At 36.4% G+C, this 288,358-nt stretch overlaps 1 protein-coding gene across 8 annotated transcripts; it reads left to right on the plus strand.

Moving 5' to 3' along the window:
• The first annotated feature begins 17,742 nt into the window (after positions 1–17,742).
• On the plus strand, positions 17,743–176,750 carry LOC149805347 (mechanosensitive cation channel TMEM63B-like). 8 transcript variants are annotated; one of them, XM_089949426.1, is made up of 25 exons: positions 17,743–17,900; positions 38,361–38,582; positions 39,428–39,510; positions 52,477–52,512; positions 64,369–64,459; positions 66,280–66,317; positions 70,847–70,986; positions 73,941–73,992; positions 79,957–80,065; positions 81,126–81,199; positions 89,390–89,470; positions 93,227–93,353; positions 98,648–98,781; positions 104,796–104,921; positions 107,505–107,649; positions 111,872–111,978; positions 124,444–124,530; positions 126,716–126,769; positions 128,860–129,022; positions 133,700–133,805; positions 140,432–140,599; positions 145,697–145,812; positions 154,089–154,124; positions 165,098–165,139; positions 167,267–176,750. In XM_089949426.1, exons 2-25 carry the CDS (start codon positions 38,424–38,426, stop codon positions 167,417–167,419), a joined length of 2,427 nt encoding a protein of 808 aa, XP_089805552.1. In that variant the 5' UTR covers positions 17,743–17,900; positions 38,361–38,423; the 3' UTR covers positions 167,420–176,750. The 8 variants fall into 8 exon arrangements, with proteins under 8 accessions (XP_089805552.1, XP_089805560.1, XP_089805579.1 ...); XM_089949434.1 differs by having other exon boundaries at positions 17,743–17,870; XM_089949443.1 differs by lacking the exon at positions 17,743–17,900 and adding an exon at positions 17,992–18,056.
• Positions 176,751–288,358: the final 111,608 nt, after the last annotated feature.

Genomic DNA, 288,358 nt, shown 5'->3' on the forward strand with positions numbered 1-288,358 from the left:
AGTTTCAACTGACGTGAAAATTTACTGAGCTACAGATAGGATAAAATTCGCGATGCTGTGTGGAAAGAACTAGAGCAGAAAACACTGTTCCAGACGAGGTAAATTGCTGGACAAAAATTGTCGTGAATATGTATAGAATTTAATTAAAGAACTATAAACATTAGTACCCTCCTAGAAGCCGCCATTGTTGTTGTAACTAAAAATTACGCATGCTCAGATTTAATGAGCAGTTTTGACGTCACTGTTCTGTGCGTTCCGTTCTAAGACATTTTTTGTCGAGTTATATACCTCTCCAGACACACAGGCAAATACACATCACTGGCTACAAAAATCCAAACTCAAGAACATCCGTAAACCCGGCAACAACCAGGAATGTGTTATATCAGACGTGTGTTCTTCAAACTTTGTCAATCACCCACAACCAGTTCCAGTTGAATCAAACATTGTAAACAATGAAAATTCCTGCACTTACCAATCAGAGTGGGTCATTCATCAGTCTACACACTATTCCACTAGATATCGATGTAACGTATCATTGTGACAGTAATAAAAACATTTGCTGTATTTCCAGAAAATAAAATATAACTTTCAAGAATATCATGAATCAGTAATCTCCTTATGTCATGACACACATTGTTAGAGCTGTGTACTTTATTGTACCGTTGCCCTCCGTATAACTTTTTCCAGATTAGAACTGATGAAAGTTAAAAGTTGACCGTCTCAAGGATATTCATTAATTTTTGTTATTTCATGTTAATAAATATCACTAAAATACTGATATTAAGATAGGAATGAATAATTGTTTATTACTTCTTCCTTATATACGGACTGTCACCTGAATTACGATACAGCAAAATGTAATAGAATCAGGTCATTTCGAATGAAAAATTCCATCGAATTCGTAAATAAGATTAGGTCTATTAGGGGATAACCTGGCAACAACTCACGATCATGGACTAAAACTAGTTATGTACTATGTCGTTTACGTATGACCATTACAATCTACAATCATGGACAAAATATAAACAATACAGAGATACATAAAAGCATGTTCCAGATCAGCATATGTCCATATTCTTTATAATGTCTGGGATCAGAATTTCACAATCATTGCATCATATAGGATCTGACTGTACGTACAGTTGATATGTAAGGCACATCTTTGTCAGCATGCACTTTAAATGTCTCAAAATGTTATTTTTATCAGGTTTTTGCTTATGTATGGTAACATAATTTAAGTTTTTGTTTTGACAGAGTGTGGCATTGTAGTATCAGATTAAAAACATTGTACAAAACCATTCTACTTAATAATTGTTGACTGGCACTCTTAAGTTTGTACAAATGATGTTAATAAGTGCCTGATACATGTCCCACATGTACAAATGTCCATCCATGTTTACAGATTTTTCGGATTAGAATTTCACATTTAGTTGCACTTGTAGTATACAAAAATGTTATTTCTATCATGAATTAGCTTACTTAATGGTAATATATTTCAATTTTGTACATTGTCACTAATCTTCCTGTATACTGGTATGTACTATTCGTTGGACCAATGATTAAACCTCACCATCCCCACATTACCTTCAACTTTATGATAGTGTACCTTATTAGTCATTTAGCCTGTAAATGGCTGATCATAATATGATAACATATTTTTAGTATTAAGACTCCAGGTTTTAAAACTTTGTAACAGAAATAACAAAAACCAACAAGTTTAGTAAAATCAACATATAATTTATTTCTCAAAGTTAGGAAGTGAAATTTTAAGAGACACCGTATTGTGAATTAAGTCACAAATAATCTTAAATGTCCAATAAAAAGTCCAAAAGTATATGATGTTAATAGTAACGTGGGGCTGTATAGGGACAATTGAAAACCCAGTCAGAAAGGTCATGGGGCTGTATAGGGACAACAGGAATTTAACATGGACAAACCTTGGAGCTATATTGGAACAATGGGAATTGAACATGGGAATATTGGGGCTGTATATGGACAAGGGAAAGTTGGGTTTGTATAGAAACAATAAGAATGATGACGTTAGGGTACTGGACATTGGCAACAATGTAGCAACACTGTCGCAAGTGACTGACCTCAGTTGGAGTAAACAGTAGAAAAAAGGTAGAATGCTTGGCGGGGCGGGACATAGAACTTGATAGAACGCTTGGCGGGTCGGGTCATATAAAACACAACCAAACATATACAAACAAACAAAGACACATACACATACACAAAAAATGGCAAGAGAGAAGATCTATCTTTCGAGGCAATGGAGTGGCATTGAAAAGGGTCTTTGAGTTTCTTCTTCTTTGTCTTATATTTTCTCTCTTCCCTGCTACTTCTCCATCATCTTCTCAATTTTGTCATCGCCGTTGTCTTCTTTTTCTTTCCACCCTTTTCATCCTTTTCCTTCTCCTCTTTCTTCCTCTTCTCATTCGCCTCTTCCTTGTCTATCTTTTCGTTCCAAGCTCTCATATGGATCTTATCTTCTTCATCCTCTTTCTCCTCCTTGTCCTGTTTTAACATATCGTTCAATATACATTTCCCTTTCTTTAAATTGTTGATCTCCATAGCCAAGCTGTGCGGGCTATAATACCTAAACTGCATTGCGACCAGCATCTCCTCCACCATACCTAGCGTATCTACTACCTCCTGCAACTTTATCATTTTCTGCAAATGGTTGTTTGTCGCTATGGCTTATTATTCAATGCTGAATGGCGCGAATGACGACTTCAAGCACAGACGTAAAGGAAAACATCCCATCTTACCAATTACCCACATCACCTACCCAACAAGCATTTGGTAATTAGAGTGCTAATCTAAAATAAATATTTATATTAAATAACACACTATTACCAAACTTTTTGTGTTAAGTGATTGGTTTTTCTGTTATTGGTTTATTAAAAACAAACGTACGCGCATACATAAAAACACAAAAACACACACCAACGTACGAGCAAGCATACAAACACACACACACACACACTAACGTACGAGCACACACAAATAAACACGCACATATATACACACAAATGTACGTTTGCTCACAAACACATACTCACAAACACACAAACGTACGTGAAAAACACACACACACACACACACCAGTAAAGTAGTTAGTGTTTATAATCACACTACTTCATATTCACACAAACTGGCAACTTGAATAGCCTCTTTTCTAGAGATCTGGTTAGCCCTGAGAAGGGCTGTATTTTTTATAACTCCAAATACACTTTGCTAATGTTGGCATCTCCCAGGTCGGGCTTCACAGACACATCTTGTACTCTAATCACTGGCCCAATTCACATTTGTGGTTGGGAGCGCAAATTTTTTATGAGCGGCCTCATCATCTCCGTTTTCACTTTGTGGAATAGTGAAGACTTCTCTTTGTCTTCTTCTCCTATTCCACACCCGTGGATGATGAGGTCTCCTTATCTCCTGCTGACGCTGTCTTTCCAGCTTTTCGTCCCAGTTTTCAGTCTGGGGAACCACGGGTCTTGGTACTGGTAGTAGATGCTGTGGTACTGGTACTGGTTGTGATGTTGTTACTGGCCGTGGTGATGTCCTCACCTCAGGCTTGACCTCACACAGTGGTCTTAGCATGAGGTGAGGCAGGATTCTTTCTTCCTTCTCTTTCTTCTTTTTCCTCTCCTCCTCTTCCTCTTCTATCCTGATTTCCTACTGTATAGCCTCCATGGCCAGCTCGACCTGGATGCGCCTGGCATACTCCACATGCATTTGGAGTTTGATCAGTTTTTAAAATTCTGCCCATTTTCTCGATGTTGATACGTCCACTATGGGTAGCCAGACTGACGAACGCTCCGCATTATATGCACCCCCCCCCACCAAAACTTACAATACCCATATCATCACCAAAATATGGGTAGCGCGGACCTAAGAGAAACGTTCACTCACCTTTTTACGTAGAAGCAAACATTATGATCACTCAGACATGCATCCAAACCAAAACACTATTTGACAAGAGAGGGAAGCGAAGTGTTTATATGCAAACTTCTATCTTTTTTCACATTAAAAGAAGTGCTTATAGAAACACTTCTATTTTTTAAACGAACACACAAAATCAAAGACAGACACATAGTTTGTAAATTTGACTACTATCTCTTTTCTAGAGTATTGGGGTAGCCATGAAAAGGGGTGTTTTGTTGACGGGGATTATGACAATCTTTTATTGTCTAAGATTGCGTCCCCGTCTGGCTGCAGGCTTTCCCACCTGATACGGTATGCTTCTTCGGAAAAAGAAGGAAAACTCTTTCGTGTCCACACGGCAGTCTACAAAACCTCTGTCTGGTTCATGCTGTTGTTGCCGCTGCTGCCGTTGCTCTCTCTGCTTCTGAAGTCTATACTTCTCGGGTCCATTCATCTTGCTCCTTCTTGATTTCATCTCTGAAGACCTCTTCTATCAGGTCTTGAACTACTCTCAGCATCCTGACATTCTCTATCTCATCAGGCTTGGGTATCATGTTTTGACTAACACGATGTAAATTCACGTAGGTTTCGTTCGGTTTAGCTAAATTAGAAGGCATCTTGATAGGTTGACGAGTCAACAATGGACAGTTATACTGAAGATTGCCCAGTTTGTATGGATCGAGCGCGGACTTGATAGGAAACATACCCCGGTTTTTTAGGGTAGGAACGCTATAGAGCTTATCTGAGAGAGAGAGAGAGAGAGAGAGAGAGAGAGAGAGAGAGAGAGAGAGAGAATTCAAAGAGCATATGTTCTTTGTGTTTTTCTTGAAACAATCCACCAAGACTTTGTTTCAAAACAGAACATTAATTAACCAACATATAATTTAAAACAAACAAACAAACTATTTTTACAAGGTTGACAACGTTGGGAAATCATGTTAGACTTCCACGGAGGGAAGTTATTGGGCCGTTGATGTGCACTACGTTTCCTAGATAAAGACATGAGCTATCCATAATGGTCACAAAACTATTAATCTACTTTTTCATCTTTTCTAGAAGAGCAATGATCAAATAAAATCACTAAATGTTCTAAGGAATATCCAAGACTGCGTTGATGAAGAAAATACACTCAATATTGTCCACACACCAAGGAATCTGTGCCTTGTAATTTCACATCATTGAATTGTGTCGTCTGGGCATTTCTTCTCATAAAATCGATGACATCATCTTCCAAAGACGGCAATCCATACAAATCAAAACACTATACACAACCATTTATAGGAAGTAGACGGTACCCAGTGGGTTCCTGGTAAATGACTGTCGTCCGTGTTGATGTCATTAGCTTGATGGTCCTGAGGTTTGCGATGAGGCAGTTATCTTTAGTACACACGACAGGATTCCAAGAAGCAGTGTACGAACTGTTGTTCAAAAGGTAGTAAAGTTCTCAGGTATCCATGTTTTGTTTTGTTTTGTTTTTCTTGTCTTTCACAGGTAATGATAAGTGGTCAATTAAATCCTGACCTTTTTGCTTGATAATCTCTGACAAGTAACCGTCTCCACATTCTGGGCCAAGAGAGCTTCGATGTAACGGAGCTCTACATTAATCGATGGAGGAAAGGAATGATCACGCAAGTCTTTATACCACTGATGCAACACTGCTTCTTCCGAGATGAAACCCCAAGCGTCCTACAAATACTCGTCCAATTTTTCTTCTTGACTCATCATCATACATTTATCGTGTTGAAATTGACTAGGATGATCGTTTTGACATCCATATCAATCTTTCTTGGTCAATTCCGTAATTCTTTCTGCCAGGTGTTTGTCAAAACATGAGACTAAATGTTTTTCTTGTTCTGGCCATCTGGACCTCATCACTATGTTCTTCACGTCTCATTTGTCTTCCACGACTTCCACGACATCCTCCCATTCTATTTTCATCTCCAAAGAGTCTGCACCATTCAAAGAGGGATACGTGTCTTCCATAGTCGTTAATAAGTCTAGAATCACTTCTCACATACTGTTGATTTCTTTAGCATTATCAAATTCGGCATACAAGATAAAGTTCACTGTCTCGGTTAGAGCTTTAGCAAACTGAAGGTCCACACCAATCTGACCGGATGTTATGGGGTGGAAATGTCCCTCGCCTCTGCCTTGGTCTGGAGTGAAATCGACGGCGCGCAAAGCATAGCCTCCTGCATAGTCGTCGTACGAAATACCATGGCTGGTGTTGGTCCCTAACTGTCCGGTAGCTTCGTACAAGGAAAAGTACGATTTCAAGTAATTCTTTTCTCAAAGTTAGGTTAGATGGGTCTGGTACACAAGGTCTTACCATCGTGACTGACTCCGATGTGTGACACCTCGAAGTGCTGAAAGTTGAAAGGATTTTCAATGCGGAATCCGTTGAAGGCTACCTTGCTAACGATGCCAGTGATTAAACGTTTGGGTAACTGTTCTTGCTGCTAATGACCATTTTGTTATTTAAGTACAAATCCGCCTCGTTGAACAAGGAATGCATGAAACTGTTGACGGGAGCTACTAACTCGTTATCTATAGGATCTCTATTCGGATCGAGAACTTTGACTTTCTGGTACAAGTAACTGTTATTCAGATCAGTGTAGTCTTCTGGTTGTCCTTTGATTTCAAACTCGATTGGAGCTGAATCCGTCAAAGAGGTAACGAGATAACATTCTACCCATTGGGATTCTTGCATCGTTATCATAGTGGGTGGCATGGCAAACAGACCCAGTTCCGACTTGAAACAGGCGCAAGACTAGGTGAATCATTTTTTTCTTCTCTCTGTGATTGTTTTAGTAATCAAAGACGTCTCGGACGGTTCTTTATTTTTGGTCTTTCTAGCTCTGGGGGTATGAATGCCTCTGGAGGGGTGTCTTCGTCGAGTCTTTCTGTCTTGTTCTTGCTATGGCATCAGGGAAGCAGGAATGTCTGATTCGGCAGTGTCCAGGGCCTTTATAGGAGTTCCTCGTTGGCCCAAATTGTCTTTGCCGGTTTGAAGCAAGACGGTTTTGCATGCTCTCAAGAAAGATTCTTTGGGGTTTTGTTTGTCGATGATGACATTTTTGGAGAAATTCTTTGCCTCGCGTCAACGCGGCATCTTTCAAAGCGTGCAATCCTCGTGTCACCATCGGTTTCAACATGGAAGCCACCGAACGAAAGGCCGAATTCAGCATATCTCCTAAACCACGTCCTTGCTGCCGAATGACTCCTCGGTACACAGGATACATGACTTACAAGGAGTTAGAGAATCGTTTTCAAAAATAGAGTTTCACCGTGACTTTCCCTTTTGTGAATGAAATATTTTTTCCCAGATCTACTTTTATAGCAACGTTGACACCGTCGAAATACGACTTACTGACGGGCGAATAGTGAGGATGAACAAAGTCACGGTGAACTTGATATGTTTTTCCACCTTCCTGGTCATTGGTCGTGGCAGAATCCACTTTGAAAAGAATGACTCGCAATTACGGTACGGAGGTGTGTCCCACCACGTTGTACTCCACCATACTGGAGTACACAAAGATCAAATTTAATCCTTGGTTCAATTCTACTGAGGAACGAAAATTCCTAGCAAAATCCAAGGTGGTGATGATTTTTGGCATGGTGATCTTGTTGGTACTCCTATCCGTGACCATCTTGAGGTCTCCACCCAAATAGTCAAGGAATTTTATGACAAAATGTATTGCCCAACGTTTCGTCATCACGAAATGTCATCAGTTTGCGACGAGCGGCTTTATGGTACTCGAGAGTGACACTTTTTCTGGCTCTGTCCAAGGCTCTGCCCAACGCTGCCTCGAATCTGACAGCAATCGCGTCTACCAAATGTTGAGCGCAAAAATAATAGCCTGCAGGAATCATCAACTCATAGACATAATGTGAAGCATTGGTACCCTCTAGATATATCTTTGAGGCATCTGTAGGTCTGTTTTCGATTGTTGTATTCGCTCGCAAAAGACCTCAAAAGTGTTTTGATTTTCGACGATGCCTTTGATTTATGAAGGGTGAATAATTTCGACCAAAGCCATTTCCCAATAGGCTTCGTGATGCAATTGGATGGCCTGAGGTAATTTGGCCGTGAAATAGCATAATGTGTTTTGGGGAAAAACATCCATGGAACTGTCACTAGGTAACGTTAAGTAAAATTGGATATTCATAATTTCAGAGTTCTGCTGTCCGAGGGGTCACTGGAGGTCAGATGATTGTCTAAAAGAGGGTTATTGTGGTGGTTGTTGTTGGGAGGGTGACTGATGTTGGGTGCAAGACTCCTGATGAGTCCGTTAGAGGAGTTTTTCAGGGAAGGAATGGGAAGAAGGTAACCGATGCAACTGCTCAGTAAAATGGTCCACAATTGTTTCCTTATTGCAAACTCAAATTAGCAATGGCAGCACCGATCATACAATACACCACAAAGATTTGGCATAAAAAGACGATGATTGTTAACGAGGTTGTGTTGAAGTGCATGATGGTCACTTCTTTTTACAGTCGATGACTTGCGAAGCGTTGATCCAAGAATCAAATCTGGGAGGATATCCTTTCCAACGTACTTTGACTTCTTTGACACGTCGTTTTCCCACTTTTCGGGTTCTTTGTTCGAGAATGCTTTCAATGTCGTACACTTCGTCTTCTTTTTTGGTCACTCGTTGTCACTTGAGCAAGTGTAACGTTCCTTTTAACACTTCCCCGTTCATGTCTTCCATTCTATGGATGGCAGGATGACGGCAACGCATTCTTCCAGTGACACGAAACAATTCGGTGGTCAGGTTTGGTAAGTAACCTATGTCGAAAGTGCGTTTGGTTTTGCCAATGTGCACCAAATCTCCTGCTGCCAACACTTCGACTTTTTGGGCGTAAAGCCACAATCGGATACGTACCAAACAGGCGCTCGAAGACGGTCGTTTCGTTGTCGGGATTCACTTCTTGGAGGGCACGTCCGATGCTCCGATGGTAAGACTGGTTGGTACGCTTAGATCAGGTGCGGTAAGAAGTCAATGTACTTGAGAATGTGTTGATGCGTAAAATATTTCCACATGCGTTTTTTCAAGGTGCGTTGAAAACGTTCCACGATGTTGGCTTTGGTTTCGGGATTCTCGGTGGTGACAAACTGAATGTCTCGCTTCTCTAAGTCTTTTTGGAAAGCTTGATTCAGAAATTCGACGCCTTTGTCGGTTTGCCATTGAAGAGGGTGACCATGATTTTGCCTTATTTCTAGGAGTATGTAAATAATGACCTTTCAAAGGAATATGGATGTATGAGGATCCAAATTAAGCGATTAACTGCCATTTAAAGGTATGTGTAATCAACTTCTAAAAAATGACACTTTTTACAGAAACAGTCGGTTCTGAACACCTATATGACATGCATGACTTTCATTGTGAAAATGAGCATTCATGTAAAATACCTTTTTTGGAGAACTTCTTTAAGTTTGAAGACAAAAGATTGCAACAAACGAAATATGAAAAGTGTTAACTCAAAATGACAAGCAATTTTTTACCTCAACCAAACTATGCAAATTAATTAATACAATAATTAGCTAATGGAATTTCGATTTAACATAATTATCGGTAATACAAGTTGCATCAGCTGACTTAAGTCTGAGCAATTGAGCAACGTGACATGAATTCTGTTGACAGAACAAAAAGAAGTACAAAGATCGTGCAGGAAAATGTATACAAAATTAGACTCATGAATTTGCTTTGATAAACATAGAAGTCTTTTCATGTGCCCTTCTACAGCATTCTTTAAAATGACCTGTGAAAGAAAAGAAAAGAAAATTACATTATACTTTCTCTCATAACAAAATTAGAAACTGATGGACGTAATCAAGTGATTAATAAGCATCAAACGGTGATTTCGTAAAACAAATTTCACAACCATTCTATTTAATAATTACATAAAAAAATTGCCTTTAATTTCATTTGTAAAAGAATTATTATGTGCTATTAAATATAAATATGGTGTACTCCATGACATTTAGTTCATGTCTTAATCATGCTTCTTTTTATGATATCTGAATTTGTAATGTTTAACATTCACAATTATAAATTTGGCACAATATTATTATGTCTGCTTTGTTATAAAGTGTGCATAGACTTCAATAGAAAGAATCTGAAGATTACAAATTTTTTTTACATCCTGCCATATGAAAATGTAAAGCAAAACATGTAATATATGTTGGTTGGGACAAAATAGTCATACCAGACAAAAAGTAAATGCATTCAGGTTTATTTTTACTTTAGACTTTATTGTAAGTCAGCACCTCCCCAAATCTCTCCAGCAAGATATGCAGATGCTTTATGATAGGGGAATAAACAAAGTGTAGAACTAAAGTGACCAATCAGAATAATTGCTAATAACTTTCCACTACTGATAGTAATCTACCATATATAGTTACTAATAAATCAAGTCCAACTGCAAACTGCTCAGACCAGGATCTGCTAATGCATAATGCACCAGGGGATCTGGGTTTATTCAGTTACTTAGGGGTGATCAATAGAACAACAAGACACTGATCTGCTAATGCATAATGCACCTACAGATCTGGGTCTATTCGGTTACTTAGGGGTGATCAATAGAATAACAAGACACTGATCTGCTAATGCATAATGCACCAGGAGATCTGGGTCTATTCAGTTACTTAGGGGTGGTCAATAGAACAACAAGACACTGATCTGCTAATGCATAATGCACCTACAGATCTGGGTCTATTCGGTTACTTAGGGGTGATCAATAGAACAACAAGACACTGATCTGCTAATGCATAATGCACAAGGAGATCTGGGTCTATTCAGTTACTTAGGGGTAATCAATATAACAACAAGACACTGACCTACTAATGCATAATGCACCAGGAGATCTGGATCTATTCAGTTCCTTAGGGGTGATCAATAGAACAACACACTACACAGACACTGATCTGACAATGCATACAGAATGACAAAAATATCTTAGATTAGGGTCTCACTAAACACTCCAAGACACCCCAAGACTCTCCAAGAACACATCAAGACTTTATAAAATACCTACTTTAAATTTCGACAACAACACAAACAAACAAAGAAACAAAAAGCGTGCATATTTAGCGATTGTTTATGTAACAGGAAAATTAGCAAGGTTAAAAAAATGCCAAGAGAAATAACTCCCATTCAAAGCAAGAGTGTTCGGGTGCATTAACGTGAATGCTTGTCAAAATTTATAAATAATTAACAATACGACATGGGAGCAAGACATTTCGACCCCAAGAAAATTCCCGAGACATTTCGACCCCAAGACACGTCAGCTCCATTCAAGGGACAATTCGCCCCCAATTCATGCATATTTAAAACAATAATTAGCACTAATATTAATTTCCACTAATCACACCATTATTCATTGTCGTCTGCAATTAAATAAGTTACCAACGCATCTCTAAGTCGCCGAAAAAAGATGTCAACAGTTAATGATAATTCACGTTTATTAAGTTAATGAATGCACGCTAATCTGAATGAAAAGAAATCACATTTACTGCACACTAGAAATTTGCATAAAAAAAATCGGATTTTGTATTAGAAACAATAATTAGCACACTGCTTATGGTCATTTCCACTAATCACACTGTTATTCTTTGATGTCTGCAATTTTTTTAAAAAAAAAAAGATGTAAACAGTTTATTATAATTAAAGTCACTTGAAAGCTAATTTGAATGAAAAGAAAAATGTTAGAAAATTAAATGCACCACACACTTTAAATTTGTACAAAAGAGCCGAACATTTTCATTTCATGCCAGTTTTTATCCTGAGCTATAATAAAGGTGTTTGGTGTTTGGTGTTAACATGTGTGAAAATTTTGGATTAATTTATAGTAAATTTATAGTAATTTATATTACGACATTTCGATCGGAAATGTTTTGGTATAATATGAACTGAATTGTGTTAATTGTGACAATGGCGTTTTATCCTTGTATATAATATTATAAGCATGTCAAGCCTCGCCAGCTTGCTTTGTCTTTGTAATAGATGCGGTAAATTTCAGCATCGTATTTGCGATACAGGTTAGTGTAATGAGTCATTATATTTTTTATTCTGTCGGTCTCCCTATCTTAAATAATGATTTATTTATATATTTATTCATTTCTGAGTCGATCATAGCAAGTAGCATAAATGTTGCTTGTATATTCATATATATATATATATATATATATATATATATATATATATATATATATATATATATATATATATATATATATATATATATATATATATATATATATATATATATATATATATATATATATATATATATAATAATAATAATAATAACAATGAGGACTTTGTATAGCGCCTAATCTTTAGAAGCTCTAAGCGCTTTACAACATTAGACAACACCTATAAGATAAAAAACATATAATGATATGATTAAAAAACAAACACCATGAAATTAGAAAAAAACATTAAAAAAAATATAAAAAAACATGCTGAGAATATTTCAGGTAGGAAACATTATTAGGTCTTTAAGTGTGTTCTTGCAGTCGAAATAAGTAAGTTTTGAGAGCTCTCTTGAATGTGATCACTGTGTCTTTGTGTAAGCTCAGTGGGCAATTCATTCCACGTTGCTAGTCCCTGGTATGCAAAAGAACGTTGTCCATATGACTTTGTTTTCGCAGTGGGAATAATGAGTATACAGTTGTCAGAAGAGGAGCGTAAGTATCTTGCTGGTGTGTACACATGGGTGAGGTCGGATAGGTATGTTGGACTAGAGTCCGACAGTGAAACGCAGCACAGAGAACAAATTTTGTGTTTGATTCTGGATCGAATGGATAGCCAGTGTATGGTACAGAGCAGCGGGGATGTGTGCTGCTGTGCTCTTATCGTGGTACTCTAAGTATGATCCGAGCAGCTGTGTTTTGAACTTTTTGAAGTTTCTGGAGTAGATATTGAGATGAACCAGACAGAATTGAGTTACAATAGTCCAGTCTTGAAAGTACTAATGAACACACAAGTGTTTTAGCGGCATCAGCTGAAAGATATTTGCGAATTGAGCTGATGCGTCTCAGCTCAAGATATGCAGCCTTGCATATGTTCATGACATGTTGGTGCAATGTGAGAGTACTGTCCAGAGTAACATCTAGGTTTCGTACCTATATATATATATATATATATATATATATATATATATATATATATATATATATATATATATATATATATAAATATAATGATTTTATTCTTTCAAGCGTACCAACTTCATACAGTTCTAGACTTTATTTTAAGAACATAATTTAAATAATTAAATATTGAATTAATTAAAGATTAGCAAAAAGTCGTATTAATTTCAATATTTCAGACTGACTCAACCATTGTTTGCAGTAATTGCGAAGTATTAAATGTTTGACTTTAAATACCAAAATATCATGTTCTGTAGTTTCCAAGGTGTTTTATTTCTAAATTAATTATTACTAAGCATGAAGTTAGTAGCGAAATCTTCTATTTAATAAATCAATACAACAATTACAGATGCATATAAATTCTTAATAATATTTAACTTTCCAAATCACAATATATCTTTTATGATTAGCAGTATATAATAATAAAAGCATTTTTAAATACGGTGTATTTTCCATGTTGTGATTTCATGTGCTTTGATTTCTGTATACATTTAATGTCCTTGAGGAATTTTGCGAAAATCTCTGTCTTTTGAATTTCGGATTTGCAACTCCAGACGCTGTTATGTATGTGGCAAATGTGTTCTTTTTCATTAACTGATAATTCCCGTTCTCGTGAAGAGCGCTTCTATTATCCATGAAATGGAGCTGTGTCACGCTGAAATGTTTATGTATTCGGTCTTGCGCGTGTTGTGGTTTCCAGTCAACGGAAAGTTTTAGAATGTTATTGATGGACTCTCCATCGTCATTAGTAAAATTCACGCGTTCAGTAGTTTTGAAGCTAGGTTTTTGGAAAAATATTTATGTAATCTTGGTTTCAATTTATTTATAAGGTATGGTGCAAATGTCGGATGCTGTTCATTGATGATTGTTTCCAGAAGTTCCTATCGACTTTCAAAATATATTGTAGTATTTGCTTCTGTGATGCCACCGGTACCAAATATTTGGGTCATTATTCTATCACGTTCATCCTTTTCCACCCATATTTTATTTTGAAGGAAGTGCCTGACATTATCCTTCAGATGTTTAGTGCAACGATAGCGTGTAGCCGAGGGAAATGCAGGCTCTATTGGCTTGGTTATATTTTTCTCATCATCACTTCCAAATTCCATCATTTCAGGCACTATTACTTCCACGGACTCAACAACTCTATCTAGCTCTGTAGTACTATGTTCCAGAAAGCTCGTGTAAGTTCTGCAAGAAGCGTCTGTGTACAGAAGGACAGTATCAATACATGTCGGATGTTCGTTTGTACTGTTTCCGACGACTCTTTTTGATACGTTATACTATCGTTTTACTCGTCAATAACTCTTTATGCAATTTCTTTTGTAAATATAATGCGAAGAAAGCACGATTTGCTAGAGAACTCAATAATCAAAAAATATGCATTACTGTTTGATAGTGTTGATAATGGCCTGATTTACAAAAAGTTAATTTTATATTTTCTTTATGGAAACATTCGAAAGTTATTTTGGTAAAAATAAATGTACATGCGATAGGTCATATTTTTTCTGATTTCATCTAGAAACTTGCTGTATTAAATAAATTTAAAACGACGAAAATCTACCTTTTATATTATATTACTATGTTTGCGCAAACATTAATAACTTCTAAAATAAACCAGTCAGGTGTGTTTCATCGTTTGTATTTCTTCTTTCAATCAGTCTGTAATTTGGGTCCTATTTTTGGCATGTTCTCTCGATTCGCTATTGAGACAGAGTAATTTATACACTGACAGAAAGAATGTAACAAGTAGAACACCACTAACTGTATTTATTTCAGTAAATACGTCTGAGGATAAAGAATAAATTTTATTATAAAGCCGTCTACTTGACCTAGGTCACAATTAGGATTTTCCGGAAAATGCTACTATTTCATGGAATTTTCCATTCTAGAACATTCTGGTTCTCATCAAGATACAATCCGTTATAAAATTATAATACAAATTAAAGTGTATTCAAAACGGTCATTTCTCGTCTTTAACACGTGGATATTAGATTACACAAATAAATATTCATCCAATATTAATGCTTGATTAATGGAAAGAACACGTAATGTGTACTTATTATACATTAGTGTATTTAACTGATCTGACATCATTATATAGACTTTCATTGGAACATATAGGATGATTTAAGTGTTTTTGAATTAAACGGCTTGGTGGTTTGTGCGTTATTGTTGATAACTAATTTTCTGTGTGGCTGTACCAATCATTAAATGACCTATATATTCAGGCAGTTTAGATAAATTACATCTACAATCAAGGGAATTACAGCGCAGTTTTCCTTCGCGGCTACTTAAAATCAAGGGAAATCATTCCCGTGGAGTTTGTAACACTATTTGATCATGTATTCTAAACGTCCGTCAAATTTTTTGATGCACGATTTAAAATGAAAATTTGTATATAAACAGTTTATAACAAAATAAATGAGAGAAGTTTGGTGCATTGCCATTTAATGATGAAATTGTTTAAAAATGAATATAAAATTAAAGAGATTTTATGCACAAGAGTTAGTTTCCGTAGGTTATTGGAAATAGGGTCATCAACAAATACTATCAACCAATAATATTAATCAATGATAGTATCAATGTCCGTATGTATGTTTGATTGTTTTTCACTTCGCTTCTTGGTACGTTTTTAAGAGCTTTGATGCTAATATATATAATACTGGGGTGTTCTTGGAGATCCTTGGGGTGTCTTGGGGTGTCCTGGGGTGTCTTGGGTGTTCAGAGAGACCGCCTTAGATTACTCCCATGACCCGTTCTGACATAGGACCCTCTCTATCATAATTAATTATTATTCGTATTATCATTAATTTAAAATAGTCTATACTTTCATTTATATAATTAAATTATTATATTTCTATATTCATATATTTTGCGGTTATTCCAACTCAATTAGTAATAATAATTTAATAAATTTATCGGTACCGGAAAGAAACACGATCATGAAAAGTTGTACTCGATTAATCAATCAAAAACGAGTGATGCTCGAGTAACTCGATTAATCAGAACAAACACTATTGGAAACTTAGAGACAGTTTTCATGATGAGTATTCTCCGAAGAATATGTCATTATTGAACTAGATAATATTTCTTTGTGTTTAGAAATGCCGCAATACAAATTATCATTCTAAGACTTCAAAGAGAACTGACTGAGTGGAAAATCATTAAAGTTTAACATCACTCAAAGTGAGAGAGTAACAGTAATGTGTCACTAAGTGCCTAATCGTGAGGAGTAAACATGTAGTAAAGTTCCAAAATAAAAATAAAAAACTCGTGAAAATGTATCAACCATGACATTTCCCCCAAATGCATTGTTATGTTTATTTTATATTTATTGACGAAAAAATGCACTGCGGTGGCAAAGGCAAAGTTGACATATGCGATATTTCCAAATGGTCTTTAACTATATATTTTTCATATCTTTATTTTACGGTTAAAAAAAAAAAAATTCCACAATGCTACAAAATCAAGGCACTATTTATTGTCTTCGACCTAGCAGTTATAAGATTTCACTGTAAAGACTTATACAAATGGTACCAACAGCTGCCCCGCTAGGCCCACAACGTTAAGAGGTTAGTGTTAGGACTGGCCGGCTTAGTGTCAGGCTAATGTGACTGGATGGGACATCATGCTAGGCCTACATATCTGTAGCATGATGCCCCAGTGCGAGACATCACTATAAACAGCCGCACTGCAGACATTGTAGCGATAGGACTAAATTTAAAAAAAATAGCTATTAAAAATCCAACACAGACACAGACACACACACTTTAGGTTTATTAAAATACGTGCGTACTACCATACCTAAGTTAAGCAAATACCACGATAATATCGAGTTGTTCCTACAGGTGACCGACGCGAGCTTGATGTTAAAAAGTCCCACAATAATCTGAGGAGAAAAAATATACCCATTCACAAAATTACCTCAGTTTACCCACATGACCCGTTCTGACATGGGACCCTCTCAACCATACTGTAAAAGAGGATTATAGTATGATAGATAGAACGGGTCATGTGGGTAATCTGAGGCAATTTTGTCACTCGGTATGAGTTTATTCCTTCAAATTATTGCTTTTATTTCAACATCATACTTGCGTCGAACATTTATGATATAAAATAGAGTATATATGAATTTCAACGGTTTGGCTGGCTAGGGTTGGGTGATAATGAAAGTTATATTTTAGTAAACAGAATCTTTTAAGATCTTATTCTAGTTGTAACTGAAAAATTAGAGACATTGTTTCATTGGTGGAATTTAAATACTGTAATAGTCTTGAATTTGGAACACTTATCACTGAAATTATTACCTGACTCTTTGGTGCGGAATTGAAAGCATATTTTTCATAGGGCCTGAAAATGCCCGGCTCATATCCTTTTCTCTATACAGAAGCTGTCATCTATGATGCATTTTTGCTGTTAGATATAGGTTTGATGATGGGCATTAAGAAATTTAAAATTATTGAATTTTTCATATCATTGTTTTGCTATAGGTTTACTTCGGATCTGAATTTGTATCGTGAGTCCTGTATACATTGTTGTTATTCTACCATATTAGAAACGCACGTGGAAATATTTTTAGAAAGAGAAAGACGACCAATCAGATTGTTTCACAACTCTAAGTGACCTTGTCTTGTGATTGGCTAAAGAGAGGAAACTGGTACATGTGTTGTCGTGTTATTTCCCAGTGGCATAACGGATATGAGTGACTATTTATGACAGAAATACAGAACATTATTAGTGATCGTAAACGAAAGACAAGCCAGTCAATTCACTCAACTTACAAGTGTGATATCTGCCTTTCTATTTCTTTGAGGTTTTGTTTATTTTTTTTATATTACTTGTCAGGGATATATTAATGCGCAATTTACAGATTATCGGTGTTGTTTTCTTTTTCAAGGCTGAAGCTGCCAGTACATACTCAGATACTGGATGGGTTGGGGTGTGTGTGTGCCACCAACGAACTTACAGGGTGAAGTAATGTTAACATAGGCCGTTAAATCTGTTTTGATAACTCAAAGTTGGGATGTCTGTTAAAGAAGAATTGTAATTAAACGTTTATTAATGCTAGCTGAAGCGGAGCATGGATGATTCACATCGGCTCGTATCGTTGCTTACAATTGACCTGTCATACAAGTACTACTGTATATATGTCGGGTCAATTTTAAGCAAAGATACGAGCCCCTGTGGGATGATTTGGACCAAAGTACGGGCTGATTCGGACCAAAGTGCAGTATACTCGGGCAGTCTAATGTATATATCATAACGTTGGAGAAAAACAACACCTCCCCATGGACGTAATTTCAACTTTTTTCGTAGCGGGGTGGGGGTGAGGGATACAAATTGTTTGGTGTGGTGGAGCAAAACATGATTGGGGGAGGGGGACTTGACGGGCTTGTTAATGTTCGTATATAGGCAACAGCAATTTTACATTTTACAGCACATGCAAATTCGGGGGAGGGGGGCAAATGCCCTTGCCCCCCCCAATGACGTCCCTGCCCCTCCCCCCACAAAATAACAACCAAACAACAACCCAGTAGAGTACATTCACCTGATTTATTTCAGTAGTTATTAGTATTTAAGAAAACATAGTAAAAATAATTTTCAGCTCTTAAATTTGCATAAGATGGTTCTTTGTTAATTTCTTACCGAAATCAAAACAAAATAGATGTGACCTGCAGTATTGACTTAGATTTTTTAAAATAATAACAACAATTTTATTTTTCATTGTTTACAATAAAGAAAACATAACCTTATTATTTGAATTTATATCTTTTAAAAACATGAAGCTTTTCTTAAAGTCAGGCCAGTGTCACTGACTTTCAGTAGTAAAGTACATAAATTGATCCATGACTTTTATTGATTTCTTGGAGGTCGTGGGTTTGAACCCCAGTGGAGTCATACCAACGACTTATAATAATGGTACTAACAGCTGCCTTGCTAGGTGATCAACATTAAGAGGTTGGTATTAGTGTTAGTACTGGTCGGTCTGGTGTGTGGATAATGTGACTTGGTGGGACATCATGATGTCTGCGGCTTGATGCCCCAGTGCTAGACATCACAAAAAACTGCCATGATGCAGACATTGTAGCAATATGACTGAAAAATTGTTAAAGCTACATTAAAGATCCAAATTGCACACATGCATTAAAATATACCTTTCTGTTGTCATTTAATTTTTATCTTGTGAGGAAAATTTCAAACCAGCAGACAGACTTACTTCGTTTTCATTCAAACCTCTGAAAATGTAGCCAACAATAATGAATGTTAATATATCTTGACATGCACACACATAATAACACTTCCAGATCACAAATGGTAATTTGGGGGCCCCGAGTGGCCGAGTGGTCTAAAGCGCTCTCTGTTATGGATCACTGCCATCTCACCTTTGCGTGGGATCGAGTCTAGGATTCAGCCAATATGGGTACGTGAGAAAGCTTGCCAGCAGCTTCTTGAGGGTCGGTGGTTCTTTCCGGGGATTTCCTGGGTTCTTCCTCCACCATTAATACTGGCTGCCATGTATAGCCTATCGTATGCTGAAAAATGGCGTTAAACCCTACAACAACAACAACAAATGGTAATTTATGTTGGCATTATATTTTGTGGTCAAGAAATCTAATCAATTGGAAAATGACAACAAAAGTGCTTTTATTATAGCGGCATTGATCAAACATATTTTGCAAAATGATGTTTAGATGATCTTGCTATTATTGTTTGCAGTGAAAATAATTAAGGGAATATAGATCAAACAAGGTTAACAGACAGTAATTATATGATGTTATAGCAGCAGTGATCAAATAGGTTTTGTAAATTTGTATTGCTTTCAGTGTCTTTATTATTATTAATACAGGGTCTGCAGGATTAGCAGAATATATTTAATGTTATTTAGAATTTAATCATGAATTTGACATGATCTGAGTGCCTCATAGTATATTTAGCACGATTAGTATATAGTACGATATACAGGATAAAGCTCGAATATATACGAGTAAAAGCAGCAACACTCTCAGACCAGAATATAAAGATGAGCAAAAGTTTGGTGCATAGGCCCAGTTTGTATGATTTTTGTCAGTTAGTAATTGCTGTATTTCTCAGTAAAACTTAAAAGGAAGTAAACCATTTCAATTTTGCAAAAAATCCACATACATTATGTATTTGTTTTGTCTACAGCAAAATGCCATTATCTCATCTAAAATAAAGATTTTGCTTCCATAAATATAGGGGTTGAACTGCCTAGTGTACCTGGAAAATAATGAGATATATTTGAAAATGTCACATTTGAATACAAGATGACACTTAGTAATATTTCATATGGTCTGAATCGGCCATTAATAAGGCCTGAGGAAGCTAGGTCCAGAGTGGCCTGTACCCATGTTTATCACCTGGCAGTCCTGGTTGTAGTGTCAAGCAGTTTTTTGCTTAGTGGAGTAGCTATGCTCTGGCACTTCTCATGCTGGGATTTTCATTATGCTTCCAGTTAATTGACCTCATCAGGGGCGGCAAATGCCAGATGACCCAAATGGCAGGTAAAAACAATTTTTAATTACTCATGAGTCCACATTTTTAGTGATATAATCTCCATTACTGAGTTCATGTCAAAATTTATGGCAATTAGAAGTGTTAAAGAATCGACTCTTGAAGCATCATAAAGTTGTTTCTTTTCTGTCAAGGAGTTACCTTCAGAGAGCAAATAGTTTGATAATTAATGCATAGTTAATACATGGAGCAAATTTATTAATATGTAGTCAGAATAGTGCTATAGTCCAAAGTGGGACCAAGTCAGGATTTAGCATCAATGAGAAGGCCTGAGCTTCATACCTTGTCAGTGGAAAATGTTTTTTTAATGTTCATTGGTAATTATGATGAGTTTTCTATTCTTTCCTAACCATAATATCTGGCTAAGAATCAGATTCCTTCAGCTCTTTTTTGTGTGAGGTCTCTAGCCATTATCATGTCTGTGTTGGGGATGATTAATTTAGGCTCCTTTGTCTAATTTGAGCTTTTGGATTCTTTATTATCCATATATTCTAAATGGAGAAGATAGGGTCAGAATCATCTCTTTCTACCTTTTTTAAGGATTGTTCTGTTCTGTTACACCTTTTCCAGGTGGGTTGTCCTCACTATCAAGAGAGCTTACCTGTCTCATAATGAGAGGAACCATTCTTTTTGTGAGAATTAAAGCCCATGAAGCTAGATCTATTGTTATGTATTGGACCTGTTGGAATCACTTCTTTTGGGATGGTGTTATGAGAGACCTCTTTTAGTGGTCTCACTACGTTTTTGTACTTCTGTCTCTGGCCCTTCAAAGTGAATGCATTTTTCATTTGGTTCTATAGTAATGGCACATCATGTACCACTGCTCCAGTGGCCTAGTGGTTAGAGCATTCATCTCAAATGCAGGAGGTCGTGGATTCGAACCCTGCCTTGGATGTGGGAGGTTGTGGGTTCCAACCTGCTGAGTAATACCAAAGATGTATAAAAATGGTACTAGCAGCTGCCTCGTTTGGCGCTCAGAGGTTAGTGCTGTGACTGGTCGGCCTGGTGTTAGGATATGTGTCTGGGCGGGACATGATGCTACATGTCTGCGGCATGATGCCCCAGTGCTAGATATCACTATAAACTGTCGCACTGCAGACATTGTACCAATAGGACTGAAAAATTGTTAAAGCTACGTTAAAAATCCAAATCACACACAGACTCATGCACATCATGCATACAGGTTGTGTATTACTGCTATTAAGATGTGTGTGACCAAACTAATTTTAATTATGAAATATTTATCTGCAATTATTGCAAAGATTCCTTCATCCTACATATGCTGTACTCTTAAGTCTAAATCAAATGAGGAAGGTATTCCATATGTTAGCTCTAAGGAGTCAAAATGGGATGATTGTTCTTTTCAGTTCTGGCCTTGCATTACTAATTTGTTTAAACACTGTACAACTTTTAACAAGATGAATCTTTTACATACAGTCAGGTTAAAACAGTGAGTAGTTTATTTCTATTTAGACCAACATTCTTTGCTTTTGCAGTTACACACGCGCGCGCACACACACACACACACACACACACTTGGTTTCTCCATACTGAATGAGCAACTTCAACTGAGGGGGTGAGAGAAAGAGTTCATTTTGAAAGAAATCAAGCAAAAATGTACATTTTGAAAGAATATTGGGCACCTGTCTTATTTACTAAGCGATATGGGAATCATTCTACATTTTTATTTCAAATTATACTAAGTTTTATCTGACTTAGACAACGAATACTGCCAGCACATCACTTTCGTTCAGGTTGCAATAGTTTATTTTCCAATTTTTAATTTTTTTTTACACATCGGTGATTTGCTAACATACATTCATACATACATACATATACATACATACATACATACATACATACACTAAAGTACAACATATAATACACACACATACACACTTCGTTTCTCCATACTGAATGAGCAACTTCAAATGACTTTGAGAAAGAGTACATTTTGGAAGAATATTGGGCACCTGTCTTATTTAGTAAGCGACAGGGAAATCATTCTACATTTGACTAAAGACATTCACTCTTTTCTTTCAGATTATCTTGGGAATTTACAACTTAATTAGTGATCAGTGCGCCTGAAATTCTCTTTAGCTAAATGGGCTTGTATTTCATACCTACTTGGGAAGTAGACAAATAATATAAAGGGAAATTGCTGGGAAGCCAGGTTCATATGGGTTAAATACATTTATACCGTAATATACTCACTCATAATTTTGTCCAATTGAAAACAACATTGACCCTGACCTGCCATTGAATAGTGTGCCAGATCAGGGTCTATCTTGTTGTTATTCTGATTATTCCTTACAAATTGCAGAGACACAGATCTGCTAGAACATTATGCAATGGCTATGCAATTTGCAGTTAGACTGGATTTGCAAGTGAGTATAGACTGTATTCAGAACTTCCATTCTTTCTTGGGATTTCATTTTCATTTCTGTATGATACTTTGTGCTTTTTGTTTTCATGTTTATAGCTATGATCCTATTGATCAGACTGGCTTGACTGGGCAGATTAATGGCTTTTATATTGACCATGAGGGAGTTTATGGTTATAGCCAAAGGCTGGAGATCAATGCATCACTTTTATCATGACATATAAGTCAATAAAATAAACTGAGTTTTCCTGTGTTGTAGATATTTGCTATAGGATTTCTGTGTTGTAGATACTTGTTATAGGATTCCTGTGTTGTAGATACTTGTTACGGGAATCTTGAACTGTCCTTGAGTTTCAAGTCTTGTTTTAAAAATCTGAAAATTTAATTCTTACCTTGAAAGGTCTTTGGATTTTGTAAGAAAACATAGCTTAAAATGTCCATGTGTTTCAAGAAATGATTTGTCAAACAGCAGTCATGAAGTCAGGTAAGACTAGTACATCCCTGCCAACCTTCCAGGTAGTGTTTGGTGTTTCTGAGACTGGAAAAGTATGTTTTGTTTTCCCATTAGGGGTCAGTGCATGTGATTCAGATAAGTGATGTACATTTGAGAATAAGTAGGAAATCAAAATGTTTTCTTTAAAGCTTTTAATATGCTTTCAAACAAAATATTGCTGGTGGACATAGCATTGTCATGTATCATCACCACACGCACACTCAAACACGTAATCAGAACCACACAGTGACTGAATAAAAATACACGAAGTTTTAAAAAAAATTGACTTGACAGTGGAATACAGCATTAACTGGTATTTTGCTGATGTTGCTGTTATAGTAGTCATTAGATTGGACAGTGGAATAAGCATTAACTTGAATTTTGCTGATGTTGCTGTTCTCAGTAGTTTTTAGATTGGACAGTGGAATGCAGCATTAACTTGTATTTTGCTGACGTTGCTGTTATTATAATCATTAGATTGGACAGTGGAATAAGCATTAACTTGTATTTTGCTGATGTTGCTGTTCTCAATAGTTTTTAGATTGAACAGTGGACAGCATTACTGTATTTACCATATATATTGGGGCATGATAAATTAATTATTTTTTTCCCTGTTAACTTAAGTTATATGTCCCAAGACTTAAGAAACAAAATGAATTTGTATTGCATTTGTGTTCCCCCTGCACATTGCAATAAAATAGATAAACAACACCCTTATTTGATAATAAAAAGAAAGAAACTGACCTTGTATTGTTATCATTTATTCCTTTTTTGTTTCATCATGAGCATTAAAGAATAAAATATATCCACAAAATCCATATATGTAGCATAGGTTTCCTTACTGCAGCACGAATCACTAATGTTTGATAACACAGTCGCCACATTGTTCACTATTACGAACATTGAGAAACAAATTGTGTTAGGTTGTGCCCAAAGATTTGAATATGTTATTCGACCGAAAACTGGATCCAACAAAATTGCAGACGAGGAAATAATCAACCAATATCTTGAAGACAACTGTCATTCACGCATAACATGGTGTTAGGTGCAAAATAATCAAGATTGAATTATATCCAGGTCTACTGTATGACAGTATCTTGCAAATAAAAATCATTATTTGAAAACACATTCACTTGAGTGTAAGTTACAATCTTTTCACCAGCATGGGTTACAAAATTATCATTAAAATTTACCCGCATACATCAGAGCTCCTTTGTATTAATAATAACTACAGATGCCAAGAACATAGAAGCCAGGGCGGTGAATAAACACAACTGGCAGTGAGCAGTAAACTCCTTTGAACTTACCGACAGGACGTCATAGACAAATGTTATTTTTATTGCAAAGCAATTTGACCTCGGAAGCCGACTTCGGATACTCTGAAGCAGTTTTTTTTTAAAATGCTATCAATACAAAGGTTATTTTATTGCAAAGGAAGCTGACCTCAGAAGCCAACTATGGATTTGTGCTGATTTGTTTTTTTTTTAATATACAAAGATGGCCAAGACATGGAACCAAACTTTGGTTCCTTTTAACCGGTATTCACAGTGATTTTGAAATAAATTGAAACAATGGAACAATTTTTAAAGTGACACAATATAGTGATTTGTGCACAGACTTTGATGACCCAGCATCACCCAGAAGATTTTGAGAAAATAAAATGTGATGAATTGGTGCAGGCCAGAAGAGAAGCAGATGATTTCGCCATCAATATGATCATTAACATGGATGAAATTCTAGTGTACATGTACTTTGATTGCTATTTTTTGGAGGACCTGACATTTAAAAAGGGGATCAAAAGTGAGAATTAAACTGGTGCAGATTTGAAAAGAATCTGACTTTTGTCCTTGCAGCTTCCGCTTCAGGTGATGTATTGCCTCTAACAATTTTTCACAGTATAAGGTAAAAAAAAATATTCAGGCACCTAAAGAATGGAATGTACATGTGCAGGAGAGAAGGGTTGTGCTGATGAGATGTTGCTGCAGTGGATTTAAGAGTTTTATCACACGTACACAGTTTTATATTTGCTAAAATAAAATTTCAGTTGGAGTACATTTTCTGACATGTAATTTTCAAATGATTTAAAAGGTTTCACATAACTTACAACGTGGAAAAAAATGGTGTTCCAGAATATACAGTGCTCCCAAATATTACTTTTACAATTAATGTATGGTGTCCCAACATATACTGTAAATATGGTAACTTGTATTTTGCTGATGTTGCTGTTCTCAGTAGTTATTAGATTGGACAGTGGAATACAGCATTAACTTGTATTTTGCTAATGTTGCTGTTATACTAGTTATTTGAGGGTTTGAAGGTGATAAAATGTCTTTAGTGTTCATCATTGCACTCATTAGAGTCTGTATGGTTGTTGTTGTTCTAGGGTTTAATGCCATTTATCAGCACAAGACAGGCTATACATGGCGGCCAGTATAACTGGTGGAGGAAGAACCCTGGAAAACCCAGGGAAGAACCACCGACCCACGAGAAGCTACTGGCAGGCTTTCCCACGTACCCACGCTAGCCGAGCCTTGGACTCGAACCCAAGTCTGTATGGTACTGTTCACATTTCCTTGTAGAGTTTGAAGAAGAACCTTGTTAGTCTGGACTCTGATTATCTGGAACCTAACATTCTGGGCATATTTCAATGAAGATGGAATTTCTTAACATTAATTTCCTCTGTTAATCCAGAAATCTACATTTTGGATCCAGAAATCAAAATTGGGGACCAAAGTGTAAAATTTCTGTAATACTTGCCTTGATAATCTGGAAATAAGCTGCAAAAAAATAAGAAAATTTGAAGAATCATATTTGTCAGTCGGATAGCACAGATTCACCACCTCAGATTGGAGGTGTGTCAGTATATCATTATCTGTAGCCAGCAATTGTATCATTGTATAAACAGTGTTTTGCTACTCATAAATTGGGATAAATCAGCCACACTTTTGACATAACATACGGTTAATAAAGAATGATTTATAAATTAAGTATGTCATTAAGTCCTTTTTTTGTTTACCAAGTCTAAGTAACAATCACAGTTTGTTGATGTCTGTACAAATAAAGTTGTTTCATTTAAGCTTTGGACAGTATACAGCTTCATTTCAGACAAAAACTGATGCCAATTACTGGCTCTTTAGCATTTATAACATTGGTAAAATACAACTTTTAAAATGATTTAATTTTATTCGATTACCATCATGCATTTTATTGCAGAACTGCGGTTTGTATTCATCATACTTTTTGCTTTACATGTACATGTATTATGATAACACAGTCAAGCAAGCAAAGATAAGTAGAGATGCTGGCCTGCATAAAAAAGATTTTCCTGTAATTGTTTAAACTTCTGTTTATGTACCTGTTTATGTACAGGTGCATGTTTTAAAGTGAAATAAACACAAGTCAGTAGATGTATTCATTATTTTATTTCACCTGTGACTGAATATACATGTACAGCTAGGAAATACATATACATGTGCTTCATATGATGACACTGGAAAATAAAAATGTGTACAATTCATTTCTTCAGAAAACTCATTGTTCTGGACATATTTATTGGGAACCAAGGTCTCTGGATTAAGGAAGTTCAGCTGTGTATATTCATAGTATAAAATGCTTCACATTGTTGCAGCTATTCACAAAAGCAAAGTCTGTCATCTGGGAGTTTAAAACTTTTGATTTGCTTGGCTTTGGTCTCTTTAGAGATGGCCAATTCTTCCCTAAATGACAGGTTTGTTTTCACAGTTTGCCATAAACACTGTATCATAATCTCAGTGTAAGACTGCTTCTAACTTTTTCATTCCATCTACTAAAATAATCACTTTTTTGCATTTTATGTGGGGAGTAAAATCCAGCAGGTAAGAAACTTTACTGCTGATCACAAACAGTCATTAAGGTAATCTTGAATAAAGATGGCTTAAACATTCCCATTGAAGGCAATGAAGTTGATTGCTTCTTCAAAACAGGTACATGTATTTGACTTATCTAACTTCAATGAATGGGGTTGTTACACTTGTCTTTTACCTAGGCAAAATAGCCTAATTGGCAGTCAACAGCATTGCTGAAAGGAGTATGAAAAAAAAAATCACCCTAGCTATTGTCAGCTGTTTAATCTGTGGAATGGTTCTTGTTTATTGCTGACTGTCTTTGTCATTTAATCACCTATGACAGTTAACCGTATAAGCTGCCCAGTGGTCACAGTTTTCAATGAGCACTAGTCATGAAGATGTGAAGATCATGACTGATTACTGTGTAACAGGCTACAGGTTACAAACATGTATTATAAACTCCATCATGTTGAGGGTTGTGGAGTAAACGCTTGTTTTTCACATCACAGGTATGTGACTATAATAAAGAGGTATTCAGTAAGTTTTGTATTAAGAAGAATTGTTTTCATTTGAAGTTTGGAAAGGACAAAAGTGATGGTGATAAACAAATGTCATAAATCAAGAAACAAAAACTGCTAGTCTATGTGGATTTGATCATGGGAAAGGGATGCATGAAGGCTGAAATGATTTTTCAGTGAATCTTTCCTGGTCGGTCAAAGACTGATGATTTGTCTGAGCTTATGTTTTGTCTTTAGTGAATCTCACCTGGTCAAAGGCTTGAGTCTGAGCTTATGATTTGTCTTTAGTGAATCTCACCTGGTCAGAGGCTTGAGTCTGAGCTTATGATTTGTCTTTTTGTCCATCAACATCCATTCTTGAAAACTTTAGATGCTTCATTGCTGATAAGATTTTAATCAGAATTGGTATGTAGGCATTTATATTCAAGACCTCTGAGGGGTTCAGTTAAGTGAGATGATATTGCATTTGAATGGCTGAGCTTGGGAACACGTGGAAGGCCATATTTCTGAACAATTTTCCTTAGACCTGGTATTAAACTTACATCATCAAGATCTCAGAGGAGTTGGATTAAAAGTGAGACTCACATGTTGTAATGAGGATTCAGGCTGATCAGATAGTCAGAACTGAACCAGCAATCTTCTTGGCACAAGGTCACATGGCATTAAACACTGGGCCACTGCAGGTCCTTGTGTGTGAATCTCATTGGTTTCCATGTTATGACTCCAAGGGTTGGGCTCCAGTTTTGGTGGGGTGGGGGGTAAGGGCAGACATATGAATCCATACTAACTACACAGATGAACCTCCCTTATAATGCTATTTAAGTGTCTGCTGTAAGGATGGAGCTATGGTCAGTTTCTCTAAGTTATGAATTTATGTGCTTGTCAATGCCCAGTGAGAGATCTATGGGAGAATGGTTGTTGTACAAATGGCTTGTCCTTTTCGTGCCAAGAAAGTAGTCATATATATATTGCCTTAGATTTGTAAGGCAGTGTTGAATTAATGCACTTTTTGAGTTCTTATAGGCGAGTCAATACTATAATCAGCTAACAAAAAAGTCCACCATGTTCTAGAATGAAGCCTATGAATTCTATATATGTATAGAAATACTGTATCTACAACAAGTATATCATAATAAATGTAATTGAACTTGATAACACCTAGAAATGTTGGCTAAACATTTATAAAGAAAATGTGTGTTGTACATTTTTCAGGCTTTTGGGGTGGAAGAAGTTTAGTCTGTGCATGGACAATGTGGAAAGATAGTCCAGCTTTCTCATATGGATACAATGGAAAATGTTCATCCTATTCCAGTGCCTTTTCCCAGCTTCTAATTACCAAAAATTTTCCATAAAAAGAGGCTGGAAACTTGTCCAAATAAGGAGTCTTTGGACAACTTTCCAATTTCTTTCTTTCTTTTTCCATGGATAGTATTTCCCTGGAAGAAGAATGGAATCTACATGCATGGAAACTGTACAACTGAGCAAAAGCTAACATAACACAATGTTTAATATCATAAAAAATTGATAACTTAGAGCTTAAGATTAACATGGTAGTATTAAAAATTTAGAGTCATATAAAATATTAATCAGACTTTTTAAATACAATTTCTAAGAACATGTACATCCCATATTAATGGGTCAATATTAAACAGCTGGGAGGCGTGTTACAAGTACTGTATCATTGAGAATCCACATGAAGAGACAATCAATAACATTGATATTATGGCATGTAGTGGCCTTGTAATAAATGCTGGTGTATAGATTGATACAAATTGTGGCTTGCAGAGTAACTTACCCTGAGAATATTCCAAGTAATTAATGTCTTGCATCTGTAGCATAAAGGTAACTTTAACTGTGGCAGATGGCAGCACTATAGGTGTTGCGTACAGTAACCTGGCCAGTTACAGCTTTTCAACATGAGAACTCAGCTTGACCATATGGAAACTAGTACATTCTTCTCTTTTTGAATGAATGTTTTTTAAATTAGCTGGAACTAATGATAATAACTGTAAGGATTATTTCTTTAGAATATTCCATCTTGGCTTTTTAAGTGGTGAGTTTTCTTACGTCAAAATTGTTCTCTGTAAATATGATGGCATCAGCATTCCTAATGCATCATTGTTACTGAACATCACTGTATACATGTGTACTTAACTGACATTGTATTTATTGCTATAGTAATTGATTAGGTTACTTAGTGCTTCATTGGCTGTTTTTAAACCATTTGTGAAAAAATGTATTTATGAAACTGGTCATATTTTTAAATGTGTTAAGGTAATGGTAGTTCCATTTTATTCAGTGCAGAATATACTTTACTATATTTAGAAAAATGGGATCTAGTAGCTGCCCTGTTGGATTTTGTTAAGATGAATATGTTTGACGTTTACTGTCTGATATAGGTCTGTAAATTACACTTATAAGGACAAGACTTTGAGTGCAGGCTGATACCTGTCTGTAAATTACACTTATAAGGACAAGGCTTTGATTTATATGTCTGTAAATAACACTTACAAGGACAAGACTTTGAGTGCAGGCTGATACCTGTGTGTAAATTACTGTGACTTATAAGGACAAGACTTTGAGTGCAGGCTGATACCTGTCTGTAAATTGCACTTATAAGGACAATACTTTGAGTGTAGGCTGATCAGTGTCTGTAAATTACACTTACAAGGACAAGACTTTGAGTGCAGGCTGATACCTGTCTGTAAATTACAAGGATAAGACTTTGAGTGCAGGCTGATACCTGTCTGTAAATAACACTTACAAGGACAAGACTTTGAGTGCAGGCTGATACCTGTGTGTAAATTACTGTGACTTATAAGGACAAGACTTTGAGTGCAGGCTGATACCTGTCTGTAAATTGCACTTATAAGGACAAGACTTTGAGTGCAGGCTGATACCTGTCTGTAAATTACAAGGATAAGACTTTGAGTGCAGGCTGATACCTGTCTGTAAATTAACTTATAAGGACAAGACTTTGAGTGCAGGCTGATACCTGTCTGTAAATTACACTTATAAGGACAAGACTTTGAGTGCAGGCTAATACTTGTCTGTAAATAACACTTACAAGGACAAGACTTTCAGTGCAGGCTGATACCTGTCTGTAAACTGCACTTATAAGGACAAGACTTTGAGTGCAGTCTGATACCTGTCTGTAAACTGCACTTATAAGGACAAGACTTTCAGTGCAGGCTGATACCTGTCTGTAAACTGCACTTATAAGGACAAGACTTTAAGTGCAGGCTGATACCTGTCTGTAAATTACACTTACAAGGACAAGACTTTGAGTGCAGGCTGATACCTATCTGTAAATTACACTTATAAGGACAAGACTTTGAGTGCAGGCTGATAGTTGTCTGTAAATTACACTTACAAGGACAAGACTTTGATTTATATGTCTGTAAATTACACTTACAAGGACAAGACTTTGATTTATATGTCTGTAAATTACACTTACAAGGACAAGACTTTGATTTTATATGTGTGTAAATTACACTTACAAGGACAAGACTTTGATTTTATATGTGTGTAAATTACACTTACAAGGACAAGACTTTGATTTATATGTCTGTAAATTACACTTACAAGGACAAGGCTTTGATTTATATGTCTGTAAATTACACTTACAAGGACAAGACTTTGATTTATATGTCTGTAAATTACACTTACAAGGACAAGACTTTGATTTATATGTCTGTAAATTACACTTACAAGGACAAGACTTTGATTTTATATGTGTGTAAAGGATACTCATGAGAATAAGACTTTGAATTTTCATGTATTGTTTGAGGTGTGTAGGTAAATACCTCATTATAAGGACACATAAGAAAAGAATTTATCTAAATGTATTGTTATAGATGTGCTGGCAGTTATTTGTCTATAAAGGACACATAGAGGAAAGATTTGATCTGACTGTATTGTTACAGATGTTCTGGCAAATACCAGTCTGTAAGGATATGTATGAAGCCAAGACTTTGATGTAGATGTATTATTAGAGAGTACAACATATATCTGTCCATAAAGGACACTTATGTGGACAAGATTTTGAAGTTCCTTGAAGTGTTCTTTATAGACAGGTATCATAGTAGTGTGTTGTATTGTCAAAAATAAGCAGCAAGGTAGCATATTGTAACTTCCCCTGTCCACAGTCATGCACCCCTATAGCTCCCTAGTTTTGTCCAAAGGTTTTCAAAGAAAATGCATGGACTTTTTTATTTAGCCAATGCATTCTTGTGTATATGCTTCAGGGTCAGGAGTCAAGGGAATGTTCCATCAGTCTTGAGCCATGGGGCTTAAATGCTGCAGTAGGGTCTGCAGCTCTGGGACTAGAATTCTATATCAGGGTCTAAAGCCCAGGGCTACAAAATGCTACATTGTGTTTGGAGCTCAATGGCTGCAACGTTACATCAGTGTCTGGTTTATTATATGTTGAATCCATGTGGCGATTAGTAGGCTACTTCATAATAACCATGATTTGTAAAAAAATTAAAAAAAATATAATGTACAAAATATTTCACTTAGGAGAATAATGACTACTGACCCAAAACATTTAAGATAAAGTTACTTTTAAAGTGAATAGTTTTATCCTCTGCAACAGAATATTAAGCTGTGTAATCATCAGATACTTACAGTTTCTGTTCACTGGCCAGGTAACCATTGGATTTTGGTATTTGTCAGATGCTTGATTGCAGCATATCTGAGTGTTCATTGTTGAATGTGTAATACCAGACAATTCTGGTGAAACCATGTCATGGTAGAGACGTTCATTATCATTGCAAATGATCAGGATGATTTGTATATATGCGCAACAGTCTTATAAAGTCTCATAATTTGATTCAACTTTTGAAAGTATAGGCTGAAAGACTTTGATGGTGTAGTTCGTAAAGCTTTGTTTGCAGATTGCTAATTACACTTCATCATGGTGAACTCATTTGTACATCTTAGCGAACTTGTTTATAGATCAATTACCAGATAAATAAACAATTTATAAATTATCTCCAAAAAGGATTTTTATTTAAAAAAGTAAATTAAACATAAACTGCATTCAGTTACATACTTGGAGTACATCTAGATGGCACAAAATTGAATGTTTCATACTACCAAATTGGATGTTCCTAATTATGAAAGAATGTGAGCAGATTTCTACCTTATTAAGTAAACAGTTGATTAGCAGATCAGGTTAATTGGATTTAATTTTATATTTTACATACTGCAACTTGTAGTGCAGTCACAATGCTTTATGGGACATAAATAGATCTATATTAGTGCAACATTGACAGATACTGTATGATGTTGTGTTAAGGGTATTTAAAGTTTGTTGAATATTAGTGCAGTTCAACAGAGTTCTTTATCACTGCATCCCCTCTGAATATTCCTCTTGCATCTGTTTATACCTCTGTCTGATTATCCAGTTATTAAATGCCATTTTGTATTCATTTTTATCATGTTATATATTGAATTGGAAAACTTCATTTCCAACTGCATGGCAGTATTCAAATTGTTTGGCCCATAGCAAATCTAACATAATGGGATGTAGCCAAAAATCACATAAACTGGGGTTGTATGGAGGATGTAGCAGAGTTTGAATGCTGTACTCCTTCAGTAAGTCTGTCATGATGCCCTGGTGTGTTGTCTTGGAGTACATGGATACCTTGGCCTCCATTGCATGGATGGGTGGTTCAGTAGTGTTCCTCAACATTTGGCAACAGTTGGGGGCATAAAAAAGTCCAGTGACACTAGCAAAATCAGGCATACCGGTAGGTACCTGGACAACCAGGTTTTGTGATTCCAAAAATAATGCTTATAAAACACTCTAGACAGTCTACATGGTGATTTGTAATAACTGCTTATTTTCTCTCATCAAAATATTGTTATTTTCAATTGAGTTGGGTTCAAAAAATTAAATCCTTGTTTCATGACCAGTTGTCACACTCTTCATATTTTGGCAATTAGCTATTTGGCAGTCTCAACCAGAATCTGTTTTTGATCAATCATCAACAAATACAGGACTCATCTTGCAGAAACTTTATCGAGCTTCAGATGATTTTTCAGTATATTAAGAACAGTTGACAAATTGCTGTACATAATAGAAATATTTTTAGCCATGCATCCAACATCTTTACTAATTGCTTTCTTAACAGCAGACATTTGCTGCTCACCAATCCAAGACAGTGGTCTTCTAGAATGTGGGTCATCTTCTATGCAAAGATGACCATCTTTTAAACAGTGAAACTGCTTCACAAAATTGTAGGATATGACATCCATAGACTTTATCCAGGTCATCCTTGATATCATTGAGAAAGTACTCTAAAAATGCCTTGATTTATAGTATGCAGTTTGCTCTTTAGCATTGTTCTCTTTCGCTGATATTTTTAAGTGTTACATCACATATATACATAATTATTCCTAGTGCTACATGTGCAGATGCAGCTCACATTAAAGGACATTATTTTGTCTGTTGATTGGCCTGAAATGTTTTTATTGTCTGGCTCAAGAAAGAATAAAATTACAGTACCCTTCATATAATGTGCCAGCACATCAGGACAGATCAAGTGTTCATTCTACTTATGGGCAATCACCCAGCACATTATGGGACAGCAGAAGTGCATATACACTGTTCACTGTGGGGGGTTTATACACTGATAAATACATCAGTGTATTGATATCAGCCTCACAAAGTGTACCTTATAGATTCATCTCAAGAGGTAGAGGCTAGTGTTTCTTGACAAACAATGTAGAAATTGTATGATTCACAAAGTTGATACTCCATGGTTACAGTATTGATTTTTCCCCATTTTCTTCAAGCACATGGTACCAAACACCGGTATACCAGTTATTGATATTCCTCATGACACAAACTCAGATGTGTTCTTGTTTTAAAAAAAAAAGAATTGTTTGATTTTTGCCTTCAGGCTTTTGTTGCAATATTTATTAGCTCACCTGACTAAGGCCAAGTGTGCTTATGGTATTACCCTGTATCAGTTATGCATTGTGCATCTATCAACATTTTCTATAATATATAACTTTCATTCTCAACCATCACTTGACAGACGTCTATCAAATGTGATGGAAGGCAACCTGAAATAAGAGCTTAAGGTTTATACAAATAATTTCAATCCACAATCAAATATGGCTTTAGTTACTAATGATAGAAAGACCTTTTAATGACTTCACAAAAACTGCTCTTCAGAATTTGAACAAGTTTTGATGGAAAACATCTGTCATGTTTACCCCGACCCAGAGTAGCCCAGTTGAAACATGTATAATCAAGGTAATTCTGACAGGCCATTGTTTGATGTCAAACATTGTCGAAGGCTAGCACTAATCCGTTACGTAAGATTGTTGTGGCTAGAATCGAAGAACCGGACATCGGAGCTGCGAGGCTCCCGATAGCCAATTATCACCTAGGTGTCGAAATGTTTCCAAGATCAAAAGAAATTGCCTGAAGAAGTGGGAGTGTCCTAACTTCTTTCCCCTGCAAACAGACAGACAGGTTGAACTGGCCGCTAAGACGATTGGACAGGGGCACAGCGCCACCCAATCAGAATCGAGATAGGGAGGAGACCTTGATTTGGGTAGAATGATATCCCCGCGTTTTCCCGGCAAAAGTTAGTTTGCTGAGAGAAATTACCCAGAGAAGAGGTTAGCGTAACTCCGAATAGCCATTCGTTATTGGCGGGAAAATCTTAGAGCGGGAAATTCTAAGTACAGAAAGCTTCAAATAAGGAAGCTTTGAGGGACAGACCAGTTAAAGTTTGGTCCCGTAGTCTCGGATAGAGAGATGGAGGAAAGGAGAAGAAAGGAGAAGTTGAGGTCTGGAAGCAAAAGTGGAGGAGGAAATAGTAGAGAGGGGAATGGAGACAAAGGAGGAGTCAGAGGAGCGGAAAGAAGGAAGGAATCAACGGGAAGAAATAGATGAGTAGATGCAAGGACGGGGGAAAATCGAACTCGCACTGTAAATCACGGGATGAATTAGGCTGTCACTTGGTCGAGGGAAAGACGAGTGATTGGAAGTTATCGTTTTAAATTATCAAATTTATTAAATTGTTATTGATTGAATTTCATCTTCGTGTTCTCTATAATTTAACCGTTGGCATTACTGACTGGGGGCTCAGAGCTGTAAATCTACATCATCACTAATTTAACTTTCTAACCTAACGAGCCAGGGTGGAACTTTCATCATAATTTAATTAAATTATATTGGAAGAACCCCACCCCAATACGTGCAAACGTCACAACATCCTTGCAAAAATGTATTTTAAATTACACAAATAATGCCAATATGACACAATGAATATTCCAAAACATTGCTTGAAATAGAAAAACATTTAAGAGCCTGGCCATTTTGATCTTTTGGTAAAGGGGTGGGGGTGGGGATTGGACATGAGATTTCTCTCCGCCTTAAATTTTCTTTCATATTAAGATAATTTTTTTTCTTTTTCTTCATTTAACAAATCTGAGCAAGAGATATATTTGCAAATTATTTGGGAACTGGAAATTTGTTTAAAAAATTCCAGGCTCTTCAAAACAACTTCAAAATATCTGCCGACAGAATTTGACTAATTTTGACAGAAAGACGTAGAGGTCTTTAAATTTTATACAAATCATGCCAATTTTCAATAAAATACAGGTGCAGTTACTAAAAAAAAGAGATACCTTTAGATGACTTCTCAAATATTGCTAACAGAATTTGACCAAATTTGATGGAAAGCACACTGGCATGAAAAGATTTTATACAAAATCATGCAGATCTATAATCAAATATGTCTGCTGTTACTAAAAATAGAAATTGCTTTCAACAACTAATTCTAAAGACCACTGAACAGATTTCGACTAACTTTGACAAAAAGCATACTGGCATAAAGGACTTGAATTTATGCAAATTATGCCAATCTGCTGTCAAATATGGATGTTATTAGTACAGTACCTTTTAAAACTTCTCAAAAGCTGCTCAACATAATTTGAGTAAATCTGAATGAAAGTGACCTGTATTAAATGTCTTTTTGAGTTATACAAATTTTAGACTCATCTTTAAGTGACACTTATTCAAAGCTAACTTATTTATTAACATTGCCCCCAGTTCAGCTGGCAACAATGACCTGTCTAGGGTTAGTAGCCACTTTAGCAATAGCCCCATTCCAAATTGCAGCACCATTGACAACAACCAAGACCAGATTGCTCCTGTGGTGCCAGCACTGTTTACCTTGCTAAAGCAATTGAAACCTTGCAGCAGGAGATTGATAGATTGTAAAGGCAAATAGACTGGTAGACGAAGTGGTTAAATCTCTTTTTGAAAAATCCCTAAACTGCACTATTAAAAGGCACTGATTCTGTGTAGCATACACTTCACTTAATGTGACTGTAGATCAAGGTCTATGCTAGTTGGTCTTTGACTTCATATTAACAGCATAGACCATCAGGAAGCACAGTATTTGTACATGAAGATACATGTGGGCCTTCATATATGGGAGACAGTATATGTATGTGAAGATACATGTGGGCCTTCATATAAAGGAGACAGTATATGTATGTAAAGATACATATGGGCCTTCATATATGAGAGACAGTATATGTATGTGAAGATACATATGGTCTTCATATATGAGAGACAGTATATGTATGTCAAGATACATGTGGGCCTTCATATATGGGAGACAGTATATGTATGTGAAGATACATATGGGCCTTCATATAAAGGAGACAGTATATGTATGTGAAGATACATATGGGCCTTCATATATGGGAGACAGTATATGTGTGTGAAGATACATATGGAACTTCATATAAAGGAGACAGTACATGTATGTGAAGATACATATGGGCCTTCATATAAAGGAGACAGTATATGTGTGTGAAGATACATGTGGGCCTTCATATATGGGAGACAGTATATGTATGTGAAGATACATATGGGCCTTCATATATGAGAGAGAGTATATGTATGTGAAGATATATATGGACCTTCATATATGGGAGACAGTATTTGTATGTGAAGATACTTATAGGCCTTCATATATGAGAGACAGTATATGTATGTGAAGATACATATGGGCCTTCATATATGAGAGACAGTATATGTATGTGAAGATACATATGGTCTTCATATATGAGAGACGGTATATGTATGTCAAGATACATATGGGTCTTCATATATGGGAGACAGTATATGTATGTCAAGATACATATGGGCCTTCATATATGGGAGACAGTATATGTATGTCAAGATACATATGGGTCTTCATATATGAGAGACAGTATATGTATGTCAAGATACATATGGGCCTACACTTTTTATGTTACAGGTAAATACTGAATTTGACTCATTAGAAAAAGAAGTTTTCCAAATTCATCACCTGTACGTTTCTTAAGATGTAATCAGTGGTAAAACAGCGCTTTTGTGACAGCAAAGAATGAATGTAATAAATAATTTAGTATTTGCATGATTTATAAATGAAAGGGGTCAGGAATCTTTCAAAATTATTGTATCTTATAGACAGTTATTTATTTTTCTTTTTGGTTCCAGATGTTAGAATGTCACAATTGAGTGAGTACAAGTGGCAGTAGATACAGCAAATACATTGCTACAATGAGTGTGTCAACAGCAAGTGTTCCTGTGTCAGTTAGCCCATCTCTAGAGGAGACTTGTGGTGTCATTTATCTCAAAAATAGCTCTCAACCGCACCTTTTTGAGGATGAGTATGCTGGCATTCCAACCAACCTTACCATCAACTCTTGTACATGGGTGGTGAGAAAATGTTTAATGTTTTACCCATTATCATCCTTGTTGACAAAAGTTGTAGCCAGTTTAGACAGGCAGTTTCAGAAATGTTTAGTTTGTACATCAATCACTTGAATCAAAGGGTAAATGCATTGCCACATGTCTGGGTGGAAACCACTGCACTTCTTTTTGAAAGAGTGTAGTGGATTTGTGCCTGAGGCTTGCAATGAGGAGTGTACATGTTGATGTGGTATTCTATAACTATGTATTAAATCACTGAGATAGTGCCTTTATTATAATGTAAATTATATCATTTATTGTAAGTTTTCTTTTTTGTTTTAGTTAAAATATTATCCATCATAATTCAGAGGCGTTTGGCTCAAGTTATGTTATTTTTTTGCACTTGATTTTTCAGCTGTTGGTTTTTGTACTTCATGTTTGGGAGACATAAAACAGCTGTACCTTCGATTATCTTTTCAGCTGTTGGTTTTTGTACTTCATATTTGGGAGACATAAAACAGCTGTATCTTTGATTATCTTTTCAGCTGTTGGTTTTTGTACTTCATATTTGGGAGACATAAAACAGCTGTACCTTTGATTAACTTGCAATACAAGCTTGAAATTTATAGTTATATCAAGAGTGCTCCAGTAAAAGACTTCTTTCACAACTGCCAAGGGCAAGGGGATTTTTAGAAAAGAATATGCCACATATAAAAAGCTATATCTACCTGCCCTAAGAGTAGTTTTCAGAGGAGGTAGAGCACCACTATAAGAATTACTTTCCTGTTTTTTGAAGAACAGATTCGTCAGTATTTGATAGAGTTACGACCCCTGATATCAGATGACTGTTTTTTGTATGTATTATATTTCAGTTGTTGTTGATTTTGTTCACAATGCTAAGGAGACTGGCTTGGGACTATGGAAGGATAGCTCTGGTCAGCAGGCAAGAGGAAAAGTAAGCAAATATCCTGAGTAATTTTTCTTGCATGCTTCCTTCAGTGTTGTTGATAATATTGTAATGATTTTGTATTTCATTCTTTTATCAGTGTTGAACAGTACGTGTAATAATATTAACAATAATAATTCTCAGTTTCATTATAGCATAATACCTTAGAAGAACTACTACTTCCTCGCAATTCTAGCCTCCTGAGGTTCTCAGATTAAAACTTTTCAGATTAAAAACTAAAAGTTGTCAGCCCACATTGGAGGCAGTTAGAGTAATCTCTCCCTGATACCAGAATTAGTAGCAAGTCCAATAAATTTTCAGTTACTACTTACGCTGCTGTCAAGTAGCACATTGTCCAGTTAGGGAGAGGCCTCACAAAATCTGTCAAAGCAGTTTGGAAGTTTTCTACTTAAAAAAAATTGGAGGAGTTTCATCTACGAAGGAAAGTATACACCATCGCTAAATTAACAACATTTCTCTTCTTTCTTTTGTTGACAAGCTCCTCAGTGTTATCACTTTACCGTCTTCACACACTTAGGCGCCATTGGTACATACCTGTGCAGGTCATGATAACATCTGCTAACAGTGCTATAACCATTTGAATAAGTGCAAGTCTGGTGAATGATATCGAAAATTTTAATATTACAGTATAATTTCTGCTATATCCAGATATATACAGGTAAGTTTTCTGTATTATTTAATGTTAGCATCCACTTCATTGTTATATACATGTTGCTTTACTGGTTTTACCAGATACATACAGGTAAGTTTTCTGTATTATTTAATGTTAGCATCTACTTCATTGTTATATACATGTCACTTTACTGGTTTTACCTGCATAGAATGTCATTGGGCCTTTCCTACAAGATACACATAGCTGCCAACTCTCACGAATTTGGTGTGAATTTCATGATTTTTTCAGCGATTCACGGATTCACGCCGCAAGCCAAAAATTCACGAATTCTCCAATCCTCAATTATTTTAAATCTTTAGTAAAATAACTGATTTCTTGTTAAGCACTTGTCGTGATATTCGCAGTTGCCGAAACAGTCTGGTACTGCTGTTCGCGATATTAGCAGATCTACAGCCGATTAGTACAGTTTGCCCAGTAGCAAGCATTTTAGGCTATTTTAATCAATATGTATAAGAGTAGTTTTACAAATGCTTTTGAGAGAAACGGGGGCCTAACTGGAATTTTGCTCCGCGCATGCATCACCAACACTGATTTGAGTTACCGTTCAGCATCGCATGTAAGATCTTGAAAATGTCTTCACCACCAAAGAAAAAGAAACGTATTACTCAAAAAGTGAAGTTTAATTTGGAATATATCAAAAATTGGCTGTGCATTCAGACATTAGACATTGTAATTCATCATGCTTTTTGCACTCATTGTGCCATCACAGAGATAATGTGAGGAAGCACCTCAGTTGCAAAAATCACGTAGAAGTTGGGAAAATTAAGAATTTGCAGATTTCAGCTCTGGAATATTTTGAACAATTGGCAGAAGAAATGCAGGCTACCAACACTGAAGCATTATTTGTGAGTTTTCTTGTCGAACACAATCAACCTTTATCAGCTGGAGACCATGCTAAACATTTGTTCTGACAGATGTTACCGAACTCGAAAATCACTTCCAAATTTTCCTGTGGAAGAACCAAAAGTGCTGCAGCTCCTGTGCATTCCTCACAGCAACAGTGACAGCGAAAGTGTATTTTCTCTAGTGAGGAAAAATAAGACTTTAGGGCCTCCTTAGCTGCAGAAAATTTGTCAGTAATTTTAGTCACCAAGATCAACCAGCAGGCAAGAAGTCTGAACTGTTTAGAAAACAAATTTACGATCAAGCAGTTGAGGAAGTTCAAGTCTGCCACAGTATCATGTCTTGATAAATAAATATTTCTGCATATATGTAGTGTTTTAGTTTTATATTGTGAACTTGATATAGTGTAGTATTGATGATCAGAGTGGATGGAGTGGTCAGAGTGGATGGAGTTATTGTCATGGTATTTTTCATGAATTCTTGTCCAAATTCACGACTTTTTATCCCTATTTTCACCAATTGTGAGCCTGGAAAGTTAGCAGCTATGGTTACATTATATTACAATGGAGATTGTAATGTCCACTTTGTAAGTATCAATAATGATGCTTCAGTACCAATTTTATGTGAAGGTATGGTGTGTACTGTAGAAAACTCGTGTATAGCCTCTGCCTTGGTTGGATACATACAGGTAAGTTTTCTATACATGGTCTACTCATAGCATCCATTGCCACCCAAAGGGAGCCTGTACTTAGTAACACATTGGAAGTAATAGGATCTAACTCTTGATGTGCTGCATGTGTAAAGTGAGCTGCATGTAAAGTGAGCTGCATCTACTTCACAGGCAGCATAAGAAACATTAGTCTGAGTTTCCTCTAACCCATGCCACCCCAGTTTTGATATTTGGACATTTATGTTGGGGTGTAGGGTCCAAGTCCATTCAGTGACACCATTTGTTTTTGGCATTGGTAGCCACTTATTAGCTAGCCTAGCAAACTTGAATGACTTTTTATCAAGACATGCCTGCATGAAATCGATAGAAATATGATCTATTATCAAAATATCATGAGCATATCATTTGTCGTGACATTAATCTGCCAACAGACGAGATGAAAGTACATCATTGATGAAATTTGACCTGGATCTCGCCATTTGCATTCCAAATCACATGACATTACAAATCTCGCAACCTAAATATCAATGACATCAGAGGTCAAATAGTCATGTGATATTGACAGTAAACAAATATCCAGAGTTGTTGTACGTAGAATTTGAAAATATTTCATAGAAGTCACATAATGTTTGTAAATAAATATAATGCACATTTAATTCTCAACATATTTATTCTCAGAATAATGACCAGACGCCTGTCAATACCACAGCAGGATGGAGAAAATCATTTTCAACTAGTGCTGAGCACATGTGAGCAGTGTTTTTGTTGGTATCACGTGACTACCAGATTGACGTGCTCTTTGCTTTGTGAATCTAGTTTTCTTCTGGTTGCTGCAACATTTACAGATTTCCAGTTGTCGTTTTCAGAATAAATATTTTGAGAAGTTTGTATTCTTTAATTTTTCTATAAAGATTACATGATTTTCATTTATATGGTTGATTTGTTTTCCTACAGCAATACTAGCAATGATTTATTGTTTATATCATGTGACTATATGACCTCTGATGTCATTGACATGTAGGTTGCGAGATTTGCGTAGTCAGTTGACTAGGAATGCAAATGGCAAGATCCAGGTAAAATTTCAATGCTGTAGTTTCGTCTTGATTGTCAGCAGATTAAAGATCTAACGAATGCTATGCTCGCAATTTTTGAGAAAATAAATCATATTCCAATCCTTTTCATGGAGGTATATCTCTTTGAAGGTTGTTGAAATTTGCTGGGCTGGCTAGAAAGTGGCTACCCTATGCAGACACCAAATGGTGTCAGCCTATTCCATCTTTCGATAGGCAATGGACTCTGACCCTACACCCCAACATAAATGTCCAAATATCAAAAATGGGGTGGCAATGGTCAGAGGAAACACTGACTAAAGAAACATCATCTTCACTACTACTGATAATGATGATGCATGAAGGCTGAGTCTTACAGGCCTGGACTGAAGAAGTTTCCCGTGCACTCCTATCAGAGTTTTGTCCTTATTCCTCTACAGCACCTGCCTTGTCTACAGTTCCAACATCAGGTGATTACTTACTAAAGAGGAATATACTTTCAATTGCTTTCATAATCTTACAGAGTTACTGACAATTTTGGGGCTGTTTACATTGTTAGTTGTAAGTCCCAAACATCTGCAGATGTGTTTTCTCATAGACGCCTTCCCCCAAATTGTGGTCAGCAGTTTTACAAGCCCAACACACCAGTATTCCATGAGCTCACTGTTGAATCTAGTATTTGGAGTGATCTTTCAGTAGGTGCAGCACAGCTTGCTTCTTCCACACTGAAGCATAATTGACATGATTGTGAAACTGTTTATAGAATGGTTCACTTCTTGAACATACTATGGCCATTGCTGTGACAGCAGCTACTAACTTACAACTGGTGGAATGAGATGCAGTGCTCTCTACCTCCATCTTTCTTAAAGACCATAATAATGCCAAGCTACACTTGCAGCCTTAATCATCTGATTTCCTCTTTAATGATCAGGTTGGCAGAATTCACACACAAGCCACCACTTTCTTTCCCACCCCTCACATAGTCATCTAAAACAGGGATTTACAAGGCAATCACCTAAAGGTTGCTTTGACATCCTTAAAGCAAAAGCCACTGCGAAGCAGTCCTACCAGATTTACAGTAGTCAAAAACCACTGTTCTCCCAAACTAAAGTGGACAAGAGGCAAAGGGAGGGTAATCATATTTTGCCAGCAATTCTCTCCACAAGACCCTCCCTATCTCAAATGACTTCCACGACCCCCTTATTACAAATCTTAATAAGGGAAAGGCTCCACTCTTTCACCGCCAAATAAGGAAGATTTGCCATGATAACATATGGACACGACAAAGTGGTTTTCAGGAACTCTTTATCATGCTAAATGGGCCTCCTCCTTTGCCCTGCATTACTTCACCTACAAACACAGCACTTTTCACTTTGTCATCAACATAAGTGCATTCAGTCAACTCATATATGCTGTCTGATTCAGAATGAAATGCAAAAGTGGGCTGTAAATGCCATCCATTGGGGTGACAGTGCAATCACTGTGGTCTTGCAGGAAGCATGACTTCATCTCCTGACTTACACAGAAGATTATTGGACCTGTCTACATGCAATTCTGCAGGATGGGCCAGTTACACTCATGATGGCCCCTGCTTTCATTGCCAAAAACAGGCTACCATGCAGGGGTAATCAGACTTTGGTAATAAATTCTGTCTTCTCATTTCATCTCAGTGTCATCTACAGGAACCAATGCAAGCTTTGAAGTGATACTAAAGGAAAACCAGGTTGTTGTGTCAAGGGAGATCATGCTTTTTCTTGCCTCTCACAGAAGGAAAGGATAGTATATCAACACAGAAACTTTCATTCTGGATAAAGTGAGTTATTCATGCCTGATATTGAAAATAACTCCCACACTAATGAATTTGCTTTGCATCTTGGATCATGAAGTTAAGACAGTCACCACCACCATTGCATAGAAGCAGAACTGTTCTTCAACTATCCATGTCTTGAGATGGAAATCCAAGTACACTTCTCCATCCCTTTTCTCAGAGATCTTTCATCCTTAAAGGCTCTTCTCGATCTGGTGGGATAATGGCATAAAGGTTGTCTTTATGGATCATTTGACAGCTTCACTGCTTCTGCAGGATTTGCATACCTTAGTGGACTGGTAATGATCTCTCTAGGGTAAAGAGATGTATCTCCCCTCCACCTCTTACCTTTTCTCCTATTATGATTGGGTAATGTATTTGAAGAAGAAATCAAATATGTTTCTTTGATAATACTCAACTGATTAACCAGTTATAATACACATATGTCCTCCTTACCTCCCTGCCACTACCAGACCTGCCAACTCTTACAATTTTGCCGTTAAGTCTTATGAAAATTACCCTTAAAATATGGACTTGCAGCATACTAGCAAAAACTACAGGAAAATGATTGTTGCCGAAAAATCTGGTTAATTGGTTCATCCTTATTTTATTTGGATCTGGGTTTCATCTTAGAATTAGTGAAATTAGTCAGGGAACCAGACTGACTTTACAGAAGCACCCCAGATTCTTTAAATTGCACCTGTTTGTTCATGCAAAGTGTCTGCACAATCAAACTGTTGATTATAGAATTTTTTTAATGGCATCCAGAAAGCGATGGATGTTTAAGATGAAAGGGAAAATAAGCTTCTAGAAAAGTGTTAACAATCAACACAGAAGAATAAAAAGGAGTATTCAGATTCTTGTGAATAAAAGCTGATAAGGACACAATTACGTTTATTGGACATCATGTGTCAATTTTAGTATGTCTCGTGGCGGGAGATATGATTGCCGTCGTCATGTGAAATGGAACAGAATTTCCAAGAATTATGTCAAGTTGAGAGATAGCAACAAGCCATTGAGCTGCATAGGGTTTGGAACTAGAGTTTGTGCAACTGTACTAGTGGTAAATAATGTCTTCTTGTACATTACAAACTTTTCAGTCAAACATAAAGTTTATCATTGATGCATCGAACCTTTAATTACGTTTTCCAGCTTTACAGTAGTAGTTATTGATATTTTGTCACACCTTACTGAAGACTGGTCAATCTTATGGAAAAAAATTAACTGCCTTACTGAGACGGACTCATCAAGGTTGGCAGGTCTGCACTACATTCATATAGAGTGCATGTCTTCAGCTCCAGTAGTAACTGAAGAATTCACATGATTTGGCACCAATTCTAGTATCAAGAGGAGATCACTATCTGCCACTTAGGTGAGCAGATAATCTTTTGCTTTTTAGCTCAAAAATTTTAATCCAGGTGGGATGGATTTGTGAGGTAGTAGTAGTTCTAAGTTTTTATGATCATGTAAGTATTATGGAGAAAACATTTTACTGAAAAAAATTTGGTTTTTATTGTCTCATACCATCAGCGTATGTATGTCTGTATGTTTGTGATAAAATGTCAGCATAATCCTGGCTATATATTACCAATGCATCATAAGTTCAAAAAATGTAAATTAAATAAAGAGAGCAAAAAAAAGCTGACATTTTTTTGTCATGATGAGTTTAGTCAGAATTTTATTTTCTGCATGATAATTAATGTTAACTGTTGTTGCTGGAGACTAAAAGCCTCATCTGTGTAATCATTCATTATGCTTTAATTATTCATTATGCTTTAATCATTCATTATGCTTTAATTATTCATTATGCTTTAATCATTCATTATGCTTTAATCATTCATTATGCTTTAATTATTCATTATGCTTTAGGTAATCATGGCCATTCATCTCTCTGTTGCTGTAATGAATAGATGGGTAAAATTATATATTTGAACCTCCTAATTAACTGGATTTAAAAAGAAACATAGTTAGATTTGTGAGACTTGAAAGTGCTTTTATGTTAAGAGCTTTCCTGAAATACAAACATTTTCTGTCTTTATGCCTAAGCAGATTTGTAAATACCAGTGGCAGAGACACTGACTGGGGAGGGGGGAAGGAGGGAGCACGTTATCTCTCCCCATAACACACACACACACACACACAAACACCTTATAGTCCTGATTTCCCATTAAAAACATTTTCTGTTGTTAATATGCAAAAGACTTGTTTATTTAATTGGTTAGAAACAATCAGAAAATGTGGCTTGATCTGGATGCAGTGAAACATATCTTAGGTCACCTGTATTAAGCAAGGTTTTTTGTTTTTAATAGCAACTTTTCAAGCTGCCCCACAAAAATTACTGTCCAAATAAACCTCTGCGTTAAGCTGTCTTGAAAGGTAAATTTTCATACTTTACAGACACTTTTGATTGTATATGTACTTAAAAGTGATTGTAATGAGAGGAGTTTTGAAATAAGATTAACCCCCATAATTAATTAATAATATGATTTGTTTTTACTTTACTCCATGTTGTTAGTTATGATTAACAAAATTTTATTCAAAACTCGGAACTATTTAGAATTTATGCATGAGTTCGATTTTGAAAGTTTGTCTGATACACAAATTTTGTCTGCTCATCCACAGGGGACATTGGTGGACAAAGAACAAAATAAAAATGATCACTCTAAAGTCATAATGTCAAGATTAAAAAGGTTCCAGAAAAGATAGTTGAAGAGATTGTTACATGCTAGCAACAACTTTTATCTCTAAATAAACCATTAGCTTCCCAGTCATCTTTTATTAGGGGTACAGTACTACTACTATCACCTCTAAGTAAACAATAGCTTCCCAGTCATCTTTTATTAGGGGTACAGTACTACTGGTTTCACCTCTAAATAAACAATAGCTTCCCAGTCATCTTTTATTAGGGTACAGTACTACTACTATCACCTCTAAATAAACAATAGCTTCCCAGTCATCTTTTATTAGGGGTACAGTACTACTACTATCACCTCTAAGTAAACAATAGCTTCCCAGTCATCTTTTATTAGGGGTACAGTACTACTGGTTTCACCTCTAAATAAACAATAGCTTCCCAGTCATCTTTTATTAGGGTACAGTACTACTACTATCACCTCTAAATAAACAATAGCTTCCCAGTCATCTTTTATTAGGGGTACAATACTACTGCTTTCACCTCTAAATAAACAATAGCTTCCCAGTCATCTTTTATTAGGGTACAGTACTACTACTATCACCTCTAAATAAACAATAGCTTCCCAGTCATCTTTTATTAGAGGTACAGTACTACTGCTTTCACCTCTAAATAAACAATAGCTTCCCAGTCATCTTTTATTAGGGTACAGTACTACTACTATCACCTCTAAATAAACAATAGCTTCCCAGTCATCTTTTATTAGGGGTACAATACTACTGCTTTCACCTCTAAATAAACAATAGCTTCCCAGTCATCTTTTATTAGGGTACAGTACTACTACTATCACCTCTAAATAAACAATAGCTTCCCAGTCATCTTTTATTAGGGGTACAATACTACTGCTTTCACCTCTAAATAAACAATAGCTTCCCAGTCATCTTTTATTAGGGTACAGTACTACTACTATCACCTCTAAATAAACAATAGCTTCCCAGTCATCTTTTATTAGGGGTACAGTACTACTACTATCACCTCTAAATAAACAATAGCTTCCCAGTCATCTTTTATTAGGGGTACAATACTACTACTTTCACCTCTAAATAAACAATAGCTTCCCAGTCATCTTTTATTAGGGTACAGTACTACTACTATCACCTCTAAATAAACAATAGCTTCCCAGTCATCTTTTATTAGGGGTACAATACTACTGCTTTCACCTCTAAATAAACAATAGCTTCCCAGTCATCTTTTATTAGGGTACAGTACTACTACTATCACCTCTAAATAAACAATAGCTTCCCAGTCATCTTTTATTAGGGGTACAATACTACTGCTTTCACCTCTAAATAAACAATAGCTTCCCAGTCATCTTTTATTAGGGTACAGTACTACTACTATCACCTCTAAATAAACAATAGCTTCCCAGTCATCTTTTATTAGGGGTACAGTACTACTACTATCACCTCTAAATAAACAATAGCTTCCCAGTCATCTTTTATTAGGGGTACAGTACTACTACTTTCACCTCTGAATAAACAATAGCTTCCCAGTCATCTGTTATTAGGGTACAGTACTACTACTATCACCTCTAAATAAACAATAGCTTACCAGTCATCTTTTATTAGGGGTACAGTACTACTACTTTCGCCTCTAAATAAACAATAGCTTCCCAGTCACCTTTTATTGGGGGTACCATACTACTACTGATCATTAATGGTCCCCCCAGCTTCTAAAATTCAGATGATCACATTATTACCACACAAAACAAGTCACAGGTGCATAACAGAGAAAACTGCCCATTGTTGAGACAGGGCTTAGAACAGCATTATGGCTGACAAAAGAAAATATAGCTAACAGGAAGTTTTGTGGACTTCTGGGTAGTTAATATTCAAGTATTCTATTTGAAATAAAGCTGTGATGAAAATCATGATTTAGATAATTTTAGCCAACCATGAACAAAAAGAATCTTGCTATAACAGCGTATCGGTGCTATGTAATAATAATAGCAATAATGTTGCTGTTGTTGTAGGATTTAATGCCATTTTTCAGCACAAGATATTCCATACATGGTGGCCAGTATAAATGATGGAGGAAGAACTTGGGAAAACCCCGGAAAGAACCACTGACCCACAAGAAGTTACTGGCAAGCTTTCTCATGTACGCACATTGGCCAATCCCAAGACTCGAACCCATCCATAGGTGAGATGGCAGTGATCCATAACGGGGAGTGCTTTAGACGACTCAGCCGCTCGGGTCTCATAATAGTAATAATGATAATAATGATAGTAAAAGTTACACACAATAGACTACTGCAGCTAAACAAATCATTGGTTTTTCAGTTCTGTAAGTCATGGGACATTGATACCAAAAAACCGTTAAGGTAATTTCACGATATTTACATTGACGTGGTGCTCACAATTTATTTTGTTTATCTTTTAAGTCAATTTGTGGATATATCTGAAGAATACCTTAAATAATACCAGTTCAGTAACTTCGTTTTCTTAACACAGTATCTCTTAATAATTTTAGTTTTAACCAAACTTGGCATACGGTTATTTCTTGACATTGAAATAAGTTCAATGATCTTTTCTCCATGATATCAGATTAAAGGTCAGTGGCCATGGCAAAGAAGTTTGCACTGCACTTAAAAGAATTTTGGGGGTCCCAGGTGGCCGAGTGGTCTAAAGCGCTCTCCATTACAGATCACTGCCATCTCACCTCTGTCTGCGGCGGTTCGAGTCTTGGATTCAGCCAGTGTGGGTATGTGAGAAAGCTTGCCAGTAGCTTCTCGTGGGTCGGTGGTTCTTTCCGGGGTTTTCCCAGGTTCTTCCTCTGCCATTAATACTGGCCACCATGTATAGTCTATCGTGTGCTGAAAAATGTCATTAAACCCCACAACAACAACAAAGGAATTTTGTGAAATTTTGTTAAATGAAACATGCAAACATAGCTTTGTTACCAAATTTGCTATGTTGAAATCTGTCAAGAATGACATAGATGGTTTCAATACTCAACATTTAAAAAGAAATAAAAAATTTTTTATATTGGATTCCAGGAAATCATTTGCAGCCAGTAGAGAATCAGTCAGTTGATAGAGACTCTTATTTCAAATTGAATCTCACTTTTTGTTTTGCCTGACATCTGACAGTTCAAGATGCTTGCTAGGTTGAAAATAATGTTTGAAAATTGAGGGGTACACACTCTTTTGACAAATATAGGGACATTCTCAATAGATTCAGTTTTATTCCTCACATTTAGATGATATTTTGTGTGGTATATAAAAAAAGCAAAGACCAATTCTAAGCTAAGATCATTCAAGCAGTCGTTCAGGTCATTCTAATGCAGATTGATATAATGATCTGACATCATTTTGCATGCAGGTACAAGCAATCCAATATAATTCCTTTTCTTTATTAGGACTGCAGTTAGTTTTTCAGTAAACTTATAGACTGCTATCAAAACAAAAAGCTCATGATAATTAGAAATGAGGGATTTAAGTAAAGCAAATGACAGCAAACCATGAGTCATTTGTACAGGGCTTTTGAGTTTATGAAATTTTGCATGCAGAATAAATCATAACGAATAATATTGTTCCTTTGTTTCATAACATATTGTGATTGATATATCTCAAAACTATAAATATTGATGGTGCATGCAGGCAAGTTTCATTTGTTACATCATGCCATAACATTACATATGTCCCCTGATTGTACCAACATTTAAATGATATTCATGATGGGCTTCTAAGCCCATGTGCTAACTGGAAAAGGTCTTATGGGGCACTAACAGAGGTGTTATAAAGAGATATTGTATCAGGGCATAAAGCTCAATGAGATATAGATGTGGTTTGTTATTGTCACCTACTCTGGTGATTGTGTATCATGATAAATACTCAGAATATTGATAGAGGATGACAGTAAAATAATACATAGTGTTAATTATATAAATTGTCAAAAACTAATTTTCTTGTCATTTTTTGAATCCCTTTGAAAGAATTAAGCGTTAAGATCACTTATAATGTGTATTATATATTGTTGCATTGTACACATAATATTTATCTGCCTAATTAATTCTGACACACACTTTGTTTAAATTCAGAGAATTTTAGTCTGTCATGAGATAGCAATTATTAAACCTTTAAAATATTTTAGAATTAATAACTTATGTACGTTTAAATCTGATAGATATTTTTTCCACCGATGTATTGTTTGCATTTGTATACTTGCTTGATAGTGTAGATTTTTTAAATGTACATCCCTTAAAAGTGCATGCCTGAAGAAATGTCTCACCTGAGACCTATCTCATCTTTTAAATACAAGTAAGTATCCTTTGACTTAATTTATCAAATAAAGAAATTCAATAAAGAAAGCACTATTTACATACATCAGCTGTCCAATTTTTCACACAAGATATCCAATGATAGACAAATTCAAAACAAAACTTGACCTATCAGCTATGCTATGCCATTTGAGCCCTTTGTAATTCTATTCAATACACATTTATATTTTGGTATGAGAATGACCTCAAGACATGCCATGTTTAATTTCCAGAGCCTGAGTAATGTTTTTTTTTTGTCTTGACATCAAGAACTGCAAAGAGTAATATATATGCACCTAAAAGTGCATAAAGAGAGAAAAATATACTTTAGCTGTTGTAGTCTTAAATAGAGTCATAATGTCACGTGCTGTGGATGTCTATTTTAGCAGAATGCAGTATGTGTTTTTAAAATCATTGTATCTGAAAGAAAAGGAAAGGAAAACACTTGGTTAGCAATACTCAACTTTAATGGGAGAAGGGGACACAAAACAGTTTCACACACAAACATCTGAACATCTTCCTGACTGGCCCCAGGGGTGTGATCAGGGTGGGGACCAGGCATGGGCCTCAGGTGCCACTTCAGTGAATCTGCCACTGTTAATTACATTGAAATTTCCTTAAAGTGGGTTATCAGTAACCTGACCTTTTCAGATTGTCTTCATGTTTTGATCATATTAAGGCTGTTCTTGAACAAGTTTAACCACCCTATTAGGGTTACATATGGGGGAAAAACCATGGCATCCAAACAGTGTTGGAGTAGGGAAGTTGTACTGTGTGTTGCAATTGGCCTACTTGTTTTCTGTTGCAGATGCTCATATCTAGTACATTTCTGTTGCTTTCTTTTGTAATAAATTATGTACATATATTTGATTTGTTCCATATCAATAAGTGATGAGTGCATATGTGATACTAGTGCATTGTTGTGTTATTTCATGTTGTAAAATGTTTTCTGTTTTTCAGGCAAGAAGTATTAAGTCATGAAAGCAGATATAATGTGTATGATTTGTTTTGTTTTCACCATTTCCTTCTTATATTATTGACCAGGCCTCAGTTTCACCAAACTTTTCAACATTTTCCCTCCAAATGAGTTTTGTGAAATGGCTCACATGCTATAATTGTAACATTATTGGGATATATTTTTCTGGGGTAAAAATCATTACAGTTGAGACCAAGAGGAAATGTAAATAGGACTCTGTTCCATTATAAAAGTCTTTAGCAATTCCTCCTATTTCAAAACAATTTTTGCTAAGAAATGGAAAGGCATAAATAGTATAATAAAATCTTAATTTGGGAAAAGCATTTGAAATGTTTAGTAAAATAAGGGCCAAGCTGCTTTTGCCCAGGCTTCACTACTTACCATTCTTTTCAGAATTTCTAATTTTGCTTGTTCTGTAATTAGGGCTCTGTTTGACAAAGTCATTGGAATCCTACAATAGTCAGGTTCATTCATCTGTCTGTCTGTCCTGTAGTCCTTCTGTCCACTAACAGTTTGGTTTCCACTAGATAACTTTACTGGTATTTATTGGAATTTTTTTACCAAATTTGGTTGTCACTTTATCGTGAGATTTAGTTCCAGTATTCTATGATAACATCTTATTATGGGAGTTATGCTTCCTAATTGTCCATCATCCTGACTCAGGTTTTAACTTTACCAATGTTTGTTGAATGTCAACTAACTTTTTGGTGTTTAATTTTATATTGATGATACCTTGAATGAGTTCATTTTCAAGTGTTTCACATTATCATTGAGAAGAGTTACAGCCCTTTAGCTGCTTCCTCTATTTAAGGTGTTGCTAAGCAAATGGTAACGAGCAGGGACCTTTGCTATGCTTCAATTACTCATGGTTTCATGTTTTCTAGCATACTTATGCTTCTAGCAAATATATGGTGAGCAGGACTACTTGAGCAAGCTTTGTCCCTTAAATTATGTTGGATGGGGATAGCTTTATACTTGCTTTTAAGCCAGGTTCAACTGCAAACAACAGGGACCCTGATCTACCATTGTATAATGTGGCAACAGATTAGGGTCTCTGTTGCCTGTTCTAATAATTACTTCTAACAAAGAGCATAGATTAAGTTCTACTGGTACATTATGAAAAGACGATATGGTTTTGTAACTTACACACCAGCATCCATATATATTGTATATATACACCAATATGCATGTATATTGTATATATGTTAATTGGCTGAATATTTCAGAAACAGTCTCCATGTTTACAACTTAAGAATTGTCTAGCACATCATAATAGTTGTTTTATGTAACATTTGTGCCGTCTACTGCTGAAGCTAGAATACAGGTGCCAGCCCAAATAAGGGTTCAATATTTGTAAAATGTGTTTATGTCATTTCGAATAAATTTATTGTCATTTGAGACTTTCTGCATTCATTTTGCATCAAATACTAGTCTGTAACAGTTGCAATTAGTTCTTAGGCAACTATGGGGAATGGGTTTCACAACAGCTTTATCCTGGGGGCAGTTAGGGGGCTACATTGTTTGTTTGTTCTATTTCTTCTTGTTGCTTATAATGACACTGATAACACATAATTGGTTATATAATGGCAAATGATGGGAGCTAAATGCCTTTCACAGGGATGCACACAGGCAGGTATTGAATTTGATGATCTAATAACTGAGCAACCATTGCTCCCCAACATTATACATTCTTGCTGAAGTTTTTGGATTTAGCTCAGAAATCCCTCCATGTACATGATGTTATGCTTGAATGATGAAACTTGGTGAAGGACTGCATCTTGAGGAGTACTACTCATCACAGGTCAGTTCTATATTTAATGCTTCACTGATTTTGGCAGAATTGTGTAATATACATTTATTTCTCAAGGTCTGTTAATGCTAGAGTCATCAAACTATTTGATCTTTTCTTATTAATATTCATCATCATATTACCTACATTTCACATTTGGCTGATCTGGGTAAAGTTTTTACACTGAACACATGACAATACAAGCTTTTTGCACCTTGTACATGTGCAGTTATACCTGCAGTCATGAAACTTGGTGTGGTGATATATCTTGCTTTTGTACTGCAACGTCATGAAAAAAGTAGGTCGCATTGACTGGTATTTTACCCTGAATTGACTGGCTTAATTTTGATGTTTTAAGTTTATTTCTGAAGTTTGGGTCATGCTCGAATCATCAAACTGGATGATTGTATGCATCTATAAGTAGCACACATTTACAATAAAGAAGGTCACTATGACCTGCATTTTACATTTTACTGGCTTAGGTTAAGTTTTATGTTAAGCTCATGACCACATAGGGTTTTTAGTTCACATCTGCAGAGTAGAGGAGAGTTATTATACTCTCATCAGTGTAGGCATTAATGTTGGCACTGATAAAAGCATAGACACACATACAACCTCACATCTTTGCAAGCCACGGTTCCGATATGATTACCCTACCCACACTTTAGTGGATCGAACAGATATATTGGTGCTTTGTCCTTGTGACATTTATTGGATTTCATAGTTGCTTCTCTTAGTACATAATGCCGACTAAGCAATAGCTTGTTACATTATACATCAGCCAAAAATGGTGGGGGCAGTTGACCTAAAAGGGATACATTGGAAGTTTAACATCAAAAGTATGAAAGGTATTACAGGTGTATTTGAGTGAAAAGTATTTGTGCAAACATGGACCAGAAGTGAAAAATTGCTTATTTATCAGTCCATTCAAGTTGTGTACTTCCCTTGTCTCGATCATATAGGAACAGGGTTCACATTTGAACAAGATAATTTGATTGGATATGGTGGCTTGCCAACCACATCCAATGAAATTCACAGACCCGAAGCACAGAAATATCTGTTTGGTATGCCAAGGTGTAGATAGGGTTATCACAATGGAAACTTGGCTAGCAAAGATGACAGCCTCATTGCATTGCAAGCCTTCTTCCGTGGTACTAGGCAACAGTTTGGAGTTTCATACCACCTTCTCCCAGAGGATGGGGTTAAGTTTGTATATGTGCATTAGTTATACAGTTTTGGTTAAGCTTGGGTGTTAAGCTCTGGTTTGTTTTTCACATTGTATACATATTATTGTAACTGGAATCAAAAGACTTGGTGAAGGGATGTATCTTAACAAGTATTACAGCTTTATCAAAATGTCACTGTAACCCATCTTTCATACATCGCTAAGTTTTGGTTAAAGTTTTTTGTAAGTTTAATTCAGGTGTTGTTCATTATGGAATCATCACACTAGATGATTGTATATATCAGCATCACACCCATTACAACAAAAGTAAGTCACTGTGACCTACATTTTACATTTTACTGACATGTTAAGTTTTGCATTTAGCTGTTTATTCTAGAATCATGAAATTGATGATCATGTGTAGGTCTTCTGGTTAGACATCATTACCACCATAATAGCTCATGACATATTTCATCTTTTATTGGCTTTGGTGAAGTTTTATAGTTAGCTTATGAGTAGTGGGATGATAAATGCATGACATCATACCTAGAATCATGAACCTTGATACATCTTGATTAGTATTTCAAAAGAGGTCTGTATGACCAATATTTCATGCTTCCATGATTTTATTCAAAATTTTGTGTTTAAAGTTCATGTACTGTGTACTGTTTATGTTTGAATAATGTACAGTAACTTGAGAATTGAATCTGTCTCTGTTCATGCTTCACCCTTACAGCCAAAGAATGTTGCTGTGATCTTCATTTTATACTTTACTAGCATAGGTAATATATTTCATGACCACATTTTTACATGCTATATCCATCTTAGCCTACACAGAAACCCTTTCTGACAAGTGCAGCTGGAAGTATATATAAATACTTTGATATTAATTACTACTCCTGTCAACAGGATAATCGTGCATTATACATGTGAATGAGTATAGAAATTTGTTGAGATGTGAGATACATCAACTGCAGGGGCCAATTAGTGTAAGTTATTATGCACAAATTATGCTAAAAATAATGGTCATGATGAATGAACTTTATTTGCAATACTGGCTGTCACTCTAAGGTTACTCAAAGCCTGTGATGTTCACCCAATGAAATATGGCTTCTACAGGAATACAATGATTAGAGCCTCTGACATAGCTTCTGAGATAATAATATGAAAAGAAGAAAATTTCAGTTTTTATCAGCTCATTATACATACATTTATGATATACTTGTACTTGAAATTAGACTGTTTATTTTTTATATCATATTACAGGGGTTAACATTTTATTGTAAAGATCAGTGTAGTATGAATTTTCTGCATGATAATAATCATTTATAATGGCTGCTGGAGAGTACTAGATGCTTCTTGGAGGTGGTTGTGAGGCTTCATAACATGTAATTGTTGTCCATACATTTTATGTATTGCTGAAAATTACAATTAAAGTATGAAAAAATGTGTCCAGAAAATTACAGGGTCTGGATCTTTTAGTTAATGATGGTAGTAAATTATAAACCTGAGTAACCTTTTTTCTTTCTTTCTTTCCCTCTTTCCTTCCTTTCTTCTTTGATCAAACAGTTAGCCTTATCACCATTGAAGAGGTTGTAACAGCTCTATATTGTTTTAAAAAATAATTCATTATGGTTCACTTCACACAACAGATTTTGTGTGTAATGTCAGAACTAACAAGTCAATTGCAGTCCTGCAGTATATAAAGATTTTAAAGGTTTTACTATAATCAGATTTGTTCATTCTGTATATGAGTTGCAGCATTAAATAAATATAGGTGTGCTTTCCACCCCCTTCTCTCCCTCCTGTTGGCCCCTAAGACCCTACAATCTGCTACGTGTTGGTTGGCACTAGAGTTTCCAGTCTAGTTGTCAAGTTTAGCCCTAGCATATTCTAATATTATATGTACATGACCCCCCCCCCCCCGGGTAGTTTCTTTTCTATTCCAGTGGTAAACCATTATTTTAAATTTGAGAACCAGTCGGAGGTAAAGGATCATGTGCAAAAGTTCCATTTTTGATGTTCCTGTTCACCCTTATAAAACTTGGGGACTTGCACCTCCCACGGGACTGTCAGCTGTGTCTCCTTTTTTGACCATGCCATGTCTCCATGATCAGTGGATCTGGCATGCTCCAGATCTACCCTGTGTCCTCAGCTTCATTATGAAGGGAAGGTGAAAAGACCACCACTTGCTGTTTCTATCCCCATCAGGTAATCACTAATCCCTTTCTCCAGGGATAGAGAAAAAGGATCAGAAAGCTTGTTCCATCTCCTCCCTTTCCAGTTATAGGGAGAAAGGATCAAAGAGCTAGTATCATCTCTTACTAATCCCTGCTTGTAGAGATAGGGAGAAAGGATAAAAAAGCAAGTCCATCTACTTCCATGAGCAGAGACAAAACAGTTAATCCCTGGCCATGACCTTCCAGGAGTGAAATGACATAAAATATTCCTGTCTTTGAGAGTGGAAACAGTATGGGAAACTGTCCATTTTTGTGGTCTGTCCCCTTTAATACACTTAAACTCCAGGTTTCAGTCAATAGTTACAGGGTCCATTCATCTGATTGTCCCTTAAGGCCCTCCACTTCAGATTCATGGGCCTTCCAGTGGGGAATTGGGCAGGGATCTGGCCCTATCCCCTCCATCAGGGTTCTCAAGGCATTGGGGCTGAAGGTGCTTTCTACAGAGTTAGTTTTGCCTGATAAGGGATGCAGCCTTGGAGATGACCAGTGTTTTGCATAATCACATCAAAAGCTTGTTGTGGGTTTTGCAGACTTATTATTTTGAGAGGTAATCCTGACAGCAGGCTCAGGATTTAAGGGATCAGCAACACTTGTCTGACTGAGGTACTGTGCCCAGCTGAATTGAAACACCCAAATTCTCCAAGGCCCATTATCTATGGAGCCTCCTCAGAAGTGGTTTAAACCGGGAAACCATCATACTTTAAATAATTTCCAGTTTAAAACACCTTTCTGCCCATCTTTTTCATGTTGAGGTGGCAGGTGAAACCAGGGAAGGAAGACTATGGCTCATCATACTTCCATAAGGATAGAGGCAGTGACCCCTAGAGAATGATACCTTCTCTGCAAAATCTTCCTCATCCCATTGCACCAGTTGGTGCCAGATTTAAACTTTTTCAGAGGCTTGGTCAGACTTGTTTAATGATGTTGGGTCATTTCCACAGTTAAGGAAGGTTACCATTTTTGTTTTTGGGACCTCTCACCTCTTTCCAGAACCCCCATTCTGTTCCTCCTGCTTTACTGGCTTAGTCTCTCTGGGAAGATGTGCTCATTCTTCCAAGGAATGGTGCAGTGGAGAGGGTGAAGAACATAGGAAGTACAGGATTCTTTCTCATATTTTCTAAGTTTCAGAAAGAGGGGGAATATTTTGTTTAAGATGGAGAAAACCAAATGAGTCAGGAATAAAATCATGCTGAGCAACTGGTCAGTCTCTATAGATCTTCAGGATTCTTATCTTCACATTCCCATCTTTACAGCCCACAGAAAATTAATCAGTTTTGGGCTCTCCATTTCGACCAAGTTTCCACTCTCACAGCCTTCTTCAGGGTGGTGGATGTGGCTCACTTACCCTTATGGGTTCGCTTTGATGATTGGTTGATACCTGTCATTCTCAAACATTCTCCTTTGTGAGATAAGTCTTTCAAGTTGGAAGATGGTGACTGGACTAGGCCTAATCCCAAATCAAGAGAAATCAGATTTTATCCCTTCTCAGAATTTCATGTTCTATGGTCTTTTCAATCAGTTTGTCATTGATCCCAGGAAGTACTGCTAAGGTCAAATCTGCTGTCACAGCAGAGGGTCTTTCATGAACAGGACTCCTCGAATCCTTCACATTCACACCTGGTTCACATCAAATGATCTATCTGCTAGAATCACTTTTTGAGCAAGGTTAGCAAATGCATCACTAAGGCTTTAAAGCAGTTTGCTTAATAGGTTTCTTGCATAATAATTTTAGTTCTAGACCATGCAATTGGACCAAAATTTATGGAGGACATGCACTTTGGGTATATAAAAAGCCTAGTAATTTGGGGTCAAAAGGTTAAATATCAAGGTAATTATGGCTCAAAGAAAAGTTAGTTTTGAAGAATAAGTTCTAGAGAAAGTTCCATGACCTAACTTGATGGCTAGCTTGCACTTAGGATAATAAAGAAACCTATCAGTTCTGGGGTCTGAAGGTCAAAGCTCACAGTCATGGTAAGTCTAATGAAAAAATAATGGTTTTTGCACAGTAAGTTAAAATTTTCATATCTTGACCAAAAGTTCACGACATTGAGGCTTGTTGGTCTGTGATCTCCAGAGTCAACCATACACTACTAATGCAGACAGGGGCCCCGAGTGGGCGAGTGGTCTAACGCGCTCTCCGTTACAGATCACTGCCATTTCACCTCTGTCTGTGTGGGTTCGAGTCTCGGATTCAGCCAGTGTGGGTATGTGAGAAAGCTTGCTAGTAGCTTCTCGTGGGTCGGTGGTTCTTTCCGGGGTTTTCTCGGGTTCTTCCTCCACCATTAATACTGGCCGCCATGTATAGCCTATCATGTGCTGAAAAATGACGATAAACCCTACAACAACAACAACTAATGCAGACATAGATGACTTTGCAATGGGCCATGGGACAAACATTGCTATGGGCCATGGGACAAGCCTTGCTAGGGGACCAAGGAAAACATTGCAATGAGCCATGGGATGAACATTGCTATGGGACCAAGGAAAACACTGCTATGGGCCATGTGACAAACATTGCTTTGGGTCATGTGACAAACATTGCTAGAGCCTTGGGACAAACATTGCTCTGGGCCCTGGGACAAACATTGCTATGAGCCCTAGGATGAATATTGCTATGGGCCATGGGACAAACATTGTTATGGGCCCAAGGAAAACATTGCTATGGGCCCAAGGAAAACATTGTTATTGTCCACGGGACAAACAGTGCTATGGGATTTGAAACAAACATTGATGTGGGCCTCAGGAATATGTTGTTATATGCCCTGGGACAAAAAGTGCATGATTGTCTTGGGTAAATTCACAAGAGAAATATTTGTGTTGTTTACATCTTATGATTTTATGTAGCTTGTTTGAATTTAACATGATGTTATCATCAAAAGAGACTGTAATTATAAAGATTTGCTTTATATTCTTTCTTAATTAATCATTGGAAATTTTCAAGACTATTTACTTGTCTTTATCAAGCTCTTCACATTTAAAAAAGAAGAAAAAAACTAACATTTTAAAACAATTCTGAAAAAAATATTAGTTATGATACACATATTGTAATTATTCCCTGGTCAGTATAGTTGGGAGGGATTTTATCATTATGCATTTTGACTGCTCCGGTGGCCTGGTGGTTAGAGTGTCCGCCTCGGATGTGGGAGGTCGTGGGTTCGATCCCCGGCCGAGTCATACCAAAGACTTACAAAAATGGTACTAACAACTGCCTCACTTGGCGCTCAGCATTAAGAGATTAGTGTTAGGACTGGTCGGCCTGGTGCCAGGATAATGTGACTGGGTGGGACATCATGCTACATGACTGCGGCATGATGCCCCAGTGCTAGACATCACTATAAACTGCCACATTGCAGACATCGTTAAAGCAACGTTAAAAATCCAAATCATATCACATCATCTTGTCCTTTATTTCTTGTGTTCATTCATTTGTTTGTTAACTTTATGTTTACTAATTTTTTCATTTGTTTGTTCTTGACCCTCTCAGTATGTTGTTAACCCTTGAATATCTCTGAGCATTGTTCCTTTAAAATGCCAAAAATTATGATATGTATAAAAAGAATAAAACAGCCATGCCAAAAATAGATCACATGCCTAATCTGCATGCATTAGTGACTTTTTTTAAAACTTTCAATGGTTAATTTGTCACACCTGCAGTATCTTGGAGATTGTTTCATCAACATTTATGATCAGTGGTAAGTAGATATCTCATGATGAAGGTAACTTAACCAAAACAAGACCAGGTCAGTTTTACCCAGTTTTCATTATTGCATGACTTTTGTATTTTCAGGTGTTCATTCATTACATCCTTAATGTCTTGGACCTTATTTCACCTTCAGTCATAGAAATGGTATGTGATTACATATCAAAATAAGTAGCCAAACCATGTAAAAACTAGGTCATTGTGACCCAGTTTTCAGTCTTTAGTGACTTGTTTATTTTAAGCTGTTTGTTCATTACTTCCTTAGTTTTTTTTTTTTACCCTTGTTATGTGGATTCATCTTGATACAAGTAACTCAATCATGCAAGAGGCAAGGCCAGGGTGACCCAATTTTAATGCTTGTGTAACTTTGTAGTTTCAGTTTATTATTTTTTACATCCTCAGTATCTTACATCCTGTTTCATCACCATTCTTGAAAATTGATATTTGATTATATCTTGAAGAAAGTAACTAAACCATACCAAACCTAGGTCAATGTGACCTATTTTTGTTAGAGTGATGTAAATTTTCAGTGATTTGTTCAGTACACCATCAATATATTTGACTGTATTGCAGCTACCAGTACCTCAACCACACCAACACTAGGTTAATGTGACCATATACTATATTTAGCAGTCTGTTTGTTACACCCTAAATTTTTAAAACATTATTTCACCTAAAGTTCTAAAAATTACAATGTGGTTGCATATTAAGGTGAGTAGTCCAACATAAATACTAGATTATTATGCTGTAATTTTAATGCCTGATTGACTTTTGTGTTTTCATCTCTCTGGTTGTTATACCCACAGTATCTTGGAATATTTTCATTTAAGCTGATTAAATTTGGCATGTGGAAGCATCTCAGAAAGGGTAACTTAACCATAACAAAATTTAGGTCATTGTAACCATGTTTTCACACTTGATTTTCTTTTATATTTTCAGCTATATGTTCTTCACACACCTAATAAAGATCCTGTTTCAGCTACACATGAAAATTTGTATGTGGATGCATCTCAATGAAAGTAACTCAGCTATACCAAAAATAGGCCACTTTTGCTTGACTTTGGCATAGAACATACCATTTGTCAAAGCCTTGCCCTATTTTCACCCATACAGTTGTGTCATTTAAAATACTGTAAAATAATATATTGCATTACTAATTCTGTCAGTGTTGTAAGGGAGTTTGGATAACATATAATTGTTATAACATCTGCATTTATATTGTCCATCTGCTTGTCTAGTACATTTTTGGTTTCTTCAGTTATTTCAATTTTATGCCATCTACCATTATCAAACTTTGTGGATGGTAAGGAAGAAGCTTAGCTTACTGATTTGAGGGTAAAAAGTCAAGGTTGCATTGAATGAAAAAGAAATGGCTTATACAGAATAACATTAGTTCTACATCACAAACCTTTACCAATTTTTGTGGATGATTTGCACTTGTGGTAAAAAAGAAGCTTCTCAGTTTTGGGGTCAAAAGGTCAAATGTCACTTGAAGTAGGGAAGAAGCATGTTTATCTTTCGGTCAAAAGGTCAAAGTCACTGAATCAAAGAAGATGAATGGTATTTGAAAATAATTTAATTATAGACCACATACCTTGGCCAAAGTTTATGGATGGCTTGCATGTAGGAAAGGAAAGAAACTAGCAGATTTTGGGGTCTAAAGTCAGATTTCAAGGTCATGGCAAGACTTAAAATAAAACATTGATTTCTGCATGCTAAGTTTCGTTCAAGACTGTATTCCTCAACAAAAGGTCATGGTCATGCATTCTTATTAGCCAATAATTTCCTGAGTCAGCCATTCCCTACTCTGGCCTACAGAGAGGACAGTTAAACATGGAGTGGGCATATCATATACTGTTAAAGGCACTCTTGTTGCTTTCTGTGAGAATAATTTAACAAAAGATTAAATTACTGGAAAACTGAAATACAAATTTACAAACACTTGGTTTCATTGTATTTGGTATGCTTTTATCAAATTTTACTGAAATGTGATGCAGTAAGATCTTTAAGAATTCAAAGTTCTGTGGGGTAAAGATTGTTGTTGGGATCTTTGGTTGTTTTTAGTTTTTGAGATTACTGATGAGAAGGTTTGACATTGGGAATGAGAAAGTTCTTCAGGTAATGCTGATTCCACCCTGTACGTATATACTTGTCACTCTTCATTCAACCTTGTACATGACTTGGTATCCTCTTCACTCATCATTCAGCCCTGTACATGTATCCTCTTCACTCTTCATTCAGCCCTGTATGTGTATACTCTTCACTCTTCATTCAACCCTGTACATGTGCACTGTTCACTCTTCATTCAACCCTGTACATGTATCCACATCCAGAACCACTTCAAGCTCCTTTATACATTGTGATGTATTTTTTTCACATACCAGGTGAATAATGTGTTGCGTTGGGAGGCTTAGATGTAATAATAGTACCAGTTTCTATTCTTCAAGTCCATTGTTGCATGCTCTTTAAGCAAAGTCAAGATATATGTATATTTTCAGATTGGTTTTTTTTGTCATTCCTGAGATAGTTTTTACACTTTTTCATGCACAGCCATTTAATTAAAAATATGCATTTATCTTCAGAAGTTCTACCAACTGTCAACAAAAACAGGTCATAGTAACCTGTTTTCATTATGCCTGTTACTTATTACTGATAAGTTTCTGTATTCAGTTTCATTTTTTTGAGACTTTTGTATATGAAGTCATGAAACTTAATTGACAAATACAACTTGTTTTCTTTTTACCACTTCCAAAAGTAGGTGAAATTGACACTATTTTTGTGTACCAATTATACATAAAACTTTAGATTATGCATTGGGCAAGGATTCAAGATAACAGTCTCAATAAAAAAAAAATTTATCTTGAAATTTAAATCAAAATGGACCAAAATGTTTATAAATGCTAATTGTCACTTTTGTTCAAAGTATGTGATGATATAGTCAACCTTTTTAATTGGTTGGTTTTTTTTCTTCTCCATTTGCAGATGGACATCTTTGTTTTATGGTGACAGTGTCAAGGACAAGCTTCATGGTTCATCCGAGTCTCTGGACACGCACCTTAGTCAGCATGACAGAGTCAGTATTCTTTAATTTTCAGTGGCATAGATTCATTCCTCTTGCTTGGGCTGTTACTGGTAATCTGTCTTTATTTTTCTTTGCTAAAGGTTTGACAAGATAATGGAAAATACAGTAGAAGCGCTGGCCGGCACCTGGGAATATTCATTGGATGATATTGTCCCAAGTACACTGATCTAGTTTTGCATATTGATTTAAATGAAGCTAACAGTTCTTAAATATCTTAATACATTTTCAGGTGAAATTGTTTTTTCATGAGAAGAACCATACATTTGTTTCTTGATATTGACTTTAATAACTATCTCAGCCACTCTGCATGTTTAGCTGATTCCTGTGTTGTCAGGTCTTTAACATAATTTTTGGCAAAACAAGTAAAATAAAGCAATTATTTGTTGTTGTTGTTGTTGTTGTTGTAGGGTTTAACGCCATTTTTCAGCACGCGATTGGCTATACATGGCGGCCAGTATTAATGGTGGAGGAAGAACCCGGGAAAGCAATTATTTGGATGAAATAGATATTAAATATTTTGTTTCTTCTGATTTATTTTCCTAGCATAAAAGCAAACAAAACTATAAGGGTTTTGACAAGGGAATAAATGCCCAAATCTACATGTGCATTTCTTAAATAGCAGCTATGACGAGTCGTTTAAAGAAATTACTACAGATTCTGCTCTTGTACATGTACAGTGCATGAAACTGGTCCAACAAGATTTAACGTTAATCGGATTTACAAGGATAAGAGTTTATTTTTAGCTCAACTGATAATAATGGTAAGTGTGCTGGTTGTATGGCCTTGTATCCATCTTGTGTCATCCATCCATCAAAAGTTATTTGTTACCAGATGGGAGTCAATCTATATTTTTGATGACTACTGTATGTCATTCATCTGTCAACCGTCATATATTACAACTTGAGAGTCAATCCGTGTTTCTGATCAGATTTTGATCCAGCTTGGAATATGGGCTGGTGTCATTAGAATCTGAGATGAATTTAATAATGAACATGATGTACTCATGGGGTGATGTTGAATCTGATTGGCTGAACTGGGTTTTTTCAAACTAGGGTGATACATTTGTATCATTCAGATTTTGGATGAGATCAATAATGAGCAAGAACCACCTTTTCAGTGGAGTGTTCTTGCACTCAGGAGGCAATATATTTGATCTCACTTTGATCAGACATGGTATATGAGCTTGTATCATCAAAATCTTGGACAAGTTCGACAACGAGTGAGAGGCATGCATATTAATATGGTGATCTTGTATGTGATCAGCTGTATTTGTTACCATTTTGGAAGTCATTTTGTTTCATCTGATTTGATAAATTTGAAGGGTGAGCTTATATCATTCAGATCTTGGAGAAGCTTGATAGTAAACAGGATCCATGCATATTAATGAGGTTATCATGGCTTGCTACCACTCTGGAAGTCATATTTTTTATTTAATTTTATAAAAATTGAAATATGAGCATGCATCTGAAAGATTTTGCATGAATCTGAAAATGAGCAGGAGCTGTGCATAATAATGAAGTCAGCTTGCATCTGATTGGTTGACCTTGTTACCACTTTGGAAGCCACATTTCTGATTTTGGTTAGATTTGGAATATATGCTTCTGTCATCAATATTGTGTACAGGTTTGATAATTAGTGAGATGCACACATATGAATAAGATATTTATCTGATTGGTTGAACTTGTTAAAACCGGCATTATGAGATAGTCAACTGTAAAGTTATTAAAGCCAGATGAGAAATATCAGGCCCATTGGAACTCTTACTTGTTAATGCTACTTTCTGATGAATGTCCATTATTTCTTCTTTTCAGGGAATCTTCTCCTGGTTCACATCATTTGTCAAAGTGAAGTAAGTTAAGTCTGTCTTCAGTTCCCATGTACGAGACAAATACTTATGATTTATGTATTGTATGCACTGTCACTCGTCTTAAAATTTGCTGCTGTACATTGCTGAGTTTTTGTCAATCTAGTTTTTACACAGAGAATGTGAAACCAATTTTCTGCAAATTTTGGCAATTCTGCCAGTCATTGACCACTTGTCCTTTCCACTCTGCAGATAATAGAAATTTTCATACACAAGAATTAAAAGAAAATATCTTCATTTTTCATTCAGCAAAACAACTTTTAAATGCCAGTGCTTAGTTCATTGCAAGCATTCAAAGCTCGACTGCACATTTTAGGAAACTAAATCAAATGATCCATATTTTTTCAAGTGACCTTGAACCATGTTTACAAAAGGCTATTATCGTTTTTTTAAATCATCTTTAGTAGTCTTGCACTTACTGTACATTCTGATTAAAATCAGATCTGCTCTGTCCTGTGTGAAGTTCTGACAGTGGCTGCATAGGGGTGATATTCTGGTCACCTTTGAATTAGCCGAAATGCAGCTTTAGGAAATCCAAAAGTGAATGTTACAACTCTGTGGTCATAAACTACGTAGCAGGTACAAGCAAAACCGACAAGGTTTGTAAAACTTAACAAATAATGTAATTCTCAAAGTTATAAATGAAAATGTGAGAGGAACTTAAAGTATTACAAAGTGAATCCAAAACAATCCTGAAAGATTTATATTAAAGTCCAAAACTGGAAGGTTCAGTACAAACTTCAGAACCATAAATGTTCTGGTCCTCCAAGAATCTTGATGTCAAAATGGCATTGTCCACAACTCCATTGAATAATTCACAATAGTTCTAGAACAATATTGTAGTTAAAGAAAAATGTGCACATTCTATTTCCACTGAACAGTCAAAACAAACGTTTTCCCTGTCAAACAGTATCTAAGTACAGCATAAAAAATGTCTGAAGACTTGATGTTATTACAAGAACACAAGAAATAAGAATGAATCCAAAATAGGAATGAATATGACTGCTCAGTTCTCTCCGTCAAGAATCTTTTATGACTATTTCACAATATATCCCATGTGAAAGATCTTACTGCTCAATCTAATATTTCAAAAATAGCTACTCATGTGACCCTACTCATCCAATAGGATTAAACTTAATTCTTCTAAGATACCACCTGACCAATCTCTCCAATGGGAAAAAGGCAGAATCTCACAAACATATTTGCTTGTAATTTTATTAGAAACTGTCTATTTTTAATATCTTAAAGTAGACCTATGCACATATGAAATCCAGGTATAGATGGATAATCACTACAATATACAGTTATGAATAAAACTTACAAAACTTAGACACAATCTTGTACAAAAAGTTATAGAAATATAGATATACATAACATGAATCAGATCATTTGGCACATATTGATGTTTTTGAGTTATGCTGCTCATTCTCCCAAATGCTAAGATATGAAAACTTCCTCTGATTGGTGGATAAAATTAGTGATTATAGTAATAACATAGGTCACCAGAACATGACCCCTAATGCAGTCTCAGTCATATCTTTCTGTAGGACAGTGAAGATTGATTTTAATCAGACTGACTATTTACTTGCAGATAAACTGCAAACTGCACAGACCCATATCTGCCTTCGCATGATATTCCAGCTAATCAGGGTCAGTGCAGTTTGACAGGAGTAATAACTTGAACAAACAGCATTGACCCTGATCTGCCAATGCCTTATGTGATGGCAGATCAGAGTCTTTGTTATTTGCAATTTGAACTTGTGAATATATACAGGTGGATCTTAAATTTAAAACTTATCTTCTGAGAATTAAGATTGTAATGATATTGTCCTTAGTGAACAGTAACCAGAAATAAATGGCGAGACAAAAAATGTCTGATAACATCACTAAGTTATGATCATACTTGATGTTAATAGAAAACTGGCAGAAATACAAAAGAGACCAGGAATTACTTTCAAAGAATTACAGAAGTAGAAAATGTGTCAGGAATTACTGTTATAAAATGGGGTAGTAATTATGGGGGTGATCTACACGTATGAACTTCTGAAAGAGTGACAGTTGTAAGGTGTTTACATTTGCATCATTCATAATGGAGAGTATGTTGACAATACCTGTATGTTACTTCCATGTACTGTGGCTGAAATTTCTTTGGATATTGTACTTTTGGATATTGTACATGATCAAAGCGCACAGCTAACTAAAATGACTGCTCCCATTTGCTCAAACAATCAGCCTGAATTAGTCTCAAGTACAAGATCATTAGCAGTTATAAGGAACATGAATTTTGCCAGACTAGACAATACCGGCTTCAGTAAGTGCATTGAAAGATTGACCAAATATGTAAAATGTAAAAACAAGTTATCAGCTCTTTTTTCACGATATACCTCTGAAGTTCAGAAGTGAAAAGGACCAAGTTATGCTAGCAGTTTTTTGAGAGGTGCACATCTGAATTAAGTAAGGTCAAGCTGTAACCAATATATTAACCCATTATTTATACACTAAAATAAAGGGGATGAAAAGTTCTTTTAACAATACATAAGGAAACAATACTTTTTTAAAATAGGAATTATAACCAGTGAGGAAAATGTGGGATATTCTTTTTCTTTAAAAATGTAACCCTATGCAAAATATGAAACTGTGGAGTGCCATCTATAGAAATAGAAAAGACGCCAGGAATTACTTTTAAAGAATGCACTGGTTGATACAGAATGGAAAAGCTGCCAGGAATCATTTCCATACAATCTGCTGGTAGTTACAGAATGCTGTACCAATTCAACTTATGCACACCAGACTCATTTGCTTTGACTGGGTAGGCTTAACTGGCAAACAGTAATACTGGATGGAGTAGTGTGATGACAGTTGCATAATTACCTCTTGGCAGTGCAAGACACTGGATGTCAGCAAGGAAGAATTAAAAATGGATATACATGTATATGCTGATTCATGGGCTGAAAAGGTCAGAATAATGTTTCGAGTGATGAATTCCATTACCTCTTTGAATGTGAATTCTTTAGGGAAGCTAGAATGAATTTGATTCAGAAATATTGACATCTTCGTATTTTAAAATTATGAACAAGTTAGAAACTGAATAGACAACTTCATAGCTACATAAATTATGCTCGTTTCACATTTCAGCCTATCATAACTCATTTATTAATCAAGTAAAATGTGTCAAAAACATTTTTATTTAAATCGTTGATTGTTCACTTTTTTAGAAGCACCTTTGACTTGTAATGTTTAGATAATCCATGTTCTCTCCCTCTCTTTTGTCTCACTCTTTCTATCACTCTCTCACTCTCATTTATATTACACTATGATGGGTTCTTATATATTGAACTCTGAATGTATGTCATTCACTTGCCATACATGTAGGCCTGACTGAGTATGATCTTTTTTCAATAAAGATTTGTTCTGTTATTCACTGATTATATCCATACTATTGCAAATTTGACATGGCCAACACATTTAATAATTAGAGGTGTCATGGTTGGTGGTGGTGGGGGCAGTCAGATTTGCTCCTGGATAGAATTGTAACATGCTGGACTTCTCCCAGAATTTGGAGTGATTTTGGAAATACCCCTAATATGAAGTATTTTCCAAGCTACTAATAAGCATACTATTATCATTTTCTGCATTACTATGTGCATGTTATTGATGACAAAACCAGACACTAGAAATAAAAGCCAAACACATGAAAACTAAAACATGTGAAGGAAATTCTTGTTAAGAAACTTGGATTTAACACCTTGCTGGATAAATGAAGCACTCAGTTTAGTCTGGATATGCACACTTTTTTCTCAGATTTTTATATGCCTGCCATAATGCAGAGTGTATTATAACATTTGTCTGTTCATCTCTCTGGCTTGTATGTTTGCCCCTTGGTTCCCTGTTTGGTTTCTGCAGAATGACTTGAGCTTTTCTACTACAATTAACTAGGAGTTGAGAAGAAGTCTGTTGATTTGGGTGTAAAAGGTCAAAGGTCAAGGTCTCTGTCACTGAAAGAAGTAAAATGGTTTGTAGTTCTAGTATTGTTCAACATGGATATATAATGTTTATCTTGTTCACAGATTCAAATATAACTCAAACGATTTGAAGTTCATTGCTTCCAGCATGTTTACTTTCAACCTTGTGAGGTTAAATTGAAAAGAATTTGTCTAAGGACTGATACTTAAGTCTTGGTTATTTAAACATTTCATTAAATGAGGTCAAAATGTCTCAACTGTAATTTACATGTACAAATAATCAGCATTTAAATTTAAGTTAAGTGTTAACTCATATATTGAAATTTTTATGAGCTTTTGGTATGGATCTGTGTTGTAAATTTTCTTCTCATGATGGGTCATTATTTACTAATGGCTTTTATATTTTTCCTTGGATGTCCACTGCATTAAATGAAACAGATTATTTTAGCATTCACCTATATGATGGACTTTATAATATCTTCTGTTAATTACATTCAACTTTATTTATTACACATTGATTATTCCATAAATTAAGTAACTTTTGTTTTGCAGAGATGCAGACATTTTGAAGAAGTGTGGTCAAGATGCCATACATTACCTCTCTTTCCAGCGATATTTGCTCCTCTACACTCTCATAATCTGTATCCTGTCCTGCTCCATCATCATACCTGTCAATTTCACTGGAGAAAATCGTAAGTTTACAATTGCATGTTTTCCCTTCCTCTGGTTCACATTACCACCGCACTGTGGAAAAAGTGTCAGGGTCATTAGTGAGAAACAGGGATGGTCATCCAACTGGAAACACACATATTTTTTGGGTTTTCCTTATCACCCCATTTGTTCATCTGTCCATAATATGGACATTTTTGCTATTTGGAACCTAACTCCAAAACTCCAAAACCATTGAAAATATGTCTGCAAAACTTAGTTCAAGAATTTTACTAAAAGTTCAAATGTGATGTGAGGAAGATGCAAATATGTGAAGTTAATAAAAATACAATGTGAAGCATTTCATCTTAGATGAGGTAAAATTGTGCCTGACTTACCTACCCTTCTGATTGCTATCTCCTCATGAAAAATCACAAACAGGACTCTTTCTCTCTGCGATAAGCCAGTACAACTGCAGCAGTATTCAGATGCAGAGAAATACCTATTTGTTTCTCACACTCAGTTCTACTTTTGTTCATTTTATCTTTGAATCTGTCTATTCCTCTTTCCCATGAACAAAAGTTCCATAGAACTTTCTTTCATTCAGTACTTGTGCACATTGCAGAGCTTTACACTTGTACGTGCATGATAGTATGCACAGATAGAGTATCTTGCATAACATTTAAAAAATCTTAAAATTTTACACTTAATTATTAAAATTCGTAAATCACCTGGGCATTTAAAAAACAAGATCTGTCATTCACAAATTTTTATTTTAAACTTCCTCTCAACAGTGTTGAAGAAACTTTGGCATAGAGCATCCTGGCATAAAGGCATTTCCAGTTCATATAAATGATTCCAATCTGCCTTCCAGTATGGTCATTGTTACTAAATACAATGACCGTTAGAATTGTACAGAATTTGACCCAAGTTGACAAGAAAATTATGGCATGAGTGCTTTTTAACTTTATACAAATGTTGCTGACCTGACATCAAACATGGCTGCTATTACTCAAGAATTACTCAACATAATTTAATTAAATTTGACAGATAAAGATCTAAGCATTACGGTCTTTGAAATTTTTTTCCATTGATTTTAATTGGCCATAAAAATGCGACCATAACTGAAAAAATAGAAAACATTTAAATCATTTATCTCATACCACCTGCAGGCAAAGTAATGTAGAATAGGCCCAATGTGTTGTACTGCATGTCATATGAGGTGACTAATGTGGGCAGCCATTTTGTCCTGAGATGCATCCCATGATAATGTTCCATTTGAGAAGGTCTTGGAAATTTTTAAAGAGTGCGATTTACAACAGAAATTGATTTTATTGTAAGCATTTTACCATTGTAATATCCCAGCCATAAGGACAAGTGTTGTATGTTATGTTGTCTGTCCAGCCATCTGTTCCCAATTTCATTTCTCTATAATAATTTGAGTCATCCACCATCTACAGTTACCAGACCTTGTGGAATGCTTGCACTTGGGGTAAAGAAGGTGCAGTTTGGTGTAAAAGCTTATTGGTCTAGGTCACTTTGACTGAAAGAAAAAACTGGATTGATTTCTTCTTAATAACTCAGTTCTCCCTCCATCATCTGTATTTACCAAATGTTATGAGTGGTTTTGACATTACATAAGGATGAATCCTATTGATTTAGGGATCAAAGGCTGAAAGGTCAAGGCACTGTAACTGAAAGAAAAACCATGGTTTCCATATGATAACATCAGCTATACATCACCTTCCTGGGCTAAACTTTGCAAGTAACATACACTTGAAGTAAGGAAGAAGCCTGTCAGGTTTGAGGGTCAAAGGTCAAAGTCATTATGACTTTTAGAAGAAAAGTGTTTTTCACACCATAAGTTGAGGTCACCATCATGTAAAGCATCAAAATTTTGTTGATAGCTTGCACTTTACATAAGGAAAATCCCTGTTGAGATTGAGTTGAAAGATTGATATCGCTGTAATAGAAATAATGTTGTTGTAGGGTTTAACACCATTTTTCAGCACGTGTTAGGCTATACATGGCAGACAGTATTAATGGTGGAGGAAGAACCCAGGAAAACCCTGGAAAGAACCACTGACCCATGAGAAGCTACTTGCAAGCTTTCTCACATACCCACATAAGCTGAATCTGAGACTCGAACCCACACAGACAGAGGTGAGATGACAGTGATCCGTAACGGAGAGCGCTTTAGACCACTCGGCCCCTCGGGGCCCCATAATAGAAATAATAAAATTAAAGTATCTTCAGCACAATAACATTGGTTCTACATCACAAATGCCAGGCAAACATTGTGGATGGCTTGCACTTGGGGTATAGAAGACACTAATGATTTTGAGCTCAAAAAGTCGAAGACCATGGTTGGAAAGAAGAGTGAGCTTGGCACACATATTTCACTTAATAATATATTCATAACATGCTTTTAATAATGATTTGGGTGTATGTTGTGCTGTTTAAAGTACTGTTGTTTGCTTTTGTCTCTGTTTAGTTTGCCTTTTTCTGGAAAGCTAAACTTTCTGATAGTCACTATATAGATGTTTAATCATGTGCCATTAAACATATACATGCAAACATATATATATATATATATATATATATATATATATATATATATATATATATATATATATATATCCAATGTGTCAAAAACTTCTGAGTAGAATTTTAATTAACTATGACAGAAAGCATCCAGGCATATGGACCTTTTGGTATTTTACAAATGATGTTGATCATCTTCCATGCAGTATGAATGAAATTATGAAAAACACAAACTCTGAAATGGTTTTCATAGCATGGGCAGTCAACAGAACTGGAAGAAATTACTCAAAAAAGTAAATGATTAACCCAGATTTCATTTGTTTGCTCTTGGATTTGGTTACTAAGTCAGAATAAGGTTATTGCAGATTGAATATTTTTGCTATTAACACTAACATACTTCTCATAGATACAACACAGATTTTGAGAGTTTGAACATTTTTTTTTCTTTCCCCAGAGGGTAGCGCACTTCAGTTTGGTCACACCACTATGGCCAATTTGGATGCCAAGTAAGTCAATGTCATTATTTTTCTTCAGATACATTGCATGATCATAATTCATTAGAAAAACAGCCACATACTTGAAAATCCAGCCCTTCCAAGCTAAAAATTTTGTAACAGACTTTTCGCTAATTTTATCATTAAAAGTGCTCAAACATCAGAAGTCAGATGAGAGTGGTCTCCCTTTGGATAGATCATTAAGGGGGCATTCACCAGTTATTATGTACTTTTCAGAGAATGATGTAAGGTGAAGATGTTTGCATTTAAAACATACACATTGGAGAGAATGTTGGCATACCTCTATGCTACATTAATGTAATGTGGATGATATTTCTTTGGATATTGTACTTTTGGAAATTGTCCATGATCTAAACACACTGCTAACTAAAATGACTGCTCCCTTGTGCTAAAAAATCAGCCTGAATTAGTTTACAGTACACTATCCATAGCAGCTATTAAAATAGGGAAAATGAATTTTGCCAGATTAGACAATACCAACTTCTGAAAGAATTACCAGATATATTAAATGTAAATAAAGTTATCGGCTCTTTTTTTAATACCTCTGAAGTTCAGGAAGTGAAAATTACCAAGTGGAGCTAGCACTTTTTTTAAAGGTGCACATCTTGGGTAAGGCCAAGCTGTATACTCTATAACCCATATTACACCCATCAATCATACACCAGAATAAAGGGAGTTATAGGTTCTTCAGACTGTATTTAAGATATACAAGGTCTTTTTTAAATAGCCAGTACAACCAGTGAGGAAAGCTGGGGAAATTCTTTTTCTTTAAAATCCTAACCCTTTGCAAAATATGAAACTATAGAGCACCACCTAAATCCAGTCTTTCATTAGTTAATACATCCACTTGTGCCTAGTCAGTATGCTGTCTTGGGAGGCTTCGCAAAATACATTTCGAATTTGTGCCTTTTCACTAGTTTGAACAATGCTTGAGAGTTTCCTCATCGCAGAGAAGTGTATAATTCATCTCATCTATTCTATCACATATTTTAGTTCTGTCATCATTGTAGATGAATATTTTGCCTATTTCATTGTATTATAAACTGACTAACACAAACTTAAATGTCTACTTCTTGGTCAGTGTTACTTATAGTAGATGTCAGTACTTGACCATTACGCTATTTCTTAGTTTCCACTTCATTGTAAGCCTAGCATGTTGCATGACTAATCTTACTTGTATGTGCCATTATTTCGTTATCTTTAATTATGCATAACAGTGGGAAAGGCTGAATATAGGGCAGATATAAAAATAAAGCTGATTGGAGAATTTATAAAGGAAGATGATTAAATCAAAATATCAAACAGAAGTATCGATTCACTTGGGTATATTTAACTTGTGGGAAGTTAAGTAAGTGGGGATATTTAACTTGTGGGAAGTTAAGTAAGTGAAATACATCTTTTGGGAGTAAAATAAATATGGATGTTCCATTATAATATCGTTTGAAGTGTTATTTGACCAAGCAATAAAAACAGTTGTTTTCTAAGCCAGTCACTGTAAAACATACACAATAAACATGCCCAATTGCCAACAACTAGTCTCATGTAGTTAAAGATGCCTTGACAATAAAACAGCCAATCACCATAAAACATAAACAGTGAACTTGCCCAATTGCCAACAAGACTACTAATCTCACCAAGTTAGAGAATTCTTGATAATAAAACTACCCTTCACCCCAAAACATAAACAATAAACTTGCCCAGTTGCCAACAGGACTACTAGTCTCACCTAGTTAGAGATCTCTTGAAACCTGAGTGCCTGTCGGTGGTTGTTGTCATCATGCAGGAAAATAATTATTAATGAATACAATAAAATTTGACAACTTTACTGAATATATGTGCTAATTTTTATTCAGTCACATAAAAAAAGTTTGATAGAATATTCCCTCAAGTAAAATCTTGCAAGTTCTTGCATGATTTACCTTCACTTGGATGATTTTGTACATGCATATGCACAAGGCTTTTACATCCTGACCTGTAGTGAAACTGTCATTTTTCAAAACTCTGTTGAAGATCCATTGATTCTTATCACTGCCCCCCCCCCCCATTGAGGCATCTGACAACAAATGATGTCCTAAGTGTAATGATCATTTTATAGGCTGTCTGGTATGCAACATACAAATTACATGAGGCCTTCATATTATAGGCTGTCTGGTATGCAACATACAAATTACATGAGGCCTTCATATTATAGGCTGTCTGGTATACAACATACAAATTACATGTAGGCCTTCAACATTTATTCATGACTAGTTTTGGCTCAAGTACAAGATAATTTGGCACTACTTTAATATGCAGAAAATGTCTTGTGTAATGATTATGTAGATTTGTAATGAAACCTTTTGTCCGAATTATTGTATCCATGAAAAGTGAGTTAGATACCTGCATATAGGATTTAGTATGCTTTTCTTGGCACTAATGTTCTAAGGTGATCACATTCTTGTCTGGCATTTTCATTGAAAAAAACAAATTTAGTCGGGGAAAATTTAGAGTTTTCTCCTGATGGCAGCAAATAGTAAACTTAAAACCACACAGACATTAGAAAAAAAAACTTAACTCATTTTTTGTCTTTAAAATCAAATAGATATTGGAATACAGTCTTAGCTGGATGCAGTCTTTGCTGCTGTTAGTTGTTCACTTGGGGGTTTGAAGGTGATGCAGTGTCGTTAGAGTTCATGGTAGAGTTCATGTTAGAGTTTTTCTATGTACTCATGGTACATAGAAAAATGGAATAACAGAATGGTACAGTTATTCACGTTTCCTGAAGATCTTGTTGAAATTATCTTTTTGCATCTGCATTGCTGTAAGGGAGCATTAGACGTGCTGCATGTGTGTGTGATTTGGATTTTAAACATAGCTTAAATAATTTTTCAGTCATATTGCTATGATGTCTGCAGTGTGACAGTTAATAGTGATTTCTAGCACTGGGGCATCATGAAGAAGACATGTAGCATCATGTCCCACCGAGTCATATTATCGTGAAACCATACCGACCAGTCCTAACACTAACCTCTTAATGCTGAGCGCCAAGCGAGGCAGCTGCTTGTACAATTTTTATAAGTGCAAAAGTCACATTAGTTGGAATGCTTAAACAAGTTACCATATTTAATTTAGAGATAGAGCATTGCATTTGTAGATTGTCTGGGATGTGGTACTATGTCGACAGATATCTTACACTCAAGAATGACTAATTTCTTTATGAAATTTGCAGAATAAAATACTCCCCTTGCTACCATGCTCCATCAATCAGGAGTTCTCAAATTTAGTTTGCATATGACTTATTCCAGCCTGAATTACAACTGCATTTCAACGTTTTGCTATACAAAATGATTCACACTTTTGCACTGTTACAACTGCTGAAAAAATGTATGGAGTAAATATGACCTCAAGGAAACATATGACGCTGATCATAGACTGCTCAGTACTCTTTAACAAAGCAGGATTAAATATTATCATTCATGACAGTGAAGAGTAATAACTTTTGTCTCTTCAACACATCTATTTGATTTACCTAACTTCAAACAAATTGGTTTGTTCCACTTCATATGAAAACTAGTTTAATGGGCTTCCCCACAAAGGATTCATTACACAATATTGCATAGCTATTGTCAGTCCTTTAAGTAAACTGCAGGTTTGGTTGCTTATGTCTAATCAGTTTACCTTTTAATCAGCTTAGTGATAATCAACTGTATAAACTGCCCTGAGGTGAGTTTTCTATAAACGTTAAGATAACTCTTTACTGTTTATTCAGGTTACATGCGTAGATTGTGATGCCAAGAAAGGTCTCTATCTTTCTTGTTCTCTCTCTCTTTTTCTAATTTATTTATTAAGATGACTGAAAATCTCGTTTTGGATGGAGTAAGAAATTGTGTTTTTTACTTTGCACATCTTTCTCCTGTAGGTATGAATTGTGTGAAATGTTAAGATAATGGTCAATGAAATGTGTAAACTCAAGTTAAATAAAACCAAGATCAGAACAGAAAATTTCTTTTCCTGTACACTAAATAATTCAATATATCATAACAATCACTGAGGTTATTTTTTTGGCTCAAATTATTATATAAGGTAATATTTTATGTCATTGATTGCCTTTTTATCCATATCTGATACTATCCCCCTTTTATCCACTGCTTTTCCCGCTTGGCCCATTGAAAAATGACACTAAATCTGTGATACAATAGAAAAACAATTCACACTAAATCTATGATACGATAGTTTCGCAGGAGTCATGCACACATTAATTGCTTTCAGGTATATTTCAAGGATTATGGTTAGGGTGGGTGGAGGTTAGAGGTGTGCTGGGATAGAGCAGGCATGTGCAACCTGTGACTCACATGTCAGATCAGGCGTGTGACCTGATTTTATTGCTTATTTACATAATTTGATGTGGCTTTAAAAATTGCATATCCCACTAAAGCCCTGGAGGAAGTTGCATAGGCCTTGATTAGAGGTTCTAAAATGACCGTAAGGCATTGAAGTTGTTCTGCTTTATATAGATGTATTAAATAGCACAAACAAAGGACAAACTTTAAATTTGCGATGAGGGTGAAATCCACTGGCAGTCAGTTACCATAGGTGTCACTTGTATGGTTTACCCATAAATTATATGTTTTTCCATTTTTTCAGTGGATGGCATTACAACCAATTTGTATGGTTTTTCGTACACAATTTTTTTCGTACAGTTTTTTTCTTCATTTTTTGTGCATACAGAACTCTGGACATAATTTTTTTTAGAATAAAATTCAATGAGATCAGGGTGGCCAAAACAACCAATCAAATCATACTAAAAACTGTGCTTTTCCTTTGATAATGAAACCAGTTTCATTTCACTGTTCAACTAATTATTGACAAGGAGGGAGATCCACCCTTTAGATAAAGTCCTGGCAGTATCGCTGCATTGTCCTGGTCAGTGAATAGTGGTATTGTTATGCTGAATTTAATCAACTTTAATAAATTTGATAATATTATATAAATATCTTATTTTCTGTTTTTCTTAATTTTTTAATTTTCATTATGTAGATAACCTTGTTAAGGGTTGATGTTAATGTCTAATTGCATTTTCCGTTGAGTCATTGACTTGATGCTGTCTTCCTAGATCATGAAATGTAGGACTTGTTGGTTATGCACATGACCAGTAGCATTTTGAGGCTCATGGTCTTGTGGGAATGCTAGAGTTTCTGGCAAGTTTTATATAGTGCTACACTGTCACAGAACTTAAGTTGCATACTGCACTAGTAGATCTGGATCTCTGCATTTAAGATTAATCAGTAGAGCAAACAAGATAGACCCAAATCAGATGGTGCTTCCTGTGATGGCAGAGCAGGGTCTGTGTTTGCAGTTGGATTCAGCACAGGAATGAGTAGATGCAGTTGCTTATTCTAATAGAAACTGTAATTAAGATACCTGATGCTGCACTGAAATGTGGCTCTTAATTATCACATAAGGCTCTTTGATTGTCTAAAGCAATCTTATTTTATGTAAATATTTTTTTATCTCAGGGTCAGTGAAGCTGTGCTAATCTTTAAAAAGATATATTAATCAGCTAGTCTGCAAATTTTTCCATTCATGTCATGACATCCTGAGCATGAACACAAGTGTAGTTTAAAAACTGAATCATTCAATTATTAAAAGATTTGGCCACATAAAAGAAAATATTATTTTCATTGGGCTTTGGTTTGCATGCTAGAACTATGATTTTGGTAAATGATGAAAATTTTAATTGAATAAATATATGTTGTTAATTCCAGATGTTACAATTACCCACGAGAATGAGAATGGTTATTGTAAGCAAAATAACAATTGCAGCTAATGATGTACATGAAAGCAATTTAAAAATTTAGCTTCAAATATGTTTGGCCACAGTAATTTGGTGTAAATAATTAATTAGCAAATTCCAAAACTAACTGAGCTTATAAACTAGTAGTTGTATGTAAGTATTTATTTGTTTGTGGTTTTCAGTTCCAAGCTGCTATGGGTCCATATTGGCCTGGGAGCAGTGTACCTGCTGACAGCTGTTTTCCTGATGCGACACTTTGCTGCCAACCTGCACTTTGAGGAGGATGAACAGGTTTTTTAATATTATGTCACTCAATCAATTTTACTTTTAGCTCTACTGATTGTTTGCTGAAAGAGATTATGGGATGGTCTTTCATGTGTCATCCAATGTATGTCATCTTTTCATTCATCAGTACAAGTTTGTATCGTTATTCCTCGTAAGTTACATTGAAGATTGCCATGAAACTTTGCACACTCTTCCATTCCATATTTATATTGGCTCTAAGTGAAATTGTTGCTGGTCAGAAATCAGATATATCTACCTCAGCAGCCAGCTTGAAAATTTAGTAGTTGCAACTTGTTCTGAATGGATTGTCATATAAAAGCGGAGTTTTCACCGAAAGACTTCTTATAATATCTAATTGGTCCTAAATGAAAATGATGCTGGTTTGACATCCAATGTGGTCGCCATGCTACAGTTATGAAAATCTTTTGTTCAAAATGATACGCTCTTAAGTTTGTCAGATTAACAACTCTCTGATGTTTTTACAATACCCCCATCCTAACAATGTTCACTCTATCAATCCATTAGGAACAATATTCTATTGAAAACTCGTTGAAGCTTGATAGATGTTACATATTTATAATTTTGTCATTTATAGTCATGTTTTAACATGTCACATATAAACTCTTTGAAACTTGATGTTACATATTTAAAATTTTGTCATTTATAGTCCTGTTTTAACATGTCACATATAAACTCTTTGAATCTTGCTGTTACATATTTGTAGTTTTGTCATTTATAGTCCTGTTTTAACATGTCACATGTAAACTCTTGGAAACTTGATGTTACATATTTATAATTTTGTCATTTATAGTCCTGTTTTAACGTGTCACTAATAAACTCTTTGAATCTTGATGTTACATATTTGTAGTTTTGTCATTTATAGTCCTGTTTTAACATGTCACATGTAAACTCTTGGAAACTTGATGTTACATATTTGTAGTTTTGTCATTTATAGTCCTGTTTTAACATGTCACATGTAAACTGTTAAACTTGATAGATATTATATGTTTATGATTAGCAGTATTAAGTTGTTTCAGTTGACAATAGAGTGTAATTTTCTTTGCAGGTGACAAGGACACTGATGGTTTCCAATATTCCAAAAGAAAAATGTTACAAGAGCTTGATCATGCAGCATTTTCAGTAAGATTGTATGCTGTTATCACCAGGATAGTTTACATTAAAGATAGTGATTATTATCAACTTTTCTATCATTGAAAATATCTATTTGAATCTTTCATTCTTTAACATCCAAGTGCTAGATAGCTTGGTAATGTTGTGACACCCATTCAGATACTCTTTTTTTTTGTACAAGGTATCAGGATGTTTGCTTTTCAATTATTCAAATTTGTTTTTTAAGAAATCCTTAAACACTGGACTTTTTTCCCAAACTTTGAATGTACCAGTATAATTGACACTGTTTTTTTTGTGGCCTTTTTTCCCTTTGTTAAGCATAGAAAAATGACCATCTAATTAGTATGCTTCAAAAATAAATTTGGAGTGAATTTCACAATATTTTGGACAAGTTTTGCAATTTTTCCACGAGGAAATCTTCCAAGTCATATATGCTTATTTGTATTTTGTCCTTTATTCATAATTCTTGTCAAAACAAAAAATTTCATGCATTCATCTCAAAATAGTTTTATATGTAGTAAAAATATTCAGCTCTCCCTTGTCCTAACATTCTTCATTATAACGTGATTCCAGATATAAGACAGTACAGTAAAACCTGTCATGAGCGACCTCTGCTATGAGCGACCACCTGTCATTTCCGACCACAATCGTAATGCATGGATCGATTTTACTATATAAACGCTCTGTTATGAATGACCACCTGCTGAGCACGACCAGTGACCGCGATTTCTTGGCAAAATATGCATTTTGACACTGCTATGAATGACTGCATCACCAAAAAAAACCAACAGATTGACACCACCGACCTTAACTTAATCCATTGTAAACACTAGAGCTCGGGATAAATGTAGTATGCAAAGTGCACATTAAATAACACTATAGTTGAACAACCATATATCGAGATAAACACCTCTAACCATCATTTAATCCTTTGTAACAAAGACTGCATAAATAGTAAAGATTGCTCTAATAAAGTATTTAAAAAGAATTTGTCTTGCTACAGTACCAGTTTTGTGAAATTTACAACTCCAGCGTACGGTGTCATTTGTAAACTGCAGTAAACCAGACTAAAGTACATGTCACTAACTGCCATTGTAGTGCCGAAGTCATGTGAATAGCCAGTAAGAGTAACATCAAGGGAGTAATGATGGATATATGCAGTCAATTTAGAGGTTTGTATTTTTTCTTTATCTTTATGAAAACTCACAAAATGCCGGTAGTCCTTATGTCCCAGTGAGAAATCATTTGAAAGGGCTTCAGTGTAGGTTTGAGTACATCATTTGTCTTTCAGTTAATCCATAATGCCTGGAGGGTGAATGAGCTCATTGTCTTTAATACTAGCAAGGGAGAATCATTTCCGGATTTTTTTAAAATTATTTTTTATTTCTTTTGTTAGTGTTTCACCAAGCCACCATCTGTTTACCTGGGTGCCGATGGTCGCAACCTTTGTTTATCGAGCTATAACGCTGTTGATTTAAACTTCGTCTCAGAATAAATGTATTGTTTCTTGATGAGTTAATTATGTCTTTTGGTTTCATTCATTGGTACATAATATATATTTATTCCACATTTCCCCAAAACCTGGTCAAAACCGATAGTCTTTATAATGTCAACACTAATAACAATGGCAGAACCTCTGCTGAAAAAAGAAAAATTTTAACACTGGAAGAAAGGATTAATGTCATTGAAAGAAATGAAAAAGGGGAGACCGCTCGCAAAATAGCAGTCAGCTTAAGCGTCGGTAAAACGCAAGTTCAAAATGTAATCAAAGACAAGAAATCCATTAGAAACGAATGGCAGAAAGGTGCACAAGCACAGACGAAATATGCCACGGCACGACGGACAGTTTACGGAGATCTGAACGAGCGAGTATGGGAGTGGTTTTGTGTTGCAAGGAGTAAAACATACCAGTAAGTGGAAAGTTGATTCAGAAAAAGGCAATAATTGAGATACATGTTCAGACCAAACACCTGAGTAAAACATGTCAACAAAGATTTATAATGGATTTCTTAAAAAACAAGTGAATAAGTGTATAGAATAAGATATATACATCATATCTAACTGTTCATTTTTTGTACATATTAATGTGATGTTGAAATATAAATTTTATTCTCGTCGTTTGATAGATGTATATCTTTATTATATAAAGATATTTTAAGAGGAATGCATGCAATATTTAACAAGATTTATGAATAAAGGATATGATACATGTACAGTGAGTATGGGTATTATTTATTTTTCAACAATGCTAACTATTGACCCTGAAAACCAGTCCATTTTCACACACCTCTTATGAGAGACCACCTGTCTTGAGAGACCACTTTTGGTTGGCAGAAGGGGCAGTCTCTCATAACAGGTTTTACTGTACTACATGGCCAAAATCATACTAACTTATAACAAGATGGGTTAAAAAATGACAAGGCAAAAATCTGAGATACATCTTTATTATATTTTCAAAACAACCTTATTTAACTTAAAGTTCCCACTATACTTCAGTTTTGTATATTACATTATTCTCAATATATTACAGTTACACATAGAACATAGTTCTTACTATACTTCAGTTTTGTATATTACACTATTCTCAATATATTACAGTTACACATAGAACATAGTTCTTACTATACTTCAGTTTTGTATATTACACTATTCTCAATATATTACAGTTACACATAGAACATAGTTCTTACTATACTTCAGTTTTGTATATTACACTATTCTCAATATATTACAGTTACACATAGAACATAGTTCTTACTATACTTCAGTTTTGTATATTACATTATTCTCAATATATTACAGTTACACATAGAACATAGTTCTTACTATACTTCAGTTTTGTATATTACATTGTTCTCAATATATTACAGTTACACATAGAACATAGTTCTTACTATACTTCAGTTTTGTATATTACATTGTTCTCAATATATTACAGTTACACATAGAACATAGTTCTTACTATACTTCAGTTTTGTATATTACACTATTCTCAATATATTACAGTTACACATAGAACATAGTTCTTACTATACTTCAGTTTTGTATATTACATTATTCTCAATATATTACAGTTACACATAGAACATAGTTCTTACTATACTTCAGTTTTGTATATTACATTATTCTCAATATATTACAGTTACACATAGAACATAGTTCTTACTATACTTCAGTTTTGTATATTACATTATTCTCAATATATTACAGTTCCACATAGAACATAGTTCTTACTATACTTCAGTTTTGTATATTACATTATTCTCAACATATTACAGTTACACATAGAACATAGTTCTTACTATACTTCAGTTTTGTATATTTCATTATTCTCAATATATTACAGTTACACATAGAACATAGTTCTTACTATACTTCAGTTTTGTATATTACACTATTCTCAATATATTACAGTTACACATAGAACATAGTTCCCACTATACTTCAGTTTTGTATATTACATTATTCTCAATATATTACAGTTCCACATAGAACATAGTTCTTACTATACTTCAGTTTTGTATATTACATTATTCTCAATATATTACAGTTACACATAGAACATAGTTCTTACTATACTTCAGTTTTGTATATTACATTATTCTCAATATATTACAGTTCCACATAGAACATAGTTCTTACTATACTTCAGTTTTGTATATTACATTATTCTCAATATATTACAGTTACACATAGAACATAGTTCTTACTATACTTCAGTTTTGTATATTACACTATTCTCAATATATTACAGTTCCACATAGAACATAGTTCTTACTATAACTACCAAGTTATATTGAAGGAGAGCTGTACATCTGTCATTAAACATTTAACATTCATATATATATATATATATATATATATATATATATATATATATATATATATATATATATATCGTATGTTATTCATCAGATGTCTGTCCATTCACAGCTGCTTGTTACCATTCTGATGTCCATTCTTCTGATCCAGTTAATTTCAGCTTTGGAATACAGATTTAATGGGCAAGATTGATGACTATTAATGAGGTGATCTTGTATCAGATTGGCTGAGCTTGCTAGTAAAGACTGATCCCAGTTTGATTAATCTTGGAATGTATGTGTATACCATCGGGATATTAGAAAGATCAAATAAAGAGCAAGATCAATGACAGGATCATACATCTGATTGTCTGAGCTTGTTACCACTGACAATGAAGTCATAATTTTGATCAAACTTGTATGTTGAGCTTATGTTGTAAAGAGGTAATTGTACTACAAATTGGCTGGGCTTTTTACCTCGTTTAAAACCAATTTTCTGATCTGATTTTGATCAGACCTGGAAATATGTTCTTATGTCATCAAACCCTAGGGTGAATAATGAGCAGCATCTATGCATGCTAATAATTTAAGTTATTTTGCATTGGATTGAACATGTTATCTCTCGTGAAGAGATGGGGCGTATTAATTATGCCTTTAAATTTTGAAAGGATTTCATCAGGATATAGTAACCAGGGTAAAGTCAACATGATATAAAGTTTAGGAGATAATTTACATAAGTTGTATTTTTTACAATATATTACAAGCCTGTTGTTATTAAATAGTCAACTTGGAAGTTATTATATAGGGTATGTGAGTAATATGAGGCCAGTTTGGGACTGTATTTTTATTTTCATCGGGGGTCATAGTGATTAGAGAATTTTAAATAAAGGTCAGCAGTGTTTTAAACTGGTTTTGCGATATGGTCATGCAATATGGTCATTCACTGCAGTATTGAAATATATTTTTCCTAAAAATCTTGCCTGCTGGTTGCAAAGGACAGGACACTTATTAAATATAATCAGTCCGTGCACTATGAATTTGGTTGTAAATGACAAGTGGTTGCTCAAAGGGAAAGTTGTTGAAATCAGGTTTTACTGTACACGCTTTTTTAGTTCCTCTGCTTCAGTTTGTCAGGATTTATGTGCCACTCCATTAAGTTTTTTTTCTGAGAATTTGGAATCTTTAATGATTCTTTTCTGATAATACATATTGGCATTAATGTATTGAATTATAATATGAATTATAATGAAAAGTCATCACCTGCTCACGCAAACTCAGCTGCAGGGGTAAATACATCACTCGCCACAAATGCTACCATTGTGAAGCATATGAGGGAAAGTGGAGAGCTTTTCCAAGGGATGTGAGTGGGAATGAATCACTCTATTAAAAGCCTCAATACTGCACATAGCTGATTTTCTCATGTGGCTTTTTGAGGATAAAGACTTACACATATTACCTTAAAAAATAACCATTCCAAATTCCAACTCACAGACATGTTTCATTAACTCAAGAGGGAGAATATGAGAATAGAGGCCAAACCAATAACCTCTCTAGTGTGATGGCAACATTTTTCATGTTGCAACCAAAGGCTTTGATCCTGTGTCTGAAATGGAATCTACCATTGGTTCTGACTTGACTGAACAATGCTTCATTTGAACATCTATCTGCTGTATCTTTAGCTCATATCTCTTGTAAAACCAGCTTTCTATTTACTGTAGATATTATGGGTGAGTCCCCACTTTTTTGTTATGACTCTATAGTAGTAAACTAGGTAACAGAAAAGAACAAAAACAAACAAGTTTTGTAAAATTCAATGGGGAATGTTTTTCCTATAATACAAGTGAAAATTAAATAGTTCTATCACAAGTACAAATGTATTGAGTTCCAAATGAATTCCAGTGGTGATCCGAATGAATTCCAAGTTTGAATGTGCTTGATGTGCCAATAGCCTCAAATGTGCTAATGTGTCAACAATTTTGATGTATCTCATTGGTATAATCCAAAATGTCCTTGAATGAATTCACACTAATCCCGAAATAGCGATTTAGTCTAAGAAATATTAATGAGCACTTTGTAATTCCAATGAATAATGTAAATTCATAAATCCTTCTAACTTAGAAATTGAACACAACAGGACTTTTTCCACTTCAGATGTAAAGGTAGAAATGAGTAATTTTGAAGTAAACAACATAATAAAAATAGCTACAACACAATAAAAGAACCAGGTTGAAGGTCAGCTTTCTTTCTAAAACATTCTAAGTTGTCAACATGATCAAGAATTTCCAAGTGAAAAACTAATGTCTTAACTCAGCTGCAAGTAAGCATGTTTACCTCCATTAATGATGAACTGAATATTTAATCTGTAATCATGGAGAAATATTATGCACACACACACACACACACACACACACATATATATAACCTATAATCACAGAGAAAAGCCAGCAAATAATATAAATTAAATATACATAACATCTATCAGATAAGCAGTGTCCAGTCATAAGTTAAAATCATTCAAGCAATCAATCAGATCATTATAATATAAATTGATATAATGGTCTGACATCATTTTGCATGCATGTGCATCTAAACCAATTTAATTCCTCTTCATTAGGACTAACTTAGTTTCTCATTGTTCTTATAGACTGCTATCAAAACAAAAAACTCATGATAATTAGAGATTTAGCATTTAAGTAAGGCAAATGACAGCAAACCATCCTTTTTAATAACAAAGCTTCTATCTTTTCCATGTATAAACAGTTCTAACAAAATTGAGTTTCACAAACCCATGCATGACAATGCCACTGAAACAGTGGTGAAAAAGTGGGAAACTTGAAGTAAAATCTACTGTTATTGGCTTGCTGGATCCCTAGGTTGTCTTCTGTTGACCAGATTCTGATATCATGTGAACTTTGTGTCTCACTTTTCCTTGGTGTTATTAGAAGGTAGTAGGGGTCTTTCAAAGCACATGGCAGTGAGAGGCTGCTGTGACAGTATCTTTAAAAAAAAAATGGCATCCTACCACTATTTGTACCAGTGGCATGCAACCCTTTGATCCAGTTGCCACCTTTCAGGCTGTTGCACAGTTAAATGAATGGGAGGACAGTGGGGAGGCACTCTAAGATAAAGCTTTGATCAACCTGAAGATGTCTGCCCTTAAGCCATTTCATGCAAATTGGATGATATGAAATATCATGGCTTGAACTGGCTACTTGTCAAGCTGGGCAAGTGGCTTACAGCTTTTACTTGTCCTGCATCATTTTTACTCCAGAAAAACCCAACAGCCATCTTGAAGATCTATCACCACTCCTCTTAGAAAGTCATATCAGCATTAGCGTTTTACCAAAAGACTTCTTATGATGTTTAGTTGGTAATAAATGAAAATGGTACTATTCTCACAGTCAGTATGGTCACCATGGCAATCATTCTAAAAATAGTGTTATTGCAGCCTCTCCAAAATGGAAAATATGCAGTTTTCACCAGCAGACTAATTGCTACATCTACTTGTCCCTGTACTGGCTGACCTTAAATATGCCTGCAATAATGAATATATTGAAAATGTTGTCACAAATTCTGCTGAATAGATGGTCATTTCTATATAGGGTTTTTACCAAAAGTCTTCGTTAGTTTGTGCTAAATGAGAATGGTACTGATCTTACAGCTAATATGCTCTTAATTTGAAAATCTCGTTTTTCAAAATATCAGGGTATATGGTAATAAGTAATTAGTTTTTATATCGTTAAGATCTTAGATGAATTTGATTATGAAAAAGAGGCTATGCATATTAATTGTGGCATTTTTAATCAAATTATGCCAGATATGTTGGGGCCCCGAGTGGTCTAAAGCTCTCTCCGTTACGGATCACTGCCATCTCACCTCTGTCTTTGTGGGTTTGAGTCTAGGATTCGGCCAATGTTGGTATGTGAGAAAGCTTACCAGTAGCTTCACATGGGTTGGTGGTTCTTCCTGGGGTTTTCCTGGGTTCTTCCTCCACCACTAATAATAGCTGCCATGCATAGCCTATCATGTGCTGAAAAATGGTGTTAAACCCCACAACAACAACAACAACCAAATATGTTAAAATTGATATGCTCTTAAAATTTGGAGATAGTTTACATACATTAGTTTGTTCTTGCTTAGTGGAATGGTCAGTTATGACTTGAGTCAGGAGAGTAATATCAGGCCCAGTTGGATATCTTGTTACCAACTCAGAAAAGAAAACAATATTTGTGCCTTTGGGCTTATACCCACATTGACCAGTTTCAGGGCTGATAAGTTAATCAATTCATCCATCAATGATCACACAGTTAACAGGGCAAAATTGTATGTACTGTTTATTTGGCCACAAATACATTATATTCTGTGCATTTTCTACATGCTTTTCTATCTGTCTTTCCAGGGAGGCATATCCAGAAATTGTTATAGAAGATGTGCAGTTTGCTTACAACATTTCCACACTCATACAGTTGGACAACAAAAGGTACAAAGAAATATTTGTTCATTAGAAAGTGTCTTGTTACCACATTGTTGGTCCTGTCTTGAAGGTCAAGGTCATTGGTCAGTATTAGTTCTTATGCATTACACTTTCCTTTCTATAATTTAAGAGCTGATTGAGACACAACTTGGTATGCTTATTCATCATCATTAGCAGGTGTGTTTCTACCACATTTAAGGTCCCATCTTTAAATTTTAGGTCACAGGTCAGTATTTTAATATTTCCTTTATACTTTCGTTTCCAATCTATAACTTTAGAGCCATTACAGGTTGCAAAAACTTGGTAGATTTATTGTGTACCACAATGTGGATCCAATCTTCAAAGTCAAGGTCACAGGCAAGTATTTTAGGTTTTCACAACATTTTGCTTCCATTCTTTCTCCAAGGGTAGAAAAATCCATTGCTGAGGAGTCTAGGACAACTAAAAACTATTGCCAGGCAGTCGTCTTTCCCACAGTGAAAATGACTAAGAAATGCTTTACTAAAAAAATGATAAAAATACAAATAATAATACATTTTATATATTTTCTAGTGATAAACATATCATCTGTTTGTACAGGGTACATTACAACAGGATCTTTGAATGATCTCCATGTGATCCATTATTGAGTAATGGATGATTAATATTGCTAAAATGCCACACTAATCCACAGGTGTCAGCTTTTCTGGTAAATCTTTCAAAAACAACAATGTCTTGTAATGTTCATTATTTTATTGGCACAATGAAGATAGTAACAGTTTCTTTTATCATAGCCTTTATGCACTAAATACCTATGATGTAGTGTTATGCTTTCTCACATTCCTATGAGTGTACAATATGTTTTCCACTTTAGAACACCAATGCAGGATAGCTCTATCCTACCTCACACATGACCTTTTTCCTGTCTATTGGACTATTTTGATCTTTTACTTGGGAGCTTGCCATAGCACACAACACACAAAGTTGCAAAAATGTCCTGATTTTCGTAATCACTTGAACATTCTTTCTCAATATTCATGATAACTATTAATTGCAACATGTTTACATACTAAAGAGAGCAGTGGTTGAATTTATTTATACTCCAAATAGCCCAGTTTCATTTATAAACAAATGTTGACAATGTTATTATTTTAACATTCATATTCTCATTATTTTTTAAGGGTAAATCTATTCAAGACTAAAGTTGAGTCAAGGACACATTTATATCATTGTACATGCATGTTTTCAAATAGATTAAATAAGTGTGTAGATGTGTGTTACACTTTCCATTAGCAGGACTGATGATGAGTTACAAGTAGTGAGTGCAGATTTACGAGATGTGCAGTATTGTACACGTACACAAAGGCACTAGCATGCAATGCCAGTGCAAGAAAAGAAAGACTGATGATTTTGCCATTGTAAATGACATAAAGGATCTGTTCTTAATTGCCATAATAATTATACTTCTTGTCAGTAATTTAATAGGCAGCCTTGATCTGCTAGAGATTTTCAGATCTGGTGTTGCCTTGGGACAACCAAGAATTTTCACATTTTTTCTACGACGTTTTTGTAACTTTTGTTTCTGCTTTAAATCTTATAAATTCATTGATAGCTCAGATCCAACTGCAAACAACATAGACTCTGACCTGCCATTGCATAATTTGCCAGGAGATAAGGATATTTGTTCTTCATTCTATTTGTCAGTCTTAACTAATTGCATGATGTGCTGGCAGATCAGGTTCTGTTTTTGTTCTATTGATTACTCCTAACAAACTGGATAGACTCAGATCTGCTAGCACGGTATGCATTGGACCAGACTTGCGAGTATATACCTTATCATCAAAGCCATTTGAGGTCCGTATGATGGTACATTTATGGTACACTTTTGTTTCTCTATTTTAATGCATCTCAATATCACAGTCAAAATTTAATCTTCAGATTTCAGTGTCACTGCTCAGTTTCTTCCCCTTTTCTGCACAAATACCAAGATCTCTCAGCAGAGAATCTTGAAAATTGATAACTTTCCATGTCTGCTTTGTAACTCTACATGGGTCAGTTTTCATAATTGACCTCAGTAGGGTAGAAACAAATATTCACTGAAATTGCTTTTTTCACTTTTTTTAGTTCTTGCCATCTGTGAAGCACTTGTACAGAGATTTTGTATTCAATACTCTGTTTTTGTGTTTAAATGCATTATTAGGATAAAGCTTATCAGAACAACATTCCATGTAAGGCTCCCTCACTAATAATATTGATTACCTTTATGACTTCCTTGAATCGTGTTATATAGAGGGAGTAATGTAGATGACCTGATTACATTTTCACATAATTTATATAGCACTATATTTATGAAGTTATAGTCATTTTATCACAAAATTTTAAAAGTGGGTCTAATCAACAAAATTTCTAATTGGTAAATTTCCAGCATCCTGATCCTGCAGTTATGACATGTTTGTATTGTTGTTTTTGATTGGATCTTGATGTTATTGAGTTATTGTTATTTCATTTGTTTAATTTTGGTGTCCTGTTTTACAGCACAGCAAATCAACTGAGTTATTTAATGCCAAGGCAATTGGAGTAAAGTAGCTTGCACAAGGACACGCCATGGTAGCCAGTTTGGGCTGATCCAGTGGTAGGATTCAATCATTGGGTAATATGTCTAATGTGCTAGCCACTGAGCCACCACGGCTTCTGCCTTGATTAGTTGCCTTTTATGACATGGGAGGGTGAATCAGACCTATTCTCTACATCCCTGAACCTGACCTGTATCATTCTATGATGCTCTTTTTCACCTAGGCACTTCTGTGGATTGACTGCTCTGCAGAACAAAACAATATTCTTATGACATACCATCAGATTACAGCGATATGCCCATGAAATTCCCTCAGAATACAACATTGCTCCATGATATACCCTCAGAATAAAGCAAGACTCCCATGACATACTCTCTGAATACAGCACTACTCTCATGACATACCCTCTGAATACAGCATTACTCCCATGACATACCCTCCAAATACAGCACTACTCCCATGACATACCCTCTGAATACAGCACTACTCCCATGATATACCCTCTGAATACAGCACTACTCTCATGACATACCTCTGAATACAGCACTGCTCTCATGACATATTCTCAGAATACAGCATTACTCCCATGATAAATCCTAAGAAAACAGTATTACGATAAGATTTGTGAGTTTAATGTCATGTTTGGCAATATGATAGGCGGTGTCCAATATATTTAGTAGAGGAAGAACCCAAGAACCACTGATCTGCAGGAAACTACTGGCAAGTTTTCATACATACCAACATTGGCTGAACAGGGACTTGAATTTAAGTGAGATGTGAGTGATCTGTAATAGTGAGTGCAATAGACCACTCAGGCACCTAGGGCCCCTGTGCCCATAATAAACCCAGTGGGAGGAGGCTTATCATTAGCTATGACTTGGTTATACAAAATCTTTCACAAAAACTGTAAAAGCAGTTTGGGCATACATGTTTTACAAACACAGTTTGATGATATATTTTAAACTATGTCACTATTTTCAGTCTTAAAAAAAAGATCCCTTTACAGTCTGTCTGTCTGAGCATCCCTTTACAGTCTGTCTGTCTGAGCATCTTTACCAGACCACCATAATACGGATGTCGGTAATGATTTTATTTTACACATGCAAATAATGAAGAGTCATAAGCATCCCATCTGCCTTCTTTATAATTTATTTTTGCAGAGAATCAGTGTTGGAGTTTCTAAATGCTAAAACTATTGATTTTGTTCTAGGCAAACGGCAATGGAAGCTCGTATCAACTCGGAAATGGAGCTGAAGAAAACAGGGCATCGGCCAACCCTGCGACCACAAATGTGTGGACAAATTCTCTGTTGTGGGGACTGTTGTGGGTGCAGGGAGGTATATAATTACAGTAAACTGATTAATCAAATTGGATTTATTAAAAAACTTTTAAACAGCATTTGTGACTAACTTCTTGGAGATTGTATTACCCCTCCACCAAATTTCAGTGTGATCCATTATTTCGTTTCATACATCTTCATGTATTGATGTGTCAAGAAAAATGTAACACCGTCCCACTAAAAATATGTTGCTCAATCGAAGTATTTATTTCCCTTAAACATATTTAAGTATTTTTTTGCTTGTTCATCACTTTCCTCCACCTCAAAGCCAACCATACACTAGTGCAATTTTGTTAAAATTTAACCCTTTACTTCCCATATAAAAATATAACCCTCTTACCTGTGCGTCCCATATGACGTTCGCGACGTCATACTCTTGCTCCCCATAAAAAAACAAAAACCGTAAATCAACGTCATCCTTAAAAAAATTATTCTCGCATTCCTGGAATAGCCTCAAAATAACCTAAATCATTTCTACCGAAAGTCTGCATTTGTTATTAATGCCGGATTACTGTAAGTTATTATTTGTCATCATTTCGTGATAAAAACAACTATCGAAGCACAACTTGTTTTGTTTTAATCAGTGCAACTTTTGCTTCGAATCTTTAAACATTAATATGTAAATACAAACATGTATTTAATCATCATACTTGGTAAAATTATTGTTCAAAATATTTAACTAAAATATTTCACTGCCGTGTTCTCGCTATATTCTTCGTAACATCAGTTAGAAGTCACAAGTGAATCTGACAAGAGGCAGAAACATAATAATGGCAGACATCGCATTATTTAGGCAGTGCCTGTTCATTAGACAGACTGTAATTATAATTCATTTGGCATATACATTAAGGAATATATAAAATTCATAAGAAACATGATATAAACATTAAGTGATTAAATATTTAGCTCTTTAAAAAATAATAGTCTGAACTATATTACACAATGCGACATTGGATAAATCAATGTGGTATAGAAGGTCAAGGTTATTTTTTCATATCACTCATTTTGTAATGATAATAACATAACACAGCCAAGAAAATCATATCTAACAAATAGAAAATAATATTACCAGTACATACTAATTATTACAACCTATAATTATCAATAGTTTTTTTTAAAAAACATAATTAAAAAGTGAGTGGTTATATTAAGAAAATCCCCATTTCTAAAAATAGATGCACCCACATGGCATGCATGGCGCCATTTTACTCTTGGTCGTAATGTGATTCAGTTGGATATAGGAATATATTTCATGCAAGGATGTACTCTAATGATTCATTTCATCGTTGATGAAAAACTCGGGTACTGTTTTGTCGGAAACAATGAAATTCAGCATCACATTTTTGATTTTATTACATCTTTGGAGCTTGAAATTATTCATACTTTATGTGTGACTAATATTTTAGATTTTTTCAAGCACAATTCAATGTTCTTCACAGAATAATATTTTATAAAGTTTATCCTGCTTTCCATACATGGCCTTATTAAAGCTTATTAAAAATATTTCATAGTGAGTTCTTGTTATTTGTCATTAGTGATGTGGTCAAGGAAATGTAATTATATCTGCTGTGAGAGGAGGAAAAAAAACTTAATTAGCTAATGTTTCATTTCATTGAAGAGCTGATTTAAATATAAATATGAACTATTTAGCAAATCACTTGTTCTCAGACTTTCACGTTGATGAACAAAACAAACAAACATGAGAATAAGAAAAAACTATAATTGTATTGGCGCACATCACAGCTACTCCTCTATCATGACCATGTTTTGATGAAACAGGCTGTGACAGTCTATGCAGCATAGTTGGACGTTGCAAACGACACAGCCAGATTTGGTTTCTTTACGTCTTTTTTCTCCATGCTTGGTACAGTATTTGCAGGTAGATTTTTTCCTTTTAAGTGTCTGCAGTCTGTGCGTCTCAATATTGGCCTGTGTCACTGGGGCTACAGATTTTCGATGCATGGCAACCTTCCTGCACTTGAAACTTCCTATGAGCTGCTTTGCCAAATAAACTCGAAAATCTAACTGTCTGAATCTTTTTCTTCTTTCATTACTCTCAGGATGACTCTCCACCATTGTTATAAAACCATTGATGATACATATATTTATAATGAAATGAAACATATATCGCCACCATTTCTTTGAAGATCATCCTACTGAATATTTGGCCCTGAGTTGGTCACATATGTCAACCCCTCTGTAGTACTGTTGGTAATTTGTGATGGTCTTTGGACAGTTAACCAGTCGCACTGTCCAATCTTTCTGTTTCCGGTTAGCAGTATCAATGATGGTTGGATCTGCTGCTGTGGATAGGACTGTCACTGTTTTTTTGTCCTTCCACAGTGTGGCAATCAGGTTTCCATCCTGCCTGACCAAATGGTCCCTTGCTCCATATATGGTGGATATTTAAATTCCTTTGGGAAGCCTTTACGGTTTTTCCTCATGGTGCCACATGCATATATTCCATGTCTCAATAAACTTCGCACCAGTCAAATAGATGTAAAAAAGTTATCAAAATATACATGATAAAATTTTCCTCTCAAAGGCATAGTAAGCTTTTGCACAACTCGATAGCCAAGACCCTTCATGCTCTCATTCACTTCACCTGTATCTTCCTTCCCCTGGTAAAACTCGAACTGGTGACAAAACCAGACAAACTATCACAGCGCATCCATACTTTCAGGCCCCACTTGATTGGCTTTGATGGAAGATACTGCTTGGCCTTGTGTCGTCCCTTGAATGCAATCATACCTGTAAAGTGCATTATCTTCTTAATAAATCATTTAATGAAGTATTGTTTGAAATTTTAATCTAACCTTAAAATATGATCAGTGAAATAAAAGTTAATTTATGTTTATTTTTAATTTATTTGTATTATTATGAAAAGGTATGCATTAAATTTCAGTGATATGCACACATGAGTGGTTCTTATTGGACATACAAATTAACATGAAGTTATTTGTTTTAATTTTTATAATTATCACATTAATGTAAAGATGAAAGACAATATAATATGTATGCATACATGTATGTATGTGTATTTCTTTAGATGATCTCTATATGTGAGTGTTTCTGCTGTGCAATTTACTGTTGGAAAGAAATACAATATTTGTAATGAATGTAGAAATGTATAAAAACCTTCATCAGTGGTTTGATGTTGGCGAGGCTTGTATGTATTCGCAATGTTTGACAGAACTTCATCCAGTATTGGACGGATTTTGTGAAGTTTGTTATGGTTAGGGTGATCAGCAGGAAAATCAGTGTTGTCATCATTTAGGTGAAGGTACTGGAGGAGTTTTTCAAACCTTTTGCGTGGCATTACATTTTTGATTCCTTCATTTGATAGAAAATTGTCATTTGACCAATAAAAACTATAGTCAGGAGCTTTCATTATCCCCATGAATATCAACATGCCAATAAAGGCAGACATCTCAGGCACACTGGTCTCTGTCCAGTTTGCATCACTGATTCCTTGATTTACATGGAAAATATAAATGGAAATAGTCTAGTTCTGGTGCTGTTTCTTGCAAATTATGTGATGGTCCTGACTGCTGAGTAAATGGACTTCTGTCAACATCTTGCACGTCTGCAAACCAATTTGGCTGATCATCAGTGTCACTTGAGTCTGATGACATTTCAATGTCGATATCTGATGACAGAATTTCAGATCCTTTGTCATTAAAGGCATCATTGTTTATAAAAGCTGGTATTTCGTTGGAACTGAATCCAGAAAAATCGTTTTCACTGCCAGACAAATCACTGTAATCAACAGACGAGGACGACATCGCTATGACGAGATCAGGGAATTCCTTTCGTAAATAAACAATTTCACTTCCGGTATCGTCTGTTATACAATTTGATTGAAACTTTGCATATTGAAATGAATGGAAGAAATGAACAACAAAGATGTTCTTAATTTTGTTATTTTATTTTATATGACACTCAGATATGACAGATATCTTATTTTAAACACGTTAAAACTACATTATACCTTACAGTGTATGGAAGAAGATTTGCCGTATTTGCCGCGCATTCGGTGAATATGATTTTCCACATAAAGAACATGATGATATTATGAATTTATACTAGTAATGTAAACTTTCGCATTATAATTGGCAAAAATTACAAGTATGAGTAACATATATCTGTTGAAAAGGCCATAATATTTACATTGAATTGAGGTAATACAATCGAACCACGACGCCATTTTTGATGCGGCCGTGGAAAACCCCTCTGTGTATAATTGGTCGGTTAAATTTAGATTTATAAAGTTCTTGTGTTAAGTAATACATCATTGAAATCGAATCTTAGTAAAGATGGTTTATTTTTTGACCAGCATTTGGTTACCTCACGGCAAATCAACGTTTAAATGGAAACTTGTAACCTATTCATAGTATATATTGTGTAATGTGTAGAAATGTGTAGATGGGGGGCAAAGGTAAAAGCGTAGTTAGGCATAGACGGGGGGGCAAAGGTAAAGGCGTAGAAAAGCGTACTTGGGGAGTAAAGGGTTAAAAGAACATGTTGAATTTAAGTTCATGTAAATGGAAAATAAATGAACTTGATACATGTATAGATAGATATGGAATAAACGAAAAAGATAATTATATGTATACCCCACCACAGTGCCTGAAAGTTGAATGAATGCAAAATATAACAAAGATGCAATTGATGGACAGTCAGGTGGACAAGGGTAGCATTATATGCAGCAATACCAACCATTCAGGATTTTGCAGAATTATTACAAAGTTTAATGAAAATTCTGCGTTATGAATTATGTTGATTATATTCCTCTAAAGCCACATATGAGATATAGGTATGGATTACATTTTGAACAGGTATGTTTATGTGGACAAAAGTACTTCAGCACTTGTATGACAGACTGGTGCATAGAAAGTAATTTTGCAATGTAAAGTAGTATGTATATCAAGAAACCAGTCAAGAAGAAAACTGCAGAAAATGTTTGAGGCCTAATGTTTATGACTATTTTTTTGACCAAAGAATGTTCAGTGTTCTGGAATTTGAGAGATTTTGTCATTTATTATCAGTGGAACTCCATTGATTTTTTTAATGTAGTGATAAGTATAGTCTCGGAGGAAGAGGTATAATGATTGTATGAGTAACTATTTTTGATGAATGCTCTGTCTATTCCAGTATTGTTGCCCATATTTGACAAATTCAAGAACAGATTTTTGGATAAGCATACTGAAGAGTGGGTATCTCAGTATATGCGCAACTAATCATGATGTGCCATGAAAAGAAAATGTTTGAATATCAACATTTATTTTTCAGGTGGATGCCATAAATTACTATGAAGAAGAAGAGGAGAAGTATAAACAATTGTGTGAAAAGGAGAAAGTGAATGCATATCGTGAAGTTCTTGGCATTGCCTTTATCACCTTTGAAAATGATGTCATGGCAGAGAGGTATGATGAGTTTACTGACCAAGATATAAATGTATGTTTCAGTACACTTCTTTGCAATTCCAATGTTCGTTCTTTTAAAGGTTGTCTCCCTTTGCCAGCTGATGTGCATTACAGGTAGGTTTATCAGCAATAGCTCATCTAAATATGTATATTACCTAGGTGTGAGTGATTGCTGTTATGAAAATGACATTGTTAAGAAATGATTGCAGCAGGTTGACTTTTTAGAGGGTGTGTCTTTTAGAGTATTTCTGCTTTAATTTATTAAAGATTAAAGAATCTTGTGATGGATTTCTATAATCGATAAAAAGCCATGACTTTTAATAAGTTCATATATATGTTATCCAAACATTGTATAGCTTAGACAAGTGTCAATAGAAATCCATGTGTCTGTCCATCAAACCTTCTGTCGATGACACAAACTGATGAATACAACTAATGTTAAAGTTTTTGATATATTGATATGAAACTTGGTAAATATTATGATCATCACCTTATGAGATCTGCATATTGACAAATAGCATTACTTTCGAAATTTCATTGGGTTATTAGACTTTTTGACTTGCAACTTGTATACAGTGTAGGACAAAATCTTGTGAACACAGCAAGTCTCACAGTTTTCACTGGACCTTAAAAAATCTTGCAGCCATTATTTGAAAATTTGCATGTTGACAAATTACTGCCCTTTTGCAATTTTTAGTAGAGTTGTTGCTTTTTTGTTTTTAATTGGTGTCTAATGCATTAGAATACAGGATCATGTAAATGCATCTGGTGTCAGTTTTCAGTGGACTGCCATGAAACTTTGTACATATTGTCAACATCTTTATGCCCTTTATGTCTACCTGAACTCTCTTCAATTCAGATCAGAGGGTTTGGTGGTTCTTTTGACACAACCAGACTTTGTAGCCCAGAATAGGTTACCGACCATCAGTAACCAAAGTTATCACTTGTTCGCTCTCTTCCTTTGACCGGTTGAGAACAGCAGTTATGCAAGATTCTGTTTACGCTCTCAAACACTACTTGAAACACACAGACAAGTCATGGCATGCACAAAGGCCTCTTCCTTCCAGTGTGAGTCAGAACATAGGATGGATACCTCCCCTTAAGCCATTGCTTGTGACTGAATTGGATTGTGCACTCTGCATACTCTGACGTCTCACCAGATCATTCGAGCCATCTCTGCATACTCTTGACATCTCACCAAATCAGAGTTACCTCATGAAGATTACAACTCAGAAGCTTCGAGCCCTCTCTGTGAGCCTTGTGTTCAGATGAAACAGTTCAATCTGAGATATAATAGAAGCTGTTGACTGGCATGCAGAACCAACCTTCTCGAGCCTTCATCTCAGAGATATAGCATTGCAGAGGCAAACCTTGATTCTGGTAGGTCTTGTGATGGTAGCATGGACAGCCAACAGACCCATCAAAGTCAATCAACACAGCCTGTTAGCTTTGCTGGATTTACCAGTGAAATTTTGTTGGTAAAATGATTTCAATCTTCATCTTCTTGACCATAGATAAGGGTCACAGATGAAGTGACCCCAGGCTGTGTTGCTTATCTAATTAGGATAACAGATTATTGTTTACATGGGGAATCCAGCTATTCTTCACTTGAAAGATACCCGAGGTAGAGGTTGGATGCTCAGCAGCCCCTTCTGTTACTTATTCTCCTAATGTAGTGTGAATGGGAAACATATTTGAAGGTGAAAGCAAATTTTTAGCTATATTTCTCTGAGAATACTTACCCAATCACATTACTGGATTTGTGAGTTGGAAGGCTAATATTCCTAACATAATGTGATTGGGTAAGTATTCTTAGAGAAACAAAATGTACTTAAAATTTTTCTTTCCATTTTGAAAACTACAGTGGTGTCTGGAAGATATTATCACCACACCTGAAAGGATTGTCTTCTTGACATAGTTTTCACTAAAAGACTTTTTACTAAATGAAAATAATGCTAATCTTGCATTCAGTATGACTACTATGGTTGATATCTTGAAAATCTTTCTATCACTACTCATCTTGAACAGATGGGTATAGTGAAAGACTTCCTGTGATGTTTAGTTGGTCCTAAATAAAAATGGTGCTGATCTGATATCCAATGTGGCTGCCATGAAAACATATTGTTATTGCTACTTCTGAATTTACATTGGGCTTTTACTTAAAGACTTCTTATGATATTCAGATGGTCCTCAATGAAAATTGTGCCCTCTGACTTCCATCTTTGTTTTCACTACTTCTCCAGAATGGATGGTTATATCGAAATGTTTTTGCTAAGGAACTTATGATGTCTCCTTGGTCTAAATGAAAGAGGTACCAATTTGACCTCCAGCCTGACCACCAACTTGCTGTCAAGTTCCTATATTTGCCTACCAAGAAAAAATATATCAGTTTTGTGTACTCCCATTTAGTCTAAGAATAAGCCCTTGGGCTTTCACAAAAGGTCTCAACTGCATCATCAGCCTGTTCTGGTTGACTTTGTCTTTAGTAACTGCAGCATATCAAGATAACATCCTCCAGAAACATATGGTAAATCTATTCTGGTGAAGGGCAGGAACATTCTCCTGTCCCTTTTAGGCTACCTAGGTTTTTCAGCAAATTGGGAACAGATCTTGACCCATCCCATTGTTTTGTGTCTGGGCATGGAGTTTATTACCTTCTTCAGCATTGTCTGTCACCCTCATGTATGCATGTTACAAATGATCAATCTTGCATTCATTTTCCAATGAGAAGTGGATTTCAGAGAGAAAGTTGCTTGGGTTACTTGGGTTGTTTAGTGCAGCAGCAGATCTGATTTCTACTTGGCTGCATTTTCATGCACCTCTTGCAGATGGGTCAGTGGCTTCTGTTTCCATTCAACTTGATCCCAAATTCAGGATCAAAATTGAAGCAAAAAACATCTCTCGATAACTTTTCTGCAGGCTGGGGTCCAGAAACAAAACCACACTACAAGCAAAGATGCTTTAAACAATGGGATCCATGCATGACCCCATGTTATAAGTGGGTTTGCAAGTTATTGAGGGACTGGTGTATTATTCCAGTGTCATTGGCGTAACATAGATTGCCCCACAGCAGGAATCCCTCAGAAGAAGCTCCAACCAGAAATTATAGTTTGCATGAGCACAAAATCATTAATTTCTGGAGCCCATCTGTTCCCAGTAGCAGGTGGTGTTCAGTGGAATTGCCTGTTTATATCAGCCTTCTAGAAATGAAGGCATTGATTTAGGTTTTCATGTCTTTAAGGACAGAAACTATGGGAAGGTAATCTTATCGTCAGACAATTCATGGTGGTGGCCTTGCTTTTCAAACAGGGCGACTAAATCACCTGACTTGTGCATTCTGGTTTGGAAGTTTCTGTGCTGGTTCTTCCAGTTAAATATAACCATACAAATCAATCACACTCCAGGCAAGCTCAATGTTCTGGCAAAGTCCTTCATACTGAATGGTCCATTTATCAATCAATATTTTGATTTGTGATCTTTTGGAGTGACCGATGAAGACCTATTTGCAACATGGTGGAACCACAAACTGCTAGCCTTTGTCTTTCCATTTACCTTCATGCCAGGCTCTCATCTGGAAAGTTCTGTGAAGAAAAAAATGTCAACTTTCAGCTGTGGAGAGAATCTCATGAGCTAGAAGGCTATACATTGTGAACGTGTACATGGGAAAGTGGGTACTAAATGGTGCCGAATTGACATCTAGTATGGCAGCTATAGCAGACATGTTAAAAATGTTGATGTTGCTTCTCCTACTTGCAATGTCATATCGACCTGTGGTTTTCAACAGAAGACTAATTATGATATCTAAATTAAATAACCATTATTTAAGCCAAATCACAACTGAATTAAACAATAATGTCATTCAGATCCTGGCTGCATTAAATATTACTGTCATCCTTAAAAATACTTCACTTACTGAATACATAAGGTTGTGATACAGTGGCACACCATAAACAGAAGGGAGGCTAATGTCACATGTCTGAAAAACTGCTTGCATTGGTAACTAGTGGATATATAAACTTCACCCTGACAAGACACAGTGGTCAGTTGAACCACTGAATCAGCAAGGACTATTCCTTTTGATCAGTTACAAAATGAAACTGATTAATGACCGGAGCTGACTGGACCAACTCAGCAGATGGGAGGGAATGCTTCCACGTTACTTCAGGCGGTACCTTCTTCTGATTATGATTTCTAGTTGGTCCTGACTGAAAATGGTTTCAAATGGATTTCAGACATGACTGCCACAATGAATATTTTGAAAATGTTCTTACTAATTCTCCTGAATGGTTGGTCAGCCAAAAGTCTTCTGATGATTTCTGGTTCTAAAAGTCTCTGAGTAGTGTCTTGTTTGTCCTTAATGAAATTGGTGCTAATTTTGCATCCAGTATGGTTGCCACAGTGGCTGATTTGTTGTTGTTGTTGTTGTAATGGGGTTTAACGTCATTTTTCAGCACACGATAGGCTATACATGGCAGCCAGTATTAATGGTGGAGGAAGAACCCGGGAAAACCCCGGAAAGAACCACCGACCCACGAGAAGCTACTGGCAGGCTTTCTCACATACCCACATTGGCTGAATCGGAGACTCGAACCCACGCAGACAGAGGTGAGATGGCAGTGATCCGTAACGGAGAGCGCTTTAGACCACTCGACCACTCGGGGCCCCTTGGGTAATTTGAAAATGTTATCACTCCAAAGAGCTGAAATCAAGGAGGTTCTTCCTTACCCCCACACGCAAGCGATCAAAACATTTGGTAACTGTAAAATATGGACAACCTCCTTGATTGCTCAGCAGTTAAAAAGAAATGGTCTTATACTGAATTCCTTGAAATTCTTTTCAGCCTCTAGAGCAATCCCTTGAAAATAGTTTCATTATCAAATTTTTATGCTGGAGTTTCTCAAGAATATCGAGATGGTTTCAATACTGACCAGTTAGAAACAAGAAACAAATTTGCCTTGGATTCCAGGAAATTCTTTTAGGCCAGTGGAGTATCAGTCCCTTCAAGGTACTCTTGTTTGGCATCAGGTTCTTAACCATCATGGGTGTAGTGGTAGGATGGGGGAGACATGTATACAAGTATTTTTATAGGTTTGAATGGCACATCAGCACAGGCTTGACTCTATAGGGCCTAGTATGTGTAGGTATCCCCCAAAAGTCACAGACAACAAATATAAAAGGGAAAATATGGTGAAATCCATAAAATACAGATTCATTTATTGATGTAAAAAGTATGAAACCTTCACATCTGGAACATCATCCCAGGGCAAAAATTTGTCACCATTTGTTACCACTTATGATATGCAGAAGGGTGGTGTTTGATGCTAGAGAGACTGGGTCTAGTTGGTATATTTTTGTGAGCAAATTACTTACCTTTCCTCTTTTTCCACTTTCTTTTATATACACATGATGAGGTGGAAAATATTACATTATGATGTCCATCTGTCTGACTGTTACCAATTTATTTTCAACACTGACTCAAGTTGTCCATATTCTACAGTTACCAAATGTTTTGATGGCTTGCGTGTGGGGTAAGGAAGAACCTCCTAGATTTCAGCCCTTAGGCTGAGGTCATTGTAACTGAAAGATGAAAATTGTTTCCACTTAAGAAGTGGAGTTCTCCACCTTCTACAGTTACCAAACTTTGTGGATGGCTTACACTTGGCATAAGGAAGAAACCAGTTGATTCTGAAATTAAAAGTTGAAGTCTCTGACTGAAAGAAGAAATATGGTTTCCAATGGTAATATTAGTTTTACATCACATACCTGGACCAAACGTTTGTGGATGGCTTGTACTTGTGGTAAGGAAGAAGTTTATTGATTTAGGGGGTAAAAAATGGAAGATCAATTTTATGATGACTGAAAGTAGAAAAACGATCTATGCACAAAAAATTCAGTTCTCTACAATGATGACTATTAAACATGGAACAGATTTATAATGTGCCTTTCACAATACTCTTGTTTATGTCTGGAGGTGATTCTGAATCTTACAGTTTCTTTATTGTTTACTCTTTCAGAGTGCGTGCAGATTTCCATGCAACATGTAAAGTGGCACGCAACCCACAGCCGTCCTCTATTCACACTGATCTGAACATTATTGAGTGGGTGGTCAAATTTGCCCCCTCACCAGACAATATATATTGGTAAGTCCAACTTAATACAGGCATAATTCCTAAATAGTTGACTTTTATCCATGTAGGAATTGCGGAGCCTTGTTGGCCATTCTAGCAGATCCAGACCTTTTAATATCAAATATATGTAAGAGAAATCTCAAGATTTGCAATTTTTTTTCTCCATCTGGTTGTCATATCAGTTATCTTAGATTGTCACATTAAGGTCTGGGAATATTCAATAATGCATTTAAATGACATTATAATGCTATTTATAACTTAGGTGTTTGCATATGAAGCAAGTTATTGTGCTGGAATAAAATTAAATAATTATTTTTATCTTCTTTGTAGAAAGTGGATGAGATATAGATCATTGTGGTGTCTAGTACCAAAATGATGAAATCAGTTGCATTATAACAGGTTTTACCTGTATTCACAATGTCAACACCAAACATGAGAGATGCAGTAATTGAAAATACCATTCTGATCATTGAAACGGTTATTTAGGAGAAATATTTTGCAAATAGAGTGGTTCAGACTTTGACCAGCGCATTCTAGGGTCTGTAAAAATGAGACAGAAAAGCATATTGAGGCCAAGGGCTATCACATATCTATCAGAGACGTACAGGTAAAACCCGTTATAACATGATGCTTGGGGTCCAAAAATATCATCGCAGTATAAGCAGGATCACATTAAGAAATTATCGGAAAATGCCAAACCAGCTACATGTTACTTCCTCCAAACATTAAACAGTGCCAACTGTATTAAAAAATCTTTTAACTTGTCTGATCTTGATAGCTTTTCTTTATTTTTTTTAACAAATATAACACTGCAGTATATTTTAGAAAATCTGCTAGGGCTGCAAATAATTGGCTTTTGTGAGAGCATGTATTTAGGATGTTAAAAAGAGGTCACCTTAAATTAAAAAATGGGAGCCATGCTGCCGTTAAATTATAAGTGAAATCACAGAAATAACTGCATTGAGGGGTTTTAGCTGTTCCGTTTTAGTAGTCAAAACACTAATTTCAAGAAAAATTGCAACTGAAGGTTTTGGTAGGAAACTAAGAGCCTCAGACTCAATATGACAACAATAAAGTATTTTTTCTGCTATGAAAATTGGAAATTAATTAACCTAGTTAGCATAGATTATATCAGCCACATGCAGTGAAAATTGGAAACTAATGAACCTAGTTAGCATACAGAACACATCAGCCACGTGCAGGAAAAATGGGAAACTAATGAACCTAGTTAGCATACAGAACACATCAGCCACATGCAGGAAAAATGGGAAACTAATGAACCTAGTTAGCATACAGAACGCATCAGCCACATGCAGGAAAAATGAGAAAACAATGAACCTTGCTGGCATACAGAACACATCAGCCACATGCAGGAAAAATGGGAAACTAATGAACCTAGTTAGCATACAGAACGCATCCTTTTTTTACAGCAGTTTTTCAAACTCCACAACTTAGCATTGTTCTTTGTGTTTCTGAGTTACTTGATTAAATGTTTAGGCCAAATCTGCTATCACATAATATTTAGATGTTGTTTTCATTTAATTATATATTTTCCTTAATCTTTTTGCCCAGTTATTTACAAAAACAGACAATCTAATGATATAGTAATTCATAGACATGGTTATGTCCACACTTACGGTTTTCAAATGATTTTATAAATAAAATATGCAAACACGGCAGTTAAAATCTTCATCTTAACAAAAATTAAATAAGTGCTCTTCACTGATTATATTCTCATAAAAAGTTATTATTTACATACTGATGTTTAAATTTTGAAACAGAAGTTGGTACATTTTCATCATCAAATAGTACACTAGTCCTTACTTAAGGAATCGAGCCATGATATCTTGCTTGGGAAAGGGTTCATGATCAGTTAGCTATTAAAACACACATGTGAACCTGCAAGAGTTAGTTTGTCAATGTAATTGGTATCAATGTCACATACATTTTGCCTTCAGATGCAACACAACACTCATAAATTCATGGCTACAGCAAGGGAGCATCTGAAAAGTCATAAACTACTGTTAATGATAAAAAAAGCTATTGTAATATTTATATGTAGATGAGTAATGTCCCATATTTATCTGTCTGGAATGTAATTTTTTCCGAAAGATACGAAATTAGTAATTAATAAACACATGTTTTATGTCAAACTGTCTTTATTATCGCAGAAGCACATGAACATATGTAATAAGTAATATTTATGAGCAATTAAAGTCTGAAATACTTTCAACAGCCTCTTTTCAACAAACACTAGCATCTGGTGGTAGACTGTAGACACAGTCAAATATAAACTTCCTATATGTATGAAATTCTTTCCTCTCCAAGCCGACATTTTGGCAGAGCAGTGGATGTAGATGACTCCATCATCTTGGGTGTTTTATTTGATAAAACACCCCAAGTTGATTATTCTATGCATGTCACGAGTTCCATAGTGTAATATTTCTTAAATCATTAAAATGAATGCAGGTGTGATGTTCGTTTATCAAAGAAATGCATATTTTTACCCTAAGAAATGACTGAGTGTTAATTCACATAATATGATGACATTATGGCACTGATAAATATGATACAGTTTATATGATGAATTTTCAGGGACAAGCTGTCCTCACATGGAACCTCATGGTGGGCCAAGGCCATTTGTATCAACATGTTTCTTGTCATCTTATTGTTCTTCCTCACCACTCCCTCCATCATTATCACCCTCCTGGACAAGATCAACTACAAGGAAAAACTACATGTTAGTAAGGAAATTCTCACAAATCACAAAATTTACACAAGTATACATTTTTCACATAATTAGCGAGACAGCTTAATGTGTGAATTTTTTCATATGCTTGCCATAAGAAATGTGTATTATGATGTTGTCTATCCATCTGTCTGTTTGATTTCCATTCAATAACTTTAGTTGTCCACCATTTACAGTTACCAAACTTTGTGGATGACTTGAAAATGGCGATGCAAAAACCCTATTGATTTTAGGATCAAACGGTCAAAGGGCAAGGATCAAATGATCAAAGAGCAAGGTCAGTGTGACAAGAGAAAAATGGTTTCCACAATATAAGTCTTCTACCCTCTACAGTTACCAAACTTTGTGGATACCTTGCACTTGGGGTATGAAAGAAGCCATTGATTTCTGACTGAAAATGTCAAAGGTCAAGATCATTGTGAAGAAAAATGATTTTTGCATAAAAATATTAGCTATCTACATATTAAATGACTATTAAATGTGTGGGCATATAATGTGCTGATCATGGTGCTCTTTTTGTTTTCTCTTGTAGCAGTATCATTAAAGAATGCACTTACTTACACAGAGCAAATTGAAAAATTCAGGTCATCACTGCTGCATTTTTTAAAAATTGAAGTCAGTTGATGCCAAAGTGGCCTGTTGTATAGCATTAAGTCTTACTGTTCTGGGCCTTTCTGCATACAAGCAGTGATGATAATGTTTATTTGTCACTGTGGATGTTCATTCAAATGCTACAAACAAATTAGCAAGCTAAAAAAATTGTTGATGTCTTATAATTAGTCAGTTATACACTAATTGTTAAAGTGCCAGTTTAGAACACTGTATTGATAATACATCTGGTATTTCGGCACATATTTGGGGCCATGTTCATTACTTCTGCTAGCTGTCATATTTTTACCATTGCACCATGACATAGTTCCCTCACACTTTCCTGTATTATAGTAATAAATACTAGTCATGCAATATTATACTTGCTCAACACGTTTCCAGTACTTCGATCAGCTGAATATCTCAGATGAATTTGTCATGGCACAAATTTCACATGCATGTAACTGTGGTCATGGGAAGTGTAAAGGTTTTGTTTCCAAGCATTTGGAGTTTTAAAATGGGAAATTTGCTAATTTTCCACATTTATAGATTTAGCATAGCATTTAAAGTGCAGACATGCCAGCCATTCCAGATTTTTGCAAAATTATGAAAACAAATTTTGATTCTACAATCCAAATTATATTGACAGAGTTCTGAAAAGCAACCATTTTGTTGGATAACATTTTTAACAGGAGTTTTCTTCATGAAAACAGGACGGGATGCAAGTACTTTAGCTGAACTATTCATATCTCACTCTCACATGCAGATTGAGACCATTATGGTCCTTTCAGTATCTTCTAAAAGCTCCATCTATAGCACGTGAGTAAACAATATGATGCTGCAAGTGCATACATCCAATCAGAGCGATGATTACAGATAAAAGTCATACTGGTCAGTAGTCAGGATATAGACCTTACTTTAGCACTAGCTTGTTATCACTACTTCTAAACTACTTGGAGGATTGCCACAAAACTTGACACACACATTCATCACGAAATTTAGTCTTTAATGATGCCACATAGCCACATATCTGACATACAATATGGTAGCAGTGATGGTCGTCTTTAGCACTCTTGTAATACTGCTCTTCTTGTATGGAGGGTCATATCATTTTAGGGTTTTCACTAAAAGACTTTCTATGGTGTCTGACTGGTCCTAAATGAAAATCGTTGCTCTGAGACATCTAGTATGGCCAGTGTGGCAGCCATCTTGAAAATCATGTTATTGCTACTCCTCCTTCTGTTCTCTTAAGGTATTATGATTGGGTAACATATTTGAAGAAGAAACCAATTTTTCCATCAGGGGCGCTCACCAGTTAATATGTAATTTTGAGAGAGTGACATATGTAAGGTGAAGTAGTTCACATTTAAGACATGCACAATGAAGAGAATGTTGGCATACCTCTATGCTACATTAATGTGGATGATATTTCTTTGGATATTGTACTTTTGGAAATTTTACATGATTTAAGCACACTGCTAACTTAAATGACTGCACCCTTGTGTTAAAAAATCGGCCTGAATTAGTCTAAAGTACACTATAAAAAGCAGCTATTAAAGTAGGGAAAATGAATTTTGCCAGACTAGACAATACCAGCTTCTGAAAGTGCAATGAATGAATTACCAAATATTTAAAATGTAAAAAATATTATGGGCTCTTTTTTATACAATTTACCTCTGAAGTTCAGGAAGTTAAAATGACCAAGTAGAGCTAGCACTTTTTTGAAAGGTGCACATCTGAAGTAAGGCCAAGCTGTATACTCTGTAACCCATAGAACACCCATCAATCATACACCAAAATAAAGGGAATTAAAGGTTCTTTGAATTATACCCAAGATATACAAGGTCTTTTTTAAAAAGCCAGTATAACCAGTGAGGAAAGCCGGAGAAATTCTTTTTCTTTAAAATCCTAACCGAAACTGTAGAGTGCCACCATAGTGAAATATGTTTCTTCGAGAATAATTACCCAATCATAACAAGTATTATACCTAAGGGGAGATCACTCTACATAGCCCCCACATACGTTGGCAGACAACTTTGAGCTCCCTTTAGCTAAAAGTAGGTTCCAGTATGGCTGGATTTGTGAGGTAGTATTAGTTATCCTAAGGTATTATTATTGGGTAAGTATTCTCAGAGAAACTTATTTTACTTGGAAAAATTGGTTCTGCAAGATTTAATTAGACCTGAATGAAAAAGATGCAGAGCTGACCAACAAGATATCTGATTTTTTTTAGGAGTTTGCAAATCTAGAAGTAAAGTACAAGTCAAACAAGTCATATGGGCGTTCAATAATGACTTTTCATTAATGGGTGTAATTTGTTAGAATTTGATTACACATACTTTTAAATGGCAATTAGTTATGATTCTCATAACATCCATGTTCCTTTGAAGATCAAATACATGCAGCAGAATCAGTATTCAGTTATGTACACATTGTTGGATGAGGTTAACTGCAAGGCATGATCCAGTACAAATCATATTGAATGTGGTGTGTTGTGATGTCTTAGTAAAATTTGCTTGTGTTGAAATAAATTTATTATACCCTGTTATTTGTGATATTTTGACCAATGTTTTCTATTCATGACTCATTTTGGTACATGGCTGCCATTGTAAAAGTCCATAGTGATCAATAATTTTCATCTGGAAGTTTTTTGATGATATTTACAGTGCCATGCATTCAGCATTCAGGATTGAATAGACTGATTAAACTATATTAGTATTAAGCTTTAGAACAACAGTTAATATTTAAATGCACCTACCTGACCACATTGACATGCAACATAACTGATATTAGGGTGGAATCAAAGGTCGTAGTTTGAATTTTTCAACCCCACTGAGATTATGAACAGTGACTTGTACATGTGTGATGTTTGTATTTAAATGTGTTAAAGTCAGTACTCCAGCATTCATTTCAAGGTCAAAGGATGTTGTATATAGTTGTTTATTGTCAGCACTTTGACATTGATTTTAAGTTCCAATAACTCTGTTTTAAAGTGGGCATTCTGACATTGATCAAGATCTCTGTATTTAGTTGTGTTAATGTCTGCACTGTAACATTGATTGCAAGGTCCTTGACACATAGTTTTAGCTGTACTGGCTTGAGAGTATGATTACACAAAAAGATATGAATATATTTTTGTTAAACCCCACCTGATGAACACCTTAAATGACTTTGTTCTCTCCAAAAATATTTAATTATAGATTTAATGAAACTTAGCATGTGGGTATATCTTGATATTTTCAGAGACAAATTCAGTGATTTTATATCCTTGATATTAGATTCAAGGTCTTAGGCCATGGCAGTAATTTTGTACTGCTTTTACAGGTATCTTGTGAACATGTTAACTCACTTGTGTAAGAAAATATTATTGATTTGAAAATTTGATATTTTGTATTTAATTTGGTTTAGTGTTTAATGGCAAAGTTAATCAAGAATATTACATAGTTTAAATACTCAAATGATGAATTCCTGGAAATTCTCTTCAGTGAGTGGAGCATCAGTCCCATTGAGGGACTCTTGTCATCATTTGACTTATATTAGCACATGAAAGGTAAACAGGTAAATAAATGCCACTGTGAGTAAATATAAGTAAATTGGTACTTATGATTTTTGTTTTCTTTTTCAGAGTGCTGTTTTAATTCAGTTTGCACCTACCCTGCTCCTGTGGACATTTACAGCCTTGCTGCCAAATGTAATTTACTACTCAGACCAGTACATTGGACACTGGACAAGGTAGTGCAGCCCACAATAATGTTTTTTGTCATATTTTCATGCATAATGTGAATATGTAAGCCAGATTTATGGTTGTCAATCCAGAGTTTGTAACCCTTATGTGAAACATGAAGATGTGTTTTAATCATCTTTTCCCATCATAGTTGATGGAAATAAGAAGACATTTGGGTCGCCTCATTTGGACTATATACTGACTGCCTTTGTACAAAACTTTTTTTGTCAACAAAGAATCAAATTAGAATCATATTTCTACACTGCATATCACATTTTACCAGAATGATTTCAATCTGTAATGCATACAGTGGAAACACGCCAAATCAGCTAATAGATTTTACACATTATGGCAACAAAAAAAACCTGTGTACAGGACTGATAAAGCTCTGCATCCAAAGGGGGCAGTAATGTTACTGTTGTTGTTGTTGTTGTTCTAGGGTTTAACACCATTTTTCAGCACAAGATAGGCTATACATGGCAGCCAGTATAACTGGTGGAGGAAGAACCCTGGAAAACCCAGGGAAGAACCACCGACCCACAAGAAGCTACTGGCAGGCTTTCCCACGTACCCACGCTAGCCGAGCCTTGGACTCGAAACCCACGCAGACAGAGGTGAGATGGCAGTGATCTGAAATGGTGAGCGCTTTAGACCACTTGGCCACATGGGGCCCCTGTAATGTTACTGCAGTTACAGGAACTGGGCACAAAAATTAATAACATCTTTATTACTGGCTGTCCCCAAAGTGAATGATCAGTTTGGTGTAGTTAAGTCGCACAAACAAAATCTGCTGTCTTGAAAGCATTGTAATTTGTACAGATATTTTAGAGTGAAATAATTGAAAAAAGCCTTAAATATAATTTAAATTACATGATGCAAAAATACCACCCCAAAACCTTTCAGCTCAATGGTTCATCCTTTAAGCATAACTTCACTGTTTATGATGGCCTCACTCACATCTACATTTCAAAATTGCTGTTTTATAACTAATTTCTTTTAATGTAATTTGTGTCCTTTCATGTTTCATCTGTTTAATGTAATTATTTTCACCTTCATCTATCTCTCGTGTTTTTGTTTTCCATTCACTACTGGGGGCCTTTGTTTTGATGTCACCAGAATCACAATATCTCACCAATATATTCATCACAGTACTGTTACTGATTTTTGATGTTTCAAACCCTGTACCTACTATAGTATAGTTTTAAAAAGTTGCATGCATCAAAATCAACTTGAACATGTTCATATATGGCTTCTGGTGACATAGGATTAAAACAACTATGATCAGAGACTGTTCATGGGTGGGTGACACTCAAAACTGCATTGATTATGTTCTGTATTTACATATTATGTTTTATTATCTCAATGCATGGATGAGAACAATACATTAAAATAAATTTAAGTATAAATTATTGTTTGAATAGTCTCGAAATATGAATATAATAAAGATTTACAGGCGACTATGTACATTACTTATGCAACATGTCAGTGTACTCCTCAGTTGACAAAAAAATGACCTTACCATGAATACCTATTTGGTCATAATGGTATCAGTATACTAAAGTGTAATAATTTCTGAAACATCCTGCACTAAACATATTGCAGAAGAATAAAACAATTATGTAAAAATAAGTTGACTATTATGGAAACCAGGGTGTATGTGTACTGAAATATTCCCAAGATCTCTTTATTCATACAAATTGCATGACTAGACAGATTTATTGCCAAGCAACATTTCATACTTGGAGAGATTTTCATCTCTTAAAATTTGTTTCCTGACTAAGATAACACTTAAATAGCTTCAACATAGTGGCCAGAACTGTGATGACTAACATAGCCCCAAGAATAAACATTGAAATCTTGGATGGGTCTTTCCCAGTTGTTGCCATGCACCAGGATCTGCAAACATGGCTGTTAAGTGATAAAGGAGTTAATAACACATTGGAGGCCCAAAATCAATGCTGGTCTGATATCAGCAGATATGCATTGAAACTAATATGCAAATTAGTCAATGCAGACATTGCAATTTTCTGCAACCATCACAAGGGAAAGGTTAAATATATCCTTGCCACAGCAAGAAAAATGGCTCAGTATCATTGCAGTGTATGAGAGAAACCAGAAAACTTGACAGTCCAGTCAGATACAAATGGGAAAATAGTAGTTTGGCCTCACTGACATATTGAACCAAATCAACCTGTTTCTCCTTGTCTTACTGGAATTTATCCATATTATCCAGTGTATCTGGTGTTATTTGTCCCATTGACAGTCACCGTCAGAGACATTGACAGTGACTGTTACTTTGCTAACAGAGATGTTATTTACACCATTGACAGTGGGTATTACTTTGCCACTTGAGATGTTATTTGCCTTTGGACAGCAACAGTTACTTTGCTAACAGATGTCATTTACACCATTGACAGTAATAATTGCTTTGCCACCAGAGATGTTATTTGCCCTTGGCTAGTAACAGTTAGAAATGTTATTTACCCCATTGACTGTGATCATTGTTTTGCCAACAGATATGTTATTTGCCTTTGGACAGTAACGGTTACTTTGCCAGCATAGATGTTATTTATCCCATTAACCATTAACAGTGTTCATTGCTTTGCTACCAGAGATGTTATTTGCCATTGGACATTGACAGTTACTTTGCTAACAGAGATCTTATTTGGTTATAGTTACTTCAGCAAAAGGAAAATGATTTATCCTTTTGAAAAATACAGTTTCTTTGCCAAAAAAGGTTTTATTTATGTCTTGGAGTATAGCAGTTTCTTTGCTAACAAAAACTGCTATTTACCCATGGACAGTGACAGTTAAAATGCTTATCAAGATGTCATTGCCTATCTGATGGTGACAATTACTTTGCTGTTAGAGATGTTATTGACCCTTTGGACAGTGACAGTTACTATGCCAGAGATGTAGTTTTACTTCATTGATGGTCACAATTACTTTGCAAACAGAGATGTAGTTTTACTTCATTGATGGTCTCAAATACTTTGCAAACAGAGATGTAGTTTTACTCATTCATGGTCACAATTACCTTGCAAACAGAGATGTATTTTTACTTCATTGATGGTCACAATTACTTTGCAAACAGAGATGTAGTTTTACTTCATTGATGGTCACAATTACTTTGCAAACAGAGATGTAGTTTTACTTCATTGATGGTCACAATTACTTTGCAAACAGAGATGTCTCAGCAGCCACTTCCAGCAGAGCAGGAGATTCCAAACACACCCAAGCTAGACAGTGGATTGTATCAGTTACTCTAATCCAGTGGACTACTGTGCAAAGGAGGGATTATGTTTTCGTTATGTATTTCTCTCTCAGTTTTTCATACAGTTTACGGTTTCAGGCACTTTTTTAAGTCAAATGTACTTTGTAAATAGTTTGCGGGGTATTTCACTTGTAGTATTTCTTGCCGGTAGTGTAAATTTTATTTCTAAGATGCTCACTATTTTAAAGTCTAAGTGAAGAAGCACTTAATATTTACCGTGTTTGAAACTATTGTCAAGATTAGATGTACCAGATTTCCAAGTATTTGACATGCATTTCCATGAATGACCAGCTTTGCTCTCTCTCTCTGTTTCACACTCACCTCAGCTTGTACAAGAATATACTGACTTTTCTTCTTCTTCATATATGTTACCCAATCATAATACCTTAGGAGAACTACTGCTACCTAGCAAATCCAGTCCTTCCAGGTTTAAACCTTTTAACTGAAGAGCAAAAAGTTATCTGCTCACTTAGGTGGAAATTAATGTGATCTGCCCTTGATACTGCGATTGGCACCAAATCCAATGAAATCATCAGTTACTGCTTCCACTCATGCTGAGTAGCACATTCTCTACAGAAAGATAGGCCACACAAAATCCATACAAGCAGTTTGGAAGTTTTCTAGCTCAAAAGAAGTTAGAGAAGTTTCGTCTTCAAAGGGAAGTATAATCCATTTTTAAATTTCCAATTTTTATGTTCTTCCTACTGCCAACGACAAAGTTTCCTAACTTCTGTATTACCATCCTGCCATCTTTACATACTAAGGCACCTTTGATGCATCCATGGGGTGCACTGGTGTCCCTCACAATGCTGTAACTGTATTAATAAGTGCATGTCTGGAGAGTGATACAGAAAACTAAATTAGTATTGCTGTATACTTTCTGCTGAATCTGGATACATGCAATTTTCTATATTTTCTTGTCTTAGGGTCTTCATTGATAGTATAGAACATCATTGGGCGTTTCCTACTGGCAACATGGTCTCTTCATGGATATTGTAGCATCTACTTCATAAGTATCAGTAATGATGTTTCAGTTCCATTTTTATGTGCAGGTTTTGTGTGTAATGTAAATAACTCATTTATATTACTGTATGGCTTCTGCCATGGTCAGATAAGTACAGGTAAGTTTTCTATATACTGTTTACTCATTATCATCTAGCTTATGCTTGTAATTACTACAAGCAATGCATCAGTGATTTTACATGTATAGGGAGTTAGAACAATTGGTCTTCCAATGGGTAAGTTGTTACTGGAATTGATTATTCAGCTTCACTTCATACATAATAGTTGCTATAAGTGATGCTTCAATGATTTTACCTGTATATGCAGTTAAAATTGACCTTCCTACAAGTTACTTGTTACTATAATTTGATTATATACCACTTGGTAAATATTAATAGAAGTGCTCTTATTCTCTACCTTTACAGGCCACATGTGCCCCTTTACAGGTATTTATCTTACTGGGTAACTCTGCATGGACACTCAAAAGTTCATAAAGCAGGAGACTCACTACACTACATGTATATATTGTCTGCTGTATTTTATCTTACAAATTTAGACCAGTATGACAACCACTCAGTATATGTAGTTATCTCTAGTTGTCATTCTTGAATATTTGTCTGACTTGAATATTATTGACAGATGGGGTGCAGTTTTTTGGGCACTGAGGGGAAGGTGCAGAAGCATAGCTTGAGGGATGAAGACATAAGCTTGAATGCAAGGGTTCAAAACCATATCATTTACTGGTGAGTAAGATGGAGAGCAAAACAGCCTCAATTACAGTTACATGGATCAATATCCCGACACCCATCTCGTCCTCAAAAAATGGATGTCATGTCAGCCAAGATTGCCATGTTCCTTCACAACTGAACTTGGCTATAAACTCAAATTGCAATTGGTCATGTCTGCAATTGATCATACAGTATCAGATACCAGAAAATTAATTTGTTCAGTTCCACATCTCACATATTGTGCTACTAGGCACTTCCTGCATATGATGCCCAGTTTAGTGCTGCAATACCCAAGAACCACTTCATGAAACCAATTATATAGCATACTAATATGCATAGTGCTGCTAACCACTTCTTATGGACGATGTACAGTTTATACACTCAGGCACTCCCATGGGTCAGTCAAACCTGCATAGTGCTGCACTGCTTATATAGGCACTCTTATGGGTCAGTTTAACCGGCATGGTATGTCTAGTCTTTTCTGGCATACAATGTCCATCCTGGTACCTCAGTTCCATAGATATGTCTCTTTGATCAACCTCAAACCTCTGCCACCCAAAGGGAGCCTCTACTTAATGACACCTTAAAAGTAAGGGATTTAATTCATAATGTGCTGCAAGTGTAGTGAGCCATCAGCCTTAACATTTATTTCAACTACTTTGCAGGTAGCACACTAGACATTGGCTTCATTACCTTAATCCAAACCAATGAAAAACTGGCCCTCAAGTTCCTTCATTGTTGTTAGATCCTATTATGATAAGTGAAATTCTGCCTTGCAGCCTTGGACTGAGGTAGTGTTCTTGCCACTTTCATTGGAGTTTTGTCCACCTCTTCCTTTACATCACCTGCAGCCTTGGACTGAGGTAGTGTTCTTGCCACTTCCATTGGAGTTGTCCTCCTCCTCTTTCTCTACATCACCTACAGCCTTGGACTGAGGTAGTGTTCTTGCCACTTCCATTGGAGCTGTCCTCTTCCTCTACATCACCTACAACCTTGGACTGAGGTAGGGTTCTTGCCACTTCCATTGGAGTTCTGTCCTCCTTTTCCTCTGCAGCCTTCCACTGAAGAAGTTATCTGCCTATTCCCTTTGGAGTTACATCCTCCTCTTTCCCTACATCACCTGCCAGGTCTACAATTCCGATATCAACTGATTATTGTCTTCAGAAGAATCTGTTTTCAATTGCTTCCATAATCTGAGAAGTTACTAACATTTTACAACTACTTACATCATCAATTACAAGTTACAAGCATCAGCAGACATTTTTGCTTGCAAATGCCTTCTCTGTTTTCCAGACCATCATAGGCTAATCTAAGATTACAGCCTTTATCTAATCTTTTCTTTAATGATCAGGTTGATGGAATTCGCAACAAGACAACAAGGATGCCTTGTTTCTATCCCTCAGAGTTTCAGCTCCATCGGAGGGATTTGCAAGAAAATAAATATTAAGGTTGCATGGATGACCCTAGAGCACATGCCACTGGAAAGCAGACCTACCAAATTTAGAACCATTGAAAATCACAGTTCTCCCCAACTAATTGGAATAATCAAAGGGAGATTGATCATGTTCACCACCATTCCTAGAGTTCCTCCCTATCTCAAATGACACGTTTATGCCCCCTTATGAGATATTCTGGTAGAGAGAAGGCTCTAATGTTTTATTGCCAAGTATCAAGATTTACCATGACAACACGTGGACCAGACAAATGGTTCCTGTGGACTGGATATCACATTCTGTGCACCTCCTAAACCTTTGCCCCAAGTTCTCTCAGCTGCAATGCAGAACTTACCACTTGGTCATCAGCCTAAGCACATTCAGTCAACTCTAGTATGCTTTAGGTTTCGCTTTGGAATATAACAAGAAGTTTTAATGCAATTCATTGTGGTACTGAGCAATCAATGTGGACTTGCAGGAGCATGATTTTATGTCCCCACTCTCATGGCTTTGAGAAATTCTTTGATTTGCCTATAAAAGGGTACTGAGCAGCAGGATAGTTATATTTTGGAGCAAGACATGATTGCATGTGTTGCCCTCCTTTTCATTCTCAACATATTTGTCAACAGGACATCTTCGACCTCATACCCTTTCAGGAACTCTGTCAGCTATGCCTGGAATCTATGTTGAAGTAAAAGGAATGTTTATCTGATGAAATTGAATTCATGCAATGGTAGATTCTTTGTTTCCATCAGCTAGAGAATTTCTTTGACTGCCAAGTTTTGCTGAAAGCAGCAGCAGATACACTTGTCCTTAGTTGCTTCTTGGGCTCCCATAACAATGATACTGCACTCCAAATGGAGGCTGAACCTTTGACCATTGGACCAATTTGCACAATCTGCACAATATAATGTTGCATCCAAATGGCAGGAAAACCACCCTGGATTTGTGTCGGGGTATCTCCAACAATTATAATCGCTATGGATGCAAAAACGTATGACTGGAGGAGCAAGTCTCCAACCATTTTGAATGCCATATGAGTATGGAACCCTCTGGATCATTATTTACATGTCAACATTCTCAAGATGAAAACCTTGAAAGCTTTCGTTGGTGGCTGGAGAACCTACATGCAAATGGAGTGGGATGGAAATCCAAGTAGACTTCTCCAGTCTTATCGGAGATCTTTTATCCTAAAAGACTCAATTCAGTCAGGAGGAACATTTATCTGTGGTGAAGATGGTTGCCTTTCTGGGACAGCTTCATAAAGATGTGGTTTCACAATTTCCACTGGACTTATGGGAGGGAAATGTTTTCCCCTTGGAAGCTGCAAGGGCATGTGACCAAAAAAAAGCCATGTCCAATTGAGAATGATCTATATTTTCCTATAAGCCTATAGAAAATGAATTTAAATTCAAATCTGAATAGAACATTAGCTTATCTGTTTTCTTCAATTATACTGACAAAGAAAGAAAAGAAAGAAATAGTTGTTGGACTTAGCACTGTCAAATATCAGTGTCATACACATGTGCAAACACTCACATAATCACAACCCCACTGATATTACATAAAATAATACATCATATTTCTGTCCTTAAAATCCATTGGATTGCAAAATACAGTGTGACCTCGCTATAACACGGTAGTTGGGAGCCATAGAACCCAGCCATGTTATAGACCGAACTGTGTTATAAGCAACCAGGTCAGTAAACTGAAGAAAATGATGCATGGACCCCAAAAAGTTTGTGCAGTGGTGGTGGTGGTGGGGGTAGGTAATAAATGCAAGTGGTAAAATACGTGCTTCATTGGCATGGTTACCATCTTAAATCAATGCATATTAAATAGGAAATACACCTGTAGTGAAAACAGAGAAGGCATATATAATATTTTACATTATTTAGAGAACCATGGATACTGTTTATATATGTCTAAAGTATAGCATAAATAGAGTATTAACACCATGTACTCACCCGCAAATCTCATCACATACATTGAATACACAATACAAGTAATTCCATCGAAAATATGAACACACAGATTTAAAATATTCATTAATTTTGTCACAGGTCATATAGGTCTGAATTCAGTGGAAAAACATAGGTCAATCACGTATTGAATAATGAGCACATGAGTTTTCAGTTCTTCCCAAGTAGGGAACAGTTTGTGTTTTAAGCTGCTGTTGGTAGCATTGGTAAGCATAAACTTTTTCCCAGCATAAAAGAAACTTTCAGGGCACAGTAAATGTGTTAAAGTCACGTTGGAAAATGCAAACATCCATCAAATTCCATCACTTTTATTTAAGTTTGGTACTGACGTCCTTTGAAGAAAGGTTCTTTGTTTTTATTGAAGATTGTTGTTGGCTTTCTTTGGTGAAAGGTGCATGCATTATTGAAGTCACCACTAAAAGCCAGCTTTAGAGAACCAAATAAATGCCCATTTCTTATTGTGGTGGTAACATCAAATAATTGTTTTGCATTATTGAGATTGATCTTTTTTCTATTTGCATTGTATGTTTTCATAACAGTTGGTGCTTCAGAGGTAATCTGTTTTCTTTGAAATTTCAGCAAACTTTTATCTGAATAAATTTTTAAAAAGGGAATTGGCCGTTGTTTGGTTGATTATAGTTACTGTTCCCCCCTTGCCTATTGAAGAGACCAACAAGTAAGATGTTTTGCTTTTTTTTTTTTTACATTTGTGGTAGCAGAGTGATGCTGCCTTCCACTCATGCATCGGAAATTTAACAAAGGGTCAATAGACAATAGAGATGCAGGTGTTCTTGTATGATGACAAGGATTAGTACAGAAAATGTGAGTTCTGGAGGATTTAGTTATGAGTGAAAAGAAGAAGAATTTTACTTACCATCCACATACAAATGTCAGTCTATATAAATATATTAATTACTAGCGAGCGGCCAAAAATCCGACAAAGATAGGTTATGAGATAATGCCTCATCCGGTTGATCTCCACTACCAGAAAAAAGGCAGATATCTCACAACATTTCAGTACTCATGCTTGAAGTCAACATCAGTGGATTATGATATAACAATGCACTGTTAAGATGGTTTGTCAATATGGACAGAGAAATTGTTTATGTAAGAACAGATACATTTCAGTGCATTTTATATCAAGTTTGTGGTTTCCTTTCATGTGGCCTCTGAATTTCTCCACTCCAAACCAATGGTTGTATATACAAGTTTGAACAGCCAAAAATGTCACCAATTAAAAATATTGCCAAATGGTATATTTTTCCGCCAATAAGGAAAATAAAATCACAGTTTGCGACATTGTTGAAGTGCTATGTGATCCCAGAATAAACATTTTACACGTCATTTTGCATACTTTTAAGAAGAAAAAACTCTTTTTTCGAGTACAAGAAAAATATTTAAAATTTCAGGAGCCATGAAATGATAGTCTTGTAATATTCATGCGTGAGCTCTTCCCCAAAATGTTAATAAACTTTTTACTTTTATTTTACTTTTAAGAAAGAATATTTTTTATGTACGAGAAAAATAGATGTATACAAATATTTGGGAGCTATGCCATGACTGTGTTATATCCAAATTCGTGTTATTAAAGAACGTGCTATAGCGGGGTCACACTGTCTATGCATAAATCAGTGCAAACTTTGCTGCTGTCAATAATTCACCATGGTACTTGAAGTTAATGCAAGTGTTATTAGTGTTCATCTTTGCACCCACTGGATGATACTGTTGTCCAGACTTCCTTGCTGGATTCTTGGAGCATGTCCTGGTCAGAAATGAGGTGTTCATGACAAGCATAATGTTAGCATTGTCAGAAATTTATCTGATGCAGTTTAACGAGATATGCATGCTTACCTCCATAGAAAAATGAATATATATCATGTTTGGGAGTGATGATTGCATTGGGGGTAGGGGGAGAACATACTATTTTCAAGTTTTGTGGGGTCTTTTTGGGTAATACAACATTAATAAACACTTCTGTCCATTTTGGGCATTAACACTTTAACCACAAAAATCATATGTGTAAGCATGATCATGTGCTTATTATTGTCTTTCAATCAATTTAATGGCTGTAATCATCCTGAAAATCATGGATCAATTAATAAGATTAAGATAATGAATAATAATAAAGAGAATTAATCTGAATGTGTAGTTCAGTGTGTCAAATATGCTACATAACAGGTGGTGCTCTAATTTTGACCGATGTTATACACTGATGTCAGTATGTTGTTTGCAGTATGTCCACAGAATTAAATGCTTCCCTATGCTGCTGTGCTTGACAAAGTAAAACTGTCAGGCTGGAATCTTGAAATTTATTTTTGCTGGGCTTTGCTTCCTAGATCACATTTTCAAAAAATGAATAACACTTGAACACCATTCTGACAACTTAAATATCATGTTTTGCATTTTATATATGGAGTAAAAATCTGACTTCAAAGAAACTTTACCACTGATCACAAACTTGATTAAAGATGACTTCAACATTATCATTTAATGCTGTGATGTGTAATAAAATCTGTTCTTCAGCATGTCTCTTTCATGTATTTAACTTCAGATGAATTGTGTTGTTCTACTTTGTAAAATTTACCTATGTAAATTAGCGAAATAGGCTCTCCCACAGCAGGATTTGACATATCACTCTAACAATTGCCTACCAATTAAGTAATCTCTAAAAGTGGTTGTTTATTTCTGACCAGCTATCCTTTTAATTGCGTGTATGTCATCTGTATACCCAAAGGATGGGTTTAGCTGAGCTTGTAACAGGACTGTTTACTGTTGATACATACTACCCTACAAATTACAGACCTATATCATGGTGGTCAAGAAATATGTGTGGGTGGGTGTTGTTGGAAAAAACTTTAGGGCTAAGATTCTTGAAAACTGTGTTTTCTGAAACACTACTCTGTCCAGGGATAGTCCTAAATCCTGTTTTTCATGTGATACAGTGTGTTATGTGGGTACTGGTTTTAATCCTATCACTGGATCGGTCCAAGTTGGCTACAATGGCATGTCCTTGGGCAAGGAACTTTACTCCAATTGCCATAGCACTAAATAACCTACTTGTGTTGATGTGCCACAGAACACCAGACCAAACCAAACCATACAAAGCCTGAATGAACTGTAATTTAAGTAAGTTTACCAAACCATACAAAGCCTGAATAAACTGTAATTTAGGAAATCATTGCTGAGTATTTTGTCAAGTTTGCCAAAACATAACAGTAGATATTGGCTACAGTTTTTTTCCTGAGGAATAAAGGCCAGGGAAGAGGGTGAACATAAACGTATGGCTGACTGTTCTTAACATGTGTGTTTTTTGTGTTAGTATAGACACTCTAAGTAGGCTGACAATGGCTGACTGTTCTTAACATGTGTTATTTTTTGTTAGTGTAGACACTCTAAGTAGACTGACAGTATGCTGCTGTTTTGTCTTGCTGACTTTTACAGCACTCACAGTCAGCTGGCTTGGGAAATGGGGATTGTGACTGGGAAGAGCTAAATGGCCCACTTGTCACCACAACAGCACTGTAAATCTGTTGGACAGTTTGACTGAGTTAGCGTTGTAGGCATTTGTAATTCAGATTGCTGGCAGAGAATATATTCCATGTCCAATTGAAAAACACATTAAAGTCATCATGTGTAACTGATTTCCTCTTTTAGAATCATTTTCCATTTAAGCTCATAATTTAGATGAAATCACCTGCCATGAAGAAAGCAGTGCAAGCAGAAGCTGAATTATGTTTTCTTATTTCCTAAGAAAGAAAAAAGTGAACTGGAATCAGTTATATGAGGTCTGCTTCACTGTAAAGATATTTTCAATAATTTTCATTAAATTTCATGACACAGTGCAGTGTACGTGTGTACACTATTAATTCATCTCATTTACACTTAATTCATCTCATTATTTCTTATGTATTGCATAGACCTTGGTTAAGCAGTCAATCTGGGCTTATGTTGTTTACAGTTTGGCACAAGTTACCGTGAACAAATTCACGATAATATTTAGAATTAATAATGTATTTTTAAGAATTTAATTGTCCCTCTGTCTCCTTCTGTCTAGGACTGCTGAGCACCACAGTGTCATGCAGAAGACATACATTTTCCTTATGTTAATGGTGCTGATTCTCCCTTCACTGGGACTGACAAGGTAGGTAAAGAAAACAGGACTAATGAGCCTTCTCATTAGCTGCTAGTAGCTGGCCCAAAAACCTACTTTTATAAAATGTTAACATTGTAGTCATCTACTTGTACAAGACTTGCATTTTTTATTATATTGTTGGAATGACTTAGTCAATTTTGAGACGACTACTTAAAAAGATAATGAGAAGGCTGCTTTTTGGTATCAGTCTACTTGTTTTAGTGTTAATTTTCTTACATTGGTAGGTACTAGTTAAGGTCAAGTCTGCAAAGCCTAGGTAAGACAGTTGTAATCATAGGTGTTAACTTTAAGTTTTTGCATTTACCTCCATTTCTGACACTATTGTATATACAGTAGTAAAACATGATAGGAGTATTCATCTTGGATTGTACTTGTCTGCCATTGAAAATTAGGTCACAATGATGACCTTTTCATACTCCAGTGATTATATTAAGCTGTTGCATTGAGGGAAGTTCACTTTCTGACATTTTTATGTACTGTCATTTAAACTTTATTCATCTTGAATGGTACAGCTCAACACAGACATTTTTTAAATAGGTCACATTGCCTTACTTTTCATGATATATATATAGAGACAGACAGAGACAGAGACAGAGACTCAGGGTCAAGCAGATGAGACATTAGTATTCTGCAGAATTCTTGTCATGGAGTTTATAACATCATTTTGAAGATTCCTCCATAATGATCTATACAGATGAAGATAATTTAAGAACAATGATCTCTCTCTCTGTAAATCCCCTCAGTATACCTCAGCCCATCCTACAATCCAGGTATGGTAATGGATCCCATCAAATTGGTTAGATGAGAATTATAATGTTGTTTCAAATAATTAAACACTTTATTTTTGTATGCCTGCAATAAGGCAGAGCATATTATGTTAATATGTTGTTTATCTATCCATCTCTCTGTTACCAGCAGTACACTGTACATTTACCAGCCTTTGTGAATGGCTTGCAGTTAAGGAAGAAAGAACTATTGATTTTGTGGTCAAAAGATGAAAGGTCATGGTCACTCTGCAAGAAGAAGACTGATTTCTGCACAATAACTTGAGTTCTCCACCGTCTACAGTTTCCAAACCATGTGGAAGGTTTGCCGTAGTATAAAGAAGTACCCTATTGATCCTTGGGATCAAAATGTCAAAGATGAAGGTTTTGCACACAATAATTAGAGTTCTACACCATTCACGGTTGCCAGAATTTGTGAATGACTTGCACTTTAGGTAAGGAAGAACCTTACTGATTTGGTCACTGTGATTCAAAGAAGAAAAATTTATTTTTGCACAAAAGCATTAGTTCTGCAACACAGACTAAACTTTGTGACTGGCTTGTACAGGGGGTAAGGAAAAAACCTAATGATTTGGGGGTGAAAAGATCAAAGGTCAGGATCACTGAATGAAAGAAGAAAAATGGTTTCTAAATTAGAGGTCCCAGATGGCCAAATAGTCTCTTTTGTCTACGTGGTTCTGAGTCTTGGGCTTGGCCAGTATGGGTATGTGAGAAAGTGTGCCAGTAGCTTCCTTTGAGTCAGTGGTCCTTCCCAGGATTCTTCCTCCACCAAATACACTGGCAGCCATATATAGCCTATCTTATGCTGAAAAATGGTGTTAAACCCATAACAACAACAACATATTGTATAAGAAATAAGCCTATTGATCTTGGAGTAAAAAAATCAAAGGTCAAGGTCTCTGACTGAAAGAAGAAAAATGTTTTCTTGCATGTTCACTTTGGTTTTTGAGAGCTTACACTTAAGATATGGAAGAACACATTAATTTTGTGGTAAGTGGTTATTTTGTATCAGTGAAAAATGGGTTTTGCAAAATAAGATTTATTCTAGAGCAAGTTCCTTGACAAAACTTTGTGGATGGTTTGAATTGTAAAGGTCATGGGTCAAGGTCATGTTAATACAGAAATAATTATTTCTGCACAGAAGTGTCTATCCTTCAAAAAAAATTTGAAGATTTCACCCAGTGTTTCTTGAAAAAAAAGATCTCTCAAGTCCATACAAATGATGCCTAACCATGTGAGAAATTATAGGGTTCTTTGATGTTTTATTCAGTATTCCTTTTTCCTGTTGATAAAAGATTTCAAATTTCCGAGTGCATATTAAATGGATTACAAATGACTAATAATTAAGCTTACAACAATATTTTTTATAACCTTTCCTTCTTTTTCAGTGCCAAAGCTTTGCTTCAGCTTGTTTTTGATGAGAATAGAACCTATCGTTGGAAGTAAGTAGTACTTTCATTTCAGCATAAGAGAAAGTAATTGTGCACAAGATATTCATTTCACATTTTTTCTGTTCCATCCCATTAAACTACTTTATGTCTGGGAAGAAAAGAAATAAACAACCTTTAAAATCTAAAGGGAAAGTAATATGATACCTATCACACATACAAATTCTTTCCTATGTGCTGCACATTTTACATAGGAGTAGACGTTATTCTGCCCTTGCAGAAATTGAAATTATCTAAAATAGGTACATATGTAAGCATGTATACTTCTGTATAAGTTGAGTCCACAGCAAACTGAATTGACCCAGATCTGCTGTCACATAATGTGCTGGCAGTAGGTTTTATGAATATAAAGGCAGACATGTGTTTTACAGAATTTCACATTTAAGTTTGTAATAAGCCACCATTCATGGACTAAAATCCGAGGTAATAAGATAATAAGATTAATTAAATAAATGTAAACTTTGATTTAGAAAGAATGCAACTGTGGTTTCAGTCTTGCTAAGCAATGACCTTTATTACCACTATACTTTTGAGTTCAGCATGGAATATCGTGATACTTTCTGTTTACATATATATATTTCATGACTGGAAATGAACAAAACTTGATTGTTATCTTGTTAATATGGTAACCATGTTAATAAAGCAGGTAATTATTTTCGGCTTCCATCCTAGGGTACCTTGGAGGGGGTTAAAGGTCTGATGTGTAAAATTTCAGTAACTCTGATATTTTCAAACATTTTTGGGACCACACTTTATGTCTGCAATCATAGCAGGAAACACGCCATATATGCAATATATTTTTGGTCATGACCTCTGATTTTCAGTAATAACCCAGGTATTACTGTCATGGTTATAGGTTGGGGATGTTGAATTAGTGGTTAGTAATATGTAATAACCTATTGATTACTGCCATGGTTATAGGTTGGGGATGTTGAATTAGTGGTTAGTAATATGTAATAACCTATTGATTACTGCCATGGTTATAGGTTGGGGATGTTGAATTAGTGGTTAGTAATATGTAATAACCTATTGATTACTGCCATGGTTATAGGTTGGGGATGTTGAATTAGTGGTTAGTAATATGTAATAACCTATTGATTACTGCCATGGTTATAGGTTGGGGATGTTGAATTAGTGGTTAGTAATATGTAATAACCTATTGATTACTGCCATGGTTATAGGTTGGGGATGTTGAATTAGTGGTTAGTAATATGTAATAACCCAGGTATTACTGCCATGGTTATAGGTTGGGGATGTTGAATTAGTGGTTAGTAATATGTAATAACCCAGGTATTACTGCCATGGTTATAGGTTGGGGATGTTGAATTAGTGGTTAGTAATATGTAATAACCCAGGTATTACTGCCATGGTTATAGGTTGGGGATGTTGAATTAGTGGTTAGTAATATGTAATAACCTATTGATTACTGCCATGGTTATAGGTTGGGGATGTTGAATTAGTGGTTAGTAATATGTAATAACCTATTGATTACTGCCATGGTTATAGGTTGGGGATGTTGAATTAGTGGTTAGTAATATGTAATAACCTATTGATTACTGCCATGGTTATAGGTTGGGGATGTTGAATTAGTGGTTAGTAATATGTAATAACCTATTGATTACTGCCATGGTTATAGGTTGGGGATGTTGAATTAGTGGTTAGTAATATGTAATAACCCAGGTATTACTGCCATGGTTATAGGTTGGGGATGTTGAATTAGTGGTTAGTAATATGTAATAACCCAGGGATTACTGCCATGGTTATAGGTTGGGGATGTTGAATTAGTGGTTAGTAATATGTAATAACCCAGGTATTACTGCCATGGTTATAGGTTGGGGATGTTGAATTAGTGGTTAGTAATATGTAATAACCCAGGGATTACTGCCGTGGTTATAGGTTGGGGATGTTGAATTAGTGGTTAGTAATATGTAATAACCCAAGAAATTACTGTCTTTGCTAGGAGTGGGAATGTTGAGTCAGTGGGAAGCAGTATGTAATAAAAAGCATATGGGTTTGCTCTTAATGAAATTCATGAAGACTACAGTTAAAATTGTTCATTAAATTTTGTAATGCATTTGTTTCAGTTGTATATTCTTGGCTGACAATGGAGCATTTTTTGTGAACTACATAATAACCTCAGCTTTCATTGGAAGTGGATTGGAATTGCTGCGTTTCTCGGAACTGTTCATATATGCTTTGAAATTAAGTTTAGCCAAGTCTTCAGCTGAGAGAGTAGCTGTTAGAAAAGTAAGATTCTTTATACAGGTGATGATTGCTGTATGTCAATTTGATTTGTACCTTTTCATCATAATGCTATTTATAATGAAGAAACAACATTCAATATGCACCACTTTTCTTGGTTTTATTCTGTTTAAATAACATTTATTTTCAAAATGTCCAACATGTGAAAGATCGTTCCAACTGGTTTCAACAACCATCACGTATATGCAAAAAATCTGTTTATTATGTCACTGCTTTTTGTTTTCTTGATGAGTCTGGTTCCCATAGTGGTGCTTAATAGTGGAAGTCCACTGAGCAGGGAACTAGACTAACTGTTGATACACCAACAAACAAGATTCCTTTTTTTCCAGAAACACGCAAAATTGATTTCGTGAGACAATCATCTATGTCGAAATTAATTTTTGTATTGTTCAATTAGTACAATATTGATGTCATGATTTCATTGGAAGCAATAATGAAACTTCTTCTTATCATCCTTGAGGATATCTCTAAGTGCCAGTTCAAGAAATTCTCTGAAACTTGCTTGCCCACAATGGTCCGTATCTGTGAAATCAAGCTCTTTATTTTATGAAGTATTCATTTCACTTGGCTGCCTTGCTATCTTTGATCACAGTTATGAAAGAGTCAGTTAATTTAAGGTAGTTTATGTTACATACACAATAACACTTATAAAATTTATAACAGTGTTCGATTGATCAAATGAAATGAGTTCACCTGACATATGACTGGGGCCGCTAGATTTTTAGTTTGTAGGATTTTCGTGCCTTTTAACTTTTCTTTTATTCCAACATCTTTATTTGATTCAAAAGACATAATTAACGTGATAATACAAAGGAGGCCAGCTTTTAATTCAGTGCAACAATACAACAAATACTTCCATAAGTCAGTTATCCAACACGGTCAGCACTTAATTAGGTTCTCAGAGAAACGCTCGCGATATAGCTGTTATGGTAGATTGATGCATTTTACATTTAATTACAAGAGGACACATGGCATTTATGATGATTACACTTAATTTTTTATATATTTAATTTGTATTTATTAAAGTACTGCCTCCACTTGGCATAAGTGACAGTTTCAGTGATTGAAATTTCCTAACATATCATTAATTGCAGTGTACTTGGAATGTTGTTTGAAAAGAAAATGTAAAAAAATTGTATGACCTATTTTAAAATTTGTAAATTTGATATTTCATAATTTTGATTACAATTTCCAGGTCCTATCAATTTCAACAATAAAATGAGCGATATATCAGAGTTTCTGTTACCAATTTTAATCGCGATTTTCTTCAAGTTCAACAAATAGAGATCAATTTTTGGGGTATTTTCTGGTTTAAAAAGTGGGATCTACACCTGATACCAGCATTATAAGCAGGTTCATGAGTTATCAGGGCACAAGTTATCGAGGGAGTGGTGTACTTATTTTTGAACATGTATATTATTTGTACATTTTTGGTTAAGTTTTTGCATTTGCTCAGGTTTCTCCTTTAAATACATTACCCAATCATAATACCTTAGGAGAACTACTGCTACCTCACAAATCCAGCCCTCCTTGATAACACTTTTGCTTTTAAATAAAAACCACTAAAGGTTATCTGCCCACCTAGGTTGCAGTTGGACAGACTGATCTCCTCTTGGTCTAGGTATTGGCACTAAATCCCATGAATAACTCGGTTACTACTTCTGCTTGTACCAAGCAGTATGCTCTTGTCAGGAAGGACCTAGTGAAGTCTTTTTCAAAGATTCTGGAAGTTCTACTCTTGTCAGTGATACCTCTGCAAGAACAACTTCTGGCAGTCATAATCACTATAGATGTGAACACAGGGCTGGGGAAGCAAGTCACCTACCATTTTGGAGTATCATTGGAGCATGGCCCTCTCAAGATGATTATTTACATGTTATTACATGTCAACATCATCAGGATGGAAACTGTTTTGGAAGCTTTCATTGGTTGCTGGAGAATTCTATGTGGGAATGGAGTTCTGTTTCTGTCCAGTAACTTCACTGTGGTGAGTCATCTCAAACAGCAAAGCAGAACAAGTTTTCAGATCTTTGTATTATTGTTAGGGATTTTTGAAAGTGATGTCCTCATTGACAATCCTTGCTTATGTTCATTTACTTAACTGGCTAATGTAATGACAGACTCGTGGTTCTACAAGAAGGAACTAATACAAACAAAATGATCCCTTCATTCCTCAGTTTTCAGTCAATAGACACTTGATGGGATCGACTTGTGATGGACCTATTGGTGACAGGGTGGAATGCCAAACCCTCAACCTTTGTCTCACTAAAGACCTAAAGAATCAATGCTTTTTCTATGGATTGAAATGGCCAAATATATTTACACTTGACCTTCACCTCTGATCTGGAGGTCGGATGCAGGAATCGGCAAATCTGAATGTCTCCTCATCCTAATTAATGCACTAAAATGGGACACATTAGAGCAACCTCATCAATTGCAACAGTATCACCAGTATGGAGATATTCCCTCATCTGAATTCAGAAATCATGATGGCTAGTGTTTCATCATAACCCAGAGTTACCGAATCTGCACGTTGGGATCCTACCTTTAAGAACAAACAGTTTTCAAGTGGCGGTGTATCTTAAAGTGAGATGGCTGTCCACCTTGGAGGTGTATGAAGGCAGTGGAATATAATCTCATTGGAGTGCACAAAGCACATTATACCAGTTTAAGCACCCATACCGCAATATCTAACTTTCTGTGACTCTTTGATGAGGGACAGTTAGTACAAATCACAGTTAAACCTACTGTTACATGATCACTAGCATACTGTGCAATCATGGAACAGAGGATATTGAACAACAAACACCTGTTAGATCTTCTGTATAACTAGATTCCACTTGGCCAATGACATTGGATCCTTACCCATGTAGAAGTTATCGTTGGTATTAACCTAGTGGAAGAAGACACCATTTGAACTGCTCTCAGGGATACCTTAATTCACCTATAAGTCCTGCTTCTTCACTACTGTGGCAGTCAGCAGGCAAAATCAGCCATACATTTCTTATTAGTGGACCCAAAAATGGTGCTAACAGCTGCCTCGCTTGGCACTCAGCATTAAGAGGTTAGTGTTAGGACTGGTCGGCCTGGTGTCAGGATAATGTGACTGGGTGGGACATCATGTTACATGTCTGTGGCATGATGCCCCAGTGCTAGACATCACTATAAACTGCCACACTGCAGACATCTTAGTGATATGACTGAAAAATTGTTAAAGCTACGTTAAAAATCAAAATCACAAACACGTACAAAAACTTATTGGTGGACCCATCTCCTTGCAGTTCAGCTGCAGTGGCTCAATATCGCTGATGAAGCCCTGTTTTCATTACCAAGACTATGAGGAATTACATAATTGGTAATAATTCCTGTCTATTCTGGACACTTTATCTCAAGGTCATTGACAGGATTCAGTGTCAGCTCTGAAGTGGTATTTCAGGAATATCAAACCATTGCATCGAGGGAGATCATGCCTCATTTTACCTTCAAGATGAGAAGGATGATATATCATGATAAGGCATTTTCATCCTGAATAAACTTGACTATCCATCCTGCATATCAGACTCAACCAATGAATTTGCTCTGCATATTAGCTCAGGAAGTAAAGACAGTAAGCACCATCATAAATTGTTCTCTGTCATTATCCATGACATGGGATGGAGATCCATGCACACTTCTCCAGTTCTTATCAGAGATCTCTCAACCAAACAGGTTCAAGTTGATCAGGAGAACCTTTACCTGTGGAACAAAGGTTATCCTTCCAGATTGTTCAAGAGCTTCATAAAGACATGGCTTCACAACTTTCCTCTGGATTTGCGGGAGGGAAAATCTTTCTCTTATGAAGCTGCTCCACAACAGATGGAGTCTTTTCAGTCAGATTGTCTAGAAGCTGTCTCACATATCATGAGGGACTGGAGGTGGTCTCTCCTGGCAAAGGGAATGCATCTTCTTCCACCTCTTTACCTATTTTCTTAAGGTGTTATGATTGGGTACTGTACTTAAGGAAGAACCAATTTTTTCTCACAAAATATGTTTCTTCAAGAATACTTATCAAATCATATTATACACACACACACTACCTGCCTCCCAACAGTTGCATCCACATGGAGAGCATGCCTCATGCTCCAGTAGTAACTGAGATATTCACATGATTTGGAACCAGTCCCTATACCAAAGGAAAATTATGATCCAACTTCCACCTAGGTGGGCAGGTAACTTTTAGCTTCTTTAGCTAAACGTGTTTTCTGGGAGGACTGGATTTGTGACATAGTAGTTCTCCTTAGTTATTATGGATGGTCAATATTATCAAAAGACATATTTCACCAAAACGAAATTGGTTTTATTGTAAGTTCCTACCATTCCTGTCATCGGCAGGGCTTGTATATTTTGCACAGAAAGTATTTTCATTATAAGGAGAATATTTTAATATTGAAAGTGTATGATATTGAAAGTGTTAATTATTGCAGAAGTGAATATAAGGGGGATAAAAACTATGAAGTTTTTGTCACTGGCAAGTTATATAGTACACTGCCTATAAGATAAGCGGCTGCTTACAACATTTGACCTTTTGGCAGATTTAACTGCATTTACTATTATTTTAAAGCCGATGGATTTTGAATTTTCAAAAAAAAATTCTTGATTTTTATCTTCATTTTTACATTTCAGCATGTCCTTTGGGAGTTCCAGTTTGGGAATCAGTATGCCTGGATGCTGTGTGTATTTGCTGTCATTGTTGCCTACAGCATTTCGTGTCCTCTCATTGTCCCATTTGGTAAGAACAACAAGAAAAATAACATATACTAACATATAAGTTGATTTAATCTGCAAACTGCACAAACCAGATCTGTCATTGCATAATGAACTAGTAGAGCAGGCTCTATATTGTTTGTTCTACTGATTACTCCTAACAAGCTACATAGACCCAGATCTACCTGTGCATTATGCAGTGACAGTCTGGTTTGTGCAGTTTGCAGTTGGACTTGACTTACAGGCAAGCATATATGGGGTACTAATATTTATGTTCATTCTATTAGATCATTGCTACCAAAAGGTGCTTTTAGCACAACTGTAGTTTTATTGATGAAACATAATCAGAAGTTATGTTTTTGCCAAAAGACCAGTGAGGTGAAAAGGCAAAGAAAATCAATTATTCATTGAGGACACTTAATTTTGAATATGTTTTTACTATCCCAGTTTCAGTCATAATGTTTTACACATGTTTTGTTTATTGTTTAAACCCTGGAAGATCATAAATACAACAAAATTGATATGATTGTAAATCATGCTTAGGAGAAGTGTGGTGAACAATGACCAGTTTTGCAAAATTTATTTACTGAATTATCATCATTACATATTTTTGCTTGAGATATTTTCAGTATGTTTACTAGTGACTAATGGTGTGTATATGACCATAAAGTATTCATTGTATTCGATGTATGGGAATAGATTTCAAGAGATGGAATCCATTATCTGCACCAGAGATGCTCCCAATGCATGCAATCATGTGATTTAAGCAAAATTTTTACTAATTTATGGAAAGCAGCAAAGTGCAAGAATATCTGCAAATTAGTTTCAATTTGTGCATTTGAAAATGTGCTTGGCACAGTATACAGTCTTATTCAGTCATTCACTCTTAAAGTGCTTGTCAATACAAAAGTCAAGCGTGTAGAAATATTGTAGTGATGTCACCACGTATATTTTTTGGTTTCTTTGGCTTGACATGAGGGTTGTTAAGCTAAATTTGATTGGCACGCTAGGCCCTGTAACAGGCACTATATCGTAGTTTAAACCTTGCATCAAGGAAGTTTTACAAATGTGCCTTTATAATAATGGCTGTTTTTGCAGTGTGGTTCATCTTTTTTTGTTTAGCAAATGCTGGCTAATCATGGTGATGAAGGCAATTTAATTTTAAAGTTAGGAAGTATATCAGATTATTGGAGTTGGGAAAGTGTTAATGGAGAAACTAGTGAGTGGTTTTAGTGTTAAATGGATGGACAGAAACAGACAGCATGATGGTCAGCTCTTTATTTTGAGATTAAATGTAGAAAAGGCAGACAAACAAACCAAATTAAAACACAAACATTTCAAAGTAGACTGCACTTTTCGTTTCCTTTCTCATCACAGTTTAGCCTTGCAGGATAATGTGCTTTAAAACCATAAACCCCTAGCATGAAGGTTACAATAAATCTAATAAAATAAGAAAATAACATGAAATTAAGAAGTAAAAATAGTTGGTCAAAATACCTCTTTTTGGACAAGTAAACTATGGTATTAGTGGACATCAAATCCTATGGAAATCTGGCATTGAAGGCATTAAAGTGCTAAGTCAAGAAAAATAAACCTTGGCAAAGCATATGTTAGTGAAAAATCTTATTTTGGAGCAGAAGTTTCCAAAAGACAATATCTGTGATCTGTGGAAAATTGTACACAACAATCATAAAGAATGGTATTCAAATTTGTTCCTGCCAGCTAAGCTAGCTATGTACTGTATTTTTGCATATATAACCCACACACAAGTATAATCCACACCCATGTATTACTCACGAAAAATAAACAAATTTGGAAAAAAAACTGGGTCTATCCCAACACCATGTATTGTCTGCATGATCTTAAGTCCCGATACCACTAAAAATATATGTCATAAATCAAAATCACTGATCATTTTCACAATAGTGTTAGTTGGTTTGTAGATAATATTCTACTATTTCCTCAACTGGCTGACTTTTTTTTTGACTCTTTGAGGAGAAATAGTTGGACCCAATCTCTATCAAAGGCTACCACACCATGATAATGTGATTGGGGAATGTATTTAGTAAATTATGTTTCTCCAAGAATACTTACCCAGTCACATTACTTAAATACCCTCACAACCACCTCACCATGCAAGCATCCTCCTTAGTATCTTGCTCAACTAAAAACTAGCGACACATGGCAGTGCAAAGAGGAGGTAATGGGCTAGAGCAATTGCCATTTGTCTATTAAAATAGAAAAAGATGATTTTAATCTCTTAGTATGGCTGGATTCCTGAGGTAGTAGGCTAATATTCTTGCTGTAATGTGATTGGGTAAGTATTCTCGAAGAAACGTAATTTACTAAAAAATATGCTTTCAGTTCATCAGTTGAGCATGGTTATATAGTATTATGTAAATAGTGTAATTATCTTAAATTAGCCTGCTTATTCACAGCTGTGATCAAAGATAGCAAGGCAGCCAATCGAAGGATTCTTATGGCATAAAGATTGAATGCATCACACAAAAGACATATATAACATATATTGACAACTGAACCGCTTGCATTTTTCAGTCTAATGGGTTGCTGAACTGATCAGTAGTGACTGTGACTCAACATTAACTAGAAGTAGAGAATCTCCATTGTCATTGTTGATTGACAAACACAATGTTTTTAAAGAGTTTAATGAATTGTGTAGCGCTACGTATACAGTAAAACCTGTCTTGTGAGACCACCCCTTTTGCACAGAAAAAATGTTCTCATAATAGGTTTGTGCAAGATTACCATTTTTAAAGTCAAAATGCAGCACGTTTAAGAAGGACAAATATTCATTACTACTGTACGTGCATTAAATTCATTATTCATATATTAAATACAGCAATCATTTTATCTCAAAGCAGTTTTGTTTAGCAATAAAGATATACATCTATCATAAAATATTTACAGTTATGTTTGAAGATCAAATATACATGTAGTTTAGCATATCAGTTGCAAAACTAACAAGGTAATATTTATTTATCCTGTCCATAAATTAACTTGTCATGTCCGTACATTTCAGACTTACTTCAAATTTAGAGCAAGAACTGCACAGTTAACTGTGATAACACTTACTCATCCTGTGTATGAATTAGTGGCTTTGATCAGGCTTTTTGGTAAATATGGAATATATATGTACCAATGAATGAAATCAAAAGACAAAATCCACCTATCAAGAAACAAAGTAATTTATTTAAAGAGGAAACTAAAATGCTTAATTCACCTGTGTCATACAGAGATTAATTCTATAAACAAAGGGTGTAACAGGTCTGCACTGCAGTGAACAGATCACCACTTGGTTTTGGTTTTGATAATGGTCACAGAAACATATTACAATGACAATCAAATCTTGGAAACTATACTTACTTATTAATGACAGTGGCAAAGGCCTCATTCACCCCAGGCATTACAGATTGACTGAATGAAGTACTTTCAAAACATTTCCATTTGGGCATTATCAAAGTTTTGTGGGTTTTTTTTATACAAAAGGTAAATAAACATTACAGGTCTTTGAATTGACCCTTTAAAAACAAAGCAGTGGTTAATATAATGGAGATTTATAGGACTTCCACACTTCAGTAGTGGTTAGTGACATGTACTTTAATCTGGTTTATGGTCAGTAACATAAAATGGATGCCTGCATCACCTTTTGATTTTAGGAATCAGGAAATAGACTAATGTGTTATTTTTTCATTTTTAATATACTCATAAACTTTTTTATGTTTATTACAGTTCAGTTTATTTGTTTATTTTCATAAGCATGTACAGATATATTACATACTCTCTCATATTTTGTGCTTTCATAGAGTTTTAGTTACATCAAGTGAATGAAAATCAAAACAAATTATGTATAAAAGTTCAGTTCATTGCCATTGAAATACATAGACATGGTCGCAAACACCAAAATAGTTCCACTCAGGGTAAGATAAGATATATTTATAGTCGGCATATTTAAAAAGCTATTCAACATAAGCTCTGATGAGGTTGTTTTTGCCTATATCACATAAAAGCAATAAAGAAGTTAACATTATTTGAAAGACACACCAGCACGGCATAATACATAAGTAAAGAAGGGACAAATCATAAACTAAAATAACTTGAAAGGTAAGCAAGCAAGCATTTCAAAAAGGCAGTAATTTAAAAGGTGTGTTAGTATTCAAGTAGCTAAAAAAACCAGGATAGGACCTGAAGGATGCAATAGCAAAATTCTATGCAGCTTTAATGATAAATTAAATTGATATGGGAATATCAATTAAACATTCATATTGAATGCCACATCAGCCATACGAGTAAATTGATATGGGAATATCGATTAAACATTCATACTGAATGCCACATCAGCCATACGAGTAAATTGATATGGGAATATCGATTAAACATTCATATTGAATGCCACATCAGCCATACGAGTAAATTGATATGGGAATATCGATTAAACATTCATATTGAATGCCACATCAGCCATACGAGTAAATTGATATGGTAATATGGATTAAATATTCATATTGAATGCCACATCAGCCATACAAGTAAATTGATATGGGAATATCGATTAAACATTCATATTGAATGCCACATCAGCCATACAAGTAAATTGATATGGGAATATGGATTAAACATTCATATTGAATGCCACATCAGCCATACAAGTAAATTGATATGGGAATATCGATTAAACATTCATATTGAATGCCACATCAGCCATATGAGTAAATTGATATGGGAATATCGATTAAACATTCATATTGAATGCCACATCAGCCATACAAGTAAATTGATATGGGAATATCGATTAAACATTCATATTGAATGCCACATCAGCCATACGAGTAAATTGATATGGGAATATCGATTAAACATTCATATTGAATGCCACATCAGCCATACGAGTAAATTGATATGGGAATATGGATTAAACATTCATATTGAATGCCACATCAGCCATACGAGTAAATTGATATGGGAATATGGATTAAATATTCATATTGAATGCCACATCAGCCATACAAGTAAATTGATATGGGAATATCGATTAAACATTCATATTGAATGCCACATCAGCCATACAAGTAAATTGATATGGGAATATGGATTAAACATTCATATTGAATGCCACATCAGCCATACAAGTAAATTGATATGGGAATATGGATTAAACATTCATATTGAATGCCACATCAGCCATACAAGTAAATTGATATGGGAATATCGATTAAACATTCATATTGAATGCCACATCAGCCATATGAGTAAATTGATATGGGAATATCGATTAAACATTCATATTGAATGCCACATCAGCCATACAAGTAAATTGATATGGGAATATGGATTAAACATTCATATTGAATGCCACATCAGCCATACGAGTAAATTGATATGGGAATATCGATTAAACATTCATATTGAATGCCACATCAGCCATACAAGTAAATTGATATGGGAATATGGATTAAACATTCATATTGAATGCCACATCAGCCATACAAGTAAATTGATATGGGAATATCGATTAAACATTCATATTGAATGCCACATCAGCCATATGAGTAAATTGATATGGGAATATCGATTAAACATTCATATTGAATGCCACATCAGCCATACAAGTAAATTGATATGGGAATATGGATTAAACATTCATATTGAATGCCACATCAGCCATACGAGTAAATTGATATGGGAATATCGATTAAACATTCATATTGAATGCCACATCAGCCATACAAGTAAATTGATATGGGAATATGGATTAAACATTCATATTGAATGCCACATCAGCCATACAAGTAAATTGATATGGGAATATCGATTAAACATTCATATTGAATGCCACATCAGCCATACAAGTAAATTGATATGGGAATATGGATTAAACATTCATATTGAATGCCACATCAGCCATACGAGTAAATTGATATGGGAATATCGATTAAACATTCATATTGAATGCCACATCAGCCATACGAGTAAATTGATATGGGAATATCGATTAAACATTCATATTGAATGCCACATCAGCCATACGAGTAAATTGATATGGGAATATGGATTAAATATTCATATTGAATGCCACATCAGCCATACAAGTAAATTGATATGGGAATATCGATTAAACATTCATATTGAATGCCACATCAGCCATACAAGTAAATTGATATGGGAATATGGATTAAACATTCATATTGAATGCCACATCAGCCATACAAGTAAATTGATATGGGAATATGGATTAAACATTCATATTGAATGCCACATCAGCCATACAAGTAAATTGATATGGGAATATGGATTAAACATTCATATTGAATGCCACATCAGCCATACAAGTAAATTGATATGGGAATATGGATTAAACATTCATATTGAATGCCACATCAGCCATACGAGTAAATTGATATGGGAATATCGATTAAACATTCATACTGAATGCCACATCAGCCATACAAGATTCAGTAAGTTGCAACAAAATCTAATATGACATTATGCAATGGTTGATTTGGTTCTCTCGTGCTTATGTTTTGCTATGCAAAAGAAAATAGTTTGTTATTTAGATCAGAAGTACTTAAGTTTAGCTGCTTAAGGCATCAGAATTCTTTCATTTATCTGGAAATGTTATGTGTTTTTATCTAGGTTTAGTTTACATGACTTTGAAGCATCTGGTGGACAGGTACAACATCTACTTTGCCTACAAGCCATCCTACATCAGCAGGAATATCCATTCCACCGCTGTCAACTATGTTATCGTAGCTGCCATCTTCCTTCAGTGTAACTTGGTCTTCTTTACCTTTCTCAGAGCAGGTGAGCTGCCATCTTCCTGTTCAGAATAATGTTTCTTATTACGAAGATACCCCTTTTTTTTCAGAAAAAAATATTGTCTCTCTTGACAGCAATGTGAGGGCAAGAATATGCCACCATTCACTCTCCTCTCTCTCTCACTGTTATCCACAGATTTCATATATACTTAGTTATAAATCAAGTCCAATTCCAAACAACATAGACCTCAATCTGCCATTGCATATTGCACCATCAAATCAGGGTCTGTCATGCTTGTTCTACCGATTACTCCTAACAGACTGTAGAGACCCAGATCTAGTGTTGCATAACATGCCAGTAGTTGGACCTGACATATAAGTGACTGTATACTGGGGGATATAGATATCGCTGTGTCCATCATTCAGCATGAGCATATAGGTGTAATTTCAAGAGCAGCATAACTTTCAAGCAGTTGAAGGTATTTCAGCCAGATATTGTGCACCAGTGAAATAAGTCATTGTAGTTCGTCATTTTGATGCATAGAATTTTTTGCATTCAGATTTTTTAAACCATGGAAACAAAGCATAACATAAATAGTACATGAATTGGGAGTGCTGGACTATAGGGTACTAGCCTAAATAGTATAAAATATTTGGACCATAGGGTACTAGCATCAGCAGTATATAATATGATGATTGGACGATAGGGTACTTTCAGCTGGAGACTCTTAGGTTATGTGATCTACAGATGAGTTATGTTAATATGTCAGATGACTTGTATTACGCTTGTCAGATAACTCGTGTTACACTTGTCTACAATAACAGGAATAATAATAATAATGATAATATGTTTTGGTACTGATGAGTTTGTTTTCAAAAGTACTCCCCTAGGATGGCCACCTATCTAAAGCAACCAGTAGCTGGCAAGATCTGTCAGATTTGCCCATTGGAAGTGACCACATATCGAGGTTTACAGATAGAAATATTATGAATATTTTTTTCTTCTTTTAAATATAACTCACTCACATTTTCATAGTCACAACCAGATCTATGTGCCTAGATTTTGTTGACAAGGTGGTTTTCCACCTTGATTGGTGATTGTTCATAATTATTTTAAATAGCATTAATTCATGTTTGAACACATTGATTTCATAACATAACTGATTTTTAAATGAAAATATTAAATATTTTAATTTATTTTTACATGTAATTATTGCTCAGAAATATGTGATCCCATTCTAAAAGAAGACCCAAATATTTTATACAGCCACTTTCCTGCTGCAGAATTGACAATTTTATGAGAGGGGCATCTACAGTATTTGTAGATGTATAATTTCTTTAAAGCTGAAACTTCAGGTGTTTGTTTAATATCATGCTACAAACTGTTCCATATAACTGTAACAGTGTAGGTTAAAGATTTCTTAAAAACTATTTAAACATTTGGTACATAATAAATAACTGTTAGCGCTCTACAATGAACTCCTTATACCACTCTGGATTTTGCATAATTAATTTGAATTTCAGTGGTATTAATGAAATTTAAAAAAATAATCTAAATTTATGGGGATACAATTTTACTTTGAAAGTACTTTAGTACTAGTATAATAGACTGGTACATAGAATGTCGCTTCTCAATGTAAGCTTCATAACAAGAAGCCAGTAGATTTGACTGTAAATAGTGAACAAGAAAAATACAGCAAAGATGCATGAACTTTGTACTCTTTCATATGCTTATCAATGAAACCTTGCAATAGCAGATTACAACAGTTGGAATTTGGATGGTTATCAAGTTGTGCTACAGACAAGTATCACATAAAACTGCCACTCGTGTCTGGGCAGAAAATTAATAGCACAGACAAAGGTTATGGAACATAGCTGATTTATATTATTATGTAGTTTCATGTACATGCAACATGCAGTATCATGGAAATTTGTTGAAGTATGGCATGTAGGCATTCTGTTAGGAACCCTTTGTGTCATCAAGTGGAGAAAAAAAAATTTCTTTCTTTCTATAAGTCACTTGCCTCTCTAAGCTAAGTTGGTTTCCAGTTGAAACAAGGAATATTTGGAACTGTTTCTTGGTATCCATTAAGTTTTGAAGGAAATGCAACTTAGATACCCATTTGCTGTTTTGAAGCAGTATTTGAAATGTTATGTTCATATTGTGATCATTTTAATGGCCTTGTTTTGCATGGTCTTAACCGTGATTTGGCAGATGAAGATAAAAGAAAGATGCTGATAATTTGTGAGGAAAACTAATGTTTGTTATTATTGCTTTGGCCAAGAATGTTGAAGAAATGTGTAGTTCTTAAATTGGAGGAATGGACATACCGGTGTGTGAAACTTGCGAAAAATTCCCACAAGACGATAGGAGTAGTAACCGGAAAATACTACTGGTCCTGTCCATAATCAACTGGTCCTACTTTTTGTCATGCAAGAATATTAAATTTAGTCAATGGCTCATTGGTAAATTCAGGTAGACATGAATATTAATCTTTAGTAATGTTATTTGTATAATTAATATAAAATAAATCACAAAATAAGATGTTTATGTCATATTTCAACTTTATTAGATTTTATAAAACTGAGCAAAACATGACCACTATTTACTGACTAGGACAATGACGCTCCCTGTTTAGCTGACCCAGACCTAACTCATGTAGAGGCTAGGCATCATAATCTAGCCATTGATAACCAGTCTGAAAAATCTAGACATTGATGACCAGTCTGAATAATCTAGCCATTGATAACCAGTCTGAAAAATCTAGACATTGATAAGCAGTCTGAATAATCTAGCCATTGATAACCAGCCTGAATAATCTAGCCATTGATAAGCAGCCTGAATAATCTAACCATTGATAAGCAGTCTGAATAATCTAGCCATTGATAAGCAGTCTGAATAATCTAGCCATTGATAACCAGCCTGAATAATCTAGCCATTGATAACCAGCCTGAATAATCTAGCCATTGATAAGCAGTCTGAATAATCTAGCCATTGATAAGCAGTCTGAATAATCTAGCCATTAATAAGCAGTCTGAATAATCTAGCCATTGATAACCAGTCTGAATAATCTAGCCATTTATAACCAGTGTGAATAAAAGACAGGATCCTCATTCATTAGCTTGTCACAATATCAGAACTAAACCAGCTTGCAGAGATGAGTCGCTGGTTACCATCATACAGCTTTGCATGAAATTAGGTCTGCGGAAAGACAAGTTCCAGCAGTGGATTGCTGGAACTGGAACAAATGAATCCACATCAGCAGGATACGGCTTAGTTATACATGTAGTTAATTCAGCTCAGCATCATGGACGATCTTCATATCTGTAGCTCAGTGAAGTTTGACCTCTGCATCTGGAAATTTAGACATCATCTGCATAATATAATCTAGTTTTCTTAAAATAATTTATATTTTTACTTACTGCTTGTTTGTGATACAATTTATCTAATGAGGAGACCATGTTTGTTGACTAGTAGGATGCAATGGTAACCATTACTGCTTTGTTTGGCATCAGAAATGAACTCTTCTAAAACTAAAGGGTCAACAAGTTTGATTATATGTACACATACCACTCCTTTTTCAGGATATATTGAATGAATAGTGTTGCTCTATATGTAGAAACAAGTGGTGTTGAAATAATTGGTGTGTGAAACTAGTTTGGTAACATTTTTAGCTATATTATGAGCAGGGCCCCAGTTGACTGAGTGGTCAAAAACACTTGCCTTTACCTATCACTGCCATCTCACCTCTGTCTACATGGGTTCAAGTTTCTGGCTCAGCCTTCACATGTTGACTTTGGGAATTGAAGTAGCAGGTGTCATCAGTCATCACATAGATGCAGAAGAATCTTTTTTGGGAGTTACAAGCATCTAGTGTACACAGATTAAATTGATTTATCTACTCAAAGCGCTCTGATTAACAAGTGGTCATAAGAAACAATTCACAAGTGTTTAATCTTAACTTGGTTTTTTAATATTTTTTAAATAGCATGAAAAGATAAAATTTGTAGATTCAGTTACTCAATATTCCTAAAAATCCAGGTGTACTGACTACTCATAATTTACCCCAGTCTACTGTGATATTTGGCTGGCATTGGACTGGTGGGCTGGAGGCAATATCACACACTGGTACACATCATTTATTCTCTATGGACCTTAATTGTTGTTAATTATATATAGGTATAGATAAACTAATGGGAAGATTCAGAATAATGGTTTCTTGAATCTGTTATCAATTCTGGAAGTGCTGCCTAGAGTTCTCCCAAAAATTGACACCAGGATTCCTGAAAAGTATTTGCATGAAGGAAAATAGTTGCCACATGTGTTTGCTTGAGGCTGCATGTTTCGACACGGTTAGTTCCAACAAAATAGGGCATCATTTATTTGCCATTCAGTTGCTGGTCCTTACATAACACATTGTAGAACATGTTTTCTTTGTAGTATGTTGTATTGTAGTATTGTCACAAGACAATGGCAATTATAAGAATTAATTGTTAATTAGTTACATTGGCTTTCTTGCTTGTTAACTAAAGACTAACCTTAAGCTACTGTACAGTTTGGTCACATGTCCTTTGGCAAAATGAGGCATGTCACAGGGAGAAACGGCATGTCCTTTGTGAATTTCACGCATATTGGATCCAAAAGATTGGTCAATATTTGGTGAAAACAGGCTATCATAATGCCATGAAAAACCTCCCAATTTTAGGTCCCAATCTCCCTTTTTTTATTATTCAGTCTCCCTACTTCAGCTTTTGAGAAGTTGACAGGTATGACGATACAAATCAGTAAGAGTTTGATAAAGTGTTTCAAATATCTTTTTGGCAATTACAATGAGTTATGCTTCTTATTTTTCATCAGAAACACCATTTATGATATAAAGTTTAGTTTCTAGACTACCTTTTTGTTCAAGTGTATCCTTGAATTGAAGGCACAGCATTGACACTGTTACTTTGCTGACATCTTTTCATAGCACAATTACATACTAAAATGTTTTAGGATTTTATGTGTTATTTTTAAAAACATTTTAAAGAATTTCAACATCATAATATTATATTTTTTATTTTGTGATTCATGTTTACATTTATTCAGCACACCATGGTCCTGAATGTCATGCATTTGTTATTAATCACTTCTCTTTTGCAGAGGAAGTCGGTGCAATATTTCTGGTGGCCACAGTTGTGTTATTGTTGACTCTGTTGGTCTTTTTTGGCCGAATTTGCTTTGGATGGTTCAAGAACATTGGACCCCTTAGATATACGGTAAATATATGCCTAATATTTATATATGTGGCTCTTCTTCTATCAAACAAGCCCAATATTTACTAAATCTGCCATAATCTATTATACATTATAGTGCTGTTTGCAGTCCATACATTATTGTTCCATGAACCATGGTTCTTTTCACTCAGTATTTATTTATGGGAAGTCAAATTGTCTAAAACTCGCATTTCTGTCATTTGAAATGCACTGAAAAATGTTAACAATGTTAAAAAATGTATTTTTTGTGACACATAAGAATTAAATATTTTAGAAATATTATATCAACTTTATGTATACTTTATGTATACTATGCTGTATTTGCTAATACGGTCTGAAAATTAATAATTAATATAATTCAGCATTCCCTTTAATGTTATTATTTTTGTGATAATTCCTACATTTTATCACTAATGCCCACCCTGAGTTTTTAGCTGGGTCAATTTACTAGTGATGATGGAACTCTCATAGGCTGTCAGTAAATTATAGGAATGGATGTGTACGAGGCCCAGTCATCAGACCATGGTTTTGCACTACTAGGGAATACCTGGCCTGGCCCGGTTTTAAGATTAAAATGTGATCTTATGAATGACTATCTTACTTTTACAGCAGAACTGAAAACAGCTTTAAATTGACCTGTTAGACTTATTCACTGGTTACTAGGATCCATTTTGGATCTATTATTTTGCAACTTAAAACCTTGTCATTTAAAATGTTGCAAATAGTTGATAGGCATTATTAATGAGAAATACATGGAAAAGATGAAAGAAGTGCAGGTATTTTTAATGCATTCTTTCCATGGCAACTAGCACATAACATAAAGCTTATGCTAGAAAGAACAGTAAACCACTTCATACTTTAAATATACATCATATGAAAAAACCCGGATTGGGAAGAAAAAGGCCCCTTTTCAATATAGTCCTTTAAATTAGACATTTCAATGCTTTTTCCATTTGTTTTTAAGCAGGAGGTGAGTTTAAACATCTTAGTAGTGGTAGAGTTCCAATAAATTTATGTTGAATGCTGAAAATAACACTGAATCATACCATGGTTCATTTTACAATAGACTGAGCAGTATGGGGAAGTTTTGTGCTTGATTCACACATTTTGCTTTAATAATTCCAGTGACATGCCAAAACATTTTATGAAACCTAATGCATTTTTAATTAGTCTATGATTATAATTATCACTAAAGATGTAAAATATGGATATTACATGCAGTTTTAAGTTTATTGGATATTGAATGAGGTGTAAACATTATAGTTTATATTATTTGAATGACCCATAGTGGTATTGTCACAGTTGATATGTAGATATGTTAACATTGCTTGCTTCTGAATTGCTGTAGGTAACCCTTTTGGTATAGTGAGCTTTTTGTCTGACAGATATTTATATTATCCACAGCTTGTTGTGTAAGAACAGTTTGTAGCGTAAGAGCATTCTGTTGGTTTGAAAGCGCTTGTCATAGGGCACTTTTTGTATTGGCATCATTTACATTATCAAATAGGTCTACAGTTGAATTGTGGTAACAACTAACTGAAGTCATATGTTAGCCAAGTACCTTGTTGTAATGTATGCTGATACCAGTGGCCTAGTGGTTAGATTTCCACCTCGGATGCAGGAGGTCATGGGTTCGATCCCTAGCAGAGTCGTACCAAAGACTTTAAAAAATGGTACTAATAGCTGCCTTGCTTGGTGCTCAGCATTAAGTGGTTAGTGTTAGGACTGGTCAGCCTGGTGCCAGGATAATGTAACTGGGTGGGACATCATGCTACATGTCTGTGGCATGATGCCCTAGTGCTAGACATCACGATAAACTGCTGCACTGCAGGCATCGTAGCAGTATGACTGAAAAATTGTTAAAACTAAGTTAAAAATCCAAATCACACACACACACTTGGTCATGATCATGATACAATACATATCACAGTACTTGGGCAGTGATGCAATACATATCACAGCACTTGGGTGGTGATGCAATACATATCACAGTTCTTTCATGGTGATGCAAGACATCACAATATTTGGGTGTTGATACAATACATATCACAGTACTTAGGTGGTGATACAATACATATCAATAATTGGTCATGATACAAAATATATAACTACTTTTGTGGTGATACAGTACATATAGTACTTGGTCATGATACAGTACATATCAGAGTACTTGGTCATGATACAATACATATCAGTACTTTTGTGGTGATAAAATACATATAACATTAATTGGTCATGATACTATACATATCACAGCACTTGGGTGGCGATGCAATACATATCACAGTTCTTGCATGGTGATGGAATACATATCACAGTAAATGGGTTGTGATACAATACATATCACACTAACTGGTCATGATACAAACTAACTACTTTTTTGGTGATACAATTCATATCACAGTACTTTTGTAGTGATACAATACATATCACAGTTCTTTTGTAGTGATACAATACATATCACAGTACTTGGTCATGATGCAGTACATATCACAGTACTTGGGTGGTGGTGCAATACATATCACAGTAATTGGTCATGATACAATACATATCACAGTACTTGGTCCTGATACAATACATATCATAGTATTTGGTCATGATGCATAACATATCACAATACTTGGTCATGATACAATACATATCACATTATCTGGTCATGATACAATTCATATCACAATATTTGGTCATGATACAATACATATCACAGTATTTGGTCCTGATGCAATACATATCACAGTACTTGGTCATGATACAATACATATCACAGTATTTGGTCATGATACATAACATATCACAATACTTGGTCATGATACAATACATATCACAATACTTGGTCATGATACACTACATATCACAGTACTTGGTCATGATACAATACATATCACAGTACTTGGGTGGTGGTGCAATAGATATCACAGTAATTGGTCCTGATGCAATACATATCAAAGTACTTGGTCATGATACAATACATATCACATTATTTGGTCATGATATATAACATATCACAATACTTGGTCATGATACAATGCATATCACAGTACTTGGTCATGATACAATACATATCACAGTACTTGGTCATGATACAATACATATCACAGTACTTGGTCATGATACAATATGTATCACAGTACTTGGTTATGATACAATACATATCACAGTACTTGGTCAGGAGTGTAATGTCCTAGAGGCTTAAACTATGTAACAAGAAAAAGTAAAAACCCAACAAGTATTTTATAATCTAAGATATACATTTATTTCTCTAAACAATAAAGTCTAGCAAAGTGAAAGAATTGAAATAACTTACAGTATGGTATGCAGCATGTAGCAAGTTTTACAATATATATTGTGATATACTGAATATGCTATGTACAAGTCAGATCCAACTGCAGACTGTATAGACCCAGAGCTACCATTGCATAATGAGCTGGCAGGTCTGAATCTGTGCAGTTTTTTATGAGTAATCTGTGCAACAAACAATAGAGAACTGATCTGACAGTGCATTATCATTACGTAGAGTCCTACCTTGTCTGTTTGTCTTTGCATGTGATATCTTTGTCATTGTGTTAGTATGTTATGCATGCAGCAAGGTTACTACTACTACCTGAATATATCATGACATTTTCCAAATTATGCATATGGTTTTTATTTTTTGACTCGTCCATAGCAACTCCACCCTCATCACACAAACCCAAACGTTTTCGAAAAGGAGCCTTAAATACAAAAGAGAGGTTTACATTTAAGATTTCATCTGCCATTATGGTCTATCATTATGGAATTAGAAGTTCCTTTTTTATATTGACATCTGCAAATTATCTGTCATATCCAGATTTGTAATAAAAAATAGAATTGAATGAAAAATAGAATTTTATTCAAAATGTGATTCACTTGTCACTTTACATAACCCTCTTAGAAAAAAAATGATTTTGATGTTTTGTCACTGAGACTGGTGGTTTCTCTTGCTGAGTAATGGAACCAGTCTGCTAAGTTCTTTTACAAAAGACTGCAGCAGTCTTATTGTTTTATCAAAGAAACATAAAGCTATTCATTTTTCTTTCTTTTCTTAACTTTAATTCATGTACATGATGATATATCACCTTCAAGTCCAACAACATTTGAGTATTGTCACACTTGCTATGCAGTATACATTCTGGAAATATTGCAAATTGCATACAGTGAAACCAGTTGAGCTAATAAAAGACATATGGATCCCCTGCAGAAATGTTTTGTGAACTCACAGGTTTAGTAAAATTGGAATATAAATGCATAGTTGATAATGAAATATGGACATGAGTAAGCAGTTTATAATATAAAGAATTTTTGTTAAATCTGATCTCATTAAAATGGGATCCACAGCATCCTCTGATACTTTAGTCTGACAATCTTGGCTTCTCTACATTCATCAGCCTGGGTACTTCATTTGGAAATGCCTCAATTTAAACTAATATTCATTAGATAACAGAGAAAAAGATTAGTCAATAAAATATTATGTCACAGATTGTAGCCCTTTTTATTAGTAGATTGGAACATTCAATGACTTCTGCTTATAGATACATAAAGATGTCTGCATTGCTTGACCATGGTATTTTTGAAAGAACAAGTTTGACAGACTAATATTTTTTCTGATCCTGTTGTAGTGTAACCATGTGATCAAGTCAGACATTCAGAAATTTCTAAACACTTTAAGTTTGATCAAATCAAATCATTGACTTGCTTCATGAATTATTTATAAGTCCAAAAGTCATGGGTGTTTACTGCTGTGAAAGGGAGTTAGCTGGATATTCAACTGCTTCTGTATTCAGGCAATTTCACTTAAAGTCAGCTGTATAGTATGATGAGGGAACTGACTAAACTGATTTTTCCTACAAGAACAGAGACCATATGAGAATTGCTGATTAGTGCATTGATTTGCTTTGTATAGTTGACCTTCAAGCAGACACTTCATATCAGCATGAATGTCACATAACTTATTGTATTAGGCTTCCTGTTATGAAGCTTCCGCTTCCAACCTGTCTTGTTCTTAATTAAGCAATCACATTATAATTTTGAAGCTGTGAGTCTACGATGTATGTTTTACTTATGACTGAAAGTCAAAATCAAAGAACCTGCAGATCAGCATTGATCTTATGCTATGGTAGGATATTTTTAGAACTATGGCATCTGTGTGAGCATTGCACTCAGACAAAAACAGTAATCTAGATGTCAGGATTCAGGATGTAAGGACATTCCCATAATCGAGCTCTACTTGACCAGAAGAAAGTATTGGATGGAATGTTGGAGCCCTTTAGCACAAGTTTATTATCACTACTTTTCCTAAACTACGTGAAGGATTGCCATGAAACTTTCCACACCCATTCATCCCTTTATTGTTAGTCCAAATGAAAATGGTGCCTCCTGACTCAGTGAAGACAACAGGATGAGTTAATCAGTGAAAGACTTGATGATGCCTGATTGGTCCAAAATGAAATTGATGCTAACATGACATCTAAGATGGCCACTACAGCAGCCATCTTGAAAATCTTATTATTGCTACTCATCCTGAACAAAAATCTTGTCAACATGGGGTTATCACTAGGGCTGTCAAAAATCATGAAAAACCAACCCGGGTACCCGTTGAGAAATTTAACGGGTACCCGGGTACCCGTTAGCACATGAATGACATGTACAACCATAGACCAACTAATTGTTATCCCCATCTCTTTAATATTTTATATGGCGATGGAGGCTAACCGTTATTAATTAATAAATTTATTTAGAATGACCTTTGTACACAGATGGTAGGTATAATCCAACCTTTAATGATCACTGTGATCAGCCGCGTTAAATCCTTTAGAACACTCGCCTTTTTTTAAAGTATAAGTCCTTGTTAGAACAGACCACGTTTATTCATCGGCTTTTGACCGCAGATTTGAATTACCCACGCATGCGTGTAAAGCAGCTTTACCACATGTCAAGAGTAATGCGTTAAAACCGTCTTTGTGTGTGTGTGTGTGTGTGTGTGTGTGTGTGTGTGTACGAAGATTTCAAGGTGTCTAGGTGATAATTGTTCATAATATAAATTGTGGGATTTCTTCGACATGTGTGTTCGGAAATCAAAGGTATCCATCTGGATTTCATTAAAAGAGCCCGCAATGTACCGATCATTTAGCACCCACAATCAATAGTTATCGTCTACAAAGAGGTTTATTACCTGTAGAACAATGCTATGTTTTAACCTTGGTATATAATGCCTCGGGGATAACGGTTTGTCCTGTTGCACAATGCCAATGAATTTTATTAATCCAAACAGACTCTCTGATGTATTGTTTATTTATATTAAAGCAGGGATCTGGTTTCTAATTAAAGCCATAGCTGTCACACCTGTTTGAAGTGGTTGGCGAGTGTGGCGATTTTTTTTTACGGGTACCCGCGTTTACGTTTCAATACCCGGGTTTTTCAATACGGTCGGGTACCCGGGTACCCGAGTACCCGTTGACAGCCCTAGTTATCACCAAATGACTTATTACAGTGAGTTGGCCCAAAGTTCAAATCATGCCAGTCTGATGTGTCTTTTATAGGTTTAGGCTCCTTCACTCCAGTTTGCTTTAGAGTTATGCCCATTATAAAGCAAATTCTTGTCTTATCAAAATTATAAATGTTGCTTACAATCAGCACAATGCAAGGACCGTTAAACATGTTAGACTTCCATATGACTTTAATGGGTTTTGTCTCATTTACACCATTTTGGACAGAGTTTTGGCTTTTGTCAGTCAATTTTATCTCTTGGAATGGAATATTAATCAGCACAAATTTAGAACCATTCAACTTATTCTGATGCAGTTTGATATCATTGTTTGATAGACCTAGATATGTCTTGTATAGGTATTGTCTTGTCAGCTCTGTTGAGTTTTAGCTCTTGCATCAGTCAACTTGTGTAGACAAGTCCTTGAAAGAGTTGGATTTGAAGTATTGCCCATTGATAATTAGAGACGTCATAACACCTGAACACCCATCTCCTAACTTTGCTTTTCCCACCATGCCTTTTTCTCTTTAAGACCCTAAAACGGAAACTGTTGTGAGGGGCCCTATTACAATGCATCTTTCTCTGATAACTCATCTTTTCATTAAAGTTAGCCACTTTTTGGTGAAGTGAAAATTCTACTGTAAAATTGTAATTTTATTGGTTATTTCCAGCTCTATATATATTATTTTCATAAAATTTAATGATAATCTTAGCATTATTTTTTGTTAACCTCTACAGGCCAAGTGTAAGTTTCAGTACATGTATTTCTTTTACAGATGTTATCCCTGCTTTCTTTAAAATGTTAATTGATTAAGAATATCAAAGATGGTTTCAACACCCGGTAGTTAAAAAGAAGAAACAATCTTGTCTTCAGTTCCTGGAAATAATTTTTAGCCAGTAGAGTAACAATCCCTTGTTTCTCATCGTCCATGATTTTGATCATGGAAGGAAGTTATGGCCCCTGATTGTTCATCCTCCTCCAGGGTTTAATTTCTCTACAAAGGATTGCTGGATTTCAGCCAGTTCTGGCATGCAGCTGTATATTAATTAGAAAATGAATAAGTTGTAGAGGAGTTATTTCCTCTGAATACCCGTCTTCTCTTAACTTTGCATTCTAAATCTCAAATTCCACTCTTTATGGTCCTGTTAAGGGAATTGTAGTCTGCATGATTCTTTGCATTGTACACATTATTAGAGCTGTAGTTGTTTTTTTATTGTATACCACCCAGCCCTGCTGCAACAACAGACATTTCATTCGTATTTTTTTTTATCAGATCTGGTTTTCAAACAAAAGAAAATATGTAAACATGCCTGGTAGTGTATTATACATTTTTTCTAATTATGCTATTCTTTTTCAACAATAGCTCTATATTACATTATGAGCCTTTTAATGAAATGATGTAAAACCATATTTCTTAACCCTGTTTCATTTGCAGTGAATAGAGCTTTCATCCTTTATACTGTTCAAACCATTATTTGGTTACTGAAACCTATGTAGAAAATCATACATTTCTTTGAATGAACAGTATTAATTTGAATCCACACAATGATCGACAGTTTGTGCTGCCGTCATCTAGTGTATCATCTGTTCATACCCAAGCTTCCTGTTCATGTACATGCATAGAAGACTACATTTGGTGGAACGTTGTTGTGAATCCTGCATGACTGCAATGTTTTCAAGTTTCCTGCTGCATAATTTAGTTCTAAGTGAAAGAAAACCAATTTCATATTTTATGAAAAAGTTTTAAATATTTTTGTATTTATCTCTTTATGTTATAAGAAGCCTGGATGGAAATTAGCGAATACAGATGAACAGGTAGGCAATGCAGATTAATAGTTTTACTTCTGATATTTCTGTGTGTATTTTGGGGCAGAGGTTGATATAGAACTCCACATTGCTCTTTCTTTGGCTTTCCTCAGTCTCTTTCATTCTTGCCAAGTCATCATTTATGACACTGATGCCCTCTTGAACATTGTAAATACTTGCTTTCGCATATGAATAATACAAGTGTTTTTCTACTGGCCATTTAACACTTCATACTAATTTACTAACAGATAAAGTCAAAAATCTAGTGATAGTTACATGTATTTGTAATTTACTTGATGAAGTTATAATGTGTGAGGCGTTTGTGTAAATTAGTGATCATGGACTTGATTACAGTTCAAGTGTAATTACAACAAAATAATGCCTTGCTCATAAGTAATAAAACATTATTATTGTCCCATACTTCAAGTTGTACCTGACACATTTTTTGGGACAATTTTTTTCATAGTCAGCTCTGGTTTTCTTAATTTTCCACTCTTTCCTACAGGATTTCCAACTATAAGATTCCTCCTTAATATAATACCCTCCACTATCACCAACAGGATTTCCCACTATAAAATTCCTCCATAATATAATACCCTCCACTGTCACCTACAGGATTTCTCACTCTAATATGATACCCTCCACTCTCACCAACAGATTTCCCACTATAAAATTCCTCCATAATATAGTACCCTCCGCTCTCACCAACAGGATTTCCCACTGTAAAATTCCTCCATAATATAATACCCTCCACACTCACCAACAGGATTTCCGACTATAAAATTCCTCCATAATATAATACCCTCCACTCTCACCAACAGGATTTCCACTATAAAATTCCTCCATAATATAATACCCTCCACTGTCACCTACAGGATTTCTCACTCTAATATAATACCCTCCACTCTCACCAACAGGATTTCCCACTATAAAAGTCCTCCATAATATAATACCCTCCACTCTCACCAACAGGATTTCCCACTATAAAATTCCTCCATAATATAATACCCTCCACTGTCACCTACAGGATTTCTCACTATAAAATTCCTCCATAATATAATACCCTCCACTCTCACCTGCATGATTTCTCACTCTAATATAATACCCTCCACACTCACCAACAGGATTTCCCACTATAAAATTCCTCCATAATATAATACCCTCCACTGTCACCTACAGGATTTCTCACTATAAAATTCCTCCATAATATAATACCCTCCACTCTCACCTACATGATTTCTCACTCTAATATAATACCCTCCACTCTCACCAACAGGATTTCTCACTATAAAAGTCCTCCATAATATAATACCCTCCACTCTCACCAGCAGGATTTCCCACTATAAAATTCCTCCATAATATAAAACCCTCCACTCTCACCAACAGGATTTCCCTAATATAATACCCTCCACTATCACCAACAGGATTTCCCACTATAAAATTCCTCCATAATATAAAACCCTGCACTGTCACCTACAGGATTTCTCACTATAAAATTCCTCCATAATATAATACCCTCCACTGTCACCTGCATGACTTCTCACTCTAATATAATACCCTCCACACTCACCAACAGGATTTCCCACTATAAAATTCCTCCATAATATAATACCCTCCACTGTCACCTACATGATTTCTCACTCTAATATAATACCCTCCACTCTCACCAACAGGATTTCCCACTATAAAATTCCTCCATAATATAGTACCCTCCACTCTCACCAACAGGATTTCCGACTATAAAATTCCTCCATAATATAATACCCTCCACTCTCACCAACAGGATTTCCCACTATAAAATTTCCTCCTTAATATAAAACCCTGCACTGTCACCTACATGATTTCTCACTATAATATAATACCCTCCACTCTCACCAACAGGATTTCCCACATTAAAATTCCTCCATAATATAATACCCTCCACACTCACCAACAGGATTTCCCACTATAAAATTTCCTCCATATTATAAAACCCTGCACTGTCACCTACATGATTTCTCACTATAATATAATACCATCCACTCTCACCAACAGGATTTCCCACTATAAAATTCCTCCATAATATAATACCCTCCACTCTCACCAACAGGATTTCCCACTATAAAATTCCTCCATAATATAAAACCCTGCACTGTCACCTACATGATTTCTCACTATAATATAATACCATCCACTCTCACCAACAGGATTTCCCACTATAAAATTCCTCCATAATATAAAACCCTGCAGTCACCTACATGATTTCTCACTATAATATAATACCCTCCACTCTCACCAACAGGATTTCCCACTATAAAATTCCTCCATAATATAATACCCTCCACTGTCACCTACAGGATTTCTCACTCTAATATAATACCCTCCACTCTCACCAACAGGATTTCCCACATTAAAATTCCTCCATAATATAATACCCTCCACTGTCACCTACAGGATTTCTCACTATAATATAATACCCTCCACTCTTGCCTACAGCCATCCTCCAACTTGCATTTTGACAAAAATATAACCCTTTTTCCACATTCTGCAATATTGGTTGGCTTGTTAAAAATGTTTCAATGTAATTTCCATAAACATCATGCATATGTAAAAACTTAAGTATGTTGTAGTATCCTGTAAAATTTGGTAATACAATGTGATATAGATCAAATTGCATCTAACTGTATATTAATTAAATTTCTTGATCAACAAATGATGTGAAAATTAACATATAATTAATACTGGATTGACTATATAACTTTACATCATACATGTGTGCTACCAGTATTCATCTTTGCTCTACATCTTTGTACCATTGGGGCTTTACATATATATATATATATATATATATATATATATATATATATATATATATATATATATATATATACACACCATATATATGGGCTATACAACTGTACACCATATATATAGACTTCACTTACGTATTTCCTCCACCAGTTATACTGGCTACCATGTATAGCCTATCTTGTCCTGAAAAATGGCATTAAACCCTACATCAACAACAACAACAGCAACTTACGTAATATATATATATATATATATATATATATATATATATATATATATATATATATATATATATATATATATATATATATATATATATATATATATATATATATATATATATATATACATACATACATATACATACAGTGTAACCCTGCTATAATATGGTAGTTGGGAGCCATAAAACCCAACCGCGTTATATACCGAACCGTGTTACCCCACACACAAAAAATGGGGGAGGGGTAAAAAATGCGGGCGGTAAAATACGTGCTTAGAGAACCATGAATTGGTACATATACATGAATCCTGTTTATATAGAAATGTCTAATGTATGGCCAGAACAGAGTATCAACACCGTGTACTCAGCTGCAAACCTCATCATATACATTGAATCCACAATGCAAGTGATTCCATCGAAAATATGCAAACACAGCTTTAAAATATTCATTAATTTTGTAACAGGTCATACTGGTCTGAATTCAGCGGAAAAACATAGCACAATCACGTAACGAATGACAGAGCACATTTACTTTAAAGTACGTTCCAAGTCGGTAAAAGTTAGTTTGCATTTTAAGCAAACTTTTCCCTACAAAAAGGAAACTTTCACAGCACTGTTAATGTGTTCCAGTCACATTGGAAAATGAAAAATCCATCAGATTCCATCACTTTTATTCAAGTTTGGTACTAACTTCCTTTGAAGAAAAGTTCTTTGCTGTTACTGAAAGATTGTAGTCGGCTTTCTTTGATGAAGGGTGTATGCGCTATTGAAGTCACTGAGAAGGACAGCTTTGGAGAACCAAACGAATGGTCATTTCTTATTGTGGTGGCAACATCAAATAATTGTATTGCATGATTGAGACTGGTATTTTTTCCATTTGCTGAGTACATTTTCAAAGCAGTCGGTGCTTCATAGGTAATCTGTTTCCTTTGAAATTTCAGCAAACTGTTTTATCTGGGTACATTTTTAAAAAGGAATTGGCTGTTGTTTAGACTATTCTAGTTACTGTCCCTCCATGCCTGCTGAATAAACCAATTAGTAAGATTATTTTTATTTTTTTAATTTATTTTTTTACATTTGTGGTAACAGCGTGATGCTGCCTTCCATGCATGCATCTGAAAATTAACAAAGGGTCAACAGACGATAGAGACGCAGGTGTTCTGATGACAGGAATTATTACAGAAAACGTGAGCGTTCTGAAGGATTTAATTCTGAGTGAAATAAAGAGGAATTTTACTACCATCCACAAATAAAATGTCAGTCTTTGTAAATAGATTAATTACTTGTGAGCAGCTTAAAATCCGATGAATGATAGATTATGAGACAATGCCTCGTCCAGTTGATCACCGTTACCAGAAATGTCAACAACAAAAAATGCGGACATTTTACAACATACGGAACTCATGCTAGATACCAGGATAAGGGGATTATGATATAACAGTGCACTGTTTAGATGGGTTATCGGTATGGACAAAGAATTTGTTTATGTAACAGTAGATAAATTTCAGTGCATTTTATATCCAGTTTGCGGCTTCCTTTCATGGGGCCTTTGAATTTCTGCATTCCAAACCAGTGGCTGTATATAAAAGATTAAACAGCCAACAATGTCGCCAACAAATAAAAAAAGCCACATGGTATGTTTTGCAGTCAATAAGGAAAAACAATCCAAGTTTGCGACATTGGCGAAGACCTATGTGATCCCAGAATAAACTTTTCATGCATTTTTTTTTCTTTCTTACTTTTAAGAAGAAAAAAAAATACTTTTTTGCGTACGAGAAAAATACGTATAAAATTTCAGGAGCCAAGCCATGATTGTCTTGGATTATTCATACGCGATCTCTTCCCCAAAATGATAAGCAGCTTTTTAAGTTTTCTTCGTAGTATTTCAGAATTTTTTTTTTGTGCACAAGAAAAACACATGTATATGAAATTTCGGGAGCCATGCCACGATCGCATTATATCCGAATTCGCGTTATAATGGAGCGCGCTATATCGGGGTCACACTATATATATATATATATATATATATATATATATATATATATATATATATATATATATATATATATATATATATAATCTTTACATCCGTAGTATATATATATATATATATATATATATATATATATATATATATATATAAGCTTTACATCTGTAGTATATATATGGGCTTTACTTCTATACACCATAGATGGGCATACACCTGTATAGCATATATATGGGCTGTACATCTACGCTTCATATATATGGGTTACACATCTGTACATGATATATATGGGCAATACACCTGTGTACCATGTATATGTGCTGTTCATATGTACACCATATATATGGGTTGTATTTCAGTAAACCACATATATGAGTTTTACATCTGTATACCATATATATGGACTTTACATCCATACACAATATATATGGTCAATACATCTGTACAGTATATATATATGGCCAATACATCTGTACACCATATATTTTAGCTTTACTTCTGTGCACCATATATGTGGGTCATATGTCTTTATGGCAACTTACAGCATATGGGCTTTACATCTTTACACCATATATATGGACCATACATCTGTATACCACACCATATATTTGGGGTTTACCAAATTGTACACAATATATTTGGGCTTTAAATATGTACACCACAATCAGCATACAAGATAGCCATCTTTATATCATAGATAAGTCTATACATCTGTATAATATATATATATATATATATATATATATATATATATATATATATATATATATATATATATATATATATATATATCTTTCCACCAAATAAATTGGCTGTACCTTTGTACACCATATTGATTTGTTTTGTTGGAACCCTGTGTACTTGAGAATCTGGTGTATTGTTATTTTACATTCATACCATCTTGTTAAGTGCCGACAAGCTGTATTTCTTGCCTTCACTAGTTGGAACTACCACTGATTTGGTCATTTCTTTTACTATAATGTTTGTTTTTTCTTTGAGACCTGCATATGCTCTCATCAGACTATTGGAAATATTGTATATTTTCATCAAAAACTTTGATTAAAGCAATTTTCTTTGTGTGAAAGGAAGACCATGTATGTGAGATATATTAATTAGACAGTATCATTTATTGTTGTGTTTGATGGTAAATATGTCAAATGTATGGTAAGTCTTATATATCAAAACACAAATATGTATGTGAGATATATTAATTAGGCAGTATCATTTATTGTTGTGTTTGATGGTAAATATGTCAAATGTATGGTAAGTCTTATATATCAAAACACAAATATGTATGTGAGATATATTAATTAGGCAGTATCATTTATTGTTGTGTTTGATGGTAAATATGTCAAATGTATGGTAAGTCTTACATATCAAAACACAAATATGTATGTGAGATATATTAATTAGGCAGTATCATTTATTGTTGTGTTTGATGGTAAATATGTCAAATGTATGGTAAGTCTTATATACCAAAACACTAATATCATGTATGTGAGATATATTAATTAGGCAGTATCATTTATTGTTGTGTTTGATGGTAAATATGTAAAATGTATGGTAAGTCTTATATATCAAAACATAAATATTATGTATGTGATAAAATAGTTGGACTTTTTTTAAAATTTAGTGCCATATTATTGAGCTGTAAATTTTATACAGAAATGCATTTTACCATTATATTCTCAAGATATTTGTTTTTCACCATAAAAATGTATGCATCCAGTGCCAACAGGAAGCATAGAAAATATCTGCAGCCTAAACACATCAGTACATAGTTACTTGTGCTGATAGCAAGTCACGTCTAGGCCCACATAGAAAATATCTGCAGCCTAAAAAAATCAGTACATAGTTACTTATGTTGATAGCAAGTCACATCTAGGCCCACATAGAAAATATCTGCAGCCTAAAAAAATCAGTACATAGTTACTTATGCTGATAGCAAGTCACGTCTAGGCCCACATAGAAAATATCTGCAGCCTAAACACATCAGTACATAGTTACTTTTGCTGATAGCAAGTCACGTCTAGGCCCACATAGAAAATATCTGCAGCCTAAACACATCAGTACATAGTTACTTTTGCTGATAGCAAGTCACGTCTAGGCCCACATAGAAAATATCTGCAGCCTAAAAAAATCAGTACATAGTTACTTATGCTGATAGCAAGTCACGTCTAGGCCCACATAGAAAATATCTGCAGCCTAAATACTTCAGTACATAGTTATGTTGATAGCAAGTCACGTCTAGGCCCACATAGAAAATATCTGCAGACTAAATACCTCAACACATAGTTACTTATGTTGATAGCAAGTCACGTCTAGGCCCACATAGAAAATATCTGCAGAATAAACACATCTGTACATAGTTACTTATGTTGATAGCAAGTCACGTCTAGGCCCACATAGAAAATATCTGCAGCCTAAACACATCTGTACATAGTTACTTATGCTGATAGCAAGTCACGTCTAGGCCCACATAGAAAATATCTGCAGACTAAATACTTCAGTACATAGTTATGTTGATAGCAAGTCACGTCTAGGCCCACATAGAAAATATCTGCAGACTAAATACCTCAACACATAGTTACTTATGTTGATAGCAAGTCACGTCTAGGCCCACATAGAAAATATCTGCAGAATAAACACATCAGTACATAGTTACTTATGTTGATAGCAAGTCACATCTAGGCCCACATAGAAAATATCTGCAGCCTAAACACATCTGTACATAGTTACTTATGCTGATAGCAAGTCACGTCTAGGCCCACATAGAAAATATCTGCAGACTAAATACTTCAGTACATAGTTATGTTGATAGCAAGTCACGTCTAGGCCCACATAGAAAATATCTGCAGACTAAATACCTCAACACATAGTTACTTATGTTGATAGCAAGTCACGTCTAGGCCCACATAGAAAATATCTGCAGACTAAACACATCTGTACATAGTTACTTATCCTGATAGCAAGTCACGTCTAGGCCCACATAGAAAATATCTGCAGACTAAATACCTCAGTACATAGTTACTTATGTTGATAGCAAGTCACATCTAGGCCCACATAGAAAATATCTGCAGCCTAAACACATCTGTACATAGTTACTTATGCTGATAGCAAGTCACGTCAAGGCATTGATAGCAAGTCACGTCTAGGCCCACATAGAAAATATCTGCAGCCTAAACACATCTGTACATAGTTACTTGTGCTGATAGCAAGTCATGTCTAGGCCCACATAGAAAATATCTGCAGACTAAATACCTCAGTACATAGTTTCTTATGTTGATAGCAAGTCACGTCTAGGCCCACATAGAAAATATCTGCAGCCTAAACACATCAGTACATAGTTACTTGTGCTGATAGCAAGTCATGTCTAGGCCCAAATTGAAAATATCCGCAGACTAAATACCTCAGTACATGGGTTATGTAGGAACTCTTCAGTGCCATAGAGGGTAGTCAAATTTCACATCTGTTTGTTGGGTTTAAAAAGAAATCCAGGATCTTCATTTCATTAAGGTTGAAAAGAACAAGGATAAATCAGAAAGTCAATTAAAAAAAGCATTTATTTTCTAGACCATCCACATTTTTGGGCTTGAATGCATGCATTTAAAGACCTTCGGGTGCTGGTAAACCAAACCTGTATAGCCAAATCTCAAAAGAGACAAAATCCTGTAACCTTCACAGTATTTTACATAGGCTGTCAGAATCACATTATTTTTAAGTTACCGTACACAATTTTGGCAATTTCATCTACTGTTAGATATACTCACTCACAAGATAGATCCAACTGCAAACAGTGTGGACCCTGATCTCCTGGCACATTATGCACCAGCAGCTCAGGGTATATGCTTTTTGTTCTACTGATGGTTTCTAACAAACTGCTTAGATCCAGTCCTGTTGGTGCATCATGCAGAGCTGAATCCATTAAGTTTGCACTTGGACCCATCTTGTAAGCAAGTAAACTTCAAAATGTTTTGGGGGAAAGTCATCAAAGTTGGCAACTTTGTCCCAAATGAAATAAAGGGCCTCTTGCATACCAAATATGGGAGACATGGTGGCCATGGTTAAAATTTTGTTGCTGCTACCTCCTCATCATGGTCATATCAGCTTCATCTCATTGTAATACGGCATGATATATAAATGATCATGGATGAGAATGGTACTAATCTGATATCCATTATGGCCACCTAAGGCAGTCATGTTGAAAAATCTTGTCTGAACAGTTGACAGGATGTTTTCACTGAAGGACGTCTTGTGACATGTACTTGGTCACTGATAATAAAGGTGCCAGTTTAACATGCTGTATGGCAACCATTGTGACCAATTTTGAACTCTTGTTATAAGTATGCACACTTCTTTGTCATGTGGAATGGGTTTTTCACTGAAAGACTTCTTACAGTATTTAGTTGCTTTTGAATGACAATGGTTTGAATATCCCCCCCCCCCCATATGGGTGCCACAGTGGCTGCTGTGAAAATCTTATGACTACTCCTTTTGAAGCCTGGGGTGTATTGACATCAGGTTTTCACTAAAACACTTCTTACAGTGTGTAGTGGATCATATATTAATTACTTGATAAATTATTATTTTTTCATGATGTTTAGTTGGTCTTATATTAAAATGATCTAACTTTAGAAATGGCTGCCTTGATAGCATGCTTTAAAATCTTGTTACTTCTTGCTGTAAATGGATGTTGGGAACAGATTTGAAAACTAGTCCTACTGGCACTTGGTGTCAGGTCAAAGGTTGCTGTTTGCATTTTTGTATATCACAGAGCTTATGGAAAGAGTTAATTGTATACAGATGAATTTTTACTTGACTTTGTTTTTAGTTTTTCAGTAATGAAGTAGATAGTCTGCATTCTGTCTTTGATTTCAAGGTCAAAGGTCCTGAAGATAACACCAATTTTTATTAGTTGATGTTTATCAAAGACATATTATGGATATATCTTAAGATTACCTTGTACAGTGCTATTTCAGCAACTTGAGGTGGGTGGGTAAAAAAGAGAACAATTCATTATGGATCCAAACAAACTTAACAAGTCATGTGGGTATATCTTGACACTATCAGATAACTTCAGTGATATCAAGTGCACGGACAACGGTCATCACAAATATTGTACTGCGCTTGTAAACCTGTTAACTCAAACATAACAGGAAATTATTTGCTACTAACTTTTGGTATGCTTGAGTTTCTCGGAAATATTAAAGATAGTTTCAATATACAGCAATCAAGAAAGATAAAAGAATGGGAGAAACATATCTTTTGTTAATTCTTACAAATTATTTTTTGTCAATAGGGCATATCCCTATCAAGGGTCTCTTGCCTAAGTAAATTTTCAAAGAACCAAAATTAAATGGTACATGTATAAACACTTGGACACACATTTCTGTTCAGCTGTTGAATGTTTAAAATGCATGGAATACCCTTGTCAATCAAAATTATATTTTAATACCTGTACTTGAAAACAAAAACTAATTTTAGTCATAAAAAATAGTTTGATAATTTCAGTTAAGAGATTTTTCCATATGTATGTGGTGTTGACATTGTAGACACCTGACTGTTGACAATATGCATGTAGTGTGGACATTGTAGAAAGCTGACTGTTGACAATTTACATGTAGTGTGTGACTGTTGACAATATGCATGTCGTGTTGACATTGTAGACAATGGACTGTTGACAAAATGCCTGTAGTGTGGACATTATAGACAATGGACTGTTGACAACATGCCTGTAGTGTGGACATTATAGACAATGGACTGTTGACAACATGCATGTAGTGTGGACATTGTAGACAACGGACTTTTGACAGCATGCATGTAGTGTGGACAATATAGACAATGGACTGTTGACAATATGCATGTAGTGTGGACATTGTAGATATTATTTGTAATATACCAAGAAGGACTGAAAAACTGGAATGCAATTTTAGAGACATATCTTATAATGTATATGACTATAATTCAAACACTTTTCCATTTCAGCAGTTCATTGGACAGACGAGGAGTATGGAACCAGATACCAAAGTTAGTTGCTGGTCTAGGTTTTTGTATAGAAATAACTTGGGTGAAGTCACACTACTGTAATACTATAAATTATTTTAATTAGAGTCATGCTGCAAATAACCAGAATGAAATCGTACTACAGTAATACTGCAAATTAACTAGAGCAAAGTCACACTATAGTAATACTACAAATAACCCAAGTGAAGTTGTTTTGATGTAATACTAAAAATAACCAGAGTGAAATCACACTACATAATACTACATATAACCAGAGTGAAGTCAGTCGGATGTAATACATCAAATAACCAGAATGAAGTCAGTCTGATGTAATACTACAAATAAGCAGAGTGAAGTCACACTACATAATACTACAAATTACCAGAGTGAAGTCGCTCAGATGTAATACTACAGATTACAAAAGTGAAGTCACATGACTGCAATACTGCATATAACCTGAACAAAGTCACAGTGATACATTCTTGGACCAAGTTTATATTATTCTGGTTATTTTCCCAGACCAGCTTTATATTATTGTGGTTATTTTCCCAGATCCACTTTATATTATTTTTCTAAAATCACATACCAATGATTTATACAGTGGTTTACAAAATGCTTGTTTCTTGTTGAAATCTGGGATTAAAGGAAAACAAGTTATACACTTACATTACCACAGAGTGCAAAAACTCCCCATCTGAAATTCAAGGATGGGAAAATAGTTGGAATTTATTCCAAGTCCAAACATCCTGTATTAATTCCATGGAACTTGTAGGTAGATGACAGAAAGTCTGATATGCTTCATTGCTGATCTTGAATATTTTCTGGTGTGTTTTTAAGGTTTGTATTTTATATAGCATATTTTGGGGGAAATTTATACTTTTCTGTGGAAGATAAATAATTTCTTGGATAAGGAAGGTTTAAAATGCAGAATCTCGACAGACAGGAATATGCATGTGTCTTATGAGGAGGGTTTTCATTAAATATTTCAAAATGATAATGGCGACATCATGACGACCAGTATGTCCACCAGAGTGGCCAGATTGAAAATCGTGTTGCACTTCTTCTTCTGCACAGAAAGTCATATTGACTTGGGGTTTTTACCACCAGACTTCTTACGATATCTAGTTGGCCCTAAATGAAAATGGTGCCGATTTGTTGCCCATTATGTTGAAAATCTTATGACTACTATTCAATGGATGGTTATGTCCACATGAGGTTTTCAATGAAAGATTTCTTATTCTGTTTTGTTGGTCATCAATGAAAATGGTGCCAATGCGATAGTAGCCATCTTGAAAATCTTGTCGCTACTTCTCTTGAATGGATGGTCATAAGAACATAGGGGTTTTAGTAAATTATAATGATTTTTAGATGGTTCTAATGAAAATGGTGATACTGAGACATTCAGTAAACCTCCCACAATGGCCATCTCACAAATCTTGTTTTCACTATTTTCTCCTGAATGAATAGTGTATCAGCATGGGGTTTTCACTGAATGACTGATGATGACTGGTTGGTTCTAAATAAAACTGGTGCTGATCTGACTTCTAACATGGATGCCACAATGGCTGTCTTGAAAATCTTTTTATCACTACTTCTAGATGGTTTGAAATATTGACATTGCATTTTCACCAAAAGCCTTCTTTTGCTCTCTAGTTGGTCTTAAATGGAAATGGTACAAATCTGATATCCAATATGGGCACCATGACACCCATTTCTAAAATCTTGTTATTGTTATTTCCACAAAAATAGCCATATAGACATTGCATTTCCACTTGAAGACTTTTTGTAATGTCTTGCTGATCCTAAAAGAAAACAGTTTGAATCTGACATCTGTTATGTCCACCACATTAGCTTATTTGAAAATCTTGTTATTGCTGAGGAATTTCATGTTCCAGCACAATTTTTTTTCTTGAATTTCAGAATATTCTTTTTAGCCAGTAGAACATCAGTCTGTTTGATGGTTCCTTGTCAATACTTTCTGACCAAAATGTATAGCAAGAGGATATGTAATACATTTAACAGCTTTGTGGTTATAACCCCTTGTAGATAACATTTTTTTGCGGGGAATGGGGAATATGTAATTAAAAAAATGTGAGAATTTGCCCAGGCAAGCAAAGGAAGTTGTTCTAGTTGTGGATGTTTTTATTTCAGCCTTTTGTGGCAAGTGTACTACTGGAGAAATCAAGCACTGAACAGAACTCCTCAACAGCCACATCCACAGGAAGGCAGACTGTCCACAATTACGGTGCCATTGGGGACTCTGAAGGGGTAGACTCTGATTTTGTGACAGCCGAGATACACTAGTGAGCACCAAAAGTTTTTGTAAGGCTACAGATGCATGCTGACAGACTGTTACCAAATAATGCTCTTATGAAGGACTGCACAGGTGTACAACTCTTGAGACTGCCAAATCCAAAATTGCTGTCCATGAATTTTTTGTTCTCCACCATGGCGGCTGTTGGAATATATAGTGTTACTTTTTTCCTTCCATCTGTATGTCACACTTTGCTTAAGTTTCATCTTTAAATGTTATTGCCATAATCCAAGAACACTTTATTGTTTTGTTCTAGTTTCAATCAAAAGGTTGATTACCCATTTCAAGAGAGGAAATAAGAAGGAAAATGTTTCTTGTCAAACATTCTAAAGAGCTTGTTTTCAGTTCCAGAAGATTCTTCATATAGTGGAACAACGTAATGTATTTAACCATTAATAATATGCACTCAGTTGCAAATGGCATAGGCCAGTATCAGTCATTGCATACTGTGTCAACAGATCTTGTGATGCATTATGAGATGGCAGATTGGGGTCAGTGCTGTTTGACTCTAGCCTTACAATTCATTATGAGATGGCAGATTAGGGTCAGTGATGTTTGACCTGTGCCTTACAATGAATTATGAAATGGCAGATTAGGGTCAGTGCTGTTTGACTCTAGCCTTACATTGATATATGAAATGGCGGATTGGGGTCAGTGCTGTTTGACTCTAGCCTTCAGTGCATTATGAGATGGCAGCTTGGGGTCAGTGCTGTTTGACTCAAGCCTTACAAGTAACTATGAAATAGCAGATTGGGGTCAGTGCTGTTTGACTCTAGCCTTCAGTGCATTATGAGATGGCAGATTGGGGTCAGTGCTGTTTGACTCTAGCCTTACAAGGAATTATGAAATAGCAGATTGGGGTCAGTGCTGTTTGACTCTAGCATTACAAGGAATTTTGAAATGGCAGATCAGAATCTTTTCCAGTTGATTCTGATCTTATAGTGCATTATGAAATGGCAAATAACAGTGTAGAAGGGATCTGCTGATGTATTATGTAATGACAGGTCTTGATATTTACTTTTGTGGACATGCATTATATGCAGGCAGATATGGTTACATTCTTTTGTAATATATTCTTAAAGTGCTTTAATTTATTTTCACTGATTGTCATATCACCTTTGAGAACAATTGACTTATTTGCATTTTTTTCCAACATCACTGTTGTGATGGTCTTAAAAGTGACCATTGTTGGAAGAATTATTGTTTTGTATTTAGTTCTACATTTTAAATGCTTCTGAATGTAATTTTGAAACTTGATGTGTACTTTTGTTACTATTTTTGCACATTTCTCTACGAAACTGTGGCTAAAATTTAACCTTTGAAATCTGTGAAGAATTCTCCTTCAGATACATTCCCAGATCACATTAACATTAGGGAATTATGCCTACTACATCCTGAATCCAGCCCTACTAAAAAAATGAAAATTATATTTTTTGTTGCATGCAAATTAAGGGCAATAACTCTTGCCCATTACCTCCCCTTGCCAAAACCATCAGGCGTCACAAGTTTTCAAGTTTCACAGCCATGCTGATATACACACAAAATTACCTCCAGATATCCAAACCAATATTCTACTTATCAGCAGCTACTGCTGAATATAGAAGTTTTATATTAATCATTACTACACAGGTGGTACACATTACTTCATATTTTCTTATTTTGGATGAATTTGCCATTTACAGACTTAGCCTCTGAGATTTGCTATACCGAAATGGCATACATGTGTTATTGACCTAGCGTGTCAATGTTATATTTACTTTGACATGTTAGTAACTGATGTGTAGTTGCATGGTTTACATAAATTTGCCATTTACAGACTTCATCTGACTCAATACAAATATGGCAACCACGTTATGTGTTATTGACTTAGCATGCCAACGTAATTTCTGATACAAGTTTTAGTAACTGTTGCGTAGTTGGATATTATTTACACACTGAATTGCTTACATTATTTGTGCTAATTTTTTTTAATTTTATGTTGTTTCAGTTGGAAATGGCAATCAAATGCACAAAATATAAAAAAATTCAAGGCCAGTGAAAACTACCATGACATGTGCTTGGGTTGCACTCGATGCTCTTCTTCTCAACCATGAAGTGGGTGTAAGACCTAGACTAAGGATATTTGGTCAATGGCGTTACAAAAGTAACCAACAGAAATATAAAAGATCCAAATCTCTCAAGGAGAGGGATGTTTTAAGTCTACAACCAAGATCAGTATCTCTTGTGAGCCCCACCTAAATTATGTAGTCAGGAAGCTATGGGGACATAAACATAAATGGAGAAAAATTTACTTGAAGGGGTTTTATCCATTGACCGTTGAACACATGTATCATCTGGTACAGGAGACAATGATGCTATTGCTCCTTCACTGCAAATTTTGTCCCATTTCCCTTCTTAGTTTCCAACAGGATTCTCTTATGCTTTGGGGAAATGTTCCCCCAATTTTAGATAGCCCATTGGGCATAAGTCCCATGCATGTCTGAGCATGGCTTTAAGTCTGGACACATGGGGCTATTATAGGATCCATTGGATCCCAAACTGGACATGTCTTTATCATCCAGCCGTCCAACTGTACCAACCTGCCAGCCATACCATCCAGCTGTCTCAAACTGAGGACTGAATTGATTGACCATCCTGGTCACGTATAATTTACGGGGATCTTAGTGATGCATCCATCCATCGTGCTGACCTTCAGAAACATTTTCTTTTTATGATGGGGATTTTACTGGAAAATTTATCCATCTAGACCAGCCTTTGACAATGCTGATACCATTTAATACCAGTTCAGAATTTTTACAGCCGGCATCCACGCCAAACTTTCACCCAGCAATTCAACCAATCGTCCATGCAATACACATGTAACCAACCCAGTCATTCCAATGTTAATGGCTTTTCCTCAAGGCAGAACCAGTGAGCAAGCTAAAAATGACATGAGATCATCATGGTTACCTCCTGAAATGGTTGTTGTTGTTGTGGGATTTAACACCATTTTTCAGCACACAATAGGCTTTGTATGGCGGCCAGTATTAATGGTGGAGGAAGAACCCCGGGAAGAACCACCAACCCACGAGAATCTACTGGCAAGCTTTCTCACATACCCACATTGGTCAAATTGTCCTGAAATGGTATACCCAGAAATGCAAACTTTGTATGGCGGCCAGTATTAATGGTGGAGGAAGAACCCCGGGAAGAACCACCGACCCACGAGAATCTACTGGCAAGCTTTCTCACATACCCACATTGGTCAAATTGTCCTGAAATGGTATACCCAGAAATGCAAACTGACCCAGCCCAAGACTCACAATCAAGCAATTATGGCGAACTGACTCCAATTCAGCCATGCTCCAATCCTGCTATGGAAAGGATGGAATAAGTTTCCAGATGGTCACTGAAGAGATTTTCAGGCTTCAGTATGCCCTTCACTCCTCCCCCCTCCACCAGCCACAATGACTTATAAGGGTAATGCATCAGTACACTTTGACAACAACAAAGAAAGAAAATCTTTCCAGATATGTCCCCAATCTTAAAAATAAGAGATTAGTGATCATCTGCTGAGGTTCTGTTAGTGATCTGGGTAGTACCGAGGCTTTCTTTACAGAAAACCAAGTACCAATGACATTTTCATACCATTTTTAATTATGGACAACCCCATTTGGGTCAACTTTTCTCTTTGAAGAAAAGATTGAAGAAGTTTGTCGCGTACGGCTTCCACACAGTCGCATAACCTGGATCTTAGAACTGGTTGAGTTCATTTCCAACAAGAGTTGGATTTCAGCAAGATAATTCTTGCAGCTAATCTGATTATTTAATGTGACAGTGAACTTGATTATGCATGGCAATCTTTTTATGCACCGCTTACAGATAACATTGCTATTCTACTGGTGCCCATTCTCCAGTCCCCTTGATCAACAAGCTGTGATCACACCCACAGTACGTTAATTCCTTGGTCAATTGCACAGGTGGGACTGGTTCAAGTTGAAGTTCTCTCTAGAGAAGCCATGAGCAGAAGTATGTACCAATGCCAATACAAACAGTTTGGGTGCCCACCTGATAACCGACTTCAGTATGGTCAGTGGTTTGTGAGAGCCAGGGGATCAACCCCATCACATAAACCTTCTAGAACTGAAAGCTATTTTGAAAGATAATTTTGATAATGATTTGCCTTCCAATTCTGGAAAAATCATCCCTCAAGAAAAACGTTCCTCATCATGTTGGACAGCTTGGTAGTGGTGACCTACCTCCTCAAACAAAGGGTCATTAAATCACCTGTGTTCTGATTTGGCCATTTCTTCATTGGTGCAAAAAACTCAACATCAGTGTACATATTCCTGGCAGACTCAATGTCCCGACAGACACACTGTCCAAAAATAGTCGTGTCATTCTCACTGAATGGTCTCTTTGCACATCAATGTTCGCTGTGTTTTCTGATTTGGTGTGAAGAACTCAACAACAGTGTACAAATCTGACATAGTCCTGGCAGACTAAATGTCCTGGAAGCCAGTTTAGGAACGGTCAAGCCATTCACACAATGGTCTCTCCACCAATCAGTCTTTCTTTGGATTTGTGCACTTTGGAGGTGCCCAATGATTAACCTGTTTGTGATAAGGTGGAACTACAAATTGCCCACCTCAATCTCCCCAGTTATAGATCCAGAAGTGTATGGCCATGTATGCATTATCAATAAGCTGGGAAGTATTATGGGCCTTCCCTTAACATATCATATCAGTCTTGGTTCCAAAATTAATCCAGAAATTACAGGGACATAATTGTAAAATGATTCTGATAGCCATACTCAGATGGTAGAAATCTTGTGTCACAGGTCTATTAGATCTAGCCATAGAACTACCCATGAAGATTCTGGCCAAGCAAAATCTCAAGCAATCACAAGTGTTCCACCCCTGCCCAGAATGTCTTATTCTTCACAAATGGGTCTTATCTGAATAGCCTTGCAGGACAAACAATTCAAACCTTCTCTTGTGGAGAGAATCTCTTGATCAAGAAGGCCATCCACTCAGAAGCTTTGTCAGGGGAAATGGTAGGTGCTCAAAGAATTGTGCCAAATAAAAGAATCATCCCTTTGAGGGCTTGACTTGTCCAACTCACTGATTTTTTCACTGGCTTTTCAAGGAGAAAAAATTGGCTGCAATTACTATCAGTTACCACTCAGTGATCTCACTTTCAGGCATCATGGCAGACACAATACCAGTTATGATAAAGACCTATCGGATTTGTGTGCCAATTTTGATTTGCAGCAACCAAAATCACTCACCCTATTTCCCAAATGAATCCATCCTGGGTGTTAACATGGCTCTATTTAAATAAGTTTGAACCATTTGCTTGCACTTCATTGAATGGTTCCTGATAGCCTTAGTGTCAGAACATGGGTTGTCAGCACATGGGAGAAACAAACGCCCTTTCAGTTGATCTGAACTAACGTCAGTTTAAATCGGATTGCTCAGTGGTCCTCTTGACACAACCAGGATTTGAAGACAAGAATAGGTTACCATCAATCAGCAATCAAAGAATACACTAGCTCTCCAAAAAAGATAAATTGAGAGCAGAAGCCATGCAAGTCCCTGTTAATGCTCTCAAACACTACTTGAAATGCACAAAGGCAAATCATGGCATTCATCAGTGACTCTTTCTTCCACTGATAGTTGGAAAACAGGATATCACCTCTCAATTCCTGTCTTTGTGGCTGAAGTGGGTTATGCACTTGGCATACTCTAAAATGTCACAAGATCAGAGTCATCTCATCAGGGTTTCAACTCATGAGATTAGAGTGATCTCTGCAAGCCCTGCCTCAAGTTTTTATCTCAGAGATTTAGCTTGTCAGAGACAAACTCTGGATCTTGTGGGTCCTGTGTCATATTTCCCTGGAAGGATACCTGAGATAGAGGTTGAATTCATCATTCCTTCCTTTTATTACCTTTTCTCCTACAGTTAAAGTGATAGAGAATGTAATTCAGTAAGAAAGCAAATGTTGTGGTAAATTATGCTTCTCCTAGAATACTTACCCAATCACATTACTGTAATCCGAGCATCCTGTTCAACAGTTGTTTTGCTAAGCTTAAAGCTAGTGTTGTCTGAAAAGGCATGGGGAGGTAATTTGCAAGAGTTATTGCCCTTATCTATATAATATGGACAGGAAAAACGATTTTTTCTTGATTGGAAGGGCTGGATTTGGGAGGTAGTAGGACTTATATTCCTAATGTTAATGTTATCAGGTAAGTATTATAGCAGAAAAATAATTTTAAACAAATATTAGCTTTGAGACATATCAATCACCAAAATGACACTCATTATGCAAAATATTTCAGTGTGGGACCTAATTTGCCCACAGATATGAATACTTAATTACTGAAATTTTAGCACTTGACCTAAACTAAAATTCTAGCACACCTGTAAAAATATAGAGTTACATTGGATGTATCTACTTCACACTCTTTATCCTATTGCTTAAGAGGCTTATGGGTTGCCTTTCAGTCACTTTTGGCTCTACTGGTGATAAACTAGAAGTGATGATGAGATGGTCTGTTCTTTTCTGTCTATTGTATGTCCATCTATTAGCAAAAGTTATTGCTACTTTTAAACTACTTTCAACACATATTCATCCCATGGTCTGGTTGGTCCTAATTTGAAATGGTAGCACAAAGTCAACATGACAGTCTTGTTATTGCTAAATAAATGATCATATTAACTTTGGTTTTTCACTGAGAGACTTCTTATAACATCTAGTTATTCGTAAATGAGAATGGTACTGATCTGACATTTAATATGACCACCATGATGGACAGAAAGAAGCAGCCAGCAAGCTTTGTAACAATTTAATTATCAAAGTTATAAAATGAAAATGTAAGAGAAAATTAGAATTTTGAAATTAATTCATAATAATCCTAAAAAAGTTCTGTTCAAGTCCAGAAGAATTGATTGTTCCAAATAACTTTCATATCCTTGAATGTCGGTACAATGGCATTGTCCAGAATTCCATTGAATAATTCACAATAGTCCCAGAATAATTCTCTAATCCAATGAGCACTTTGTTGTTCCAGTTCCAATGTATATATCTATTGAATGTTTCTTCTCAAATTATCTAAATACGACATCAAGCACATCTGCAGACAGATTTCAACATATGGAACAAGAATCAAAATATGAATGAATCCAAAATTGGAATGAATGTGATTGCTTAGTTCCAGACACTGTTCATGCTAGAATTGTGAAATTGATGACATGCATCTCTGTTAGTACTATACCCATGCAGCAAAAATCAGCTCTTTCTAACTTATTTTTTATCTTGTACAGGCTTTGGTTAAGTTAAGTTTTGGCATGCTGTATTTTTGTTCGTCCTACAATCATGAAACTTGGTGAGGGGACATATTGTAACAAGTTTTTTATCCTTATTACAAAAAGAGGCCTATGTGACCTATGGTTGAAGTTTCAATGACTTTGTTGAAGTTTTATGTTTAAAGTACAGTTATAGGGTGTTGTTTATGTTAGAATCATGAAACTTGTTAATTAGTTGTTACTTTGACCTACATTTTATGCTTGGCTAGGTTAAGTATAAATTTTCATTTGACCTACATTTTATGCTTGGCTTGGTTAAGTATTGTGTTGAGCTCATAACCACATATGAATTTCCATCTAGACCCTGAAACAGGTCATTTTACATGTGAAATAAAAACAGAATATAAATAAAATGTAGAATTAACACAAATATGAAATGATGAATGCAGTTCAAAGTGAATGCAAATGCTGAACTCAAAACAATGAAAAGTAAATGAAAATGAAATGAAAAAGAACATATATTTTGCATGATAATCTTGTGTCTGATTCTTGCAGCTAACAGACAATTATTCACTACTTGCAAGATGTGAAATTGTTCTTGCAACTACCATTAATATGGTGACATCACCAGTAGTAGTTTCTATTCAGTCTTTTGGGGAGATGAAAAGAAATAATAGAAATTTGCTGACATATTCTACAAGTATGTTGTTGCATTTATTGAAAGTGGCATTAATATAATTATTATTATATATTCAGTAGTTTTTTTTTTTAAAACTTTATACATTCTGGGGTGATACACCTTGACTTTGGTAAATGCATTTAGAGTAAAGGAAATAAATGGAATCAGTATATCAAAATACATTTTGGAAAATGAGATAACACAGCAGCAAACATGTTTGGAGTGTAAATGAAGCACAAATATAATGCAGGTTTGGTCAAGTTACCTTTTTCAGGGTTTGTATATGCTGCTTTTTATCGCCAGTGTAATTGGATGTACGGAGAAAAATGTTCATGAAATGGTAGGCTTTTAATCATTTTAATGATTGTATATTGTTGACAAGTTCCCAGCAAGAGGTTAAGAATTTATTGTTTGTGTGAATGAGTATAGGAACTACATATACATCTTACGAGGCTTCAGCTGTAGTAGCCGATCAAGGTAATTAATGGTGTATGAACTTTGCTTCTAATAGCAGTCTCTACAAGGTTACTTGAAGTTTGTGCCTTTCACCAGTAGAATCTGCCTTTTAGGTATGATACTTGCATTGCTGTTCAACTTAACAATATATCTCATTTAGGACTCTGGTGGCCTAGTGGTTAAAGTATCCACCTCGGATGCGGGAGGTCGTGGGTTCGATCCCCAGCCAAGTCATACCAAAGACTTAACAGAAATGGTACTAACAGCTGCCTCGCTTGGTGCTCAGCTTTAATAGGTTAGTGTTAGGACTGGTCAGTCTGGTGTCAGGATAATATGACTGGGTGGGACATCATGCTACATATCTGCGGCATGATGCCCCAGTACTAGACATCACTATAAACTGCCACACTGCAGACATCTTAGCGATATGACTGAAAAATTGTTAAAGCTGCGTTTAAAAAATCCAAATCACACACACTATCAAAACCACTTGATTTTCAAATTCGGGATTTTCTTGTCAAATGTAGATACATATTTTTGCTATCTCTCTCTCTCTCTCATATATATATATATATATATATATATATATATATATATATATATATATATATATATATATATATATATATATACACACACACACACACACACCCCTTATGCCCACCATATTCCAAATTGAAGTAGCAGCTTTACAGTCTTAGCGTTTCATAACCTTAATTTGGTCCTGCCATTATATACTGTACTTTTGTTTTCTTATCATGCAGCATACATTTTACATTTGTTTCTGCTGGCAGGAGGACAGAATTAGTTTTGAAGGCTTTCTACCACACAGTATATTTTATTGTTGAAATCTGCTGCTGTTTGAAAAATAAATGATTTGTCTAAATTCTTTTCAAAAATGTAATTTTGTGTGCATTATATCCCCACATTAAAGAAACAAGCAAGAACCAGTCTACTAGGGACTGGAAATCTTATGTCAGTCTAATGATATGTGATTATCAATTGTAGTGTCCAGAGATCAAGGTCAGTGGTTCGAAAGAAAAAATTGTCTGTGCACAATAACTTGAGTTATGCACTATCTACTAATTGATGTGTATGTGTGTGTGTGTGTATATATAAATATATATATATATATATATATATATATATATATATATATATATATATATATATATATATATATATATATATATATATATATATATATATATATATATATATATATATATATATATATATATATGTGTGGCTTGCACTTGGGGTAATGAAGAATCCTCTCAGTTTTGGTGTTCGAAGTCAAGGTCATTGTTACTGAAACAAGAACTGTGTCTTACAATGTCATTGATAATGACTGAAAGAAGAAGAAAAATTGTTTCTACACATAACTTGAGTTGTCTATCATCCATGAGGATGGCTTGTACTTGGGATATGGAAGAACATTATTGATTTTGTCATCAAAAGGTTAAAACCACTGCATCTGAAAGGAAAGAAATGGTTTGTACACAATAATAGCATTTCTAAATCTCCTACCTCAACCAAACTTTGTGGGTTGCTTGCATTGGGATAAGAAAGAAACCACTTGATTTGGGGTCCATGGAACTTTTGTTCTGACATTTAGATACTTTTTTCCTAAACAACAGCTATGGTAGCTGTCAAGAAAATCTTGTTACTACTGCTTCTGAACACAGGGTTATATTGACATTGAGGTTTTCACTAAAGCACTTCTGATGACATTTAGGTATCCCAAATGACATTTAGGTAGCCCTAAATGAAAATATGCCAAACTGACATAAAATATGGCCACTGTGGTGACTGTCTTCTTGTCACTATTTCTCCTGATTAGATGGTCATATTGATAAGGAGAAAAAGGAAAAAACTTGTTAGGATCTGCAGAGGATCCTAAGTGAAACTATTTCCAATGTGAGGTCCAACATGGATACCATAGTGGCCACCTTCAGTAGCTACACCTCCTTGATTGATGGCCATATCAACATGGAGTTTTCACTAACTCGCTGAAGCCATAGGGAGCCAGTCCTGAATGAAAATGGTGTCCATCTGAATGCAGACATTGTAGTCATCTCAGAAATCTTGTTAACATTATTTCTTGAATAAATGATGGCATCAACACAATAATAATATAATAATATTAGACATTTTATTTAGAGAAGGTAACTCAATTAGTTAAAAAAAAATAATCTACCTTGAGGCCTTCTGTCCGTTATGTACAATATATATATAGTATATGCAACACCGAGTTAGATTTGGCTTTACACTAAAGAACTGATAATTAATATCAAAGTTTCAAGCTCATAACATATTCACAATCATCTGTTAACATCATCGTGTATTTTCACCTGTGTAGAGGTATAAGCAGAGAAAAGCAGGAGGTATTTATATTACTAGAACTGTTCAGTTAAGATTTCATCCGTTTGAGACATTGATTATGAAAAGAAGCCTTGTGTCACTGGGAATGTTGTTTCACACCAGAGTATCAGTATATTGAAAAGTCTCCTCCTTTTGCCTTGGTATAATGTAATTTTTACTTTTAACAGACCTTCAGTTTGGAGTACCATCAGCATCTCTTTGGTGAAATATTGTTGATATGGACAGGAATGACTTTTCTGGATATCTTATAAATAAATTTGGCCTTTCTAAGAAATATTCTATCTTGGTACAATTTTTATATATTCATTGCATCGTGGATATTGTTTATACATTGATTTAGAATTAAATATCATGCCCTCTTTTGGAGTTTTAAAAGTTTCGTTATGTTTGAATTAGATGTATTACCTGAAATTGCATTACATTAGTCTTCATATGGTTGATTACAACTTTTATAAAAGATTGTCCTATACTGAAAAGGAATGTATGTTTTGATTTTCTTCTAGTAGCCAAAAGATAATAAGCAACCTTTTTTAAACATGTTTAATGTGAATAGACCAAGTTAGATTGTTATCTATGAATACACCAAGAATTTGATCACGAGTCATATTAAAGTTCACATTGTCAAATAGAACTTGTACCTTGTTGCTATCTTGAATTGCTCATTTTTATTTTGCTGTAACTTGTAGGGCTTTTGGGTTGTTTTTTAAATTTATAATCATACTGTTTTTCTTGAACCCTACTAAAATGTTTGTTAAGTGCATAATGTAAATTATTTTCAAATACAGTTTTGGTTTAAACTGAGTCAGATAGTGTGGTGTCATCTGCATGGAGGTCAGTGGAAGAAATTAAATTTCCTATCATAAGAGGTAAGTTGTTGATAAATAACAGAGGTTAAAGAATAGAACCCTGTGGTACTCCACAATTAATAATTTTAATTTCAGAAGGTTGACTATTTAACAATACTTTTTGCACTCTATCAATTAAGTAAGAAGTGAACCAGTTCAGAGAGTTTCATTACATTGATAGATTTTCAGTTGTTAGGGTTTTCACTCAAACACTTTTTCAAAATGTTATTGGTTCTGTGAGACAGTTATACAGATCTGTTAACCAACAAATTTGTGAATGAGTTTGAAAATCAGACCTACTTGACATTGCATGGGGTCAAATTAAAGGTTCCTGCTTGAATGAATGAATGTACTTGACTGTGCTTATGAACACAGTGGTTCTTACATGTATAAATAAATATGGACGAGAATTTTTTTTTTTGTTTCTCAGTAAACAAGTTGGATAGTTAATCTTTGCAAAAATAGAAAAATTGCCTTATAATTCTTTGTTGTTGCTGTTATTGTTCATGCTGTGAGTTCAAAGATGACCATGACATGACTAACTGGCTAGCTTATGCTCAGAACTTAGGCACATTTGACAGAAGATGTCACTTGGGTTTGCTTGATCAATCAAGGACATGCTACAGTTCAGAAATTTACACTGCTTGCACTTCTGCTCTGCCTCATCAGTTTTCTTTCATCATCAGTGTTGACTGCCATCATCAGTGTTGACTGCCATCATCAGTGTTGACTGCCAATGACTGTGTGCTGCCAAGATATAGGTGAACTTGTCCACTTCCAGGAGGGTTTGACCATTTACTATGATGATAGTTTTTCATGGTGCTGGTTTGTACATCATCTATGTCTTAATACATATTGTGAGATTGAAATGGCCACAAGCTAAAAATAAAAGTTGATGTTTAATTTGATTTTTTTAGATGTTAATTTTCCCAGATTATGTTTTCTTTCTCTATGCTGTCTTTCTACTCCCGTCATTGGAGTAAATGCCTAAGTAGGATATAATTGGAAGGCTAAATCTTGAGTTGAAAATACTTTTACATTACATGTAATTGTAGTCCAAGTCATGAGATCATATAGCACAAAGCTTTGGTTTGAAATTAACTTTTCACTTCCAAAACCCTTGTCTTAAAGATACAAATCCCGAGTATTTATGGACATCTCTCCCCCCCCCCAATGCATTTCAGATGTATTTGCATTCTAAGCTGATATTTTATTTTCTGTTGTCTTGGTGTATATCATTTATGCATTTCTTTAGTGTTTGCATTTCAACTAGAATCTTATCATTTTTCATTTAATACAAATCTTTACCATTCATGCATTTTTTGTTTGTTTTTATGTCTCATTGATTATCATTTATTTGTTTATTATCTCATTGTGTACCATTGATACATTCCTTTGCTGTTTATTACTTGACTAGACTCCTTTCAGGTATTCTTTAAAATCTTAGCACAAGAGTTTGTGGCTTTTAAAGTCAGGTGTTGTATTGACTAGAGTCATCAATGAATGAACAGAATACAAAAGTTACATGCGAACGTGACAGGTGGTTACTTCTCTGGTCAATATTAAAACTGAGACAATTGTTTAAAATTCAAAATTTATGTGTGCATCTCAGTTATTTCAAGTATGTTAAAATAAAATCAGCTTTATATCTGTGTTATACTTAGGATATTTATTTGTAGTGAATGTCTGTTTTGTGTGTGAAGGAAACTACCGGTACTAAGACGAAAATATTAAAATAAGATTTAACAGTATATTTCAGAGTCAAAGGTGCAATTAATGTCGGTGGTGTATTTTTATTACTCAGTGGAATTAGAATATAAGTAGCATGGGAGGCTATAATACAATTTACCAAAGCCATTGGATAAATTAAGTTCAGAATAAATGCTTTCATAAATGGCAACATTGTGAAATTATAATACCACTAGATGGTAAACAGAATTCAAGAATTTGTCAAAAGATAGACAATGAAGCAATGGAGCAAGCAAGAAACTAATTGTTATAATTATGTTGATGAGAACGATGCAAATAAAATGAAAGCCATTTAACCAGGACAGTAGAGAAAGACCTACATTCACACAGATGCAGTGACTGCAATCACAACAACTACATTCACACAGACAGTACTTGCAATCACAACAGCAGGACTTCAATTCACACAGACAGTACCTACCATGGGTACATGTACCTACATTCACGCTGAGAGTACCTACAGTCACACAGATGGTGATTACATTCAGACAGTACATGCAATCACACAGACAAGACCTATATTCACACAGTACCTACAATCACACAGACAAGACCTATATTCACACAGTACCTACAATCACACATTGGGCCCCGAGTGGTCTAAAGCGCTCTCCGTTACAGATCACTGCCATCTCACCTCTGTGTGGGTTCGTGTCTTGGATTCGGCTAATGTGGGTATGTGAGAAAGCTTGGCAGTAGCTTTTTGTGGGTAGGTGGTTCCTTCCGGGGTTTTCCCAGGTTCTTCCTCAACCATTAATACTGGCCACCATGTATAGCCTATCGTGTGCTGAAAAATGGCGTTAAACCCAACAACAACAACAATAATGACACAGGACCTAGATTCACATAGACAGTACCTACAATCAGACTGAACTTATATTCACACAAACAGTACCTACAATTACAATAAGGCATGCATTAACAGTGGTAGGGCCCACAAGTAAAATAAATATAACCATTAACTAATATATGATCTCAAATAAACAAGCATTTATTAGTATGTATTGTTCTAGTAATTCATTTTTCTAATGGCTGCATAACTTTTCCAAGAGTTTTTTTCTTTCATTTCTTTTGTCACCAAATATAAACCTTTTAGGAAAAGTATAAAGAACAAGATAATCAATGCAAGACAAAACAAAATAGAATAATCAGCAAATAAAAAATAACATTTGCAGGTAGTGTAAAAACCCAGTGTATTACATTGCAAGTGATGCCAGGCATTGATGTTGCTGCTGCTTTTTTCAGCAGACTTAAACAAAGGTAATATTTTCCATACCTAATTTATATGAATGAATCACCAATGCTATTTCCACCTTAACTATCACCTGTTCATGTTAATGTTTTAAAACTTTGCAATGGTACACCAAAGCAGCACTCTCATACCAATCCCAAATTGTGTTAGGTTTAATTAGATTATAATAGATTTTGTCTGTCTTAAAAATATGTTTGATGAATTCTTTGTATTCATCAACTACTTAATTCAGTTCTTGGAGCTCTTGTTTAGAAATTTTATTTTTGTCTTTCAGTAAGTTTCTTTAACAGTATTTTTTGAAACATTTTCATTTATTATAACATCATTATAATATCATCCTCATTGTAAACAAGATTTTCAAATTCTTGACCAGCACTTTTAGCCATTTCCTTATTGTATCGATAGATTATAAACAACTTGAAAAAGATACAGTTTTAATAGAAGAAATATACAAAGCTAGCAACTACATCAAAGCCTATTTACATGATGATAGAATAAAAGCAAAGGAAAGATGAATTTAATCAGATCTTAGACTCATGAGATTTATGGCATCTAAATGTTTTTATTGGCTATGTATGATGGCAAATATTTTTTGGTTCAAAACTTAAGCACTTACCGTTAAGGTTAAGTCATTACCTAGCGATCAGAAAGTTCGTTTCTTTTGTTGTTTCAAAGTATCTACAATCAGTTTTAGAAATAGTGTATGATAAAAACATTTTCAATACAGATAGTTTCCATTGGTTGTATATGCATACTGTAAAACAACTAAAAAGACGTGTGTTCCCTCTGAAATCTTTTATGACATAGTTGGACTTTTGCACGATCACCTATACTGATATTTGAAAAATGTCTACCACTAAACATTATTTTTGTTAGGTTAGCAGCGTTATTTCCCAATTGACTAAGATTGCATCAGTCGTCAGTCAGAAAAAAGGAGTCAACTAGCAATTCAGTTTAAGAGAATAACAAATCTGAATAATACTGCTAAGTTATAATGTAAAACATTCTCTGAAACTGTTCATCACTGAATCTCTATTTTGTAAATTCCTTTATATATATATATATATATATATATATATATATATATATATATATATATATATATATATATATATATATATAAAGAGAGAGAGAGAATACAAATCATATGACGAATAACAATCCTTTCAAGTGCACTTGATCCAGCAAGGGATCACGTGTGTCGGGGATTGATTAAGATAAATGCAATAAACACACTACGAACAGTACGAAACTAGTATCTAGCTAGTCTGAGTGCTTTCGACTCTTTAATGAGTCTTTTTCAAAGGCAAATTCAAAACATAAAGACAAACAAATAAAACAGAAAAACGGTTATGTTTGTGAAACTTTACAATACTGTTTCTACAGGAATTCAACCTTTTAACTTACTGTGTTTCAACTAATTTCAACTTGTTGCTGATACTGGAAAATATTTGTATTGACCTAGAAATTGATGAGCCATAACGACATCTGTTATTTTGATGTAAATTTATGTAAGCGCAAATTATATCCCGGATATTTAATTGTTATAGTAGTCATAGGCTATTAAGCAAATTTAGAGAATTATTTAAAAGAAAATGTGTCGGCTGCAAAAAATAATTTTATTTGTGCATAGTTGTCTTTTTTTAGTTTTCTTGGTTTAAACCACTTGGTTTCAATGTTCTATGGCGGCATATCCAGTAAGATTCCTTTTCTTTCCTGGTTTGGGGTCTCCAGTTGGGGTTGTGGGCAATTGCAATAAGTGTTATATCACTGAAAGTGTGGCCAGAGGAGGAGAAGTGTTCTGCGACCGGGCTTCTGTACAGCTTCTTTGTCATCCAATCAGATCTATGAAGGTTGATCTTTTTGTGTAGGTTTTCAGTTTCTCCGACATACTGAAGGCTACATATCTTACATGTGATGAGACAAATTACATTCTCTGTTTTGCACGTTTTGTTTGGACCATGTATGTTTAATTTTTCTCTAGTCACTGTGCTAGAAAATGTCCTGGTCTCTTTCGTATGTTGACAGGTTTTGCACCTTTTATTGCCACAGGGGCCAGATTGACTAGGATGGTCTTGATTAGTGATTGGCGTTAGCTTCGCTCTGACTAGGATGTCCTTAAGGTTTTTTAGTCTCCGGTAGGCGACTAATGGTTTGTTAGAGAGGATTAAATTTAATGCGTCCGACGATTCCACGGTGGGCCAGTGTTTCCCGATGATTTTACCTACTTTGCGGTTGTCTGGATGGTAGATCAGGATAAATGGTATCCTATCAGCCTTTTCGTTCATTCCATATTTAGTAGGCCATCGTGGTTTGTTTGTTTAGCTCGTTGGGTTGGCTCCGTAACCAGGTCTTTGTCGTAGCCTTCAGTCAAGTAATTAGATCAGGTTTGTAGCTAGTTTTACCAAATCCATCGTAACAATACTAGTAAATGGCAAGAGATATTAAGCAAACTAAACTGATCTTTTTTTTAAAAAAATAGTAAAGTTCAACATTTTATAAAATAATGAGCTATTATGTGTAAGAGAAACAACAATGAATAGGATTAATGTGTTTACAACGTCTTGTTTATGGGGAAGAATTACTAAAGAATTTAAAAACAGATTATACGCCGGGTAATTTCTTGAGAATGCCGTTCTAGCGGCTTTGTTGTTGTTGTTGTTGTAGGGTTTAATTCCATTTTTCAGCACAAGATAGGCTATACATGGCGGCCAGTATAATTGGTGGAGGAAGAACCCTGGAAAACCCCGGGAAGAACCACCGACCCACGAGAAGCTACTGGCAAGCTTTCTCACGTACCAACGTTAGCCGAGCCTGAGACTCGAACTCACGCAGACAGAGGTGAGATGGCAGTGATCCGTAACGGTGAGCGCGGCAAGTTGACACGTTGGATAGCAGACGATATTGTATGTGTGGGAACTTCTTGCAAAATTGGAAACTTGGATTAAGGGGCATAATTTTAAGGTATTCATTTCCATCTTTTATATAAAGTATTTATTTGTATGATTTTAAAAGATAAATAGTAAATAGGATTTTCTGGGTTACAGGTTCAAGAAGGTCATGGAGTGGGTCTTCATGTTGACATTTAGAAATCACATTTTCATATACATTTCGAGTCGAAATGTGGGATATTTTTGTTCAGTTTATGAATATCACTTTTCTTATTTAAAGTATGGCCATTCTTTCTTGATACAAAATGGATTTTTGACCAAAAATAACACTTGGTCCAATGTTTACAGAAATGGCGTATCGTTGCGCAGAATTACCCGACGCGCAGAATTGGCCGACATGGTGGTGTGCGTGTGCGTGTGGGATCGGCACTCTTTGTACAATCCGGCATTGCTAAATTTAACAGAGTCAGTTTTTTCTATGATACATTTAACATTCTGACATTTCAGTGTCATTTGTATGCCAAAGTGTAACATGTTTCAATTCAGCTTTTTGTCTCAATATTTAAATGTAAACTAAAGTCATGTAAGGCTCTTAAACGGGTTTCAATGTCTGGTTAGCGATAAAGATCGTGGAACACTCTCTGCTCCATATGTTTTTGTTTTTTTTTTCAAGCAAAAACATTTTACGGGCACACTGTGAAAATCAATTGCTTTTCAATCTTTATCTATTATGCTGCTATTCAGTGTGTCAAAAATCCTCTGTAGTTTTTTGTTATGGTAATTAGTATTGCATTTATACAAATTACTCCACATCGAACGATTCAAAGAGTGCAATAACTATTCATCACAAAAGGTTTCCGTTTATTGATTTTGTTGAGATAAATGTATAATAATTTAGGCATTTAATTGCGTAATTGTTACTCGCAATACTTTCTTTGTTGTCATCATTTAATCATTTAAAGTCATTGCTTCTTTGACTTCATTCATGTACATATAAATATTGTAAAGCCTACTAGTTATTCCAGCAATCCAAGTTTCTCACTTGTCAATATGATCGAAAATATTGTTTCTTTTGAATTCTTAGAAATATTGTGGTAACCAATAACAAAATGTATTCTTTTTAATGCAATGGACAGTTTGCTATTTCTGTAGTCAATTGAATTGAAACATATTTTTTTTGTATGGAGTGAACTGATTCTAATGTAACTTTCCATTTATTTTTACGTTTCTGACGTTTCTTTATTGATGGGTTGTTTCTTTCTTTTTATTGTCATCCTTTCAGTGGTTGTTATTTTTATTTTATTGTTTTTATTATATTCGTTAATGATTAAAATAAATTCTTCACCATTGGCTTCGTACTCACTAATTTCTTTTGGATTTTAAAACCGAGAATACTATTCGGCTGCCTTTTAGCAGACGATGCTATTTCGTCATTTATTTTTGTTTTACAATTTTTGAAAATCATTGTTTCCGTAATAGCTTTTGTAACGCTGTCTACCGTGTTGAAGTAACAAGAAAAAAGCCAAAGGACTAACTATTTATGTAACTACTCCTGATAAATACAATCCATCTGCATCAACACCTACACTAGCTGATGGTAATCTCCCTGGTACTTCATCACTCATCCTTGTGGTATTAATGTATTTGACAATGACAGGGCAGACTTTTTAGTTGTATCAAGTTTATTGTTTAAATTATACTGTCTCATTTTTTCATTCTTCCCTTTTATAATTTTTTGGGGTATGTGTTTTTTATCTCATTAGTACCAATTTACTGAGTGACAATTTTGCCAGGTAGAAGCCGACTGTGATCGGACTACATCAAATGGAAATGATTACCCACGTAACTTCCTTAATATCCGGTGATGATGGTGATTAATTAAACAACTGAGTAGCTTTTATAAAATCATGCTGTTAGAAATAATAAGAATAGAGCTTATTGTAGTATTTTTAACCATGTTGATGAAATTTTTTCACTTTAGTAGACATTTTTTTAGCAAATAAAATAAATTATCTTGCTAAAATCATAAGAGGCTTTGCGGTGCTTCCAGTGCATACAAAGGACTAATATGCACACGACATTTGTATGTAGGTACAAACTACGCCATTTATTTGTCAGAAAATATTAAATCATTTCAGTCATCGTATTATAATTAGACAAATTCTTGTCACTGTGTTCTTTAGTTAGGTTGATTTTCATGGTTTCTAACGACATTCTTCGTACGGACGTTCCTATATCACGAGCGTTACGTACAGAAACTACTCTTCTTTTTCATCAAGTGAACAAAATGCCTAAATCGCCGAAACTTGCACCTATCAAATTGTAGACCATTATGTTTGAACGTCTATGGAGAATTCCAGCTTGTGTCATTTTTTTTCCGAAGTAGTGTGATTGTATCATCTTATGATGTTGTATGGTCTTCGTGATCTGTCTTGAAATTCTCACCTTTTGGTTTTGTGAAATTATTTTCTCTTGGGACTTCTCAACCGTAGAGACATGTTCACTGTTTCATTCCCACATTTCTTTGATTTTAAAGGAAAATTTTAAAAATAATTCAGTATAAATCTAAATTGAAGCAAATGCCAATTGCAAATAACTTTTCTTTGTTTCCTGGAATAGTGAAAAATCATTTGAAGTCTAACTGCATCAGTTTAACAATGGACACAAGGCTACATCATGTGAGGGAGATTAAACAGAAAGAAAATAATTGACTTTTCCAAAACTAAATCTTTTTTGCAAATCCTGTAACAAAAAGAACATGAAACCTACATAAAGATAACAAGAACAAGGAGACATATGTTAGATATGGAGAGATAAAAGCACACAATACTAAACGAATACACGAATAAAGATAGAAAATAAAGATGATGAAAATTCCAAAATTTAATTAACAATACGAGAAGCAGAATTTTTTATGGATTATGGCAAAACACTGAATCCGATCGACGTTGAAAATACTTTGCGTACGATCTATTAACTTCTATCACACATGGCTACAGGGTAACGTTCAGAAAAATTATATATGCAGGTGAAGATGACCTTCATATTACTAATTTCATTCCATGTTCATCGTAGCACCATCGGAAAAATGTTTTTACTGATCAAACAGCATATATGATAGCCCACGATAATAGATCAAGAAATTATGAAGTATATTTTAGTGAAAAGGTAGTGATGATTTTGATTCTGAATTTGAAAGTATATGCTAGACTAGATCGAAGCCATACTAGACGAATCGATAAGCAGGATGGTCTTCCGGTTGCAGCGCGCGCTATATGAATTATTCTTGTCTATACCTGATCTTACCTTGTAGTTGGAAGATACTCTCCAAAACTTACCGCCATTGTAATTCAGAATTTATAGAAAATATTTGAACACCCCAAGTAGAAGCAGGTGGATCAATACATTGAGGTAGAGCAGGAATGTGAAACAGCAACACGTTTTGCCAATTTACAATACTTGCTCATTTGTAGCAAATTGGCAAAACGTATCGTTGTTTCACATTCCTGCTCTACCTCAACCTCTTGATCCACCAACTACTGCTCCCTCTCCACCTACATACCTACGTGTCCTACTCAACCTCCTCTAATTCCTCTTACTCCAAGTGAATAACTGTTTGACAAAATATAAAATGCCAAGAAAATTAATCTTTTAGTGGGGTTATTATTTGCATGACTGATCAAAGGTACATACACGGTATCAAAAACAATAAAAAATGTTTAAGTAATTTGAAAAAAATAACATCGAGGATGAAATATTTTTATATCCAATGCATTATTGGCAAGGTTAAAGACTCCTTGACCTACTGAAGTTATTACGCTCAATCAGTCATTCCCTAATATAGAAGTAAACGTGACTGTAATCTGGTTACTAACTCAAGAACTCTTGTTTGTGAAATGTCGGTACGATGTACCACAATCACGTGTAACCATCCAATCTATCAGGTTTAGTTGATTTTGACAAATTTTAATGTTACACTTGGTTCTGTATCAGTTAATATATTTTTCACTGTTAAACTTAAACATGTTATTAATAATTTATATGTGCAAACATTTTATTTCAGTGTCGCATATTTTTTAATATCTCGTTTAATATGTTTGATAGATCTTTAAGCATCTATCGCATGTCTAGGTATGGAGCGTCAAACTAAGTTATATGGCAGAGATAAGACGCAATGCTTGTACTTATTTAAACTGGTTTCGATGAAATCTTCTGTAGTATTCTATTTTGACAATCATTTAAACATATTACTTTAGGCACTTTGTCCCTTTTAATTTGTTTGGAAGATTTACAGGTATTTGTGTAAGCATCCAGATTTCAGGATTTTCGGATAGGTCTCTTAAATACCGCTCTTTACCCATTGTTTATGGTGGAAATATACCTTTCTGGTACATCTTTAAACACGGGATATACGAACCACGGAATATTTTACGCCTGAGAATTTGTCTTTAGGTGTTAAAACAAACTTTTCAATACAACCGTCTACAACACATCCTTTTATTTATATTTTCAGCAATTTGCAATGTTTCTGAAACCCTTTTAAACGTATGACTGATTTGAAGATTTATAAAGCACTGCTTCATATATTAAATCAGCACGTGTTGTTTTAAACATATATTTATTATTAATATGTTCTGTGTCTGACTTTGTCAAATCGTTGTAAAGTGACCTTGTGAAACATACTAGAACTTCATATACAGTTAGCGTAATGTATTTATATGTACTCACATCAAATACATAATGTATGCCTTAGTCATTCTGCGCTGCTGATTGTATCATCTTGCTTTTTTCCATGTTATCTTCATTTTATGTAATATTTGTTATCATCTTTGGTATAGCATCGTAGCATATCTATTTTGATGCTGAATTGAGTTTTTCACGTGTATTCTCTTGAATGCTCTTCTTCAACGTATTTATCTTTGAGCACACTTTTATACAAACTTGCCACAAATACACATAATCTTTCGATACAGACATTTTTGCTTTCATGTAAATCTCGTCAAATATCTCTGTCAGCTCTCTGAAATTGTTGATTTAGTATGCTAATGTAGCTCCATAGCATTAGTTATGTTGTGTACAAACGTTTCATATTAGTGCTACCCGGGTTATGTTGTGTACAAACGTTTCATATTAGTGCTACCCGGGTTATGTTGTGTACAAAAGTAGTGAAGGGGGATATTATAGCGTCAATGGGACTTATCATTAAAAATACCCTTGGGAACATATAGCGTCAAGGGAAATTTAACATGGAGAAAAATCGTGGGAACATATAGCGTCAAGGGAAATTAACATGGAGAAAAATCGTGGGACTGTTGAGCGTCAAGGGGATTTGAACATGGGAATAGGGGACTGTATAGCGTCAAAGGAATTTAAACAGGGTGGGACTGTATAGCGTCAAGGGAAATGGAACATGGGATTTTTTTTTTATAAAAAAATTTTAAAAAAAAACAAGAAAGGGGTAGGCAATTCAAAGGCTATCTCTTTTCGAGAAATATGGCTGGCCCTGAAAAGGGCCTTTGGGTTTTCTTCTTCTGCTTCTAATTTCTTCTTTTCCTCCACCAACTTCTTATTTTCTCACCTACACTCTTTTTCTTCTTTTTTTTCTCCTCCTCTTCTTTCTTCTCTTCCTCCTCTTCTTCTTTCTTCCTCTTCTCATTTTCTTCTTCTTTTTCAATTTTTTCATTCCATGCTCTCATCCTTGTCCTTTCCTCTTCATCCTCCTTCTCCTCCTTTATTTCCTTCATCACACCACTTATCATATCCTTTGCTTTTCTTAAATTATTAATTTCCATTTTTACTCTATGCGGACTATAAGAATAGTGATCTTCAACTAGTCGTACGAGCATTTGTTCTATCATTCCCAAATTGTCAAGGACGTCTTGCAATGATTGAAATTTATCCAGGTGGTTTGAAGCCATCTTCTATGAAGAATGGTTTGAACGACGAATACTGTGGGTTCTTATACTTAAAGCGCGTACGTGAAGGAAAACATCCCCCTAAAAACATAAAATGGATCTTACCTAGATCATGACCCAACAACGCGCGGACGTGAAGGAAAACATCCCCCTACTTTTTCATTTCATATAATATAACCCAAACTATACTCTCCACATACGCTAAGAAACCCATAATCTACTATTCACACAAACATACCTGAGCTCTTACAAACACACAAACACATACCCTCACATCTTTTAAAAAGAGTTAGTGTTTATATTCACACTACTCTACCTACACACATTGGCAAATCGATCGTTATTTCTTTTCTAGAGTATTGGGTAGCCCTGAAAAGGGCTGTTTTGTTTGGAACTTCATGGACACCTGGTTAATGGTGGCACCTTCCAGGCCTGGCGCCACATACACATCTTATCCCCCAGTTACTTTTTACCTTTTGGGGGGAGAGAGCAGAGGCAGGATATGTCGCTTCAGAATCCCAATTTTCGCTCTCTGGGATTCTGAAATTTTTTCTTCTCTCCTTTTCCTCCTCCTCCTCTTCTTTGTATCTTCTCTCCTCCTCTTTGTATCTTCTTTCCTCTTCTTCTTTATATCTTCTCTCCTCCTCTTCTTTGTTTCTTCTTTCCTCCTCTCTTATCCTTCCCTCCTCGACAATGGCTTCCGCGGCCAGTTCATTTAATATGCGCCTGGCATATTCCAGATGCACATGAAGTTCCAGCAGTTTCTCCAGTCTCGTGTTCATTTTTGGTGTTGATCAATCAACAAGGGTAGCTGGACTGCCGAACGAGTTTCAATTTATACTGAAAGCGCGGACGTGAAGGAAAACATCCCCTAATAACATAAAATTGATCTTACCTAGATCGTGACCCAAAAAAACAGCAACGCGCGGACCTAAAAGAAACACTCACTCACTTTTTTATGCTACCCATCACTATTGTAAAATTTTTTATAAATCACTTCAATAGACTATCCACATACGCAAAGCAATCCAATCTAACTCCAAATATACACCTCTAACAGCCAAAAAAACAAACATCATTTTAATCTACTATCCACACCAACCTACTTTATCACTTACAAACACACAAACACACAATCCTATACACAAACACATACCCTCACATTTTTTGAAAAAGAGTTAGTGTTTATTTTCACACTACTCTATCTACACACATTGGCAAATTGATGGTTATTTCTTTTCTAGAGTATTGGGTAGCCCTGAAAAGGGCTGTTTTTTTGTTTGCTATGGCATTCTTTTTTAGTTTCTAAGAATGCGATGTCCTCTGAGGATAGACTTTCTGGCGATAGGTCTGCTTCTTCGGAAAGAGAAGAAGAACTCTTTGGTGTCGATACGGCAATCGACAAAGCCTCTGTCAGCTTCAGGTTGCTGCTGTTGTTGCTGCTGTTGCTGCTGTCTCTGAAGTCTGTACTTCTCTGTCCATTCTTCTTTCTCCCTGTTCATTTCTTCTCTGAAGAGCTCTTCTATCAGGTCTTCAGTGATTTTTAACATTCTCACATTCTCTATTTCTTCTGGCTTCGGTATCAGACTGTGTCTGACCCTATGCAAATTCACGTAGGCTTCGTTGAGCTTAGCTAGTTTGGAGCACATCTTCGTAGGAGGATGAGTCGACAATGGATGGTTAGACTGGGAACAAACCGGTTCTTAAAGTCAAAGCGCGGACGTGAAGGAAAACATCCCCCACACGGTTTTTCGAGCCGCAACGTTCATGAGAGGGATAGTAAGAAATGAAAGAGCATCAATCCAACATTCTTATAGCTAAACAAAAGACAAAAGCATTTTTTCAAAACACAACATTTTTTATTCAAAAATCACTTAACACTAAACAACAACTCTAACATTTTTAACAATAATCCAACACTATAACATCAAACAATTTTTTCAAATCACAAACATTTTTTTCTCATTTTACAACCTACTTTAAACAGGGCTGACAACGTTGTGAATGAAATTGTGATTTCCACTGTTGGAAATCATTAGGCCATTGATGGACACTACGTTTCCTAGCTTGAGACAAAAGATAAGCATAATGGTCACAAAACCATCGATCTACTTTCACATCGTTTCTAGCAGAAGAACGAGGATCGAAATGAGTCACTAAATGTTCTAAGGAATAGCCCAGGCTGCGATGATGCAGAAAATACACACAGTACTGTCCACACACCAAGGAATCTGTGCCTTGTAATTTCACATTATTGAATCGGGTGGTTTGAGCATTTCTTCTCATAAAGTCGATGATATCGTCTTCCAAAGGGGGCAATCCGTACGAATCGAAATATTCCACACATCCTTCTTGAGGAAAGTAGACGGCTACCCAGTGGGTTCCTGGGAGATGACTGTCGTCCGTGTTGATCACGTAAGCTTGATGGTCTTTAGGTTTGCGATGAGGGAGTTCATCTTTAGCACAGACGACAGGATTCCAAGAAGCCGTATACGAACTGTGGTTCAAAAGGTAATAAAGTTCCCAGGTATCCATTGTTTTGTGTTTTCTTCTTCACAGGTAATAATAAGTCGTCAATTCGATCCTGACTTTTTGCTTGAAAATGTCTGACGAATAAACGGTTATTCGTTCTGTTTCCTCACTCTGATTCAGGAGAGCTTCGATACGATGGATCTCTTGAGTGGTTAATGGTGGACAAGAATGTTCACGCAAGTCTTTATACCACTGGTGCAACACGTCTTTGTTCGAGATGAGACTCCAAGCTTCGTCCAGATACTCGTCCAATTTTTCTTCTTGACTTAACATTAGGCATTTATCGTGTTGAATTTGACTGGGATGATCGTTTTGACATCCATAGCAATATTTCTTGATCAATTCCGTCATTTTATCGACCAAGTGTTTGGCAAAACAGGAGACTAAATGGGCTTCTTGTTCTGGCCATCTCGACTTCATTATGATCACTTCTTCTTCTTCCACAGTCTCCTCACATTTCATGTCCAAAGTTTCTCCACTAGGTAAAGAGGGATAACAGTCTTCCATGACTTCTAGTAATCTAGAATGACTTCTCTCAAACTGTTGATTTCTATGGTATTGTCAAATTCTGCATACAGGATGACGTTCACTGTGTGATCTGGAGGTGGATTTGCAAACTGAAGTTCCACACGAATCTGGCCTGATTTTATAGGGTGGAAATGTCCCTCGTCGCTGCCTTGGTCTGGAGTGAAATCAAAACCCCACAAAGCATAGCCTCCTGCATAATCGTCGTACGAAATACCGTGACTGGTGTTGGTTCCTAACTGTCCCGTGGCTTCGTACAGGGACAAGTACGATCTCAAATAATTCTTTGCGACACCAAAGTTGGGCTCAAAGGGTCGGGTACACAAGGTCTTGCCGTCGCGACTGACTTCGATCTTGGACACATTGTAATGTTGAAACTCAAAAGGATTTTGATCGTGGGTTCCGTTGAAGGCTGAATTCCTGACGATACCAACAATCAAACGTTTGGGTAACTGTCCTTGGAACAGATGATCTTCGATCATAGATCGCTGTCCAGCAGGAATGGTGAACGTTTTCACTTCTACGCGTCGTATGGGATACTTGGCAGTCGTTCTGCTCAACGTCTGACTGACGTCGTTTCCCACTTTAGGTAACACTTCCACACGACGCACGTAAAGTCGGGCTTCTTGAATGATAGTTTTGTATTCGTTGGCATGGGCCATCAAATGGAAAGTGGCACTGCTACGATTCAGTCTCAGACGGATATCCACCCCGTTGAGCAAATACTTTTCTTGTAACCACATGTCCAAATGCAAACGATCCATCAGTTCTAAACTTCGCCCTTGCAGAATTTTCTTACGACGGTCGTTAAACCCCACATTGTGAGGATTGTCATCTTCTGTCAGGACTGTGTCGCTAAACGTGCCTACACCTGCTGTGTCAGGTTTCCATACCACGCAAGCATCCAGATGAGTATTTTTGGCTTCTTTTCCGTACGTCAAGAGATTTTCCAAGTAGGCACGATATGGGTAAGTATCCATGCTGCTGCTGACCAGTTTGTTATTCAAGTACAAGTCCACTTCGCTAAATAAGGAATGCATGAAATTGTTGACAGGAGCTACTCTAGCATCGCCTCCTGGATTGGTGTTGTCCGTTTTGATCACTTTCACTTTCAAATACAGGTAACTGCTATTCAGATCGATGTAATCTTCGGGTTGTCCTTTGATTTCAAACTCGATGGGAGCTGATTCCGTCAAAGAGGAGACGGGATGAAATTCCACCCACTGGGATTCTTGCATGGTCATCATGGTGGGGGGCATGGCAAACAGGTCCAGTTCCGTCTTGGAACAAGCGCAAGACTCTCGGTGCATCATTTTTTTCTCTTTCTCAATAATCGAAAACGTCTAAGTCTCGAACGGTTCTTCTTTTCTTGGCCTTTCTCGCTTGAAGTCTGGTGAAAGGGTGTTTTCTTCGTCGTCTCTTTCTGCCTTGTCCTTGCTGAATGCCTGACTCGGTAGCGTGCAGGGCATTTATAGGTGTGTCTCGTCGGCCCAAAATGTCTTTACCCGTTTGCAGCAAGACATTTTTGCCTGCCCTCATGAAGGCTTCTTTAGGGTTTTGTTTGTCGATGATGACATTTTGGAGAAATTCTTTGCCTTGCGTCAGTGCCGCATCTTTCAAGGCGTGCAATCCGCGTGTCACCATCGGTTTCAACACCGGAGCCACCGAACGAAAGGCCGATTTTAACATGTCTCCTAAACCGTGTCCTCGCTGTCGAGCAACCCCTCGGTACACTGGATACATGACTTACTTACGAATCGTGAGAGAACCGTTTTCGAAAATGGAGTTTCACCGTGACTTTTCCTTTGGTGAATGGAATATTTTGTCCCAAATCTCCTTTTATAGTAATGTTGACCGTGTCCAAATACGACTTGCTGACAGGCAAATAGTGAGGATGGACAAATTCGCGGTGGACGTGATAAGTGTTTCCACCTTCCTCGTCAGCGTTCGTGGCAGAATCCACTTTGAAAGGAATGACACGCAGTAACGGTACAGAGGTGTGTCCCACCACGTTATACTCCACCACATCGGAGTACACAAACATCAAATTCAGTCCTTGGTTCAGTTCTACCGGGGCACGAAATAACTTGCTAAAAGACTCGTTGTCGTAAACGATGGGTGATTCTTCATCATGGCCATTCTCATGTCCATGTCTCCGCCCAACATGTCAAACAATTCAGGACAAAATAAAATGGACAGGATTTTACTCCCGTCAAATTTCATCAAGAAGCGACGAGCTGTTTTGTGGTATTCCATGGTGACACTTTTTTTGACACTTTCCAAAGCTTTGAGAAACACGACATTAAACCTGGAGGTAATGGTGCTCACCAAATGTTGACCACTAAAATAATACCCTGGGGGAATGAACAAGTGATAGGTGGTGTACTTTTGATTTTTTGTGCCAGGGGTTTTCTTGTCATATTTGCCATAGGTATCCAAGTACTGTTGCAATTGTTCGTCATGAACTTCCACATCAAAAACATTTTGATTGGGAAGGACATTGAGGACTTGGGTCGGGTGAATCATTTCCACTAAAGCCACTTCCCAATGGGCTTCGTGATCTAAGGGGATGGTCTGAGGTAATTTGGCCGTGTAACAGCACAACGTGTTGTGGGGAAACACCTCCATGGAACTGTCACTGGGTAAGGTTAAGTAAAATTGGTTTTGGTGACTCATAATTCCAGAGTTCTGTGGCTGTCCGAGGGGTTATTAATGGACGTCAGAGGCGTGTCTCCGCCCAAAATGGGGTTCTGATTGTGGTTGGAGTGGTGACTGGCACTGGCACTGGACACAACGTTCCCGTTCGAGGAGAATTTCAGGGAGGGATTGGGAAGCAGGTAACCGATGCAACTGCTCAATAAAATGGTCCACAATTGTTTGTCTCCTTGTTGCAAACTCAAATTGGCAATGGCTGCCCCGATGACACAATACACCACGAAGATTTGGCAGAAAAAGACGATTTGCGTTTTAGGCACACGTTCTCCACACCACACCCACAAGGGTTGTTTTTGTAAATCTTGCACAGAAGAACTGAGTGAAGAAGGACTGGTCGACGTAGCTGCGTCTGCTGTGTGAAAGGGCATGATGGTCACTTCTTCTTTTTATAGTCGATGACTTGCAAAGCGTCGATCCAAGAATCGAAACTGGGTGGATATCCTTTCCAACGTACTTTGACTTCTTTGACACGTCGTTTGCCCACTTTACGGGTTCTGCGTTCGAGAATGCTTTCGATGTCGTACACGTCGTCTTCTTTTTTGGTGACACGTTGTAACTCGGGCAAATAAAACGTTCCTTTGAGCACTTCTCCGTTCATGTCTTCCAATTTATAGACGGCAGGATGACGGCCATGCACTCGTCCAGTGACGCGAAACAATTCGGTCGTCCAGTTAGGTAAGTAACCTTTGTCGAAAGTGCGTTTGGTTTTGCCAATGCGCACCCAATCTCCTACGGCCAACACTCCACTTTTCTTGGGGACAGCCCTCGTCGGGGACGTACCAAACAGACGCTCAAACACCAGCACTTCGTTGTCGGGAGTCACGTCTTGCGGGGCACGTCCGATGCTTCGATGGTAAGATTGGTTGTACGCTTGCACCAGGTGCGGTAAGATGTCGATGTACTTCAGAGTGTGGTGATGCGTAAAATATTTCCACATGCGTTCTTTCAAAGTGCGTTGAAAACGTTCCACGATGCTGGCCTTGGTTTCGGGATTCTCGGTGGTAAAAAAATGAATGTCACGTTTCTTTAATTCTTTTTGGAAAGCTTGGTTCAGAAATTCGGTGCCTTTGTCCGTTTGCCATCGAAGAGGGTGACGACCGCTTTGTTTCAACACCCGTTGCAGGGCTCGCACTAACTCGCTGCTCGATTTGGAAGTCAAGGGTACGACCCAGGCAAATTTGGAAAAGACGTCGATGACACAAAACAAATATTTGTAACCACGATTGTAGCTGGCCAAGTGAGAGACATCGGCTAAATCGGCTTGCCATTGATGATCGATGCCTTCCACTCGGGTGCGACTTCTGGCAAACTTGCGTCGAATGGGTTTGTGTAAAGTGTAGGTAGCTTGTTCTTGTAACCATCGTTGCACTTGAGGTAAACGGAGACTTTTCAGTCGAGTTTTGGCAGCACGATACAATTTTTGAACTCCTGCGTAACCTGCAGGATGGGAGGGATCGTAGTAAATGCTGGCTAAGACTTTTTCCATTTTTTGTGTTGGTTGGTGTGTTAATAAGACACCCACTCTTGGAGGATGCTACTCTTTTTCTCTTGGGGTACTTTCTTGGATTGCAATGCTTTGCGTGTGCGGCCGGCAATAGGTGTCGAAGAGGAGAAGGATGTCTGAGCGGGGGATATCGGTTCTTGTTTCACTTCTGTCTTTACTTCTGTCTTCACTTTCTTTTTCTCTTGTGAGGAAGAAGGGGTGGCCATCATCTTTTTAATCCATCCAATTCTGGAGGTAGGTGGTGTTGTTAACTTGCGTACTTTTTCTGGTGGAGTTTGAAACCCTTCCTCTTCTTCTCCTTTTTCTGTCTTGGTCACGGGTACTGGTGGTACTGGTGCTGGTACTGGTGATGGTGCTGGACTTTTCATCAAGGTCTTAAAATCTTTCAAAGTGGGTAGAGCTGTTTCATCTAAAGCTTTCTGGTGAAAGAGTTGCAGTCGTTGCAAGAGTTGACCGTACTTTTGCGATTTTTCTGTTTCGGACAAATCTTGGCGATCCATCAAGGACTGCAATTTGTGTTGTAACTGGGACATCTCGCTCAAATTGGGATTGGGAGGTAAATGCGGGGTGCGTTGTTCTTGCCACCGATGGTATTCCATCCATCGTTTGTAAGGCACTAAAGCTAGTTTTCGTCCTTCCATGGGGTGGTCAGGGGTCGATTCTGAGATCTTGGGACTTTCGAGGGCCTTTTTATCTTGCTCCCACCAGTCCTCCCAACATGGTTCCCAAGACTCCTTTCAGTATGGGGCCTAGCAAGAGAGGCAAAATGCCTCCACGTTGCACTAACATCTTCTTTTTTTGACGAATGGGAATTTTCTTTCGAACCATTTGGCGAAGAACGTGACGATGTTTGCTTAAGCATTGTTTCTGGTGTTTGGACAAAGGGATCGTGCCTTTCAAAACGTTCAAACAACATTCGCACACGGTATCGATGACCTCTTTGGAGGCCGTTTGAATGAGTTTTTTTCGTAGGGGTGGAGAAGCTTTGGACAGGACAGATAACAGGTCCCCATGTTTGGCTAAACGTGGTGGCAGTCCTTTCCTTTTCTTTCCTTGGGGTTTTCTGGAGGGTGACATCTTTGAGTCTTTAGGAGCACCTAAAAAACACTGATACCCTACTCGGTCACAGGCCTTTTTTATACTGGAACGCGTCGCCACTGATTGTCTTTACGTTTTATCAGTTTGAGGACAGGCATGACACGTCGTGCAGGGGTACGCAACGGACTAAATCGAGCCAGTTCTTGCTTGGACAAATCCAGTAAACTTTGTAACATGCCCGATCTTTCATGGACTTTGATTTTGGGAGAAGGTACTTTGTGAGCAGCAGCCACTGCCGCTAAATTGGAAGGTCCTGCCACTGGGGAAGTTCTTTTGGGGGTCATCAACGGAGAAGTTCTTGGTGTGATCAACGTCTCCAAGTACTCTTCAGTTCCTGGTGACATCAACGGAGAAGTGGACAAACGTGAGGCTGCCGGAGACGCAGTCACCGCTGTGGCAGGTCGTGGTTTGCGAGTGTAAGGTTGCGTCCTGGCCGAAGTCCCTCTCTTGCGACTAGTTTTCTTCTTCTGTGGACTTTTCTTTTTCTGAGGACTTTTTCTCTGTTTCTTTTTCTGGGGGCTTCTTTTCTTTTTCCGGGGTGGTGGTGTCTGGTCAGAGGAGGGTCCTGCCACTGGAGAAGTTATTCTTCTTGGGGACCTGGTCTTTTTCTTTTTCTTCTTGGGGCTTCGTTGGACTTTTGTCTTGGGGATAACTTTGGGGGCATTAGGATCCCATCTTAAGAGTGAGCGAATGATGACCCCTCCTAGAGTACCGCTCCCTCCAGGTTTCAAAATGATTTGTGTTTTGGTTTGAGTGTCGATGCGGGGATCGGCCAGTTGGACCAAAGCGACTTTGTTTCGATCGAAAAAGCGTTTGGTTTGATGAGGAATCTGAATGATTCCTTGGAGTAATTGACGTGCCGTCACCGTGAACCATCGTAAGACTTCTTTGAGACTAGCTTCTAAGACACGAGCTCGTGTTTGTGGATCTTTTTCTCGACTGATGCCATACAAGGCACGAATCAATTTGACGGGAAGATGCGACTGAAGGGACGTCATGTTCACACTGTGTGAGACAGACGAAAAAGGGTCTGAGGTTTTAATAGATTTTTTTTTTCATGGGGAGTGAAATGAAGTCGAGGACGGAGACGTGTACAGGACAGGCCCTCCGTCTTGGCACCAGTGGTGAAACAAGTGGGTACGAAATCGCAAATCCTCGGGGGTCGTAGGTTTCAAATCGACGAGTAAATAGGCGTGTGGCGTTTGAGTGGCATCGTCGTACGCCTGAGTCAGCCAAGGCGTTCCTAACTGTTTGGCTAAGACTTGCACTTGCGATTTATCTCGAGGGCTTTTAAACAAGACCACGTAATGAGCATTGAGACTGATGGTGCGATGGGCTTTACTTTGTTGAAACAAATTTTGGGTGATGTAAACGACACTGGCATTACGGTGATGCCCTTTGCGCGTGAACCACAATTTAATTTCTTCTTCGTCTTCTCCTAACATGTCGTCGAAAATGACCAAATGGGTTTGACGGGAGTCAGAGACGATGCCGTCGTCTTCTTTAGGAATGCCTTCCACAAACACGATGGAATCTCCTTGACTTTCTCGCAAGAGGCTGTACGCCGATTGCCACTCTTTGTAACACCACACGATCCGTTGAGGGGGCCGATCGATCAAATGATGTTTATGTTCAATCAAACGTTTGACGAATTCGGTTTTGCCTGAACCGCTAGGTCCAGCAATGAGCATGTTAAAGGGATGGCGAAGATACAAAGCCTCCCAACTGGCACGATCTAAGTGTTCGTCGATGACTTTGACAGTAGAGGAAGAGGGAGCAGAGACAGCAGAGGTAGCCATGGTGTGAGAAATGTCACTTGTGACACGAAAAACAAACAAGACAAGAGTTTATATACTTTTTCAGAACACGTTTATTGAATGTTTTTTTTTTCAAACATGAATACGAAAGAAAAAAATACATAAAAGCCAAAGGCTTAAGTACAAGGATAAAAGGCACATGATAACCATTAACGTGGAATAAACACAAGTGTCTGTACAACATGTTTTGGGTAATGTTCTAACCAGTTCTATAGTAGGGGGTAAGGTCACACAAGTGTCCTCCCGAAAGGGTCTTTCAGGTCTGTCCACGACAGTCCTGTCCTGGGTGACGGGTTCTTCTGGCACCGTCACTAACACGGGTTGAAAAGTAACTTTTTTCCTTGAACAACTCTCGTGCATACTGGGCCACTTCTTGGGTCCAAGCCTCAAAACCCCATTCTTTCCAGGCACGGACATCTGTCCAATGGGGATGTAAGTCACAAGCTACACACATATCGTCATACACGTCTTGGGTAGCTAAAAGTTGACGAATCTTTTTTTCCTGTTGAGGTCGAGAAGTATCCAGATGAAAACGCAAGGCTTTGAGCAAAAGGAGTTTTTCGTGACCATTTAAGGCCATGGAGGTGGTAAGTACTGATCGTAAAGAGTCCACAAAGAGTCGGCTGGTAAACGAAATCCCAAAAAACAAGTCACTAAGACACACACCACTTGTCGTCCCAAATTGAATGGATACAGTTCTTGTAATAATTGATGGTAATGATCCACGGTTTGAATATGGTCATTGAGTTCCTTCCACGGAATCTGTTGGATGACATGTGACATAAACCGTGGCATGACAGCCTGTTTTTATATTCTCTTTTTTTCGGATGCAATACACGTACTTTCTAGCCAGAGATCTTCGTTCTCCAGTAGGGAATCTAAATCTTGCATACTGTAACCGAAACGTCAGAGTTCGTTTAGGTGTTTCCTCTTCCGCTAAGCAGATTCCACGTAAAATATGTTGGTAATCCTTTAACTTGTCTTCCTCAATGCGTTGCACTAGGTGAATCTCGAAGTAACCATAATCATGAACATGTCGATCATTAGCGACCTCAAAGTTTTGAACAATGTCTGACCATTGAAAGAATTTCTGACGAATCAGTTCTCTTATACCATTCAGGTACCAGTGGTTAAAGATCTGGTGACGTATCGGATGCAATTGTTCTTTACGTTTGACTTGTATTTTGACCAGCTCTCGGTAAATGCATTCTCTCAATTCCACAGGCAAGGCACGAATGTTCTCTAGCAAAGTATCCATGAATAGGTCATACTAAATCCTCCTTGGTCTGACACAAGAAATGTACTGTTTGCACAAACATGGTTTTAATTCATTGTCGAATCTAAATCGTTTCACCACTAATTTACACATTACAATTCGTTCAGAAGTTTCCTCTTTCACCAAGTTGACATCGCGTGAAAGATGTTGGTAATTCGTTAACTCTTCCTCTGGAATTCGATGCAGTACGTTTACAATGTAGTAGATAGAATCGTCCATACCAAACCATTCCTTTTTATAACCAGGAGGTCGTTGATCAATGTCTGTCCAATGGAACACTTTCAACTCAATCAGTCCTTGTATAGCCTGAAGGTACCAGTGGTTCAAACACCGGTGACGTAACGGATGCAATTGTTCTTTACGTTTCACTTGTATTTTGACCAGCTCTCGGTAAATGCATTCTCTCAATTCCACAGGCAAGGCACGAATGTTCTCTAGCAAAGTATCCATGAACAGATTATTATGGTAAGAAGTTACTTCAATGTCTCGGTCCCACTAAGGGTAAGTAATGACAATTCGGTGACCATCGAGCATGTTCTACGTAGGCCGAATCTTGCGGTTCCCAGTGGTGAAGTGACACACCGCAACTGAAGCACTTGACTTTATCTCCTTCGCCCAAGTAGAAAAATCCGGCTCTGGCTAATTCTTCGGGGGTCGGTCCTCCCAGATACTTTGGCCATTTTCCTTTGAACGATTGAAGACGATTTTCAAAGTCGCAGTATTCCGACAAACGCACAGGAAACGAATATTCGTCTTTCACAGGCTCGTTTCGATGAGGGTTGAGTGACATGGGTAGGAGTTTGCTCAGGGCTGGATGACATCCGTAGGGGGGTAGACGTGAAGGTGAACATTCCCCTTTAAAACGAAACCCAGTAAAATGTCCAAGAGGACGAGCAGCATCGCTTTCGCATCCCACAGTTTTGACACGCACAGCATCACTTTCCATGATAGGGGTAGGGGCACTAAAGTTCCCATGATGCTTTACGGCATCGCTCAGGTCACAAGGTACAGCATCGTATCCATCGCAAGGCTCACAATCGCACTCGTCTGCAAACTCCGTTACGCAATTACAATGGTAACCACATGGACAATCGCAGTTTCCTTCCGGACATTTTCCGTCGCAATGTCTGGGTCTTATCCATCCAATATTAGTCACACTAGAGGAAGATACAACTTTTTTACAATCCCCAAACTGGAACGATGTCTCTTTCAAAGTATTCATCTTGTTCGCTCGGTCTTGGTAGTCCCAGTGAACTATCGATCTTGTCTAGGGTTCCTTTTTTATATACAGACCAATACCGACGTGACCGTACGGTAAGGTGAAGTGATTGGGAAGTCGCACTCGCTTCTGGTATACAATTTGATAGACTTTTTCCAAGGGTCGACTGACGATGTGGTGAGTGGGTAAACGTACAATCTTGTTCGGTTGATAGGTGGTCACTTTAAAGTTTCCATCCTCTCCCGATTGCAAGGCTTCTTTCAATACCCCAAAGTTGACCACTCGACTGGTACGATAATTCAGAGTCAATCCTTTCACTTTGCACGTCGTGTGCACTTCTCCTTGTTTGTCCCGGTATTCGTAGCCGTAATTTTTGGGACCGCCACTGACGAAACTTAGAATCTTGTCGTCGGGATGCTCGTCTGTCCAGGCTCCTAAACGGTCTCCTTCGATGCTAGGGTGATGTTGAATCGGGTGATGGATGTAAATGCAACTGTCCGTGTCAAAGTACAGGACGCGTTCTTCTAACAGTTCTAAAGCTTCGTACAATTTTAAGCGAGCATGGGCTGTCACGTAAGCCGCAATGATGACATTTCCAAAAGGGTCGTCTTGTACAAAGTCCAGATCTTCTTCGTAATTCACCAAGATCAAATTCTCTCGAACGACGTCCACGTGTTTCATGTATTTGGTTTTGTCGTGAATCATCTGGAAGTAGCGGGAAGGTTCTGTCAAATATTCCGTCTTGGGTAAACACGGTCGTTGTGCCATTTTACCCCACAAGCAATTTAACATCACTTTGGCAAACGATCGCCTGCCTTCGTTTTTCTCGATGTGGTCTAAAGTGATGCCTTCTTGTTCGTAGTATTTCTCTTTGAATTGTATTTGGTCTTCGGGAGTGTGACACCAGGAAGGATAGCCGCTGGCTTCTTGTTTCAGTTTCAAAAAGGCATCCACGTAGTCTGCGAAAATGCCTTTCTGCGTGGGGTCACCCTTGCGGTATTGTTGTGTCTTGGGAAAGTGACAAATTTCGTACACTTCTAACAGTTGGTATCCCATGTCCAGAGCTTTGAACAATTCCACGCTGACCCAGGTTCCCGTCAAGGCACGTTCTTCCTGGCTGTGATGGCAAGGTTGGTCTTGGTTGCACGTTTCGGCACAAGTACGGCACAATGGAAACATCAGTTTGCCTTGACAATGGTGAGGTAAGACGGGATGGTATAGGTTCGTGGGAGGCAAAACTTTGCACTTGATCAAGCCTTCGTATTGTCGAATGTTGACCAGGTCGATGTGTTCCGTCAGCAATTGCGGGTGCCCTACAGGAAAGCGACAATATTTGCACACGTAGGGATACAGCGAACACACGTCCAAGTATTTGATTTCTTCTCCTATCTCTTCGTCGGCTTGGTACAGCAAACAGGTGGCATTGGTCCTTCCTCCGTACAAACTATCCCTCGGGTTCAGCGGATCCATGAACTGGTAACTTTCCACGAGGCGTTTAAACTCGGGATCGGTTTTCATACGGTGATCGTACTCGTGTTCCCACATTTCCACCACTTGGTATCCTTGCTGTTCCAACTTTAGGCGCCGCTGACAAGTGTCCTGGTACAAGTCTTCCATGGTTCGTTGCAAAAACTGATTTTTAGTGCCACGGTCAGGGTAACAGACGGGACATCCGTGAAATAAGCAGCCGTTAAACTCGTACACGATCTTGGGGTTTTCTAAGTCCCAGCCATCGACCGAATACGTTCCGATGGTCGTTTCGCCCCCTCCGTTGCGGGCATGCTGAATCCACTTGTCTTCCTTGTCGCACAAGTAATGTAACCAACGTAGGGCTTTGACCGAGTATTGACGTTTGACATAGTGGGTCGTTTGAGGACTGATGACAGCCACGGTGTTTTCAGGCATGAATCGTTGTCGATACACTAAGGAACACGCTTTGGCAATGGTGCAAGCTTCTTTCAAAGGATCGACCCCTCCGTGTTCCATGAACAGTTCTCGAAATTTTCCACAGCAACGCCGTAAAATATCCACGTCGGAACGACAATACTTTAGCATTTCTTCCTGAAAGTCGAAAGGGTCCGAGGCATGAGCCTGGTACCAAGCGTAGAAAGCTTCTCGTTGTTCGGTACGCATGTTGTCGGGGTCGTAATAGTGAGCCTCGGGTAAATGGGGTAGAACGGCATGTTGATTGGCTTCCGTATTGAAAAAGTGTGGAAAATAACCTTTAGCCATTTCTGTCATTCCAAACGTTTTAGGCATTCGACTCAAAGGCATGGCCAAATAGCTCATCGAATCTTTAAACTGCACTTGTCCCACTTGCATGAAAATGATTTTGGCTCCGTTCAAAGTGACTTTAGGACGCTCGGTGCCTTGTTCCGTATAGTACCTCAAAAGAAACTGTCCATCGTATCCGGAGAAATTGTGAGCCATCACCGTGGCATGACGATGACAATCTCCGTAACGTTCGATGTCCTCTTGGCTCCACGTCTTGTCGACGGGGTCTAAGACCCATTGGGCAAAATCGGCTAGCGTGTTCGGTCCCCGAAAGATTTTTTCACGTCCTCCAGGAATCTTGCTGCAGTGAGGGCAATGACTGAAGATAGGTTCTTGAATGCACTTCTCGCACGCTCGATGAGCCACGCAGAAATTAGGAATGTGAATGCCGGTTTCTTGCATGCATTCGAAATCGAAAAAGATGAAATTGCCTTTCTTCTTGTGACCGTCCTCTTTCTCTGGTGGGGGTTGGTATTTTTGCACGTAACATTGGTGTTCCAAGTCCACGATGTGGTGACAAATGTGACATTTTTTCTTTCCTGAACATACGTGTGCCTTGGTATTATTGGTACGTATGACTTGTTCACACGTAGAGCACAATCTCAGCAGTTGACAAGCACATTTCTTCTGTGAGCCTTGCGTCTTCAGATGTTGTTGGTAACAGGTAGGGCTAACAAACGTGCGCAGACAAGTTGAACAAGGCACTGGTTCTTCGCTCAGACAGAGTGAAGAGGCCAAACATCCTGAGCATTTCGATCCACAATGCTTGTGTTGCTCTCGATTATTATAACCATGGTCACATTTCTCACAGTAATAACCGTATCCCAGGAATCCGGTGATAGTGGTAATGGTATCGAAATGGTCATCGTGATAATAAACATGAATGTATTTTCCGTCCTTAAAGTCTTGCCCTCGAAACAACAAAGACCCGCGCACTTCTTGAGGGTGCACTTTCAAGGTGTAACGTGGAGCTAGGGCATCTTGCAATTTTTGCATCTCAGGAATGCCACAGGGTGTGTCTTTGGACAGTCCGGCTTGTTGTAACAGAAGTTCTGCTTCGTTTCGTTGTTTGGCTCGGTCGGATTGTTGAATAGTTTTCCAGGTTCTTTTCCATTCTACCGTGTCGTTCTTGTTGGCATAGGTTCGTCCCACCACGATGGCACGGGCTAAACACATCTGGTCATGAGGGTTGTGAATTTGGACAAGGCTACGCTTAATGCTGCGAAGGTCGTTCACCAATAACATCTTTTTGCGTCCGGTCCCTTGAGGAGGAGAGACGTGGGTCATGTCCAATGTGGCTTTTCCATCGGTGATGTCAAACTGGTCATTAGATTTTTGCACGTGTTGAATCTTGTCCATGACTTTGGAAGCGGTCAATTCTGCAGGGGTGCTAAACTCGATCCAAACAGGGGATTTCAAACCGTCGTGTTGTATGGAAAGTCTCAAGCGATCGTCTTCTTTGGGTTGACATTGTTGCTTGAGTGCAGTGAGCAAAGAATCCCACACCCCAGTGATAAACACTTCTGCTTTCTCTAACGGCACTTCAGCCTTGAAATCTTTAAACTTCACCGTGTATTTGTAAGCCGTAGTTCTAAATTTTCTAGAGGAGCGCTTTTCCGTCTCTCGAATGGAATAGTACTTTTCAGGGTTAACTAAGGGTGGTGAAATTGGTTTAGAGGGTTCTGATTCTGGTTCACTCATGTCCTCTTCAAAATCACTGGCATGAATTTGTGCCAAGATTTCAGCCCTGGTACGAGGCGATAGATCACGTTTCTGCCTCTTACTTCTTTCTTCTTCTTTCTTCTCGAATGAATTAGATCGTTTCATCTTGAAAGCAAAAAGTCAAATGACTCAAGTTCAAACACCATGAACTACTTTATAGTCATGGCATACCAGCGTATATAAAAGGGTGTGTGTCTTGTCCTTTCACTATTCATTTCACTCTCAAGCCGAGCACAACGATGGAAGAGACTAACCAGATGGAACGTTTCGTCAGAGCTTTGCGAGGGGTCATTAGAAAATTCTCTTCAGACCAGCCTACGGACTACTCTCCTTCCTTTAGAGATAAAAGTCAAGATACTTGCTATATCTGTCAGAAGAAAGGGCATTGGTCTTCAGAGTGTCCAGACCGTCAAAAAAGAACAAAAACAGGGACTAAAAAAGACAAAAGTCAAGATACCTGTTATTATTGTAAAGAAAAAGGACATTGGTCTCCAGATTGCCCAAAAAAGAAACAAGAGGAGTCAGAAGAAAAGAGGGATTCTTCAGAAGAAGAGAGGGATTCTTCGGATGAAGAGAGGAATTCTTCAGAAGAAGAGGAAGAAAAAAGACAATTCTATTTACAAGAGGCAAAGAAACAGGAGAAGAAGAAAAGAAGAAGGGAAGAAAATGAGGAAAAGACGGTGAAGAAATTCAAAAAACAGAGAGACTAAACAAGGAGAAAGAAGAAGTCAATGAACTTTTTATTAAAGTGTTGAGTTGTGAATTGTGAATTGGATTGTAAAAAATGGATAAAAGAATAAATGAATGATATAAGGTAAGAGTCTTTTAGTTTTGATTTTAAAATAAGAACGTACACTCACGCACTCATACACAGACACGTACTATAAAGGTAAAATGGGTGGGGTTTTTTTTGAGTTATTGGCAAATTGAAATTGTATTTCTTTTCGAGAAATGTGGGTGGCCCTGAAAAGGGCCTTTTTCTCTTTATGGTGTAGGGGTGAGTTTAAGCAATCAACTTTAACTGCCTTATGCCTTTGCCACGGCCAAGGCCTACTTCTGAACTGCGTAATGTTGATGATGATTGGGTTGAAATCACTAAGGGTGGTACGGTAGGCTTAGTCACAGGGTTGACGTGTTTAGCTCGGGAAGGTCGTATTCTCTTCGGTCGTGATAAAGAAGTCTGATACATTTGTTTCAGACTTCTTAACTCCGCTAAAATGTCCAACAGTACCGTGACCGTTTGATTTTCACCCTCTTGTTTCTTTGCTGCTACTTCTTCTTGCTGTTGTTGCTGTTGTTTTTTTCTTACCTCTTCTTCTTGTTGCTGTTGCTGTAGGAGAAAAGCCTGTTCCGCTTCCTTTTGTCGTTGTATAAATTTCTCCAATTCTTCTTTCTGTCTCTGTCTAAAATTCTCCACTTGCGGTAATAAAGAAGGTAACGAAGGTTCCGGAACAAATTCTTGCGAGGAGAGAAAATCCACAAAATCCCAATTCACCTCTTCTGAAAGTAAGTCCGGGTTGCCTTGGGCGGTCTCCCCTGCTGGTGCACCCCATTGGATCGTTTTCTGAGTTTCCGTCATGTTGAATTACTGTCGCATAGATTGACTGCACACAAGCGCTAGCGAATCTATATAGACTACGTGACGTCACAGACTGCTCTCTTCGGATTGGATGCGGGCTGACTGAATTTTGTAACGCGTGTTCGGATTGGTGAATGAACTCAATCCGTTTCAATCCTACCTGTACCTATAAATAAGCGCAGTTCAGTGCATTGATTCACCTGTTCTCGTCGCTTCAAGATGTGGACCACAGTTGAGTCATCCACCCTTGTGTCTTCCATGATGTTTCGGACAGACTTGCTCATGTATGTCCGATCCAAGTGGACCGTTGTCCACAGGACAAACACCAGCCTGTGGATACGTAGGATCTACGTTGAAAGACAAGGATGCCTGAAAAGAGTGCTGGTTTACGGGCCAACAGTGAGACGCAGCCTAAGGACAAGAAGAAGACCAATACGGTGCCCTTTATGTTAATGAATACATTAACATAAACCCAAAGGCCCTTTTCAGGGCCCCCATATTTCTCGAAAAGAGATAGCCTTTGAATTGCCTACCCCTTTCTTATTTTTTTTATTTTTTTTAAAAAAAAAAAAATCCCATGTTCCATTTCCCTTGACGCTATACAGTCCCACCCTGTTTAAATTCCTTTGACGCTATACAGTCCCCTATTCCCATGTTCAAATCCCCTTGACGCTCAACAGTCCCACGATTTTTCTCCATGTTAATTTCCCTTGACGCTATATGTTCCCATAATTTTTCTCCATGTTAAATTTCCCTTGACGCTATATGTTCCCAAGGGTATTTTTAATGATAAGTCCCATTGACGCTATAATATCCCCCTTCACTACTTACAAACGTTTCATATTAGTGCTATCCGGGTTATGTTGTGTACAAACGTTTCATACGTTTCATATTAGTGCTACCCGGGTTATGTTGTGTACAAACGTTTCATATTAGTGCTATCCGGGTTATGTTGTGTACAAACGTTTCATATTAGTGCTACCCGGGTTATGTTGTGTACAAACGTTTCATATTAGTGCTACCCGGGTTATGTTGTGTACAAACGTTTCATATTAGTGCTATCCGAGTTATGTTGTGTACAAACGTTTCATATTAGTGCTATCCGGGTTATGTTGTGTACAAACGTTTCATATTAGTGCTACCCGGGTTATGTTGTGTACAAACGTTTCATATTAGTGCTACCCGGGTTATGTTGTGTACAAACGTTTCATATCAGTGCTACCCGGGTTATGTTGTGTACAAACGTTTCATATTAGTGCTATCCGGGTTATGTTGTGTACAGACGTTTCATATTAGTGCTACCTGGGTTATGTTGTGTACAAACGTTTCATATTAGTGCTATCCGGGTTATGTTGTGTACAAACGTTTCATATTAGTGTCATCCGGGTTATGTTGTGTACAAACGTTTCATATTAGTACTATCCGGGTTATGTTGTGTACAAACGTTTCATATCAATGCTACCCGGGTTATGTTGTGTACAAACGTTTCATATTAGTGCTATCCGGGTTATGTTGTGTACAAACGTTTCATATCAGTGCTATCCGGGTAATGTTGTGTACAAACGTTTCATATTAGTGACAGTGGCGTCACTCGGGTTGGTGTCACCCAGTGCGGTAGCTCATGGTGTCACCCCCATGGTCCTCCTTTTGTAACAGACCATACAGAATCCTTAGTAGTGTCATTTTGGTGTCACCCCCTCTGATGGTGTCACCCGGTGCAGTCCGTACCCCCAGCATCCCCCTAGCGACGCCACTGCTGTGCCTGCTAGTCATGTATTTAACTATGATCGGTTATCCGCTTATGAAATCCGACTAGACCGAGCAGTGTGTGCTCTGTAAAATTTTCAGGTTTTCATTTTGGTGTCACCCCTCTGAGATGGTGTCACCCGGTGCGGTCCGCACCCCCCGCACCCACCTAGCGACGCCACTGATTAGTGATACCCGGGTTATGTTGTGTACAAACGTTTCATATTAGTGCTATCCGGGTTATGTTGTGTACAAACGTTTCATATTAGTGCTATCCGGGTTATGTTGTGCACAAACGTTTCATATTATTTTATCCGGTTAGTTATATTCACGATGTGATAGGTCTGGAATTTCAATGATGTTCAAATATATGGTTGGTAAAGAAATATTTATTCATGCCTACATTTGATGATAACAAACAAGAATATAAGTAGTCTAGTAATTTTTTAATTCTGATTCTTAATGTTTTGGTGTCCTTAGGGAAATTTTAAGAATATAACCAACAATTGGCACTTTATCAGTCATTTTCTAACTACTTTTATAATAATCAAATTGCGACTCTGCGGTCTCGAGCTCAGGCTCATGAAAGAACACGGTCGCCGATCCAAGATCGGTGCGATCCTCTGGGTTCTTCTGAGATTCTTCACCTCATGTCCACATCTGTGTTATCTAGACATGTTTTACAGTCGAAATCTAGTCCTGGGGAAGCAACAGTTTATAATCCATGCATTTTGGGGGTACAAAAAACATTTTATTTCGTTTTTATTGAGTTCCATTAGCACATAAGTCATACATTTTCCTCTAGATCCATTCAGATCATATTCATTCCAGCTTTAATTTGCAATTTAGTTCGCAACTCAGACATGTTACAGACAGTGCATTGATTTTTCGATTGCTACAGAAACGCCACCGCCATGACCGCCTTGGCATGTACACTAAGCAGTCGATAATAAATGCAGTGATAATCCAGTAAAATGGATAATGTCTTCACTATCCATTCCATCATTTTCAATTACAAAAATATTTTTAACTCTTAACAATATTCTTTGCAGTGTACAAGTATGTATCATCGCATTACAGAAATGTTGAAAGATATAAGACGACATTCAGCGATAGATGTAAACGAGTATCTATGTATATCTCTATTCTCGTTATTATTAGCCAGCAAGCCAGAAAATGAATTTCAAAATGTGAGTGGAAGATTCTATGAAATCAGAACTTTTTTGTTATATGTTGTTTCGCAAATCGATGATCATTGTATTGTATTAAAAACTCGTGACAGAATCGTTATTTTAACATGGATACCTGAATGTAGCAAACCAATTTATTTAGGTGGCAAAGCTAGTTAATGATGCTTCTCGTCTTAATTAAGACAATTATTCAAAGTATTATTTAATTATTCAATCAACAGCATTTGATTGGCAATTATATTTTCGTTTTCTAAAGGCGTAAGTTAATTGTGCATCTCTCGAATTATTTTTTTCCCTTCCTTTTTAGTTGTTATTATTAGAAAAGGCGTACAACCAGTCCGATATTTTTCAATCAACTAACAGTTACTAACCCTTCTAAATATGCTACTACTTTATTCTAATCAGGATGACAAACGAAAATCATTTGTCGTCGAACAGGAAAAAGATCCTGAGATCTGTTTGTTTCAAATGACCATTAGTGAAACTGAAGCCACTGAAATCCCTGTCTGTTACTTGATTAAAAATGGAATTCTTATGAGAAAATGGAGACCTACCGAGGTACCTGCTGGTGATGAGTGGTCAGTGAAATATCAAATTGTAGTTCCAAACCCTTACAGATAGGAAATACTTAGTCTGGCCCATGAAACTCTTTTGGCTGGTCATTTAGCGCTTAATAAAACTTATCACGAGATCTTAACTCACTTCTACTGGACAAAAATCAAAAGTGATGTTGGAAAATAATATATATCTTGTCATACTTGTGAAATGGTAGGAAAACCCAATCAGAAAATACCTAAGATTCATCTACAACCAATTCCTGCCTTTGCCGAACCATTTAGTAGAATTATGGTGGATTGTGTTGGTCCCTTACCTAAGACCAAGTCAGGTTACAAATATTTGCTTACCATAACGTGTGCGTCAACAAGGTTTCCAGAGGCTATTCGTTTGAGGAATATTAAAACATTGATAAAGTGTTTTACTCAAATTTAAACAATCGGTAGTTTCCGCGTGCCAAAATCGGATATGACGTACATTTATCCTTTCTATTCAACCTAGCCATTCAAGTACTTAATTTCCCCACGTAAATGTCTATGTGATATAGCGTACGATCGTGCATTTTTACAGCAAATATGGTGCACTGTGTTGCATACGGATGTAACCAAAAAAGTGATGATGGGGGGAAAGCGTTCTTTCTTTTTCCGAAAAACCATGTTTACCAGAAAAAAATGTATTTAATCTGTGGGATCGAAAAGGGGAGGGACGGGAAAGTTGTATCTTTTATGCCGGATTATAGCGAATTTGGCCCAAAGACAATTGGGCCCAACTCGAAATATAATAGAAACAAGAAAATAAAAATAACAATTAGAAAGGAAATAATTTTGTTTAATTTGTGCCTCCCCCCCCACACACACACACACTCACGGTACAAAATAAATTGATAAACATACATTTGTTTAAAGGGGCCCCGAGTGGTCGAGTGGTCTAAAGCGTTCTCCGTTACGGATCACTGCCATCTCACCTCTGACTGCGTGGGTTCGAGTCTCAGATTCGGCTAATGTGAGTATACGAGAAAGCCTGCCAGTAGCTTCTCGTGGGTCGGTGGTTCTTTCAGGAGGTTTTCCCGGGTTCCTCCTCCACCATTAATACTGGCCGCCATGTACAGCCTATCGTGTGCTGAAAAATGGCGTTAAACCCTACAACAACAACAACAACACAACAACAACAACAACACTTGTTTGAAAATAAAAAAATGAAAGAAATTAACCTTGCATTGTTATCATATATTCGTTCCTTTTTCATCATGCGAAAATTATTTTAAAAAACTAGATATCCACGAACTCCGTATATGTAGCGGATGCCGGCTTGCGTATGCATCCTTAGTGTAGTGTGTATCGCTTATGTCAAATAACAAAACCGCAAGTGAGACGATAATCTTTTTGCTAGCATGGGTTACAAAAGTATTATTAAAGCAAATTATAATTGTGTATAATATTTGCCCTGCAAACTTCAATTATGATTACATATGGCAAACACAGGGAAGCTAGCATTGATTCTTTACCTGTATTAACAGGAATTTTCAAAATAAATTTTAACAATGGAACAGTTTTGAAAGCGACACAATCTAGTGCGTCGTGCACGCATACCGAGATAAGGCTGAACACTAAATTAGTTTTCATTAGTTTCATCTAAAATATTCCCTATCCATAGTTTATAGTGTTTTATTTTTCGACAAGAAGAAACATTTACTTCGTCTTGTAGGGATAAATGTACGTCATTTCCGGTTGCGTCCTCTATAGGTGGGAAATCGTAACTAAGGGTAAGTAACAGCGTTGTATACTTCTATTTCGAGTAATGAAATTATTATTTCTTCTTTACACTTGCCAATTTTTTTTTTTGTTATATTTTTTGTGCGAGTATAACTATTTTTAATCATGTAATGCAAATCTGATATAAAAAGGAAAATGTTGGAGTATTGCCGGTGACCTTTAAGTGATGTTGGTGTTGGAGCAGTTTTGATTCAAGAAGATGAAAATGGTATTGATTATCCAGTGTGTTATTTTTCTATAAAAAAAATTAATAAGCATCAAAGATATTATTCAATAATCGAGAAGGAATGTTTGGCTTTGATATTGGCATTACGTCATTTTGAAGTTTACCTTAGTTCAGATCCTTCTTCGATTATTGTGTTTAGTGACCACAAAGCCCTTACTTTCATTCGTCAAGATGAAACATAAAAATCAAAGACGACTAAGGTAGAGTGTGTTGTTACAGGAATATGATACTGACATCAGGCACATCAAGCGAAAGATAATTTTTAATAGCAGATGCACTTTTCCGTGTATAACAACATTTCATGTACAGTTTATATAATTTATAAGAGTTATTTTTAACCTAATGTATAATTAAACTCTGGTATAAAGAAATCTATATCATATAAATCTTTCTTTTTCTTTATGGGAGTTATTGTTATGAATATTTGCTTTAATTTATATTTGATTTAATTTAATTGTCTGTTTGTAAGTTTTAATTCTTTTTAAATTTAATTTATTATATGTCAATGTAATGTAATTTTGTTTACTAGGAATTTGATATTTTCCAGAAAATTCAGTTTGAACTGAATCTTTTCATAAATACCTAATAATAGAAACACCGTTTCTAATTTTGAATTAGTTCCCAACCTTGATTCAGAAATCACTGAGACAAGTAAACAACTTTCTATTTTTATTTTATTCTTGAATTAAAATGATTGTTTTTTGTCAAGGTCATACGTCATTTTAAATTGTAAACAGCCCTATTTCGCAATTATGGGTTTTCCGAAAATGCGCAGTAGTTAGATTTATGAGTGATGTTTAAGGAAATATTTCTCAGTTTGGGCTTAAAACACTTGGTGTCAAAGTGTTGTTTTGTTGTATCAGATTGAAGTTATTTAAATGTTTATTCGAATTATTTTGAATCAAAAGGATTAATTATTTTTCCCTGGAAATATATATGTACTCATACAGAATTCTTCGACAAAATTTCATTAATTCAAACACCGTATTATTTCTTGTGTTTCTACAAGGAACTGTAGACAACAACACTATACAGGATGCAGCATACGTTATCGCCTGCCATCTTGGATTCTTCATCGGGACTCAAACTTGATTTCATCAGAACATTTCATTATTAGGACTTCTAACATTTTATTCGTGGATTATTCCTTGAATATTTTTGGATTTGATTCTTAAAACCATAAGTTCTTATTTCTTCATTTTTACAGTATATTTCCAGGGAAATAAATACTTTGTTCAATGTTTCAAAGCTTTTTGTTTTCACTCTTTCTTGTGGTACTGTTTATTCGAGCCTAAACACGTGACAGTAACGCCAGCAGAGTTTTCAAAGGTCGACAACTCATGACGATTGTTGTTGCTCGCTTGTTCGGCACTAATCTCGAAATCAACCACTGATTACATCCAAAGATATGCGGCTTTATTTATTATTTTGTTCGAAAAGGACAGAAGAGGATGTATTTATCTCTAATGTATCTTGCTGCTGAACTCCCATTGTAAAGAGTTTGACTGATATAAATTTAATGATATACAAGACGTATGTACGTTCAAACAGTAAACTCTGAATGCACTTTTATTTTCGCTGATTTTTAAACATACTATATCACAGTGGTAATAAGGATGTGTTTTGCCTGGCGCCGCAACGGAAATGCTACCGAAAATCCAAATCGACAGTAATTGCCAAGGATAGAACATCCTCGCAAATTCAGTTCAACTTTCACACATTCAATGTTAAAATTTTATTTTAAAATTCGTTCTTTGGGATATCAACGGAACACATGCAGTATTATATATATATATATATATATATATATATATATATATATATATATATATGTGTGTGTGTGTGTGTGTGTGTGTGTGTGTCTTACAGGCTTTAGTTATCGTGTTGTTTTTATATACTGAAAATGAAGAAATCCATGGTACAATAATTATGTTATTTTAGTATTAAAGAACCTCATATGGTTCTTTCACAATTGTCCACGCTAAGCTTAACAAATATACTAAGAAGTTTACATTAGTTTTGCCAGTGTCTTCAGTAAATACTGGGAACAATTTGTATTGTTTTTGTATCTTTACTGTATCTATTTCAGAACAGCGCCATATTACGAAGAAGAAAACAGACTTTATCGTCCTGCTTCTATTAGTCTTAAACAACAGAAGCGTAGACGTTAGATGATGTCAACGTCTTCGTGCCCGTTTGTGCGGAATTGATGACACATGACACCCAGAGAAGATTCTCGTAGACTGGAATCCACCCATCGTGGACCTGTCCTCATATTAAAAAAATCCTGAACCTTTTAAAACAATAATGTTTAACGTAGGTTTCTCGCCCAATGCCAGATCTGGGTCCAGATCAGTCGAGGTCACGGTCATTGCCAGTCGACTGTAAACGGCAGTCCCACGCATGCAAGACGATGGAACATTCGTTCATCTCATACTAACATTAAAAATCAATAAAAGTACATGAATCGGAATGACGCTGATGCAAAATCATTAAACCCCTTTAAAGTGGTTTGGCCGAATTATGAAATTAAAAGGACACAGTCTGAAGATGCTCAAACTCTTTACATTTACGAGAGAAAGGAGTCCAGTAACAGAATGCTTTAAAATAAAACTAAGTTCTGTGGCATTTTCGAATGAAACTTTACCATGATGTTCGTGTACATTAAGAATGCTTTTCCAATGTCCATTTTCCTGGTGAGAAAACCGATTTTGGACGTAGAGGTACCAAAAACATTATAGTTACGTTCCGTACATGTTCTCTTAAGTACGTGTTCAATTCATTCTCTTTAGTTTCCTTGCCAGACTGCATGATTCCCCAGCTACAGAATCACATCATTTTCCCTTCATCTTTATCCTGCCTGTAATATTATTATAATGGCAAGGACTATGCATCAATAGTTAAAGAATATGAACAGTCGTAAGCCAGTTTTACCATTAGTATACTCTCACGATTATGGTAGAAGAAGAAAATCCAAACAATGGCTGACATGATGGACTAGTCAAGCCAGCGTAACTATCAGCCACCTGTGATGAGAACTTACACAGGATCATCGGTAGCTCGGTGATTAATGTGCTTATACAGCGACCAGAGGGCTTCGGGTTCTAATCCCAACATAGGATCAGCCTGTATCAGCTGCCGTGATGAATCTCTGGGCACTTGACCCCAGTTGCTTCAGTAACATATTCTCATATAGCCTTCTTGGAAAAGAGTTTGCACATAAAGGTAAGATGCAGTACAATTTGATATAATTGACGCATAGGTTGTCATTTTGACGAGTATTCCGTATCTTATAGACCTAATGAGCAACTTAAACTCGGATAGATCATTCTGTGTACAACAGGAACTAACATTATTAAGGCAGAGAATGTTCTCTGGCATTAAGCATGCATGCAATGTCTTAGACACTTAAACGCGTACAAATTCGAAGGCTGCTATCGAGTGCCATTCATCATACCACCCTGTTCTTACCAGAAGACTTCAGGAAATCACTGGAGAACATGCGAAGAGTTATACTCCTACAACCTCTTTTTAAAATTGAACTGATTTCTCGTCTGAAACCCATTTTGAACGAGAATTGTGGCACTATCCATCCTTGAAATAGGTCGTGATCGTAAACGTGTCACCCGAAAATTAAATCTGTTAAGAATCATTCTTGAGCAACGCCTTGTTAATCGTACGGCATGGACTGCAGCCATTTTCCGTTTAGTCTAAGTCGTGACTGAAATAACAAATTAGGCTAGAGATGAAATCGATATGATGGTATTGTTTAAGAATGTACGCTTGTTCCCTAATGGTGTCATTAAACATAGAGTACACATGGCATGCATTGTGGCTCTCATCTCAGTAGTACTGGAGGGAATGTGACCGATTTCAGAAGGTCGTTCTCCTGAAATAAAATTTCGGCGTAATATCCCAGAAACTATCAACAGATTAATAGCTTGTAAGATCGACAAGTTGGTCTGTAATGGTATCCCTAACTGCCCCTGCAACCGTTTTGTGTGATTGATTTGTATACTGTTGACAGGGTTAGATGATAACACAAATTCCAATGTAATGGATCTAAAGTGCCCTGGTAGTCCAATCATAAAATTCTGCCAAACACACCATTTGAGTTCAGGTAATCAAAAGGTTTGAATCGTCTCAGGAGGAAGGTTAGAATAAAGTAAACGTTGATAGTTTCATATTATTAGCATTTTTACATATATGCCAATAAAGGAAAAACAATTAAGATTAAAGGACAACAAATATTTCGCTTTTCCACTTTATTGATAATTTTTTTATATAAAAAAGTTTCTGTTTTGTTTTATTGGTTTACGTGATATATACATACAAAACAAACACCCGTCCTTGCTTCGTAAGAAACTTTCTTCATTTCCCAATTTTGCTGAAAGCGACAAAAAAAACGAATTTTCATATCCTCCGCTGTATGAGACCATGTACTAACGTATAGACTCACTTAAAAGTCGAGTTAAAACAAATTGCACAAACTCAGATCTGCATCTGTTGAATAAACAACACAAATCCTGATCACAGGGTATATTATATAACGGCAGATCATGATCTATTCTTATTGCAGCGGGAATAGACTTATAAGTGAGTACATACGGTAGCCTTTTCAACCCAGTTAGACATGTCCTACCATAACATTATAGTTGTGGTAACCAAACAAATAGGCTAGATTACAACATTAGAGTAATGGTGGCAAGACAAAGTAAAGTTCTACTCTAAGAATAGAATAGTCGTACCCGGACAATCGTATTCTATTATAACATTGGAATATTTCTTGCATGGATGTCATGTCGCATTTAGAAATACTCGTTAACTTTTTATTCATTTGTCAGATTTTTGCATGTAACAATGGGAGATATGGCAATTAACTCATCAAGTAAATGACTGTGGTTCTGGTGAATAAAGTCTTATTGCTGTCAATCAATAATCACAGTTGAACAGCATACAAATTTGTAAGCGTCTCTAAAGATATATGGTGCTTTTTTATTAAGTTTCTGAAATTGGCTGTTAGAGCTATATAGATACACATTCTGAGGCCCTATAAGACACTTCATAGCCAAAATCAGGGGTGACATCATCCGCTGATGTGTGAACATTGAATAAATATCGCTTTTAGCATTGAAACCATATTGTAATATTTTTTTTAGCATCAGTGGTCATACAGAGTGGACTTCTCAGATTGATTCTGCTCATGAGACTCCCTTGTAAGAACTCCGCAGTTAAATCGCTGGCTAAGGCAGTGGATATTTAATTCTAAATGCTGGTATTTTCCTCTAGCAGGTACATGTTGTGTCCTTCTTTATAAAGAAATTATTGCTTTATTCTGGGTTCTGTATGTAATAGGAAACTTAAGCAACGATAAAATGTAATTATGCTGCCTACGCATTTGGCAAGAGGGACTGGTAGAAAACTAAGCACAATTTGACAAAGCCAAGTGTGGCGTATGCTATTAATCGCAACTTTAATTAGTGCGCAAAAGCAAACACATAAAGGAAATTATTAATGCCTGATAGGCACAGGGCCTAATTGGGCCTAATTGGTAACCCCCTCCCCCCGCCAAAAAGGTATACACACACAAACATACAGTCACTGGTCACTTGAAATTTGACCATCGTTTTATACTTGTACACGGTTATTGAATATTATGTGAGCAGATCTGTATATCAACCCGACACGATTAGAATGTGCTGTATACTGGATCGACGGTTATTGCATGTAGGCAGATATCACGGTGCCCTCTGTTGTCATAATCCGATATTATTTTTCTGCTACTTACGTCATGCTTACTTGTGACTTATGTGAGGGAGTGTGGCACAGTGGTTAACGTGCCGGATTTAGGCTCGAAAGAGCGCTGGTCCGAATCCTATCATTGGACTAGCCTGGTTAGTTATCATGGTGTGTCTATGGGCAAGGCACTTTGCTTCAGTGGTTACAGCACTAAATTTCCTACTTGTATTAATGTGCCGTAAAGCACAAAACCGAACCTAACCAAATCAAACCCTCCATAGATGCTTGCATGACAATGTTTAGCAGTGGGTGGATTTCTCCAACATGGTGCATGCCAGTATGGACCTTGCCCCATACTGTTAAGTGCAACTAATCTCTGGGTCGATTAAATCCATGGAGAGCCTTAGTGGCAATCTTCGATCAAACCAAAACGCCAAGGTTATTGTAAAAGGAAAATTTTAAAAAAGTAATTATTGCAGTCTGTCTCGAAAATTCTACAGATAGTGTATTGGCACGCATCGTGCTTCAACGATTGTTATACTGAAGTTTTTAATAATCTGAAGCTCTTCTTCAAACAAAGCAAGTTACATGTTACATGCGTTGGTGAAGTGATGATCGATTATTTTGGTTTATTTCCAAGCTGACTTTGTTGCTGTTGGGTTGAACGCCATTTCTTCAGCGCATGATAGGGTACAAATGGTAGCCAGTATATTTAGTGGAGGAAAAATCCAGGAGGGCTCCAAGGAAGAACCATCGACCCATGGGAAATTATTGGCAAGCTTTCTCATATACCCACACTGTCAAGCGGAGACTCGAGCTCAAGCAGACAGAGGTGATATATGTTTGTGATCTGTAAACACGAGCGCCTTAGATTACTCAACCACCAAGTGCCGCATAAGGTGAATACTAAATGTACCATATGGGAAAATGGCAGTTAGAATGTCTGCATCCAGTGGATATCATGCGAACTCAAACAATGACCATGACTTCCTTCTAGCGCCAGGGTTCGGTCATCTTACTCCCATCTTGGCATTGTAGATAAGATTAACATACATAACATAATCATTGGTAGCAAAAATGTTTCGGCAATAATCTTATTGTTTCTTCAGATGAAGCTAGTCAGAATACTTTACTGCTTGAACTGATGAATTGCGCTTGTTCAACATAACTTTGAATGGTGATTTAAGGTTATATCAGAGATGATGGGGACTACTGTTATGTTACGTAATAAAACACTGGGTTTGAAGTTCGGGCTTAGTAGGAAAATGTATCTTTAAATAAGGCCGACAAACTGGAAAATGCACTAAATAAATCAAATGAGTCACCAGATGTCAGTGATGTGTGGTCTATGCAAATGCATTGTATGTGGAACTCCAGTGCAGGAAAACGAGCAATAAGCATTCATACTGTTATGTATATGTAATTTAATTGTTTGTTTGTTAGTTTTAATTTTTCTAAATTCCATTCCATGCTATTGTAATTTAATTTTGTTTACTGAATTTGATATTGTCCAGAATAGAGTTCAGTTAAGATTTATTTTTATTTTTATTTTCGACGTAAACAACTAATAAATGATACATTGTATCTTTTTGCTGACCTTGTTCCAAAATCAGTGACAGTTTTGGTAAACAACCTTTTTATTCCTTTCTTGGAGTAAGAATCGTTAAGCTGAGTCAAGGTCATATCTGGTCGACGTGATATATATCATGTAACAAACTTCCATTTCTTCTGTTAGTTTGAACTCTTGACCCCCATCCGGTAATCTGTTTTGTGTTGTAGTTCGTTTTATAGCTAATGTTATGATAAGAATTCTATCAATCGTGCCTTAACACTTGATACGTCAAGCTTTTTTTATGTCGTGTCCAGTTTGGGCTGAGTTTTTATTTTGTTCAAATTATTGAATTTCAAGTGATTATTTTATCCTGGAAATACAAAAGTGTTCTGATAATTCTTGGACAAAGACATTCTCTGGAAATTATACAGAAGTAAAAAAACTGGAATAATGTTCTCTGTGATTCATCAATCACTGTTGACACATTAGTACAACGCTGACTATTACAGAATACAGACGCCATCGCCTTCCATTTTGGATTTTCAGCGCGATTTGTACTCTGATTCAATTAGAACTTTTCATTTATAGGACTTGTGTTTTTTAATTCTTAGATTATTTTTTAATTTAAGTCGTAAAACCATAAGTTCTTTTTTTTTTTCACTTTTTGTTCTAAGGAAATAAATTATTTATTAAATTATACAAAGCTTGTTGTCTTCACTCTTTTCTGTTACCTGTTTAAGAGCAAAGACTCGTAACAGTACCAGGACGAAAACTTGCAGAAAATTTTCATCGGTTAATGGCATTGACCAAAGAGCTAAATAAAAGGGATCGCCGCTGTTTTGATTATGCAAGTGCAGCGTTTAAAAAGGTAAAATCACGAAATAGTCCGATGTTGGTTCTATTTTGCTTGGACCAGATCTACGCGTATTTTAGGATACAAAAAGTGAATATGTTGCAAAAACGTATATTCATTCTTTTGGACATTTTTAAAAAGCCAAGGAACATATGCAGAGTCTTTGATGAAAATCAGAATCCTGCAAGTGTCTGCCTCTCCTCGGACAGGTTAGAGGTACAAATACAATTCCTAAAAATATATCATCAGACATTTTTCGTACTTCAGTTCAGACTGCTATATATACTCTAACATATTATGTAACAATTGTACTTTACCACGAATGCTTTAGAGACAGTGAATGATCGTGTTTTCACCCAATATCGCCAACCCAAAAGGCCTGCATCCTATCAACGTAATCCTGCTCTATTCAGGATGTGTGCAACCTATCCCCGTACGCATGCTCTGTTGCAGGATATATGCAACCTGTCAAAGTAATCATGCTCTCTTAGGATGCATGCAAAATATCCCCATAATGAAACTCTATTGCTAGATGTATGCAACTTATCAACGTTATCATGCTCTATTGCTGGATGTATGCAACCTATCAACGTTATCATGCTCTATTGCTGGATGTATGCAACCTATCAACGTTATCATGATCTATTGCTAGATTTATGCAACCTATCAACGTTATCATGCTCTGTTGTTGTATGTATTCAACGTAATCATTTCCTATTGCAGGATTAATCCAATATTATTGATACATTCTGAAATTGTTTGTGTTTTTGAAATTGAATATGTTTTACATAAGCGTTTAAAAATTAAACGTGAGGCTAGTGTACTAGTTGAACCAGCGTTTCCCTAACAAAACATTAATAGTGCTAAAACACTATCTTTATCTCTATAAAGACAGTTATATCAGCCTATTGTAACTTTTGCAGTTGACAAAGGTAACTGGAGTTTCTCTCAATCCGATACTATAGTCATCAGTATCACTGATAGGCACTATAGATGTTAAGCTGCCATAAGGTCAGACAGGATGTCATGCTGCCCACATTGCTTCAGTACTGTCATTTTGCAACATTACTTATCCCTGCTGGCAATCCTAGAAATAAAGTAAATAAATATAACACGAACAATAAAAAAGGGCTGTACAAAATTAATCTTTCTACTTTCAGCTTTTCATTCCGCACACGTTCATTTGTTTGGTTTAATTTTTCCTAATTAAGAAAACAATTTAAATTTTTTATCCTGATTGTCTTTGTTTTTTTTGGAAAAAGTAAGCCAAGTTCATAATTAGTTTTAAATCTAAGAAATAATTTTAAGTTATTAAACCAGACATCAATGTATAATTTAATATTTTTTAGCAGATGCAGGACATTGTAAGTCCAATAAGCTGACATATGAATTGTAATTCTGTTCAATACCTCACACATTTCAACATCTTGCAGCTATTCTCTTGGTAGTACTTGATACGATTAGAAGAAGCTAAAACGTTTTTGACATTTTTAAAGCGATGGAACTACCGATTCTTTTAATGACTGTGTTGATTGTGTTTAGATTTTAAAATCAGGCTGGCGCCTAGGACTGTGCTTGCTCATATCACACAGATGTGTTGGAAAGCAAATGGGATCGCTACATTAAGAAAACAAATGTGTTGTTGTATTCTGTCGCGGTCAGATTGCCATGGAAACAAAACAAGCGTAAGCACTTCTACTTGTATACATTATTTATTAATAGTTTTATTCTGTTTTTAAGATCAAAGAAAGACACTTTGAAATTATATTAAAACAGGTAGCCTTTTGTGATGAATAAATTGGAATTAACTTTGTGAATACATTTACTGAAATAACTATTTTGTGTGTGTTTGCCTTCCTGCAATGGATTAGACATGTATACAATAATATCAACGGCTTTTCCAGCTAATGGTTCCTAAATTTTCATTTACCTCTTTTATTTCACGTGTTGTATGAAACTTTAATCTATAATAACGTTTTCTTGTGGAAAAATGAGAAATATTCTGATAAAATTGGGTCCGAGCGAGTTATTTATTATATATCGTTAACTGAGTAAATATTTAGTAATTGTTTTCATTTGGATGATAATATTGCCTGTAGACAGATAGAGTGTCTAATGAGTTTACAAAGATCAATACTGTTGCATATGCTTTCAAAAAAATATGTCATGGCAGTTGGTTTCTTTTACAAAGTTGGACATGTTAACAACCCACGCTGCAAAATACCACAACATGTCTTCATTGAAATGCGAATATTACGGCAGTCTCCATTCTCTTTATAAGAACTCAGCTCTGTGCATGGCACAAAACATGCAGCTTTTAATGTACGCATTTATTCCTTTATACGGAACATAGCAATATACAGGAATTAGTCAATAGCCGTCAAGACTTCCATGCATGATCCAACCGGGAGCCTAGGTCTTAAATTGTCAGATGAAAATTAAGCTTTTTTGTCTGTCTCGCAGGACAAAAAAGGCAATGCTCTTGTTTTGATTTAATGCACGAGCTCCTGTGAAAAACATAAAATTCAAGCGAGTCAGAAATTACGCCAATGTAGAAACTATGTTTTTGGGGAGGGTCGTCGGTGGGTTGGGGTATAACCAAAACGACTGGTTATTTTATAGGATTGCCGAAGATGCTATTTGTTGTCAGACGTATTTTTGATGTATAGATATTAAATACCTATGGCATCAGTGTTTCGGCTCTTATTTGGCAGAAGAGACAAACAAATAACTTTGACTTCGTATTTATTTAGTTCTTCTGCCAAAGCGGTATTTATGTGTAGGATTCTGTACACGTCATTTGGTAATTATATTTTGTGACAATTTTATTATCAAACTTTGCATCCTAATATTATATAGCTTTTTCAATACTGAAACCAAAGTAGCGTAATAGGGTCGAAAACTAGTCTCCCTGCTGTTACTACATATAATTGGACCGCCATGCCCATCTTCAAAATTACTGCATATATTACATATGGTAATGTGCCAGTAATTTTACTTGATTGTTTCTACATAACCAAGCATCTAAGCACCAGACACAAATTATTGTTGTTAATAATTTAAATTTATTGAATAGAATAAAATAACAGAAAAAGAAACCCAGTTATTCAACATGAACAGAAGAGCTAAGAATCACAAGGTTTCACGCCGAAATCGTACTGTAAGATTGAAAACATTAAACATGTATGATGCAAGTTAAATTCTGAAGTAACTCCAATTAAATCTCAACAAATATTGCTCCGATCAATAAATTAGGTCAAGCTGAAAAATCCACATAATTTCTACTAGCTGTCATTTAGAATTTTTATCGGTATCAAATACAGAGTTTATCAAAAACATGACCACTTCTAATTTTGATTTCAGGAACAGTTCTCATTTGAACGTAGGGACCGCTCCGGTAGCCTAGTGGTTAGAGCATCCGCCTCGAATGCGGGAGGTCGTGGGTTCGATCCCCCGACTGAGTCATACCAAAGACTTACAAAAATGGTGCTAACAGCTGCCTCGCTTGGCGCTCAGCATTAAGAGGTTAGTGTTAGGACTGGTCGGTCTGGTGTCAGGATAATGTAACTGGGTGGGACATCATGCTACATGTCTGCGGCATGCTGCCCCAGTGCTAGAAATCACTATAAACTGTCACACTGCAGACATCGTAGTGATATGACTGAAACAGTTAAAGCTACGTTAAAAATCCAAATCACACACACACACATACACACACATCTGAACGTGGAGATCACATACTGCTGAATGATATACGGTGTGGAGGCTGCAATAAAGTTGAATCCGGAGGCATCTTTTTATGTTAATTTGGCTTCCATTGTTGGGTCTTCCTTTTCTATGATACAATATTGAAAAATAACCCCTGTTTGCACCACTCTGGTGGCCTAGGCGGTTAGAGCATCCGCCTCGGATGCATAGGTCGCGGTTTCGGACCCTGGCCGAGTCAAACAAACGACTTATAAAAATGGTACTTGCAGCTGCATCGCTTGGCACTCAGCATTAAGAGGTTAGTATTAGGACTGGTTGGCCTGGTGTCAGGATAATGTGAATGGGTGGGACATCATGCTACATGTCTGCGGCATGCTGCCCCAGTGCTAGACATCACTATAATCTGACACTGCAGACATCATAGTGATATGACTGAATTTTTTAAAAGCTACATTAAAAACCCAAATCACACACACACACACACACACACACACACACACACACACACACACTCACTTGCATCATTTGCATTTTCCTGTATAACCCTTCAAGAGGACGTGTCGATTTTGTTATAATAGTTCCATATTACGACAAGGCCTAAAACGTTACTAATTACAGAGGATTTTTATATTTTCTATCAATTATTCTTGAAGATAAATATTTCTCGAAGGATTAATTCCAACGTCATCAGGTATAAATACGATACATTCAGATATCATACTTGCCAAATCTCTTCCTCCACATTTAATTTTGTTTATCTTCCAGAAATAGTGTGTAGATCTTGAGGGCAATGCTAAACAGTTTCATAGCCTATGGGGCTGGTGTAAAATTGAAATCAATGTTATGAGGTTTTCTTGCAAATTTTGCAGACGTAAAACAGAGTGGCAATATTAAGAAGCTTCGTTGCCTATGGGACTGGATGAAAACTGCGTTGCAGTAATTACCGCAGTGGTCATATTTTGATTGTAGCTATACCACTATAAAAGGAAAATAAACCAATATAGTTTCATTTAACCATAAAAGCATTTAGTTTGCAACTTTTTTTTTTTTTTTAATTTTTATTTTTATTTTTTTTTTGCTTACTAACCAGTGTGTCTCTAACGGATCGTCGAAAATAAACAGAGGAATGCTTTTTCCATCCCTTTCCGTGTCAGTTTTGACCATCACTCTGCCCCACTCGTCCTTTTAAGCTTGCTCTAAAAGAAGATAGCATGGTTAATTGTAACATTTTTATAATAATACAAGCAGTTGAGGACGTATATTGTATTTCCACACAAAAATCTCTACTCTATCAAATATACAATTTTCATTATTTTGTAATCAAATTAAATTTTCAACATTTTAATATTGCAACGATGAAACCAAATGATGATCTTTTTGGAATGAAGTTTATACAGCATGTACTAGATTGTGTAACATTAACAATACAACGAATGGGCAGCAGTACTACCAGGGAAGATAAGAACGAATGACACTGATCATAACCGTTTTGGTTTCCCATAGAAACCTTTTAGATTTCTCTATTTTGAAAGTACGTTCAGTAACTTTTTGAGATGTCATTTAAAAGTTATATAATTTACTTGCAGATTGGCATCATCTATGTAAATTATAAACCCCCTGATGTCAGGATTTTGTCTGGTAAGTTTACTTTTTAATTATGATCAGCGATCTATGAAAAGAAGTCGTGACTTGTGTGTGAGTGCATATATATATATATATATATATATATATATATATATATATATATATATATATATATATATATATATATATATATATATATATATATATTGTTACGTGTTTAGGCTCTCATAAACAGTAACAAGAAAGTAAGTGAAGACAACAAGCTTTGTAAAATTGAACAAATAGTATTTCCCAGGGAAAAAAAGGTAAAAATGAGGAAAAGAACTTACGGTTTTTAAGAATCAAATCCAAAAATAATCCAAGAATAATCCAAGAATGAAAAATTAGAAGTTTTAGTAATAAAATGATCTAATGAATTTGAGTTCGAGTCCCGACGAAAACCTAAACTGGAAGACGATGACGTATACTGTAGAAAGTGTAGTACTGAAGTGTCAACAATTCCTTTTTGAACCACAGAAAAAAATATGCCGGTGTTTGAATTCTGTAAATTTTAATAATTATCTTTGTCCAAGAATTCTGTATGAACACTTAAATATTTCCAGGAAAAAGAATTAATAATTTCATAAAATAAAATTTCAGCTCAAACTGGTCACAACAATAAAAAAAATCCTTAACGTCTAATTGTTTAAAAAGCCCAACTAAAATATTTTCTCAAAACACCACTATTAAATCTGGTTACTGCACAGCTCCAGTAAAAACAGAATTTCAACATAATAGTGTAGAGACCTTATACATGTCTAACGTAACGTACTCCCAGTACAAACTTGATTTCACACTATAAATTCCATCTAAGAAAGAATAAAAAATGTTTTTTTTTTTTTTTTTTTTTTTTAAAAGTTGTTTACTTCCAATCATGAAAAAAGGTCAAGAACTAGGTCAGCTTTAAGATACAAAGTTCTAACATTAGGTTTTCGAAAAACTGAACTGAATTTCTGGAAATTATCAAATCTAGTAAATAAAATTAAATTACAGTACAATAGCATGTAATGGAATAAAAACATATTTAAAAACTTTAAAACTGACAAACAAATAAATCAAATAAAATATAAATTAAATCAAATATACATAACACTTCCCCCATAAAGAAAAAGATTTATATAATAAAGCTTTCTATTTAACATAGATTAGTTATAGATGAGGTTTCAAAAAATCATAAAAAGAACTCTTATGAATTATACACAGTGTACATGCAATAATAGTGTTCTATACACGGGAAAGTGCATCTGCTATTAAATTATCCATTCCTGTAACAATAAACTACCTTAATAGGCTTATTTTTTTTCATCTTGCAGATGAAAGTAGGGGTTTGTGATCACTAAACACAATGATCGAAGATGGAGCTGAACTAATGTAAACTTCAAAATGTTGTAATGCAAATATCAAAGCCAAACATTCCTTCTCAATTGTTGAATAATTTATTTGGTGCTTATTTAATTTCTTAGAAAAATAGCACACTGGATGATCAACACTATTTTCGTCTTCTTCAACCAATACTGCTCCAACCCCAACATCACTTGCATCAACAAACAGTTTAAATGATTGACCGAAATTTGGAATTGTAAGAAATTGTGTACTTTTAAGTATGGCTTTTGATTTTTCAAAAGCCTCGTGACATGTTTCAGTCAAAAGAAACTTGTTTTTATTGCTCAAAACATTTGTCAGGGGTTCAGCAATTATGGAAAAATTTGAACAAAATTTCCGATAGTATCCAGCCATACCCCAAAAATCGCATCAATTGCTTTTTATTTACAGGCACGGGAAATTCAGAGATAGCCTTGACCTTAGCATCTATAGGTTTAACTTGTCCATGTCCCACGATATGTCCTAGAAAAGTTACACATGCAAGGCAAATCTCACTTTGGATAAATTGATTGTCAAACTTGCATCAGTGAGTCTGTCGAAGAATTTCCGAATTGTTGCTAAATGTTCTTTCCAGGTGTCGTTGTAGATGATAACATCATCGATGTAAGCATCACAATTATCTAGACCAGAGCTGATCATATTCATTAGACGTGAAAAGTACTTGGTGAACCCTTCATCCCAAACGGCATCACTTTATATTGATAAAGTCCATCTGGAGTCACCAGTGCTGCAATTTCCTTTGCTCTTTCCGTCAGTGGAATTCGCCAAAACCCTTTAAGTAGGTCAAATTTGGTGACATAATTGGCATTTCCGATCTTATAAATGCCACCATCAATTCTTGGTAATGGAAACGAATCTGTTTTTGTCACACTGTTCACTTTCCTGTAATCAGTGCACATACGGAAAGTTTTATCCGGTTTCGGAACAAGTATAAATGGTGAACTCCAATCAGTTTTACTGAGCTCTATAAAATCATTCTCAAGCAAAAGCTGAATTTCTTTTTTCAAGTATTCCTTTTTGAAAGGGTACATCCTGTAGGGGTGTTGTTTCACATATTTTTAATTTACAATTTCAACGTCATCTAAAATGTTGTTTTTGTTGTAGGAACATCTGGAAATAAGTGCTCATTTTCAAATAATAACTGTTTAAGTCCATTTCTTTCTTGCTCTTGCAAATGTGACTACATTAATTGCATGTTAAACCTGGATATCTCTTTCAGTATACTCCTTTAACATATTTATGTGGCAAAGTTGTTTTTAATTTCGCCTCCCAGGAGTATTTATGATGTAATTTAAATCATTTACTTTTTTCAACTGTGTAGGGAGCATAATACTTGGCCTGAAGAGGATTTTGTGGCATGGACAAGAGAGCCATAACTCTATCACCAGGCTGAATAAATCCTTTCCTTTGAGTTTTAATCATACCTTAATTTCATTTTTGATTGAGTAGAGTGCAGATTCGCTCTTACAACCTCACAAGCCTTTGACAACTTATACATATAATTGGAAACATAATCGAGAAGATTAATTTCAGTATTTTCATTAGAAAGAAGTTTCTCTTTCAACAACTTCAATGATCCACGCACAGTGTGTCCAAAAATCCAGCTCAAAGGGACTAAATCCTGAAGTTTCTTGAACTGATTCCCTAACAGAAAACAATAGTAAATGAATGCCGCCTTCATCCCAATCTTAACCCGTTTCAAAACGATATGATCGAATCATATTTTGTAAAGTCTGATTAAAGCTTTATAAAGCCCCTTGGTTATCATGGTGATTGAAAGAAGATTTGAATTGTTGGATACCTAATTCGTACATAACTTGCTGGAAAATTCCAGAAATGAAATTTGAGCCTTGATCAGCTTGGACAGATTTAGGAAGGCCAAATCGAGTAGAATTTTTTTAAAGCTTTTACTATTGTTTTAGTTTTAATATTTTTAATATCTCTCAAAGGAATTGCCTCTCGAAACCTTGTTTTGACGCACACAATATGGTCAACAAGTATTGGTTACCTGACTTGGTCTTAGGTAAGGGACCAACACAGTCTACCATTATTCTGCTAAATGGTTAGTCAAATGCAGGAATAGGTTGCAGATAAGACTTGGTTTTACTACCATTTGACAAGTATGACAAGATGTACAGTAGTTACAAAGATCACTTTTCATTTTTGGCTAATAGAAGTGAGTCAAGATCCTGTTAAAAGTATTATCAATCCCTAAATAAACAGCCAAAGGGTTTCATGGATTAGACTAAGTATTTCCTGGCTGTAAGATTTTGTAACTACAATTTGATAGTTCACTGACTATTCGTTACTAGCAGGTACGTCGAGAGGTCTTCATTTTCTCATAAGAATTCAATTTTTAATGAAATAACAGACATGTACTTCTGTGGCTTCAGTTTCACTGTTGGCCTTTTAAAACCAACAGGAGATCTCAGGATCGTTTTCCTGTTTGACTTCAAGTCATTGTCGTTTGTCACCCTGATTAGAATAAAGAGAATGAATAGTTAAAAGAGGATCGCTTTGAACCTTTTTATTGATCCAAACAAGGAGTGAAAGTGACCTCATCAAAATCCTGACCATTACATATGTCAGCTAAAGGAATACTTTCCTGGTCAACATCATTCTCAAAAGCTTTCTTTGCTATATCTCTAATAATTGCACAACCTGGGAATAAATCAGGGAATTCTTTTTCAAAAGGATCGACATTCAGATCCAAACAAGGCTTTCCAGTTAAAAGTGGATTAACCACAACTTTATCTCCAACTAGGTTTTGCCTAGTAATAAGTGAATGCCCTCAACGGGTAAGGAAGTCACTATTCCGACTGCTTCGGGTAATGAGACTAAGTCTGATGAAAAATTAACACAGATGAGAGGAACATTAATAAAGCAGCACTCTACTCCATGAATAAAAACACTTTCATTAGAAGAAGACTTCTTGGGAAAAAAGGCAAAGTACCTGACGATAAAAGACTCTGAGAAGCTTCTGTTCCTTTAAAATGGTAATAGGGATGAGATTGGCGAAATCACCCAAGAGTGATATAGAACCCTTCGATGTGAATAGTTCATAATTCTCCATAATAAAATCACACCGGGGTTTATTACACTGAACAAATGTATTGCTTTCAATACATGACAATGATCTTGACCTCTTAGAAATAAGATCATTTGGAATAGGTCTGTCTTGATTCTGATGCTTTTTTTTTCAATTTGTAGCAATCATAAATAACGTGTCCTTTCTTCTTGCAATAGGTACACGTATAAAGAGACAATGATCTTTGATCAAACGTATCTGAAGCTTATTTTTTAAAAGTTGTGCCAGATTGAGATTGAGAAGAGCTTGTATTAGGGTATTAGGCTGAATTACGTTTCTGCCAGAAGATTGTTGAGTGGAAGTCTTATTTACAAAAGGAACTTTATGAGCTAAAGAATACTCATTAGCAGCACGAGCAGCATTTTCCAAGTTTGAAAAAAAGATTTCCACTTTTGATGACATAGTATAAAAGCTTGCTGATTTCAATAAAGATTTCAAAATTGTAAAATACTACTTGGGATTTTAAAAAATTCAAAAACCAGGTGAATTCAAATTTCGAAAAACAAAGCTTTCTGAAATAATTTAACCAAAATTCATATATTCAAGTACGAGCAACTCAATTTCTTTGCTACGTGTTTAGGCTCTCACAAACAGTAACAAGAAAAAGTAAAAGCAACAAGCTTTGTAAAATTTAAAAAAAAATCCCTAGAGAAAAAGTTACAAATGAGGAAAAGAAGTCAATCAAATCCAAAAATAATCCAAGAATAATCCAACAATTAAAAATTAGAAGACATAGGAATAAAATGTTCTAATGAATTTGAGTTTGAGTTCCGACAAAAATCCAAAATGGAAGGCGATGGCGTATACTGTAATCAGTATAGTACTGAAGTGTCAAGAGTTTGATGTTGAACCACAGAAAATAATACTACAGTTTTGAATTCCGAATAAAGTTTCAACAAATGTCTTTGTCCTATAATTCTGTATGAGCACTTAAAAATATTCCTAGGGAAAAGAATTAATAATTCCATAAAAGTGAATTTCAACTAATACTGGTCACAACAAAACATCTTAAGCTTGAATGGTTTATATCTCAACTGAAATTATTTCTCTAAACATCACTATTAAATTTGGCTACTGCGCAATTCCAGTGAAACAAGAATTTCGAAATAACAACGCAGAAGCTATTTACATGTCTAAAGTGACGTACTCCCAGTACAGCCTCAGTTTCACTCTATATATCCCACACTAAGAAAGAATTTTTAAAAATAAAATAAGAAAGAAGTTGTTTACTTCGACTCTTACTGATTCTGAAACAAGGTCAGGAACTAGATCAGCATTTGATACAAAGTTCTAATATTGGCTTTTCGAAAAACTGAACTCAATTTCTGGAAAATATAAAATACAGCAAAAAAAATTACGTTACAATAGCATGTAATGGAATGACAAAAATAATTTTTTAAAATTAGAACTAACAAACAAACAATCAAATCAAATCAAATAGACATTAAATCAAATATACTTTACAATGTATATATGTTTATGTTGACAGTAGCAAAATTTTATGGCGGATTGGTATGATTTGATCGAACTTTAAAACCCTTAACGCCAAGGAAGCTGTCTCCAAGATTTCATTGAAATCAGTGCACGGGGTCATTAAATATAAGTTGGAAATAACAATTGTTGACGGACGACAGACGAAGCACGGTGTGTGTGTGTGTGTGTGTGTGTGTGTGTGTATGTGTGTGTGTGTGTGTGTGTGTGTGTGTGCATAACTATGTCATAGGCTCAATTTGCCTTACGGCACAACTGAATGATATGTTTACTGGAACTTAATCCCCTTCATGTGCCTTACGAAAGCACTTGAAATGCGTATTATCTTAGCGAGAAAATCAATATTTTATATAGCGGCCAAATTCTTCATTTTCTTACGTGATTAGGCTCGAATAAACAGTAACACAGAAAGAGTGAAAACAACAAGCTTTTTAAAATTTAACAAATAATTTATTTTCCTGGAAAAATTCTGTAAGAATGAAAAATAGAACTTACGGTTTCAAGAATCCAATCCAAAAATAATCTAAGAATAATCCACGAATTATTTTTCAAAAATCCTAGTAACAAATGTTCTAATAATTTCAAGTTCGAATCCTGATGGAAAATCCAAGATGGATGACGATGACGTATGCTGTAGTCAGTACTGTGCTTATCTACAGTTCCTTGTAGAAATACAAATAACGGCACTCCGGTGAGGGAAATCCAAATGAAATTTGTAAGCAATGTCTTTCCAAAATTTCTGTGTGAGCACTCCTCAAAATATTTCCAGAGAATAAAGAATTAATCCTTTTCAAATCCAAAAGATCTGAAGATAATTACCTCAAAATCTGGCAACAACAAAGAAAACAACTTGATGCCAAGTGTAAAAGCTCAAAAACTGGGAGAGATCTCTCTAAAACAAAGGTTATATTGTGTCATAAGACGCAGTTTCGAAATTCCCCCAAGTTGCGAAATCAGAAGAGGGGTCACGTGATCGTGTTTATATCACGTACACAGAATATGGCCTTGATTATGCCATTGATTTTATTCCCAGAATAAAAATATAAAAGAAAGTGTTTACTTCTTAACCTACGTAGTCCCATCATGACCTTGACAATAACCAATCATTTTAAAATAAAAATAGAACTTTGTTTACTATCTTTGAATCAAGGTCAGCTTCCAGGCCAACACCTGGTGTTTATGAAAAGAATGATTCAGGTCAACCAATTTTCTGAAAAATAATCATCTCCAGTGAATAAATTTACATTACAATAGCATGAAAGAAAAAAATGACAAACAAACAAATTAAATTAAAATAAATATATTTTAAATCAGATATACGTAACAATTTGAATATACGCCATTATATCCGTCTGAAGTGCTTGTTTAATGCATCAGTGTTTTGTGTCGTGTTGTGTGAAACACGGTCTTTAAACATGGGATGTTGTCAGAGAATGTAATAGCTATTATTCACTTCAGCCACGATGAGTGGGCTTGGAGGGTAATTTCCTACTCCCCAGGCTTAACTGAGAGAAAGTGTATTCTTCTTATCCACGAACTGGTTCATTCTGCTTCAGATAAAGATTGAATGTACGTACATGATACTGTTTGAAGGCCTCTTGGGATGTGTCAGTACAAGAGAGAGGACGTATGATATCTTTTTGATAGTCCACTGACGGCAATCTGTTCTTGGCGACGAAACTGGGTTGTGTCATAACGACTGCTTAGTCATCTGATCCAAAATGAAGGCAAGCTGGGTTATTAGACGGGATATAGAATTCACTGAGTTTGTATGCCAAAGCAAACGATATCATTAAACGGGATTTTATCAAACGAGCTTCAGCGATATCCTGACTAAAGGCTCGAAACTTGTTTGAATTCAGCAGAGTCAGAACCCAAGAAAGATCATACTTAGGAAACAAAGTTGATTTATTAAGGTCTTTGGAAGTCAAAGTTGAACAGCAAGTCAGAGAAGTCTGTGCTATGACCAAGATCATCCCCGCTATCATATCTGATGGTGTCCTATATCATGGAAGGGTGTTCCTTAATATATCTCTGATCCAAATTTTTCTCATCGAATACCCAAAGGAAAAGTCAGCTACTTTTAGGATAGAGGCACTCAAAGAGTTGATGCTTTTTGCTTTGCATCAGTCCCTGAAAAAGAAACCGCTACTTCCCATCGTAGGTCTTTAATGTGGAGGACATTCTAGCTTGTTCAACTCCCGCCACGACTGACGGGTTAAATTGTTTCTGCTGCAAGTGCTCTCCGGACAAGAGCCAATCGTGAAGAAGAAGACGGTCCGGGCAAGGATGGAACACGTGGGTACGAAGCTGTTTGAGAAGGTTCCGACTGGCCGGCATCTTCCTGGGTAGATCTATCGCTAAATCGAGAAGATCGTTGATCCAGGATTCATGCCAGGGAAAATGGTCAGTCAAAATCGTGCTGCACATCTGGCCCCTTAATTTCTATATAATATTTGGAACATAAATTATTGGGAGGGGGTAACTTAGGCCTGCACTCCCTTCCAACTGATCAAAAGAGTGCCGACGAACCAAGCCTCGTGATCCAGTAATGGGGAAACGAAGGTAGGCACTTTGTGGCTACACCTGATTACAAAAAGATCGATCATCGTTGGCCCTCCTCCCCCATAGCTAGGGGAAAAATTACCAGACCCCAAAAATGCAGAATTAGGGTGATTTAGTACCATCTAGTCTGAAGAGATACGTCACTACCACTGAGTTGTCTGACATGATGAGCACGACCTTGTTCTGAAACGATCACTCCGAAAATGAAAGGCTTTGATGATAGGAGTTTAATGTGGAGACCTATGTAATTCGAACTTTTCTGGTCGCTGACATTGTCGAAGTATGGTAACAGATGGGCTCTCCAACCACATTTGCTCGTGTCTGTCCCCACTGTCACGTCCAGTGGCGGCTGTTCGAGAGGTATTCCTGCCGTGAGCCAACCTTAGTTGCGCCACTGGTCAAGTAGCTATACAATCTCGCTCATTACATTGGTCCTGTAATCAAGCGGAATTAAAAAGGTGCGACACGGACAGAGCAAGACCAGCTGAAAAGAGTGCATGTAGAGCAACCCAGCGAGATCAGATCTGCTTCTAAATTCAATAATCGGAGGTATTAAAGAAACTCCATGGGTGTTATCAATTTCTAATTGGATGTGGGCTCTGCTACTTTTCTCCCAATTGATTAGAAAATCTAGATGCCGTTAAAGGGAATCGAATTAGTTCGTTTCTAGAATAGCACTTTCTTTATATTTCGGGAGGATCTAGTACAAATATTCCTCCGTGGAAGTAGATGATGTCATACCGGACAGGGAGATGACGGGGTTAAGTATTTTTTAAATAAACCAAATGACTTATGTTTAAGCCAAAATGATGAGCGTGAAAATCATAACAAATTCGTGGTATGCGAACCACAGGAATTGCCGCTAGGACGGATGGTTGGGAACTTGAAAATATGCTTCTGTGAAATAGAGACTGTTTGCATATTCGTTCAGACGAACGGAGATTCTGCATCATGAATTTCGGTATAAGTATGAAATTATTTGCGTGACTAAGATCGATGATTGGTCTGAGTTTTCCATTGGCCTTTCTTACCAGGACGAGCATGGAGAAAAACACCGGAGATTGTGCATTCCGAAAAATCTTCACCCCCCGCTTCTCGATGGAAGCCCTGATCTCTTTTTGTAAAAGTTTATTCTTTACAATGTCCGACGGTACTTTCGTCAGGAATGAAGAGTATGAAAATAGAGGGATGTTAGCGACTGAGGTCCAAAGCCCCTCTGCGACAGTTTGGATCATCCACTCGTCTGGCGTAAAGATTTTTTATCCAATTCTGTTGGATAAAAATAAGAGTCTGGCACCGACCGGGCAGCTGTCTGAGGACGGACGGGCACACGAGTCAACTGTGAGAGAATGGAGGCTTGGTGGTAGAGAATCTTTGTTTCCTACTCCTCCGAGATCGCTGACTCCCAGACTGATCAGAAGAATGTCTCCGTATATAGGGTTGGAATTTAAGGTTTCTGGGTTGTGAAAAGAACGATCCCGAATATCATCGTCTCCGGTAATCGCTTCGTTGATAATGAGTCCGAGGTTATTTATAGTGCGAGTGTTACGTAAAGAGGTGGAGAGACAGTTTCTGGGATGCCTGTCTCCATAGTTCCTCTATTTTGCCATCAAACAGAAGAGGCGATCCTTAGTGAGCGGTTCGCGGCGTCTGGTATAACGGTACCAATGGCGCAAGTCCAAGTGGGTGGAGCTTAAGGTGTAGGGAACGTTGCATTCAGAAATGAATAACAACACTAGCTGTGGTTGGTGCATTATGTAAGAGTTGTACTTTCTGTTAGGCTTAAAAGAAAGTTGTGCCTTTGGAAACATGTGAGATTATGTTAATTCATATCTAGATCATATTTAGTATTTTTTATGATTTTTTTTAAAATGTGGTACACATGGCAGAAACTGTGTCTGTTGTGAGTAGATAACTCTTACTCCTGTCTAGTTCCAGCAAAGTTACCTCTCTTAAATGCAATGGAGTACCTGGTTTTGTCCTTGTCAAATCAATAATCTAGCATTGTTCTCTATAACAGTGTGTGACATGCATGCTGAGGTAGGATAGAAAGTATATTTGTTTCACAAAACATTAGCATTGAGCTATATGGAAAAACAATTGGTACCGTGATACCTAAAGGGAAGAACAGCCTCACAGTGTATCCATAGAAACGCATACATGTGGGCGGCATTTATGAACTGTACTCGTTGGATGTAGGAAAACAAATGGGTGCTGAACAGTTTTGGTCAAATATTGAAAGTCCTTAAGAATAAAATGTATGAAATCTTCAGAAAATAGCACAAGTTGGCTTTGGATGGGGACTTTTGATAGTTATGGCTATGAGAGACATAGACTTGTATTGCCTGATGCCTTTATGTCTGTGTTGTCAGCTCCTAGATTGGAATACACGCAACAAAATAAGTTATGTAAAGATAATATAGTTGATTTTGGCCAAATATTGACTATTGTACCTCTAAAAGATGAAAAATCCTGTGTACAAAAGCAACTATTTTGTTCTTGTAAGGCATGCCATAAACCAGGATACAGAACACTCTAAGTACACTTGTAGATAAAGTGTTCTCTATCCTGGTTTATGGCATGCCTTACAAGAACAAGATAGTTGTTTTTGTACGCACGATTTTCATCTTTTGCAGGTAAAATAGTCAATATTTGGCCAAAATCAACTATATTATGTTTACACTTGTGGATAGATCACTTGTATCATGTAGGATGTTCTGGTATGAGTAATTTTAGGTAATTTATTAAGGATATGGTATTCCTTCCCACTTTGATTTTAATTGTCCTACTCTAATTGTCCATTTTTGTACACTTTCCTGCCTTGAAATTGTTCATGCAGTTTATTTAGATACGTTCCTTTGCATTTCCTTTTGTTGAAGTAGCAGGGAATACCAACAGACAAGAGCAGTTTCTTTAAGTCAGCATTTCCCATTGACACTTGTATAAGCCCAATTACAACCTACTGTTGATTTTCAATTAATTCTATTTATTTCTGTCCAGCTGTTCTTGTGGAATTTCCATATTAGGTTAAACATTCTTGAGTGATAACCATATTAGTCACAGATGGCCCATTCCTACCATTCAAGTCCACACTGTTCTTCAAACTTTGCATCCCATCGCAAAAATCCAAATTGGCATGGGATCATATCTGCAGGTTTATGGAAGGCTGCACTCCACATGCCGGCATTATAAAGAAACATTAACTATGTGATATAAAAATGTCACATCATATCACAAAGCAAAATTACATCACTCTTGAGGTCTCCACTACATACAGAAGCTTGAATCTATGGTTCTCACTTATCAGTAATGTATGTTTGGATAATTTAATTGCATTAAAGTTAATACACGTGTTCATGAACTCATCTATATTATTACATGGGTAATATATTGGAGTAATTAAAAATACAACACCTTATGTATAACATTCAGTTATGTCCCTTACACCAGACATAACATTTCAAGAAAAAAAATCTCACATTTTCAGTGATTGGTCAGAAAAATAAAGAGAAGATTTGTGAAGTGTTGTATTATGCCTCAGTCTTGATGCAAATGTAAGTAGAAGAAATTTAATAATTTCTCACAGTAAAGTTTACAAGTTTAAAAACTCATAAAGTATGATTTGTTTGGTTTAGGTATTTTTCTGCATATTATTATTATTAATTTCTTATGTAGAAGAAATATAAATCATATGCATCTATATTATCTACATTATTCACCCTTTAATATTAGATTGGAATGAACACCAATTCACCTAAAAGTTTGGTGCCTGTAAGGGATGTTATAGTACAGGTGCCTTCGGAGTGTCCTTGGACCTATGGGGCACTGTCTCCATATATTGTCCAAAGTAAAGTCATCAAACTTTCACTTCTCATTTTTCTCATTGCTCCTTGTCTCCTTTATCATAAGCTACATCTCCCTTTTAGATATACACTTTCCTCCTGTTTTAACTCCATTTGACGAGCTATACGTATTGTTTAGATTTGGCATTTTTCTGTATTTTATACCCCTAATTTCACCCGCAATCCAGCATAACCACTTAGAAGCTGTGATCTACTATATTTGGTGACTGACTGGCTTACTGAATCAATTTTATTCACAACACAAACGAGGGAAGCTTTCTATCTGTATTACAAAGAGAATGGGTAGGTAGACCTTTGTGTGAGGACTGGGGGTTAGTGACCTCTTGTATCTGCAGACAGTGCAAAGTGTTCAAAGCTTATACTTTATAATAAGATTGGTTCATGTCCACCTGTCTCTGATGTTAAGTTCTGCATCTACCAAACAAATATAAATTCCTTTCTTTTATGTGAATTGTACTTTTTGAAGTAGAAAGGTACATACTATTTGGTACATTGACCTTTGACCTAGTTATTACATAATATGATGTAATGTTATTTATCCCATATCACCCATGTGAAGTTCAATAAGTGTTGATATGAATAAGACACAACTCCTAGTTAAAAGAATTCATTTATTTCAAACGATGATTTTGCTAGTGAAGCAAAAGTATGAAAACAAGACTTCAAACAGCTCAATGACATTTCTATACACATTGATATAAGACATAGCTTAGTACCTCGTAAAATTGTTTTTCGCAAGTGTATGAAGTGTCGAATTTTGAATCACAGAGAACCTTAAAGTTGAATGCATTGAGCGTTAAAATGTTATCGCATTTAAGCCAGAAAAGTCTTTGTGAATGGTCACTTCGACCGTTCTTCGTTCATCTCTCCCCCCCCCCATGTCAGCGTAAACTTCAAAGGGACAGCATTCCGAATCAGAGAAATTGACCGGGGTATCTTAACACGGTCCTTAGAAAGCAAACATTTGAGCTACCAACCCTAACCGCTTGGTAGGAACATATGTCCAATTATCATTGTTTCAAAGGGAAATTGTCACGCACTGTCGTTCACAGATTCCGAGTAGTCTACACCCGATGAAAGGGATTATTTCCTTGGGAAAAATTAGGGACCGCTGCCTACAATTGGGCAGAATAAATTAGGGCGTACACTTTAGAGCAAACAGACTTTAAAGTGATGACCTTAGTCAAAGTTCTTTAGTCTGAAAATTTCCTAGAAGAGAAAACTTAGTCTCCACTCCGTGGGAAGCATAACAAGATTAGTGCTTTCCTCGTGAAAAAAGAAAGGGACCAGGTGGTCGTCTTGTAAAAAGAAAGACATGTTTAGTGCAAGGACGCTCAAGTTCTGAAAGAGAACAGCAACAAGGTTCGCAATTTTAGTTTCACGTAATATTCTATTATTTGTTGGTTTTATACAAATGTGTTTCCATTGACTAGGTTTCCATATTATATATCATTTATTTAATTTATGGAAGTGTTGATGCTAGAGTTATTATGCAATTATCTTCATTCAATTTCATGGAAAATGTTGTTGATAAATTGTTATGCAATTTACCTTTTAATTTTACAGTTATTACTTCATTAGTAGAATTGATTGCATGCGATCCAAATGTTCATATGTGTAGGAGTTCATGTGTCCCGTCGCGCAAGATCAAGGTTGTGGATGAGCCAAGAAGTAGAACTTCTTTATCCACCTCATAACGAGTAGGACAAGTCATATTGACCGCGGCGTAGTTCTTTTCTAACACAGAGAAGGCGTCGGAATGCGACTTATATCAGCGAGATGCAAATTACGTTTCCAAATCGCCCGGGTCATTGATCTTAGTAGAATATCACTCGGCAAGTTCTTTGATTTTTCCTGACTGCGGTAGAAGATGAAAGTAAGAGGAGACTTCCTCATCGTCAATATCGACTGAGGCCTTGACCCTGTATGCCGGTGTAGAAGAGGGTGGTGGGATGTCGGACATTCTGAATTCGACAACACCCAATCAATGTTCTCTATTGCCGTTTTAAAGCTATATTCAGTCCTCTCCATGTGGGATTGGAGTGTTTATCCCCTTACTCAGTGGGTGGAACATTCTGGTTGGGATCAATATCCATATTCGGATAATATATAACCGGAGGCATTGACGAGGCGTGTTCTTCATCTCTAAGGTTGTTACGGTACCATGAAAGTGAGTAAGCCCTGAGTAAATGGCTATCCAAATCCGTAAGATTGGTACGAACGGCTTGTCAAAATTAAAATCGGTCAGTACTGGAGTCGGTCGTAGTCTAGATGGCGGCACTAATGGCGAGGTGCTAATGATAGGCGAACGCACTGATCTATCAATAAGATCCCCAACAAAGCTAACGTGCATGGCTCTACTTCACAAGGCAGATGATTATATACACCGGAAGCCATAAGGCTACTGAACGTCATACGGTATCAAACTGAGGTGCGGACAGACGCATTGGTTCATTCGAACAATTTATAAACCCCATGCGCCCGGACTTACAGGCCCTAAAGCTTGGACATGCGGGAGATTTAGGTCCACACTGGGCTGCATAGGACTGAGTGGAAACTCACCGGAGTGTCAAAATTCTCGGCTAAGATAGAAGAAAATGGATTGTCGGGGTAAATTTGGCTAGCACTAATCAACTCTGTCGTCTCAGACTGTACCGAACGACGGACTATTAACTAAAGTGACGGCGTATGCGCTGGAGGAGAAGGCGCAGCTTCCTCCAATTCACTGGAAGTATCAGTAAATAAGTTTAGGCGCATCTTCATTGGCGGAGGGGGTTAATGACATCATCCCCCACCGGGCTGGCTACAGACTCCGTATTAGAGTGACTGCTCCAGACATCAGTACTCTCAGCCTTTGATTTTCCACGTCACTCCTTGTTAACCATGCAGTCTCTGACGAATTATATTTGTTACAAGTAGTTAATGATGTAAACTTTGTACATGAGGCATTAATCCTACGAATCCTCGCTTTCTCTGAATTTATTGTACACTTTTGTACACCACCTTGTCTCATTGCTAGTTCTGTAATGATAACGGAATGAACGAAAGAAAAATTAATAATTAACTATATTAACAATGTCATCGAAAACCGCTATGGCGTTAAGAAATAGCGTGAGTAAACACGAATTACCAACACGTTTTCTATTACAATGTCGCCGTGTCGACCATGCGGTCAGAGAACGCAGAGACTAAGTCCACGCAGATAAGAAAAAATTCACCTGAGTACGGTCGAAATTCAAAAAATCGTGTATACTATCTGTAAAATAAGACGTGATACGTACGAAAATAACGTAATCCTCAGTGGATGGAATGACAGTAGCACAATATTCCACTTGCTTTCGGGAAGCGAAGTGAACGACGTTGTCAGTTCACAAGAGAAAGCTTTAAATTAGCGCCACCTATAGGCACCAAAGGGATGTAATGGGCAAAAATTTATAGACAGAAAAGACGAATTTTCACCTTTGGGAGGATAGATTTGTGATGAAGTAGAGATTATATTTATAACGTTTGTGATGACTGAACGTATTGGAAGGAGAAATGTCAATAAAGAAAACAATCAGAAATAACATTGATAGTCACTTGTTATACATCGCTTCCGGCAGAGCAATCTCCATAGTATACGTGTTATACATCACATCCGGCAAAGCTTTCAACATACTATACGTGTTATACATCACATCCGGCAAAGCTTTCAACATACTATACGTGTTGGAGAAGTATTAACGACTGATTTTTTAATTTTAGGTCACAACAGCCCAATGCGAAGACGACATGTGCCGTATGAGAACTCCAGTTAATATGTCTGTATTGAGTGGTAGTCGATCGTATTTCAAATATTTACAATGATTTTGCCCTAGGGCATCTGCCAAGAACCCTCCAGTATTTTTCTAGTTAAATATTTAATCCGATCAATCAAATCAGAATACACGACAAAATTTAAAAGAAATTATTCAGATAGCATGCGCGGCGTTTATTTTTCATAATTTTTGGTTATAACTTGAAGATATGTCAGAAATTTTTTAACTACAGTTTGGGTGTGAGTAACAAAACTATTTGATTTAACTGGTGTTTTAACCGACGACCAAGGGTATCCCGATGCTGATTGATTCAAGTAATATTTTCCGTGTAAAGCTATTATGGTCTGTCGAATTGAGGTTCACTTGAAAAATATTTCTTAAACACCCATTACAAGTTACGTATAAGTTGAATCCAACTGCAGACAACATAGGGCATGGTTTATGTTGTTTGTTATATTGGTCACTCCTAACCAACTGTGTAGATACAGGTCTGCCAGGCGCATTCCTGTAAAATTGTCATACTTAAAAAAAACTTATATCTTGTCGGAGTTGATTTCTGTATACATTAATAAGTTAGATAACTCATGCCCATCCCATTGCCCAGACAGCTGAAAATAAAATACATTTAAAAGAAGAGTGAAAACTGACCTTAAATTGAGCGTAGGCTTTAAAGGAGAGAGATATGCATTTTGTACACTCTTGAGTACAAACCAGTGGTGTATTGTAACAACCGAATTTTGTACACTCTTGAGTATAAACCAGTGGTGTGTTGTAATGAATCGACTAGGAAAACCAATGTCAAGACAGTGATAACTGAGGGGGGGGGGGATAGGGGCGACCGTCCGAGGCGTCATTTCGCGGATCATGTTCTTTATTTCTGCATTTTAATTAAAAATAAAAAATACATCTGTTTAATTAAATATCTACGTTTAATTGTTATGCTAGTGACTATTAATACATTTTAAAAAAATAAACAGCATTGGTATTTTTTAAAGCGGGGGGTGGGGGTGGGGCGCAGAAGGATATGCTCGCCTGGTACGCCGTTTCCTCCAGCGCAAACCTAATGCCCTGGACAAAGCACAGTGCTAAAGTTACGGGAACACATAAATGCGTACAGATGTAGGCAACTACAAGATTCCAGGGTTAGTGTTGCATTATTTATGTATGGAAACTACTCATTCATTTGCATATAGCAATGGACTGTTGTGTTTAGGGGAAGTTTAACGTTCAGTCACGTAGCAATACACTGTTGCATGCTGATTAATTGGACAAGTGTACTGACTTCATTGTGCGAACCATTACCTGAGGCCACGCGGAAGCCGGTTGAACCTGAACTAAACTGATCATTTCATTATTGATCCGGGTTCGTATCTTGCAAAACCAGGCCATTCTTATACAATCTGAGTCTTTATGATTTTTCCTGGTAGTTCTGCCACCTGTCTACTATTTTTATTGTGGCGTCTTCATTCGAAGAAATGAGAACTTCTTGTTTTATTACCGGTAGTACATTGATTATATCCATCAGTCGATTGCACGCTACTTTGTAGACTATCTTTCTCCTCACGCAAACACCACAAATAATCGATCTGTGAAAATGAGTTAATACTTTAGGCCGTGAATCGCATGATACGTATGCAGCGTAAATCCTGTGAACAAAGGGTCAACAACATCAAAATTGAATAACGTCTAAAAATGGTTGAAACTAAATAGTCCCCGGATGCAGTTTGATTAAAACTCGATCCGCTTCATGGACCCTTGACAATTTCTTCCAGTATATATTACCTTTGCAATACATTCAATATTATATGCAGACGAATACTGTTTATACATATATTCTCAATTATATATGACCGTCGTACATATTTTATAAACTATTTTTTTAGTGTCGATCTCGTTGGAATAAGAATATATATATTTTTAAAACTTATGCGTGAAAAACTTGCAAGGATACAACTCATTCTGATATATATATATATATATATATATATATATATATATATATATATATATATGTGTGTGTGTGTGTGTGTGTGTGTGTGTGTGTGTGTGTGTGAGAGAGAGAGAGAGAGAGAGTTTTAAACTTCGCTTTTAAATACACCCCTCATCGTAACTTCCCAAATATGAATGCATTTTTATCAAACCGCCATTAACACACGCGTCTACAGACATGGAAAATACCACATTTTCACGCTTTCCTAACTAAAATGGTCACTGTAATGTTTCAACATATGACAAATATTTCAGAAAGTACCAGTAGTGTTTCTGCAACATTTCAGCCCTTGGGCATATTGATAAATAAAACCAATTTCCATCCTCTTAACCAGCTCGCCTGACACAGTTATCAAAAGAAACCTCATTAAATATCAATCGTGTCTCCTCGAGACACATATGTTTATAGTATCATTACATCTGCCATGGATTTTATTCCGTGTCAGATCACATACATTAGTTTCATTTTGCTACGTGTCACAGTGACACCCGCTTATTCACAAACATCCCAAAAAGTCATACTGTTAAAATATTTATGGTTTAGTTACTTCATTTCTTGCACGGATTGATAGGGAATATTAGGGAATATTGTTGGGGGTGTGGGTCTTGTAGAATATGAAGGTAAAATCACTCATACTGAATGCAGAAAAGCTATCAAGCAATTAAAACACACACATACAAACACACACACACACACACCTTTATATATATATAAATGTTGTCTCTAAATAAAATTTTATAGATGTTTTAGGACGCTATATCACCTTTATTTACAGAGGTTCTTCACCCAAACATATGAAATAGGAGAATAACACTTATAGAGAAAAGATTTCATTATTGCTAAAGAAAGATAAATATACAAGAGTGATTTAAGTAAAATGGTGACCCATATTTCTCCATCACACTGATGTTAAGATAATAACAAATGCTTATCATTTGGAGTCTCACGGTCCAAATCCAAGCGATGCCATGAATACTCTTATTTATTTAAGGTCAACAGGTTTTTCTTCTGATCTTTGGTCAGGTATAACACAATTTGTAATCAAGATATGTGGCAGAGTTTTGCATGGTACTTCGTGGAACATTTAACATACCTCGAAAGCAAAGATTGATGAGCAGACTAAGCATATGAGTCCCTTTCACCAGTAGCACTTGTCCTCAAAATTACTTAGCTTTTGTCCAAATCGCAGAAGTGCCAGGCTGTGGATTTGAATAAGCTTCAGAATACACCACATACGAAAGTATATCTTTACAAATTTGGAAACGCTTATCCATTTGCAATGCATACATTAATACGTTATCGATTTTCTTTACTGCAAATGGTTTCGCAGATTCGAAGTTTCATTTTTTATTTTACGTTTTTGTATCCAATTAAGCATCAATTAGTAATTGCAATCCATAGTCGTGTTCTAATACGGGTTGTAAACAGCATTTATTATTCGGTTCTGAAGTTTTAATTTTTGTGGAAAGTATGCGGAAAAAATACAAAATGAGAAACAAATCAAAAATATCCGACAAGAACACAATATCAAATTGAACCTTTGGCAATCGCTCCAAAAGATGATACAGAACCAGGTTAATAAGCACAGGGAATAGATATATGTGTCTCTTTGATTTAAAGTGCTGGGTCACATTTGGACCAACCGCTACTATTTCTGCAAAACGAAAGTTTGCCTCGAATATATTGAGGTGCAGAAATATACAGAAAAATCATGCAATTTTATTCGCCAAAACCTTTTCTCCAAACAAAAGACACCAAATCTACCTGGACCATTTCAGCTATTTCTATGATTGGATTGTCTCTGAGATAGACCAAGAATTTACGAATAAACAGCCGCAACTAGCCGAAATCATTTGACACACATTTAAGTTATCATTGGTAAAACCGACATGGAAGTTGCGAATGGCTGAAGCAGTGATAAGGCGTCTATCTGGAACTTGTACAGACAGACGCCATGCAAAGAAGCTGAACCATTTCAGGGTCGCAGAAATCACAGATGAGATTGGAAGGACACGTCACCAGGATGTTGGAAGAACAACTACCAAAGAAGGGTTTCCACGGCAAGCCGTACGAGTGAAAGTCATATCAGGCTGGTCAGAAGAAAGGCTTCAAATATTCCATCATAAAAAAACAATTGTAATCTCGAGTCGATTAATCTGTTCAAGTATTGGGTTAATCAAGGGGTCATGAGATCAGGTCGGTGCCAAGTGGATAGGCTGATATTACTTCAGTTACAGGGCTTTTAAAACAATGAGGTACTTAAAATCTCGTCATATGTTCCACTGCGACTACAAATTTAGTCACTTACAGAGCTACAGTCTAGACCTGTCTGCTATAGTGGAGAAAAAATCAACCCTATAAAAGAAAGGGCGAAAAATCATGTCCTTATTAGAGGATTTTCGTGTACACAACCCCATACATGATGTCCAGCAAATCCTAACTTCTCTGCTGTAAAAATTCTTTATCCAAATCTTATCTTTTTAGCTATTCTCTGTTAGAAGCTTTCTCTCAAGACTGTGTGTTTTGCATCTCCCTTTTTCAATTTCCCTTTCTCAGCCTTACCCTATTTTGTGAAGACATATATCGCTGTCATGCTGTATTTGTATCCATCATTGTATATTTCATACGATAGCATGTCAACAATATGTACATGCCACATGGAACGTCCACTTTCAGAGTGGTCGGGTTATTTTGTATGTGAAGCAATTTGCAACGTTTCTTAAATTTTTTCAAATATATAGAGGAACTAATATTTATATAATATTTTGCCACTGGTGTGGTTGATTCTAAAACAGCTATTGAATATATTTAGTTAGTATGTGTTCTTTTAAATATACATTTACTCTCCATGAATTATTGATACGTTTTTGTTGATTCATTGAATCAAAGTGTAATTTAAATTTAGCCGAATTACAATTCTATGTCGCTACACGCATAAGATATATAAATTTTTCCCTTCCGCATATAGTTGTCTTGCTAGCTTGCTATTATTTGATAATGCTTATCTACCGTGAGCTAAACATTACTTCAACTAGTGCAGCAGATTTTGACGGATTGCCATGAAACTTATTATTATAATCATCACTGGATGATGCACATGCCGTCAAATCTACTTTACTTTTACAATTTTGGTACGAGTTATTGTACGAGTTATTTATTCTTTGACATGCACATGAATGCAATATATGATACAGTCGTCACTGATTTAACTGAATAGATCTCTATGAAATTTTTGGAAACAGTTATTACCATTATGTGAAGATGGGCATATCAACAAATCACTATGCTCCTGCGAGCTAGGTTAGTGTCATTGTTTTTCTTGAATTGTAACCAGATGTACTGTATAACAAAATCTTGTGAACATAACAAAAATTTTCGTCAGATCGCTGAAACTTTGTTCATGCTATTACGTTCGTCATCTGAAGATGAAGAACTCAGAAAGTTAACTGCATTAAATGTACAGTATATGCTCCTTAGTACCATATTAGTATTATAGTTTCTAATGCCTTCAACTGGAACGGTGGCCTAGTGGTTAGAGCGTCCGCCTCGGCTTCGGGAGGTCGTGGATTCGATCCCCGGCTGAGTCATACCAAAGACTTATAAAACTGGTACTAACAGCTGCCTCGCTTGGCGCTCAGCATTAAGAGGTTAGTGTTAGAACTGGTCGGCCTGGTGTGAGGATAATGTGATTGGGTTGGACATCATGCTACATGTCTGCGGTATGATGCCCCAGTGCTAGACATCACTATAAACTGCCACACTGCAGACATCGTAGTGATATGACTGAAAAATTGTTAAAGCTACGTTAAAAATCCAAGCACACACATACACACACACACATACAAACCCCTTCAAAAAATGACACCATTTTTCCCATTGTGCTTTTCACTGATATTGATTTACCACAAAACAAGTCGCTTCTGATAACCCCAACCGTAACTGATACCTGCTATACAGCATTGTTCCATTACAGGAATTAATACACTGTGGTTACGAGTGAGGATATATCAATCGATAATTTTAAATAGATTTCCATAACGTTCTGGAATGAATATGAAAGATGACATGTACCACTTGAGGTTACCTCCGACTATCTACCTATCATGTGGAAATTTGGTACTATCGTATACATACTTAACAAATAAACTTCTACCATTTAGTAACTAGGATGCGTATGAAGGTCATGGGGTATAAATATGGAAACTATTTACAGCCAAAAAGATCTTCATGAAACTTCCGTTGACACCCTTCTGTTTTCCAACCACTATACCATTATGAACATACCTGAAGAATTCATTGCAGAAAATAGATGTGACAAAAATGATGCACGCCCAGTGAATGGAAACAGTTGAGACAGTCACATGACTTTAGGTGAAGTTAATATGAAACGATACAAAAAACTCCAGTGAACTATGTGTTTTTAAAGAAATTCTTAAACCCTGCTCCATCCCCACCCCCAATAAATACAGCCACATAAAAGCAGAACAGTTATTTAAACATTCAAGACATGCCCGGAAATGGATATCATCTTTAAATTTTGCAACACATCATGGCTGTAAAAATATCTCGAGAGAATTCAATTATTCACCATAATTTCCTGCGTTAAATCTATTGTGGCGATGCTTGCCTACTAATGACTTTTGTTGTAAAGACGGATCTCTGGGTTGTGTCAGACAAAGGATGCCAAATTCGGTAACAATGTCACTAGAGACATATCATGTGGACCTAAGTACTTTATCGCAAAATAGTGCAGCTCGTTTGTATGAAAGTTTGCCGCCTTATGGGAGAAACTAACTGACAAATCGATTAATCCAGAGTTAATTTCATGTGCACAATGACATATATGCATGACTGGTTCCCCGTGTTCATCATAGACTTTTGTTTCAGATCATCTGGATATATCAACAGTTTGCAAAGAATGAAGAACTTGTCCGAGTTTCCTTTCTAAATAAAGTAATAAAGTGTATGATACACTAATGTACTATATAGTGTATTTCTGACAATTCACATCGGTCTATGTAAAGTAATTGTACACGATTTACTACTGTACTATATAGTCTATTTCGTTCAATTTGTATTGGTCTACATATTGTAATAAAATGCATGTTATACTACTACACAATATAGTATATTTCATTCAACCTGCATCTAAGATGTTTCAATAGTTACTAAACAAAATTACGCAATAGTAAAAATGGTACATGCAGCATAGACTATTCATGATTTTACCATATATATATATATATATATATATATATATATATATATATATATATATATATATATATATATATATATATATATATATATATATATATATATATATATATATATATATATATATATATATATAAAATCACAAACGTATACGGCGTTAAGCATCATACCGAGAAATATCTCTATTATTAGAATATAAATTATACAAATAATTGCATCTAAATCACATCTATTGTCTGTGGTCTTGAAAATGAAACAACAAAGAAAACAAAAACGATAGGAAGGTAGTAAGCCACGAAGAAAAGAAAATATGCAACACAAATATTGATTGTATTGCCTTGCTCTTTATCTAAATTGTGTATCCTGGTTAAGATGAAAGGGGAGAGCAGTTATTCCTATAGTTAATTCTACTGAGGGGAAAAGATTCTGTTCAGTTTACTCCACTTCTCCTATGACTAATTTGTTTATCTTTGTGATGTTGAACACAGAAATATAATACAGCTTAAAATTTTAATCATGCGCTATAAATTCGCATTGTTTCTTTGTTTTACTGGCTTCATATGTAATATTTAGGAAACTGAAATAAACAATTTAGTACCCCTGAATTTTGTATGTGTCAAATTGAATGATTTGCCGAGGTGAGAATTTAATCTGTAATCCGCTATTTTGCATTAGATATTCAGAAAAGATTGACAAACACTCATTAAAATGAGCTATATTCCCAAATCAAATGCTGAATGTTTTCTTCTTTTTCATTGCAAAAACTGCATAGATTATCTTGAATTGTTCCAATCTTGTTTAAATTGCTTTTACAGAAAATATTCTGTGAAGTATTGTTTAATTTCCCCAAATAACTTCAACAAGATATTATCCAACAATTTTTGGATTTAATTAAATCCACAAACATTTTAGTGAATGAATGACCGTTTTTTTTCTTTAATTTACCACATTTAGTCCACTGCTGTCGTAGTTTTGTAATAATTATACCTTTTTTTGTTCTGTCATGTTGGCCTTGCCAAATAAATTTAAGAAACGATTTACTTAAATACTTTAAAATATTATTAGGTGGGTTTGGTAAAGCCAACAACAAACGATGACGGTGGGAGAGAGCTTGCGCTTTTAGTACAGTCATTTTTCCGATAAGAGTCAATATTAGTTTTGACCATTGAGTAAGTAGCGGTCGCATCTTGGGAATGTATTTTTAATAATTCATGTCCATTAATTCATCTAGGTTCACCGAAAATTATACCCAAATCACCTAAGTGAGATTCCACCCACCCACCCCACCCACACACACACAAATTAGTTTCTAGCGAGCGTGATGGTATACATATTTGCTAATGGTTTTACTTTTATCCATATTACTTTCGTGTTATCATGATTGACTGTCAGACCTGATGGTAAAGAGAACATTTCTGATGTATTCAGAGCGGAATAGTACGATTTCTGGGAACTTTTAATGATAACTGTTGTATAATCATCAAACTGTTTAATATGATGTTATTGTATAATCATCAAACTGTTTAATATTATGTTGTTGTATAATCATCAAACTGTTTAATATTATGTTGTTGTATAATCATCAAACTGTTTAATATTATGTTGTTGTATAATCATCAAACTGTTTAATATTATGTTGTTGTATAATCATCAAACTGTTTAATATTATGTTGTTGTATAATCATCAAACTGTTTAATATTATGTTGTTGTATAATCATCAAACTGTTTAATATTATGTTGTTGTATAATCATCAAACTGTTTAATATTGTGTTATTGAATAATCATCAAACTGTTTAACATATGTTATTGTATAATCATCAAATTGTTTAATATGATGTTGTTGTATAATCATCAAACTGTTTAACATATGTTATTGTATAGTCATCAAACTGTTTAATATGATGTTATTGTATAATCATCAAAGTGTTTAATATGATGTCATTGCATGATCATCAAATTGTTTAATATGATGTTGTTGTATAATCATCAAACTGTTTAATATTATGTTGTTGTATAATAATCAAACTGTTTAATATTATGTTATTCATTATTAACTACTAGACGTTTAATCTCTCTATACTTCTTATCAGAAATGACTATATTTATGCACAAAGTATAAAAAAGGTATGGTCAGATAGGATCTCTTTGTCCGCAGGTACTGCCTACTGCAAAGAAATCTTATATAAAATAGTTCTGTTTAAATGCTGAAGATATATTTCTCTAAATCTCTTAATCGACGTTTGTATAGAATTCCCAAAAATTAAAATACTTTACAGAAAAGTCCATGATATAGTATCAAACTCTTTATCAAATCAGTAAGAGTCAGAATTAATTGACTATGAATATTATCAAATCAGTAAGAGTCAGAATTAATTGACTATGAATATTATCAAATCAGTAAGAGTCAGAAATAATTGACTATGAACATTATCAAATCAGTAAGAGTCAGAATTAAATGACTATGAATATTATCAAATCAGTAAGAGTCAGAATTAATTGACTATGAATATTATATTTTTCTGAACAGTACATTAAATTATATATTACTCCAACGTTGTCACATATACATCTGACTTTCAAAAATATTGTTTGTGATTCTGATGTTACTGTTTCCAACACTATTTGTAACCACTGAACTTTACCTACTGAAGCTAACTTATAGACTACGTTTAAAAGAGTAAAAGGACTCATGTTGTTTAAAAGCTACCCTTGTTTTATCTCCTTTTGGTCAAAAATGAACAAAACATTGTCTCTGACTAATAGAAAGTTGTTGTTTATCATACGTTTCGTTTCCTTAATTGATTTTAAGATGAAATATTTGAGGTCATTTGTACTTTTTTTTCTTCAAAATTCCACCCTAAATCCATCAGATCCTGGAGAGTAGTCATTTTTCCTCATGTTAAGTATATCTAGTTGTATTTTTCCTTCCGAAGAGCCAGCTTTCTGTTTTGTTAATTTTGTGACATTCAACTCGTAATAGTTGGTCCAAAAATTAACACCAGAAATATTTCTTGATACTGAGTAGGAATTACTCTCAACACTTATAATTTCATGAAGAATTTGTTCGTTAACCGCATTTCGGACTTGATCTGCCCGTCATTTCAAGATCCCGAACTGTTCCTGAAGGGCAGCAATTTTCTTATCTTATTCTTCGGTTGTATCACTCAAGATTTTACTTTCGAGTTCGTAATATTCAAATGTTTTCCCAACTTGTCTAAATTTTATTCTATGTAGATTTACATCTCGTGCTTTGCACTGTTCATACTTTTTTTTGTCACAGGATTCTCCACCATACTCTTAATCTCTTCAACTTTAGGCAATCCTTCCAGTGTATTTTTTAGAGATTTTATTTCAGACGAAATGTCACCGCTTTCTTCCAGGGTGTTTTAAATATCTTTTCAATGTCTCACTATCGTGTAAACACATCACATGCTTATGTATTTAAATACAAATGTCTCAATATCGTGTAAACACATTACATACTGATGTATTTCAATAGCAATGTCTCACTTTCGCGTGAACACATTACATACTGAAGTATTTCAATACAAATGTCTCACTATCGTGTAAACACATCACATGCTTATGTATTTAAATAGAAATGGTTCTGGGGACTGCATTTATTGATATCTTCTCATATTCCGGTAATTCCAAACTGTCTGAGCACAAAACGCAAGCAACAGTTCTACTCTTGATACTTTCTTAGCTTTTCTATAGTTTTATCGTTCATGTCGAATATGGTAAGTGAAAATAAAGTTGCTACTTATGTATGTATGTCCATCCGGTTAAGTTTTCCGTCTAGATCAGTTTTCCGGCACCGTGACGGGCATCTGTATGCCACGAAAATATTTCTAAGAATCTAACATTCGTGTGTTGTTTAGCGAAGATGCCAAAACGTCATTGCCTTCTATACACTTTTATTCAAGATTTCTAAAGCATTGCAAACTACAGTTTCATTCTCTGACGGTCTTTTTCAAGGAGTATGCAAATTTAAAGAACATATAGAATTTCTATTTGCCTCAATTAGCTTACACAGCCACGTGATATTCATTTAATTTTCTTCAAATATTGAACACAATTAAGTCATAAGCACCGTGTTTGAAAGAGTACGTAGGACATACACTAAATGCTGTATCATCGAAATAGAATAAGCAGAGTCAGGGAGGTTCGAACCATGTCAGTGATTCATTCCGTACAATAGACAACTAGGATTCCAGTACCATATCGCTAAACATTGTGCAAAATGATATAGAGTTTGGATATTTTAAGATCATTTCACTCAATATTCCGACTTTTTAAGTCACTGTTATGGGTAGAGTGTAAATTAATGTTTTAAAGCTAGAAAAACCGAAGGGAAAAAAAACGGAGTAAACACTTCTTTTGATACCATGACAAAATTACAGACTCAAAGGAAATCAATAGGGATGATCCGATAGTATTCATTTTCATGAGATGTTATCTTTTGATAACTGGCTCTGCGGATAAATGTGTAACCGTATGTAGGCGATTATAAGCAGACTCCAACTACAAACTGCACATACCCAGGTCTACCATCGCATAATGCGCCAGCAGATCTGGGTCTAAGCAATACTTTAGGAGCAAACAACATAGACAAATATCTTCCGGCGCATGATGCCACGGCAGATCAGCGTATATGTTTTTTGCAGTCGGACTCGACTAATACGCAGGTATTTACAGTAAATTCATTCATTTCCTGATCTATAATTTATCATCGGTGATGGGTATTAATACCTATGTCGTCTTAATTTCGAAGTACAATTCTCATCTTTCCTCATTTCTGATTTGGTTGATAGTCTCATGCCAGACAAAATAGGCAACGCCTCTTCTTATTTGCTATTTTGTTCAAAAATTAGAACACCTTACAAAGATGGGTTCGTGTAACCCACAAATGGGCCTATAAAATATTTACAATGTGCATTATGTATTATAAACATTTATTCGTTTAGTTACGGAAAGATCTATTTTAGTAAATGTGAGCAAATGATATGGCTACAAGAAGCATAAAATATTTTTAGTGTGTAATACACAAGTAGTTCATTTTCTTGTTTTAAATACAAGCTAGCCTGTCGATAAAGACGTTAGAACACAATTTATCTAGTGCACGCAGACCGCCATGAACAAAATTGCCAGAAAAAAATTCTTGACTGATCAGTATTTGTATTTTCTTCTTCTCTTGTTTTTTTTTTTTTTTATTGGACATGTCAGATACATCCGGTTTTTGAAAAGGTGCATCTCATAAAAACTGATAGTAACATAATGATAGGAGAAATATCTCGGTATACTCCACCCCAAAAAAAGAGGACGTCTATGCGGCAGGCATATTTTGTTTCACAATATTCCAATCAAACTGCCTCTTTTGCTTGATTATTCTTTCAATTTTATGTCACTTTGGGGGCATCGGCATCACATGGGATTTCACATTTTATTCAGTTAAAACAAGGGGAAAAATTAAATCAACAGTGTAGATGAAAATATTGTATGTACTGCGTCAGTTTTGTCAGTATTTATATTAAGGTTAGTGTCTACACTAGCCTGTGAGTCAGTTCTAACTACAAACTGCATACACCCAGATCTGTCATCGCATATACGAGTCTGTGCAGTTTGTCGAGAGTAATCAGTATAATTAATAGCATTGACCCTGATTTGTTATTGACTTATGCGACGGCAGACCATGGATTATGCTATTTTAAGTTTTTAAGTTGAACTAGACTTGTAAGCGAGTATAGGCGGGGATTCAATTGTATTCCGATAGACAGCTGGAAACCTATACTTAATTATGGCCTTGATTTTATATCAGCCAAATGTCATGATAATATCGGTGTATCATTTCCTTTATATTAAACTTCTCTCTTTGCCAAGCAGGACACTACATTTTATTACGGTTTCTGCGCTGATCAATATTCTCAAATGTATGTTTCAAAGGGATATTATCATATTTATATATCTTTTCTATGTTATACAATGCGTAATTGTTTCTGAGGATAAGTACAAAATGCTTATGCTAAGAGATGATTCCTATACTTTTATAATTCGAAACACTCATCATAGTCACAGAACATTTATCTAAGCAATTTTTTGCGACACGATATTTTGCCAAAGTTAACACCCAATGGGAGCTGAGAATACGGTTCCTCGTTTATCGACAAAATAGTACGGGAAACATTCTCTACTGGATACAATCTTTCCAAAAAGCCAAAATGCATCAATATTATCGCAACGTCTGACGTAACATTACATTTGCACAAACAGGGGTCAGGAAATAAAGCTTTGCTGAAGTTAATATTCTCAAGCATATGTATGAATAGACATCTGATCCAGCAGAATTTACAACGGAGCTTGGTGTATATCTAGTTTAAAACCCTTTTGTCAGCAAAGAAAAGACAAAATGTCTACGATGTCTGCAGCGTGGCAGTTTATAGTGATGTCTAGCACTGGGGCATCATGCCGCAGACATATATCATGGTGTCCCACCCAGTCACATTATCCTGACACCAGGCCCACCAGTCCTAACACTAACTCTTAATGCAGAGTGCCAAGCGAGGCTGCTGTTACTACCATTTTTCTAAGTCTTTGGTATGACTCGGCCGGGTTTCGAACCCACAATGTCCCTCATCCGAGGCGGACGTTCTGACCACTAGGCCACCGGAGCGGTCGAATGCAGTAGAGGTATATTTATCTCAGAAGATATTGATTATAGTTTTGCACTACTTTACGCTGATGATGTTACTAACTGCGCAGATACAGTAAAGCGATTTCAGGACCAAATAAATGTTATTGAACGTTTCTTTGATAAAACTGTCGCGGAAGATACTCACTTTGTCCCTCGTATTTGGTGCGATGTATTAAATACGGGTTGAAGGTTATAAGAATGCCTTTAACACGCTACCCACACCAATGCTATTTAATATTGAAAAGATTAGATGAAACCAACCGTTTCATATGGGCTACACTAATTAAATACATGTATGGCTAAATCAAGATGTTAGAGACCAAAACCAATTTATCTCACTATTTTTGCAAAGAATTAAGGATGCGGCATTCCAAAGCTGTCAAACTGATATTAACAATTCACATAATTGTGTGTATTATACCATGTATACAAATGAATTAGAACTTGGAAAATACATATCATGTGGATTATATTTTTTTTATATAACTTACTTGCTGCATTTAGGTGCTCAGCCAATATGTTGAATATAGAGACAGGTAGGTAAAGTAGGACTGAGATAAATAATAGGTACTGTGAATTATGCCGGAAATTAATTTTAAATTAATGTTAATTTTAAAGATGAATTCCATTCTGTTTGTACTTGTCCAGCTTATGACCGTTTAAGAAAGAAACATTTTGATGAAGTTTATTATCTCTATCCGTCTGAAGAAACGTTTGTATGACTTACGAGTCATAGTAATATACTAATCTTTCTGAACTTTTTAAGAATCGAACCATTTATTATTAGAATGCAGATGTCCAGTAGCTATATTCAAATGGTCAACTTTTTCTTTATTACATACATTTTGTTTAGTTTTTTCTGATTTGTTTACTCAATTATCTTCGTGATTATTATCATTTAAGGCATAGACGAACTCTCTTTATGTCTTGCTTCCAGGTAGTGAGTCAGCCATGTAGACCGCCTTCGGCTTTTTCAGCTTTATTGAACCCTCTTCAAAGGTCTTCCGCAACGTTCGCTTCAATCATAGGTCTTCATGCCATAGTTCCGGTCGTCATGCCATAGTTCCGGTCTCTCTTGGCATGAACTTAGGATAGCACATGTAGATTTATGTCGTTCAAATAACTTAATTACATAGTTTACGTCATGTATGTCGATTATTTGTCAATGATTTATTTGGAATTATATTAATTGAATTCTTTGAAATTAGTTTCCTAGAAGTTGATAATGATTATTAATTCGACCAGGAAAACCAATTTTGACTTCCATTAATATAATTCCTAATAATAATAAATTATACACTACGATTATTCATTAATTCTTGCATTATATGTGAAACGCGTCTATCTGTGTGATTTTCTTTAATGTCGATGTCAACTATATCTATATTTTTCACCTTCCTGTCTGTATTTTTCGCACAAACTGAAGAGATCAGGCACAAAATTCTCATTCGCTGGATACCTAATTTCTTTTATATTGATTTTTCGTTAACTTGATTAGATTAGTTATAACGTGTTTTTTGTTTAATGGAGTGTCATTACGTTCGTCGTTGTTTCGATAGTTTACAATGAAGATTATCAGCTCTATAACATTTCAAGTCCAAGCTAGCTTCGCAGAGCATTCATCTGAATGTAGGTCAAGGCTAGACTCAACTTCCCCTGGGATGATTGGAAGTTTTAGTTTAATCTATCGTGTCGTAGTACATATATAAATATATGTTAAACATAGAGACTGTGAACTTAACAATAGCAACAAAGGTGCCAAAGTAGCAGCCCCCTACGCTGCCGTAGTAATCCACTTCTCACCAATGGCACCTAACATTCTAAGCTATATACGCTTTTAAATGATTTAACGGCATGCTAAGGTGTAAAGTCTGTCTTTCTATTAATATATAATACAATGCTCAAAACTGAATGTTACACACGGACATGCGTACATACACACGTAAAACGGACAGGTAAATCGTTCGCTACCTTGAGTTATGACCAAGTTTATATACACACATGTATGTATGTATGTATGTATGTATGTATGTATGTATGTATTCTATCACTTCACTCTTCTTACAGCATAATCATGCTAGCGATAACTAGATGATTAAATGGAATGCTCATTTTAGGTTGAGACTACATGTACTAAAGAAACTTCACTATTCATTAAAGTAAAATGAGAGCACAGGAAGTTAGGATTAAGTTTTCTATGGAACTTGGATTAAGCTGCGGTATACTTATTAAAAGAGCTATTGATGATTCCAACACGTGTACTGTTACAACAACATACGAGGTGGAGCAGGAAGCTTTGTTTCAGGTTATGAGAGTAGTAAGCTTTATTCCTTTCCTTAAAACCAAAAAGTGTCGTGGATCAAAACAAGTAGTACCCCCATTTTGGTACCCCCATTTGAGTCTAACAGTCTCTATCCCCCATTATTAGAATGCATTTGCTGCTGAAGCTACTCTGACTTTGGGCTACTATTTCTTTTGACCGATTTGCAAAAGGTTTTCGACAAACTAGTATCTCGACAAAGAAAACTAAATCCAAAAACCAAACACATACACCGAAAACAAAAACAAAACACTAACACCGATAACAAAAACACTAAATCCAACAACCAAAACATCAACAACAAAACACACAGCGAAAACCAAATCCAAAACCAAACACAAAGACACTGATGGTAAATTTGTCCCATTTGTAGACGAATATCTGTATCAGAGTGGAGTTACTAGACCCTTGTATACATTGAAATATAATGATGTTAAGCATCAAAATAAAAAAATTGATAGTTGGGACAACCTTAACGTGCCAAAAATAACTCGAACTCTGCTTGGAGTTATCGCGTTAACACGTGAAAATGCTCAATTGTTGGCTGCAGCATCGGGTGTTGAAACACTCCCGGATTGTTTCTACAATGGTGAAGCGGAATTCACCGATATATCCACCGAAGTTACGTTATCCATTACTTATCTTAACCCAACATTGACTCGCCTTGCAAAAGACAAACCCGGTCGACAAGTATTCAAACCATGACGCACTTGTTCGTGTAACAGTTATTTGGCAAAGGCGATCATTAGACGCAAAAAGGTGCAGGGGAAAATCGGTGTTTGTATATGAAACGGGTGCAAAACCGCGATAACGTACAGTCCTTGTAAATTTAAATGCTCCTGAGGCAGAAGTGTTCTTTAATTGTATGACACTATCATCAGCAGGAAGGGGTAATTGGCGTATTGCACCTGGATGTGTTAAGTCCGGACAGGATTTGCCAGTCGTGTAATTGTATTATTTGATGGTATTATTAATAGAAGAGCTATGATAGACCCTCGATGTTACCGACGTGAAAAAAAAATTAATCAAACCGGAACAACAGTTGCGAGATGAAATCACTACCGCGCTACTCGTAAAATACAAACGTGAGTAATTGATAGTAGATGCTTTTTGCAGTATTGCCGTATCAGACTTTTTAAATAAGTAGGTAAAATCAACACAAATTTATTGCTACTATAAGAGAATATAATGTTTTATTTTCAGTTCAAGCTTGAATATACTGGGGGAAAAAACGAAATAGGACCAACATTCTTTTAAAAATTTTATGCAGGCATAAGTACTATTCTACCACTAAATCTAATTATAAAGACAAGCGTTTTGCTTGAATAACTGAAGTGTGTAAAGGCTACAATAATTTAGAGAATGGTAGCCAACCAGGAAGTACTGGCAAATATAACATTATTAAAAAGGCTTGAAAAGCACATTGATGATATATTGGAAATCATGGATATTGAAGTGATGCAAAAGAGATATTCTGAAATGAGACATGGGATGTTAGGTGATCCAGTTGTATATAAATTGGAACACTTAAAGGGAGATGATATTGAGATGAAGTGCTATTTCTCTATTACAAATAAAATGATGTAAGTTTTGATGACGATAAGAATGAACGATGAAAATATGTGCTTATCAATGGAAAGGACATGATGAATCTTTTAACAGTTACAAACCAGCCGAAAATTGTGTCACTAGAAGTAGAAAGGACATAAATGCACAAAAAATTACCATGAAATATTCGGATTTGAGAGGTCTCAGAGACGATACCCTTCTATTTTTTTTTTAATTTAAAAAAATAACGTATCAAGAAGAAAGAGAAATAGAAGGGTGTGTGAGGACTGCTGAAGTAGTAAAAATCACAAATAGAACCAATTAAATGGTAAGATAGACAGATACAGGACACAAAGAAATAAATCAGCATAGAAACGGATGCAATTAAAATGGTTAAACTTCAAAACGTAGAAAGCAAATGAGCAAAAATAGTTAAACATTTAACATATTTTGAAAATAACTTTAGAGTAAATATCAGCAAGAGTGCCTTCACAGTTAAGTAGAAGTTCCCATTAGCTTCAGCTTGAAACAATATTCCAAGAAAAAGGCGTGACAGCTGATGCTGTTTGTTTTACAGCTATCGGTATTACGGCAGCAATTATTGGTATAACCATAGTAAATTTTCTAAAAGGTGTAACCTGAGATTGAGAAGGTGGAACAAGTGATAGTGGTGATGGTGATAAAGGTAACATATTGGTATTTGTTTGAGCCAGCCAAACAACATTTTTTTAATTGTTTGGTATCATTTGTTCTATAACAAGGTGGCCTAAAAAACGACATGAACTTTTTGTTTTCATTATTAGCGAATTATTTATTTATTTATCGTATGTAGTGCATGCTCAGCCATTTAACAGCATCATCAGCAGCAATCTACCGGGGATCTTTGTCAGTGGGCAGTTGTTGGCAATGCGTGACATGGTCTGCAGAGTACCACAGCTACAGGAAGAGTCAGTGGCCTGGCCCCATAGTACAAGTCTGACTGCACAACGACCCTGTCCTGTCCGGAAACGGTTCAACGTGATCCACAGATGTCGTGGAAGGTTTGTAGCCAGGAGGGCAGACATATGGCTCAGATATGAGAGAGTGTTTGCAACGTCTGTTGAAGACCACTCATCACTCCATGCCGATATAGCTGTCATATCCTCCGGCTAATCATACCATTTTCCTTCCTCTAGCATCAATTGTCTTTTTGTTTCCGTTTGTAAAGAAGAATTTATATTTGTCAACAGGAATCCAGACGAAACAGGGCCATACAGGTAAAAAAAGCATTGCCTTTAAAACAAAAAGTAAATTACACCAGGTCGCGAAACCATAAACATAATTATAACACTTGCTCGTTTGTTTCGTAATTTATATCTTTTAAATGCTGTTTCAATTGTAGACCTTTGTGATCACGCGATTCTGTGCAATATTTTGTCCTTCTTTTCTGTATCATTATTACTTACTCAGGTTCGATACTTTTGTTTCATTTTCTAACTTTTGATGATTTGTTGCTGGCTTTTTATCAACTGATGTTATCATAGTTTTTACAAGTCTGTATTTATGGCAGTATTTATTCCTCAATTGATTTTATCTGATAAAGTTTATAAATTTTCGTTGTACCCAGCAAAGTTACAAGTTTTCATCATCATATCACTAGGTAATATAATCACACCATCACTACCTTTGATTCTGAAACATATGGCAGAAATCTTATTGCAATGTTTACGACTGAATAAATTGTATGTTCACCAGCAGATAATTTTTCAAGCAGCTTTTTTTTCAGGTTATGAACAGTGGAAATAGACAGCGCAATAGATGTTAGCTTTTGTAACTGAGCACGTAATATTTATATTACACAACGTTTTGACTTATTGTCTGTTATTATCAAACAATTTGCTATCTTGGAGAAAAAGTAAATCCACCCTATTTTGCTATCATCAATGAATTTATTTCTTCAACAGACATTTGTATCCAATATCCAACCGTTTTAGAGCTACGATCAATCATAAAGTCGTTTGCATCACTTCGGCTGGTACAGGTTCTCCCAAATCCTGATGCACAGCGTGATGGTCTTCAAGCCCATTATCAGGAACATATTTATATTTTCCGTTGATACATATCTGGTAATCATTTGGCGGAATGTTAAAGTTATTACAGAGTATGTCAAATTGTTTCAGATTTATATTATTCTTGACTTGATTAGTTTTTGATTATGAAATAATGGGTCGGAGCATTTAGACAACAGCATTTTTAATCTAATAAAGACGTAAAACATATATATATATATATATGTATATATATATATATATATATATATATATATATATATATATATATATATATATATATATATATATATATATATATATATATATATATATATATATATATATATATATATATATATATATATATATATATATATATATATTCGTATATGCTCTGGTTTGTTAAACGCAAATACGATTTACCGAACCCTGCTGGTGCCAGCCATACTGTCCAATTAGGCCGATTTTTGCCAAAATGCCATTGCTCACTTAGTCTTGGATGTAAAATTATTTTGGCTAGGGTATAGGTTCCTGTGCTCCCTTATGGACCATATAACTTTAATCTTCATTCGAATATATGCACAATAATGGTGCTGATATTTTAGAAATGGATGGAGAATTGTTTTAACAATTAATTCATGAATTTATGGGATATTATAATTTGATCGGGAAAGTGTTTATACAGTTTTGATGATTGGGGTGTGGTAGCCGTTTTCGTTTCTAAATTTTCTTTGGGGTGGGGTTGTTGTCTGTAAATATTTTTGGTGGTGATAGAATGTCTTGAATGGATAAACAGTACAGATACTACTACCGCTCGGAGTAGTAAATGGGGGCACCCTAGCGTCAAGGGGAATTAGCATTACAAGACTCCTTGGGCAACTCTAGCGTCAAGGGAAAATTAACATGGAGAAAAATCGTGGGTCAGATTAGCGTCAAGGGAAATTAACATGGAGAAAAATCGTGGGTCACTCTAGCGACAAGGGGAATTTAACATGGAACTATAGTGTGGGTCTGTCTAGCGACAAGGGGAAATTAACATGGGAATAGAGTTTGGGTTTGTCTAGGGACAAGGGGAATTGAATATGGGATTATTTTTTTTTACATTTAAATTTAAATTTAAATTTAAAAAAAGGGGTAGGCAATGGAAAGGCTATCTCTTTTCGAGAAATATGGCTGGCCCTGAAAAGGGCCTTTGGGTTTATGTTAATATTAATATTAACATAGATGGCATCTGTCACATCTTCTTCTTCTTCTTCTTAAACTCCTTCTAACTGCCGGTCCATACACAAGTACCCTCTTGAGACATCCTTGTCTTTCTATGTAAACTCTCCTCATCCATTGACTAGTATCTGTCCTATCAACAACAGTCCACTTGGACCTGACATACATGAGCATGTCCGTCCTAAACATCATGGAAGACACAAGGGTGGATGACTCAACTGTGGTCCACATCTTGAAGCGACGAGAATAGGTGAATCAATGCAGTGAACTGCGCTTATTTATAGGTACAGGAAGGATTGAAACGGATTGAATTCATTCACCAATCCGAACACGCGTTACAAAATTCAGTCAGCTCGCATCCAATCCGAAGAGAGCAGTCTGTGACGTCACGTGGTCTATATAGATTCGTTAGCGCTTGTGTGCAGTCAATCTATGCGACAGTGATTCAACATGACGGAAACTCAGAAAACGATCCATTGGGGTGCACCAGCAGGGGAGACTGCCCAAGGGAACCCGGACTTACTTTCAGAAGAGGTACATTGGGATTTTGTGGATTTTCTTACCTCGCAAGCATTTGTTCCGGAACCTTCGTTACCTTCTTCATTACCGCAAGTGGAGAATTTTAGACAGAGACAGAAAGAAGAATTGGAGAAATTTATGCAACGACAAAAGGAAGCGGAACAAGCTTTTCTTCTACAGCAACAGCAACAGCAACAAGAAGAGGTAAGAAAAAAACAACAGCAACAACAGCAAGAAGATGTAGCAGCAAAGAAACAAGAGGGTGAAAATCAAACGGCTACGGTACTGTTGGACATTTTAGCGGAGTTAAGAAGTCTGAAACAAATGTATCAGACTTCTTTATCACGACCGAAGAGAATACGACCTTCCCGAGCTAAACACGCCAACCCTGTGACTAAGCCTATCGTACCACCCTTAGTGATTTCAACCCAATCATCAGAAGTAGGCCTTGGCCGTGGCAAAGGCTTAAGGCAGTTAAAGTTGATTGGTTAAACTCACCCCTACACCAAAATAAAAAGGCCCTTTTCAGGGCCACCCACATTTCTCGAAAAGAAATACAATTTCAATTTGCCAATAACTCAAAAATAAACCCCACCCATTTTACCCTTATAGTACGTGTCTGTGTATGAGTGCGTGAGTGTAGCTTCTTATTTTAAAATCAAAACTCAAAGACACTTACCTTATATCATTCATGTATTCTTTTATCCATTTTTTACAATCCAATTCACAGCACAACACTTTAATTAAAAGTTCATTGACTTCTTCTTTCTCCTTGTTTAGTCTCTCTGTTTTTTGAATTTCTTCACCGTTTTTTCCTCATTTTCTTCCCTTCTTCTTTTCTTCTCCTGTTTCTTTGCTTCTTTTAAATAGAATTGTCTTCTTTCTTCCTCTGAAGAATCCCTCTCTTCTTTCGAAGAATCCCTCTCTTCTTCCGAAGAATCCCTCTCTTCTTCTGAAGAATCCTTCTTTTCTTCTGACTCCTCTTGTTTCTTTTTTGGGCAATCTGGAGACCAATGTCCTTTTTCTTTACAATAATAACAGGTATCTTGACTTTTGTCTTTTTTAGCCCCTGTTTTTTTTCTTTTTTGACGGTCTGGACACTGAAGACCAATGCCCTTTCTTCTGACAGATATAGCAAGTATCCTGACTCTTATCTAGAAAGGAAGGAGAGTAGTCTGTCGGCTGGTCTGAAGAGAATTTTCTAATGACCCCTCGCAAAGCTCTGACGAAACGTTCGATTTGGCTAGTCTCTTCCATCGTTCTCCTCGGTTTGAGAGTGAAATGAATAGTGAAAGGACAAGACACACCCTTTTTATATACGCTGGTTTGCCATGACTATAAATTAGTCTATGGTGTTTGAACTTGAGTCATTTGACGTTTTGCACTCAAGATGAAACGATCCTATTCATTCGAGAAGAAAGAAGAAGAAGAAAGTAAGAGGCAGAAACGTGATCTATCGCCTCGTACCAGGGCTGAAATCTTGGCACAAATTCATGCCAGTGATTTTGAAAAGGACATGAGTGAACCAGAATCCGAACCCTCTAAACCAAGTTCACCACCCTTAGTCAACCCTGAAAAATACTATTCCATTCGAGAGACGGAAAAGCGCTCCTCTAGAAAATTTAGAACCACGGCTTACACCTACACGGTGAAGTTTAAAGATTTCAAGGCCGACGTACCCTTGGAGAAAGCAGAAGGGTTTATCACCGAGATGTGGGATTCTTTGCTCACCGCACTCAAGCGACAATGTCAACCCAAAGAAGACGATCGCTTGACACTATCCATAGATCACGACGGTTTGAAATCCCCTGTTTGGATCGAGTTTAGCAGAACCGCAGAACTAACCCCTTCCAAAATCATGGACAAGATTCAACACGTACAACAATCTAATGACCAGTTTGACATCACCGATGGTAAAGCCACACTGAAAATGGCCCACGTCTCTCTTCCTCAAGGGACAGGACGCAAAAAGATGTTATTGGTGGACAACCTTCGCAACACCAAAACAAGTCTCGTCCGAATTCACAACCCTCAAGACCAGATGTGTTTAGCCCGTGCCATCGTGGTGGGACGAACCTATGCCAACAAGAACGACACGGTAGAATGGAAAAGAACCTGGAAAACTATTCAACAATCCGATCGAGCCAAACAACGAAATGAAGCAGAACTCCTGTTACAACAAGCCGGACTGTCCAAAGACACACCCTGTGGCATTCCTGAGATGCAAAAATTGCAAGATGCCCTAGCTCCACGCTACACCTTGAAAGTGCACCCTCAAGAAATGCGTGGAACTCTGTTGTTTCGAGGCCAAGATTTTAAGGACGGAAAATACATTCATGTCTATTATCACGATGAACATTTCGATACCATTACCAGTATCACTGGATTCCTGGGATACAGTTATTATTGTGAGAAATGTGATTATGGTTATAACAATCGAGAGCAACACAAGTCTTGTGGATGGAAATGCCCAGGATGTTTGGCCTCTCCACCCTGTCTGAGCGAAGAACCAGTGCCTTGTTCAACTTGTCTGCGCACGTTTGTCAGCCCTACCTGTTACCAGCAACATTTGAAAACACAAGGTTCACAGAAGAAATGTGCTTGTCAACTCCTGAGATTGTGCCCTACGTGTGGACAAGGCATACGTACCAATAGTACCAAGGCACACGTATGTCGAGGAAAGAAAAAATGTCACATTTGTCACCACATCGTGGACTTGGAACACGAATGTTACGTGCAAAAATACCAACCCCCACCAGAGGAAGAGGACGGTCACAAGAAGAAAGGCAATTTCATCTTTTTCGATTTCGAATGCATGCAAGAGACCGGCATTCACATTCCTAATTTCTGCGTGGCTCATCGAGCGTGCGAGAAGTGCATTCAAGAACCTATCTTCAGTCATTGCCCTCACTGCAGCAAGATTCCTGGAGGACGTGAAAAAATCTTTCGAGGACCAAACACGTTAGCCGATTTTGCCCAATGGGTCTTAGACCCCATCGACAAGACATGGAGCAAAGAGGACATCGAACGTTACGGAGATTGTCATCGTCATGCCACGGTGATGGCTCACAATTTCTCCGGATACGATGGACAGTTTCTTCTCAGATACTATACGGAACAAGGCACCGAACGTCCTAAAGTCACTTTGAACGGAGCCAAAATCATTTTCATGCAAGTGGGACAAGTACAGTTTAAAGATTCGATGAGTTACTTGGCCATGCCTTTGAGTCGAATGCCTAAAACGTTTGGAATGACAGAAATGGCTAAAGGGTACTTTCCACACTTTTTCAATACGGAAGCCAATCAACATGCCGTTCTACCCCATTTACCTGAGGCTCACTATTACGACCCCGACAACATGCGTACCGAACAACGAGAAGCTTTCTACGCTTGGTACCAGGCTCATGCCTCTGACCCCTTCGACTTTCAGGAAGAAATGTTAAAGTATTGTCGTTCCGACGTGGACATTTTACGACGTTGCTGTGGAAAATTTCGAGAACTGTTCATGGAACACGGAGGGGTCGATCCTTTGAAAGAAGCTTGCACCATTGCCAAAGCGTGTTCCTTAGTGTACCGCCAACGATTCATGCCTGAAAACACCGTGGCTGTCATCAGTCCTCAAACGACCCACTATGTCAAGCGTCAATACTCGGTCAAAGCCCTACGTTGGTTACATTACTTGTGCGACAAGGAAGACAAGTGGATTCAGCATGCCCGCAACGGAGGAGGCGAAAAGACCATCGGAACGTATTCGGTAGATGGCTGGGACTTAGAAAACCCCAAGATCGTGTACGAGTTTAACGGTTGCTTATTTCACGGATGTCCCATCTGTTACCCTGACCGTGACACTAAAAATCAGTTTTTGCAACGAACCATGGAAGACTTGTACCAGGACACTTGTCAGCGACGCCTAAAGTTAGAACAGCAAGGATACCAAGTGGTGGAAATGTGGGAACACGAGTACGATCACCGTTTGAAAACCGATCCCGAGTTTAAACGCCTCGTGGAAAGTTACCAGTTCATGAACCCGCTGAACCCGAGGGATAGTTTGTACGGAGGAAGGACCAATGCCACCTGTTTGCTGTACCAAGCCGACGAAGAGAAAGGAGAAGAAATCAAATACTTGGACGTGTGTTCGCTGTATCCCTACGTGTGCAAATATTGTCGCTTTCCTGTAGGGCACCCGCAATTGTTCACGGAACACATCGACCTGAAAAACATTCGACAATACGAAGGCTTGATCAAGTGTAAAGTTTTGCCTCCCACGAACCTATACCATTCCGTCTTACCTCACCATTGTCAAGGCAAACTGATGTTTCCCTTGTGCCGTACTTGTGCCGAAACGTGCAACCAGGACCAACCTTGCCATCACAGCCAGGAAGAACGTGCCTTGACGGGAACCTGGGTCAGCGTGGAATTGTTCAAAGCTCTGGACATGGGATACCAACTGTTAGAAGTGTACGAAATTTGCCACTTTCCCAAGACACAACAGTACCACAAGGGTGACCCTACTCAGAAAGGCATTTTCGCCGACTACGTGGATGCATTTTTGAAACTGAAACAAGAAGCCAGCGGCTATCCTTCCTGGTGTCACACTCCCGAAGACCAAATACAATTCAAAGAGAAATACTACGCACAAGAAGGCATCTCTTTAGACCACATCGAAAAAAACGAAGGCAGGCGATCGTTTGCCAAAGTGATGTTAAATTGCTTGTGGGGTAAAATGGCACAACGACCGTGTTTACCCAAGACGGAATATTTGACAGAACCTTCCCGCTACTTCCAGATGATTCACGACAAAACCAAATACATGAAACACGTGGACGTCGTTCGAGAGGATTTGATCTTGGTCAATTACGAAGAAGATCTGGACTTTGTACAAGACGACCCTTTTGGAAATGTCATCATTGCGGCTTACGTGACAGCTCATGCTCGCTTAAAATTGTACGAAGCTTTAGAACTGTTAGAAGAACGCGTCCTGTACTTTGACACGGACAGTTGCATTTACATCCATCACCCGATTCAACAGCACCCTGACATCGAAGGAGACCGTTTAGGAGCCTGGACAGACGAGCATCCCGACGACAAGATTCTAAGTTTCGTCAGTGGTGGTCCCAAAAATTACGGCTACGAATACCGGGACAAACAAGGAGAAGTGCACACGACGTGCAAAGTGAAAGGACTGACTCTGAATCATCGTACCAGTCGAGTGGTCAACTTTGGGGTATTGAAAGAAGCCTTGCAATCGGGAGAGGATGGAAACTTTAAAGTGACCACTTATCAACCGAACAAGATTGTACGTTTACCCACTCACCACATCGTCAGTCGGCCCCTGGAAAAAATCTATCAAATCGTGTACCAGAAGCGAGTGAGACTTCCCAATCACTTTACGTTGCCGTACGGTCACATCGATATTGGTCAGCATATAAAAAGGGACAACGTCCAAGACCAATAGTTCATTGTTCATTGAAGTAACTTACCATGTCGTTGACGAAGAAGAAACCAGATTGGTTAGGAGTCAAATGTTGGACATCACCGAGACCAGGGTTTTGAGGCTTGGACACAAGAGGTGGCCCAGTATGCACGAGAGTTATTCAAGGAAAAATGTTACTTTTCAACCTGTGTTAGTGACGGTGCCAGAAGAACCCGTCACCCAGGACAGGACTGTCGTGGACAGGCCTGAAAGACCCTTTCGGGAGGACACTTGTGTGACCTTACCCCCTACTATAGAACTGGTTAGAACTTTCCCAAAACATGTGGTTGTTGTACAGACACTTGTTTTTTATTCCACGTTCATGTGCCTTTTATTCTTGTACTTAAGCCTTTGGTTTTTATGTATTTTTGTCTTTCGTATTCATGTTTGAAAAAAACATTCAATAAACGTGTTCTGAAAAAGTATATAAACTCTTGTCTTGTTTGTTTTTTTCGTGTCACAAGTGACATTCCTCACACCATGGCTACCTCTACTGTCTCTGCTTCCTCTTCCTCTACTGTCAAAGTCATCGACGAACACTTAGATCGTGCCAGTTGGGAGGCTTTGTATCTTCGCCATCCCTTTAACATGCTCATTGCTGGACCTAGCGGTTCTGGCAAAACTGAATTCGTCAAACGTTTGATCGAACATAAACATCATTTGATCGATCGACCCCCTCAACGCATCGTGTGGTGTTACAAAGAGTGGCAATCGGCGTACAGCCTCTTGCGAGAAAGTCAAGGCGATTCCATCGTGTTTGTGGAAGGCATTCCTAAAGAAGACGACGGCATCGTCTCTGACTCCCGTCAAACCCATTTGGTCATTTTCGACGACATGTTAGGAGAAGACGAAGAAGAAATTAAACTGTGGTTCACGCGCAAAGGGCATCACCGTAATGCCAGTGTCGTTTACATCACCCAAAATTTGTTTCAACAAAGTAAAGCCCATCGCACCGTCAGTCTCAATGCGCATTACGTGGTCTTGTTTAAAAGCCCTCGAGATAAATCGCAAGTGCAAGTCTTAGCCAAACAGTTAGGAACGCCTTGGCTGACTCAGGCGTACGACGATGCCACTCAAACGCCACACGCCTATTTACTCGTCGATTTGAAACCTACGACTCCTGAGGATTTGCGATTTCGTACCCACTTGTTTCACCACTGGTGCCAAGACAGAGGGCCTGTCCTGTACACGTCTCCGTCCTCGACTTCATTTCACTCCCCATAAAAAAATCTATAAAAACCTCAGACCCTTTTTCGTCTGTCTCACACAGTGCGAACATGACGTCCCTTCAGTCGCATCTTCCCGTCAAATTGATTCGTGCCTTGTATGGCATCAGTCGAGAAAAAAATCCACAAACACGAGCTCGTGTCTTAGAAGCTAGTCTCAAAGAAGTCTTACGATGGTTCACGGTGACGGCACGTCAATTACTCCAAGGAATCATTCAGATTCCTCATCAAACCAAACGCTTTTTCGATCGAAACAAAGTCGCTTTGGTCCAACTGGCCGATCTCCGCATCGACACTCAAACCAAAAAACAAATCATTTTGAAACCTGGAGGGAGCGGTACTCTAGGAGGGGTCATCATTCGCTCACTCTTAAGATGGGATCCTAATGCCCCCAAAGTTATACCCAAGACAAAAGTCCAACGAAGCCCCAAGAAGAAAAAGACCAGGTCCCCAAGGAGAACTTCTCCAGTGGCAGGACCCTCCTCTGACCAGACACCACCACCACCCCGGAAAAAGAAAAGAAGCCCCCAGAAAAAGAAAAGTCCACAGAAAACTAGTCGCAAGAGAGGCACTTCGACCAGGACGCAACCTTACACTCGCAAACCACGACCTGCCACAGCGGTGACTGCGTCTCCGGCAGCCTCACGTTTATCCACTTCTCCGTTGATGTCACCAGGAACTGAAGAGTACTTGGAGACGTTGATCACACCAAGAACTTCTCCGTTGATGACCCCCAAAAGAACTTCCCCAGTGGCAGGACCTTCCAATTTAGCGGCAGTGGCTGCTGCTCACAAAGTACCTTCTCCCAAAATCAAAGTCCATGAAAGATCGGGCATGTTACAAAGTTTACTGGATTTGTCCAAGCAAGAACTGGCTCGATTTAGTCCGTTACGTACCCCTGCACGACGTGTCATGCCTGTCCTCAAACTAATACGCCGTAAAGACAATCAGTGGCGAGGCGTTCCAGTATAAAAAAGGCCTGTGACCGAGTAGGGTATCAGTGTTTTTAGGTGCTCCTAAAGACTCAAAGATGTCACCCTCCAGAAAACCCCAAGGAAAGAAAAGGAAAGGACTACCACCACGTTTAGCCAAACACGGGGACCTGTTATCTGTCCTGTCCAAAGCTTCTCCACCCCTACGAAAAAAACTCATTCAAACGGCCTCCAAAGAGGTCATCGATACCGTGTGCGAATGTTGTTTGAACGTTTTGAAAGGCACGATCCCTTTGTCCAAACACCAGAAACAATGCTTAGGCAAACATCGTCACGTTCTTCGGAAAATGGTTCAAAAGAAAATTCCCATTCGTCAAAAAAAGAAGATGTTGGTCCAACGTGGAGGCATTTTACCTCTCTTGTTAGGCCCCATACTGAAAGGAGTCTTGGGAACCATGTTGGGAGGACTGGTGGGAGCAAGATAAAAAGGCCCTCGGAAGTCCCAAGATCTCAGAATTCACCCCTGACAACCCCGTGGAAGGACGAAAACTAGCTTTAGTGCCTTACAAACGATGGATGGAATACCATCGGTGGCAAGAACAACGCACCCCGCATTTACCTCCCAATCCCAATTTGAGCGAGATGTCCCAGTTACAACACGAATTGCAATCCTTGATGGATCGCCAAGATTTGTCCGAAACAGAAAAATCGCAAAAGTACGGTCAACTCTTGCAATGACTGCAACTCTTTCACCAGAAAGCTTTAGACGAAACAGCTTTACCCACTCTGAAAGATTTTAAGACCTTGATGAAAAGTCCAGCACCATCATCATCATTACCACCACCACCACCACTACTGTCATCCCCAACCGTCACCAGAGATGCTACCCCACAAAGACCTGAGGAAGAAGAGACGCGCGAAGTGTTTCAAACACCGTCAGCAGCTCCCATTTCGAGTAAGATTGCAGCATCCTTATTGACCCCGTCCCCCACACCCCAACGAGAAGAAATGAAAGCTTGGGTTAAAAAGATGATGTCCACGCCTCCTTCGACAGAAGTGAAAAAGAAAGAAGGGAAACCAGAAGCGAAAAAAGAAAAGAAAACCAAAGCCATTCCATTGCCACCTCCACCTCCACCACCACTACCTTCGACTTCTACTCCCGTAGCCCATCGGACACGTAAATCCGTTTCCAAACCACCCTTTCGACCCACCCAAAGTAGCATCACCGAAGAGTGGGTGACTTATTAACACACAAACACAAAAAATGGAAAAAGTCTTAGCCAGCATTTTCTACGATCCCTCGCATCCTGCAGGTTACGCAGGAGTTCAAAAATTGTATCGTGCTGCCAAAACGCGACTGAAAAGTCTCCGTTTACCTCAAGTGCAACGATGGTTACAAGAACAAGCTACCTACACTTTACACAAACCCATTCGACGCAAGTTTGCCAGAAGTCGCACCCGAGTGGAAGGCATCGATCATCAATGGCAAGCCGATGTCTCTCATTTGGTCAGCTACAATCGTGGCTACAAATATTTGTTTTGTGTCATCGACGTCTTTTCCAAATTTGCCTGGGTCGTGCCCTTGACTTCCAAATCGAGCAGCGAGTTAGTGCGAGCCCTGCAACGGGTGTTGAAACAAAGCGGTCGTCACCCTCTTCGATGGCAAACGGACAAAGGCACCGAATTTCTGAACCAAGCTTTCCAAAAAGAATTAAAGAAACGTGACATTCATTTTTTTACCACCGAGAATCCCGAAACCAAAGTCAGCATCGTGGAACGTTTTCAACGCACTTTGAAAGAACGCATGTGGAAATATTTTACGCATCACCACACTCTGAAGTACATCGACATCTTACCGCACCTGGTGCAAGCGTACAACCAATCTTACCATCGAAGCATCGGACGTGCCCCGCAAGACGTGACTCCCGACAACGAAGTGTTGGTGTTTGAGCGCCTGTTTGGTACGTCCCCGACGAGGGCTGTCCCCAAGAAAAGTGGAGAGTTGGCCGTAGGAGATTGGGTGCGCATTGGCAAAACCAAACGCACTTTCGACAAAGGTTACTTACCTAACTGGACGACCGAATTGTTTCGCGTCACTGGACGAGTGCATGGCCGTCATCCTGCCGTCTATAAATTGGAAGACATGAACGGAGAAGTGCTCAAAGGAACGTTTTATTTGCCCGAGTTACAACGTGTCACCAAAAAAGAAGACGACGTGTACGACATCGAAAGCATTCTCGAACGCAGAACCCGTAAAGTGGGCAAACGACGTGTCAAAGAAGTCAAAGTACGTTGGAAAGGATATCCGCCCAGTTTTGATTCTTGGATCGACGCTTCGCAAGTCATCGACTATAAAAAGAAGTGACCATCATGCCTTTTCACACAGACGCAGCTACGTCGACCACTCCTCCTTCACCCAGTTCTTCTGTGCAAGATTTACAAAAACAACCCTTGTGGGTGTGGTGTGGAGAACGTGTGCCTAAAACGCAAATCGTCTTTTTCTGCCAAATCTTCGTGGTGTATTGTGTCATCGGGGCAGCCATCGCCAATTTGAGTTTGCAACAAGGAGACAAACAATTGTGGACCATTTTATTGAGCAGTTGCATCGGTTACCTGCTTCCTAATCCCTCCCTGAAATTCACCTCGAACGGGAACCACGGGAACCTTGTGTCCAGTGCCAGTGCCAGTCACCACTCCAACCACAACCAGAACCCCATTTTGGGCGGAGACACGCCTCTGACGTCCACTAACCCCTCGGACAGCCACAGAACTCTGGAATTATGAGTCACCAAAACCAATTTTACTTAACCTTACCCAGTGACAGTTCCATGGAGGTGTTTCCCAAGAACACGTTGTGCTGTTACACGGCCAAATTACCTCAAGCCATCCCCTTAGATCACGAAGCCCATTGGGAAGTGGCTTTAGTAGAAATGATTCACCCGACCCAAGTCCTCAATGTCCTTCCCAATCAAAATTTTTTTGATGTGGAAGTTCATGACGAACAATTGCAACAGTGGATGGATAGCAATGTCAAATATGACAAGAAAACCCGTACACAAAAGTACACCACCTATCACTTGTTCATTTCCCCAGGCTATTATTTTAGTGGTCAACACCATAGCCTCCAGGTTTAATGCTGTGTTTCTGAAAGCTTTGGATCATGTTAACAAAAGTGTCACCATGGAGTACCACAAAACAGCTCGTCGCTTCTTGATGAAATTTGAACGGAGTAAAACCCTGTCCATTTTATTTTGTCCTGAATTGTATGACATGTTGGGCGGAGACATGAACCTGAGAATGAGCATGATGAAGAAAAGCGAATTACCCATCGTTTACGACAACGAGTCTTTTAGCAAGTTATTTCGTGCCCCGGTAGAACTGAACCAAGGACTGAATTTGATGTTTGTGTACTCCGATGTGGTGGAGTATAACGTGGTGGGACACACCTCCGTACCGTTACTGCGTGTCATTCCTTTCAAAGTGGATTCTGCCACGAACACTGACGAGGAAGGTGGAAACACTTACCACGTCCACCGCGAATTTGTACATCCTCACTATTTGCCTGTCAGTAAGTCGTATTTGGACACGGTCAACATTACTATAAAAGGAGATTTGGGACAAAATATTCCATTCACCAAAGGAAAAGTCACGGTGAAACTCCATTTTCGAAAACGGTTTTCTCACGATTCGTAAGTCATGTATCCAGTGTACCGAGGGGTTGCTCGACAGCGAGGACACGGTTTAGGAGATATGTTAAAATCGGCCTTTCGTTCGGTGGCCCCGGTGTTGAAACCGATGGTGACACGCGGATTGCACGCCTTGAAAGATGCGGCACTGACGCAAGGCAAAGAATTTCTCCAAAATGTCATCATCGACAAACAAAACCCTAAAGAAGCCTTCATGAGGGCAGGCAAAAATGTCTTGCTGCAAACGGGCAAAGACATTTTAGGCCAACGAGAAACACCTATAAATGCCCTGCACGCTACCGAGTCAGGCATTCAGCAAGGACAAGGCAGAAAGAGACGACGAAGAAAACACCCTTTCACCAGACTTCAAGCGAGAAAGGCCAAGAAAAGAAGAACCGTTCGAGACTTAGACGTTTTCGATTATTGAGAAAAGAGACCAAAAAAAATGATGCACCGAGAACCTTGCGCTTGTTCCAAGACGGAACTGGATCTGTTTGCCATGCCCCCCACGATGATGACGATGCAAGAATCCCAGTGGGTGGAATTTCACCCCGTCTCCTCACTGACCGATTCCGCTCCCATCGAGTTTGAAATCAAAGGACAGCCCGAAGATTACATCGATCTGAATAGCAGTTACTTGTACCTGAAAGTCAAAATTCTAGATAAGACTGGAGGTGCTATAGACGATGAAGCAGTAGCTCCCGTCAACAATTTCATGCATTCCTTGTTCAGTGGAGTGGACTTGTACTTGAATAACAAACTGGTCAGTAGCAGCATGGATACTTACCCTTATCGTGCCTACCTGGAAAATCTCTTGACGTACGGAATAGATGCCAAGAACACTCATCTCAATGCCTGTGTGGTATGGGAAGCTGACGAACCTACCAAGTTTGAAATATTGGAAACTGATGAAAAGAAAGACAACAATGATGGATTTGTAGAACGAAGAAAGAGAATCACGGGAGCCGACACAAGTTTAGAACTGATGGATCGTTTGCATTTGGACACGTGGTTGCAAGAAAAGTATTTGCTGAACGGGGTGGATGTCCGCCTGAGACTGAATCGTAGCAGTGCCGCTTTCCATTTGATGGCTGATAGTGACGGTTACAAAACCAAAATCATAGAAGCCAGACTCTATGTACGCCTTGTGGAAGTGTTACCAGAAGTGGGAAACGACATCAGTCAGACGTTGAGCAGAACGACTGCCAAGTTTCCCATACGACGCGTGGAAGTGAAAACCTTCACCATTCCCAAGGGACAGCGATCCATGATCGAAGATCATCTGTTCCAAGGACAGTTACCCAAACGTTTGATCGTTGGTATCGTCGAGAATACAGCCTTCAACGGAGCTGCCGAAAAAAATCCTTTCTACTTTCAACACTTTGGCGTGTCCAAAATCGAAGTCAGTCGCGATGGTAAGACCTTGTGTACCCGACCTTTCGAACCTGACTTTACCAAGAAGAATTACTTGAGATCGTACTTGTCCCTGTACGAAGCCACCGGACAGTTAGGAACCAATACCAGTCACGGTATTACGTACGAGGATTATGCAGGAGGCTACGCTTTGTGGGCTTTCGATTTCACTCCAGACCAAGGCAGCGACGAGGGACATTTCCACCCTATAAAATCCGGCCAGATTCGTGTGGAAATTCAGTTTAAAGACCGAGACCCTGATGAAACGGTGAACGTCATCCTGTATGCAGAATTCGATAATACCATAGAAATCAACAGTTTGAGAGAAGTCATCCTAGATTACTAGAAACCATGGAAGACTGTTATCCCTCTTTACCTAGTGGAGAAACTTTTAGTGTTGGATTATTGTTAAAAAACGTTAGAGTTGTTGTTGTTTAGTGTTAAGTGATTTTTGAATAAAAAATGTTGTGTTTTGAAAAAAATTGTTTGATGATATATTGTTGGATTATTGTTAAAAATGTTAGAATTGTTGTTTAGTGTTAAGTGATTTTTGAATAAAAAATGTTGTGTTTTGAAAAAAAATGCCTTTGTCTTTTGTTTAGCTATAAGAATGTTGGATTGATGCTCTTTCATTTCTTACTATCCCTCTCATGACATTCACTAAACGTTGCGACTCAAAAACCGTGTGGGGGATGTTTTCCTTCACGTCCGCGCTTTGACTTTAAGAACCGGGTTGTTTCCAGTCTAACCATCCATTGTCGACTCATCCTCCTAAGAAGATGTGCTCCAAACTAGCTAAACTCAACGAAGCCTACGTGAATTTGCATAGGGTCAGACACAGTCTGATACCGAAGCCAGAAGAAATAGAGAATGTGAGAATGTTAAAAATCACTGAAGACCTGATAGAAGAGCTCTTCAGAGAAGAAATGAACAGGGAAAAAGAAGAATGGACAGAGAAGTACAGACTTCAGAGACAGCAGCAACAACAACAACAAGAGCAGCAGCAGCAACCTGAAGCTGACAGAGGCTTTGTCGATTGTCGTATCGACACCAAAGAGTTCTTCTTCTCTTTCCGAAGAAGCAGACCTATCGCCAGAAAGTCTATCCTCAGAGGACATCGCATTCTTAGAAACTAAAAAGAATGCCATAGCAAACAAAAAAAACCAGCCCTTTTCAGGGCTATCCAATACTCTAGAAAAGAAATAACAATCGATTTGCCAATGTGTGTAGGTAGAGTAGTGTGAAAATAAACACTAACTCTTTTTTAACAAAATGTGAGGGTATGTGTTTGTGTGTTTGTGTTTGTAAGTGGTTAAGTAAGTTGGTATGGATAGTAGATTAAAATGATGTCTTTTTTGGTGTTTGAGGTGTATATTTGGAGTTAGATTGGATTGCTTTGCGTAAGTGCATAATCTATTGAAGTGATTTATAAAAAAATTTAAAATAGTGATGGGTAGCATAAAAAAGTGAGTGAGTGTTTCTTTTAGGTCGGCGCGTTGTTTTATGGTCATGATCTAGGTAAGATCAATTTTATGTTTTTAGGGGATGTTTTCGTTCACGTCCGCGCTTTCACTATAAATTGAAACTCGTTCGGCAGTCCAGCTACCCTTGTTGATTGATCAACACCAAAAATGAACACGAGACTGGAGAAACTGTTGGAACTTCATGTGCATCTGGAATATGCCAGGCGCATATTAAATGAACTGGCCGCGGAAGCCATTGTGGAGGAGGGAAGGATAAGAGAGGAGGAGGAAAGAAAAAACAAAGAAGAGGAGGAGAGAAGATATAAAGAAGAGGAAAGAAGATACAAAGAGGAGGAGAGAAGATACAAAGAAGAGGAGGAGGAGGAGGAAAAGGAGAGAAGAAGAAGAAATTTCAGAATCCCAGAGAGCGAAAATTGGGATTCTGAAGCGACATATCCTGCCTCTGCTCTCTCCCCCCAAAAGGTAAAATGTAATTGGGGGATAAGATGTGTATGCGGCGCCAGGCCTGGAAGGTGCCACCATTAACCAAGTGTCCATGAAGTTCCAAACAAAAAAACAGCCCTTTTCAGGGCTACCCAATACTCTAGAAAAGAAATAACCATCAATTTGCCAATGTGTAGGTAGAGTAGTGTGAATATAAACACTAACTCTTTTTTAAGATAGTGTGAGGGTATGTGTTTGTGTGTTGGTGCTTGTAAGAGCTAAGGTATGTTTGTGTGAATAGTAGATTATGGGTTTCTTTATTGTTTCTTAGCGTAGGTGAAGAGTATAGTTAGGGTTTTGTAAGCGCTCACGTACGATTGTGTGGATAGTAGATTATGGATTTTGTTTATTGTTTCTTAGCGTATGTGGAGAGTATAGTTAGGGTTCTGTAAGCGCTCACGTACGATTGTGTGGATATTAGATTATGGATTTTGTTTATTGTTTCTTAGCGTATGTGAAGAGTATAGTTAGGGTTCTGTAAGCGCTCACGTACGATTGTGTGGATATTAGATTATGGATTTTGTTTATTGTTTCTTAGCGTATGTGTTTGTGTGGTTGTGTTTGTGTTTGTACCCGCTCACGTACGATTGTGTGGATAGTAGATTATGGGTTTGTTTATTGTTTCTTAGCGTATGTGGAGAGTATAGTTTGGGTTTTGTAAGCGCTCACGTACGATTGTGTGGATATTAGATTATGGATTTGTTTATTGTTTCTTAGCGTATGTGTTTGTGTGTTTGTGTTTGTGTGTTTGTGTTTGTACCCGCTCACGTACGATTGTGTGGATAGTAGATTATGGGTTTGTTTATTGTTTCTTAGCGTATGTGGAGAGTATAGTTTGGGTTTTGTAACCGCTCACGTACGATTGTGTGGATAGTAGATTATGGATTTGTTTATTGTTTCTTAGCGTATGTGTTTGTGTGTTTGTGTTTGTGTGTTTGTGTTTGTACCCGCTCATTGAGTCATCCACCCTTGTGTCTTCCATGATGTTTAGGACGGACATGCTCATGTATGTCAGGTCCAAGTGGACTGTTGTTGATAGGACAGATACTAGTCAATGGATGAGGAGAGTTTACATAGAAAGACAAGGATGTCTCAAGAGGGTACTTGTGTATTGACCGGCAGTTAGAAGGAGTTTAAGAAGAAGAAGAAGAAGATGTGACAGATGCCATCTATGTTAATATTAATATTAACATAAACCCAAAGGCCCTTTTCAGGGCCAGCCATATTTCTCGAAAAGAGATAGCCTTTCCATTGCCTACCCCTTTTTTTAAATTTAAATTTAAATTTAAAAAAAAAAATCCCATATTCAATTCCCCTTGTCCCTAGACAAACCCAAACTCTATTCCCATGTTAATTTCCCCTTGTTGCTAGACAGACCCACACTATAGTTCCATGTTAAATTCCCCTTGTCGCTAGAGTGACCCACGATTTTTCTCCATGTTAATTTCCCTTGACGCTAATCTGACCCACGATTTTTCTCCATGTTAATTTTCCCTTGACGCTAGAGTTGCCCAAGGGGTCTTGTAATGCTAATCCCCCTTGACGCTAGGATGCCCCCATTTACTACTGCTCGGCTTAAAAGTAACTAACAATAATACAAAAAATGTTGTCAGCAAATTTAATTATTTTCTCAATCACACAGCTCCGGTCGCTTAACTGGTTAGAGCGTCCGCCTCGGATGTCAGAGATCGCGGGTTCGAACCCCGGCCAAGTCATACCAAAGACTTATAAAAATGAAACTAGGAGATGCCTCGCTTGGCGCTCAGCATTAAGATGTTAGTGTTATGACTGATCGGCGTGGTGTCTGGATAATGTGACTGGATGGGACATGATGCTAAATGTTTGATGCATGATGTCCCAGTGCTAGACATAACTATAAACTGCCACACTGCGGACAACGTAACGATATGACCGAAAAATTGGTAAAGCTACGTTAAAAATTCATATCACACATAAACACTTTTCGCAATCGCTCATAACTGCTTTCTTGCTTTGATTTCCTAGACTAGTTTGTGTGAATATATATGTAACAAAAATGAAATTATGTACACATTAACCTGATTTATATGCCAATGCGTGTAACGTACTTATCAGCCTAATTTATATACTAAATACATGTCAAGTACTCATCAACCTAATTCATATACCAAGGCATGCAGAGTATTCATCAACCTAATTCATATACCAAGGCATGCAAAGTACTCATCAACCTAATTTATATACCCAGGCATGCAAAGTACTCATCAACCTAATTCATATACCAAGGCATGCAAAGTACTCATCAACCTAAGTCATATACCAACGCATGCAAAGTACTCATAAACCTAATTCATATAATCAGGCCCACAAAGTTCTATTTTTCAAAACTCTTCGTTTAAGTTTTAATAAATTATGAAACTCAGCCGAATCGAAATGGCAGTAATTTCATGTCAGCCAGTTATATACGTTGTGATCCTGATCAATGTAAAACAAATTCTCTCTCTCTCTCTCTCTCTCTCTCTCTCTCTCTCTCTTGTAAAAGGTCAATCTAGACAAAAATCTATAAACTATTTTTCGTAGCTCGGTACCTAGAGAAATTCTGTTTTTTTTTTTTTTTTTGTATATGTAGCGACTGGTTAATGCTATTTAAAAAGAAATAGTTTAATAAGTTTTGCAAAACACTAAATCGAGGGCAACAACCGTGGAATTTTCTTTGTTACTAGGACTATATAAGAAAAACAACCAAAATGTTTTCATTAAACCAAAATTAGATTGACATTTGTAAGCGAGACAATTCTTAATAAAGAAGCCAGATGGACGTCGGCGCTGAAAGATGAATAATGTAAACATTTATCAATAAACTTTTTTTCCAATGACAGCTATGGGATCAAACAATGATGGCCATGCCATTTATTCAATTGAATTTACGCGGCAGTCACCTGCGTGCAAATTGAATGAGCCTTAACGTTTTTCTCAGGAGTACACGACTTTATTGATCCAAAACACACAAAACGTATGAGTAAACCACAAACACTAACAGTTTGATCCCGTTTGCAGTTGCAAATCCACCCGGATGTTTTTTTATATAAAAAAAGTCATTGTGCAGTATATAAATAACACCTTTGATCGTGGCTTTGCCCCTCACACACAAGACACATTTTTGACTTTGCCCCCACCCCCGGAAAACATTTAAGAGTTCTATATACGGTAGACAAGATGAGAAAGACACTGACTGTAAATCCTCATTGCACGAAGCGGCAAGTTGAAAAGGGCGATGTTGTTACACACCAAATTATCTTGATACAATTTGACTGAAACATGATCCGGCTCATGTATCGCTAGACACCCTTCTGATGGTAATTATACTGATTAATAAATAAATATCACGCGCAAATGGCAAATTCCATACATTTAAGATAGTTTTGCATTGTTGTTGTTGTTCTCGTATATAAATCTTCAACTTCTTCTTATTATTGTATTATTATTGTTATTATTATTATTATTATTATTATTATTATTATTATTATTATTATTATTATCACTTTGTACGAGGCTGATCCCTTTGCGTAAGGTTAGGGGTCATTAGGAATTAAATAACTTTATGTCCATTAATATTTATCACATTTTCTTTAAAATGCAAGACTTTTCGTTCTCAATTTACAGAAGATATAAAGTTTTATTTAACACACCTAAAATCTGAGTTTTCTTTTCTTTTTTCACGTTTAACTGTACTGGGCACTGTTTACTCCGAATGACCTCTGACCTCTGGAACATTGCGAGTAATGTGTCAATAAATCTATTCAAATTTTATTTCAGTTTTTTTTTTTTGTTCAGACCGTTAAACCATTGTGGGTTTTAAAAAAAAATGTACTTATTTTAAGTGTTGATAGCAGGAAGAAGTATGTTTTAGCTTTTCATAGTTTTATTGTTATGACACAGCCTGATGACTACTCTTCTTCCGTTACATATTACCATGGAATAAAGACTATAATGGAGAAAGCTTTTGAAATTATGCCATGAATACTCCTTGGGAGTGGTTTCTCCTGACTGCTTTATTTTATGTGCATTGTTTTTAAACAAAATATGTGCAATGTAAAGGATAGTTTCACATTACATGTCTATTTTATTTAGTAACATTCGAATACGGTAAGTCTTCTGAACGTAGTCATCGGTAGGTTTGCAAAATATATCCTTTAGTCAGATGGCCTTTATACAGAGAAATTCTAACTGGGCTATGTGAGAGATGAAGGATGAAAGGAATACACGACCTAGCAACCTTTGAAGGGAAAGGTGATAAATCATTCGGAATTCCGAGTATAGAAAGTAGAACATATATGTGTGTGTGTGTGTATATATATATATATATATATATATATATATATATATATATATATATATATATATATATATATAACCTGAACATAAAGCATGTGAATATATGGTTTGGTCATGTGTCTGTTTGGCACTGTGCATTGACGACCACGTGTTCATCAACATTTGATATCTTATTTTTTGGTCAAGTGTTCGTTAACACTTGACATCTTATTCAAATTGACGGTTTTGTGTTCATCAACATTTGACACATTTGACATTTTATTCAAACTTACGGTCATGTGTTCATCTACATTTTCACATCTTATTCACCCTTAGTGTAACGTGTTCATGAATATTTTACATCTTATTCCAACTGACGCTTATGTGTTCATGAATAATTAACTTCTTAATCAGACTGACGCTCATGTGTTTATCAACATTTGACAACTTATTCAAACTGACGGTCATGTGTTCAAATTTTGACATCTTCAAGTTGATGGTCATGTGTTCATCAACATCTTATTCAAAGCAGACAAGTTTTGATTTTGGCTTTCCTAGCAACTATGTAGAAAAACTACTAAGCCAAATTGAATTAGATTTTGTATGCATTGTTTCTAATTTGAGTTTGTATACTCGGTTTGTAATTGGAGTTTGTATATATGGTTTTCAATTGGAGTTTGTATACATGGATTTTAACTGGAGTTTGCATGCATGGTGTTTAATTGGAGTTTATATATATGATTTTAATTAGAGTTTTGTATACATAGTTTTTATTTAGAGTTAATAAATACATTGTTTTTGCAACATGTTCTGCCAAACTCCAGCAATGTTTTGGTTTCTATAACAGTCAGGGGGAAATGTATTTTTGACAAGTCTGAAAAGCTAATAGGCTATTTATGATCAAATGTTAGTGGACTTTCTTAAAATGTTTAATCAAAGTTTTTTTTTTGTTGTTGTTTTTTTCTACACAACCATGTGGCATCTAGAACAACAGATGTAAAATGCTTGATGACGATTTATCCACCACAGCTGGGTCGGAATTGACATATTTTTGCAGGAATAATTTTTTTTTTTGGGGGGGGCCACCTTACTTGCAACTTTTTCATACAACAGAATCCTGGTGGAACTCGTTTCTTTTTTATCTCTTCAACGATCTCCTGGAATATTGTAAGAAAAACATTGAAGGACTATTTCATAAAATATATTTTATCAAGGTCTTATCAAAGTTGAGTTTCTGGCATCATAGCAAGCACCTCTTTGGGTTTCCAGGGCAACTAGGTGAAATAAAACTAACAGTACATAGTTAATTACTAATGTACATATTATTGGCTTGTACATTATTACCAAGGGTCAGATGGACAGTCTCATACTTGGGACTCGTGTTAATTAATATTTTTATTTGATAGCAAAACACTGAACTATCAACTCATCAAAGTATACAGCTAAGGCGGAAATGGTGCAACCTATAAATGCCTTACTTGGCCTAAATGTCAAACTGCAGTCAGGTAACTGCCATGTATATTCCACGTGCATGCACAGAGTTTGGCCAGTACCGCATTTGAGTTATACAGGAGCTGCAACAACTGCATGGTCAGTTGTTATTAAGGCAGCAGTGTGGAACAGCATTAATTGACAGCTCCTAGTATTACCATTCTGTTGTTTCTTCTGTGATTTTATTTTGATAATACATCCCTTTCCGGACTTAGACGTTGCTAGAGCTTTGCTGTTTATGACGTCGTTCCCATATTGTTACAACTCTATGGTCTTAAACTAAGTAATATAAAAGAGCGAAAACCAACAAGTTTGTTAAATTCAACAAATAATTCATTTCCCTGGAATACAAAGTGAAAATTTAAAAAGAACTTACAATACTAAATCCCTAATAGTCCTAAAAGTTCTATCACAAGTCCAAATTTATGAATTGCCAACTGAATTACAGTTTTGTCCCAATTAGATTCCAGTATTTAATATGTTGCTATTCCTGAAGTCTCTAATTGCCAGTGGTCTATAATATTGTGATGTGTTAACAGTCTTTTGATGTATTACACTATTAATCCAAAATGTTCTTGTCTGAATTCGCTATAATTCCAAACTAATGTTCCAGTCAAAGAATAAAAAATTGAATGATTCAGCTTCAGATGTTAAGGCAAGAACGAGTAATTTTTCAAGTAAGCAAGATTATATACCCCTCTACGCGAACTAGGACATAATTACCATTTTCTGGAAATATTCTGTCAACTTAATGGAATTGTCCATTCTAGAAGCTTCTAAAATTAGAATCAATACTGTATCCTTCATTCAAATTTGGTAAACACGTTTACATTAATAATGATTTGAATATTTAATGATAAGGATAAAGAAAATTTCAGCCATGTATTATGTTGTTGGGACAAAATGTTACTGTTCATTTACATTATAAACTTGATTTTGGAAAAAGTCAGCTACAAAATACAGATGTACATAACATATAATCATTAAGAAAAGCCAACAAATAATACAAATTAAATGTACAATATGAATATTTACGTACGCACCAAAATAGATCGGACTTTCGGCCTGAAGAGTCAAGTGTAGGATCTCTCATAGGGAAATGAGAAAGTGAATTAGTATGCCCAAGTGGTATGTAAGTTTTTATGAGTTGCAAAGAGTTTTGAATTATACTTTGAATACGTCGTCTAGAGTCTAGTAATTGTGACAAAGACAATTAGAATGTGCTGCATTTTTTGAAGGCAATTCTTTCCTTTTTAAAATTTGTGACCCGCGGGACCAACTTTATTATTATTTTCAGAATAAAGCAAAACAACAACATGTGAAGAGCAGGTGGACTTTTCGATGGGCCAGAAACAGAAGTAGCAATTAAGTGGTATTTGATTTCAAAATCAACGGATTATCTCAAAAGCATTCGATATATTTATGGTCATTTTGTAGACACACTAGCATCGCAGCACCGATGACATGGAAGGATCCACAAGTGTTATTGCTTCTGTTCCATCTGGTAGGGCATCAGGTAAGTGTCCACTCAGACATATTGACCATGTGATAGTGTCTCTCCAGCTGATGTACATTACGCAATGCATGGAGATGTGGTACAAAATGCCTCGCTTGGAAGTCGTTTAGTCTTTAAAACCGAACCAGCAAAGTTTCGTATTGCTCAAACTTCTATTACACGGTGGTCAATACCAATTAACCATTCTATATAAAATATCTTTAGAGGATGCATTTGGTCCCCTACTCCATATGCAAAGTTTTAGACATGTGTCCGTACATAAATTGAACGGAGAAAATTGTGCAGTAACACATCAGCAGTTAAAAACTCGACACAATCGTGAACCCTGAACCCGGCCAATGTTTAAATGCATGGGAAGAAGAGCTGGGTAATGACAAAGCTATGGGGTTTATTTTTAATAGTATTAACCATGGCATCCACATAATTCATTCAGCTTAAAAGCCAAATTCAGTTGAGCCTCTCCTGTATTCAATACTACGAATAATATCGTATCTGAAACTGAGTAGGGTAACTACGTACCAAC

This window comes from Sinohyriopsis cumingii, chromosome 2 (assembly GCF_028554795.1).
Source record: "Sinohyriopsis cumingii isolate HCF-2022 chromosome 2, ASM2855479v2, whole genome shotgun sequence".
Classification (NCBI taxonomy): domain Eukaryota; kingdom Metazoa; phylum Mollusca; class Bivalvia; order Unionida; family Unionidae; genus Sinohyriopsis; species Sinohyriopsis cumingii.

Excerpts from the sequence above, each read along its gene's own strand:
- LOC149805347 (XM_089949426.1), top strand. The coding sequence starts at position 38,424 with ATGAGTGTGTCAACAGCAAGTGTTCCTGTGTCAGTTAGCCCATCTCTA. Across the intron at positions 124,531-126,715 it reads CCTTCACTGGGACTGACAAG|TGCCAAAGCTTTGCTTCAGC; the intron begins GTAGGTAAAGAA and ends CTTCTTTTTCAG. Across the intron at positions 154,125-165,097 it reads TAGCGAATACAGATGAACAG|CAGTTCATTGGACAGACGAG; the intron begins GTAGGCAATGCA and ends TTTCCATTTCAG.